The sequence below is a fragment of the Pleurodeles waltl genome, chromosome 1_2 (genome assembly GCF_031143425.1).
Source record: "Pleurodeles waltl isolate 20211129_DDA chromosome 1_2, aPleWal1.hap1.20221129, whole genome shotgun sequence".
NCBI lineage: Eukaryota > Metazoa > Chordata > Amphibia > Caudata > Salamandridae > Pleurodeles > Pleurodeles waltl.
In genome coordinates this window covers 268,569,117-268,857,474 of record NC_090437.1, presented here as the reverse complement: position 1 = coordinate 268,857,474, position 288,358 = coordinate 268,569,117, and the positions used below count along the sequence as shown (strand labels likewise).

The 288,358-nt window shown below is 45.8% G+C and overlaps 1 long non-coding RNA gene across 5 annotated transcripts; it reads left to right on the top strand.

Moving 5' to 3' along the window:
- The first annotated feature begins 121,547 nt into the window (after positions 1-121,547).
- On the top strand, positions 121,548-268,300 carry LOC138299629 (uncharacterized). Of its 5 annotated transcripts, XR_011204798.1 has the most exons (7): positions 121,548-121,772; positions 128,537-128,716; positions 173,305-173,405; positions 177,688-177,757; positions 225,691-225,754; positions 252,533-252,615; positions 264,914-268,300. It is a non-coding gene; the product is annotated as an uncharacterized lncRNA (long non-coding RNA). The 5 variants fall into 5 exon arrangements; XR_011204796.1 differs by lacking the exon at positions 225,691-225,754; XR_011204800.1 differs by lacking the exons at positions 173,305-173,405; positions 177,688-177,757.
- The last annotated feature ends 20,058 nt before the right edge of the window (positions 268,301-288,358 follow it).

Below are 288,358 nucleotides of genomic sequence, written 5' to 3'. Positions count from 1 at the left end.
ACAATCTCCTGTGCCTCCCACAAGAGCGTGCACACACCTTAAAAATTGATGTACATATTGAAAACACATTGTTTACAGTATAGGAAAAACTGATCAGAGTCCTTTTGAAATATAAATATGATGTTTATGTAAAGATAGATACAAAGACTACGAAAAGTCTGATGGAAATATTTATGTATGTGTTAGTTACAACATCAAAGAAGTTGAATAGTCTCAGCATAAACATTGGAGTAGTTAGAGTGTAAGTAATTATATAAATATATATATATTTTTTCAAACTCTAGAAATTCACTGAAAAAAACAAAGGCTAAAACAACGTTATAGTTAGGTATAATTACAGTATGAGTTTTCAATAAAAAAAACCTTAGAAATTCACTGAAAAAACAAAGGTTAAAGTAATGTTATAGTTAAGTGAATTTCTCAGTTACAATGTTAACCTTTTAAACTAAAAAAACACAGAAATCCATCAATCATAGCAGCACTAACTATAACCATGCACTGCTTATGACCTCACATATGACATCACTCTTGACATGTTCTATGTCATCATTTATGACATCATTCAATACATCACTGTTGTTCACAAGTGGCTGAGAATATATATATATATATATATATATATATATATATATATATATATATATATATATATACATACATATATATACATCACATCGTTTTTGAAGTAAAACCTTGTTGCTTTCTACCTGACTGGGTGTATTTTCTTGGTAGCTGTTAGGATATTATTTGTTGGTGTGCTCCTCTGGCTTACGCTCCACCCCCCTTGGGTATCGGGCCTGTTTAGAGTGAAGTATTGTTTGAATATATATGCATTCACCTAAAAACAGCAAGTGAGGGGGATGAATGATGCTTGCTCAGGACAGGAGCGAGGTCAAGCACTGACTTGGGTTTTGGGCGCAATTTAAATAGTGTGTCTGAAGTCCAATAGGTCTAGCTTGTTCCTGAAAAGCATGTGGCGTGCATGATAGAAAGGAAGATTCATAACGGGCCCTTGGGAAGAATACGTGTCAGTATAATGGTTTTGACCTTTAATGAAGACAGGTGCAAAATGATAGTTGAAACCAATAAACCATGGCAGGTGGAAGCAATAAATCTTGGCAGGTGGAATCAATAAACCATGGCAGATGGAACCAACAAACCAGGACACAAGCGTTGTTCCCTCACAAAAGTGTCCTCAAAAAGAAAATCAACCTAAAGCCTATTTAAATAACAGTACAGGGTATTCATTGTTTCATGTGCTCTGGGGAGGCTGCCATAGTGTTAAGTCCAATTGGACTATGGACCTTGGGGGTATGTCTGTCCTGGTGTCATAGAAGGCCATGAAGTGCGAGAGGGTAAATACCAAAAGAGCCCTTTTCACCAGACCCACTGTACAGAGGGCACAAGAGGGATTCATGAGAATTCTTGTGCTCCCAATAGGTAGGCATAAAGTGTGTTACCTGCTTGAGGCAGTGTGGGCAGGGAATTAAATTTGTATTCCATGCCTGCAGTCTCCTGGGCAAGGAACAGCAGTGTCCTGGGGGTTGGGATCCCTAGGACACTGCTTTGACCAACCCTGGGGTATGTGGTTCCAGAAGCCTCTCTGAAAGCTCGGGATGGAAGCAGCATGCCAACGTCCCCTAAATCTAAAAGTGGAACCCAGGGGATGAGGTCCTTGGGGCTTTTTGGAGACTCACGAGGGGAGGGTTGGCTGTACACCCTCCTCCCCTAAATATCAATGTCATCTCCAGGAAATGGTGTCCTCAGGGCCTTGAAAGGCATAGAGAGGAGGGCTGCATGCCCTTTCCCCCAAAATTAATAAATCACAGAACCCCTAGGCCTTGGCCCACCCCAGGGGGGCATATTTTTGGAAAGGATGGCCTTCTTGTTTCATTGGAATGAACATACTCTACATAACCACAATACTGCTAAAGCAACATTGTGATTTTGGCCCCTGGGAGTCCTGCTGGGACACCTCACCAGGCCTAGAAGGTCAAGGTATCATTACCCTGCCCCTATGTGATTTTTTAATTCTATTTGTATGATGTGGGAGTCTCTGAGTACTAAAATGGCTGCTTCCACATTTTTGTTGATGTGGTGGTAAATAATCAGATCCTATCCTTAGATCTATTGGGTCTGCAGATCCTCCATGGCCCACATTTACATACATTTTGGATCTGAATTTCTTAAAAACCTTCTAGATGGATTTATGGCAGATCACAAAAAGCACTCTTTCAGGACCAAAATCTAGCTTTCTGCCAAATTTGGTGTAAATCTGTTTAGCCACAATCTCCTGCTCTTGTTTACAGTTTAAACCCGGATGGGCAATGTTCCGGGGACATGCCAAAAGTATATAAAAAGTAGACAGGGGGCACATGCGGCCCCCTCCTCAGGCTATCAAGCACCCCGGGGACAATCACCTCCCAGGGTCTTTATTTAAAAAATGAAGGGTGGCCTCACAGCCCCCTGTCTCAGGCTCATTAGAACCTCGGGGACCCCCACATCCCTGGGACATAGCTCAGAAAATAGAGGGGGCCACGCGGACTCCCCCTTCTCAGGCTCCTCAGAGACATGGGGACCACCACCTACCCGGCTTAATTGAAAAATTGGAGGGGTCTAATTGAAAAATTGAAAACAGAGCCCCCTCCTGTGGCTTTAACGCTGTGCATTTGAATGGGAGCGGGCCACATCCCCCTCCTGGAGCCAATAAGGGCCCGGGGATGGTCACCCCCCAGGGTAGGCTCCCTATCTCGTGAAGTGCCCACCCTAGGGACATCGAAGCTTGCTTTCATTTAGTGGGAGCTTTGACATCTCCCGCCAAGCAAGAGCAAACTGTAAGTCCGCTCCCAGCGGGTGGGAACAGGGAAACTGCTCCCTGAGCGGACTTTTCATCTGTTTTCCTGTCCACTGTCAAGCAGATGAAAGAATTGCTCCTGCACACAGGGCTCAACATTCTTTGCTGCTTCCTGCATGCAGGAGCAATACCAGTTCCCCCTGGGGCTACAGGAGCATTGAGGCTCCCCTGAGGTGCCCCTTCCTTAGTGGAAATTAAACTTTTTGTAGACTTGTCATTTTCTCCACATGAGGATTCATGTTATCAGTATGACGGCTCTTGAGGAACAATTACAATAGGCAGAAATACCCATGTTTGGTGGAGATTGTGGATGCCCACTCCCAGGACATAGCTGTTTCCTTTTGCTTGGTGGAAGCTCTGATGGCTCCCACCAAGCAAAAGTAAGCAAGGTCCGATTTCTGCAACCCCTGCTGAAAGCAGAGTTTTCATCTGCCTTCCCGGCATGCAGTTATGCGTGTAGGGAAGACAGATGAAAGCATTGCTTCTACATGCAGGGAGCTGCTACTTAAAGCAATTCCAAGCCTGTGGGAGCAATGTATGCTCCTACAGGATGTGGGAAGCTGGCTATGACCGTGGGGGCATTGAGACTCCTCCCACAGTCCTGACACTCTCTCTTTTCCAACCCATAATGGAATGGAAGAGAGAGAGAGATAGTCATTGCAATGGTCTCTACGTGCAATGGTCATAGTGAGCAGTCACTTGTGGCATAATGGTTAAGGTCACAGACCTTCACAGTGAAAGTTGAGCGTTCTAATCCAGGTGTGGCTCTAGTCATTTCCCTCCTTTAATTTCTTTTAAAATTAAAAAGTTCAAGGTTCATATCGAAAGGTGATCTCACTGTTTTTAATTGATAAACGCATTTTTCTTTAGAATTTGTCCAGAAATATCTCACCCTAAGTATATCATCGATCAAAGCCTAAAAAACTCTCTATCTCTCTCCCTCACACTCTCTTTCTCTCTGTCTCAATTTCTCTTTTTCAATCTCTTTACCCACTTACACACTCACTCTGACCCTTACGCACCCACCCACAGACCCACTCACACTCATGTACCCACTCACAGACCCAGTCACAATGATGCACCCACTCACAGATCTACCCGGACCCTTGTGCACCCACCTACAGACCCACTAAAATCCTCACACACCCACTCGCAGACCCACACAGAAACTGACACACCCACTAAGACACTGATGCATCTATTCTGACACCCTGGCAGCCAATCTTACACCGATTCTCACCCCCAGATACATCCTCTCACACCTATTCTCACATCCAGGGAGACAGGCAGCCACCAACTCCTGCTGGGCACCGTGTGGGATTGGGTGGTTAGGGGGTTGGCTACAGCCATGCACAGTGGTGTAATGAAAATTACTTTATGTTAGAAAAACCATAAAAATTAAATGAAAAAAAAACAAAGGTTACAGGGACTTTATAGTTAGGAAATGTAATTAAAACACATACAAATTCACTTAAAAAAACAAAGGTTATAGTGACGTTATAGTTAGGCTCACATTTTAAACATTCCAAACCGTAGAAATTCAGCTGTTATAGTTAGTTATCTAAAGTAACTATCACTCGTGCACAAGGTAACTATAACTCAGGCCCCCTCCATGATTTTTTATTAATAATTTTACAGGAAATGTTACAGTGATATTATAAATGATGTTATAATAGATGTCACAATTGCTATAATATCTGGAGTAATTAGCATTGCATGTCGAGGCCCCGAGTTATTGTTCCTTAGGGCACAAGTTTTAGAGTCAACCAGAATCAATCATCACTCTAGTCTAGTCTCCCTCAGCCAAAGCCCACCTGCAGTTCTTGTAGTCACGGCTTGGTCGACATCTCTGTCATCTTTGCTTCCTGCACAGTGACTCCTCTTCCACAGAAGCTATAACACCTCCTCCTGATTCCTCTAAAAGAAAGAGAGACAAGGCTAAGTACTTGATCACAGGTTAGTATGCACCAATCAAACGTTAAGCAAAAAGACCTACACACAACGCTGAGTTCTTTAGGGAAACAAGTCTTCTGAATATTGGACATTATTTGCTTTCCTGCGCTTTCATTGTTTTGGCGCTCTGGACACACTTGCAGTGTGGGCATTTCTAACTTTAATTATTCAGGAACTGAAACCTTTCACCAGTATATCTCTGACAGTTTGTTGTAGCGAGAGAAAGCATATTAGAGCCTATATATATAGAGGTATATGAGTTTGAACAGAGAACTATACTCAAAGTGCTTCTTTGGCGTGCCATAGACTCCAGCTTAAATCTTGATTTGTATCTGCTCTCATGCAGTATTTGTGATGAAGTGTATATTATTGTTAATAACTACTTAATCATTGTATACTGAGAACTGTTAGTAAACCTTTCTTCTTGTTTCCAGTGCATTGAAACCTCACTAACACAAAAAGCCCAGGGAGAGCCTATCCTGTTATGAAGAGTCGCAAGGCAGCAAAGTGGACGTGGTGCCGTAAGTCTATCTTTTCTTATTGTGTCCCAACCTTCCCCTCTCTTCTGGAAGTGGTGTATGAATTGTGGGTTTGATTACTTTTTTATCCACCACCCAGGGGAATAAGAGATCCGGCTTTGTCTCCCCTTTAGGAACCTGGTGAGTGAATGACAGAAATAATCTATAGGAGCAAGGGAATGGAGCCAGCTCTTGACGGCACCCATAATGAGTACTGACTTGGGAGCTGGTAGGGGCCTCAAGGGCCTTGGGGCTCCCCCCATGGACCCCAATGATTGATCATTTTATGGATGCCCCAGGTGGGCAGCAAGGTGCCCACTTTAAAACAATGGCTGACTCCTGCCGGCACAAAAGATGAATGCTGGCTGAGGAGATAGCAGAGACCATGGGGTCTTTGGGATTACCCCTGCGGCTCCCGAGTGATTGGCTATTTTATGGGTGCCCCAGATGTTGACCAGAGCATCTACTTTAAATTAATGGTGAGCTCCCGGCAGCACCCACTATGGATGTGGAGCTAGCATTGGCCATGCTCCCTGCCGCCCAAAGCTAAAATAGTTGAGCAATTAAGGCTCAAAACTTACATATGTCATGCTGCAGAGGATCTGCGGAGCTGACAGCCCTCATGCTGAGGCCTGTTTGGTTAGCACCAAATCAACAATTACGTGGTGGCAGCCATTTTAGGAGTTGGTACTTAGTCCTGAGTGTTTGTAAATGTTTGAAAAAAAGGCATAATAGGACAAGGTAGGGATACCCTGGCCCCATAGGCCTGGTGATGGGGTCCCGGAGGATTCACAAATATGTGGTAAAATTTAAAAAAGTAAAAGTGTGAGCCCACATGATTAAATGAAACACCTCCCAGGGTGAGCAACGGCCCAGGGGTGTGGTTCATATATTATGAAAGGGGATGGGGCACATGCCCCCCCCCCCAAGTGTCTAAGAGGCCCCATACACCCCACGGATCTATTTCCCTGCCCAGGAGCTCAGGAAGGGAAAGTATAATGTGCTCCCACCAGGCAGGAGCACAAAACTGCTGCTGTCGGGTGGGAGCACAAAACCTTTCCCTGCCAGTGTTCTTTGTCAGGGAAATACAGAAAATTACTCCTGCCCGGCAAGAGTGAAAGAAAATTGCTCCTGAATGGGAGCAATGCTGACTCCCACTGCACCTGGAATTGGTACAAGCAGGGAAGCCAGCAAAAAAGTGGGTGTCCTAGGTGGAGCTGGTACACCCAGGAATTTGTTTAAAAAAAACACCAAGAAGTGAATAATAAATGAGTGGCTACAGCTACGCTTAGTGATAAAATATTACTTTACGTGAAGAAAACCCTAGAAATAAACCGAAAATAACAAAGGTAAAAGTGGCATTATAGTAAGGTCAAGGTGTCTTTAAAACATGCCATTTTAAACGTATAAAAACAATGAAATTAACTAGTTAAAGTTATCGAACTAACTATAGTGTATGCCTTATGGTAACTATAACTTGTGCTCTTGCCTTGCATTGCTAATTACCCTACACATTTCATCATCTTCTATAACTCATTGATAATATCACTGCAACATTTGGTATGAAATTATTGATGATAAAACTGTGATGGGGGTGGCGCTGGTTATAGCAATTTCAGTGGTTTTCTACGTTTAAAATGGTATGTTTCAACTGACATCTTCACCTGACTATAGTCATATTAATCTTTATTTTTTCAGTGAATATATTAACAAGTATATTAAACATTTTCAAGCTGAAAGACCCACGTCCACTGCTGTTTGGCCTCAGGTGCACGGTGGCATTCAAGCAGTGCCACAAATAATACTACCTAAGTCTGCACCTCATGCAGAAGGAAGTGTTAGCACGTCAACAGACTATCACGCAGAAAATCAAGATTTATTGATGCAAATAGTAATGTACTTCTGCAACACTTCTTTTTTCCAACCGGCGAGGCACATCTACAAGAAGTCACTTCTCGTTTTTACAAGAGAAGCAAAACAGCTCCCTACTGACTTTGATAAACTTTTTAAAGAGGCTTCCATGGTGTTTTAAAATCAGTTTAGGAGTGAAAATTATTGATCGGGCAATGATATAATATAAATGTGCTTTTTTTATACTGCAGTTTATGAACGTGTAATGTTGAAAGTAATTTAATCTTCAGAATATATGTGTGTAATACTGAATACAGTTATCTGCAGTAGAACAAGCATAACAGCGCAGCATATTCCAGCAATATGTTACGAACTTTCTATTGTGCTTCTAGCTGTAGGGAGACAATGGGTTTCACAAGACTATAGTTAGTTAGTCAAAAAGTATATCTTATATAACACTAATGATAATAGGCCTGATTCACAAGAGTAGGTTATACTTTTGACTAAAATTACTATTTTCAGTATTGACAAATTCCGAGTGTAAACTTACTACAAAGTGTAAGTTACGTGTATTCACCCCAAGGGTAACGCCATCGGCTTACTCTTATGTGGGTGAGTGGCATACCTCCCTAAACGCTTACCTGACCTTCCCTAAACCCCTTTCACTCCTCCCTAATCCAGTCCCCTTCAGTAGCAAGATTGGCTCTTTTCCTACCTACTCCCCTGTGCCCCTACTATATTTATGACTAAAATATACGTTTCCTTGTACAGTGACTCCACAGTCTGGCAGAAAACTCCACACAAATAGGTGTAGGCAAAAGTTACACTTTGTAGTACTACTAAATGTACTACAAAGTGCAGATCATGAATTAGGCTCATACATGTTAAAGTCAGAATGATAACGTCACTAATGATTCCCTCCTGGCTGCGGATGCCCTCACGGTGAAACTTGAACCCAGCAGAGAATATGCCTTTCTACAGGTCTATGTCTAACTATCAAATTATCAGTGTATTGTCAGAGTGAGTATGGAATAGTGTGGGAGTACACATTGCTCTCGTTCGATCTAGGTTGGAAGAGTAGTGTATTCTGACACATCTAATTTTGAAGCATAGTTAATGCTAATAAATTGGATGGTAAGTAATGCAATATTCACCAGGCTCACATGTATTGTTTCATATACACATTAAATATAAAGTAAAAGGAGGATGCCTAATGTACTACCCATTGTTGGAGAAGGTGAATAGTTAAAACAAATTTGCGAAGTGTGAAGATATGTGACCATATCTGATACACTAGCTACGTTTCTAAATCTCCAAATATGGCATTGGCAGGAAAGAGATCTTTCTCTCATTTATCTACTGCTCTAAAAAGTTCACCCCAACATAGTGAAGATCTGCAGCGTTTCTTCCATATGGATAGAAAATAAAGTATCTGTTACCTATTAATATATGACCTTTGAAATATTGTCTGACATTGTGTCAGTTTTCTGATAAAATTATTTTTCAAATTGTATTTGCTATTGTGAAAAGATAACGGGAAAATAACTGTGTTGCCTTACCTTATTGGTACACAAATGTTTATTTAATACAGTTGTTTTATAGCTCGACCAGGTAATAAGGTGTTTCCAGCTTGTGTAGGAGATACAACTACTATCTACTGAAACCAAAAAGAAAGGGACGTTTTCTGAACTTCAGCAAGGACTATGGTAGCCCTGTGCATTGGAGCCAGATGTTTTGTGTAAAGTTTAAATATCAGTCCCTGCCACATTAAATTCCAGTACTTGCAGTGAGAGGCGGAGAATAGATCAATCCAAGTCCCTTACAAGATTAAATGGAACCGTTTTAAGAAAGCTAAACTAAGCGTTGTGGTGCAATATATCACCAGCATAAATAAATCAACTGGTGCCTGTAGACTTGCTCAAAAAGTCACCCACCTCATATAAACTTGTCTTTTTACACAATAACCTAGCAGCAAATAAAGGCCCTAGGCCAGCGCGAAGCAACAGAAAGCAATGCTGTGTTGCCATGGTATTTACTTTCTAGCACAAAAGGCCTTTTTTCACTTGAATGGTGTCCTTTTCTCAGTGTAAAAGCACTTTGTGCAGCTGCGGCCCATCCTTTTGGGTGGAGGGGCCACACCCCCCACCTTTTGCCCCTCATGAAGAGTGCCTGTCAGGCTGAGCAAAGGTCAGCCTGACAGACACTCTTCATGTTTAGATCAGGCAGCCAGGAGTGAGACATGCACGATTTGTGCAGACTCCTGGCTGCCTGAGCTGAACTTTCCTGGGCTGAAGAGGTCACAGCTCCTATGGGCGTGACCTCCTCAGCTCAGCAAAGGTGCCTTGAGGCCCTTCCTCTCGGTGACAAGGGGAAGCGTCACCCATTGACTTCGACCTGGGCGCTTCTCGTTTAAGCCCTGAAGCGCCCAGGGTGAGTGTCAATCGGTGACACCTTGTCACAGTGTGGGGAGGGTTCAGCAGTCTCACTGACCCCATCCCACTCTGTGACGAAGTTGGGACCGCTGCCTTCCCTCAGGGAAGACAGCAGTTCCAACTCTCTTGGGACCTCCAGGGCTGAAGGTAAGTGTGCGTGTTTTTTAAATAAATGTTTGGCGCGTGTGAGTATGTTTGAATGTGGATGAGTGTTGTGAATGGATGTGCGTGCGTGTGTGAATGCATGAGTGTGAGTGTGCTGCCCGCCCCCCTCCCTACTGGCCGCCACTGACTTTGTGTTGCTTCATGTCTCTTTCCACATTGGGGCATAACCAGGGTGTTATTTGGGAAGATCAGCACAAACGATCATGAGGTTTGAACCAAAGCCCAATCTACTAAGTCAGCTTGATCAGGCTCTGTGGCAAAAAAGATCACCTTAAAGCAGGATCTAACAAGAAGCAATGTTGTTATTACTCAAAAAACCCATGCGTTACTTGAGTGCTGAAATGCACAGCACACAACCAGTGTGTGGGATTTGTAGTGTCCTCCCCAGCCAGGGTACTCGTAAATGAACACACCACACATGGAGTTTGGTCTTACATATGTTTAGACCTCTGCACACGAGTGCGAACTCCACATTCTAAGCATGAAATCTATTGACCACACCTTATCACTTACATCACAGTTCTACAGAGTCCATCAGGAACTATAAGGGTCCCGTCATTGCTAACTGACAAGACACTACATCTCACCCCTTGTTTGAAAAAAATAAATATTTTTTTACAAACATATATACATGTATTACATCTCCTCAATAAGTCACCTTGGAACTCTGACTAAATGACCAGATTGTGTCCTCTGAGGCTGGGAATAGAAAGGAGAAGCGTCCATGACTGATGCTGGATATGTAGGGACAGATGCATCAAAGGGCACTTGGCAGACTCAAACAAACTAATCTAATTTCTGACCTTAGGAATTGGAGAATTATGAGGCACATGTTTGAAGTGTGAAGAATCTTGCATAATGAACTTTCAAGGACAGTGAGCAGTCACCATGTGTCCTTTGCTAGTCACAACTTCAAAGGAGAAAGCATCAGACTTATATTTTCTCTTTTGTCACAGAAATACTCGATCTCCTTTATGGCAAGTAAAATTCTTGGCACAGCGAGGTTTGTCTGCATATACTTTCATCTTTTGTTTACGACCCAAGTGTTGTTGACAAAGTTCACCATCTGTTGTAGATCTCCTGTTGATCCATTGTGGTAACTTGGCTGTAATGGCCCTACCAAACATTGTTGTGGCAGGACTTTCACCTGTTGTTGAATGAGAAGTCGACCGATAAGCTTGAAGAGTAGCATGGAGAGCTGACTTCAGATTAAACTTCTCCAATTTAGCATGCTGAGCAGTCTTTGTAATTGTGCTTGTAAAGCTCTTGACAACACCGTTTGCTTGTGGCCAAAGAGGTGTGATTTTCTGATGCTTCACATTAGGATGAGTAAGAAAGTCTAGAAATTCTTGACTGTTGAAAGACAGACCATTGTGAGACTTTAGAATTGAAGGAACACCTCATATTGCAAAAATGCCATCTAATCGCTTAGTTATTTTTTCTTGAGTAATAGACTTGAGCTCTTCTACTATTGGAAAACGGGAGTATTCATCAATAATTACCATCAGATGATGTCCATTGTGAAGAGGACCAAAGAAATCCACAGCAAGTCTCTCCCATATAACTTTTGGTAAATATGACATGTTCAAGGTATGTTGAGTGAGTTTGGGAGATAAGCAATTGCACAAATGACAGCCCATCAATACTTTTTCAACTCTCTCATCAAGATGAGGAAACCAAACTTGGGCCCTCATTATGAACATGGCGGTAAACACTGTCAACAGCCGTGGTGACGGCGAACAGAAGACCGCCATTGGCGGTGAACAGAAACCCATCATATAATGAAACAAAAATCTGAATCTGACAAAAATCACCCTTCCACCAGTCACCGCCAGGACCTGGACGGCGGAAATGCTGGACCTCCCACACCGCCACCGCAAAGCACACCAACAGCCCGCCCTCCAAATAATGATGCACAAATCACTGCGGCGGTCAATGGAAGGCAAACAACCATTGGCGGTGCAGACCGCCACGGTCGGCAAGTGGACCCAATAGTAAGAAGTGCACACATTAGATAAGTTAGAAGCCCACACACCTGACACACATCCACAACACCATAAAACATTCACAGACACACCCCACAATCCATTGCAACCAAAGTAGGCCAACGAAGACAGAGAACACCAGAAGCAGACACCGAACGCCACAATCCACAATACTTACACCCAACCACACAAGAGCACCGTCACCTAGATCCACACAAGACACCGTTCACAACACTCACCATGGCACCCCCAAACACCCACACTTTACAGAAAGGGAGATAAGGACCATGGTGGATGAGATCCTGAAGGTCGAGCCACAACTATTCGGGGCACAGGTGCAGCACACACCCATCGCCAGGAAGATGGAGCTATGGCAGACTATAGTCAACAGAGTCAATGCAGTGGGACACCATCCATGCACCAGGGACGGCATCCGCAAGAGATGGAACGACCTGTGGGGGAAGGTCAGGGCCATGGCATCTAGGCACCATATTGCAGTCCAGAAGACTGGGGGAGGACCCCCACCAACACCACCCGACTACACTGACTGGGAGGAAAATGTACTGGCCATCCTGCACCCTGATGGACTCACTGGAGGAATGGACTCGGGTAAGTCGTTTACAATTACCCCATATCCATCACATCTGTAATGCATGCACCACCCCACCCCTCCAACATCCACCAGGACCACTACCCCACCCAGCCCACAAGCACTTAATCCACTCACCCTGCATGCCCACAAACCCACTAACAGGGCCACATCCCTCCCCCGTGCACGGCCACCCACCCCTATAAGGAAACACAATGGCCTATAACACCCACAATGCACCTCCACATCCTAAGCTAAAAGCAATGCTAACCTCACCAAAGCATCCTGCATGGTCCCAAAGTTTGTAAGCTGCACAAACCCGCCAAGGCCTCTGCACCCCATCTGACCATGCTAATGTAAAAGACATGTCCATTTCTCCCAACAGGCACTACCACCCATGCCACCCTGACGGACAGGACAAGGAGTGGCAGTGCCCCAAAGGGAGATAGAGGCACCTCACAGGACACTGGGTATGGAACCCTGGACACTGATGATCAGGCTGGCCCCTCACACAGTCCTGGACTGTCACCATCCAGCAGCCCCACCCAGGATATCACTGACACCCCTACCACCCAGCCAATAACATCAGCCCAGGGAAACTGTCCCCACACCTGTGTATCCAGGCCACAGACTGGTGGAACAGAAGTACAGAGGCCACAATCACCACCTACCAACAGGCAGGAAGATGATGGCCCTAGTACAAGTTGTACTGCCATACCTGTGCAGGGGACATAGGCACAGGGGGCTTGGCCCAGTGGGAGGGCATTTCATGTCCCAGGGGGGAGGCCACAGGATGGATGCTGCAGCCCAGGATGTGATTTTGGAGGTCCTGGGAGCCTTCACCATACCCAGGACAGATTGGCCCAGATAGTATCCACCCTGATGCAGAGTCGGAGGATGCAGCAAGCACACCACCAAGAGATCATGGTGCAGTGGAAACTGCACAATGCCACAATGGCCAGCATAGCAGGTGCACTGCTGCAGCTTGTCCAAACACATCCTGAGGCCCACACAGAACAGGAAGCCCCCACTACAGCACAGGATACAGACCGGACAACAAGAGCATCAGCAGCAACTTCACATGTACTACCCTCTGAGGACACACAAGGGACATCCATCTCAACCCCTACAGGCCAACAACAGGCACCCAAACTGACCCTCAGGCCAACAAATGACACAGGAACATCTGCCAAGAACAAAGCCCCCTCTAAGAAGTGACTCTGCAAAATACTGTCCACCAAGTGTCCGACTCAATCAACCACCAAACAGTGCCAGAAATAATACAAACTCATGTAAGCACGGATGGACCTACCAATACTGCCGACAATGCTGCCACCATGGTGCCATTTTGGATAACCACCATTAGCCCACTCCCATCACTGTAATATGCACGCTTGTATCCCTGCACCAAATAAAACACATTTTCACCTGTTACAATATCCCCTTTCATTAAGTTTAAACAAAGTGAAGTATGGATGCGACTGGTTGATAACTCCTTTATTTGTATCTGAGTAGCATGAAAAGCACGACACGCCTTACATGTTGCTGTGCCTAAATATGTGTTGAAATAATAGACTAAATTGTAATCTGTCCTATGCAGACCTGGTCACAGTGGCAATTAGTATTGACCCAACACCCCGCTAGATGACAAGGCACACTGACAGTATGATGCACAGACACCAATCTCATCCAATTGTCCCACATAGTTACTGGAAATAGAGTTGTATCAGTTGGGTCCTGCAATTTACATCTTTCTCATCATCACCATCACTTTCATCCCCTCTCTGAGGAAGCAGGTCTGGATATACAGCACCCTCCTCCTCCAAGAGGGGGATAGAATTTCTCACAGCCACGTTGTGCAGCATGCAGCAGGCCACCACTTTTCTACACACCTTTTCAGGCCCATAGGCCAGGGAACCGCCAGAGATATGTAGACAACGAAATCTAGCCTTCAGGAGACCTTTTGTGCACTCTATCACCCTCCTAGTACGTCCATGGGCCTCATTGTAATGCCACTCTGCATCTGTTCTAGGATTCCTCACTGGTGTCAGGAACCAACGCAAGTTGGGATAGTCAGAATCACCTAGAAAATGGTGCACAACACAACTTTAAATGACAAGTCTCAGAGGCAGACCGCCTAGCTGTCTGCTAGGTGGCAAAAAGTGACATAAACACCTCCCTATGATCCACCCACTGTCCTCTTGTAGTTGTTCCATCTTGTGTGGCACACTACTGTTCCTCGGCACAAATGAATCATGGACTGAACCAGGGAACGTGGCATTCACGTGTGTGATGTACTGGTCTGCAGTACACCAACTGAATGTTTATGGAATGAAAGTTCTTCCTGTTTCTGTACACCTGTTCACTGACTCTTGGAGGGATGACAGCTATGTGGGTGCCATCGATGGCAACTATCACCTGGGGTATGTTGGCAAAGACATAGAAGTCCGACTTGATGGCAGGGAGGTCAGCAATTTGGGAAAACCTCACATAGGACTGAAGGTGTCGTACAAATGCATTCAGGAATCTGCACAGTACATTGCTAAACATTGGCTGTGAAAAACCTGCACCCATGCCCACTGTCACTTGAAATGAGCCTGTGGCCAGGAAATGGAGGGCAGAGAGCACCTGCACTTCAGTAGGGATGGCATGCTGATTACGATTTGCCGGAGTCAGTGCAGGATCCAGTAAAGCACAAATTTCAAGAATAGTTGCACGAGTGAGTCTGTAATTGATAATGATGTGACGCTCCACCATGGTCCTCAAATCCACAAGGGGTCTGTACACCGATGGGGCCCTTCCTCGCCACAAGTGTCTGTACCTAGGAGGAGTAGAAAACATGTGTGAGGAACACACATACATCAGAGCACATTGCTAGTCATTCAGCACTGCTGGCATGATTGTCGTTGTCACTAATGCATAACGTGTGTGACATAACAGCAACTTGACCACAATGATTGATCAGGGCTGGTCAGGTGAGGTAATGTTAAATGTCATCTTCCATTGGGTGTTTGGGGAACAGTAGAGCCTGCATTGAGCAGATGGGAGCTTTACAAATGTGTAGTTTCAGCCAAAATGTCTGCCCCATGAAATCCTGAACTGTCGTTGTTGAAGTGACCTCATACCGCTAGCGGTTGACGTTACAGTGTGAGGCGGTGTTTACTGCTGTGCGCAAATTCATTGGTTAACTTGGATGTCAATGGGGAATCCTAGTGTATCATGACCGCTGCCAGCGGTGACAGTGCACACCGCCGCGTGCGTATGCAAACTCGTCACCCCAACTTCACTTGACTCCCTGATCTCATGCAAGCAGGTACTCCTCTGAGTGTACTGCTGTGTCCTGCCTCTGGTCATGGAAGTGGCGCGTATTGCAGGGGAAAAGGCCCCGTCCTTCACCTAAGAGGAATTGGAGAGGCTCGTGGACAGGGTCCTGCCCCTGTACGCCAAGCTCTACGGATGGCCAGAGGTACAGGTGAGTAGGAGAATTGGGGGCCATGGATGTGTGCAATGGTTGGTGTTGGCTGCATACATGTGTGCACCTCTGACACTGGATGGCCCAGGGTTCCTGAAATGCTGCGTGTGTATGTGCTGGCAGTCGGTTTGTACTGTCCGTCCCATAGTGGACGTATAGCCAGATGTATATGATTGGCCAGTGCCTGACCTCTGTGTTACATTTCTGTGTGTCCCTTTTAGGTAAGCAACCACCAAAAGAGGGGACTTTGGCATGCCACCGCCAAGGAGGTGTGGACCCTGGGGGTCTACAACCGGCGGAGCACCCACTGGAGGAAGAGGTGGGAGGACCTGCGGCACTAGGTGCGAAAGATCTGCGAGGCCCAGCTGGGGAAGTCCTCCCAACGGGGACCAGGTGCCTGTCGGGCACTGACCCCCCTTATGCAATGCATCCTGGCGGTGGCATACCTGGACCTGGATGGGCGCTTGAAGGCTGCACAGCAGTCACAAGGGGGTGAGTAGACATACCATATATTTGACCCTTGATGCATGTGTGCGTGTGTATTTGAATTTATGCTGCCTAGTTGCAGGGACTATGGGTGATGTCCATCTACATTATGGCCCCCGTAGGGAGTAGGGGTGTTTTGGTCAGGTCTACTACACGTCAGGTCCTTAAATTATTTGGGAAATGGCTGTAGAGCAGGGTCTGGGCACTAGTCAGGGGCATAGCCATGGGTATATATTCCAGCACCCCACTCCCTTCACCCGTCCACAGCACACATTCTGACACGCAGGCACACACCTCAACACAGAAGAAGTACACTTCAAAACACAAGCACCACACCTCCGACCACAAGCATTCACACAGCCAACATACACATGCACACATAACAACATCCACTTCCCCCAGTGTGCCCACCTATTCCGCCTCCCTGTCTGTCCCCTCTACATGCACACCCCCAGGCACTGCACCTTCATTCACTGTTGCTGAGCCTATTCCTGCAGTCACCACAATAGAACACATCCATAACTGCCCCCCAGACACCACACCTGCACTCACCGCAACTACTTTAGTTGACACATGCAGCACCCTCACCAGACTTGCAGACACCCAGACAACATACATTCACACTGGCAGCCTGTCTTGTCCCACTGTGTCCACCCCCCCTCCTTCCAAGACACTCAAACGCACCAAAACACCTACCCATCACACATCCACCACACATCAGCATACTGTCCAGTCACCTGCACCCACATCACGCACACCTACACCACTTACAACCAACCCAATTGCACCAAAGAAACTTTTCCTCTCCTCTGCTGACATCTTCCAACCCACTGGCCCAACCTGTCTTGTCCCTAAATGTGCACACCTCCTTGCCCTGTCCACTCCTTCCACGTCACAGCACACCCCTGTCCACCCTTCACATTCCTGTGCCCCTTCCCCAGAGAGGAAGAAGCCCCATGCTGAGCCTGTTCCATCTGCCTCCACCTGGTCTATGCACACTCCCCCACCTTTTAAGGCCAAACCCAAACACTCTCCACCTTCCGAATGCAAATCTAAGCCCCATCCTTCATAAATCCCCACCCTCCACCCCTGTTCCCTGAGGTGCCTGGATGCACCATTGTTGCCCCTATGAGGTGGAGTACCGTAGCACTTGTGGGAGTGGGGTTAGGGCCATTGTGGCCCATCGGACATATTTTATAAAGGACTGGCCTTATATGCACTTCTGTTGCTCAGTGAGCAGAATAAAGGTTAATGTGTGGCCTGTGTTGTTGGAGACACACTCTGAATCCGTGATCTCTTGTTTCATTGTTTGTGGGTGTGGGGCACATGTATGTACTTTGGACAGGTTGGATTTTCCTTGTGTCGGGTAAGTACCTCTTGGTGTGGGGTGTATGGCTTGTGCTGCTGTGAAGGGTTGTGGGAGCGTTGCAGGGTGGGTGGAGTGGGTGGGTATGTAACTGTGCCCTTTCTTGCCTTTTTTAGTAGGTTGCAGTATTCACCTTTGTTGTCTTCGTCGGCGGTCTTGGTCATGGAGGTATATGGCAAGGAGCAGGGCTGGCATGATCTGCAACTCTCTATCCATGTCTGCTTCGGCGTGTTGTGTGAGCCTCCGGTGAGTGTTTCCTTACATTTGGTTCATTTCCGCTTGGCTTTGCGTGGCGGTGGTTCCCGCCCCCGAACTGACGGCGGTCTGGTGGTTCATTATTTGATGGGCGGGTAGGGCCCTTCCGTCGGCCTGTGGGCGGGCTCTGCCGTTGTTTTCGGCACTCCTCTGCTGACGGTGAGTGGTCTTCAGGATCCCTGTGTCTCAAGTGGTTCATTATTTGGTGGTCCGGACCACACGTCTTTTGGCAGTTTTTACTGCCGCCAGCGGTAAAACCGCTGTGTTCATAATGAGGGCCTTGGTCTTGGAGAGCTTGTTTAGTGGCAACATTTCCACAATGTCCTTCACGGGCTACTTCAATTACTTGTTGTCACAGACTCTCTGGTATGACAGTTCTGGAACCTCGTAAGAAAATACCCTCTTGAGTACCGGACAGGCCTTTTAATTTCTTGAACTTCTGATATGCGCTGTCACGTGTGAGAGGTTCTGTGTGTTGTTTCCAGGACTGATGTGCTATAATGTCCTTCAGTATTATCATGTTACTGTCTTCACTTGTTGCAGTAACAATTTGGTCCAAAGAAATAGCATCAGGGGTGTTTGACTTTACGATGAAGTTAATGTATGGTTCAGCCACTTTGGAAAGGGTATCATGCTGGCACACGTGAAAAGTACTCAACAAGGTTTTGATCTTTCCCTGGTCGGTACACAATAGTGTAGTCACATTCCTGTAGTTTCAAACCCCAATGTTTAATTCTGGGAGGCATCTTGGCTTTTGTATTGCCAAAGATGGTAAGCAATGCTTGATGATCAGTTGCAAGAGTGAAAGGTTTTCCACATAAGAATATGTGGAAATGTGTGCAAACCGACCCAACTGCTAAACTTTCTTTTTCAGGTTGTGAATAGGCATGTTCACTTTGTGACAGACTTCTGCTTGCATATGCCACAATATGCCTTTGAGCATTTGGGTGTCCATTGCGTTAGGCAAGGATCACGCCCAACATGACTGGACTTGCATCAACAACAACCTCTGTATGTAGCTTCGGATCAAAGTAGGCCATCTTAGTAGTGTTTTAAATTGAATGCTTTATTCTCTTAAAACGTTGTTCACATTTGTGTGACCAGTAAAATGGAACATTTCTTTTTGTTAAGTCTCTTAAGGGAGCACTTACTGTGGCAAAGTCACATATGTAACTAGAACAGTAACTAGCCGTGCTGTGGAATGAACGTAACAAGGTAACATCTTGTGTGGGACTGGTGGCTGACAAGGCTTGTACTTTAGCTAAATCCGGTGTCAAAACACCCCATCAGAAAAGATAGGGCCAAAGAAATTGATTTTTTTCATGGAACTCACACTTCTCTGTATTCAAGGTAAGACCTGCACCAGCAAGTAATCAACAAACTTGTGAAAGGGCCTTATCATGTTCTTCTTGTGTGGCCCCAAAGATGTATATGTCATCACTGGAGTTGAAAGCATCCGTGGCAGGCTTTATTATACGTCGACTGACGTTTTGAAAAAGTTCTGCAGCTATGACACACCAAAATGTAATGTTTTATATCTGAATAGACCAATGTGAGTAGAAAAGGTAGTATTGTACCTGCAATTTTCATCATATCAAGTTCCAATTGATGATACCCTTTGTTCAGAGCAAGATGAGAGAAGGCTTTGGCACCATTAAACTGTGTGATCATGTCAGCAGTGTGCGGTCAGGGATGTCGTTCTCTTTCAACGGCCTTGTTAGGTTGACACATATATAGATGTATACAGCCCCTTCAGTGTCCTTCTGGGGTACTACCAATATGGGCGAAACCCACAGAATTGGACCAGTAGATCACTCAATGATATCATGCTTTGGTAATGTTTCAAGCACTTTCTCAACTGCTTCTTGTAAATGAAATGTAATTAGTCTGTCTATGAGAACAGGACGAGTGTCCTCATTGATATGCAGTTTCACATTCATGGCCTTAAGCTTTCCCAATCCATGAAACACTGAAGGGAATTGACTTGCTATTTCATGATGTGCATTCATGAGTAGTTCACTGATATCAGTCCCATTTCAGCAGCAGTATTCAAACCGAGTAAACAGGCACTTGACACAGTACCATGAAGGATGTGAATGTGTGCTTGTACCTTTTTACTTTTTGTGTTTCATGGTGGCTACGAATGAACATTGACTCTTTATTGACATTGATGCAACCCATGTATAAACTTTGGTATTCAAAGGTGTGAGATGGGGCAATGGAGATAGCTCATTGTATTTCTCCTCAAGCATAATGTTTAGCGATGCACCACTGTCTGTACTCAAAGGCATGTAGCAGCCATTTATCCTTAGTGTAGATCTCAGAAAATGTTTGAATGACTTTTGTGATTTTTCTCAATTACTTTTCTTTGACTGATATTTTTCTTTGCATGTGGCCAGTCCGACACGCACACGATATTCTGAAGTAAACATCAACATTGCATATCCATCTTCCTTACTGTCAATTGGCACTGAAAATAAAGAACTCTTGGATGAAGATTTAAATGATGATCAACTTTGTTTAGTGTTGATTTGCCAAGGCTGATGTTACCGCTTGGCCTTGTGGGTTTACATAGAATGTTGCTTCTGCAAAGGTCAGATGTCTATTTTGTGTTCTCATGTGACGCACTTGGGTTCATACTTATGGTCTAATGAAAAGACGCTAGCAGGGGGGGATGGCGGTAGGGTAGAAGGCGCTAGTGGGCCAGAAATGACACTAGGTTGGATAGCGGCAATAAATATGCTGCTAACCAGCCTAGCATAATTTTCTGATGCACTAGCACCCAAAAATTACTCCTGTGTTAGTAAAGAAAGGAGTCATGCTCACCACCCCAGTGGCCAGCACAGGGGACCAGTGTCCCCTGGGCAAGGCCATAAGACGCAGTGCCAGGCAGGGGTCCCCATGTAAGGGGTCCCCAGTGGCACTTTAAAAAAAATATATATGTGTGTATATATATATATATATATATACTTACCTATATTTACCAAGGGTCCCCCACCCTATGGTATCCCTCTGGTGAGGGTGTTCCTGGGTCTTGGGGTGGACATCCGTTGGCCCATTCCATAGTGTTTGGCCATGGAAATGGGTCCACAGCTACCTTAACGCCTGCTCTGACCCGAACCTTAAATAATGGCGCTAAGCAGGCTTCTCTGCCTCTCTTCCCTCTGTCACGTTGTTATATCAAAGTCACCCAGACTGTCCTCCAATTTCTAATTGGTCAACTAATCGTATGTTTTTCCTTAACCAATAAAGTCTGTAAATCAAATCTATGAATTCTAATATTTCACGGTTCACATGTTGTTGATTGGTTCACTTCACAATGTCCTCATCATCCGGCTTGTCAGGTACTGAAAATGTTGCATCTTCTTCTCCAGTCAATGTATTCATTGTTCGAGTCCTGGGAAAGTACACCCAGTGCGCTTTACACACCAGTTTGATACAAATTCTAGTTCCATCATCTCCTGTCCATCAGTTCACATACAAGCTTTAGCTAAGCTAATTTTTAAACAATGAGCATTTCACGGTTAGTTCATCTTGTCAGCACTTTTCATTAAACGCTAAGAAATACAGCTTCTGCATGAGGTCTGGCAAGACTAGGTCAAGACACTTGCTAAGTTAAGGCCTACAGTTATTGCAAAACATAGGTTATCTCTTTCAATATGACATATTACTACATTAAGCTAATACATTTTCAATATTTCATATACGTTAGTTACTCATTTAAAATAATTTGTGAATCCTGGTGGCCATTCTCCGAGGTCACAATTTCAAAGGTGCACATTATTTTTCTATGTTAATCATTTTCTACCAATTTCATTATTCGAAATACATAAACATTCATTAACATTTTTCTAATTAAGACATTTACATTAACCCCTTCTGTGCCCAGGACGTAATGGTTACGTCCTGAGGCACAGTGCTGCTGTGCCCAGGACGTAACCATTACGTCCTGTGCACAGAGCCCAGAGGGAGCGCTCTCGCTCCCTCTGTGGGGTTCCCCCCCACCCCCCCAAGTCAGGGATGGAAGGGGAAGCCCTTCCCCTCCCACCCCCGACCCCCCCAACCCCCCCTGTGACGTCAGCGCGCGAGCGCGCGCTGATTAGTCACAGGGTCTCCCCCATCGCGCTGGAACCAGAGCTTCCAGCGCGATTGAAAAATAAATGCTTTTGCATTTCTTTTTCAATCCCATGGGGGAGGCCCCGAGAGGCTTCAAAGGGAAGGAAATGTATTTCCTTCCCTTTGAAGTCTCTCACAGGTTTCAAAAGCCGGATTGCTTGCAATCCGGCTTTTGAAACCCCACTAGACACCAGGGATTTTTTTTTTTTCTTGAAATTGGCAAAAGGGAGTGACCCCTTGGGCAAGGGTCGCTCCCAGGGGGGCATTTTTTTAGGAAGGCCTTTTCTGCCCCCCCTGGGGGCAGATTGGCCTATTATTAGGCCGATCTGCCCCCAGGGGGGGCAGAAACCTCTAGGCACCAGGGACCTTTTTTTTTTTTTTTTTTTTTTGTGATGAATTCTTTTTTTTTAGGTGGGGAGCGATCCCTTAGGCAAGGGTCGCTCCCCTACGGGGCAATATATATTTAGGCCATTTCTGCCCCCCTTGGGGGCAGATTGGCCTATTTTGATAAGGCCAATCTGCCCCCAAGGGGGGCAGAAACCATTAGACACCAGGGAGTTTGTTTTTGCGCGCGAATGTCACGCAACAAAGCGACCCCTTTGGCAAGGGTCGCTCCCAGGGGGGGCAATTTTTTGGGAAGGCCTTTTCTGCCCCCCCTGGGGGCAGATCGGCCTATTATTAGGCCGATCTGCCCCCAGGGGGGGAAGAAACCTCTAGGCGCCAGGGCAAATTTTTTTTTTGTGTTTTTTTTTTTGTTGTTTCTTTTTTTAGAGATGGGGAGCGACCCATCAGGCAAGGGTCGCTCCCCTGGGGGGGGCAAATTGTATTTAGACCATTTATGCCCCCCTGGGGGCAGATTGGCCAATTTTAGGTCAATCTGCCCCCAAGGGGGCAGAAACCACTAGGCACCGGGGATTTGTTTTTTGGCGCCAATGTCACGCAGGGGGAGCGACCCCGTAGGCAAGGGTCGCTCCCGGGGGGGGGGGGGGGGGGGTTGGGGGGGCAAATTTATTTTAGGCCATTTCTGCCCCCCCGGGGGACAGATCGGCCTATTATTAGGCCGAACTGCCCCCGGGGGGGGGGCAGAACACTCTAGGCGCCAGGGCAATTTTTTTTTTGTGTGTTTTTTTTTTGTTGTTTCTTTTTTTAGAGATGGGGAGCGACCCATCAGGCAAGGGTCGCTCCCCTGGGGGGGCAAATTGTATTTAGACCATTTCTGCCCCCCTGGGGGCAGATTGGCCAATTTTAGGTCAATCTGCCCCCAAGGGGGCAGAAACCACTAGGCACCGGGGATTTGTTTTTTGGCGCCAATGTCACGCAGGGGGAGCGACCCTGTAGGGAAGGGTCGCTCCCGGGGGGGGGATGGGGGTTGTGGGGGCAAATTTATTTTAGGCCATTTCTGCCCCCCCGGGGGACAGATCGGCCTATTATTAGGCCGAACTGCCTCCGGGGGGGGGGCAGAACACTCTAGGCACCAGGGCAATTTTTTTTTTGAGTTTTTTTTTTTGTTGTTTCTTTTTTTAGAGATGGGGAGCGACCCATCAGGCAAGGGTCGCTCCCCTGGGGGGGCAAATTGTATTTAGACCATTTCTGCCCGCCTGGGGGCAGATTGGCCAATTTTAGGTCAATCTGCCCCCAAGGGGGCAGAAACCACTAAGCACCGGGGATTTGTTTTTTGGCGCCAATGTCACGCAGGGGGAGCGACCCCGTAGGCAAGGGTCGCTCCAGGGGGGGGGGTGGGGGTTGGGGGGGCAAATTTATTTTAGGCCATTTCTGCCCCCCCGGGGGACAGATCGGCCTATTATTAGGCCGAACTGCCCCCGGGGGGGGGGGGGGCAGAACACTCTAGGCACCAGGGCAATTTTTTTTTGTTGGTTTTTTTTTTTGTTGTTTCTTTTTTTAGAGATGGGGAGCGACCCATCAGGCAAGGGTCGCTCCCCTGGGGGGGCAAATTGTATTTAGACCATTTCTGCCCCCCTGGGGGCAGATTGGCCAATTTTAGGTCAATCTGCCCCCAAGGGGGCAGAAACCACTAGGCACCGGGGATTTGTTTTTTGGCGCCAATGTCACGCAGGGGGAGCGTCCCCGTAGGCAAGGGTCACTCCGGGGGGGGTGGGGGTTGGGGGGGCAAATTTATTTTAGGCCATTTCTGCCCCCCCGGGGGACAGATCGGCCTATTATTAGGCCGAACTGCCCCCGGGGGGGGGGGGGGCAGAACACTCTAGGCACCAGGGCAATTTTTTTTTGTGTGTTTTTTTGTTGTTGTTTCTTTTTTTAGAGATGGGGAGCGACCCATCAGGCAAGGGTCGCTCCCCTGGGGGGGCAAATTGTATTTAGACCATTTCTGCCCCCCTGGGGGAAGATTGGCCAATTTTAGGTCAATCTGCCCCCAAGGGGGCAGAAACCACTAGGCACCGGGGATTTGTTTTTTGGCGCCAATGTCACGCAGGGGGAGCGACCCCGTAGGCAAGGGTCGCTCCCGGGGGGGGGATGGGGGTTGGGGGCGCAAATTTATTTTAGGCCATTTCTGCCCCCCCGGGGGAAAGATCGGCCTATTATTAGGCCGAACTGCCCCCGGGGGGGGGGCAGAACACTCTAGGCGCCAGGGCAATTTTTTTTTTGTGTGTTTTTTTTTTGTTGTTTCTTTTTTTAGAGATGGGGAGCGACCCATCAGGCAAGGGTCGCTCCCCTGGGGGGGCAAATTGTATTTAGACCATTTCTGCCCCCCTGGGGGCAGATTGGCCAATTTTAGGTCAATCTGCCCCCAAGGGGGCAGAAACCACTAGGCACCGGGGATTTGTTTTTTGGCGCCAATGTCACGCAGGGGGAGCGACCCCGTAGGCAAGGGTCGCTCCTGGGGGGGGGATGGGGGTTGGGGGGGCAAATTTATTTTAGGCCATTTCTGCCCCCCCGGGGGACAGATCGGCCTATTATTAGGCCGAACTGCCTCCGGGGGGGGGGCAGAACACTCTAGGCACCAGGGCAATTTTTTTTTTGAGTTTTTTTTTTTTTGTTGTTTCTTTTTTTAGAGATGAGGAGCGACCCATCAGGCAAGGGTCGCTCCCCTGGGGGGGCAAATTGTATTTAGACCATTTCTGCCCGCCTGGGGGCAGATTGGCCAATTTTAGGTCAATCTGCCCCCAAGGGGGCAGAAACCACTAAGCACCGGGGATTTGTTTTTTGGCGCCAATGTCACGCAGGGGGAGCGACCCCGTAGGCAAGGGTCGCTCCCGGGGGGGGGGGGGGGGGGGTTGGGGGGGCAAATTTATTTTAGGCCATTTCTGCCCCCCCGGGGGACAGATCGGCCTATTATTAGGCCGAACTGCCCCCGGGGGGGGGGGGGGGCAGAACACTCTAGGCACCAGGGCAATTTTTTTTTTGTGTTTTTTTTTTTTTTTGTTTCTTTTTTTAGAGATGGGGAGCGACCCATCAGGCAAGGGTCGCTCCCCTGGGGGGGCAAATTGTATTTAGACCATTTCTGCCCCCCTGGGGGCAGATTGGCCAATTGTAGGTCAATCTGCCCCCAAGGGGGCAGAAACCACTAGGCACCGGGGATTTGTTTTTTGGCGCCAATGTCACGCAGGGGGAGCGACCCCGTAGGTAAGGGTCGCTCCGGGGGGGGGTGGGGGTTGGGGGGGCAAATTTATTTTAGGCCATTTCTGCCCCCCCGGGGGACAGATCGGCCTATTATTAGGCCGAACTGCCCCCGGGGGGGGCAGAACACTCTAGGCACCAGGGCAATTTTGTTTTTGTGTTTTTTTTTTTTTTTTTTTTCTTTTTTTAGAGATGGGGAGCGACCCATCAGGCAAAAGTCGCTCCCCTGGGGGACAAATTGTATTTAGGCCATTTCTGCCCCCCTTGGGGGCAGATTGGCTGAGTTTAGGTCAACCTGCCCCCAAGGGGGCAGAAACCACTAGGCACCGGGGATTTGTTTTTTGGCGCCAATGTCACGCAGGGGGAGCGACCCCGTAGGCAAGGGTCGCTCCCGGGGGGGGGGGGGGTGTTGGGGGGGGCAAATTTATTTTAGGCCATTTCTGCCCCCCCCGGGGGACAGATCGGCCTATTATTAGGCCGAACTGCCCCCGGGGGGGGGGGGGGGGCAGAACACTCTAGGCACCAGGGCAATTTTTTTTTTGTGTTTTTTTTTTTTTTTGTTTCTTTTTTTAGAGATGGGGAGCGACCCATCAGGCAAGGGTCGCTCCCCTGGGGGGGCAAATTGTATTTAGACCATTTCTGCCCCCCTGGGGGCAGATTGGCCAATTGTAGGTCAATCTGCCCCCAAGGGGGCAGAAACCACTAGGCACCGGGGATTTGTTTTTTGGCGCCAATGTCACGCAGGGGGAGCGACCCCGTAGGTAAGGGTCGCTCCGGGGGGGGGGGTGGGGGTTGGGGGGGCAAATTTATTTTAGGCCATTTCTGCCCCCCCGGGGGACAGATCGGCCTATTATTAGGCCGAACTGCCCCCGGGGGGGGCAGAACACTCTAGGCACCAGGGCAATTTTGTTTTTGTGTTTTTTTTTTTTTTTTTTTTTCTTTTTTTAGAGATGGGGAGCGACCCATCAGGCAAAAGTCGCTCCCCTGGGGGACAAATTGTATTTAGGCCATTTCTGCCCCCCTTGGGGGCAGATTGGCTGAGTTTAGGTCAACCTGCCCCCAAGGGGGCAGAAACCACTAGGCACCGGGGATTTGTTTTTTGGCGCCAATGTCACGCAGGGGGAGCGACCCCGTAGGCAAGGGTCGCTCCCGGGGGGGGGGGGGGTGTTGGGGGGGGCAAATTTATTTTAGGCCATTTCTGCCCCCCCCGGGGGGCAGATCGGCCTATTATTAGGCCGATCTGCCCCCGGGGGGGGGCAGAAACCTCTAGGCGCCAGGGGAATTTTTCTTTTTTTTCTTTTTTTTTTCTTTGTTTTTTTTTTTTAGAGATGGGGAGCGACCCATCAGGCAAAAGTCGCTCCCCTGGGGGACAAATTGTATTTAGGCCATTTCTGCCCCCCTTGGGGGCAGATTGGCTGAGTTTAGGTCAACCTGCCCCCAAGGGGGCAGAAACCACTAGGCACCGGGGATTTGTTTTTTGGTGCCAATGTCACGCAGGGGGAGCGACCCCGTAGGCAAGGGTCGCTCCCGGCGGGGGGGCAAATTTATTTTAGGGCATTTCTGCCCCCCCCCCCTGGGGCCGGCTGAGCTACAGGCCAAACACCACAGGTAGGCACCTTGCAAAAAACACCTCTGTTTTCTGTGAAAAAATATGTTGTGTCCACGTTGTGTTTTGGGCCATTTCCTTTTGTGGGCGCTAGGCCTACCCACAGAAGTGATGTACCATTTTTATCGAGAGACTTAGGGGAACGCTGGGTGGAAGGAAATTTGTGGCTCCTCTCAGATTCCAGAACTTTCTGTCACCGAAATGAGAGGAAAAAGTGTTTTTTGGGCCAAATTTTGATGTTTGCAAAGGATTCTGGGTAACATAACCTGGTCAGAGCCCCGCAAGTCACCCCATCTTAAATTCCCCTGGGTTTCTAGTTTTCAAAAATGCACTGGTTTGCTAGGTTTCCTCAGGTGTCGGCTGAGCTACAGGCCAAAATCCACAGGTATAAAGAAGTACACTGTTCCAAAAAGACTCTATTCATAGGAAAATACTGGGTGCGATCCAAATATTCCAGGAGTAAGAACCCTCATGCATGTATTAACTAGAAGTGCTCAAAAGCAAACACTCATGTGATAAAATTTGAAAAATGATTCTGCTTACCATCCCCAATTTCAGAATAGGGTTCAATAAGGATCGCTTGTCAGAAATAGGACCTAAAATTCTGTGGATTAATAATCATATAGAAAAAGCCATGACACAATAAGTTCAATAGACACTCTACTCGCAGTGAGTCTAATTATATTAATAATACCAACCATGGTTCTAGATGCCTAGGTACAGTCTTAAATGAAGGGAATGTAAGGAAACAAACTGCTCGTATAAAGTTCTCAAATATCACCTTTCTCTTGTCAAACACAACAATGCTGTTTGTTGAATTATTGATCTCAAACAAAATTATATCGGGAACATACTGGCCGTCATACTGAATTAACAGTATGATATTGAATTAGGAACAAGTGTATTATCCTTCGCTTAATCTATGTAAAACAAACCCAATGGAAAAACCTAAGCCCGCGACGGTATTGTGTATCAGAAAAAAATCGGGGAATGATTAAAGTAAAAAACCCAGATATTAAATTCTCAATTGCGCCAGGACTTACTTTAGGTATCCGTGTGTAGGCAGTATCACCTACCCGTCTGACGCGCGTCCTCCAAACACGGGCGCAGCGTCTGGTCGGGTCTTTTCAACAGAAACAGATCCGCGGGACCCGGAAGCCGACGTCGGCTCCCGTGGTCACTGACAACAAAAACGGACTACGGGTAGTTTGAAATAGTCAAAAGTGACAATGGCCCGTAATAATAGCGAATCATTAATAGATGGATAAAATGACTCAAATTATTAGGAAGGAATGAATATTCAGAGATCAACACTCGATAAAATAGTATAAATAGAAGGTCAATGACACGCGGGAAGAGGGGGATAAGGGAATATTAAGACGACTGTCTGTCAGTGTATTTATTAATACATCACTTATTTGTCTAGAATAAAAGACAAGAAAAAACAGGGGGAAGGGGAGATGTCATCAATAACACCTGCAAGAGTTGTTATGATCCAGATCTTGAAAATGAAACTTAATGGGGACCAAATTAATTCAATAGCTATCCAGATGGGCGATGGAGCTAATCCTCAAGGGCATCTTTTATGATGAGAGAATTGTCCAGGGAATATCATCATTCAGCCCGCTGGATGCTGTTCCCAATTTGAAAATCCACCTTTGTTCGATTCTAAACAGTGAATCAGGACCTTTTGGGAGGGATCGTGGAACTTCTAGGACCACCCATTTTAAGTCGTCTGGTGTGTGTGAAAACTCTATATAGTGGGCACACAGTTTCGTAGTTATTCTCTGGCATCTTATGTTACTTCTGTGTTCATTTATACGTATCTTAACTGGTCGTGTTGTCATCCCTACATAGCGTAAACCGCAGGGACAAGTAATCATGTAGACACAATTTTTAGAATTACAGTTTGTATGTTTATTTAAAAACCATCTCCCAACCGGATTAAGATCGAGTGACGTGGTTTTACTAGTCAAAGGACACACATTGCAGTTGCCACAAGGGAAATGGCCCTTCACAGGTGGAAGATCCCACAGTGTCTTTTGTGACAAGGTATCTGGTCTCCGTGGTCGAGTATGGATCACTAAATCTTTGATATTGGAGGTGCGTTTAAAGGCAAACATAGGTTTAGGCATTTCGTTACCCCCACTTTCAAGAATTGACCAACGTTTATTAATCACCTTTTTGATGGTATTTGTTAGTGGGGTGAATGTGGTAACACAAGTAATGCGTGTCTGGGGAGTTTTTTCATTAGTGGCCAACAGACATTCCCTATGATTATTTTTGGCTCTCTTACGGGCAGTGTTTATGATCTTTGTTGGGTAATGTCGCTCCTGCAGTTTACTTTGTAAGATGTCGGATTGTCTGTCATATTCTCGTGTAGAGCTGCAATTACGACGCAGCCGTAAGAATTGGCCAACTGGTAGATTCTCTCTTAACGCTCTTGGGTGATGACTTTCGTAAAGGAGAAGACTGTTTCGATCAGTTGGTTTGTGGTAGGTGGTTGTGCTCAAAGACCCATTATTAATAGTGATCATTAGATCCAAGAATGGCAGTCCTGTGGATGAAACTGAAGCTGTAAATTTTAAATATGGGTCAAGAGAGTTAATCCACCTGATAAATTCATTTGTCAACGATAATGGTCCCTGCCAGATGATCAAAATATCATCTATATAGCGCTTCCATAGATGAATAGCTTGTTGGAAAGGATTAGTTGATGTTAGGATGTTCTTCTTTTCGAAATCGTACATGTATAAGCATGCTAAGCTAGGGGCAAAAGTACTGCCCATGGATGTACCTCTAGTCTGGTGGAAGAACTGTTTCTCAAACTGAAAGTAGTTTTCTGTCAGAGCCAAAGTAGCGCATTGCATAATAAAGGAGATAGGTGTAGATGTGATAGAAGAGTCATTCTGTAAAGCTAATTCAACTACCTTTAAGGTTGCTTCTTGTGGGATGTTGGTGTAAAGGGCTTCCACATCAAGGGTGATGATCCCTTGTACTTTAGAAGTCTGATTCACTGACTCTATGAGATTAAGGACATCCTTGGTGTCTTGGAGGTAAGTGGAAGAATGTCTTACTAGGGGTTGCAAAAAATGATCGCAAAAAACTGACAATGGTTCAAGGACAGACCCAATCCCTGACACAATTGGACGTCCAGGTGGAGGTTGAATGCCTTTGTGAATTTTCGGTAGGCAGTAAAAGTATGGTATTTTAGGATGTGTGGTGTCTAGGAATTCAGCTTCCTTAGGCGAGATCCAAATATTGCTTTTTGCTTCTTCTAATAGACTTCTAATTTGAATTTGGAGTCTCTCAGTGGGATCTCTATCGATCATAGTGTAATACGTTGTGTCACTTAGAAGACGTAGACATTCCCGTCTATACTCAACAGTGTCCATAATCACAATGGCTCCTCCTTTATCAGCTTGTTTGATAACAATGTTAGGATCATTTGCTAGTTGGTGGAGTGCCTGATTCTCCCGTTTAGGAATATTGATGAACGGATGTTTCGGACAAAGATGCGAGATGTCATTTAAAACTGCTTTTTCAAATGTCAGTACTTCACTTGGCATAGACATAGTGGGTGGTAGGAAGGTAGAGGGCTTTTTTAGGCCTGTGTCTCTTCCTGGTTCAGATGGTTTGTCTTTGAAAAACACATGAAGACGAATCCTTCGAAATAATTGGGCTAGTTCAATATGAAGGCGGAAAAAATCTTCATTAGGTGTAGGGACAAAGCCTAAACCTCTGTTAAGGACATTAGTCTCGTCGACGGTAAGGTTTCTCTGAGATAGGTTAACCACTAGGTTCTTGGTGTCGGGTTCCTTGAGTGACTCCTGGTCACCATTTGTGGTTCCTCCTTGGACCACTGAACGTTTCTGCCTTGTCTTTTATTCTAGACAAATAAGTGATGTATTAATAAATACACTGACAGACAGTCGTCTTAATATTCCCTTATCCCCCTCTTCCCGCGTGTCATTGACCTTCTATTTATACTATTTTATTGAGTGTTGATCTCTGAATATTCATTCCTTCCTAATAATTTGAGTCCTTTTATCCATCTATTAATGATTCGCTATTATTACGGGCCATTGTCACTTTTGACTATTTCAAACTACCCGTAGTCCGTTTTTGTTGTCAGTGACCACGGGAGCCGACGTCGGCTTCCGGGTCCCGCGGATCTGTTTCTGTTGAAAAGACCCGACCAGACGCTGCGCCCGTGTTTGGAGGACGCGCGTCAGACGGGTAAGTGATACTGCCTACACACGGATACCTAAAGTAAGTCCTGGCGCAATTGAGAGATTAATATCTGGGTTTTTTACTTTAATCATTCCCCGATTTTTTTCTGATACACAATACCGTCGCGGGCTTAGGTTTTTCCATTGGGTTTGTTTTACATAGATTAAGCGAAGGATAATACACTTGTTCCTAATTCAATATCATACTGTTAATTCAGTATGACGGCCAGTATGTTCCCGATATAATTTTGTTTGAGATCAATAATTCAACAAACAGCATTGTTGTGTTTGACAAGAGAAAGGTGATATTTGAGAACTTTATACGAGCAGTTTGTTTCCTTACATTCCCTTCATTTAAGACTGTACCTAGGCATCTAGAACCATGGTTGGTATTATTAATATAATTAGACTCACTGCGAGTAGAGTGTCTATTGAACTTATTGTGTCATGGCTTTTTCTATATGATTATTAATCCACAGAATTTTAGGTCCTATTTCTGACAAGCGATCCTTATTGAACCCTATTCTGAAATTGGGGATGGTAAGCAGAATCATTTTTCAAATTTTATCACATGAGTGTTTGCTTTTGAGCACTTCTAGTTAATACATGCACTATAAAAAAAAAATTGTGACTGTATTCTCACTCACGTTGATTTATTATGGTTTTTGTTTACATTTATCTAGGGTAACTTTATCTTACGAGTTGAACTGAGTAAGTGAAAAAACTTTTACTACTTCAAGTTTAGTTTTTTGGGGAAGTTTTTTGTCCTGATGAAGCGTCACTGGATCCGGCTGGACCACTTAGACGCGAAACATGTAGACTTAGTTGAGTGAGTTTCCACAATTGGTTTTCTCCTCCTTCAAATCGTGTGAGTAGGTGACCATTACATTCACCTAGTACTCCTCTCTTGCGTTTTTAATCTTGGTCCCCATCATATCAATTGCTGATTAAATCAATGATTCATGGTCTGTGACGGGAAACCAATTTTAATGATTTTTCCTTTTCTCTCCATCAACACTTGGGTGCCAAATACTGGGTACTCACTTTGATTTTTTCTCTTGTGCTACTATTTGAGCACTTTGGTTTAGAGCACCCCATGGGGGGAGCCCGTCAGGCATTGCAGCACCAGCCTGATGAGGAGCTTTCCCAATGATGATGCCAGTCATCCAGTGTGATGCATGAGGGTTCTTGCTCCTGGAATATTTGGATCGCACCCAGTATTTTCCTATGAATAGAGTCTTTTTGGAACAGTGTACTTCTTTATATTTGAATGGTTACCATGGGAGGCCGTACACTGGACCATTAATCTCCCGGGTCCTTCCTCGTTTTACATGACAAAATCCACAGGTAGGCACTGCTTTTTATAAAAAAATGTGATGTGTCCACGTTGTGTTTTGGGCCCTTTCCTTTCGTGGGCGCTAGTCCTACCCACACAAGTGAGGTATCATTTTTATCGGGAGACTTGGGGGAACGCTGGGTAGAAGGAAATTTGTGGCTCCTCTCAGATTCCAGAACTTTCTGCCACAGAAATGTGAGTAACATGTGTATTTTTAGTCAAATTTTGAGGTTTGCAAAGGATTCTGGGTAACAGAACCTGGTCCGAGCCCCGCAAGTCACCCCTCCTTGGATTCCCCTAAGTCTCTAGTTTTCAGAAATGCACAGGTTTGGTAGGTTTCCCTAGGTGCCGGCTGAGCTAGAGGCCGAAATCTACAGGTAGTCACTTTGCTAAAAACAGCTCTGTTTTCTGTGATATGTCCACGTTGTGTTTTGGGGCATATCCTGTCGCGGGCGCTAGGCCTACCCACACAAGTGAGGTATCATTTTTATCGGGAGACGTGGGGGAACGCTGGGTGGAAGGAAATTTGTGGCTCCTCTCAGATTCCAGAACTTTCTGCCACAGAAATGTGAGGGACATGTGTTTTTTTAGCCAAATTTTGAGGTTTGCAAAGGATTCTGGGTAACAGAACCTGGTCCGAGCCACACAAGTCACCCCTCCTTGGATTCCCCTAGGTCTCTAGTTTTCAGAAATGTACAGGTTTGGTAGGTTTCCCTAGGTGGCGGCTGAGCTAGAGGCCAAAATCTCCAGGTAGTCACTTTGCTAAAAACAGCTCTGTTTTCTGTGATGTGTCCACGTTGTGTTTTGGGGCATATCCTGTCGCGGGCGCTAGGCCTACCCACACAAGTGAGGTATCATTTTTATCGGGAGACGTGGGGGAACGCTGGGTGGAAGGAAATTTGTGGCTCCTCTCAGATTCCAGAACTTTCTGCCACAGAAATGTGAGGAACATGTGTTTTTTTAGCCAAATTTTGAGGTTTGCAAAGGATTCTGGGTAACAGAACCTGGTCCGAGCCACACAAGTCACCCCTCCTTGGATTCCCCTAGGTCTCTAGTTTTCAGAAATGCACAGGTTTGGTAGGTTTCCTTAGGTGACGGCTGAGCTAGAGGCCAAAATCTACAGGTAGTCACTTTGCTAAAAACAGCTCTGTTTTCTGTGATATGTCCACGTTGTGTTTTGGGGCATATCCTGTCGCGGGCGCTAGGCCTACCCACACAAGTGAGGTATCATTTTTATCGGGAGACGTGGGGGAACGCTGGGTGGAAGGAAATTTGTGGCTCCTCTCAGATTCCAGAACTTTCTGCCACAGAAATGTGAGGAACATGTGTTTTTTTAGCCAAATTTTGAGATTTGCAAAGGATTCTGGGTAACAGAACCTGGTCCGAGCCCCGCAAGTCACCCCTCCTTGGATTCCCCTAGGTCTCTAGTTTTCAGAAATGCACAGGTTTGGTAGGTTTCCCTAGGTGGCGGCTGAGCTAGAGGCCAAAATCTACAGGTAGTCACTTTGCTAAAAACAGCTCTGTTTTCTGTGATATGTCCACGTTGTGTTTTGGGGCATATCCTGTCGCGGGCGCTAGGCCTACCCACACAAGTGAGGTATCATTTTTATCGGGAGACGTGGGGGAACGCTGGGTGGAAGGAAATTTGTGGCTCCTCTCAGATTCCAGAACTTTCTGCCACAGAAATGTGAGGAACATGTGTTTTTTTAGCCAAATTTTGAGGTTTGCAAAGGATTCTGGGTATCAGAACCTGGTCCGAGCCCCGCAAGTCACCCCTCCTTGGATTCCCCTAGGTCTCTAGTTTTCAGAAATGCACAGGTTTGGTAGGTTTCCCTAGGTGGCGGCTGAGCTAGAGGCCAAAATCTACAGGTAGTCACTTTGCTAAAAACAGCTCTGTTTTCTGTGATATGTCCACGTTGTGTTTTGGGGCATATCCTGTCGCGGGCGCTAGGCCTACCCACACAAGTGAGGTATCATTTTTATCGGGAGACGTGGGGGAACGCTGGGTGGAAGGAAATTTGTGGCTCCTCTCAGATTCCAGAACTTTCTGCCACAGAAATGTGAGGAACATGTGGTTTTTTAGCCAAATTTTGAGGTTTGCAAAGGATTCTGGGTAACAGAACCTGGTCCGAGCCACACAAGTCACCCCTCCTTGGATTCCCCTAGGTCTCTAGCTTTCAGAAATGCACAGGTTTGGTAGGTTTCCCTAGGTGGCGGCTGAGCTAGAGGCCAAAATCTACAGGTAGTCACTTTGCTAAAAACAGCTCTGTTTTCTGTGATGTGTCCACGTTGTGTTTTGGGGCATATCCTGTCGCGGGTGCTAGGCCTACCCACACAAGTGAGGTATCATTTTTATCGGGAGACGTGGGGGAACGCTGGGTGGAAGGAAATTTGTGGCTCCTCTCAGATTCCAGAACTTTCTGCCACAGAAATGTGAGGAACATGTGTTTTTTTAGCCAAATTTTGAGGTTTGCAAAGGATTCTGGGTAACAGAACCTGGTCCGAGCCACACAAGTCACCCCTCCTTTGATTCCCCTAGGTCTCTAGTTTTCAGAAATGCACAGGTTTGGTAGGTTTCCCTAGGTGGCGGCTGAGCTAGAGGCCAAAATCTACAGGTAGTCACTTTGCTAAAAACAGCTCTGTTTTCTGTGATGTGTCCACGTTGTGTTTTGGGGCATATCCTGTCGCGGGTGCTAGGCCTACCCACACAAGTGAGGTACCATTTTTATCGGGAGACTTGGGGGAACATAGATTAGCAAAACAAGTACTATTGCCCCTTGTCTTTCTCTACATTTTTTCCTTCCAAATATAGGAGTGTGTGTAAAAAAGACATCTATTTGAGAAATTCCCTGTAATTCACGTGCTACTATGGTCACCCCGGAATTCAGAGATGTGCAAATAACCACTGCTCCTCAACACCTTATCTTGTGCCCTTTTTGGAAATGCAAAGGTTTTCTTGATAGCAATTTTTTGCTCCTTATATTTCAGCAAATGAATTGCTGTATACCCGGTATAGAATGAAAACGCACTGCAGGGTGCAGCTCATTTTTTGGCTCTGGGTTCCTCGGGTTCTTGATGAACCTACAAACCCTATATATCCCCGCAACCAGAGGAGTCCAGCGGACGTAACAGTATATTGCTTTCGATAATCTGACATTGCAGGGAAAAGTTACAGAGTAAAACGTAGAGAAAAATTAATGGTTTTTTCACCTCAATTTCAATATTTTTCTTTTTCAGCTGTTATTTTCTGTAGGAAACCCTTGTAGGATCTACACAAATGACCCCTTGCTGAATTCAGAATTTTGTCTACTTTTCAGAAATGTTTAGGTTTCTGGGATCCAGCATTGGTTTCATGACCATTCCTGTCACTGACTGGAAGGAGGCTGAAAGCACAAAAAATTGCACAAATGGGGTATGCCCCAGTAAAATGCCAAAATTGTGTTGAAAAATTGGGTTTTCTGATTCAAGTCTGCCTGTTCCTGAAAGCTGGGAAGCTGCTGAGTTTAGCACCGCAAATCCTTTGTTGATGCCATTTTCAGGGGAAAAACCACACGCCTTCTTCTGCAGCCACTTTTTCCAATTTTTTTGAAAAAAACGAAATTTTCACTGTATTTTGGCCAATTTCTTGGCCTCCTTCAGGGGAACCCACAAAGTCTGGGTACCTCTAGAATCCCTAGGATGTTGGAAAAAAAGGACGCAAATTTGGCTTGGTTAGCTTATGTGGACAAAAAGTTATGAGGGCCTAAGCGCGAACTGCCCCAAATAGGCAAAAAAAGGCCTGGCACAGGAGGGGGAAAAGGCCTGGCAGCGAAGGGGTTAACAATCCTTCCTCTGATAACTAAATATTTCATCACACTACTTTTCCCCTCTATAATTTCATTATTTGATTTCCTCAGCATTTTGTCTTCTTTTCAAATCTTCCCTATAGATTCTTTCCCTGTTTCGTTCTTCCCTTCTCTGATTATTTTTAGACCTTTTCAATTTAATCTTTTGACACAGTGTACATAATCCCCATATTCCTAATACGTAAGCAATTACAATCAATATTCCCTGTGTGATTTTTAGTAGCAACCCATTCCAAATATTACTAAGCCAATTTCCCACTGAAGCAAATCCCTTTCCAACCTTTTCCCAAACACTGGGTCCCTTCAATTCCTTCAAATCACTACTTGAGTTAGTCAAATTAGTAAGTAAGGGCCAGATGTAGGAAAGGGTTTTACCCATTTTGTGTCTATGGGAAAATGTGTTTGTACATATGGCCCTAAGGGAGTCATTCCGACCCCGGCGGGCGACGGGCGCTGCCCGCCAGGCGGAAACCGCCCAAACACCGCCCCGCGGTCAAATGACCGCAGGGACCATTCTAACTTTCCCGCTGGGCCGGCGGGAAAGCTCCAGCAAAGATGAAGCCGGCTCCAATGAAGCCGGCGGATTTGCTGGGGTGCGACGGGTGCAGTTGCACCCGTCGCGATTTTCAGTGTCTGCCAAGCAGACACTGAAAATCTTAATGGGGCCCTGTTAGGGGGCCCTTGCACTGCCCATGCCAGAGGCATGGGCAGTGCATGGGCCCCCAGGGGCCCCACGACACCCGTTCCCGCCAGCCTCTTCCTGGCGGTGTAAACGGCCAGGAACAGGCTGGCGGGAAGGGGGTCGGAATCCCCATGGCGGCGCTGCTTGCAGCGCCGCCATGGAGGATTCACTTGGCCAGGGGAAAACCGGCAGGAAACCGCCGGTTTCCCTTTTCTGACCGCGGCTTTACCGCCGCGGTCAGAATTGGCCAGGAAGCACCGCCAGCCTGTTGGCGGTGCTTCCGTGGTCGTTGGCCCTGGCGGTCAATGACCGCCAGGGTCAGAATGACCCCCTAAGTCTCTTATCTCTTAACTGTTATTCAGTATGTACGAACAGCAATGCCTAGAGTTAATCATTTTACAGACTCTGCCATCCTTCGCTAGAAGGATGTCTAAAGCAAGACGATTTTGAAGAGTCGTAGCTCTATCCACAGCAAATTCAATATCTATCAGGAGTATTGCCCCTGTAAAATTTGTCAGCATGTTATCCACAATAGTAGACAACTTTTGTATCTTGATTGAGTTCAGGATGACTCCCAGTGAAGGAATCACTGAACCAAATATATCTCCCACTACCGCAGAAGAGGATTCCCTCCTCTGTACCTTATTCAGTGAATTTCTGAAACTTTTTCAAGTACTCTATCTGGTAAATCTTTTGGAACACTATTCCCAAATAACATGTACCATGCCATCCTCTTGGAAGAAGGTAATAAGAATTAAGTCCACAAATATAGTAGATACCTGGAATTGCAGGGTCCTAACCATTCAACATAAAAGTCCATTTACTCTGAAATAGAAACACATGCCTACGTTCACTTGTACCCACAAATGAAGTGTCAGTGCGTGATTTTAGCTTATATACAAAGCTTCCCTACATGTAATGCATCTAAAGCTAATTTCCCTTGCGTCTTAATTGCAGTGTAAGCATAATCATTCTTGTAAGGCCTTTTCTCTAAGCCTTTTTCTAATTTCTCTTTCAATGCTTTTCTCCTATCATCAGTATGACCTAAGAAGTTCTTCTCTAAAGGTGCAAGCATGTTAGATTGTTTTAATGAGCATAAGCCGTCCCAAACGTTAGTGTAGGCTCAAAGAATCCTCTAACCAATACTATGTCATGATCCTTAGCTCTACTCTACTCCAATACCTAATAATAGGAACAAACGAAAACTCTACATCATGATTTGAATAAAAATATTGACTATACTCCTGGTCATAGAACCTTGTTAGTAACAGACTACAAGTTATCCCATAAGTTAATGGAAGACGATGATACGTAACTCCTTCCTTGACTGACGAAGGAATTTGTGTACATACAAGACAATCCCTTGCATCCATCGTCTTAACATACTCATTGAACAAGCGATAGAAGACATTAGAAGAAAGTTCTCCTTGAGCATAGTATCATCATGCACATATTTCTCATCTAACTTAAACTTCTCCAAAGCAGTTAGTGTAGTAGTCTCAGAAGCAGAAGTATGATTGGCTCCTTTTACATCAAGAACAGGCATACCCACAATCACTATAAGCAACATTCCACACATAATTGCCAAACCAGTTCTCATATATTTACAGGGCTTAGCATCTCTAACCTGGTTATTGAACTCAGCCATGATCTGTAAAGAATCAGAAAGCAGAAGTAACTTTAGAAAAGTACATCAAAAATCAAAAATAGACAATTCTTCTTTCAGCAATTCATCTTCACATCCAGGAGCCCTTCTCCTTGTCAAAATCGATTAGCAGCTTGCCACATCCGGTTTTCAATGTCAATTCAGGCTATCAATGTCTTTTTCAGTTTATTTTCAACAGTTTCTTTTCTCAGAATATTTTCAAATCTGTTTCAACAATTCAGCTCCTTGATCACCTTCAGGTCACATCAAAATAGTGACTCGGAACTTCCCTACCAAAACAAAAAGACAAAAACTTGTGTTGCCATTCGTTTTTAGTTGCCTATGCCCATTCAGGACCTGCGTATCTTTGACTTGCTATTCTTTTTCTTTTCAACTTTCGATCACCACTCAACTCTCCTTAACTTAATTCTTCTTTTCTGGTAGTATCTACTTCTTCCTCTATTGTTTGATCGACAACCACTTTCTTCCTTTTCTCTACTTGCGATTCAGGCCAATTATTTCCCTTTCTCGATCCTTCTGTCAATATTTTCTTCAGGATTGGACTCGTCTCCTTTTCTTTCTCTATGGTGTTTTCTCTTGATGGACCTGCAACAGGCTCAGGAGGAGACAGATTGCTTTGACTTTGATCCAGCTCTACTCTGTCCCCTTCTTGGTCTGGCACTTGCTCTGTTTGCATCTCAGAATCACCTACTTCTGGGAGAACCCCTGCTGTGCTAGGCTCCCCTGCTGCATCTGTTGAGATAGATTCTCCAGCACCCTCCTGTAATTCTTCACTTTCGTCTCTTACATGGGTGATAGAACCATCTTCTGCAAGCTTTTGTTCGATTTCAGGCTCTCCTTGTTCCTTTTCTGGTTCAGGTGCTGCAACTTGCTTTGCAGTTGTTGGTGCTCTCAACAAGGCTTTTTAATGATCCAGTGGACATGCCACTTTCTTTGTGTGACTCATGTGACTCCAGTTTGGGATTCCTGCATACTTCACAGCTGTCGTAGTTGTCAAGATTACCTTGTAAGGTCCTCTCCAACGTGGCTCCAAACACGTCTTGCAAACACATTTTCGGACAACGACCCAGTCGCCGGCCCTCAGGTTGTGCCCCAGATCGTGGAATGGTGGCTGTGAAGTGGCTTCCACCTGCTGAGAGAAAGAACAAACCACATCAGCCAAACCCTTGCTGTAGACCAACACCATATCATCTGTAATATTGACAAGTGCATTGGCTGGAACTGCTGGCAACCTCATTGCTCTGCCCATAAGGATCTCGTGGGGCGACAGTCTTGTCTTCCTGTCAGGTGTGTTTCTCATTGACATCAACACCAAAGGCAATGCATCTGGCCATTTCAGATTAGTAGCTGCACACATCTTGGCAATTCTTGATTTTAAAGTACCATTCATTTGCTCCACTAGTCCTGATGCTTCAGGGCGGTAACTACAATGCAACTTCTGCTCAATGTTTAGTGCTGCACAAAAAAGTTTAATCACATCGTTATTGAAGTGTGTTACCCTATCTGATTCTAAAGAGTTCGGAAATCCGAAACATGGTATCAACTCTCTAAGCAACAACTTTGCTGCTATGAGGCTATCATTCTTTCTTGTAGGGTTCACTTCAATCCAGTGACTAAAAATGCACACAATCACCAACACATATTTCAAACCTCCACACGCAGGCATTTCAATGAAATCCAATTGCATTCTGTTGAATGGACCTCCTGCTCTTCCAATGTGGCTGAAGTTCACCACGGTCCCTTTCCCCACATTTAATTGCTGACAAATAACACAGCGATGGCATACTGTTTCTGCTGCCTGTCTAAACTTGGGGTTAAACCAATCAATTTTAAACAGACAAACCATGGCATCCCTCCCAATGTGTGCCTCACCATGATAGTACCTTACCATTTGTGACAGTAAACTATTTGGCAAAACCATTTGACCCTCTTCTGATACTCATAGCTCATCCTGTCTCTGAACACAATTAATTTTAAGCCATGACCATTTTTCCTCCTTGTCAACATTGCTTTGCAAGATTTTCAGCTCTTCCATTGTGTCAATTACTTTTAATGCGAAACTTGTACATGTAGTGTCTTCCACAGACATCAATTCCCACTTGTCTTTGAACGATATACAGTTTAATGCGCAAAACCTTGCGACGTGATCCGCATATCTGTTTCCCAATAACACATAGTCCTGTGACTTTAGATGTGCACTGCATTTCACCATGGCAATTTCTTCAGGCAATTGTACAGCATCCAGCAACTCTTTTATTCTTTTGCAATTTTTCACTGGTGAACCAGTAGAGGTCAGGAAATCTCTTTGGGACCACAATTGACCAAAATCATGAACAATTCTAATCCGTATTGCATATCTGTATAGATAGTGATTCTCAGTCTAGCAGACACATGGCACGCATGGCATGGCATGGCATGGCATGCTACTTGTGCAGAATATACTCCTCGAAGCCAAGAAGCTTCTATGGTACCACTAATTGTGCACATGGCATAGCCTGCTCTCAATGTTCCTGTACCATCAATGAGACGTGAACCATCAACAAAGAAAATTTAGTCATTTTCTTCCAATCGAGTATCTCTGATGTCAGGTCTTGGTTTTGTGCACAACTCAGTTACTTCAAGACAATCATGCTCAATGTCTTCCTCTTTTTCAATTTCAACAGTATCACTTGGAAGTAAAGTTGCCTGGTTCAGCACTGTACACCTTTTCAGTGTTACATTTGGAGCACCTAAAATGCTCAGCTCATACATTGTCATTCTGGCACCAGTCAAATATTGTGTTTTTGTCCTTGTCAGTAGAATCTCAAATGAGTGAGGGACCTTACCGTCAGGGGATATCCCATCACTACTCCCTCACGTTGTGAAAGACTTTGACCAACTCCGGCAACTGCATACAAACAAACTGGTAAGGCTGCAGCAACTGGGTCCAAGGTAGCTGAAAAATATGCTGCTGGGCGATAAGCACCTCCATGGACCTGTGTCAAGACAGACAAATAACATAGATCACGTTCATGACAAAACAATGTGAAAGGTTTTGTGTAATCAGGCATACCCAATGCTGGAGCGCTGCACAAACTCTCTCTCAATGCTTTCATCTGTTCCTGGTCTAATGTTATGGGATCGGAAACATCCTTATGTTTCAGCTGCTGCAATGGCTTTGAAATCTCAGCAAAATTTGAGATCCACTGACAACAATAACCCACCATAACCATAAACATCCTGATATCTCTATGTGAAGTCGGGGGACTTCTCTGCAATATCATTGTAATTCTTTCTCTGGAAATTCTCCTTGACCCTTTCTCCATTTGGTGACCCAAATATTTCACTACCTTCTGACAGTACTGCAACTTCAATGGGGATACCTTGTAACCAAACTTTCCCAAGTGATTCAATAGGGCAATCAAGTCGTACTTACACTTGTCCCTTGTTTTGGGTGCAATCAGCAAATCATCAATGTATTGCACCAGGGTCGATTGAAACGGCAATTCCAATGACTCCAAGTTCTTTTTCAAAATCTGGTTAAACAAGGATGGTGACTCTGTGTACCCTTGAGGAAGTCTGCACCAGCTGTAGACTCTGTCTAGGAATTTGAAACTAATGAGAAACTGACTAGCCTCATAAAGAGGCACAGAAAAGAAAGCTTGTGACAAATCAACCACTGTGAACCATTCTGCATCACATGGAATCTGGAACATTATTACTGCTGGATTTGGCACCATGGGACAAGACTTGACCACAATGACATTTACTTTTCTCAAGTCCTGCACAATACACACCTTCCCACATGGCTTCTTCAAACCCATTAACGGTGAATTACATGGGCTGCTCAGCACTTCTTTCAAGACTCCCTGCTTCACAAAATCTCCAATTATCTGTGCCACTTTCAGTAAGACATCTTGTACCATATTGTACTGTGGAAGCTGCGGAAGCACTACATTTGGCTTCAAAGTAACCCTAATCGGGCCCACTCCCTTGATCAAACCCACTTCTTTATCTGCCAGGTCCCACACGCTTTCCTGTACTGTTCCCTGCAAATCAGAATGAAGCTCTTTTTACTGTAAACATCGGAAATAACTCAATCAAAAGGTACTCCTTATTGGTGGTTTCACTCTCAGTTTCTGGAACTAGATCTTCCTCGTCGTCACTATTTGTCTGTATCTCTATTCCAGCAGTTGAACAAGTAATCTAACATTTGGTTTTGCACAAGGAGGGCCAGATGTAGCAAACATTTGCGGGTCGCAAATGACCCAAATCGCTATTTGTGACCTCGCAAGATCCGAAATGGGATGCAAAAATCCCATTTCCGAAGTGCAAATAGCGATGCGAGCCATTACCGACCACAAAATTTGCGACCTGATTTTGCGACCTACAAATAGGAAGTTGCAATTTGCGAGTCGCAAACCACATGCAAAAGCAAGTCGCAAATAGCGACTAGTCGCAAAAAGCCCATTTTGCACATCCAGATTACCAGTGATTCAGAGCAGGTGGTAGCCAGAACCAAAGTATAAAAGGGACCCATATGGCATCTGGGTTACTCAAAATGGCTGAACTATATGTGATAGCATGGAGGAGGATAGTCCACGCCGCCCAGCAGAGAAGGCAGAAACAGGAGAGGATATACCGAACCAGGCAGACACTATTCCAACAAACTGAGGAGGAGATTTATGGCAAATATAGACTGAGCAGTGCAGCAATTTTAGAATCAATTGAACTACTTAATCCACAGCTTGAACGACAGACAATGCGCAGCAGCACCATCGCTACATATGTGCAAGTGCTATGCTCACTGCACCTCTTGGCCTCGGGTAGCTATCAGGGGGTGATTGCTGTGGCAGGTGGGGTATCCCAAAGTTCACTCTCACGATTCTTCAGATCATTCCTAGATGCCATACTCACACACACATGTCCAGATATATATACCTACCCAGGAATGAGGCAGAAATTAACAGCACCAAGTTGGAATTCTACAGAATTGCCAACTTCCCACATGTAATAGGGTGTGTGGATGGGACACATATGCAAATCTGCCCTCCTGCACATCTGGAATATGTGTTTCACAATAGGAAATGTACCCACTCAATAAACATTCAGGTGGTATGTGATGCACATAATGTAATTACTGACATTGTAGCTAAATTTCCAGGGAGTATACATGACTCATACATATTCAGGCACAGTGGGATACACCAATGCCTAGAACGTGGGGAGTTTGGAGAAGGATAACTGTGGAAACCATTCATGCCCTGCTAACATTGCTTATTTTTGTCAAACAGGTGACAGTGCATATGCTCTAAGACCGTGGATACTTACCCCGTACCTAACACCTGGCAATGAGAACGAGAGGCGTTATAACAGTGCCCATCGGTGGACCAGAACTGTCATTGAGAGGACATTTGGCATGTTAAAGGCAAGATTCAGGTGCCTCCACAAAAGTGGAGGTGCACTCCAGTATGCCCCAGAAACAGCGTTCAAGATTGTCGCCGCCTGTGCAATCCTACACAACATTGCCACCAGACGTGGCCTACATCTCACCCCTAAAGATACAGATTCGGAGGATGAGGAGCAAGAGCTACCACACCTGGGGATAGAAGCATTCCAAATCAAGGCAGACAGAAACTGAACCACATTGCAACCCAATACTTTGGCAGGTATGTGGAAATTGTCACAACACTCACTGATGTCAGACACACATAGCCCAGTTGTGTAGTGAAACAAACAAAACCTTTTTATTTCTAAACTATATGGGGAAAGAAAAGTGCTGTCTGTCACAGTCTGTGATAGTTCAAATGTGATGAAGACACATTATAAGTCATGTACCTCATGAACCGTGCTGTATGGTGTCTCACACCCTCCTCCTTGAGTGGCCAGGATGGCTCATCCCTGGTGGGTCCCCTGCCGTGCACTACCACTCCGTAGCACACAGGACTCACTGGCAGACACGCTACTGATTGTAGACCCCTCCTCACTGTCCTGAGGGGTCTCGCCTGGGCCCCTTGCAACCTGCCTACTTTCCATCAGGTCCACAGCATGGCTGATGCGGCCAAGTCCACGCTCCACATCGCCCGATGGATGCAGCCAGGCGGTCAAATCGTGCCGCTGTGTGGCGCTCCCTGCGCCTTGCATGGTGTCATGTCTGCCATGAGTTCTGTCACCAGATGGCAGATGGCCTGTGTGAGGTCCCCCAAATGATCGTTCATCCTGGTGAACTGGCTGTTCACATCCGCCAGCCCATTGGTCATTCTGCTCTGCATCCTGTTGAGGGTTCTTGTTATTGTCCTCAATTGTCTATTTTGCAGGTGCTGACCATGGATGATGGATGCCTCCAAGCCCGCGAAGCCTGCATCCCCTACCTCCTCCTGGGGCACCAACTGGACTCTGTGCCGGCGTCTACGCATTCGTCCTGCTGCTGGCTCTGATTGCCTCTCTGTGGGGCTGGGCCCTGGGGTTGTGTCAGCTACCCCCATGTCCTGTGCATGTTCCTCTGTGGACCCTGGTGTTGTCCTGCTGGGCCCAGCAATTTCAGCAGCATCCTCCTGCAGTGTCTATGGCACATGCTCTCCTCCCTGCCTGGTGTCACTGCTGGGGGTGTCTTGTGGGAGACCTGTGGGACATAGGGGATACACTGTCAGTCTCTCACATCTGTTTTATGCCTTGTATTAAGCATTTGCCTATATTCTGACTACTGTACTCTATTTCCCATAATGCACTATTCTAGAGGTTGCTACACTGGAATGGAGCTAGTCTGGTGGTGCCTGCTGCTGTGTACTGGGAGAGTGTGTATACTGCATTTGTGGGTGTCACAGCATATCTCAAGGAACTCACTTTTGGATGTCCTTGACGCTGAACTGTCCACTTCTCCCATGCCAATGATGGCCTCTGGCTCCAGGGTCTGCTCAACCATTGCTTCCATGGTTGTGGTTGGTGGGACGGTGGATGGGCCTCCTCCGGTGCCCCTCATCTCTCTCAGCCGCTCTGCAACCCTCTCCTTTGTCCTAGAGTGCAGGTCATACCACCATTTCCTGATTTCCTCAGGGGTAGGGTGGCTCACCCCTATGGCATTTATTTTTTCCTGGATCTGCTGCCATATAATTTTCTTTTGAGTGTCTGGGACACTCATGGCTACCTTCCCAAATAGTTGGTCGTGGTGCAGGCAGCATTCCTCTGTCAGCACCTCCAGCTCTTTATCTGAAAATGTGACCTTCCTTCTCCTTCCAGCACTGCCTGTCTCCTCCTTTGTAGCAGCAGCTCCTCTCTCCTGGGTGTGGCACAGCAGTTTGAAAAGGGTGTGGTCCTCCCTCCTCCTAGGTGTATTTGATGACTTCCTGGTTCTGATGTCATCACCAAGAGCCAGGAAGTGGGTTTCCAAACTGTTGTGTAGCACCTGCAAGCAATTTGCGAGTCAGTCGCAATTTGCGACACCCTTCTCGCAATTTGCGACCTCGCTTTTAGCGAGGTCACAAATTGCTACCTTGCTAAAACCGAGGATCGCAAATTGCAGTGCGACACCTATGCGACTCGCAAATTGGTATTGCAATTATTTATTGGATTTCAGTTTGAGAGTCGGAAAGAGCGATTCGCATTGAGTCGCTATTTACGATTCGCAATTTTTTACCTACCTACATCTGGCCCTAAGTCCTTTCCCAGTAGGGATACTGGACTTGAATCAAAGACTACAAACTTATGCAGTCTCTGGAAATTGCCAATCTCAAAAACCGAGGGTCGCAAATTGCAGTGCGACACCTATGCGACTTGCAAATTGGTATCACAATTATTTCTTGGATTTCATTTTGTGAGTCGGAAATAGCAATTCGCATTGAGTCGCTATTTCAGATTTGCAATTTTTAACCTACCTACATCTGGCCCTAAGTCCCTTCCTAGTAGGGATACTGGACTTGAATCAAAGACTACAAACTTATGCAGTCTCTGGAAATTGCCAATCTCAATTTACACTGGATCTGTGATCGGATTTTGTCAAATGCTTATTCGCTACCCCCACAACCGGAACTGTTCTTCCTGGAAGAGCTAAATTCAGATCTTCTGAACTCCTCACTGTAGAGCGCGTAGCTCCTGTGTCCACCAAAAATTAGACATTATGGCCCATCACCTTCCCTCTCACAAAAGGTCCTCTCTGATCTACTTTGAAGGAGGCTGCAAGCATACATGGCTCTTCATCCGAACTATCACTCATCCATTCACCATTTATTTCATTCTCACTGTGTAGCGGGAATTGGTGCACTGTGTCACTAATTCTGTCTTCCCTCTGACCCATAACCTTTTGAGTAAGCATCATCTGTTGCTGCTCTATCTGGGCTTGCGGTATCTGCATTTCCTGTCTAGGTACCATAGGAACTTGGTGCTGCACTAATTGTAACTGTGTCAATTGTGGACGAGGCACTTGCACCTGCTGCATGGGTTGAAAATTTTGCATCTGAGTCATGTTATACTGAAAATGTGGACTCTCATTCTTGGTACTCTTACAATGTTAAATGTATTGACATCACCACTTTGCTGAACAACACTTTCTTGCACCATCGTCAGACACTCACGCTTCTAATGTACCACGGCTCCGCAAATGTGACACAGTAACATCTTCTTCATCCCTTGCACGTTATTCTGAACCCCTACAGTACCCTAATCAGGTCCGCAATTCATATTGGCTCCACGACCCCTAGCTCTCACCTGAGGCTGGAACATAACAGTTCCCTCTTGCTGTGCTATCTGTTGCACAAAAGGTCCCTGCACTCCTGTTTGAGCTGCCTTAATCTGCATCACCATCGCCTTTTCCTTCAGCTTTTTCTGCTTCAACTCATTTAATCACTGCAGCATTTCGCATACTGCAACACCTCATCAATCAGCTTTGCTTGCCAACAGATCAAATGAACCTTACTCATCTGACCTATCTCAGGTCCCAGTCCTTCTATGAACCTGAACACAAAATGCAACATGTCTTTCGGCTCAATCGCTTCCTTGCCAGTGTACTCCTTGAACGCCTTCAACAATCTCTCATAGTACACATGTATTGACTCTTTTACCTCCTGCACTGTCCTGTCAATTCTCTTCCAATCAATATTTTTAGGCAAAATTCTTGTCTTCAGGAATTCAATCACCTTATAATAATGCTTCATTACTTCGGGTAATGGTGCACCTGTAGTCCTATCTCTTTCTGGTTCGCTTGTCGGCCAATCTACTGCTCTCTTACATTCAACCCAGAAATCAGTTGGGACCACTATCTCCAACAGAGTATTCAGGTCTTCCCGCAGACATTTAGAAAGCTTCACAAACCTGTCTGTCTGCTGGTACCATTCGACCGGTTTCTCCCTCAATTTTGGATAATCATTTGTGGATGACAGAATATCACTCCTATGCCAAGGAACATGAACAAACTGCCCTCCTCGAATCTCCCTTATTGATAACATTTTTACTGGATCCTTATCTTTCTGTACACTTTCAGACCCTTCTTGTGAATCTCGTTTCCGTTTATCCTTCGTCTTAGCCCATCTGCCTTCCCATTTTTCTAATGCTCCCCAAATCTGAGCACTCTGCAATAGTTCTTTAAGATGTGCTTTCATTCCGACTGACCTCATGTGTTCAAAATCCTTTGCCTCAAAATCTAACCTGCAGCTTCTTTTCAAATGCTTTGTGCTGTCAATCCCTGTAACGTAATGTTAGTCGCATTTGGTGATGGCACCTGTTGCACCACTGCACCTGGAAGTTGCGGTGTCAAGAGCTTTAAGCTCTGACTTACACTCAGGCCATTTACAGTATTGGGAAGTGCGACAAGTGGACTGATATCCATTAGTGACCATGATCCATCAAAGGTCTGACCCATGGAAGAAACAACCGGCACATGCACACTCACCCCCCTCCTCACCAGGCTCTGTGACATTTCACCCTGTTCTCCTGTGTTTGATTTGTTCTGAACAAACAATGGTACTGCTGGACCAACAGTAATCAGCAGCGATATTGCATCTGGGGCTACTCTTGCTCCTGCATTCTGTTGAAGAGTTACTTCCATACTCTGATTCATTACCGGAGTCAAATCTAACTGTGTCCCTGTCAATGGTGTAAACCGACTGCATATCCTGTGGTTGTGCCGGGGGCATCAATATTGGAGTCGGCTCAGTCTAGACCAACAATGGTCTCGGAACCACTTGCTCCGAAGATACCACTAAGTTCGAAGTTGTCTCAAGAATTGGCACTTCAGGATAAATTCTCTGTATTAGTGGCAGATGTAACTGTGCCTGGACCACCGAAGCAGGAAACACGTTAGGAGTACTCTGCACCACACCTTGTACGTGTCCACTATCAACCTTTACTGGACTCGCTGTCCCCATTGCCTGTGCCAGGGCAGTTGGAGCAGAACTGGTACTCGGACCCCCCTCATGCACCACATTTGGTGGAGGTTGGTCCCTCAGTATCTGAGTAATAAGATCCTCGTCATCTGAGTCTTCTTCTACTACGCAAGCCTTTTTCACCTCTTTGCTCCCAAACAAACTCTTATCACTTTTGCTAGACTCCTTTTTCCCTTCCTTCTCATCTTCCTCTGTGATGGCAGGAAACAACGTAACATCCTGCAATGTCACTGTTCTCCACTTCTTCTGTTCCCAATCCCATCTCGCTTCCCCTAGAGACTTCTCTAACTTTCCTATTCTCCTTTGAAACTTTATTTCCTGCTGCTGTCTCGCTATAAACTCCCAAACTGCTAATGCCTCAAACTGTGCCGGTCTTGGAAGGGGCCTTGTGTCCTACATCGCCATCCTCAATTGATCCAGAATTCTCAAATTAAATGTTCCATGCTCAGGAAATGCTAAAACTCCCTGTTTCTCTGTCAATTTGCACAACTGCTTTAACCAAAGACATGCCGCAATACCTCGCTCCTCCATCACAATGTGAGCCAGAGAATTTTTCGGTTGGGTAGGCTCCCCCACTGTTGCCTTAATGTATGTATCTCTCTTCTGGGCACTCTTGAATGCTTTGAAAAACTTCATCTTTCTACTTTTTGTGCATTCGAATCAAATCAGGAAATGACTTTTACTACCAAGATTCCTTTCACCCACGTTCTCAACCAATTGCCTTTTACTGACGGCTGCCAATCCGTGCGTGACCCTTATCACTAACCAACCTATCCAAGCGCAGCTCCAATGTCGTCACTCTTACACGTACTGCGGCTGACAAGGTCTTGCAGCTCATCCTCCTAAAACTCTGAATCTCACAACTAATGCAAAAATATTGCGAGCACTAACCAAAAACCAAAAAAAAAAAAAACCAAATCAGCTGGTTTACTACAGGAAGGTAACACAATCGCTTCAGAGACTTACAGATTTTTACTGATAGCCCTTTTGCTCATGCAGCTATTCCTCTTTCTCAGTCTCCCAGATTCGCAAGCAAAATTCGAACCCCAAATTTTACTCTCAACTGATCAATGGGTCTGTCCTGGTGCACATAGGACTTGCCAAATCTCAGTCAAAATGTTCTCTTGCCCACTTAACTCACACACCAACTTGTTGACCACGCCCGATCAACCTACTAAACCAGACAGATTACAACATATAACCAAGTGTCTCTTACACTTGTCAATATACTCCGGAGTCTTAGATCACGCAGGGTCCGTACATCAACAACCATGTGGACAATTTATTAGCACAAAGCACCAGACACATATGAAGTTCGATGACTTCCCTACTCTCATACTGAGGAGTATGCACACTCCTACTAAAACTTCATCTGGAGTATGAAGACTCCCTAATTTCCCTTACATACGTCACAATTCACCTGCAATTTGCATAAGCTGTGCAAGCGCAACCTATCGCTCTCACACTATTACTAGAACGCCGAGAACATACCCAACACTACTAGGGGGATCCAGGATCTGGGAAAGTCATTTCTGGGCTTAAAGGGACATCATTCTAGCTACAATTGCCATTTCAAAAAACAAAATCCAAATCTCAATAATAATGGATAACTGACCTGTCTCAAACTACCACCATAACCATTGGTTACCACATAACTGGTTCTCCAAGGAAACTAACCATCAAGCTGCTACCAAAAACTGTTGGCGTGCCTGGTCCTTAATAAGTAAACTTGCAAGGGGACGCGCATAGGTCGATGAACCTTTTGATTAACATGGAGTATCCTAGCTATGGTATGCCCAATGTTCTCAGTATTCAATACACAAAATTCAATAACCATTAAAACAAATCATTAATCAATAATCAATAAAAGACAATAGCAACACACCATGACTCTTCAGTTGTGAATAACCACAACTTATTATTCATTTTAGTAATTTTATTCCCTATTAATTACAAGTCATAAGATTAGTTCATACTTAGTTCAATTTAAGCAAAATCCGGCATTAATTCATTAGAAGGTGCCAAAAACATAACCTAATCAAGATTTGCATCAGAGTACATTCCAAAGCATTAGCATAGGTCAACAAATGAATCAAAAGCAATAAGTCAATTTGTGTCATGAAGTTCAGCAAACTAGTCCGTCAGTCATTTGTCTCTGTAATCTATTGATTGTCATGGAAGGAAAACCCTCACCTAACCCAGATTAGCATCAGCATGTGGGACTTCAAACAAAACAATTTAGAAACAACATTTAGAAAACATCTAGCAAAGAAAAACTATTTAGACAGCGCAGTTGGTACCTAGAAAGAAAAAGCAAAAAATATGATTCAGTCACATTGTCATATCTATCTATCCTCAGTATGGATCAGCAACAGAGTCAGTCTTCGTCCTCAGGTCATCAGTCGATCAGCATCCATCAGGCTCTCACAGAGTATTACCCCAATGACAGAATCTCAAATCACCTTTTCGATCTCCCAGTTTCGCTCACCTAACACCAACATCATCTGCCTCTCTTCCCTCTGTCACATTGTAATATCAAAGTCACCCATACTATCCCACAGTTTCTAATTGGTCAACTAATCCTATGTTTTTTCCCCTAACCAATAAAGTCTGTAAATCAAATCTATGAATTCTAATATTTCACGGTTCACATGTCGTTGATTGGTCCACTTCATGATTTCCTCATCACCCGGCTCTTCAGGCATCGAAAATGGTGCATCTTCTTCTCCAGTCAGTGTCTCCATTGTTCGAGTCCTGGGGAAGTACACCCAGTGCGTTTTACGCACCAGTTCGATACAAATTCTAGTTCCATCATCTCCTGTCCGTCAGTTCACATAGAAGCTTTAGCTAAGCAAATTTTATTAAACAATGAGCAGTTCACGGTTAGTTCATCTTGTCAGCACTTTTCATTAAACGCTAAGAAATACAGCTTCTGTATGAGGTCTGGCAAGACTAGGCCAAGACACTCACTAAGTTAAGGCCTACAATTATTGCAAAACATAGGTTATGTCTTTAAATATGACATATTAATACATTAACCTAATACATTTTCAATATTTCATATATGTTAGTTACTCATTTAATATAATTCATGAATTCTAGTGGCCATTCTCCGAGGTCACAATTTCAAACTTGCACATTATTTTTCTACCAATTTCTTTGTTCGAAATACATAAACATTCATTACATTTTTCTAATTAAGACATTTGTGTTAACACATGCATTGCACTACTTTATAAATCTGATGCAGTGATTTTGGCCTCGTTGGGCCACATTAGCTTAACAAAAAAGTATGCTAAGGCACTCTTAAATCTGGGACTAAATGTTTCCTAAGTCAGGGAAAGGAGCTCTCAGGCCAGCCAAAGGTGTGTATAAATCGGCTTTTGGTCTGCACAAATCCTGTCTTTATCTGTCAGGATCTACTTTTACAAGTGAGAGAATAGTACCAACATTAGAGCCAGTCACCATCAAGATAGGGCAGTGTGAAGCCTTTCCAAACAGTCTCCATATCCTATCAATGATCCTAACCAAAATACGAGAAGGCCTGAAACTAAAGGGAAGCATCAAAGGCCAGGTGGATGCTGCCTTCCTGTATATATCAACGAAGTGCTAAGACTTCCCCAACTCTCTTTTCAAGGCACAAAAACCAGAGACAGAAAACCTCCAACATTTTCACCTGCTTTGATGATGTTTGATAAGCACATAAGGATGGTCTGAATGAAATGTTTTCAATTAGAAATGGATGAAGGTAAATGTTCTTAATTGTGTAAAACGTCTGCCATATACTGTCTACGTTACATCCAGTAACTCTCACAAGGAATATCAACTCCCTAGAAACTTAGGCTTACAAGTTTTTTTGAACACTGGTCTATTGGTAATTCCTTCATCTTAAATTAATTTGAGACAGATTCATCAACTCTTTAAGCTGGTGCAAAGTCACCAACAGTGACACAAAGCGTGAAATGTTATGTTATTGACTTTCCAGCAAAAAATTGTTTTTTACTTGAACGTTGCTTAAGTAATACAAAGAAGTGCTACAAGCTAGTTTGAGTCAAGCGAAATCCTGTGGATAGTACTTGGGCTTTCCCAAGCTGCCCCGTACAATTTTTGAAGTAAAGCCTTATCCATTAATATTTATCAGGGCTTCGTATTAAAAAATATGCCTCCATAAGGCGGACACAAAATAGTTTTTTTTATCTCCACATGTTTCCCACTTTGCATGTTTGCCCATTGCATAGCACACATTCAAAGTGGGAAAAGTTGTCAGAGCATGGAAATTTGTGTTTGAAGGCTATGCAAAACCTATGCTACACATTACACGTACACTTTTGCACTATGGTGCTAAGGTGTGTGCTTGGCACAAGGCAGCCAAATTATGCACTAGTACTTGGAAAAAGATAAGTAAAGCAATTCTATGAAAATAAGCCCAGTGTGGTAATTGAAGGTTAATAAAACTTCAAGAAGACTGTAATCCAGTTGACAGGCGATGTGTTTATTCAAGATAAAATCGACACAAGACCCCAGCCACTGACGCTCACATCAACTTCGCTCTCGCCTCCCAACTCTCAGTCTTTCACATCTCACATTCCTTCATGGAATCTCTCCAAGATTCCAATGGAATACCACACCACCTCCCTACCTTCACAATAACATAACTTGAATTTACATTTTTTTTTTTTTTCCAAAGGTTTTTACACTTCAAATCAAACCTGTAAAACTTGTAAAATAACAAAACTCAGAAAAGGAAGGAAACACAGAAAGGGAGACAGTGTCACATTATACATTAAACCTTACAAAACATAATCCTTCATGTAAGAAGGTCTTTTGCAAACACATTGAGGTCTGCACACCGGAATAGAGTTGTCTTCCGAACGCTTACTGCTTGGCATTCTTCTTTCCAAATTACTCTCATCCATTGAAATAAGTTTTGCCACTCTATTCAGGTTCCACACCTTGTGATTGTCCAATTTCACAGCATTCTTAAAAACCTTGACTACCTTAAATGGTTGACTAAATTTGGACGGACCAAGCTTCTTAGGTGATTTTGTCCTCACCCAGTCTCCCACCCTCACTATTGTCTCTTTGACAGCATTTCTCTTATCAAACAACATCTTCCTGTGTGTCATTCTCTCTTTTTCTCTCTCTTTCCATTCCCCAGTATCATCAACCCGTTTGTCGACTACCAATCTTTTCTCAATAACCCATGAAGGCATAACATGGGTATTGGGTCTCCTACCCCTAAACAATTGAAATGGAGAAACTCCAGTAGACGAATGTGGAGTGAAGCAATATTCTCTCACCTTTCTAGTTATGCTAATTTCCCAATCAGCACCTGAAGACACTGCCAACTGTATACTTTCCTTCAAGACCTTAATGAATCTCTCCACAACACCATTACTCTCAGGATGGTATAAAGCAGCTCTTTTATGTCTAATCCCCCTGTCTTGAAGACATTTTTCTATTTCCCTTGAAACGAATTGCACTCCATTGTCTGATAAAATTGAGGTGGGAAAGCCTTCCTTCTCAAACAGACCTTCCAAAAATGTTATGACTACTCTTGATTCCACTGAATTAACTATTTTTACTTCTGGCCACCTTGAGTACATGTCTACACAAACTAACACATATTTGTAAAGGGAATTAATTTTTATGGGTCCCAAGATGTCAACCGCTACATCAGGCCACAGACCAATAGCTTGCTCTCTTAAGACCATCGGTTGAGTTCTACACTTCAAAGACTTATCACTCTGTGAGCATTCGAAACAGTTCCTGACCAACCTTTCAAATTCTATGTCCATAGCAGGCCACCAATAACCATCTCTCACTCTCTCCTTAGTTTTAGCTATGCCCATATGACTAGCATGAGCATGCTTCATCAAAGTGTCCCTTACACCAACAGGAGGAACCAATTCCGTGCCTCTCATGAGTACTCCGTCTATCACTGATAATTCATCTCTGACTTGCCAAAACCCTTTCATTCCATCTTCGTGCTTGCTCTTCTCACACCACACATTTCCTACATTGTGAATGACTTTCATCAACACCTCATCTTTTTTTACTTCATCTTTCCACTGTTCTTCGGAAACAATTCCATCCAGAATTTCACACACTTTAATCTCATCTTCGGAGTCCTCACCATCCTCTCCCAATTTGCTATCAAACTTCACCATCCTCAAAAGACAATCAGCCAAAATATTATTAACACCTGGAATGTACACCACCTCGAAATTGTATTCCTGTAATGCCACCACCCACTTTCGTATTCTATGTGATACTAAATCAATCCCTTTCTTTCCGAACACTTCTTTCAGTGGTTTGTGATCTGTCTTAACTAAAAATTGTCTTCCCCAGAAAAAGTTTCTCAATTTGCGTACTGACCAATAAACAGCGAGGGCCTCTTTTTCTACAACTGAATAGTTACACTCCGCTGCTCTCAACGCACGCGAGATGAACAAAATTGTCCTTTCCACCCCATTCTTTTTTTGCATTAAAACTGCTCCCAAACCTTTTGAACTTGCATCAGAAATTACCCAGGTCTAATCATTGCTATCAAAACTACCCAAATTTGGAGCCGAATTCAAACTTCTTTTCAGAAAACAAAATTCTTCTTCACATTTTTCTGTCCAGAGAAATTCCTTCCCCTTTCGTAATAGTTCTCTCATGGATGTGGTGCTTAGAGCCATATTGGAAATAAATTTGCTATAAAACTCAATAATTCCCAGGAATTTCAACACTTCCTCCTTACTCTGTGGAGATCTCAGACTAATGATAGTGTTAACCAGATCTTCTTTTGGCCGAATACCTGTGTTGCTTATTACATGACCTAAATACTCTATTTCTTCTACATTAAATTTAAATTTTCCTACATTCAAGGTTAATCCTGCGTCTCTCAGTCTTGATAATACTTCTCTCACCCGCACATCATGTTATTTCACACTCGAACCTACAATCAACACGTCATCTTGATATACTCTTACACCTTCCAGACCACTGAGCACATGTTCCATGATTCTTTGAAACACCGCAGCGGCGGAGACCAGACCAAACGGCATTTTTACGTACTTCAACGTACCAAATGGTGTAACAAATGCAGTTAAATCTTGGCATTCCAGATGCAGTCTTATTTGATGGTATGCAGAGGTCAAATCAAGGGATGAGAAATGTTTAGCATTATCCAGGAAACACAACAATTCAGATATATTAGGGAGGGGATAGTGATCTACCACTACCATTTTGTTCAACTCCCTCAAATCTACACACAATCTCACCTCCTCATTGGCCTTATGGGCCAAAACCACAGGGGACAACCATTCCGTAGCCTCCACCTCCTGTATAATTCCTTCACTCACTAACCTATCCAATTCCCTTTTCATGCTGTCCTGTACTGATAAGGGTACCCCTCTAACTTTAGCTACTCTCGGGTTGGCATTAGGTTTAAGTTTTATTAAGTGTAAATAATTTTTAAGACAGACATTTTTTTTTTTTAGAAATACTTCTGGAAACTCTTTCATCCACTTCACACTCTTTTCTAGTCCCACCATCAATATGTTTTCTTCCTGTACATTAACAGAATCCACACACACAGACTCAGCCACTCTCTTCTTTATGCACACAGGAAAATCAGCATTTGGATCTAAGTATACGCTAAGATCACGTTGATGTATCCAGCTTATCAAGGAATCACCCTTCATAGAGACATATATCTTTCCAGGTATGATCATGTCTCCAAATTTGATAGTTCCCCAGAAATAACCTAAAAGACGTATAGGAACACCACCATAACCTTTAGGTTTGATGTCTGGTTTAAACATTTTAACTCGTCCCGCCAATTCCTGTTGATAAAATGTCTTTGGAATTAACGTTATCTTGGCGCCTGAATTAAACAGCATTTTAACTACACATCCATTGACTTTGACATGTTACATTGGACCATTAGGAGAAAATCCTTTGACTTGAAAAATGTTGTATTCTTCATCCGCTTCATCTTCACTCAACTGTACTTCTTGTACTTTCTTCCTGTTTTTTCCAGATCTGCAACATCTGGTAAAACGTCCTTTCTTCCCGCAAGATTTACACGTAGCCTTCCATCCAGGATATCCTTTATTGTTTGCAAAATGGCCTTCATTGCTACATCTGAAACATTTTCCTTGCTAAGAACCACTAATAACTTTACTAGCCTCTGTGTATTTGTTAGTGGATTTAGACTTTTGTATGGTGTGAACAAAGTCTCCTTTACTATTCTCAAAATTATTAGACATTGAAGGCATTTCCTTTTTTAAAACTTCAGTACATGCTTCAGAGTGTTCGAAATTCTTTGCAGTGGTCAACACCTCTTGAAGAGATGGGTTGTCTTTATACCACATGCCTTCCCAGGCCTTTTCAGCACTACTACCAAGCATTAACTGGTCACTCAACCTTTCTTCTAAAGACGGACCAAAATTACATGTAGAGGCCAATTTACGCAATTCAGTAATGTACTGTTCAACAGTTTCCCCTGAGCGCTGAATATGTTGTCCAAAATGAAATCTCTCCAGAACTGTGCTAACTTTTGGCAAAAAATGTAAATCCAATTTCACGATACAAATTTGGAATTCATTAAGGTCCGTTGCTTCTAGATCTGGAAGGTCTGGAAGATGTTCAAAAATATCCTGACCCTCTGATCCCAAACAATGCATTAGAAGAGAGGTTTTCCTTTCGGCACTTTAAGATGACCTTTTTCCATTTCACCCATGGAATTGGTGGTTCACCTGGAGAGGATAGAAAGAATAATGGGGCAGGTACATTCTGCATTTTATATGTGAATTAAGCAGTTTAGGTATCTGTGCCAAAATAGTAAAACTAGTGAAATCTTGAAGATGTAAAATGAAACTAGCAGCACGATTACTTAGATTTTCATAGCCTCAGTTTAACCTTTATAAAGGTGATATAGTTGATGAATGAATCCTCTCTGAAGATTATTTTAAAAAAATCCTGGCAGCCGCATTGTTCCTGTTAATCAAAGGGTTAGCAGTCTAGACACTGAGAAAATAAGGAATAGTCCTTTGTCGATTTCTATTCCATTAGGCAGGAATCAACAATCCTTTGCAGACGGCACAAAGCACAAGTTCGAAAAGGAAAGGCTCGAGAAAAGAATGTCACAAGGCTCCCTCGTGCTGCTTCTCACTTTGAAATGTGAGCGAGAGGAGAAAAACGGCCGTTACCGAGTTACAAGCGAGATTAATTTTCTTTCCCAGTTGAAAATAATAAAAGGTTTAACAGGATGTCACTCACAGCGTTGTAGATGCAGATGAAGATTTTCTTTTGATGTTAGGGTCCAGATTTAATTTGTGTTGGTCACTAGAGAGGTTCTTAAATCACTCGTCGCCAAAATGTGGTAATTGAAGGTTAATAAAACTTCAAGAAGACTGTAATCCAGTTGACAGGCGATGTGTTTATTCAAGATAAAATCGACACAAGACCCCAGCCACTGGCGCTCACATCAATGTCGCTCTCGCCTCTCAACTCTCAGTCTTTCACACCTCACATTCCTTCTTAGAATCTCTCCAAGATTCCAATAGAATACCACATCCAGCCAACGCTAGTGCTGAATATCATGGATATGTACTTACATTGAAATGTAAAGAACTGTGGAGATTTTATGTCAAGACCTGTAGGCTAATATTATGCAGAAATTCATTTGGTGCCACGATTCAACAGCCATTATGAGATCATCAGAACTCGAACATTATAAACATTCCAAAGCTAATAAAACTCCTTAGCAACTAGTCATTTTCCTTCTTTTATTGCTGCTGCTCAATCAGATAAGTCTTTGCGCTTGCTTGCTGACTTTCCGTGGGCTTGCCTTAATGTTCCTTGTAATTTTGAAGGTTAAGGATTGATTGGCACTATTTTGAGTTTCAGGATATGAGTATACTTTGGTTTAGGCATATGACTGAGGTTTTGTTTGATGTCTCTTTCAGTGTAGCATTTGGAAGTTGGAACATTTCTGTGTGTTACACGTGTTTATCAACTTTCTTTTCTGCAGTATGGAATGTTTCAATATCGATATTGTGGCCAACTGCAGAGGAGTATTTGCTCATGTTACACTGTATTGCTCGCTCTCCATTCCTACATTAAAGAGGAGCTGCTCTGTTTGAGATTGTTGTGACTGGGTAAACAAAAATGATGTTTTACCTGCTTTTGCTTTGTTTTTATTGGGAGAAAATGAGTTTTAAACTCTTCGCCCTTGTGGATTCGGTTGGGACCACAGCACGTCCATTCGGTTGGGGCTGCTGCATGTCCAGCACGTCCTGATTCAATAGCCTTCAGGTTTGGCACATGAAGGCTTTCTTGGACCACGTACATCCTGCTTCCAAGCGCGTGTAGGTGCTTCAATGGGAGCGCACAACTGCTTCTGTGAGATTTTGAAGTGCTCATTCAGTACAGCATAGATATGCGTTGCGCTGACTTATTCTTGCATCGGGTGCCATTTTGGGTTCTCAACACTAGACTGGTTATTTGTGTTCCGGTATCTACTAGGGCCCGTTTTTAGGTAGTTTGCCTCATTGGAGTACCCGTATTCTGTTGAAGTCGTTTTTATGATCAGAGATTAGTTTTTGATGTGAAAGGTTCACACAAAGTTTATATTGAGGACATCAGACTCTTGAGGTGTTTTGAAATCATGAGGTGCTTTACTTAGACTTTCCTTGTTTTAACGCACCTGGTCCTTAGTAAGTAAACTTACTGGACGCGTATAGGCCGATAAACCTTTTGAATCACATGGAGTATCCTAGTCATGCAGTGACCATTGGATCAATAACCAACATCAATAATCAAGAAACATCTTATACGAAAACAGTTCAAAATCATCTACTCATGAATAACCACAACTCAGAAAGGAGTTAACGATTTCATTTCCTTATTGCTTACAATTCTAAATCATCCATTAGTTCAATCTTTATTCGACTTATTAATTCATTAATAGAAAACATCATCACTTGGAGAAAACATATTCAGAAATGCAATTCCATAAGCTAAGAATATCAGCATTAATAGCGAAGTTCAGCAATTAAGTTTGTCAGTCGATTGTCACTGTCAACATCACCCTTAATCGCCTACCTAACCAAGATTTAGCATCAGCATGTGGGACTTCATGCGAAAAACCTTTTAGAGAAAAACATTAATTTGGAAAAAAATCTATTTAAATAAGAATCTCTATGATGAGCGCAGTTGGTACCTAGAAAGAAAGGCATAAAATTGTCAGTCACATTTTCATAGCTACCCATCCCAAGATGGATCAGCAACAAGTCAGTCTTCGTCTTCAGGTCATCAATTAGTCAGCCACAGATCAGGCTCACGGAGTATGAGCCCAGTATCAGCACCTCAGACAGCGTCTCCTGATGTCATCAATTCTCTCCCCGCCACTCTGATTTTAGCCCCTCGTTGCGACTTTATATTAGGGTCTCCCAGTCCATCCCCCTAATTGCTAATTGGTCAGTCAGTCAGCAGATATGACTTTAACCTATAGTTTTTGTTTACTGAATCTACTAATTTTAATATGGGTCTGTTCACAAGATGCGGATTGGTTCTCCATGCGATGTTCTCATCCTCCGGCTTCTTTAGGTATCGAAATTGTTGCATGTTCCTCTTCAGTCAGTGGCTCTATTGGTTGAGTCCTGGGAAAGTAAATTTAGCCTACTCTACACATAATTGTATCAAATTGTCTTCATCATCTCCTGTCCGCCGGTACATTGCAGAACATTCTATCTAAGTAACTTCAACATCAAGCGGGTCAAGGCTAGTCTATAGCAGCTTCGGAGCAAATGCGGTTATTATTTTCTGCTCTCAGTGTGCAAGGCCTAGGGAGACTACGCCTTTAGTTCAGCTAATTTAGCACTGCAAATTAATGGAAAACAAAGGTTATACATCTCATTATGACATATTATTACAATTTTCTTGTGTATTTTCATTGTTTCATACAGTTTCAGTTCTATTAGTACACATGGTGATCACACCCGAGGGCACATATTTCAAACGTGCACATTATTTTCTCTATGATTAATTTCTCCACGCATTTCTCATCAATAAACATATATATATCATTAATAATGTTCTTACTTAGCGTATCTGCTTCAACAGTCCCTCCTAAATATGTCATCACACCTTTCGTTGCCATCAATCTTACAATTCAGTCTCTGATGTACTTTGTCTTCTCCTTGAATTATTTCTAAAGATTCTTCCCCTGGGTTGTTCTTCCCTCCTCTGATCATTTTTAAACCTTCTTAATTTTATCTTTTGCCATAATTTACATGTACCCCATAATCCTAATATACAAGCAATCACTATTAATATTCCCTGTACAATTTTCCACAACACCCCATTCCAAATTTGACTAAACCAATTGCCTACTGAAGCAAATCCATTTCCAACCTTTTCCCAAAACCCTGGTTCATTCAATTCTTTCAAATCCTTACTTGAATTAGTTAAGTTAGTAAGTAAGGGCCAGATGTACGAAAAAAGCAATTTGCGACTTGCAAATTGCGAGTCCCTGCGACTCGCAATTTGCAACTCGCAAATTGCTATGCAGTACGGTGTCTCAGACACCGACTGCAACTCGCAATGGGGTCGCAATGACCCACCTCATGAATATTCATGAGGTGGGTCGCAAATTGCGGCCCCATTGCGAGTATAGGCACTCGCAAACATGGAGGCCTGCTGTCGTCAGCAGACCTCCATGTTTGCGACCTGCTTTTCAATAAAGCAGGTTTTTTTTTTTTAAAGTGTAGCCCGTTTTCCCTAAGGGAAAACGAGCTGCACTTTAAAAAAATCCGAAACCTTTAGTTTCGGTTTTGCAGGGCAGGGAGTGGTCCCTTGGACCACTCCCTGCCCTGAAAAATTAATATCTGGTCCAGTCACAAAGGGGAAGGGGTCCCATGGGGACCCCTTCCCGTTTGCGACTGGGTTACCATCCACTTCAAGTGGATGGTAACTGCGAGTCCATTTGCGGCCGCTTTCGCGGCCGCAAATGGAATTGCATACCAGTGCGAGTCGCTAATAGGAAGGGAACACCCCTTCCTATTAGCGAGTCTGAAATGCATTTTGCGAGTCGGATCCGACTCGCAAAATGCGTTTCTGCATAGCAAACCCACGTTTGCGAGTCGCAAACGGCGATTTTCGCCGTTTGCGAGTCGCAAACGGGTTGCTACATCTGGCCCTAAGTGTCTTATCTTCTTATCACTATCAGATATGTACGAACACAATGCCTAGCACTAATCATTTTACAAACTCCGCTGTCTTTTGCAAAAATTATGGGGGTCATTCCAACCCTGGCGGTCGGTGATAAAGTGGCGGCCAACCCGCCAACAGGCAGGCGGTCAAAAAAATGGGATTCTGACCCTGGCGGGAACCGCCAACACAGGCCGCCACTTTAACACTCCGACCGCCACGTCGGGACAGACAAACAGCGCGGCGGTCACCGCCAACAGGCAGGCGGCAGACAATGTACCCCCCAACCTATCACAACTCACCAATCTGCCACCTCTTCCGGGGCGGGAGCCCCACCGATAAAAACACGGCGGAAACAGACTACGAACGGGAAAACGCTCACCTATACACACTCCACGAGGACGGAGGACAGCATGGAACCCGAATTAAACATCCTACCAGCTATTGTCTACCTGCTCATCTACCAGGAGTACGAACGCCGGCGCAGACGACAACGGTGAGTACTGCACCTACAACACAGGGGAGGGGGGAGGAGGAAAGCTTATGGGCACACACATACGCCATACACCCACCCCCCCACCCCAAATACCTACACACCAATGCAGAGCAACAAGTCAGAGTGACACCCCCCAAACCCACCGGGATAATGCAAAGACACAAATAAAATGATCTTTAAAATATATGTATAATATAGCTCCATTGAAGTTATGGGAAATATGCAATATGAAAGATACAAAATAAGGAATGAACATAGTTAAAAATATATACATAGGCAATAAGTCCTGCCCATTCTGTCAAAGTTCCATAGTCCGTGGGCCAATGTGCACAAACACATGGGCAAAGCCCACACAGGAGACCAGATACCATTGGAGAAAACACTGCTGGGGCATCAGATGATAAAACTACAGGCACCTCAGGGGGAAGGGAAGGGGGGGCACCTCAGCCACATGAGTCCACGACGCCAGATCCACGAAGGGCCTCCATGCCCACTGTGCCATCCTGGGGAGTGCAAAGCCACAGTCTCACAAGTCTCTACAGTGGGTGGCTTGCCCACTGTGCCATCCTGGGGAGTGCAAAGCCACAGTCTCTCAAGTCTCTACAGTGGGTGGCTTGCCCACTGTGCCATCCTGGGGAGTGCAAAGCCCCAGTCTCTCAAGTCTCTACAGTGGGTGGCTTGCCCACTGTGCCATCCTGGGGAGTGCAAAGCCACAGTCTCTCAAGTCTCTACAGTGGGTGGCTTGCCCACTGTGCCATCCTGGGGAGTGCAAAGCCACAGTCTCACAAGTCTCTACAGTGGGTGGCTTGCCCACTGTGCCATCCTGGGGAGTGCAAAGCCACAGTCTCTCAAGTCTCTACAGTGGGTGGGTTGCCCACTGTGCCATCCTGGGGAGTGCAAAGCCACAGTCTCTCAAGTCTCTACAGTGGGTGGGTTGCCCACTGTGCCATACTGGGGAGTGCAAAGCCACAGTCTCTCAAGTCTCTACAGTGGGTGGCTTGCCCACTGTGCCATCCTGGGGAGTGCCAAGCCACAGTCCATCAGATGGATTACCGACTTCACTGTTAATGGAGGAGGCATGGTGCCCAGAGTGCTTCGTGAAGCCCTGCTCGACACAGAACCGGCACTGTCAATGGGCCAGCGGTGCTTGAGACGGCATTGCCCAGCGGAGCGGTGCTTGAGATCAAGGGCCCAGCGGAGCGGTGCTTGAGACGGCATTGCCCAGCGGAGCGGTGGTTGAGACGGCGGTGGCCAGCGGAGGGGTGCTTGAGATGAAGGGCCCAGCGGAGCGGTGCTTGAGACGGCGTTGCCCAGCGGAGCGGTGCTTGAGACGGCGGTGGCCAGCGGAGCGGTGCTTGAGATGAAGGGCCCAGCGGAGCGGTGCTTGACAGGAAGGGCCCAGCGGAGCGGTGCTTGAGACGGCGTTGCCCAGCGGAGCGGTGCTTGACAGGAAGGGCCCAGCAGAGCGGTGCTTGACAGGAAGGGCCCAGCGGAGCGGTGCTTGAGACGGCGGTGGCCAGCGGAGCGGTGCTTGACAGGAAGGGCCCAGCGGAGCGGTACTCGATGAAGGGCCCAGCGGAGCGGTGCTTGACAGGAAGGGCCAAGCGGAGCGGTGCTTGACAGGAAGGGCACAGCGGAGCGGTGCTTGTCACGGCAGGGCCCTGTTCAGCGGTTCTTGTCACGGCGGGGCCCTGTTCAGCGGTTCTTGTCATGGCGGGCCCCTGTTCAGCGGTGCTTGTCACGGCGGGGCCCTGTTCAGCGGTTCGTGTCACGGCGGGCCCCTGTTCAGCGGTTCTTCTCACGGCGGGGCCCTGTTCAGCGGTTCTTGTCACGGCGGGCCCCTGTTCAGCGGTTCTTCTCACGGCGGGGCCCTGTTCAGCGGTTCTTGTCACGGCGGGGCCCTGTTCAGCGGTGCTTCTCACGGCGGGGCCCTGTTCAGCGGTTCTTGTCACGGCGGGGCCCTGTTCAGCGGTGCTTCTCACGGCGGGGCCCTGTTCAGCGGTTCTTGTCACGGCGGGGCCCTGTTCAGCGGTGCTTCTCACGGCGGGGCCCAGTTCAGCGGTGCTTCTCACGGCGGGGCCCTGTTCAGCGGTGCTTGTCCTGTGTTTCTAGGGAGCCAGACCTGGCCAAGACTTCCCGCTCAGTCGCCATCCGACCTTGCGGTCGCGGGGCCCTCCAGTGGTGGAATCCTGGGCCCGTGGGTGTCGTCCGTCACAACCGGAATGGGGCTGGTGGGGCCCTCCTGGGCAGCTCGCCTGCTGCCTGACTTCTCCGCCCTGCTGCCCTTGCCCTCCTTCGCTGAAGGTCTGTGGCCCTTGCCTCCCTTTGATGATGTGGCAGGTGACTGGGCAAGGCTACTGTCCTTGGTGGCAGCCGTCTCAGGCTTGTCTCGCCGGCCCTTATTTTTTTTGGTCCTCTTCCCAGGGGGTGGGCTGGCTGTCCCCTTGCTGCTGGCCGATCTTCCTGCCCTAGGAGCTGGTGGACTCCAATAGCCCTGCACTATGGTCATAGTAGATGCAGGGCTGGTGGTGGCTGAGGTGCTTTTTTTACTCTTACCAGATGGAGGGGGTGGGTCAGTGGTTGGAATGAGGTCAAGGTTGGAAAGGAAAAGCACTTTGGAAGGACAGGGACGGGTAGGTGTAGTGGGTATGGGAGTGGAGGAAGAGGATGTGGTTGTAGGAAAGTCAAGTGTGCTGTCTTTGGGTGCAGGTGCTTGTGACGGAGGCTGTCGTGAGGTGGATGGCTGTTGGGTGGGTGGCTGCCTGCGTTTGTGTGGTTTGGAAGAGGGGTGACAGACACACTAGGAGAGGACACAGGGGACGTGTAAATAACAGTGGGGGTGGTGACTGCACGTGTGCGGACTGTAATGGAGGTTGTGCTGGTGATGGAAGTACTGGCTGATGGTGGTGTGCATGCAGGTGTGAGTGGAGACGTCACAGGGAGGGAGGAGGGAGACGAGGAGGTGGGGGACACAGAGGTGGTAGTGACTGTTGGCATGTCTGCATCTGGATGTTGCTTGGGTGAATGCTTGTGGGATCTGTGGTGCTTATGTCTGGATGAGCTGCCCTCGGGTGTAGAGGTGTGTGCAGGCTGGTCTGATGGTGTGGATGGTATAGGCAGAGGAACAGGAGACTGGGACTGGGTGGAGGGAGTCAGAAGAGGGAGGCTGGAGACAGGGACAATGGCTGCCGTCAGTGCTGAGGCCAGAGCGTTGAACGATCGCTGATGGGCAGCCTGACCCGAATGAATGCCCTCCAGGTATGCATTGCTCCGATGCACCTCCCTTTCTACACCCTGGATGGCATTCAGAAGGGTAGACTGCCCAACAATGATGGTCCTCAGGAGGTCAATGACCTCCTCACTGAGGGCAGCAGGGGTAACTGGGGCAGGGCCTGAGGTGCCTGGGGTGAAGGAGATGCCCACCTTCCTGGGCGAGCGGGCACGGAGCGAAGGCTGAGGGGCTGCTGGGAGGGCGCGCTGGTGCGGTGGGTGGCGGCTGTACCTGTTGTGGCCGTGGGCACGGATGTTGCCGCCACCGCAAGGGAGCTCCCTTCCGAGGACGTGTCGGTATCGCTGACGTCTCCACGGGTCCCCGTTGTGGAGCTCCACTCACCCTCCGTCTCACTGGTGTACTCGGAGTCTGTTGCATGGCCCTCCGGGGCCATGTGAGATGCAGCTCCCTCGTGCGCCGATGCCACTTCTCCTCCGCCTGATGATGCTAATGCACACATGAAAAGGAAGACAAAGAAAATGGGGGGGGGGATGAAATGAAGACAGGTTGAGTGCATGCATTGGCAACACCGTTGTCGGAGAGGACAGACACAGAAGCCCCCTGCACTAGGCCACGCAATCGGGGTACACTACTCAGTTATTGTGACTAGGCCTACAGGTCTATGGACCACAAATGCACACATGGGTGAGGCCGGACCATGGATAGCTGTACTTGGCACCCTACAGAGGTGGGGGGCGGGGGCACAGGGCCATGCCTAACGGAGGGGCCTAGCCTACAGAATGCGCCCTGGCCTAGAGATAGCCACAGCCCTCCTCCCCCACCCAGACACCTTCACTGCGCGCAAAGATAGCAGAATGTGCTGATACTCACCCCCTTGTGTCTGCTGTGATGTCCTCACGTGCCCATCCAAATCGGGGTAGGCCACCGCCAGGATCCGGGACATCAGGGGGGTTAAATGGCGGCTGGCACCCCTCCTACGTTGGGAGGCCATCCCCAGCAGAGACTCGGCGGTCTTTCTGGTCACGCGGCGGATGTCCTCCCACCTCTTTCGGCAGTGGGTGCCCCGTCTGTTGTGGACCCCCAGGGCCCGGACGTCCTTGGCGATGGCACGCCAAATGTCGATCTTCTGATGGGCGCTGACCTATGTGACATGTACAGGGTGGTAAAGGAAATCTCATTACTTTTCTGCCTGGTCAATGTGAGTGCCCCCCCCCTCCCCAACCTTGCCATGTGGCACATACTCTCATCTTTCGTGCGTTGCACTCCTCATTCGCTCCCCTCCCCACCATCTTACATCCACCCCACTCAACAAAGGCATAGCCCATTCAACGTGCACCCTGTGTACTAACCTGTTGGTCTGGAGGACCGTAGAGTAGCGCATACTGGGGGAGGACCCCATCAACAAGTTTCTCCAATTCTTCAGAAGTGAAGGCAGGGGCCCTTTCCCCAGTCGCAGCAGCCATTGTATCTCCCAGACCGAGGTCACAGCAGGTACTTGCAGTATAGGTCCTCTCCTGTGGATGATCAGGTCTCGAGTGATTAATCAGATAGAAAATGGCGGTCACGCCCGCGGCGGTGCGTACCGCCGCGGTGCGTACCGCGACCGCCGGCGCACATCGTTATTGGCTACTGAAACCCATAGGGTTCAATGTTAACCAATGCGGCTTAGCACCGCTGTCTTCGACCGCCTACCGCCACGGTGTGCCACGCCAGCGCATTGACCTCACATCCCACTGTCACACTTCACAGGTCAGGCAGCCGCCATTTCAAGGGCCCACATGGCATAATTTCTACTGCGTCACACAGGCCTAGGCCTTGCATTGCCACTCATACAAGCCTTTCAATGCATAGCGATTCGTGTACTGTGCAAGCTGTGTGAACGAACCTGTGGGTTGCTTGACTCTGTGCTCCATGTTGTCCTTCCTAGGCACCGTCCGCTGGGACTTGCGAGGAGAAGGATGAATCTTCCAATGTACCGACCACTGGTGGACCTGTCGACAATGGAAGAACGACATATCATACTTACATACAGGCTTGACAGAGCAACTATACATGAACTATGTGCCCAGCTGGAGCCAGACCTGATGTCCCCCATCCGCCAACCCACAGGGATTCCCCCTCTGGTGCAGGTTCTGTCAGTACTCCATTTTTTGGCAAGTGGGTCTTTTCAGACAACAGTGGCCATGTCATCTGGGATGTCTCAGCCTATGTTTTCAAAGGTTTTGTCCAGAGTGTTGTCTGCCCTGATGAAATACATGCAGAGCTACATTATTTTCCCTGAGGTGGGCGATTTGGCTACAGTGAAGGGTGATTTCTATGCCCTTGGACATATCCCCAACATCATTGGTGCCATTGATGGGACCCATGTGGCTTTGGTTCCCCCCAAAGAAAGTGAGCAGGTGTACAGAAACAGAAAAAGTTATCATTCGATGAATGTCCAGGTGGTCTGTTTGGCTGACCAGTACATCTCCCATATAAATACCAAGTTCCCTGGGTCAGTGCATGACGTGTATGTCATGCGAAATAGCAGCATCCCTTATGTGATGGAACAGCTACAGAGACACCGTGTGTGGCTAATTGGTGACTCTGGTTACCCCAACCTGTCGTGGCTACTGACCCCAGTGAGGAATCCCCAGACCAGGTCAGAGGAACGGTACAATGAGGCCCATGGGCGAACTAGGAGGATCATAGAAAGGACCTTCGGGGTCCTGAAGGCCAGGTTTAGGTGCCCGCATATGACAGGGGGATCCCTAACGTACTCACCAAAGAAGGTGTGCCATATCATCGTGGCCTGCTGTATGCTTCACAATCTTGCTTTGCGACGCCAGGTGCCTTTCCTACAGGAGGATGGTCCAGATGGTGGTGTTGTAGCAGCTGTGGAGCCTGTGGAGAGTGAAGAGGAGGAAGACGACGGGGACGACACGGACAACAGGGATACAGTCATACAACAATATTTTGAGTAGCACACAGGTAAGAATCACCCACGCCATATTACATTTACTTAAGGCCTCATGCGTCTCTACTGTCTGTGTTTCCCCCAGTTCCTGTTAACTGATTTGTGACTTTCCCTTCCCTTTTCAGAGCTGTATGACCCACTGCGTGACTTCTGCTTTGTTTGCCCATGGACTAAAGCTTATTGAAATTGGTATGTTGTCATCACAAAGTAACTGGAAATTATTGCACCGTTATGTGTAATACATTTGTTAAGAATACAAGCAGACTCCTGTTATTTTAAGTGCAATAAGTGATTTATTTTAAGTGCTACATATAGGTACATGATTGTAAAACGGTGATGGGTGGGGGTGGAGTAATGTCCATGGCAGAGTCCAGTTCTCAGACGCACAGGTGCATTGTCCATATGCCTGTGGAAGGATGGAGCAGGGGCAGTTAAATGTTGGACAGGGTGACAATGTGGGACAGTGGGATGACATCAGGGGGTATCTTATGCTGGCGGGGGTCTTGCAATCCTACTCTGTCTTCTTGTGAGATCTCAGGTTCCGCTTGCGGGGTGGTTCTTCTTCTGCAGGAGGTGGGGTTCTGGTGGCCTGTTGTTGTGTGGGGGCCTCCTGTCCACTAGCGCCGGCGGAGGTGGTAGGCTGTTCCTGGCCTGGGCTAGTGACAGGGGCCGTTTGGGGTGCCACATGGTCCCGCATTGTGGTGACTATCTGGTTAAGGGCCACGACGATGGTCCCCATTGCGGAACCGATGTTCCTCAGTTCCTCTCTGAACCCCATGTACCGTTCCTCCTGCAGTGCCTGGATCTCCTGGAACCTGGCCAGTACCGTCGCCATCGTCTCCTGGGAGTGGTGGTAAGCTCCCATGATGGAGGAGAGGGCCTCTTGGAGAGTCGGTTCCCTGGGCCTGTCCCCTCCCAGTCGCACAGCAGCCCTCCCAGTTCCCCTGTGTTCCTGGGCCTCTGTCCCCTGGACGGTGTGCCCACTACCACTGCCCCCAGGTCCCTGTTGTTGTTGGGGTGGTGGGTCAACCTGGGTGCCCTGTAGTGGTGGACACACCGCTGATTGACGTGTCCTGGAGACAGAGGCATGGGCCCGCTGGGTGGGAGCTGTGCTGGTGTTCCCAGAGGGGGTTGGGTCTGGTGTAGCCTGTGGCTGTCTGTGGGGAACCGACTGTCCAGAGGTCCCCGATGGGCCGGGCTGGTCATCTGGGTCCAGGGAGAAAGAGCTGCTGTCATCGCTGGGGGCCTCTTCTGGGGGTGGGATGGACATCTCTGTACCCTCCGTGGCGGTGTGGTGGCGTTCGGGTCCTGCAGGGGTATAAAGGTATGGTTATTGCTTCTGTGTGTGGCATTTCGTGTGATGGGTGGGTGTCCGTGTACCCAAGTGCAGGCATTCCCTTGTGGGGGCTTTTGTGAGGGTGGCTTGTGGGGGTGATGTGTGTGTGCAGTGGGCATGCTTTGGTGATGGGTGTCCATGCTTTGTGGTCGCATGCAGGGCTTGGTGTTGGGATGGGTGGGTTGTGATGGTGAGCCATTTGCAAGGAGTTGGTGTGATGGGGGTGGGGGTGAGGGTGGGGGTATGATTTGGCATGCAGGTGGGGTGGGGGGAATGAAGTAGTGAAGATTTGACTTACCAGAGTCCATTCCTCCGCCTACTCCTGCGAGGCCCTCAGGTTGCAGGATGTGCAAGACTTCCTCCTCCCATGCTGTGAATTCTGGGGGAGTAGGTGGGGGTCCGCCGCCAGTCTTCTGCACCGCAATGTTGTGCCTTGATACCATGGAACGCACCTTCCCCCGTAGGTCGTTCCAGCGCTTCCTTATGTCATTCCGATTGCGTGGATGCTGTCCCACCGCGTTGACCCTGTCCACTATCCTTTGCCATAGCTCCATCTTCCTGGCAATTGTGGTATGCTGCACCTGTGCCCCGAAGAGCTGGGGCTCTACACGGACTATTTCCTCCACCATGACCCTGAGTTCTGCGTCACTGAACCTGGGGTGTCTTTGGGGTGCCATGGGGTGGTGTGGATGAGGTGTGGGGTGGCGTTTGTGGTGATGAGTGTGGTGCGTGTGGTGGTGTGTGGTGTTTGGTGCGTGGATTCTGTGTGGGTGATGGTGTTGTGTGCCTCTGTGTTGTGTGATTGTCTATTATGTGCTCTCTCTCTAGCCTTCGTCAATAATTTCGGGTCGTAGGGGTTTGTGGGTGATGTGGGTGTGTGTTTTATATTGTGTTGGGTGTGTGGGAGTGGTGTTAGTATGTGTATCAGGTGTGTGTGTTTCAAAATGACCAATGTGGCTGAGTTTTCTATGTGTGTGTGTATTTTGACCGCAGCGGTGTGTACCGCCAATGGAATACCGCGTTTGAAAGACCGCCACGTGGATTTGTGTGTCGTGACAGTGTGGGCGTATTTCTGTTGGCGTGACGGTGGAGGTTTGGTCATCGTCATTTTTTCGCTGACCTTTGGTATGGCGGACTTTTGTGGATGTCGGGTTTTTGGCGGTTTGCAAGTTGCGGGTCAGAATGACCGTGGCGGTTTACCGCGGCGGTGTTATGGCGGTCTTCTGACCGGCGGTAAGCGCCTTTTACCGCTGAGGTCAGAATGACCCCCTATGTCTAAAGCAAGCCTGTTTTGAAGCGTCATAGCTCTATCCGCAGCTAATTCAGTATCTAACAGAAGTATTGCCGCTGTAAAGTTTGTCAGCATGTTATCCACAATAGTAGACAACTTTCGTATCTTGATTGCATTCAAAATAACTCCTACAGAAAGAATTACTGCACCAAAAATATCTCCCATAATTGCAGATGAGGTTTCCCTCCTCTGTCACTCATGATGTAATTCAGCCACTTTCGGAAACTTCTTTAAATCATCTATCTGATAAATTTTAGGGAAAACTATCCCCAAATAGCATGTCCCATACCATCCTCTAGGAAGACAGTAATAAACATTAAGGGGGTCATTCCAACTTTGGCGGGCGGCGAAGGCCGCCCGCCAAAGTAACCCCGTCGAAAGACCGCACCGCGGTCAAAAGACCGCGGGGGTCATTTCGACTTTCCCGCTGGGCCGGCGGGCGACTGCCAAAAGGGCGCCAGCCGGCCCAGCGGGAAAGACCCTGCAACAATGAAGCCGGCTCCGAATGGAGCCTGCGAAGTTGCAGGGGTGCGACGGGTGCAGTAGCACCCGTCGCGATTTTCAAAGCAGAAGCAGACAGTGAAAATCTTAATGGGGCCCTGTTAGGGGGCCCCACGACACCCGTTCCCGCCAGCCTGGTTCTGGCGGTGTAAACCGCTAGAACCAGGCTGGTGGGAAGGGGGTCGGAATCCCCATGGCGGCGCTGCAAGCAGTGCCACCATGGAGGATTCCCTGGGCCAGGGGAAAACCGGCGGGAAACCGCCGGTTCCCCTTTTCTGGCCCTGGAAGCACCGCCAGCCTGTTGGCGGTGCTTCCGTGGTCCCCGGCCCTGGCGGTCATGGACCGCCAGGGTCGGAATGACCCCCTAAGTCCACAAATATAGTAGATCCCAGGAATTGCAGGGTCCTGACCATTCAGCATGAAGTCCATTTATTCTGAAACAAAAACACATGCCTACATTCATTCGTTCCCACAAATAAAGTGTCAGTGCGTGATTTTGGCCTATATATACAAAGCTTCCCTACATGTAGTGCAACTAAGGCTAGTTCCCCTTGCGTTTTAATAGCAGTGTAAGCATAGTCATTCTTATAAGTTCTCTTTTCTAATCCTTTCTCTAGCTTCTCCTTCAATGCCTTTCTCCCGTCATCAGTATGCCCTATAAAGCTCTTTTATAACGCGGTTAGCAAGCAGGTTAGAATATTTTTATGAGCATACGTGGTACCAAATGTTAATGTCGGTTCAAAGAAACCTCTAACTAATACTATATTATGCTCTTTAGCTTCCTTACTCAGATATCTAATAATAGGAGCAAAAGAAAACACTAAATCGTAATTCGAGTAAAAGTACTGAATATGCTCTTGGTTATGGAATTTTGTTAGTAGCAGACTACAGCTTATGCCACAGGTTAGTGACAAACTATGGTACATAACCCCTTCTTCCACAGAGGAAGGAATTTGCGTACACACAAGAGAATTCCTTGCATCCATTGTCTCAACATATTCACTCAACAAACGATAGAACACATTAGAAGAAAGCTCTCCTTGAGTGTTAGTATAATCATGCAAGTATTTCTCATCTAACTTAAACCTTTCTAAAGCTGTTAGTGTAGTAGTCTCAGGAACAGAAGCAATAGTAGCCTCCTTCATTTCATGAACAGACATTCCCACAATCATTATTGTAAACATTATTCCACACATAATTGCCATTCTAACATTCAAATACCTACAATATCTAATATTTCTAATGCAATTATCTAATACAGCCATGATCTGTAAAGGATCAGAAAGTAGAAATATGTTGAGACGGGCCACTCACATGAAAAGCAGGATGTCTGCAGGGGTGATGGTATGCCCCCGACCTCCTGGAACACCTCTCGGCACTTCCTGGTAGACACAGAAACTCCGGCAGGTGTCCCAAAAGGAAAGGGGGAATGGAAGAGAAAGAGACAAAACACTGCCACGTCTTGCTGGTCCAGCCAGGCACCCTGTATCTTCGGGGGAGAAGGTCGTTGTTGACAGAGTGATAGTAGAGTTAGTGCACTCAACTTCCTTGAAACTGAATCTCTCTTTCTGAAATGGGCATGGGAGCGGTAGAAGAACACCAGGATGCTCCAGCACTTTTCTTGGATAATAATAGCTGTTGGCACAATTACTAACACTGCATTACCAAAAACCCAAACTGAGTACCATAACAATAAGTCCTGCGACACTAGGGTTGGCTGCACAGAGATTCACTGTTGCACACTACAATTAGAACTGTGGGTGCACTTATAATGCACAAGAAAGACATGCAGATTTGCTGAAGCACATTTAGGCAAGTAACTACAATAATAATGTAGAATGTTCAGAAATGCATTTGTCTCTTCAAGATAAGCACTCTGTCAAAATACGAGGTCTGAAATACACCAGCTGTTCTAGGAAAGTGCGGCGTTCAAAGAACAAACTCCCTGGAGAATACTAGTCACTTAGCTGCAGTGTTTTCCAGAGTGCTGGAGGAATGTCTGGTGTCAGCTTGTACAGGAATGAAGAATTGCTTCAAAAGACCTGAATACGAGGATGACAGCAGGGCCTGGACTGCCAAATCAGATGCTGAGATCAGGAATCAAAATAAAGCCAAGCAGGGAGGCATGCTTCACTCTGCTATTTATAGTCACCACACCCAATTAGAAGCACATGTTTACACCTGCTCACATTAGCAAACAAGCATTGGTAAAACAAGCATTGATAAAACCAATTGTGTAACACAGCACATTATGGCGGTCATTCTGACCCTGGCGGTCAAAGACCGCCAGGGCGGAGGACCGCGGGAGCACCGCCGACAGGCCGGCGGTGCTCCAATGGGGATTCCGACCGCGGCGGTAAAGCCGCGGTCGGACCGGCACCACTGGCGGGCTCCCGCCAGTGTACCGCCGCCCCATTGAATCCTCCAAGGCGGCGCAGCTTGCTGCGCCGCCGAGGGGATTCCGACCCCCCCTACCGCCATCCATATCCCGGCGGTCCGACCGCCGGGATCCGGATGGCGGTAGCGGGGGTCGCGGGGCCCCTGGGGGCCCCTGCAGTGCCCATGCCACTGGCATGGGCATTGCAGGGGCCCCCGTAAGAGGGCCCCTAAATGTATTTCACTGTCTGCTGCGCACCCGTCGCACAGCTTCCACTCCGCCGGCTCGATTCCGAGCCGGCTTCATCGTGGAAGCCTCTTTCCCGCTGGGCTGGCGGGCGGCCTGAAGGCGACCGCCCGCCAGCCCAGCGGGAAAGTCAGAATTACCGCCGCGGTCTTTCGACCGCGGAACGGTAACCTGACGGCGGGACTTTGGCGGGCGGCCTCCGCCGCCCGCCAAGGTCAGAATGAGGGCCTATGTTTGCTTAGAAACATGAAGGTTTAACCAAGAACAGAGATATGATTTAACCCTAATCCCTGGGGATGCTGTCAGATAACGCAGGAGGCACCTTGGGGATTCCTGACAAAATAACTCTTAGATAAAGTGCAACAGACAAAAATAAAAAAAATGAAAAATCAAAATGAAGGAAACGTATCTTTCTAACATTTCAGTTTCACATGTCGGGACCCTTTCTCCCTTGTAAAAAATCGGTTAACAGCTTGTCACATCCTGGTTTTCAATTGTCACATCAGGTAATCAATGTCTTTTCCGTTTTTTGGTTTTTTTAACAGTCTCTTATTTTTCAGGTTTTCTTCAGATTAGCTAAACAACTCAGTCTATTGATCCCCTTCAGGTTGCATCAAAGTACTGATTCGGAACTTCTCTATCAAAGCAAAAAGACATTAACTCATTTTGCCATTCACTTGTTGCTGCATATGCCCACTCAGGACCTACGTATCTTCGACTTGCTATTCTCTTCCTTTTCAACCTTTGTTCACCACCTAATTCTCATTCACTTAATTCTTCCATCCTCGTAGTATCCACTTCTTCCTCTATTGTTTCATTTATGACCAATTCTTTCTTTTTCCCAATTTGTGATTCAGGCCACTTATCTCCCTTTCTCATTCCTTCTGTCAATATTCTCCTCAGAATTGGACACATTTCCTTTTCTTTCTCTATGGTGTTTTCTCTTGATGGACCTGCAATGGGTTCAGGAGGAGTCGGATCACTTTGGCTTTGATCCGTCTCAACTCTTTCACCCTCTTGATCTGGCACTTGCTCTGTTTGCTTTTCAGCACTGTCTGCTTCTGGGAGAACCCCTGCTGTGCTTGGTTCTCCTGCTGTATCCGTTGAGTTAGGCTCTTGCTCACCCTCCTGTAATTCTTCAGCTCTTTCACCCTCTTGATCTGGCACTTGCTCCGTTTGCTTTTCAGCACCATCTGCTTCTGAGAGAACCCCCGCTGCGCTTGGTTCTCCTGCTGTATCTGTTGAGTTAGGCTCTTGCTCACCCTCCTGTAATTCTTCACTCTCGTCTCTTACAAGGGTGTTTGACCCATCTTCCACAAGCTCAGGTTCAACCTCAGGTTGAGCTTGCCCTTGTCCTGGCTCAGGTATAGCCACCTGTTTTTCTGCTGTTGGTGTTCTCAACAATACTTCTTCATGATCTTGCGGACTCACCACTCTCTTTGTATGGCTTGCATGTATCCAGTTTGGCAGTCCTGCACACTTTTTAGCTGTCGTAGTTGTGAGCACCGCCTGCTATGGACATTTCCAGCGCGTCTCCAAACAAGTTTTGCGAACGTGCTTTTTGATGACAACTCAATCTCCAGCTCTCAGATTGTAACCTGGATCATGGATGGGGGGCAGGGAAACAGCCTGCACCTGCTGAGAGAAAGAGTGATCCACATCAGCCAGACCCTTGCAGTAGTCCAACACCATATCATGTGTAATATTGACAAGTGCATTGGCTGGAATTGCTGGCAATCTCATTGCTCTGCCCATGAGGTTCTCATGGGGTGACAGTTCTGTCTTTCTGCCAGGTATGTTTCACATTGACAACAACACCAAAGGTAATGCGTCTGGCCGTTTCAGATTGGTAGTGGCACACATCTTGGCAATTCTTGATTTCAAAGTACCATTCATTTGGTCCAGTAGTCCTGAAGCTTCTGGTCGATAGCTACAATGCAACTTCTGCTCAATGTTTAGTGCTGCACATAAGAGTTTAATCACTTCATTATTGAAGTGAGTTCCCCTTTCTGATTCTAAAGAGATCGGGAATCCGAACTGTGGTATTAACTCTCTAACAGCTTTGCTACTGTGAGACTGTCATTCCTTCGTTTGGGATATGCTTCAATCCAATGACTAAAAACACACACAATCAGCAACATGTACTTCAAACCACCACACGCAGGAATTTCAAAGAAAGCCAATTGATTCCTGCTGAATGGACCTCCTGCTCTTCCAATGTGGCTCAAATTCACCACTGTCCTTTTTTCCCACATTTAGTTGCTGACAAATTACACATCTATGACACTGCCTCTGCTGCTTGCCTGAATTTTGGATTGAACCAGTCAACTTTGAACAGCCTGACCATGGCGTCCCTTCCAATATGCACCTGGCTATGGTAGTACCTGGCCATCTGAGTCAACAAACTATTTGGTAACACCATCTGGCCCTCCTCAGAAACCCAAATGTCATCAAATCTTTGAATATATTTCAACTTGACCCAAAGTCCTTTCTACGCTTTAGCTGCATTTTCCTGTAATGTTTTAAATTCTTGAGAGTATCAATCACCTTTAGGGCAAGACTTGTGCAATTGTTCATTTCTTCAGGCATCAATCCCTACTTATCTTTAAGCAATATACAGTTCAATGCGCAAAACCTTGCGACTTGATCTGCAGATCCATTTCCCAATGAAATGTGATCCTGTGTCTTTTGATGTGCACTGCATTTTACCACTGCAATTTCTTCAGGTAACTGTATTGCATACAACAACTCTTTGATTATGTTGCCATTTCTTACTGGTGTTCCAGTAGAGGCCATGAATCCTCGTTGTGACCACAGCTGACCAAAATCATGAACAATTCCAAATCCATATTGGTATAGATGGTGACTCTTAGTCTCGCAGAAACATTGTTACGACTCGGTCGTCCCATTTCCAGGGGGCGCTGTAAGGGGACTGTCAGAAGCCTGGGAATCACCTTGAACACCTATCTAGAGTCCCTTGCTGACTCCTGTTTGTTTCTCTTTTCTCCATGGTACACTTGTGTAGGACTACATTTGCTTCTTGGGACTGCAAATCCCATAATGCACAGCTTGGTAGTCAGGAAAACCCGGATTCTGTTTCCCATTGTTTTCAATGGGAGAAGTCCAGTTGCTCCTTTTCACTGGATCCTCTCCTCCAGGACTTGCAAGTGTCCGAAACCACACACACCTGAAACCTCTCCTGTGCAGCCCAGCTTGGAACTGCTTATAAGCAGCCATTTCCTCAAGCTCCCCGTCGTGCATCGGACTTCAATTCCTTTGTGTTACAGACCCCTTGTCGGATGGTGTTCCAGTTTTGTTCCTGTTCTGTTCCAGCCTGATCCTGTTTCCTGTTTCTCTGCCCTGCTCCTGATTGTTCCAGCCAGAGTCTGCTCCCTATTTCTTAGCCTTGTACCTGTTTGTTTCTTCCAAAGCCTGCTCCCTGTTTCTCTGCCCTGCTCCTGCCTTGTTTCAGCCTGAACCTTCTCTCTGTTTCCCAGTCCTGTTTACTGCTCATTTCCTACTCCCTGTATTCCAGTCCTGTCCTTGCCTGTTCCAGCCAGAGCCTGTTCTCAGTTTCCCAGTCCTGTCTCTGTCTGTCCCAGACAGAAGTTTGCGCCCTGTTTTCAAGTCCTAGTCCCGCCTTTGCTTCAGCCTGAGCCTGTTCCTAGTTCTTGCCCCTGCCTCTTTGTTTGTTCCCTTCTGTTTCTGTTTCTTCTTGGTTCTTTGTGTCTGGTAAGTGTTCTATCAATCTTCACCAGTGTATACGTGTCCTCCTGTGTACTGGGGTTGGCTCCTGGTTTCCAGGAGGCAATTCCAGCCCCCATCCTTGTCCAGTGTTATACGTTGTATTTCGTGCCTAACAGTGACAGTGTGCTATTGCTGTTTTCTCAGGAATCGCCACTGTGTTTCCAGCTGGACCCACAAGAGCGTGTCCTGTGTATGTAAGTACTATCCTTGTTTGTGCTCTAGGGTCCAGAGACAGAACCACTTCTGCCGCCTCCTTTCTATGGGGCTGGCAGGGTGACTATCTGTAAGAGCAAACTGCACAGAGGCATTGAGATTCCCTGTCACTGTGGGAGGTTCTGCGCCTTACTCTGTGTACAACCCCAGCGTGTTTGTCCACTGGTAATCCGTTTCCTGTTTGTTCACACAAGGGTTGCTCTGCTTTTACTTTCCCGTTTCCTGTGCCTATCCATAGCTGTCCTTTCCGTGTATGCCTTTAGCTGCTCTTCTGCCCCAGTACACTACCTCTGTAGGATATTCGGTGACCTCAAGGGGTGTCCCAACCAAAGTCCTGATCAGCCCCGCCCGAAACCGTGACAGAATGCACGACCCAAACATTTCAAGCTCCCCTGGCAGTAAAGGCACACACAAACCTAAAATGCTTTCCTATCATGTTAAGACACCCCTTTCTAAACCTAGACTTTCTCAGAAGACCTCTAAAAAAGGCCTTACTTTAAAGGATAGACTTGTTAAAGAAAATCAAAGATTGCAAATGCAGTACTACATTGCGTGGCTTGCTGATTCCTCAATGTTCAGCTATTATAATATATGTGATTATGACCCCCAATCCCTGTCTGTAGAAGAATTACAAAGTAATAATGAGTTTTTGGAGGTTCTATTACCTCAAACAGGGGAGAATGTTCCTAACAGTGAAAGTGCTTTTGCTACTTCTGCACAAGACATTTACTATCAAGAAAACCTGGTTAATTCCTTGCCTCATGCTAGTGCATCCCAGATTCACTTCCAGCACTCTGCCAAAACAAAGAACCCTGACACTGTTCAAGAAGCCACACTAGGGATTCCCTTGTTTTCTGTTGAGTGCTTCAGCCCATCTAGGCCAGTTTCTCAGAATTCAAAGTGCAGTGCTGACTCTTATAAAGACCTTTCAGTCCCTCAGAGCTTTCAAGTCAGCAGGCTAGACCCTGTATCAAATGGATCAGTAAAGACTGTGGGATTCCTTAGTTCCACTCATAAGGCTTGTGCTCTTCCCAAACTAGATGATAATACACCAGTCTCAATCCCTAAAAGCTTTGCTAAACCCTTTTCTATTCTGAGTGGGTTTGATAACAATATGGACATACACACACTAAAAGAGCAGTTTTGGCAGATTAAAAGGCAGATATCAGACTTCTATGATGAATATGTTGTAACATACACAAGAAATCTTGCACATGGGCTCTTTTCATCAATGCATATTTCACTGTTGGCAGAACCAGACATTCTGTTTATCTGTAAGGTAGAAGAAGTAACAGAGCAGCTGATGGAAACTACTGCAAGGCAATTTGAAAACCTGAAAAAAGAAAATAATCACCAGCTTTCGCTTAAAGCACAGTATGCTACCTCATGTGCCTCTCCAAAGACTGCTATAAAGCAGATTTTCCCTGCTATGAATGAATGTCAAGAGACTGCTCCAGTTATAAATATATCAGCCTCTTCTTCAGACTCTCTCTCAGCTTGTAGTTTTCCAGAGAATATCCCTGTGCAGTTGACTGAATCTCTGACATCTCTGAGAGATTTGACACCTCTTGATTCAAAGGATAGATCAGAGTCTTCAGAAGGAAGTGTCTCAGCCCCTCTATCAGAACAAATAAAGCCAAAGGAAGAAGGGAGTTCTGATGCAGACTCCAATAGCTGCACCTTAAGAAACCAAGATATGACTTTACTGGAGATTTATGGCAAGTTGTGCAACAGTGTTGAAGAATCTGAATCTAGTGATGACAGTGGTTCCTGCCTTGCCGTGAACAAACCTGCAGATAGTGCTGTTCAAATGGCGCACACACCAGAATTTTCAGATTGTGGGGATACGCCTGCTCTTTCAAACAATATCATAGAATTTTCAGATAATGAAGAGACAGTTCCTGTTTCAAGTGAATTCATGGATTTTTCTGACCATGAAGAAATACCCGCAATCACTAAGAATGTAATGGACTTCTCAGAAAGTTTAAAAATATCTTCTGTGTCAAAGCAAACCGTGGAGAATTCAGACAAGGAAGAAAGCCAGCAATCTGAAACTGAACAGCCTGTCAAAAGAAATGAAAGCCTTCGCCTAGAACTGGACACAGTTGCAGCCTCAACCACTGATCCTGACCTGCTGATCCCTGCCAATGTGTATCCTGTTTCCAGCTCCACGATTAGTGAAGACAAGATCTCTGAGCTACCGGTATCTGATCTTGATGTAAAACCAGCCACACCAATGTCACCTGCTGTGTCCCTGAAACTAAAGACTCCTGAAAACCAGCAATCTGAAACCGAAGTTCAAGTGCTGAAAGATGTAATATTTCCCACTAAGACTAAAGACTTGAATTTGAATCTTGTATTTGAAGATCTGATGATAAGTACTGTTCTTAGTGTTTTATTGCAAGAAACAATCATCACTTCAAAGGCAAGAGCTGAAATTGTAGAAAACAATGTAGAGGTGATTTCTGAAGAGACTCCAGTTCCATTTCCTTCCAAAGAACAACCTTTCAGTGTTAACAGAGTTGAAGATAAACTACTTGTAGTAGAAACGCTTTGCAAAGAAACCATCTCTGATACCACGAAAATACCACAGAGCACATGCAATGAAGAAATCTCAGTCTTGTCTGAAGATCACCCTAAAGAATTAGTTTGTGGAACTTCTACATTTTCAGATGTTAATCCAGTTTCTAAAGACTTGAAAACTCTTGTTGCTCCTGAATTTGATACTCCGAAGTCATCCAAGACGAAAGAAAATTCTGACTTTTTCATGTTTACTTTGAGAACACCAGTTACCCATGTTTCTCAAGTCTCTATGCTTTGCAAGCCTCAGACCACAATCAATGTAAATACTGCTGCAGAAACAGACAAATCCTGCGTGTCAGAAGGTGTTACAGACCTTACAGTCACTAATACGCCAATTATCTCCTCCAAAGAAGACAGTACTGAACAGGGAACTAATGTCCTAAAGAATACTGCCCATAATGCCATTCCAGATCTCCTTGCTCCTGAATCCACTTCACCAGAAACCAACTCCATGCACTCCTCCCGTATCAATCGAACAATAAAGAGGAAAGACATCAGAGCCCATATGGGTATTAATACATGCTTTGCTCATTGGAATATTCACCTATGGCAGGACTGTAAATTTATCAACCAAGGTTGGTGTTGGATTTTCTTGCTGTGGCTTTTCCTCTTCAACTTTTTTCAGCCAAAGGATCGCCTTCTCTTCTTGAGCAGACTGGTGGGAGGGGGTATACTGTTACGACTCGGTCGTCCCATTTCCAGGGGGTGCTGTAAGGGGACTGTCAGAAGCCTGGGAATCACCTTGAACACCTATCTAGAGTCCCTTGCTGACTCCTGTTTGTTTCTCTTTTCTCCATGGTACACTTGTGTAGGACTACATTTGCTTCTTGGGACTGCAAATCCCATAATGCACAGCTTGGTAGACAGGAAAACCCGGATTCTGTTTCCCATTGTTTTCAATGGGAGAAGTCCAGTTGCTCCTTTTCACTGGATCCTCTCCTCCAGGACTTGCAAGTGTCCGAAACCACACACACCTGAAACCTCTCCTGTGCAGCCCAGCTTGGAACTGCTTATAAGCAGCCATTTCCTCAAGCTCCCCGTCGTGCATCGGACTTCAATTCCTTTGTGTTACAGACCCCTTGTCGGATGGTGTTCCAGTTTTGTTCCTGTTCTGTTCCAGCCTGATCCTGTTTCCTGTTTCTCTGCCCTGCTCCTGATTGTTCCAGCCAGAGTCTGCTCCCTATTTCTTAGCCTTGTACCTGTTTGTTTCTTCCAAAGCCTGCTCCCTGTTTCTCTGCCCTGCTCCTGCCTTGTTTCAGCCTGAACCTTCTCTCTGTTTCCCAGTCCTGTTTACTGCTCATTTCCTACTCCCTGTATTCCAGTCCTGTCCTTGCCTGTTCCAGCCAGAGCCTGTTCTCAGTTTCCCAGTCCTGTCTCTGTCTGTCCCAGACAGAAGTTTGCGCCCTGTTTTCAAGTCCTAGTCCCGCCTTTGCTTCAGCCTGAGCCTGTTCCTAGTTCTTGCCCCTGCCTCTTTGTTTGTTCCCTTCTGTTTCTGTTTCTTCTTGGTTCTTTGTGTCTGGTAAGTGTTCTATCAGTCTTCACCAGTGTATACGTGTCCTCCTGTGTACTGGGGTTGGCTCCTGGTTTCCTGGAGGCAATTCCAGCCCCCATCCTTGTCCAGTGTTATACGTTGTATTTCGTGCCTAACAGTGACAGTGTGCTATTGCTGTTTTCTCAGGAATCGCCACTGTGTTTCCAGCTGGACCCACAAGAGCGTGTCCTGTGTATGTAAGTACTATCCTTGTTTGTGCTCTAGGGTCCAGAGACAGAACCACTTCTGCCGCCTCCTTTCTATGGGGCTGGCAGGGTGACTATCTGTAAGAGCAAACTGCACAGAGGCATTGAGATTCCCTGTCACTGTGGGAGGTTCTGCGCCTTACTCTGTGTACAACCCCAGCGTGTTTGTCCACTGGTAATCCGTTTCCTGTTTGTTCACACAAGGGTTGCTCTGCTTTTACTTTCCCGTTTCCTGTGCCTATCCATAGCTGTCCTTTCCGTGTATGCCTTTAGCTGCTCTTCTGCCCCAGTACACTACCTCTGTAGGATATTCGGTGACCTCAAGGGGTGTCCCAACCAAAGTCCTGATCAGCCCCGCCCGAAACCGTGACAAACATTGCATGCTCCAGTAAGCGCTACTAGTTCTGCTAATTGTGCAGAATTTACACCTGGAAGCCATGAAGCTTCTAACATGCCTGTAATTGTGCATAATGCATATACTGCTCTCAATGCCCCTGTTCCATCTCTGAGACATGAACCATCAACAAAGACAATTTGGTCATTTTCCTCTAAACGCGTGTCTCTAATATCAAGTCTTGGTTTTGTACACAGCTCAGTTACCTCAAGACAATCATGCTCAATGTCTTCTTCTTTTTCAATTTCAACAGTATCACTTGGAAGCAATGTTGCTGGATTTAGCACAGTACATCTCTCCAATGTTACATTTGGAGCACCCAATAAACTCGTCTCATACCTTGTCAGTCTTGCACCTGTCAAGTATTGTGTTTTATTCCTTGTCAGTAAAATTTCAACAGAGTGTCGTACCATTACCGTCAAAGGGTATCCCATGACTACCCCTTCACATTGGGAAAGACTTTGACCAACTGCGGCTACTGCGCGCAGGCTACCTGGTAAAGCTGCTGCAACCGGGTCCAAGGTAGCTGAAAAATAGGCTACTGGGCGATAAGCACATCCATGGACCTGTGTCAAAACAGACAAAGAACAAGCATCATGTTCATGACAAAACAATGTGAAAGGCTTTGTGTAATCAGGCATTCCCAACGCTGGAGCTCTGCACAAACTCTCTCTCAATTCAGTGAACACCTTCATCTGATCTTCATCTAAGATAATAAGGTCTGTAACTTCCTTGTGTGTCAACTGCTGTAATGGTTTGGCAAATTCATCAAAATCCGAAATCCACTGTCTACAGTACCTCACCATTCCCAGAAGCATCCTGACATCTCTCTGTGAAGTCGGAGGACTTGTCTGTAGTTTCATGGTAATTCTTTCTCTGGAAATTCTTTCTAACCCCTTCTCAATATGGTGTCCCAGGTATTTCCCTGATTTTTGGCAATACTGTAATTTTACAGGTGAAATTTGATGTCCAAGTTCTCCCAAATGATTCAACAGGGCAATCGAGTCGTACTTACACTCGTCCCTTGTTCTGGATGCGATGAGCAAATCAGCAATGTACTGCACTAGATTCGATTGGTATGGCAATTCTAATGACTCCAGATTCTTTTTCAAGATCTAATTAAACAGAGATGGTGACTCTGTATACCCTTGGGGAAGCCTGCACCAGCTGTAGACGACTCTGTCTAGGAATTTGAAACTAAAAAGAAACTGACTGTCCTCAAGAAGAGGCACAGAAAACAAAGCTTGTGACAAGTCTACCATTGTGAACCACTCTGCTTTACAAACAATCTGAAACAATTTCACTGCTGGATTTGCCAGCCCTGGCCAAAACTTGACCACCAAATCATTCACTTTTCGCAAGTCCTGCACAACGCACACTTTCCCACATGGATTCTTTAAGCACTGGTGAATTACATGGACTGCTTAACACTTCCTTCAGAACTCCTTGTTTTAGAAAATCTCCAATTATTTGCACCACTTTCATCAAAACATCTTGGGGCATGTTATACTGCGGAAGCTGCGGAAATACTGCATTGGGCTTTAAAGTGATCTTAATCGGCTCCACTCCCTTAATCAGACCTACTTCTTTACCTGTCAGGTCCCAGACTTCTTCTTTCAACGTTCCCTGTAAGTCTGCATGTAATTCTTTCAACGTTCCCAGTAAGTCTGCATGTAATTCTTTCACAGTAAACATTGGGAAAAATTCAATCAGTGGGCATTCTTCACTAGCATTATTCATCACCATTTAAGCCACCTGCTCTTCTTCGTCATCGCTGTTTGTTTGAACTTCTATTCCAGTGTCTGAACAATTAATGGAACATTTAGTCTTACACAGTAAATCTCTTCTGAGTAGGGATACTGGACTTGAATCACACACTACAAACCTGTGTAGTCCCTGGTAATTGCCGATCTCAACCTGCACTGGTTCTGTGATTGGATTTGTCAACTGTCTATTCTCCACTCCCACAACTTGAACTGTTCTGCCTGAAAGAGGTAAATTTGGAACTTCTCACTGTAGAGTGTGTAGCTCCTGTATCCACTAAGAATGAGACCTTGTATCCCATCACCTTTCCCTTCACAAAAGGTCCTTTGTGATCTACTTCTAAGGATGCTGCAAGCACACACAGCACTTCATCCAAACTGTCACTCATCCATTCTTCATTTATTTCATCCTCACTGTAAAATGGAAATTGGTGTACTGTGTTATTACTATTGTCTTGTCTCTGACATGTGACCTGCTGAGTAAGCATCACCTGTTGCTGCTCCATCGGGCCTGAGGTATCTGCATTTGCTGTCTAGGTACCTTAGGAACCTGCTGCTGTATTGGTTGCAACTGTGTTAATTGTGCACACAACACTTGCATTTGCTGCACGGGTTGAAAATTTTGCACTCGATTCTGAACATTAGGAATCAATCCTTTCAGTCTTGGGACTTTCACAGTTTGGAATGAAGTGACATCACCACCTTGCTGAACGACACCAACTTGTGCCATTAATGGACACTCCTCCTTCCAGTGTCCCACGTTTCCGCACAAATGACACAATAACATCTTTTTCATCCCCTGCATGTCATTCTGAACCACTACAGTACTCAACTCCGGACCACGCATCATGTTCTGTGACCTTTACCTCTCATCTGAGGCTGAAACATAACAGCTCTCTGCTGCGGCGGCATAGGTTGTACTATATAGCTCCTTGCACTCCTGTCTGAGCTGCTTTTATTTGCATCAACATTGCTTTCTCCTTCAGCTTTTTCTGTTTCAATTCAGTCTCATCACTACAGTATTTTGCATTCTGCAACACCTCATCAGTCACCTTTGTCTGCCAACAAATCAAATGGCTCTTAATCATCTGTCCTACTTCTGGTCTCAAACCTTCGATGAACCTGAATACAAAATGCAACATGTCTTTCGGCTCAATTGCTTCCTTGCCACTGTACTGTTTGAACGCGTTTAATGATCTTTCATAGTAGGTATGTATTGATTCTTTAGACTCCTGGACCGTTCTGTCAATTCTCTTCCAATCAATATTTTTGGGAGAAATTCTTGTTCTTGTCTTGTGTCACCTTATAGTAATTTTTCATTACCTCAGGTGAAGGTGCAGCCGTTACTTTATCCCTTTCCGGTTCACTTGGTGGCCAATCCACTGCTCTCTTACACTCAACCCATAAGTCAGCTGGAACTCCAATAATGTGTTTAAGTCTTCCCACAAACATTTAGAACGTTTTACAAATCTGTCTGTCTGCTGATACCACTCGACCGGCTTCTCTCTCAATTTTCGGTAATCATTTGTGAATGACAATTTATCACTCCTGTGCCATGGGACATGAATGAATTGCCCACCTGGAATCACTCTCATCGGAAGCATCTTTACTGATTCCCTTTCTTTCTGAACATCTTCATACCCCTCTTGTGAATCTCGCTTTCGCTTATCTTTTTTCTTTGTCCATCTACCTTCAAACTTCTGTAATGCTCCCCAAATCTGAGCACTCTGCAGCAACTCCCTCAAGTGAGCCTTCATTCCTGCTGATCTCATGTGTTCAAAATCCTTTGCCTCAAAATCTAATCTGTAACTGTGTTTCAAATGCTTTGTTTTCTCAATCTCTATGTCATGTTTCTCTGCTAGCTCTGCCAATTTCTGATGAATTTTACTCACTTCTATTGTAATCTTTGGAAACAAGTACCTCAGTTCTTCTTCAGTGTAGGACTCTAACCCATTCACACCCATTGTTCCCTCAACTAACTCGGTTGCTTCGATATTTAATCTTACACAATTTATCTGCTCTTCCCCCTTGGATGTATTTTGTGTGGATTTAGACTGTCTAACCATTCACTCAGTTGCTGTGCAGACAATCCCTGTAATGAGATGCTACTTGCATTTGGCACTGATACCTGTTGCATCACTGCACCTGAAGCTTGCAGCATCAAAAGTTTCAAACCTTGACTCGCATTCGGGCCATTTACTGCATCTGGAAGTGCTACAATTAGACTAAGATCCATTAAAGATCTAGATCCATTGAAAGTTTCACCTGCGGATGACATCATTTGCACAGGATCACTCACTCCTCTTCTCACAAGACTCTGTGACATTTCTCTCTGATCCCCTACACTTGCTTTCTTCTGCACGAATAAGGGTACCGCTGGGCCTACAGTAATTGATAACGATATTGCATCTGGAGCTGCTCTGATACTCGCACCTTGTGGAAATGTTACCCCCATCACCTGGTTCATGACTGGTGTAATATCTGATGGTGTTCCTGTCATTGTTGTAATCTTTGGCAACCCCCGAGGCTGTGCTGCAGGCACTAACATTAGAGTTGGCTCTGTCTGAACTAACATCGGCCTCAGAAGTGCTTGCTCCGTTAGCACCACTATGTTCGAAACCGTCTCAAGAACTGGCACATCTGGATAAATTCTCTGTACCGATGATGGAGGCATCTGCTCTTGGACCACAGTAGTAGTCCCTGCATTCGGTGTACTTTGTACTACCCCTGGTATCTGCCCACTGTCTGTCTGCCCTGCACCCTCTGTTCCCAATGCTTATGCTGGAGCAGTTGTGGTGGTACTAGTACTTGGACCCCCTGAATTGGTTGCAAAGGGTGGAGGTTGATCCCTCAACAACTGTGTAATAAGGTCCTCAACATCACAATCCTCATTGTCTACATAGGACTTTTTCTTTTTCTTTTTTCTGCACTCTCATTCTCTTTAGCACTATCTTCTTTCTCTGTCTCATCTTCCTCTGTAATTGCAGGAAACAATTTGACACCCTGTAGCTTCTCTGCTCTCCATCTTTTCTGTTCCCAATCCCACCTAGCTTCAGCTGAGGATTTCTCTACTCATTTCATTCTCTTCTTAAATTTCATCTCTTGTTGCTGTCTGGCCACCAGCTCCCAAACCGCTAAAGCCTCAAACTGTGCAGGTCTCGGTAACGGCTTCATCTTATATAATGCCATTCGCAATTTGTCTAAAATTCTCAAATTAAATGTTCCATGCTCTGGAAACGCTAAGGACCTTCGCTTCTTTGTTAGCTTACACCACTGTTTTAACCAAAAACACAGTGCTACACCTCGCTCCTCCATCACAATATAAGCTGGAGAATTTTCCCATGGGGTTGGCTCCCTCACTGATGCCTTAATGTAAGAATCACCCTTCATCGCGCTTCTGAACACCTTGAAAAACTTAATTTTGTCTGTTTTATTTATTTTGATTCAATAATGAAATTACTTTTACTCCCAAGATTCCCTCCACCCACTTACTCAACCAATTGCCTCTTATGCACGGCTGCCAATCTGATCGCAGCTCTTCTCACAAACCAACCTATCCCAGCGCGGCACACTGACATCACACCTACACACAGCGGCTGACAAAGTCTTGCAGCTTGTCCTACTAAACCTCAACTCACACAACTATTGCAAATTATTTGCGAGCACTTACCAAAGACCAATAACTAAAACAAACCTGCTGGTTTACTAACGGAAAGGGACACAATCGCTTCAGAGACCTTACGGATTTTCACTAATGGCCCTTTCGCTCATGCAGCTATTCCTCTTTCTCAGTCTCCCACATTCGCAAGCAAAATTCGACCCGTGAACTTTACTCTCAACTGATCAATGGGTCTGTCCTGATGCACATAGAACTCGCCAAATCTCAGGTGAAATTTTCACTTACTCAATGAACTCACACACCGACTTGTTGACGACACCCGATCAACCTACTAAACCAGGCAGATTACAACATATAACCAACTGTCTCTTACACTTGTCAATATACTCTGGACTCTTAGACCACGCAGGGTCCATACATCACCAACAACCATGTGGATAACTTTCATATTGCAGAGTACGCACACTCCTACTAACCTCAACTAGAGTACGCAGACTCCCTACTTTACCTTACATACATCACAAATCACCTGTGGTTTACTGTAAGCCTGTGCAAGCGCAACCTACCACTTTCACACTATCATAAAATACGCTGAGAACATACCCAATTTTACTAGTGGGATCCAGAATCTGGGAAAGTCATTTCTGGGATTACGGGGGCATCATCCTTGCTACAATTGCCATTTCAGAAAAACAAAATTCAAATCTCATAAAATATGAACAACTAACCCTAATTTAAACTACTACCATAACCAATAATCACCATGTAACTAGTTCTCCAAGGAAACTAACCATCAAGCTACTACCAAAAACTGGGGCCATATGTACAAACACATTTTCCCATTGACACAGAATGGGCAAAACCCTTTGCCACATCTGGCCTTTGGTCCTTAGTAAGTAACTTACAAGGGGACGCATATAGGCTGATGAACCTTTTGAATCTCATGGAGTATCCTAGTCATGCAATGACCATTGAATCAAGAAACATCTTATATGAAAACAGTTCAAAATCATCTACTCGTGAATAACCACAACTCAGAAAGGAGTTAACAATTTTATTTCCCTATTGCTTACAATTCTAAATCATCCGTTAGTTTAAACTTTATTCGATTTATTAATTAATTAATAGAAAACATCATCACTTGGAGGAAACATATGCAGAAATGCAATTCCATAAGCTAAGAATATTAGCATTAATAGCGAAGTTCAGCAATTAAGTTCGTCAGTCAATTGTCACTGTCAACTTCACCCTTAACAGCCTACATAACCAAGATTTAGCATCAGCATGTGGGACTTCATGCGAAAAACCTTTTAGAGAAAAACATTAATTTGGAAAAAAATCTATCTAAATAAGAATCTCTATGATCAGCGCAGTTGGTACCTAGAAGGAAAGGCATAAAATTGTCAGTCACATTTTCATAGCCACCTGTGCCAATATGGATCAGCAACAAGTCAGTCTTCATCTTCAGGTCATCAATTAGTCAGCCACGGATCAGGCTCACAGAGTATGAGCCCAATATCAGCACCTCGGACAGCGTCTCCTGACGTCATCAATTCTCTCCCCACCACTCTGATTTAAGCCTCTTGTCACGACTTTTTAATAGGGTCTTCCAGTCCACCCCTCTAATTGTTAATTGGTCAGTCAGTCAGCAGAAATGACTTTAACCTATAGTTTTTATTTACCGCATCTACTAATTTTAATATGGGTCTGTTCACAAGATGCGGATTGGTTCTCCATGCAATGTTCTCATCATCCGGCTTCTTCAGGTATCAAAATTGTTGCATGTTCCACTTCAGTCAGTGGCTTTATTGTTTGAGTCCTGGGAAAGTACATTTAGCCTACTCTACACATAATTGTATCATATCGTCCTCATCATCTCCTGTCTGCCGGTACATTGGTGAAAATTCTATCTAAGTAACTTCAGCATCGAGCGGGTCAAGGCTAGTCCATAGCAGCTTCAGAGCAAATTATTTTCTGCTCTCAGTGTGCAAGGCCTAGGGAGACTAGGCCTTTAATTGAGTTAATTTAGCACTACAAATTAACGGAAAACATAGGTTATACCTCTCATTATGACATATTGTTACAATTTTCTCGTATATTGTCATTATTTCATACAGTTTCAGTTCTATTAGTACACATGATGATCACACCCGAGGGTACATATTTCAAACGCGGACATTATTTTCTCTATGATTAATTTCTCTACACATTTTTCATTAATAAACACATATATATCATTAATACATTTTTGTAATTAGCGTATCTTCTTCTTACACACCTGTTTTAGTGGTTTTGTGTTCTCTTGTCATACATTATAATGGAACCGGCTGAGATTCCTCAGGTCACATCCCTAGAAGAGAAGCTTAGTGAAGCTACTGATTTAACCACTGAGGAGGTATCCAAAAGAGTGGACAAGAAATTGGAAATTCTGCTGTCCAGGTCTAGAGTTTTAGAAGAGGAATGTTTTGGTCAGCAAATGAGACTGAGACAAATATAAAAAAGGTTGACAGGAAAAGGAAGCATTTGTATGTTGCCATGGGAATGGCGGGGAAAAAGAAGACATCTGCAGCGGCAGACCAAAATGTCTGTGATGACAGACACATGGATGGTTCTGAGGGCACACACAATGGGCATTATGAAGGCCCAAGGAAAGTAAATGAAAGGGAGCCCAAGAGCCAAAAGCATAGCTCCGTCTACTGAGAGGAATCTTCTGGATGTGTAGATATAGAAATATGTTGCTCCTCTGACTTTGCTTCCAAGAATATGGAAAAGGAAACATTTAAGGTGAAGGTTTCTGGTGACCATTCAAGATAAACGATGATGGTCATTCTAAAATAAAGGAAGATGATGCTTTGACTGATCTGATCCACTTTTAATTAAGCACCTACTATCTCCCGAATGGGTGCCTTCAGATCATTTGGCTGAGTATGGACAGTTTTGGATAGAGAAGTATGTGCCAGACTGAGGTCTGAATGTCCAAGACCTTCCATTGCAGATAGAGTTTTGATTACCCCAGAGTAAGACCAAAAGATAATTGCTTTTCTAGGTAAAGGTGGATGAGATCCAAAGAAAGGTTTATGCAAAAGTCTAATATCATATCAGGACAGGCTTCTAGACGTGGTGGGTCCTTTAACAAAAAAAATGTGACATGGCAGAGGAGGCCTATGTACACAATGAAAAGATTGATTTACACAAAGTGAGTCAGTGAGAACAAAAGGCTGTGTGCCTTTTGATCAGTGCCAACATAGCCCTTTCAATTGAAAGAAAGAATGGACTCCTCATGAAAATAGACTCAAATCTGGTGGAGTTGGCTAGTAAAGAGGAAGGCCCTTTGACTAAGAGTCTATTATTTGGAGATGCCTTTATTAAGGATCTGTCCTAGTTTGTTGGGGATTTTTCTCCCTTCAAAAATCACAGAGAGATATAAAGAAAGTATTCAAGGACATGATTTTGGATTGTAAAATGAGTGGTTGGATCCCTGGTCGAGGACAAGGTATTTCTAGAGGCTTTCGAAGCTTCCAAGGTCAGGGCTCCTATAAATCGGGGCGTTTTCTCCCACAGAGACAAAGGGGATGGGGAAGAGGTGCCTGTGGTGAGAGAAGAATTCAAGGTTTTTCAGGTAAATGTAGCTTCGTCTTTTATCCCATTAAATCTGGGGGGGGCAGACTTGCCCATTTTCATCACAGATAGCTTCAGATAACAAATGCTCCTTGGGTTTTAGAAACAGTAAGAGGGTTTCATTTTTTGTTTTGGGCACACAGTAAAAATAACCTTATAAAGATACATACAGGTTGGGCTGCAGCTTCAATTTTACACACATAGAGAATGAAAACAAAAGTGAAAATTAAAGATAAAAAAAGCAATATTATACAAATCACATCCTGATTAATTAATCACAAATTGCAAATTCTACTTTAAATATCCTGCAGCCATAGTGACAAAGGGGCCCACATTCTTGATCCCCTTTCCCTTTTAGCCTTGCCTTTAAAAGCATACAAGCTGTTTTCTAGGCAATATATTGAAAGAAGTTGAGCTAGCTATTGACTATAAGTTGGGGAGTCTGATCTCAACCAAATGGATGCAATACACCCCGCAGAACTGACATGGCCAAAAAAGGAAACTGCTGCCTTTGGCCTTTACAGACCTCTTCATCAATCCCGAGCATTACCAGTTGGGGTGTTAGTAATACTTCCTGACACAAGACCTTCCCCAGGAATTTTGTAATCTCCGTGATATATGAAGACAGCTTTGCACAGTTATAAAACATATGACATAAATCGGACTTTACAGTTTGACATCACGGGCAAGTAATACCTTCTGTCTTTCCCCAACTCGCTAACCTGGCTGGTGTTTGATACAAGTTTAAAAGCATTTTATATTGTTGTGCTTGTGGTCTGGCTGATAACAATACACTCTGGACCATGTCTAAAGAGGATAAAAAGTTAGTTTCACTAGCCCCTATTCGCTGTTCCCAGTTCCCGGTTTGTTTGATCAGGTCAACCTGCAAGGAATCTAATAGTCGCGGTAAGAAGTTCTTAATGGTACAGCTATCCCTACTCCCCAATAGCTCCATAACTCTAATCTTCTTGCCACAGGAGTTCTCCCTGGATACAGACAACAAAAAATCTCTAATCTGAAGAAATTTGAAGAAATCCTTACTATGCAAGGAGAATTCCTCTTTCATCTCAAAAAAAGATTTTATTTGACCCCCCACATTAAAAAAATCCCCTGGTTTGCAAACTCCTCTATAAACATTTAGAGCAATACCAATTCTTAAAGGTCCATGGGAGGGACGAGCTGTTCCCAAGTGGTGTGTAATAACTAACCCGTCCTATCCCGGCCATGTGCTTCACCTGCAACCAAACTTGGAATGCAGCTCTAACAGTCTTGAATTTCACCATTTTAAAATAACTAGGTTCAACAATTCTGAAGAAGACCACATCAGCCATGTTGCCCCATATCATCATATATATAGATCAGAGGGGGTACATTGCCAGAATAGTTGGATAAATATAATGTCTGACTATATTGCAAGGGTGCCACCAAGTAATATAATATGAAATTGGGGCATGCCCAACCCCTCCCCTTTCTCAAGGTAACACAAAATATTTAAAGGCTCGGCATGTTTTAGAGAAAGACCAAATTAAACTATTGACCAATGCTTCCATCTGTTTAAACCAGTGTTGGCCGAATTCTAACAAAATCGTCCTAAAAAATATAACACTTTGGGGAAAAAATCATTTTGATCACATTACAACGCCCCACTATTGAAAGATGAAAATTATTGATCTGCTGCAGTTTGTTTTTAGAGTTGGCCAAGAATGGGGTGAGATTGCTCTCTTCTATGGTATCCAAATTGGCTGATAGCCTAACCCCCAGACACTTGACTTGGGCTATCTTACGTTCATCATCCACATTTACCCAATCATTGGTCAATATCTGGCATTTAGATGTATTCAATAAATAACCAGAGATCTTGTCAATGTTGCAGTTTCTGACTCTATTTTGACTATTGCCGAATCTGGGTCAGGTGTTACGACCGCACTGTCATCAGCATAAGCAAGTATCTTGGTACTGCCTCCAACTGTTACCACTGGTTCAATTTCCTTCAAGTGTAGCAGCGCTCCGATGAGTGGATCTATATATTAAGCAAAAAGGAGCAGAGAGCAGAGTCAACCTTGCCTAGTGCCCCGGGAAATTGAAATGGGCTTAGATTCCAACCCTGCTATTAGCAATTTTGCTGTTGGTTTCCGATACAAACTCTTTATAGCTCTGACAAGGCCTGAGCCTATATTAGCCCTACGAAGTGTAGCCCAAGATACATCCAGTCTACCTGTTCAAAGGCCTTCTCCGCATCCAACAAAATCAGTGCCATGGGTTCCTTAGCTACTTGTGTAGCATCTATTAATGCTATTACCCGTCTGATATGATCATCTGTACCCTTGCCCGGAATAAATCCATGCTGCCAAGGGGTAACTACTTTGTGGATCACTGCACTACGTCTAGTAGTCAGAACTTTGGCATAAAGCTTTGCATCGCTGTTAACAAAAGAAATAGGGCGATATGAGCCGGTTAAACATGGGTCTTTATCTTTCTTGAGAAAGACTACTATATTTGCAGTCAGCCATGAAGCTGGTGGTTGAGATCCAGCTTGCAAACTCCTAAATAAGCTGAGAAGCTCCTCACTCATTTCCTGGAATAATACTTTGAAGAATTCTAAGGGAATCTTGTCCGGCCCTTTGCCAGTCAATATCGAGCTGACCACAGTTGGTATTTCCTCTAGAGTTTGAGGAACCTCTAAATTTTGATTCTTTTCTTCCTACAGCACCCGCCTCGAGGCAGTAACCAGATATTGATCTATCCCGTCCTCTAGGGGAATATTGTCCAATGAATATAGGATCTGATAAAACTCTCTATATACTCTAAGGACTGCATCATTATCAGAAATAGATATTGATGGGAGCTATGTTACTTCCACAGCCGGGTCCAATGTCTCGACCTGTAAAAAAAAAACTACACTTGAATGTAATCAGCCCTAGGAAAGTAGATGAGAGGGATGGATCAAAACAGGGCAGAGGAACAGAAGCAATGCTATGGGATTATACAGCTACTCGACAGGTATATCCAGACATGGATAACTCATTAACAAAAATTCTGGATGGTGCTCCAGAAAATGCAGGACATGTGGAGCCCCCCTCATTAGACTTAATTTATCGAACAATGATACAGCACCATAAGCAGTTGCAAAACGGCAACAGGAAACATAAGGCTGCCAATGAGCAACTCCAAGTTTCTCTAAGGAGGGTTGCAAAGATCTGTTCAAAAATAGGGGAACATATAGCCACAATTGAGACTCACACTAACACTCTTGAAGCAGAATTGGCTGTAGTGGCTAAGCGTACAGATATGCAAGAAACACAGGTGTCAGAAATTCATTAGAAGCTAGAGGATTCAGGAAATCGGCAGCATTTCAATAATTTGCAGATCTTGGGGATTGAAGAAGGTTTAAAAGACCAGGGCACAAGGGCTTTTATAACAAATCTGTTTTAAAAAGAATTTCCTGAGTTAGAGGGCTGGAATTGGGACCGAGAAATTCAAAGAGCACACCTGTTTCCACTTTATAGAAAGAAACAAGAGGAAGAAAGAATTGATAGCCAGATATATCCTGGGGCTATTATTATATACTTCGGTAACTACCTACTACGGCAAGCAGTCTTTGAAAAAGCCAGCCCTGACTCAAGGATAAGTGCGTTGGGTGTATCTTTCTTTTCGCATCCTGATTACGCCCATGCCACAGTGGAAAGACGGTGGCGGCTGCGACAATTGACTAAATTATTTCAGCAAAAAGGAGCGCAGGCCTATCTATTGAGTCTAGCCCGGTTGAAGATAGTGCATGAGGATGCAGTGAGGGTGTTTACACCAGAAACAAAAGCCTAAGGAATATCTTGAGAAAATGATCTAGGACCCCACTTTTTAAAGTGCTTATTGTAAGGAGAAGGGGGATTGAGGTGGAAGAAAAAGAAAGAGGTGGGAAAAGAGAGAAATGGGAGGAAGGGAAAAGAGAAATAAGGCTAATATATATATATATATATATATATATATAATCAAAACAAGGAACAAAAAGAGGGGGGATCTTTATATGATGGGGTTATCAGCAAGATCTTCAGTATCAGTGTTAGTGCTTCAGAAGAGTCACGCTTGGCACATAGGTGGGCTGGGTGTGGGGTAGGGGTACGGCTTCCTTCTTAAAGACCGAGCTCTCTGGCTGTCCCTAGGAGTAGGCAGGGGGAGGGGGAGGCAGAGTGGGGGTTTTGGAGTTGGAGGAGGGAGAGGGATCTTAGGATGGCTAGGGGTGCTAGGGTGGGGGGGGCAAACCACTGGGGCGCATAGGAAGTTATGGTTGCAAATTGGTGGACTTAATGTTGGGATTGGAGATGGAGAAGCTGCTTGTAAGGTTGTTTTTAAGGTTCTATGATATACAGGAGTATGGCATATAGGAGCAAGTTACGTATAGGAACAGTCAATATATGTGGGCTCAATGATGGCAAAAAACTGCGGATGGTGGCGGAAGGGCTAAAATCCTTTAGAGCAGATATTATCTGCATGCGGGAGACACATATCTCAGGCTCCCAGAAACATTTACTGGATTTCCTGGCTATTTCTTGCTTGCATATACGACTCAAGGTACAACAACAAAAGGGGTGGCGGTGTCGCGTAGGCTCTCATTATTCTAAAGAGATTACTGGATTTTGAGCGGCAGAATCGCCTGCGGTGTGGGAGGCTATGTCTAAGCCACTGCGGGTGACACCTGTTGCTCCAATCCGGGTTTTGCTCCGGGTAACTAGCAGTGCCTCATCTCCATCCGGGGACAGGGATGACTGGGCAGCCAAGCGCATGACATACTTGGCTTCTTAGGGAAGTCGTGGTCACTCAGGTCTCATCCGGTTCTCTCATCCACAGTTCAGTCTCATATATCAATGACATACAGAGGCAGTATATGTTTCAATAACCAGTTTAATTTAACTACTGAATCTTAGATAGCAAAGCGTGAGTTGCAATAACCAGGACAACACAACATGACAGAATTAGAACTGTGACGAGAAGAGTGAAGCATAAAACCAACACTATCATATTGTTACTATAATCAATGGACTAATTCCTACCTAGGCTTAGGATAGAGCACAGCATATTAAGCTATAAATCTGCCCTTCAGGTTCCCCCTGGGAAGACATCAACCCCCATACCTGAGCAAAGGCCTGCAGTCTGCGTTAACATCTGTAGTGAAGCATTCGGCAATCAGCATACAGTCGTGGTTCCCTGGCTGGAATCTCCCTGTAACCTGCAAGGGACAAGGAAGTGTTTTTATAATAACACAGCTGATGTTCTGAGAAAATGTCCCTATGTAAGGATGTGTATTTTCTACATATGTTGAGGCTAAACTCCTACCACGTTCACCTGCAATGTACCGTGCTGTAGCCTTGGAAGAAGCACAGAGTGGTCAAGAACGTCTTGTTTGAGAACAGAGTGCTGGCCTAGGCAAAAACAGTTAGATAGATAAAATAAAACAAGACCATAAAAATGGTTATTGTACCAATAATAAGACAAGGCTGAATAAAATATATCTAGGTTAAAGTGCACAGCGGCCTAGTGTGTTAAAATAACGTGCATGGAGCTATAACTAAAATGGCTACACAATAGCGGTAGTGGCCCGTAATAGGTCAGTGGAAGTGATTAAGAAGTTTGTAGATAAGTTTGCCCGCTGGGTGATATTAGAATGCACAGCTGGGGGCAAGAAAAGTCACACTGTGCTCACTTTATGGATCTAATGTAGATGACTCAGAACTGCTGGATTTTATTAATGTGGAGCTTGCAACCTGGCCGTTACCAGTAATCCTTTGTGGAGATCTGAACATTCACATAAATAACGATCATCCCATTCAGGATCAGGAGCAGGGGCAGTAATCAAGGGCGAAAACCTAAAGTCTTTCGGACACTGCAGACTTTGGTAAAGAATTATGGACTAGTGCAGGGTTCTGCAGAGTCGGTCCTTGAGAGCCAGGTCCATGCCAGATTTTTAGCATATCCACATTTAGAAAAATGTAGATTTCTGAAACATCTTTTTTCTAAATGTGGATATGCTAAAAACCTGGCATGGACCTGGCTCTCCAGGACCGACTTTGCAGAACCCTGGACTACTGGTTGTCTGGCAACAATGCAAGGCCTTAGATCCAGGATTTACCTTTTTCTAATTTCCTCAATAGAAGCTAGCAAGATTAGATTAATTCTTTATCTCTACAGATTTGCGGAAAGGATTATCATTTGAGAAACATCCAAGAATTATGTCAGACCACAACCCGTTGGTTATGGGACTTTGGCTGGGACAGGTTGCTTGACACCTGAGGACCTGGTCTTTTGATAGAGGTTTATTATTTGATCAGCACTATATTCAACCATGAGGGGGTTTATTTTAGAATTTTTGGACAACAATCGTGGATCTGCCTCCTCTCATATATTATGGGATGCTTTTAAAGCTGGTGTCAGGGGAGAAACCCTCGCTTTAGTGTGAAGAAAGAGAGAGAACGTTCTAAATGGTTGGAGACAGCACAGACAGAGTTGGCCTCACTTGAACGTCAGCTAGCGGAGGCATTCGGAAAAAATCTACCAGACACTGGAATTTTAGACAAAACGGCGATAATAAAGGCTAAAATAGTTAAATCTTTTGTAGCGGTTACATTTCAGGTGCATCAACAGAAATGTTACAAGTATGATGAAAAAACTGGGAAATTATTCACCCTCAAGATAAGGCAAAAGACAACTCATGGGTCTTTTGGTACACTCTAGGATACTGATGAAGACCTGGTAAGCAGTAATTCAGCAGTAAGAGGGTTTCAAATAGAATTTGTGGAGGAATCAGTTCAGTCAAGGTCACCAAGGAGTATGGTTTTCACAGCGGATCTGAGGAGGTTAATAGATGTAGAGATACAGAAATGTATTTCAAAATATACTATGGTTCTGGAAGGCAGTCAGATAACAGGCTTTATAAGCAAACATTTTCTAGTGGAAAACAAGGACAAGGGAATGGGGCCAGTTATAAACTGAAGAGAGTTAAACAAATGGGTGGTCTACCATCATGTCAAAATGGTGGGCATTCATTGGTTGAAGGATATTATACAGAACGGAGATTGGATGACTCGACTGGATCAGAATGGTGCATATCTGACAATTCCAACTTCGAAGGAACATCAGAGATTTTTGAGATTTGTATGGCAGGACAAAGTTTGTAAGTTTGTGTGCATTCCTTTCAGCATGTCATCATCTCCATAGTGCTTTACGAAGGTTCTTCATCCATTTGCACATTTTGTAGTGAGAGGGGGATACGTATGATTATCTATTTAGATGACATTCTAATCCTGGATCAGGGCAAGGAGCTTTTGAAAACACATACAGAGTTGGCTATTAATGTTTTAGAAGATTTGGGTTCTGTAGTAAACAGAAAGAAATCAGATTTAGTTCCCAATCACCAAACTCAGTTTCTGGGTTTCATGATAGATACAGTGGAAGGTATGTTACGGTTACCAAAGGAGAAATTGAAAAGGATAAGGAACGAACTAAGGAAAGTTCTGGAAAAGAATATGGTTTCATTAAGAATGTTAGCTCATATTGTGGACCTTCTACCATTCAGGCTATTTTCCCTGGTCCCTTGCACTATTGAGCCTTACACAGGTTGACAGCTAAAACACTTAGAAGTGGGTTGCGTTACTCACAGACAGTTTCTCTGACATTGGAGGCGAGGGAAGAGCTGACATGGTGGTTAAGGAACAAGGAAGTATGGAACTGCCATGCAATTTTTGGAGAGAGTGCAGATTTAATTGTGGAATCAGATGCAAGCTTGGACGGATGGGGTGCAAGATGTGGATCTTTAAGAACAGGTGGTTGATGGATATAGGAGGCTGGCTTGGTTTGTAGTGGGCACCTAAGGAACTTACACCTTATACCAGGTCCAGTTATCCCTTATTAGTGAAATGTAGGCAGTGTCTAGAAGACAGGATGTCTAGAGGTAGCTGTAGGCAAAGCATCCAAGGCTGAATTAGGAGACGTGCAAAGCTCTTGCCATACCACTGTAGTTACACAGTATTTACACACATGAAAGACAATACTCAGTGTTACCAAAAATAAAGGTACTTTAATTTAATGACACAAATGCCAAATATATCTTCGAGGCTATACTCTCTTAGGAGTATACACAAAATATACACTAGTAAGCAGGTAATCAGTAAGTAAACAGTCATAAAATAGTGCAAACAGTGAAAAACACAATAGATTGCAATGGGCCTGGGGGAACACAAACCATATACTAAAATAGAGGAATGGGAATGTCAGTTTCCTATCTAGACAAGAGTAATGTGTAGATGGGTGCTGAGACTGTAAGAAGACACCAAAGGTAAGTAAAATACCCCCCCCCCCCCAGAGCCCAGGAAAGCAGGAGTAAAATACAGCAAGTATCCTAAAAACACTAGGAGTTGTGATAAAGAATAATGCAAAAACCAAGCAAGACTGCAAGACACTAACAATGAATTCCTTGACAGGGAGTCCTGTGGAGAGAGGAGATCAAGTCCAAGAGTGGCTGAAGAGTCCAGGAGTAACATAAGCCCCTGCTAACCCGGCTGAAGGTGCAAAAGTGAACTCTATGGTTAGAAGAAAAAGTCAGACATGCACCAAAAAAGACAGTTGTGGGGTCCTACTTGGTGCAGAAGATGTCCCACATCGAGTAGATGAATGAAGGCTGGTTTTCGTTGCTGGATTCCACCAGAAAGCACTGGCTCATGCAAGAAACGCATTTGGCAGGAAAAGGCACTGCCTGGGCACATGAGGGACCTGGGGGTCTCAACTCAGGATGAGGAGACAGAGGGAGCTGTCAGCACTTCAGAGAGCCCTCAGAAGAAGAGGCAGCACCCACAGAAGTCCCAGAAAACAGGGACAACGGAGCTGCAAATGGCAGTCATCTCAGCACTACACAAAGGGATCCCACGGCGCCGGAGAACAACTCAGGGAGCTGAGCATCACAGGATCGAGTGCTGGGGACCTGGGCTAGGCTGTGCATGAAGGATTTCTTGGAGAAGTGCACAGAAGCCCTAGGAAGTGCAAACCATGTGCTGCACAGGGGTACTGTTTGGCACGGGGAGACAAGCTCTTACCTCCACCAAATCTGGACAGTTGGACCTTTGGGCAGTCATGGTCAGTTTGGTCCAGGGACCATGCTTGTCATCAGGAGATGGGGCCCAGAGTAACAGTTGTCACGGCAGAAAGGTGACTGCTGAAGCAGGGAAGTGACTCCATCACTCCATGGGAGATTCCTTCAATTCTTCCAGTGCAGGCTGAAGACAGGGAGCCTGCTGAGGATGTACAACCTGGAAACTGTTACAGTTGCTGGCAGGAGCTGGAGTTACAGAGTTGCAGTAGTCACCTTGGATTCTTTGTTGCAAGTTGTAGAGTTCCTGGTGCAGTTTTGCAGTTGATCCGACGGTAGAAGGTGCAGCAGAGGATGCAGAGGAGTCCTGCTGGAGTCTTGCAATCCGAATCTGAGGAAACATCCAGAGGAGAGACCCTAAATAGCCCTCAGAAGGGCATTAGTCACTTTACCAGGTATGGACCAATCAGGAGGGGTCTCTGACGTCACCTGCTGGCACTGGCCACTCAGATGCTCCCAGAGTGCCCCACCACCTTGGAATCCAAGATGGCTAGATTCTGGAGGAGCTCTGGGCACCACCCCTGGGGTGGTGACGGACAGGGGAGTGGTCACTCCCCTTTCCTTTGTCCAGTTTTGCGCCAGAGCAGGGACTGGGGGTCCCTGAACCAGTATAGACTGGATTATGCAGGCAGGGCACCATCTGTGCACTTCAAAGCACTTCCAGAGGCTCTGGGAGGATACCCCTCCCACGCCTGTAATACCTATTTCCAAAGGGAGAGGGGTTAACACCCCTGTCCCAAAGGAAATGCTTTGTTCTCACTTCTTGGGATTGGGCTGCCCAAGCCCCAGGAGGGCAGAAGCCTGCCTGTTAGGTGGCAGCAGCTGGGGCTGCAGTGGAAACCTCAGAGAGCTGGTTTGGCAGTACTGGGAGGTCCATGTTGGAGCTCCCAGGGTGCATGAAATTGCCCCCCTGTTGGACTTTTTTGCTTATGCAGGGTCATCCCCAATCTTTTTGCCTCCTATTTCTTCTGACCTTTTGCTGTTGGCTTTTGAACTCTAAGCACTTTACCACTGCTAACCAGTGCTAAAGTGCATATGCTCTCTGTATAAATTGTATGATTAATTGGTTTATCCATGACTGACATATTTGATTTACTGGTAAGTCCCTAATAAAGTGCACTAGAGGTGCCCAGGGGCTGTAAATCGAATGCTACTAGTGGGCCTGCAGCACTGGTTTTGCCACCCACATAAGTAGCTCTGTAATCATGTCTCAGACCTGCCACTGCAGTGTCTGTGTGTGCAGTTTTAACTGTAAATTCGACTTGGCAAGTCTACCCACTTGCCAGGCCTAAACCTCCCCTTTTATTACATGCCTGACACCCCTAACGTAGGCCCTAGGCAGCTCCAAGGGCAGGGTGCAGTCTATGGTTAAGGTAGGACATTTAGGGGGTGATTCTGACCCCGGCGGTCCTTGACCGCCGGGGCCAGGGTCGGCGGGAGCACCGCCAACAGGCTGGCGGTGCCCCGCAGGGCATTCTGACCGTGGCGGTTTGGCCGCGGTCAGATGCGGAAACCCGGCGGTCTCCCACCGGTTTTCCGCTGCCCTGGGAATCCCCCGTGGCGGCGCAGCTTGCTGCGCCGCCACGGGGGATTCTGACAGCCCATACCGCCATCCTGTTCCTGGCGGTTCTCCCGCCAGGAACAGGATGGCGGTATGGGTTGTCGTGGGGCCCCCGTAAGAGGGCCCCACTTTGTATTTCAGTGTCTGCATTGCAGACACTGAAATACGCGACGGGTGCCACTGCACCCGTCGCACCTTCCCACTCCGCCGGCTCAATTCTGAGCCGGCGTCCTCGTGGGAAGGGGGTTTTACACTGGGCTGGCGGGCGGCCTTTTGGCGGTCGCCCGCCAGCCCAGTGTAAAACTAAGAATAGCCGCAGCGGTCTAACGACCGCGGTGCGGTATTCTGGAGGGAGGAAGTCTGGCGGGCGGCCTCCGCCGCCCGCCAGACTTAGAATGAGGGCCTTAGTCAGGTGTTTTATATGTCCTGATAGTGAAATATTGCTAAATTTGTTTTTCACTGTTGCAAGGCCTGTCCCTGTCATAGGTGAACATGAGGGCTACCTTTAAATCTGATTCAAGTGTAGATTCCCTTTGGGATCGGATGGACATAAGGAGTTTGTGGTCTCTGAGCTCACAATTTAAAAATACATTTTTAGTAAAGTTGATTTTAACATTGTGTGTTTGCAACCCTTGCTGCGTGGTTTTCGGATCATCGTGCGGCTAAATTTCCGACTCAAGTACCGCTGGGCGTGTAAAAACAACGCAAGGCCTGCACGGGCCCGAGAGTGCTGACCGGATCGGCGCATCACTCTCCTGTGGAGAGAAGAAATGACGCGCCCGACTCAGCGAAAGGAGAAACTACGCAAGGTCCCACTCATGAGTGGAATCAACGCATCGAAAGCCCTTTTTGATGCGCACTCACCTGTGCAGGGTTATTTTTGACACACCCAAGGTACTTTTTCACACTAACAGTGTTAGTGTGTGTTTGAAACCACTTAAAGCCTCTTTTTGCATTTATATTGATAACTTGACTTGGTGTATTGTGGATTTTTGTCATTTTGGTCTTGTTATGTTTAGATAAATATTTCATATTTTTCTAAACCTGTGTTGTGTCATTTTGTTTTGTTTTCATTAAGTTACTGTGTGTTGGTACAAATACTTTACACCTAGCACTCTGAAGTTAAGCCTACTGCTCTGCCAAGCTACCAATGGGGTAAGCAGGGGTTAGCTGAGGGTGATTCTCTTTTACCATGACTAGAGTGAGGGTCCTTGCTTGAGCAGGGGGTAACCTGACTGTCAATCAAAGACCCCATTTCTAACATTGGTGATCAGCGGTTGGGATTTGGACTTGTATTTGTACTTGACATACAATAATTAAGTGTACACTACTGTTTGAGTTCAGACCACTAATTGACCACATACTACTTGTCTTGTGATTCTGCTTTTTGTTCCCTGATGTCCTCCTGGAAATATTGCTAATATTTTTGGACTCTGGTTTTTGGTTGTGAAGCCTTTGCAGAATGGAAGTCAATTTCTGGCATCTATTTATCTATAAAAATTGGCAGCTTAAAGCATTCTGCATGGAAAGGGTACTGGCTGTGACCAAGAAATCTAGAAGGGAGGATCTTGAGTCAGCCCTGTTTCAGGATGAGTTGAAACGTTGTCAGGCAACACCACCAAATGAGTCTGAGAAGGAGAACTACTCTGAGGAGGAGGATCACTCTGAGGAGGAGGGCAGTGGCACTGAGGAGGGAACAGAAAGAGATAATTGGCTCATAGCTCGAATCCGGAGTCTGGAAGAGCTAGAAGCAGAGCTTGAGAGGGCTGAGGAGAAGAGAGCCTTAGCCCTGGAAAAAGAAAGGTTGGCAGTTCAAGAGCTGAGCTCTGAAGAGCTGAACCTGGAAACCATGAGGGCTGTGTCCAGTTCAGATGGTGGCAGCAAAAATCTTATATCCAGTGCTGCTGAAAAAGTGCACATGCCCAGAGATGTGGTGCCCTACTTGAAGGAGGGAGTTAACACACACCGGGAGGTTCAGGGGTATGAGGTAGCTCCAGTGATGCGCAAGGCCCCTGAGGTGGACTGGGGAACTGGCATGAGGAGTCATATTCCTACTGGTGGGAGGGACACTCTACTGATGCTCGGTGAGAGTAACAGGAAGAGGGGTTTCCCCCAGCTAGAAATCCTGGTTATGGAGTGTGAAAACATCCCAGTAGAGTGTTGGTTGAGTGTCAGGGACAGTCAGGTGCTGTCTCATTAGTCTCAGGAGGGTGATATGGGGTGCTTTTTCAAAGCATTAGTCACTGGATGGTTGGGTGAAGGGTACTTTGGTTAATTCATGTGAGGGGCTGAGTGATGTAATTGCTGGAGAGCATATGTCCAGTCCTTATTTTCCAGAGCTACCCCAACACCAAGTGGAGTGTGAGTTTTCTGACCCCAGGGAACCTACACTGGATGCAGTACCAGAGAGTCTGAAGAGGCATTTGTGGGTGCTCCTGAAGGGAGTGGTCTAGGCATTTCCCAACCAGGTGAGGTAGGGAAGGATTGAAGTGTCCCAGGTAGGTCCCAGTATAGTGGGATGGGTGCGGGACCCCATGTCCAGTCTCAGAGGAGAGGGAATGTGGATGGGTCGAGGCCCAAGGTGCCCGAGATCCAGTCCCAGGTCCTGGAGGGTTCCATGAGGGAACACCAGGAGGGGAGCTTACCCTGTACGGTAGGGCCATCTGTTGAGGGAGACCCCACAGTGTCAGGAGAACTTGGGGGGTGTGGCTGTAGCTAGCATCCCACCAGTTCTGGTGTCTGGCAGTACCACTTCTAGTGAGGGGGTGCAGAAGTCCAGACAGAGGGTTGAGAGGGGGTTGCAGATCCCAGTGAAGAACCTGGAGGGTCAGCTCTGAGAGCAGAGGCCCCATGAATGACCTTGGTGAGACCATGTCTGGGTTGGGGGGAATCCAGACTCTGTCAGATGGGCAGAGGTCAGAAGACCTGCGCCAGCCAGACTCTTGTGTGGCCCTTGGGGGCGGTGTGTCACTTGAGGGGGTAAGTGTGCCCCCCTGGTAGTCCAGGTGTGCCGGGCAGTGGTTCAACCGCAGGGTGGTGACTCTGGGTTGAATGATCAGGTTCAGGGGGTAAACTCTGACCTGATGAGGGGTAAGTGTGCTCGTAAGGAAGTCCTGGTGCGCCAGGCAGTGGTTCAACTGCAGGGTGGTGACTCTGGTTTGGATGACCAGGATCAGAGGGTAAACTCTGACCTGTTGGGGAGTAGGTATGCCCCCAGGAAGTCCTGGGTTGCCAGGCAGTGGACCAGTCTGTGGGTACAGACCCTAGACTGGAGGATCAGGTGCAGGGGGTAAAACCTGACCTTAAGGGGGGGGGGGTTGGCCCAGTCACCTCCCCTGGTGTGATTTCAAGGTGTACTCTTCCTGAGTGGGGGTGCAGAACCCTGAGAGTAGGGGCAGGGGAGAGAGAGTACAGACCCTGGATTGGAAGGCCAGGTTAAGGGTGTCCCCCCTGACCTGGAAGTAGGGGCTACTGCTAATAGTCCCCCTACCATGTTGTGTTCTGGGGGCACTTCTAGTTGGGAGGTGCAGGATCCCAGAAGGGAGGACAGGGGGAGGGAAGCCTCACCCTTGGCCCTGGTCCAGCCTGAAGGTACAGACCTCAGGTTGGAGGACCAGTTGCAGGTTAACATCCCTGCACTGGTGGGAGAATCGTGTAGGACTGCTTCTACCAGCACCCTGACAATTTTGTACTCTGGGGGTGCTGCTCGTAGAGGGAGGGTACAGAGCCCCAGAGGGGAAGACCAGGGTCAGGTTGTCATCCTTGACCTGGTGGAAGGTAGAGTGATCAAATGGTGCCAGGCACCTGGGGCTACCGCCCCCGCTTTCCTCATTCACAGTGGTTGGAGAGGCCTGAGGTCGGGCTCTCATCCCTGACAGTTGTCAGGGGTCACTGTGGCTTGCTGTCCTGGAGGACAGAGTTGCCCTGGGGGGGTGGGGGGGGGGCGGACGAGTGTCACATCCCGGGGGTGGAATGGGCAACACCACTGTGTTGGCCCTGGTGGTACTAACTGCCCATAGGGATACATCTGTGAGCAAAGTAAAGTAAAGTTAGGTACTGCACAGATGGCATCTGCAGCTGTGGAGAAGGGTTCCCCATGGGTTAGCTTAGTGGGCCCTGAGAGTATGGACAGAGGGATCCAACTGGAGTCAGGAAGGCATAGAACTGGAACATGCCCCTGCTGTTGTGGGCCTGGGTCCCTGCTCTATCACCCCAATCAGGGAAGTACAACAAGGTGTTGATTGTTCTCCCTTGGCTTTAGGCTGGTAGGAGGTTGTGTTGGACTTTTCTGCTTATGCAGGGTCATCCCCAATCTTTTTTACTCCTGCCTCCTATTTTTTCTGACCTGTTGCTCTTAGCTTTTGAACTGTGAACACTTTACCACTGCTAACCAGTGCTAAAGTGCATATGCTCTCTGTGGAAATTGTATGGTTAATTGGTGTTTCCATAATTGCCATATTTGATTTACTGGTAAGTCCCTAGTAAAGTGCACTAGAGGTGCCAGGGGCTGGAAATCGAATGCTACTTGTGGGCCTGCAGCACTGGTTGTGCCACCCACATAAGTAGCTCTGTAATCATGTCTCAGACTTGCCACTGCAGTGTCTGTGTGTGCAGTTTTTACTGTAAATTCGACTTGGCAAGTGTACCCACTTGCCAGGCCTAAACCTTCCCTTTTCTTACATGTCCGACACCCCTAAGGTAGGCCCTAGGCAGCCCCAAGGGCAGGGTGCAGTGTATGGTAAAGGTATGACATATAGTAATATGTTGTATATGTCCTGAAGGTGAAATATTGCTAAATTTGTTTTTCACTGTTGCAAGGCCTGTCCCTCTCATAGGTGAACATGGGGGCTACCTTTAAATCTGATTAAAGTGTAGATTCCCTTTGGGAGCGGACGGACATGTGGAGTTTGGGGTCTCTGAGCTCACAATTTAAAAATACATCTTTTAGTAAAGTTGATTTTAAGATTGTGTGTTTGAAAATGCCACTTTTAGAAAGTGGGCATTTTATTGCTTATACCATTTCTGTGACTCTGCCTGTTTGTGGATTCCCTGTCTGGGTCAGTTTGTTGGGTTGGTTACACCCTTACATTAGACAGTGACACAAAGGGAGCTGGGGTGTAGCCTGCATATCCTGATGAGCCATCTGTGCTAGGAGGGAGGGGAGGAGTGGTCACTCACACCTGAAAGGGCTATGCCTGCTCTCACAATGCAGTCTCCTACCCCCTGGTGAGTGTCTGGGACCTGGTCTGGGCAAGGCAGGATTTCACATTCTAAAGATACTTTACTTTGAAGTAGGCCTACTTCAAAGAAGAAATTGGGTATAAGATGGGCACCCAAAACCACAGACTTTAGAAGCCCTTCTGGAAACAAGAGGAACCTCTGCCTGGAGAACTGAAGAGCTGCACTGCCTGTGACTGTGCTTTGTGGCGATATCCTGTGGTTGCTGCATTTGTCAGAGTAAGAGGGCAAAGACTGGACTTTGTGTGCCTTCCATCTTGAGAAGAAATCTCCAAGGGCTTGATTTAGAGCTTGCCTCCTGTTATTTTAAGTCTCAGGGACAGCAAAGACTTCTCTGTGCCAGCACCTGGAGTCTCTGGAGAGACTCCTACTCTGCCCTGTGGTGCCCATCCAGTTCCTGGGACCCCGAAAGGAGAAGCTGGCAGCCAAAAAAAAAGGAAATCTACGCACAGAGCGCCGTGCGGGGAAAAGACCAACACGACTCTGATCTGCAGCTGAAGAAACGACGCGCCATCAGCTCCGCAGCTGAAAATCGACACTGTCTGGAAACACGCTGGAAACGCGACCGAAGAATCGACGCACAGAGCAGGAGAAATGACTCGCAGCATCGCTAACGGAGGCTGGGAGATCGCAACCCGTGCTGCATGGTTTTTGGATCATCGTGCGGCTGGATTTCCGACTCAAGTACCACTGGGCGTGTAAAAACAACGCAAGGCCTGCCCGAACTCGAAAGTGCTGACCAGATCGGCGCATCACTCTCCTGCGGAGAGAAGAAACGACATACCCCCACCCGGCGAAAAGAGAAACCTTGCAAGGTCCCTATCGTGAGTTGAATCAACGCATCGCAAGCCCTTTTTAATGCGCACTGGCCCATGTGGGGTTATTTTTGACGCACCCAAGGTACTTTTTCATGCTAACAGCATTAGTGTGTGTTTGAAACCACTAACCTGACTTGTGTATTGTGGATTTTTGTCGTTTTGGTCTTCTTTTGTTTAGATAAATATTTCCTATTTTTCTAAACCTGTGTTGTGTCATTTTGTAGTGTTTTCATTAAGTTACTGTATGTGTTGGTACAAATACTTTACATCTAGCACTCTGAAGTTAAGCCTACTGCTCTGCCAAGCTACCAAGGGGGTAAGCAGGGGTTAGCTGAGGGTGATTCTGTTTTACCCTGACTAGAGCGAGGGTCCTTGCTTGAACAGGGGGTAACCTGACTGTCAACCAAAGACCCCATTTCTAACACCCCCCAATACCAGAATCGGTATGGAGTACAATTTCCAGTTCTTAGGCACCTTACATGGCTATATTCAGGATAACCATTGTGAAGCTACATATATGTATTGACCTGTATGCCATGCACACTTATAATGGCGTCCTCGCACTCACGAAGTCTGGGAAAATAGTCCTGGAAAAGGTGGGGGCGCCTCTGCTAGTGCAGGGGTATCCTCACACACAGTAACTTTGCACCTGGCCTTCACGGTCTGAAGGTTAGACATATAGGTCACTTATAAGTTACCTGGTGCAGTGAAAATGGCTGTGAAATAATGTGTGCATCATTTCACACAGGCTGCAATGGCAGTCCTGAAGAAGTGTTTGTACGGGCTCCCAATGGGTGGCAGAAGAAATGCTGCAGCCCATATGGATCCCCTGGAACCCCACTGCCCTGGGTACCTAGGTACCATATACTAGGGACTTATGGGGGGTCCAGTGTGCCAATTTAGAGTGAAATATTGAGTTATCATTATGTAAGGATACATTTAGAAACATAGAGAGCATGAGCACTGGAGTTCTGATTAGCAGTACTCCAGTGACAATTTAGAAAACAGTGAAACAAGCATGCCACAAACCATAAGCACTGGGGTCCTGACAAGCAGGATCCCAGTGACACAGCCAAAACACACTGACAATCAGGCAGAAATTGGGGGTAACATGCCAAGAAAGATGTTACTTTCCTACACTGGACAGAACAAGAAAATAATTTGCGTATAGATTGTTTACAGTTATTAGCAGGTTCTTTTGGGATAAAGTTTTTTTGCAGACAAATCTGTCAAATGTAGAGTGTTACTTCGCATGGACAATACATTGGTGATGAGGTGTGTCAACAAGTTTGAAGGACCTTGGTCGAAAAGGTTTAGCAGATTTAGCAAATATTTTTTGTGAATATTGCCTTCAGAGAAGTTTGAGAGTCCACACAGAGCACATTTCACGTATGAAGACTGCAATAGCAGATTGGTATTCACAAACTTTTCACGATTCAAGTGCTTGGATGCTGGATCAGAGTTTTCAGGAAAATTGAGAAATGAAGGGGTCCATTTCAAGTGGATCTTTTCGCAAACAGATTAAATGCTCACCTGAAGAGGATCTTCAGTGGAAACCGGGTCCAGTGGCAGAGGGAGTAGATGCTTTCCTTCAGGTTTGGAAGGGTCTATTCTTGTACACGCTTCCACCTTTTGCCATGATCAGCAGGGTAACTGTGATGATTTGCAGACTGAAGGAGAGAGTAGTAGTGATTACTCCATTGTGGAGGTCTCAGACTTGGTATCGAAATATGTTGGAAATGAGTGTAGACTTTCCTCTGTTGCTTTCGAGGTTTCAAGAAATAATGCAGGGACCTCAAGGAGAGATTCACATTCTGGTCAATTCAGATCAGTTAACATTAGCGGCTTGGAGACTTTCAGGAGTGTTTGGAGAAAGCAAGGACTTTCATTGGAGGCTTCTAAACTTATTGAGGAATCCTGGGCTCCAAGAACTAGAAAGGCTGATTGATCTGCATGGAGTAAATGGATTTGCTGGTGTAAATCTTGATCCCGTTTTAGTTTATGTAGTTCAAGTGGTCAAATTCTTATCTGAATTATATACTAAAGGTTTAGCTTACAGGACAGTGAACATGTATAAATCGGTAATAGAGGCTGTTTATGTTCTAGTTAGCGGCTTTTCTGCAGGTCAGGATATTATGGTGAGAAGACTTTTAATGAGTATTAGGAAAGCAAAACCTACAGGAGCTAGGTATAATTTCCTTTGGGATGTTGCACTTAGTTTGAGAGACTTATCTATGAAATTGACAATGTTGTATTGTTTGGTCCCTTTTAGGAGAGTGTCTGATGTGAGAGATTTGGAAGTATCATGCAGGGCTTATATGTCTGAGGAAATATGTTTTCATTTGAAACAAAAACGTAAGACTTATTCTACTTCATTTTTTCACCCATATGTTGAGAAGATAGAGAGAGTTTATGTACGGTTAAATGTATGAAAGAGCATGAAAGGAAAACCGAGATTTTAAGACCAAATGGGGAGACTCAGCTTCTTAATTCTCTTAAGCATCCTCATGAGGGTATTTCTTCTCCAACTCTCGCAAGATGGGTGAAAGAGTTCATGCACAGATCTGGTGTGGATGTGAGTATGTTCAGTGCTCATTCAGTGAGAGGAGCTGTTGCTTCTAAAGATTGCTTGCCGAGTGGAAGTTTGCAAGATGTTCTGCATTGTGCTGTTTGGTCATTTGATTCTATATGTAGGCAATTTTATTTCAAGCCGGTAGAAAGTGCAGGAAAGTGTTTGATTGCAAAGCTTTGAACTTACGTAATGTTGGCCTCTGCGTCTTGATATTAAATGTAGATTTTCAACAGCTCTGGTGAACAGAAGCTCAGGATTTTATTAAAGGCACAGAGGCTAATATCCCTCCCTATAATTTTCTCTCACTAATATGTTAATTACTTTCCAACAGGTCAAGTTTAACTGTGTGATGAAATTCATCTGATTCTGATGAAGTAGGAGGAAACCATTTGAAACAAGTTTTATGATTAAGGATGTTCACAGGGGAATTTTGCAACTACAATAAAAAAAGGAAGAGGACTGGTTGTTAAGGAGTTTTATAAGCGTTGGTATGTTTATAATGTTCTAATTCTGATGACTTCATAATGGCTGCGGAGTGGTAGTAGTAAAGGAATTTCTGAGCTGTTGAAAATTTCCATTCACCTACTCATTTTCACTGGCTCTAGTAGTTTTTGACTCTCGCAGGCCTCTGGGGCATCTGCCTAATTTCAATGTTCTTGACCTAGGAGAACAAGAGAATAAGGTTGCCATGGAAACACATGAAGGTCTGTGGAGCGTTAAGGTGGAGTTTGAGTCCTAAGAGTGAAAGTATTCAACGCAGTGACTGGTGCCAAGGAAGAGGTGCGGCACCAATAATTCCAATGGTTATTTTCATCCTGAACAGGATTAGCTGAGTATTTATTAACCATGTATTCCCGTAGATGAGCTTAACACCGGTGTTCAAAAAACAACAGGTTAATTCTGTATCTGAAGAGCTGCAGCGTTGGTGTGCATATTATTATAAATATGTATTAGCTTTATAAATTATTATTATATGCAACTAATTCACAGGTTCTAAGGATGCTTAGGAAAGGTTCAAGAAATTATTTTTATATGCATATTTATATGATCAGTATTTTTGACAAAGCAAGGAATGTTTTAAATTACATAATTTTATTTTAACCAAAACTGATTTATGCTCGACATAATTTTAAATTGTATATACATATTATAATTCTATGCTCACTGCATTACAGGGGTACTAATGTGACAAAATGGTGAGGAAATCTACTTCGTTCTCAGATAGTGCTCAGGCGTATTGAAGGAGTTGCGGCACTGTAGTGAAAGTATAGTTTTTTTTACAATTTTATGAAATTGTTATTCTGGGTAGTTAACATGCCTTCACGCTGCTTATAAATTGATGAAAGTATTGAGATTTACCTACTTTTTGAAATGCTAGAAAGTGGGAACTTTTATTAATTTGTTACTATTCAAAACTCTACACCACTGGTTATGCAGTGTAGTGCATTCATCAAAGAGAACAGAATGCAACTTTTCCAATATGTTTACCTAATTTGAAATCCCTCCTCTTTGAACACATAATTTGTCAGCCACACTTGAAAGAGGTATGATCATTAGTACTTTAAATAGCATTTCTTCTCTTCCACTGCTATCCTGATAGTTGGCTCCTTTCACTTGAACTGAGGCATTGTGCACAGTCAGTCATAGAGTCAACTCATACATTGCAGCAACTGCCCCATTTTACAAGGTCATCTCAGGTCATCATAGTTTTTTCACCTTTTTCTTGACCATATTTTTGCTGATATATTTAGTAATATATATATGGATTTTGTTCACAGTGATGCTGATACTGATATCGTGGCTATCAGCGCTCTGAAGGGGTGGGGCAGTGCGCAGGGGTGCGGGGGACAAAAACATTTAATTTAAAAAAAAAGAGAAACTTGCCTGCTTGGCTGCCGCGCTTCGTCGCTCCTCTTTCCCTCATCACTGCAGAGACGCTCCCATCCTGCCCTGCAGCCAATCCTGGCGCTTCTCAGAGCACCGTTAGGATTGGTTAGGAGCGCCCCGCCCATGTGTGGTTGGGCAGCCCGAGTGTGGGTGTAGTGCACAGTACACTCCACTCATCCCCGTCATTCCACATAGCCCCACCCTTTCACAACAAAACGATAATAAACACAGGCCCATATTTATGGAAGGTTAGTGTCACCTTAGTGCCATTTATTTTGATGCTAAAGCTGCACCAACTTAACTCTATATTTATATTTTGACGCTAGATCCATCTAGCATCAACATTTTGGAGTTAGCACCATTTTTAGGATGCACCAACCCACCTCGCATTAATGAGATGCAAGGTAGGCGCTCCCTTCCTAAAAATGACACAAGCCCACAGCGCCCTATTTAACACCCAACGCTGAAACGAGGCACAAGTGGGAGGCGGACCTCAATAATGGTGCTAAGCCTGCTTAGTGCTGTTATTTAAATTCTGGTCAGACCAGGCTGTAATGTGCAGATAGGCCCCTTTCTGTGGGAAAACACCATGGAATGGGTACAAAGATGCCCACCCCAACCCCCAGCATCACCACCACCCACACCACAGGTACACTACAGGAGAAGGGAGTGCATCCTAGGTAAGTTGTGGGTAAGTGTATGTGTATGTCTGTGGTGTGCCATTGGGGGCCCCCTGCCTGCCACTTGGTATGTAGGACTTACCCAGGGGACACTGGTCCCCTGTGGTGGGCACTGGGGTATTAGCAGTGGCTCCTGTCTATACTTAGATGTGAGTCATTATTTAGCTGCTTGTGCATCAAAAAATGATGCTAGGCTGACTAGTGGCAGATATTTTGCTGCTAATAAGCCTAGCGTCATTGTTGACCCTCTAGCGCCATTTCCACTAAACGTCATCCCTCACCAGCTTGCATATTTGTTTTTAGATGTTAGCCACTCTTTAGCACCATTGTGCGTCTTTTTATAAATATGGAGCACAAATGGCATTAGGGAATGGCGTTAGCCCCCATTAAGAAAAATGAGGCACAACTACGTTAGCGCAGTTGTGCAACATTTTTCATAAATATGGGCCACAGTTTATTATCGTTGTTAAAGGCATGCATTTGCTGCTGCTCGTGGGCATGCAAAGCTCCTCCACCAAAGCAGAGGAGTCGCCCCTGACTGATATCTAGTGCCACAGTGCATGTGTTATGCCACAAAACATATTCTGACAAAATTGGTTTTCCTAGATTGGCTGTTGTAACTTTCATGTAAGACATTGGCATATGGCTCCGGATGTGCACCAATACCATAGGAAGCAAATGTTATATGTTGGCTCCATATAAAAAATATTGCTGAGAGGTGCACCACTGTGATATGGTTGGGCTGCAGTTTAAAAGTACCGCAGTGACATATGAAAAGGGGAGTTATTTTCCCACATAGAAAAATCTTTTTTAATTCTTAATATTTTGCCCAAAATTTGTGCTGCGTAAGACAACAAACACTTAATATATTTAAAAAGTGGCACAATTATTTGCTAGCAATAGTGTGCCCCCACAGGGACCAAGTGCCCAAGTGCTGTTTTCACAGTGCAGGTTAAGCTAGATTTCCAGATTAAGGGGTTCAGGTATAAATAAAACCCTTAATTTAAATATTCACTTGGGAAAATGTTAGCCCAATGATTCAAAGTTATTTTTGACTCAATTGTAAAAAATTAGTTCCACTGTCAATTTCAATGATGCGGTCTGCTTTTGTCCGCCACAGTTGTACAAAAGACAAAAGGCCTCCAGTTATCATACCACAAAGCTTAAGCTGCTCCATTTGGACAATTATATGTTGTTCTCCTGGAAATCGTTTTGCCAGTGAGAACTACATGAGCTGCACAAATGCCAAAAGCACCTCAAATCAACCCTCCACTCTGATTCTTCTGTATAATGGTTTTGGGCCATTTTCATACCCCACTGTCACCCCATGGGTGATTGTGGAAAAAAGGCGCATTTCATCTGTTTTGTAATTGTGAACGTTTATCATCCACCTCTATTCAACATTATGGTCTGACTTGTAAAAAAGCTTAGTATATTAGGATGCAAAACAAGGGCAATCCTTGTACTTCTGAGTAAATATAATCACGTGTGCTCTGTTTTAGGAAAAGACCTTAGTCTGGGGAACATTGTGAAAACTACCATTACGTCTGTCTCATTGACGGACAAAGGGCAAAACGCACTCTTCACTAAAGGTTGTATATCGTACGACCTGTACTTTTCTGTGTATCTTGAAGTATTTAATTTTCATGCAAATCTCTAGGAGTTGAAGATGCTTTTATGTGTTTTATTCCAAGTGTTAAGTATTACAATTGCAGAGCAATTTATCTACACTTGAATTTACATGTTTATACCTACATGAGGATACTGCTATTGAAACGATTTTGCTATAACTTGATTATGTGTTTTCCTGCCTTAGGCTAATTAGGCCTTGTAAGGAAATGCCTCCTTGGCATGGTTACCCCCTGACTTTTTGCCTTTGCTGATGCTATGTTTTGAATTGAAAGTGTGCTGAGGCCTGCTAACCAGGCCCCAGCACCAGTGTTCTTTCCCTAACCTGTAGTTTTGTATCCACAATTGGCACCCCCTGGCATCCAGATAAGTCCCTTGTAAGTGGTACCCCTGGTACCAAGGGCCCTGATGCCAAGGAAGGTCTCTAAGGGCTGCAGCATGTCTTATGCCACCCTGGAGACCCCTCACTCAGCACAGACACACTGCTTGCCAGCTTGTGTGTGCTGGTGAGAACAAAACGAGTAAGTCAACATGGCACTCCCCTCAGGGTGCCATGCCAGCCTCTCACTGCCTATGCAGGTACAGATAAGTCACCCCTCTAGTAGGCCTTACAGCCCTAAGGCAGGGTGCACTATACCATAGGTGAGGGCCCCAGTGCATGAACACTGTGCCCCTACAGTGTCTAAGCAATACCTTAGACATTGTAAGTGCAGGGTAGCCATAAGAGTATATGGTCTGGGAGTCTGTTTACACGAACTCCACAGCACCATAATGGCTACACTGAAAACTGGGAAGTTTGGTATCAAACTTCTCAGCACAATAAATGCACACTGATGCCAGTGTACATTTTATTGTAAACTACACCCCAGAGGGCACCTTAGAGGTGCCCCCTGAAACCTTAACCGACTATCTGTGTAGGCTGACTGGTTCCAGCAGCCTGCCACAACCGAGACATGTTGCTGGCCCCATGGGGAGAGTGCCTTTGTCACTCTGAGGCCAGTAACAAAGCCTGCACTGGGTGGAGATGCTAACACCTCCCCCAGGCAGGAGTTGTCACACCTGGCGGTGAGCCTCAAAGGCTCACCCCTTTGTGCCAGCACCGCAGGACACTCCAGCTAGTGGAGTTGCCCGCCCCCTCCGGCCACGGCCCCCACTTTTGGCGGCAAGGCCGGAGGAAATAATGAGAAAAACAAGGAGGAGTCACTGACCAGTCAGGACAGCCCCTAAGGTGTCCTGAGCTGAAGTGACTCTAACTTTTAGAAATCCTCCATCTTGCAGATGGAGGATTCCCCCAATAGGATTAGGGATGTGACCCCCTCCCCTTGGGAGGAGGCACAAAGAGGGTGTACTCACCCTCAGGGCTAGTAGCCATTGGCTACTAACCCCCCAGACCTAAACACGCCCTTAAATTTAGTATTTAAGGGCTCCCCTGAACCTAAGAATTTAGATTCCTGAAACTACAAGAAGAAGAGGACTGCTGAGCTGAAAAACCCCTGCAGAGGAAGAACAGAAGACACCAACTGCTTTGGCCCCAGACTTACCGGCCTGTCTCCTGCCTTCCAAAGAAACCTGCTCCAGCGACGCTTTCCAAGGGACCAGAGACCTCTGAATCCTCTGAGGACTGCCCTGCTTCAAGAAAGACAAGAAACTCCCGAGGACAGCGGCACTGCTCCAAAAGAACTGCAACTTTGTTTCAAGGAGCAGATTTAAAGACCCCTGCAACTCCCCGCAAGAAGCGTGAGACTTGCAACACTGCACCCGGTGACCCCGACTCGACTGGTGGAGAACCAACAGGGAGGACCCTCCGGCGACTCCGAGACCGTGAGTAACCAAATTTGTCCCCCCTGAGCCCCCACAGCGACACCTGCAGAGGGAATCCCGAGGCTCCCCCTGACCGCGACTGCCTGAACTCCATTTCCCGACGGCTGGAAAAGACCCTGCACCCGCAGCCCCCAGCACCTAAAGGAACGGAACTCCTGTGCAGGAGTGACCCCCAGGGGGCCCTCTCCCTTGCCCAGGTGGTGGCTACCCCGAGGAGCCCCCCCCATAGCCTGCCTGCAATGCTGAAGAGATCCCTTGATCTCTCATTGAAAACCATTGTAAACCCGACACGTGTTTGCACACTGCACCCGGCCGCCCCCGCACTGCTGAGGGTGTACTTTTTGTGCTGACTTGTGTGCCCCCCGGTGCCCTACAAAACCCCCCTGGTCTGCCCTCCGAAGACGCGGGTACTTACCTGCTGGCAGACTGGAACCGGGGCACCCCCTTCTCTCCATTGAAGCCTATGTGTTTTGGGCACCTCTTTGACCTCTGCACCTGACCGGCCCTGAGCTGCTGGTGTGGTGACTTTGAAACCTGTAAGTGACTTACTTACCTGTGAAACCTAACAATACTTTACCTCCCCCAGGAACTGTGAAAATTGCACTGTGTCCACTTTTAAAACAGCTTATTGTGTTTTATGTAAAAGGTATACATGCTAATGTAATGATTCAAAGTTCCTAAAGTACTTACCTGCAATACCTTTCAAATGAGATATTACATGTAGAATTTGAACCTGTGGTTCTTAAAATAAACTAAGAAAATATATTTTTCTATAACAAAACCTATTGGCTGGATTTGTCTCTGAGTGTGTGTTCTTCATTTATTGCCTGTGTGTATGTACAACAAATGCTTAACACTACTCCTTTGATAAGCCTACTGCTCGACCACACTACCACAAAATAGAGCATTAGTCTTATCTCTTTTTGCAACTATCTTACCTCTAAGGGGAACCCTTGGACTCTGTGCATACTATTCCTTACTTTGAAATAGTGCATACAGAGCCAACTTCCTACAGGCCTTAATTAACCCTAGACTCAATCTTGTTTGAATGGATGTCACAGTATCTTCTGCTACAGGCAGTCAAGCAAGATGTAGATTGATTTCTGAATTATACTGTTCTCTAAGAAATCTTTCTACAGTTGGGCCAACTGAAACACTTTTTCAAGGACCTTCTGCGCGCATGCAGTATTGCATTCATTCACAATGGTCCACTGTTGTTTCTGTAACTAGTTTGTTCTGAAACCTGTTGACATTAGGTCAGAAGGGCTGAATCAATATTCATGTAGTGGGTTGATGCTATGGTGGTAGGGTAATGTGATATGTAAAAACCTGTAATTTAATTTGTTTAAAATGTAATTCTTTGTTCACATCACAGTGAATTTGCAGTCCTAATACTCTCCTATAGAGAAATTGGCTATATAAACCTTTGAATTTGAGGGCGAACCAGATTAGTTTTGGTCTCTACTATGAATGCTGCTCGATATGCTACTATTTTGCTGCACATATGAGACAGCCTATCATTGATTTTGCCTGTTATTCTGCATTGTTTTTATTACTGGGAGGTTTCATAGCAGCGATTCTATGCATTTAAATGAGATCTACTGCATCTGCGCTTTACTATTTTTGTACTGTGTCCATCTGAATTATTTTGGAATAAACCTTCCCAATTCTGCTGTAGAACTCACTTTTTGAGTCAGTCTTTTCTTATTTGACTGGGTTGTATGACAGAACCACACATGGCAGAACCACGCATGGCTTAACAATGTACTCAGAACAACTGCGTCTTAACCATGCATGCTTTTACAACAAATTTCATTGTAAAATCACAATAGTAAAGGTATACGTGGTACAGCCATGCGTTGTCGTGTGATACCCCCTTCTCCCCAGCTCTAAACCCTAAAACCTATCCTGTCCTAAAAGCTACCTCACCCTGTCCCAAAAACTACCTGGAACCCCTGCTCCTGTCCTAACCCTACCCTACCCTGTCCTAAAAGCTACCCCAAACCCTGCCCCACCCTAAAACCTAAATGCTACCATGCCCTGTCCTAAAACCTACACCGCCCTGTCCTAAAAACTACCTCAAACCCCACCCCTGCCCTAAACCCTGTCCTAAAAACTATCCTACCCTGTACTCAAAACTATCTCAACCACCACCCCACCCTGAAACCTAAAACATGCCCTGCTCTGTCCGAAAAACGACACCCCAACCCTGCCCTAAACTTACCCTGTCCTAAAAACTACTCCACTCTGTCCTAAAAACTACCTGGCCCCCAACCCACTCTAAACCCAAATCCTACCCTGCCCTAAGGACTACCCTGTCCTAAACCCTAAAAGCTCCATCCATGCCCTGTCCTAACACCTTCCACGCCCTATCCTGAAAACTACCCGACCCCCACCCTAAACCATAAAACCAACCCTGTTCTAAAAACTACCCCACCCTGTCCTAAGAACGACCCTGACCCCCTGCCCTGAACCCTAAATATTGCCACGCACATCCTAAAAACTTCCCTGACCCCCACCCTGCCCTAAACCCTCAAACCTACCCTATCCTAAAAACGTCCCCACCCTGTCCTAAAAACAACCCGACCCCCTGCCTAGGCCCTGAACCCTAAAACCTACCCCTTCCTGTCCTAAAACCTACACAGACCCCAAACCTAAACCCTAAAAACTACCCTGTCCTGTCCTAAAAACTACTTGACCCCTCACCCCACACTGAAGCCTACAAACCTACCCCGACCTGTCCTAAAAACTACCTGACCCCCACCCTAGACCCTAAATCCTACCATGCCCTGTCCTAAAAACTACCCCGTCCCCACCCTAAACCCTAACTTGCCCTGTCCTAAAACATACCCCAAAGCCTACCCCAGCCTAAACCCTAAAACCAATTCTGCCCTAAAAGCTCCCTCACCCTGTCCTAAAAACTACTCCACCCCCCTGCCACCCATCCTAAACCCTAAAACCTACCCTGACCTGTCCTAAAAACTACCCCGACTCCCCCCTGAACCCTAAAGCCTACCCTGTCCTAAAAATTCTCCACCCTTTCCTAAAAATTACCCTGAGTTCCTGCCCCCGCCCTAAACCCTAAACAACACCCTGCCCTGTCCTAACAACTATCCCAACCCCCGCCCTCAACCCAAAAACATACCCTGTCCTAAAAACTCCCCCACCCTGTTCTAAAAACGACCCCAACCCTCTACCCAAACCCTAAAACGTACCCTGCCCTGTACTCAAAATTACCCCAACCCCCTTCCCCACCCTAAACCCTAAAACCTACAATGTCCAAATCCTACCCTGCCCTGTCCTAAAAACTATCCCTTCCCCGCCCTAAACCCTAAAAGCTACCCTGTCCTAAAACCTACCCCACCCTGTCCTAAAAACTACTCCAACCCCTGCCCTAAACCTTATCCTGTTCTAAAAACTACCTGTAACAGGGTTGCCGGAACCCTGCCACAGGATAGTAACACAGGGCCAATACTGTCGTACCCCGGGGGTCCCAGCGAAAGAAAAGAGGACCGGACCTTTTTTGCGATCCCGGATATCCGGGACAGAGAGATGAGTATGAGAGGAGAAGGCGCAAAGGAGATAGGAAGGTCAGGAAGAAAGGACGGGCACTTCGGAAGAAGTTAAGGACGCCGGCCAAGATCAGGAGGAGGAAAGGGGAAAAGGAAATGCCATGCTGAGTAAGGAGCCCGGAAAACGTAACAGAGAGACCGGAGCGGGACAAAGCATAGTGTCCAGCCACGTACCTGGAGGGACGTGGCTCAGGCAGGTACGTGCCTATATACCCAACACCCCGAGTCTTTGATGGAAGTGGGGAGGTGGGAGGAATAGTGTGTGAGATAAGAGGCCACAGATACGGGGGTGTATGGAAGAAGAAAATCCTTGTATTACCGGTTCTGCACAAAAGAGCACTTATATCATTTAATATTGATTCACGCACAAGACGGTAATGGTACGGGGTCCTCCCACATTCAACCTGAACTTTCTCTCTGTCAGTTCTTTATTTTCCTCACTCTGTTCTGGCTACTCCTCCCCACCCTACTATTTCTATGGGACAGTAAAAAAACTGAACCAGGTTGACTAACATTTTTTCCCCGTAATTCTCTTTTCCCGCATGGTCACATCACTCGGGGAGCTGTACGATGACGCGATATACCTGAAACAAACAAAGGAAGAAAAAAGGAAAGGATTAATGAAAGTAATCACCTGCTGAAACCTAAAATATCTAGACGGAGATCTCCCGAAGGAAGAAAGAGAGAGCGAGACAGAGACTATGAAAAGATAACAAAGAGTTATATATATATATATATATACGTATATATATATATATATATGTGTATATATTTTTTATGTTCTCACATCTACGTTTGTTATATCATCATCAATAAAACAACCCAGGACAACAATCAGGTCGTAATCACTTCCGTGTCTTCCATACCCCAAAAAGGACCCATCACACTACCCCGCCCTGCCTCAAAACTACCCAGCCTCTGCCCTGAAACATAAAAACTGCCCCACCCTGTCTTAAAAACTACCCCAACCCTTGCCCTAAACCCTAAAATTTAACCTGTCCTAAAAACGACCCACCCTGTCCTAAAAACTACCCAACCCCCACTACGCCCTAAACCCTACTCTGCTCTGAAAACTAACCTGTCCCCACCCTGTATCCTAAAAGCTACCCTGCCCTGTTCTAAAACCTACACGGCTGTGTCCTCAAAACTACCCGACCCCTGCCCTAAACCATAAAACCTACTCTGTCTTAAAAACTATGCAACCCTGTCCTAAAAATTACCCTCTCCCCAGCCTTGAACCTAAAACCTACCCCCGCCCTGTCCCAAAAACTACTCCAACCCCCACGCCACCCTAAACCCTAAAACCTACCATGTCCTAAAAACTACCCAACCCCCCACTTGGGCTTGAACCCTAAAACCTATCCCACTCTGTCCTAAAAACTACTCGACCTCCCACCCTGCTGTAAGCCCTAAATCCTACCTTGCCCTGTCCTAAAAACGACCCCACCCCTGCCCTAAAACCTACCTTCCCCTGTCCTAAAAATTACTCCACCCTAAATCCTACCCTGTCCTAAAAACTCATCCACCCTGTCCCAAAAACCACCCGACACCCTGACCCCCAACCCTAAACCCTAAATTCTACCCTGTCCTAAAAACTACCCCACCTGTCCTAAAATCTACCCTGACCCACTCCCACTCTAAACCCTACCCAGCCCTATCGTTAAATCTACCCTAACCCCCTCCTCACTCTAAATCCTACAGTGTCCAAATCCAACCCTTCCCTGTCCTAAAAACGACTGTGCTCTCACCCTAAAACCTATCTGCCCTGTCCTAAAAAGTACCCCAACCCTCACCCACGCTCTAAAACCTACTTTGTCCTAAAAACTGCCTCACCCTGTTCTAGAAACTACCCCAACCCCTTTTCCTTACCCTAAACCGTAAAACCTACCCTGCCCTGTCCCAAAAACTACCCAGACCCCGCCCTAAACCCTAAAACCTACCCTGTCCTAAAACTCCCCCAACCTGTCCTAAAAACAACACCAGTCCCCTGTCCCCACCCTTAACACAAAAAATTACCCCGCCCTGTCCTAAAAACTACTGGACCCCCCACCTGCACCCTAAAACCTACCCTGTCCTAAAAACTCACCCACCCTGTCCTAAAAACTACCCCGCCTGCCTGGCCCCGCACTAAACCCTAAAACCTACCCCACCCTGTCCTACAAACTACACTGACCCCCTGCCTTAAATCCTAAATCCTACCCTGTCCTAAAAACACCCCCACCCTGTCCTAAAATCTACCCCGACCCCCACCCTCTGCTCTAAACACTAAAACCTACCTAGCCCTGTCCTTAAAACCACCCCACCCTATACCCTAATACCTATGCTATCCTAAAAATGTCCCCACCCTGTCCTAAAAACTTCCCCATCCTGTACTAAAAACTACTGCGATCTCCTGCCCCCACCCTGAACACTAAAAACTACCCAATCCTGTCCTAAAAACTACCCAACCCCCCACCTCTGGCCTAAACCCTGAATCCTACCCTGCCCTAAAAACTACCACGCCCCTGCCTTAAATCCTAAAAGCTACCCAGTCGTGTCCTGAAAACTACCCCAACCCCACACCCTAAACCAAATAACCTACCCTGTCCTAAAGACTATGCCACCCTGTCCTAAAAACGACCCAGGACCCCAGCCCTGAACCCTAAAACCTATCCCACCCTTTCCTAAAAACTACCCTCACCCGCACTAAACCCTAAAGTCTACCCTGTCCTGAAACTACCCCACCACTCACCTTACCCTGAACCCTAAAATATACCCGCCCTGTCCTAAAAACTACTCAACCCCGCACCCCTTAAACCCTAAATCCTACCCTGCCATGTCCTTAAAAACCACCCCTCTACCCCCTCCCCTCATCCTAAAACCTACGCTGTCCTAAAAACTCCCCCACCCTGTCCTAAAATCTACCCTGACCCCCCACCCTGAACCCTAAAACCTACCCAGCCCTGTCCTTAAAACTACCCTGACCGCTCCCTATCCTGAACTCTCAAACCTACACTGTCCAAATCCAACTTTGCCATGTCCTAAAACTACCCTGCCCCCACCCTAAACCATAAAAGCTACTCTGCCCTGTGCTAAAACCTACCGGCCCTGTCCATAAAACTACCCTGACCCTCACCCTGCCCTAAAACCTACCCTGCCCTAAAAATTCCCCCACCCTGTCCTAGAAACCACCCTAACCCCGTCCCTGCCCTAAAACCTGCTCTGTCCCGTCCTAAAAACTACGCAGACCCCCGCCCTAAACCCTAAAACCTACCCTGTCCCAAAAACTCTCTACCCTGCTCTAATAACTACCTTGATTCCCTGCCCTCACCCTAAACATTAAAACCTACCCTGCCCTGTCCTAAAAATTACCTGACCCCTGCCCTAAAACCTACCCTGTCCTAAAAACTCTCCCATCCTGTCCTAAAAACTACCCTGACGCCCTACTCCCATCCTAAATCCTAAAACTTTCCTCGCCCTGTCCTTACAACTACCCTGACCCCACTCCCACCTAAACCTTAAAAGCTACAGTGTCCTAAAAACTACCCCACTGTGTCCTAGAAACTACATGTGTCCTTGCGCCCTGCCCTAAACCATAAAACCTACCCTGCCCTGTCCCAAAAACTTCCCTGACCCCTTTCCTGCCCTAAACCCTAAAACCTACCCCACCCTGTCCTAAAACTATCCCGCCCTGTCCTGAAAACTACCCCCTCTCACCTGAACTCTAAAACCTACCCCACCCAGTCCATTAAAATCGCCCCACTTACCCGGCAGCTGTGTTCTTCTTCCAGCTGTTCCTCCTGTGTGCCTGAGCCACGTAAATGCATAGTGCCTCAACCATGCATTTGCGTGGTTCAGGGCAAGCATGATAATGCTTGCGTACTTACAGCCTGCCTGACTCTGGCCATGTTGTAAAGGCCGTTTCCCATTTGATTGTATTTTGAAATGTTGTTTTGAATCTTATCTCAGGGGCACTGCCTCATGTTTTGAGGTTAACACCACCCCCAATCTCCCCAACTCGTAGGTGTGCCACTAACTTACTTACTTATGCCTTCTACACCCCCTGGGGCCTAGGCCATCAACGAGGACTCTCCACCTATCACTGCCCTGGGCTTTTCTTTCAATCTGACTCCATGTGTAATCTCCTTGCAGTCAGCTTCAAAGCCTTGGCACCAGGTGTTTTCCAGGTCAGAGCTTTCCTGGTGGTGTTTGATATGGTCTTGTGAAGGGTGTGACCTATCCATCCCCACCGTCTTTTCATGATTTCTTCATGAGCAGGGAGTTGGAAAGCCTGCTGCTATAGGTCGTTGTTGCTGATGGTGTTTGGTCAGCCAATTTTTGAAGGATTTTCTTCAGACCGGTGTTGATGAAGGTCTGGACTTTGTTGGTGGTGGTCACTGTTGTCCTCCAAGTTTCTGCTCTATACAAGAGAACCAATTTTACATTGATCTTAAAAAGCTTGACCTTGGTTTGCAGAGAAGTCCTTGGAGCAGCTGAGCGGTAACATGTAGGGGCACAGCGCACTCACATAATGGTTTTGTTTGTTGAAAAGAACCCCAAAACCAAGGGCCAAAGATAGTTCTTAGGCTGAAATATAACACAAATATAGTAGTCAGAAGGAACCTTGTTACTAGTTCAATCTAAAGAGATTTTCAAAGTGTGGTTTAGCCTACCAGGTCATTCTCCAGGGTCAATCATGCATTCTGTTGTGGTGAAGAACATTATTCTATTAACTATTTCAAGGAGTATAACTTAGAAAAATACAACTTGGGCTTTATTAGTAACAATGTGCTGACCTATTTCAAAGTAAGGAACAATTATCAAACAAGTTGCCATTATTTTAAAAAGGGCATCTGTTTAAAATGCTTTCCTAATCAAATGGAGATGCTTTATGGTAGAATGTGAGAGCTCATTTTTATATATTCTGCTTTGTGCATAATCTTGTTTTGCGAGAAACATCTGCTTGCCTCTAAAAGTCAAGATTTGATGGTGTGCTTGCTGGTGCATACTTCCTATTGCGTTCTGCTCAGGCTCCGGCTCCATGCACATTGTCAGAGCCCTTTGTGCCTGATTAACACATAATCAGCACAAAAAGGTGGATTTTCCTGCAATTACATTACTTTTATATTTGGATCACACATCTGTCTTCTTTTGATCCCTCAACGAATGAGGTTATACAAAATTGTTGATGTGCATATATAGGTATGCTGAATTTCAAACAGAAGGACAATTTAAATATGCATATGTGACATAAATCTGCATTTGCACTTTTAACTTTTGTAATGCCTCCTTTCTCATGGGGATATATAGTAAAATACCTTCACCTACACCTGCATTGCATTTAGTAACATTCCCTACTTATCTCCACTACTTCTTCTCCCACACCACCACTACACTTAGGTGTGCTTCCTCCCTATCCACACCATGCAAATGCACTTACTCATACTCTTCACAGGATCAATGTGGATGAGTCTGAGGGGGAATCTATCTGCTTGAGGTAACTGAACGCTCATAATCTTACAAGTTTGTGGGTGCTCACTGAAGGAAAATGCCCCTTTATGTATGGTCACCCCCACTTTTTGCTCCCACTGCTGATGTGTATGAGTCTGTTACAGCACTGGAGCCCGCTAACCAGGCCCCAGTGCTCGTGCTTTCTCCTAAAACTGATTTATCGACTAGGTAATTCTCTAATTGGCAAATACTTTAACCCCTTATAAGTCCCTAATAAATGGTACCTAGGGTACCCAGGGAATAGGTGGTAAAGGGGTTCCTAGGGATGCAGCACAAGTTTGTGTCACCCTGGGTGACCCAAACCAACTACTGACAGCAGGCCTGCCATTGCAGCCTGCAGGAGCAGTGCAAACTGCTCACGTTCAGCTGTGCCCTCACCATGAGTGGCACAGTCCTATGCACTGCCTCCCATATATGTCAGACACCCCTCAGGAAGGCCTCTGCAGCCCAGCAGGCAGGGTGCATTATATTGAAGGTGCAGGCATGTAAGCACAAGTTTTTATGTCTCTATAGTGTCTTTTCCATTAAAGTACACTATAGGTGTAGCTGGTCCACAGGATAACATGGGACTTGCAATCGGGCAGACTAGGGTTGGTACCTCCATTATAGTACTGCCTAGATATGCCAAGTTTGGTGTCAAACAATGTGCCTTCTCTCCCCTGAAATGAATCTGGTGTTGAAGGACAGCAGGCATGTAACCAGGTGGAACCTTAGAGGTTACCCACCTGTTTGCCCCAACTTATTTTATGCTCTGGCTGGTCAGCCTGCGCTTTCCTGCACTTAATGCCACCAAGACAGGGTTCTGACCTCCTGCCAGGTAGTGTGGACACTCCCAGGAATTAGAGACAAAGGCTGAGGCAGGAAGGAGGTCACACCTCCCACCACCCCCAGTAAGGCTAGTGAATAGGAACTTCAGAGCAGTGAGCCTCAAAGCCATCTGTGCTGTCCCCCATAGGAGGAAACAGTCCCCCGTTCCCAGCCACATTTTATCATGGACAGGGTGAAAAAAATATATGCATGGTAGTGTCCACCCCCAGCAGGCTGAACACACCTCTAGGGTGGGCAGCCCAGTCTATGCAGTAAATGCTCATTTCTGACATCTCATAAATGGCAGAATAGAGTGTTCTGGGTAGCAAAAGGTCACCCACCCCACCAGATGTGGTCACCTAAGGGGTGATTTAGCTACAGGAACTACGCCCATTGCCCACTAGCCTCCACACCCCAACCCCCCTAAATACAGGAATTAAGTAGTCTGAAGTTGTAGTCTCGCCTGCCCGAAGTTACAGGCCACTATGTTACTCCCCAAGACCCTGTGAAGTTCTCAAAGCTTGTTTGTTGCCAGCCCTTTAACTGACCCCACATTTGATACTGCAACAGCATGGCACACAGTGCAGCCTGCATCTGACATCACCAACCTTGCCCCTGCTGAGTTTTTATATCTTTTTTTTTTGTTGCAACATCGTGTAAGCAGAAAAATCAGGACCAGCAGGTGTCCCATTCAGCACCACGGGCAGCCAGGACAACTCTGCACACAGATGCCATGGGCCAGCTAAAACTGAATTGACTGTCATGACCTGGTCCTAGGATCCGCACAACCTTAATCCTCCAAGGGCTCCAAGTAACTCTACTTCCTGGTGGTCTTTTGTGACTAGTAGGTTTTTCTCCATTGACCTCAATGTAACATTTAAATGCCATTTTTACTGTGATTTAATTTTGCTTCTAAACTCTAGACCTCCAGTTGTACTGATTAAGTTCCATTTGTTTTCATGTCTAAATTAAGATAAAAAAGCTCTATTTTTATAAATTGGTGTTGGGTTTCTTTCAAGTTGTGTCAATTACTTATCATCAATGTTGGTGCTCTGAAATGCTTAACACATGTTAGTTTAATAAAGCCTGACTGCTCTTTGCCACACTACCAGGACTGAGCTAAGGATTTATTAGTGTAACTCCAAGGACAATCTTTGGGATATTGTGAGAGTATCACATGGTGAGGACTAACCCCTACACCACATAACACGCCCCTTTCCTACATTGGTCTTACAGCAGTGGGATCCTGAACTTGCGTTTTCCAGTACCACTTGGTCATAAGTGAATTTCGCATGGGAAATCCACTAAATTGACTTTAGCACCAAAAAGTATTTTTGCACAATTTTTGTTTCTTCTTTCTAATTGGTTTGTAAGGGCTATGTGTGGACCACCATTTCACTAGACATTTATAAAAAGTCTTACTGAATTAGGAAAGGTTTTTAGAAGTTTTTCTACATTTTTATTAAGGTCTTACCTACTAGGTTAAAAGGCACAATGGATACTGATCAGAGTATTGACTTGTCCATTCTTCCAGCCCTTAGGATCAGTGACCTAAGAGCTTTGTGCGAAGTAAGAGGCATTGGCTATAGAGCTACAGCCAAAAAAAGAGGACATTGAGAAGGCCCTCTGCCGCTACGAGCAGGAGAGAGAAGAGAATGAGGACACTTCCGCAGAGAATGATTCTGTAGAGGTTGAGGAAGATGCCGTAGTCCCAGAGCAGGAAGGGGAAAGAGGTGAAGACCAAGCCTCCTCCTCCTTCCCCAGAGCCCCCCCACCAGTGAGAAGTGAACTGAGTCACTCTAGCAGAACCCCCACAGGTAGGGTGGTAGGACTCCAAGAGGAAGAGTTGGATTCAATCTCCCTGGAACAGAGACAGAACTCGAACTTGAGGAGAGGAGACTAGCTGAGTTGGGCCTTAGGCCCAAAGATTGTGGCAGCAATCAAAACAACAGGGAGAAGGAAGAATCCTTTGACCCTAAAATTACCAAAGCAATTGTCCCTAAGTATGATGGTGGAGATGATATTGATAAGTGGTTTGAAGCCTTTGAGAGTGTTTGCAAGATATCATCCCAGCTCTGGGGATCCCTACATTGGGATTTATTCCCAGTAAAGGACAGAGCTAGACATCTTACCGTTGATGAGGAGATAACTGAGTCCTATCAGCATATGAAGGAGACCTTGATAGAAGGATTTGGACTCACTACAAATGTGTACAGGGTACAGTACAGAGACACACAGAAAGGTCAAAATCAGACCTGGATGGAGTTTGTGGACTGTTCTGTCAAAGCACTAGAAGGTTGGATCAAAGGCAATAAGGAGGGCACTTATGATGGGCTGTTCAGTTTAATAATGAAAGAGCACATTTTAACATATTGAACCACGGAGAAATTGTGTCAGCATCTGGTGGATTCTGAGTTATCTGCTCACAGAGAACTAGGGAAGATAGCTGACAAATGATTCACCTCCTGGTTGTCCAGGAAGACCCATAGTGGGGGTGACCAGAAAAAGGTTAACAGGATTCCCAGCAGGAAAAAGAGGTGACCAACAAGCAGGATAAAACTATGGAGTTCTCTAATTAACTCCAAAAGACTTCTCAGGAGAGTGGGCCTGAGACTTCTCACAATGAAAAGGAAAAGGGTATACTGGTATGAACTGGGACCCAAAGAAAGCTTCTGGCTTACTATGACTTGTCATCAGACAAGTCATAGTAAAGGAGATGCAGTATGCTCCAAAAAGTCCCCCAATGGTGGATTGGCTAGCACAGGAGAGGGAGTCGAGTTGTACTCTAGAGATGCCAGAGGTTACACAAAGGCTGCTTTAGTTTCTGTTGGTGGGGTGGATATTGAAGCCCTGGCTTACTTATCTCCAAGCATGGAGAAGTATAGATAATGACAAAAGATCAATGGCACTGAAGTAGAGAATCTGAGGGGTACAGATGCCAGTGTCGCTATAGTGACAGCTAGACTGGTTTCCCAAACCAAATATTGCCTGGTGTCATGCATCAGGCTACTAGTGCTGGCAATGAGACTAAACTCCATCTAATGCCCTTGCAAAGCCTAATATAGGGAGAGGTTACTGGCCAGAAGAAGGTGGTTGTGTCTCTTGCCATTCCAATGGGGTGTCTGTTGGGAAATGACTTTGAGGCTGCTGCATGGGTAGAAGTGGAGAGAAAGGCTCATGCAGAAATGTTGGGTCTCTCTGAGTAGATGTGGGTTACCACAAAGTACAGGCCGCACATCAAGGAAGAAAAGGGGACTTGGATCCTGAAACAGTGGACCAAGTGCCCCCCAGCAAGAGAAAGGGCAAGAAGTCTGCTAAGGCAGCTTCTAAGTGATGACAGAACCAGGGGATGAGGTCTCCTGAGGGAGATGCCCTGGTGCCTGAGGAAAGAACTGCAACTGAGGGAGCCTGGCCTGACCTGGCAGAGCATCTAAATACAGGGGGTCCCTCCAGATAAGAACTGTGCCAAGGGCAAAGGGAATGCCATACTCTTGGAGGCCTTAGGCAGCAGGCTGCAATGCAAGACGAAGGAGATGTCAGTGCTACCTACAGGGTCTACTGGGTGGATGGGCGTCTATAGACTGAGGCCAGGGACCCCAAACCATTGGCAGCCAGGAGACTGGAAGTCTCCCAAAGGTGCAGAGAATTTGTCCTCACTTTAGCCCATGACATCCCCCTAGCTGGACATCTGAGACAAACTAAAACCTGGGCAGGTCTCTTGCCCATTTTTATGGGCCCCAGATGTCTGAAGAAGTGAATGAGTTTTGTCTCTCTTGTGTGACCTGCCAGGCCAGTGGCTAGACAGGCACATGCCCAAAGACTCCTTTAATCCCACTACCTATGGTTGGGACTTCCTTTGAGAGTGTAGGGATTGACATTGTTGGTCCACTAGACCCACAAACTGTTTATGGAATAGGTTTATTCTAGTGGTAGTGCACCATGCCACTAGATAGCCAGAGGCAATTTCCCTCACTACTGCAACTGCTCCTGCAGTGCCAAGAACCCTTGCTGGCATCTTCACCAGGGTTGTGTTTCCTAAAGATGTAGTATCAGACAGAGGGGCTAATTTCATGTCTGTATACCTAAAAGATATGTGGAAAGAATGTTGGGTGAGCTACAAGTTCACTGCCTCCTATCACCCCCGAAAAGTGGTTTAATTGAGAGATTCAACAAAGCTATGAAAGGCATGATTATGGGCCTTCCTGACAAACTCAGAAGGAGGTGGGATGTCCTGTTACCTTGCCTACTGTTTGCATCAAGAGAGGTACCTCAAAAGGGGGTTGGGTTCATCCCCTTTGAACTTTTGTTTGGTCACCCTGTAAGGGACCCATTGAGTCTTGTGAGGAAAGGATGGGAGAGGTCTCTCAAAGATCTCAAGCAGGACATAGTGGACTATGTACTAGGCCTGCGTTCCCGCATGGCAGAGTACATGAAAAAATCAAACAAAAACTTGGAGGCCAGCCAGGAGCTCTTTAAGCACTGGTATGACCAGAAGTCAGCACTGCTGGAGTATCAACAAGGACTGCTGGTGTGGGTGATGGAGCCTGTGGCTTCCAGGACAAGTGGACTGGGCCCTATCCAAAGTTGGAAAAGAAGAGGTATGTCACCTGCTTAGGCACCCCAAGGAATCCTCACGGGGTTCTTCATGTAAACCGCTTAAAGCCGCAGCAGGACAGAGCTGACATGACCATGTTTATGGTCACTGATAAAGGCCAGGAGGAGGAAAGTGAAATTCTCCATGACCTTCTATCAAGCAACCCCAAGGAACGGTGAGTAGAAGGTGTAGTTTTATCCAACACCTTTGCTGCCCAACAGCAAGCTGACTATAAGCAAGTCCTAGGGCAGTTTGCTGGGCTCTTTTCCTTAAACCCTGGTCAGACAACATGGTGTACCCATGATGTGGACAGTGGTGACAGCCTCCCCATCAAGAAGAAGATTTACAGATAGTCAGACCACGTTAAGAATGGGGTTAGAGCTGAGGGTTATTGAGCCTTCTGACAGCCCCTGGGCTAGTCCAGTGTTGCTGGTCACCAAACCTCACTCTAAAGGTGGAAAACCTGAGATTAGGTTCTGTGTGGATTACAGGGGCCTCAATGCAGTTACAAGACAGATGCTCATTCTATCCCTATGGCAGGTGAGCTAATTGACAAATTAGGTGCAGCCAAGTTCTTGAGTACCTTTGACCTCAATTAATATTTTATTTTATTAGTTAATTAAAACCATAAAACGTTCCTTCAACATAAAATTGCGCAAGACATTATTAGTACAGTAAAATATGACATAATTAGTACACTGGGCAAGTTCACCCCCACTTGGCTCCGATTACAGATATAGGATTCAATTACGAGATTAATTAAAAATATAACTACATGAAATAACCGCCCTACCTCTTTCCAACCTGTTTGTCCTCCATTAGGAAGTTTTCATATTTCATAGTAATATGTTTCAACTCCCCCGGCATAGTTCCTGTCTGCTAGGGTTTATAGGGGGCTCCTAGTTTTAATTTGAAAAAAATAAATAATAATTTATGAGTCAAGTACTTGAGTTTCACAGCTTAGGGTTAGGGAGCAATTCGAACCAAAGGGGTAATTTGTTGCTTCCTGAAATCCCTAAGGGTTTTTTTGAGGGCTGATTAGGGAAATAAAAATTTCCACAAATTGGACAAGCCTAATGTTCAGTATGGTGTTTCCTGGATTAACTGCCTCAATTAGGGCTAGTCTGCATGATCTGACCACTAATTCATTTAATTCTTTCTTCAGCATTTGTCTTCTTTCAATAGCCAAAGCTGGGCAGATACAGACAACGTGCCATAAGGTTTCTACCGCCAGGTGACCTAGGCGGCATTCCTGTTTGTCTATTTGCGATTCCATCTTCCCTTTTGGCAAGAAGTCTAGTGTTGACATACCGCTTAGCCTTTCTTTAGAAAGCATGAATAGGGGCAGCCAATAATGGTGATTCTTTGAGTGCTTTGTGTGAGTTAAGAACCAAACAGCCATGAGACCTTTTGGCCAGATCCTCCCTATTTTCTAGCCAGCTGTGTAGTTTACTTGATGTATTCACTGCTTTCTTAAAAGCTGAGCTAGGGAGTGACTGGCCCCATACATCAACTAGATTCAAATATATTAGGCTTCTTTCCAAATACTTTTTATAATTACTATTGCCTCTTTCCAGATTGATTTCCTCCCCAATTGAAGCAATTTTTCGCTTTGCCCGTAGATTAGGGCATAGACCGGTTCATCAGATCATTACGCTCTATAAATCTAAATGCGTTTCGGCGGCGATTTATGGGAGTGGCCTCTGAGGATATACCAGTTCAAGCTTATTACAACTGGCAGAGAATAAATTTCTCCATCGGCTACTTATGGTGCCCAAGAACGTAGCAAATATCATATGCCATGAGGAGTTGGGAATACGTTACATTACAGATCTGATAGATATTGCCCCACTGCTGTTATGGATAAATGTATGGTCAAATCCGGCGGCCATTATAACACATGACTGTATAAAAGACTGTATTTTGTTAGCAAATTTTAATAAAATTCCATGGTTAAATTCTGTTCGCAATGGCTTTCGAAACTTGGACTTGGAGTATATGTATCTCAAACCAGAGCTTTTGTCTGCCAGTGCGAAAGAAATTGTTAAACTCCGACATAAAGAGCATGTCATGAACCTTAGATATCAAGTGGCAGAGAAACTGAGTTCTTTTAATTTGTATGTACAAATTTCATCTTTAGATTCGTTGGAACCTTATTTTGTTTGGTTCCCGATTCCCTCCTTATACTCTCTGCTTGTACTTTTTAGATTTAACCTGATTCATTCTAGAGTGGCGTTTCCGACAAAATGTGTGTGGGAAAAAATATTACCACCATGTCCTTGTGATAATTTTTCAAAACAAAGCACTTGCCATTTTATCCTATTTTGTACACTTTACTCAGCTCCTAGGAAAAAAAAATTATTACCTATCTTGCGTAATTTGCATACCCTTTCCTATAAAGAAGGACTGATTGGCATCCAAAGCCTTTCATCCAAACAAATGTGCAGCTCTATTTTAAGTTTTATCAAATCCGCTATCACCATTAGGAACCGATATGAATCAGTAATGTGATTATTAATTAAGGAAATGTAGATATTGCTTTATTGTTGTACATGATTTTATAAGTATTTTTATTTTACTGTATATTGATTAGTAGGTTTAAGTGGTAAACTTAGATTTTATAGACTTGTAGATTTAATATATTTGTCTTTGAATTATACAAATAAGTACTGTATACCATGATGATTTTTATGTAAGTATGTGAACTTTTATGGCAGTATGCCGAATAAAGTTATTTTGACTGACTGACTGACTGATTTCCTGCCACTCTAAGTTAGCTAACGTCCCTTTTGGGGTGTGACGCAATTTGTAACAGCATTTGATAAAAGCCACGGGTCGAGCTTATGACTGCTTGACCAGCATAAATTCCAGTCTAACCTGAGCTGGGAAAGCATATCCAGGTAACCGGAAAACACGCTTATAGGCTTTTACCAAACGTTTGTCAAAGAGAGCTTCCTCACCCCCCTCATTATTTCAGTCCCATATGCATGTAATGCCAGTATACCAGCTCCCTGAGCCCACACAGCACTGCATGTAATGCCAGTATACCAGCTGTCTGAGCTGACACAATACCGCATGTAATGCCCGTATACCGGCTCTCTGAGCTGACACAGTACTGCATGCGGTAATGCCAGTATACCGGCTCTCTGAGCCCATGCAGTACCACATGTAATGTCCATGTACCAACTCTCTGAGCTGATACATTCACTCCTCAGTGCTATTTTGAAAGAAATGCCAACCTGCCGAAGTGACTTCTTCCCCCTCATGGTTGTTGATGATGATCGCCCTGTAGACTATATCACTAAACATATCGCTTCGCCATCGAGAAATTGTCGTGCGAGGCACATTCTAGTTGAAGTTTTTAATTTGTCTAAAGTATTCTCTTAAACATAATTATGTTATAGTTTACATAAAACGAGAGAAAGACATGTAGAGTTTTAACTTAAGCAGCAAAATATGAAGACTAATCTTATTTAAAAGTAATATGTGTTTTTTTGTTATGATTGAGTGCAGATCTGCTCAAGTGGAACTTTTTAGTGGAATCTGTTCAAAGCTTTTACACTGAGTTATACAGAGTAGGTTTTCCCGGGCTTATATTGCCAGACCTGAGATACTCTTGTGGCTGTATTTAATAAAGAAACGACGTCCTGGGTAAGGGGATATAATTTTTTATGACAGAAGAAATGCAAATAACCTGTCTAGCCCGGGCTCGTGCTGATTTTCACATACCTCCTTTCAGTGATCAAATGTTTGATGCACTGTTTTTCTCCCGAAAAATTGATGCGATGCAAGCCTTCCCGCCTGCCACCACACCCTTTCCCAGCTTGTCACGGGGTGAGAGGTCCCACCACGCTTTCTGTCTCTGGCAAGTTGGGAAACGGTGGGGTGACACTGCTCTCCACTCCCTGATTGAAGTGGAGGCTAAGCGCTTCAGGGCTTGAATAAAAACGCCCAGGGCTAACTTGGCCTCTGCGTCATCAGGGGGTGGAGACTAGGCCTTAATGCTGGGTCTTTGCTGAGCAGATGACCTCACAGGCCTCAGGGCTGTGAGATTATCAGCCCGGCAAATACACTCACTTTGGGCCTGCCTACAAGGGTGCAGTTGAAGTGAACATGTGACGTCACTTCACTTGTCCAGCAACAATAATGCTTGTGTTGGGTGAGTGGGGTAGATAGTGCCCCCTGTTTTATAAAGTTTTATAGAGGTATTATTTTTTTAATTTAAAAAAAATGATGGCTTTGTTTTTAAATGGGATGCCCATGTACAGAAACCGCCACTGCATAATTACCTCTTGCATCTATCATAACTGCTAGGTATCTGTTCGAGGTTACTTCCTCTATAGTCTTTCCATTCAGAAACCATTTACGTTGGTTGGAGGGTCCGCAGTTAAGAGCAACCATTTTAGTTTTACTTTGATTTATGTATAATTCATTTATTCTTGCGTATCCTTCTAGGTTATTCAGCAGTTTTTGCATTCCAATTCTGGTGTTGCTAAGCAGTATCAAGTCATCTGCGTATAGCATGTTGGATAATTGTTGACCACCAAGGGAGGGGGAGTGGGCTGACTGATTATTTAACTTGGTAGAAAGGTCTGCTATATACAGGTTAAAAAGTATTGGTGCCAAAACACAACCTTGTTTTAAACCAACTGTGGTTTTAACTGCCCTTGATAAATATGAGCCTCCCCCAAGTTTAACCCTCACCCACGCATCAGAATAATTAAATCTAATAGCATTTAAAATGGTTGCTGGGAGCCCCCATTGCTGTAGTTTTGCCCACAATTTGCAGCGGGGACGCAATCAAAAGCAGCTTTAAAGTCAACAAAACACAGGTATGTGGGGGTCGCAGTTGCTTTTACTCGTTTGATGATCAGTCCCAGCGCCAGAAGGTTTGTTAACGTTCCCTAGGTCTTGATAAATCCACTTTGATTTATGGGAAGTATGCTATTATCTGTGATCCATGTCTCTAAATGCTGCAGCTAGCATACTGAGAAATACTTGAGGCCGACATCTAAGAAGGCGATTAGTCTGTAATTGCTTGGAGAGGCAGCCTTCCCTTCCTTGTATATGGGATGGATTACTGAGCCCTTCCAACTTGCCGGCACAATACCTGTTGTAAGAACATGATTGAACATTGCAGCCAGGAAATCTGCCCATCTTTTTGTTGCTTGTTTAAACAGAGCTTGTGGTAGACCGTTGGGCCCAGACGTGCAATCAGTTTGCGACCTCCAGATGATTTTGATTATCTCTGATGTCGGGTTCCCCAGTGATGGAGTCCTCCTAAGCTTGCACAGCTTCTCAGGTGGGCATCTCCCTTGGAGGTGACTTAAGGTGGTTAGCCCAAGCTTCTTCTGTTACGTTAGCATTGTAAGCTGCTTTTGCACCTTTTCCAATGTAATTAATTAGTTTCCAGAATCGTTTTGAATCTGATGATTCTGACGCATAATGTAACTTGGTCCATAGCGCTTCCTGCTCATGTTTTTTAAAGGACCATATTTCCCTTTCTATGAGCTTCCTTTGCTTTTGCAAGGTGCTTAGTAGTGTTCCATTCTCCGGGAATTTGCGCAGTTGCCTCAGTATCCTACCCACTGCTGCTTTCCTCCTGCAAACAGACTGTGGTATATGTATATGGTTGTGATAGATCAATGGTGCTCCTTTTTTGTATTTTCCAAGGCAACTTGGCTTGTGAGGTCCTTGACCATGGAATCTAGCCTAGACAGATCCTCTTCTGCTTGACATTTGATGGATTTGGATGACCATTTCAGTCGCTTGAGGTTTTCAGTGTCAATCTCCTCTTTCAGGGATACCGCTTTCCCTGGCTTACGCAGTGTGGATCGTATCCTAATTGCTTGTGGTTTATGATCGCTTTCCACATGCTCCAAAATTCTAAAATCGTTCACCAACGTGTACAGTAAAGGATTAACCAGGGTGTAGTCTAAATATGATACCTTTTTTCCAGAGGATTTTGTCCAGGCTGGCGGGGTGTCAGCCGGATTCTGACCATTTAGCGTGAATAGGCCTGCAAACTCACAAATGTGTATCAATTTCTCCCCCATCTTATCTTTCTTTCTGCTCACTGGGAGGGTTTGTCCAGGCACCGCTGCTACTGTTTGAATATGATCCTCCCCAGGGTTATGAAATTAGTTAAGGTTGAAATCACCCGAAATTAGCCAATGTGCCGGGTGTATTATACTTTTTATATACACAAGATGCTTTATCGGGTTATTAGCTTCAGCTGATTTCTTTTTTGGATTAATAAATATATTAATTAAAATCAGTGGTTCATGTATATTCTTTCCCCAGCTGTCTAGCCTGACCAGTTAGAATGGTGGATCTTCCTCATTAAGCTCTGATGTCTTGTAGGGATACTTGTGTTGACATAAGTTACTAGGCCTCCCTTTGCCCTTCCAGATCTACTAGTTTTCACTGCCGGTTTGAAAAATTCTGTGTATCCAATTAGGGGTATGGACTCCTGGGCCCAGGACTCCTGTTTCAGTATAATGTCACAAGAGCTAAAGAATTGGATTTTGCTGGATCCTCCAATATTGCCTGGAGGCCTCCTATATTCCATGAACAGATGATCAGTACCCCTTGTGAAAATTATTCCTTTAATATTCAGCTTTTACCAGATGCTCCTGAGGATAATGCCAGAGGTAACCAACTCCACGTGGACTATGTATCCTGCCTTGTTACTAGTTTCCTTCGCCCTTCTTCCTTCCATATTTGAACTCTTAAAGGGGACTGAGCTACTGCCCTTTTGCTAGTCTTTGCTTCAATTGCTTCACTTAGATTAGAAGTAGCGTGTGCTCCACTCAAAACTGACCATGCAGATTTGGACTTGTTGGACGGATGGTTTTCTAGTAATGGGTACGGATATGTCTCCCCTTGATATGTAACTACCTCAATACCCCAGGCTCTCAAGTGGTCCTTCCTCTGCAGAATGTGTTTAGGGAGATCAGGAGCTGAAAAGATAACCAGTGTTGGATCAGTAAGATTATTGCCTCTTGCTTGGATGAATTTTACAGCAGCAATGTCTTCTGTGGATACATGTTTGAGGTCCAGGAGTGCTTTTATGAGTCTTAAGATGGAAGAACGGTTGAGCACATCTGAGAGGGATCTTGAGGTGGACTCCAGGATCCAAAGCAGCTGATGGGTTGGCTTAGTGGCTGCTCATGAGTTGTTGAGTTGCCCGGTTCACCTCCTGCATAGCAGGATGATCACTTCTCATGCTTCTTGCGTTATTTGGGCTTAGTGGGCTACCCCCTCCTGTTCTGCAGTTTTTTTATATAACGTCCTGCTGACCCTAAGGGAACTTGCTCTTTTATGCATGGGGCCACTGACTAATGTGGGTGGATGATGGTCTGGGGTGTCTTCTAAGTCGAGTGCATTCTTTGCTGCTACGTTTGAGTTGACATTTGAATTGGCATGGTGAGTACTATCCAGATTTTGCCTTCCTCTTATGGCCATGTCTTCCTTACTTGATTCTATAGGGGTGATCTTAATGGCCTTTTTAGTGATTAGATGGAGAGACCAAGCCGACTTCTTGAATACCTTTGATTTAATCTTAGGGTACTGGCAAATTGCACACACCCAGGGAGCAAAAGAGAGATCTGCATTTTCAACTCCTGAGGGCCACTACCATTTCATTGTGATGCCCTTTGAACTGACAAATGCACCTGCTACCTTCCAAAGGTTGGTGAATTGAGTTCTTTCAGGCCTGGAAGATTTTATGGCAGCATATCTAGATGACATTGCTGTCTTTAGCTCCACCTGGGAGGATCACCTGGTAAACCTAAGGGAAATGTTACAAGTGCTGCAGCAGGATTATCTAACTTGCAAGGCCAGTAAGTGCCAGATAGGACAAAGCTCTGTTGTATACAGCGACCAACCTGTAAGTGGTGGCAAAGTACAGCCTGTCCAACCCAAGATTCAGACTTTTCATGACTGGGAGGCTCCCAAAACTCAGACTCAAGCCAGGGAATTCCTTGGCTTGACTGGATACTATAGGAGGTTTGTGACTAATTAGGGGACAATTGTGGCCCCATTCACTGAACTTACCTCCAAGAAGCAGCCTAAAAAGGTCATCTGGACCACAGGATGCCAAAGGACTTTTGACATACTGAAGAGGGGTTATGTGCTCAAAACCTGTACTCAAAGCACCTGGCTATACCAAGAAGTTCACTGTCCAAACAGGTGCTTCTAAACATGGGATTAGGGCAGTTTTAGCACAAACAAATGATGAGGGCCAGGATCAACCAGCTGCCTATATCAGCCGGCAACTCCCCCATATAGAGCAGCATTTGAGTGTCATTTAGAGGAAAGTCTTTGCTGTGGTTCGGTCCCTGAAGAAGCTGAGATCATACTTGTTTGGGACTCTCTTTAAGGTTCAAACCAACCAGAGGCCTCTCTGATGGCTGATTCAGATCAGAGGGGAAAACTCAAAATTGTTGAAGTGTTCCATTCTCACACAGACCAGGGACTGACCATGCTAATGCAGATGGTCTTTCCAGGTTCTTCCACTTAGACAATGAGAACTACCAGGGTGTAGGATAGTTGCTCATCCCCTTCCACCCTTGGGGGGAATCAGGTATGAAAGTGCCCTTTGTGTACGGTCACCCAACTACTTTTTGCCCCCATTGATGTTGGTTTTGAGTGTGTTAGTGCACTGAAGACTGCTAACTAGGCCCAGAGCTTGTGCTCCCTCCCAAAACGTATTTGTCGACTTGGTAATTGTCTAATTGACACAGACTTTACCCCCTTATAAGTCCCTAGTAAATGGTACCCGGAGCATAAGTGGTAAAGGGGTCCCCAGGGCTGCGGCACAAGTTTGTGTCAACCTGGGGACCCAAACAAACTACTGACAGCAGGTCTGCCTTTGAAGACTGCAGGAGAAGTACAAACTGCTTGCATTGAACTGTGCCCTCATCATGAGTGGCACACTCCCATGCACTGCCCTACATATATGTCAGACACCCCTAAGGAAGGCATCTGCAGCCCAGGAGGCAGGGTGCATTATATTTAAGGTGCAGGAATGTAAGCATGAGCTTGTATGTCTCTATAGTGTTGTGTCCTTTAAAGTACAATAAGAGCTAGCCAGTCCATAGGATAACATGGGACTTGCATTCAGGCAGACCCGGGTTGGTAGCTCCATTATGGTACCACCTAGATAGATCAAGTTTGGTGTCAAACAACATGCTGTATCTCCTCTGATACAAATCTGGTGTTGAGGGACAGCTGGCATGTACCTAGGTGGCACCTTAGAGTTTACCCACGTGTTTTTCCCAACTTCTTTTGCACTTCGACTGGTCAGCCTCCACTTTCCCACGCTTGCTGCTACCAAGACAGGGTTCTGACCTCCTGCCAGGTAGTGTGGACACTCCCAGGAATCAGAGACAAAGGCTGAGGCAGGAAGGAGGTCCCACCTCCCACCCCCCTAGTCAGGCTTGTGATTTGGCACTTCAGGGCAGTGAGCTTTAAAGGCTTCACCACCCCTGATAGCCATCTGTGCTGACCTCCAGAGGAGAAAACAGCCCCCAGGCACATTTGCTCATGAGCAGGTGGAAAATTAGATATGCAGGGTAGTGCACACTTCCAGCAGGCTGACCACACTTCTAGAGTGAGCAGCCCAGTCTGTACACAAAATTTTGATTTCTTCCATCTTAGGAGTGGTATAAAAGAGGGTTCTGGGAAGCTAAAGGGCACCCACCCCACCAGTTGTGGTCGCCTCAGGGGTGGATTAGCTGCAGGAGCTAGCTGCCCTTTGGTCACTAGCCTTCACACTCCTAACTCCCCTAAATCTAGGATTATGGTTTCACCCTTGACACCAGAATCTCTGATCTGAACAACTGACTTCAAAGAATGACATAGAGGAGCCTTATGTTACCGACAACCGGACATTGCCCACTGCAACAAAGCAAAAGAGGGATACACTGTCCCTGAGCTAACAGACTGGGAACTGGATATACGACCCTTGTCCTTGACTCAAACACCACACTCCTGACCAGAGGGATCCCATGTGGACACCAGATTCAACTGGATGCCACAGGCCAGGTAAAAATTAACTGACTGTCGTGGGCTGGTCCTAGGACCTGCAAAACTTAAACCCTGCCAGGGTTCCATGTGACTCGACCTCTGTGGTCTTTTGTCACTAGTGGGTTTTCCTCCATTGAATTCAACATAACGCTTAAGTGCCATAAGGCTCTTCCCTTTTTACTACATATGAGTCACCCCCAGGGGTAGGCCCTAAACAGCCCAGTGGGCAGGGTGTATTGCATTTTAAAAAGTTGGGCATGTACTTTGAAGTCTTACATTTTCTGGTAGTGAAAAGTTTCTACATTCATTTTTCACTATTGTGTGGCCTACCTCTCCCGTAGGATAACATTGGATTACTGATTTACATTTATCAATTGAGAACTATGAATTGAGAACAGGTAGAAATGTCATATTTAATCATAAAAAAACTGACATTTAAAATACTTTTTAATGTTAAAGTGGATGATTACTTCAAGACAGAAAACAAAGGGGGAATAGGTGTTGGAGGGATGTGCCATCTCTGACATGATGGGGGGTGGAGTTGTAACCTAACACACTTGCACAGAATAAAGGTTCTTCCTTAGTACTCTCACAGAGGGTTTCACACTAGTCTTTAGTGCCCCCAGACAAGCTGGGGCCAGGAAGGGATGCATGAATGGAATTGCATCTTGAACCCAGGACCATCTGAGTTACTCCAAGGGTTAGTTGTCTTGCCTCCTAATCAAAGCCTCAGGGACAGAAAAGGATCCAACTTTCTCAAATCCTTGACCATGGCTTTGCCTGCTATGAAACTTAACCCCCAAGTGGTGCTGCTCCAGTCCTGGACCCTTGCAAGTGGGGATAGAGGTGCCTTGCAAGCCCAGCTGCGGTCTTCATCAAATCCAGGGTGAATGGACATGAAACTCCAAAAAACCTTGCCACACAGCTCCAAGCTCCATAGGAACCAACAGAAAGTTATGTGGAGCCCTCAAGAAACTCGCCACACAGCTTCCAGCCTCAATAGAATAGACGCAGAGCAACGCAAAGCCTCAACAAACCTTACCGCCCATCTGCCAGCCTCATCAGAATTGAGGCAACTCAACACCATGCCTCGCAAAGCTTCACGCATTAGAAATGATGCATTGCAATGCAACCCAATGCAGGACCTCGCAACCCGGTCCTCGCACCCCCTCAGAACTGACACTGGATGATGGGAAGCCTCTCAAAGCAATGCAGCACAAACTGCGCACCAGGATTTAAGGTACTTTGTTCAGTGGGCCTAACCTGATCTCAAACCGGAACGAGCTTCATCACGATCAGCCTGAACTTGGGACTTTGTCTTGGTCTGGCGCGACCCTATAACTACAGTTGGCACTTTGGGGGTCATTACAACATTGGTGGTAAAAGCCACTTACCGCCGTGCAGAACACCGCCAACACGCTGGGGAGGACAGGCCCAGGAAACCCACTCTCCACGAGGCCCTCACCAACATCATGGGAGCCTACCACCATTCCCAGGAGACAATGGCAACGGTACTGGCCAAGTTTCAGGAGACCCAGCGGCTGCAAGAGGAACAGTATTTGGGCTTCAGGGAGGAACTCAAATCCATCAATTCCACCTTGGGCACCATTGTAGGGGTGCTGAAGAAACTCGTGAACACCAGGAGGGACACTGTGGCATAACTAGGGGCCCCTGACACTAGCCTGGACGATGACCTTCCCACCACCTCCGCTGGCGGCGCCACAGTACCACCACACCAGGACCCCACCCCCTGCAGATGGAGAACCACCCCGCAAGTGGTCCCTGAGATCCAGGACAAAGACAGAGAACAATGCCAAGACCCCTGCCAAGAAATGAGACCATCCTGAATGTCATCCTTCTGTCCCACATTGTCACCCTGTCCATACTTAAACTGCCCTAGCTCCACTTCATATGCCCTTTTGGACAATGCACCTGTGAGACTAATAGACTGGACTCTGCCATGGACATTCCTCCACCATCACCCCTGACCATTTTACAACCCCCTCCACTATTGAGCACTTAAATAAACACTCTTAAATCACAAAACAATCAGGAGTCTGTCTGTGCTTTCGAAAATGTGTATTAGCAATAACAGTGGCAAAATGCTATGTTGAATGTAATGTAAACATACCTATGTCACACAGCTCTAGTCCAAGCAGAAACAAAGCAGATGTCACACAGTGGGACCCACGTCTGTGAAATCGTAAGGGAAAGTTACAACTCAGTGACCATACACTGGGTGAAAATGACGGACAGATGAGAGGTAGTAGAATTAAATCAGATGTAGCAGGCAGTGTTGTCTTCTTACCTGTGTCTCACTGGAAGTATTGCAGGATCACTGTGTTTCTGTTGTCTATGTCCTCTTCTTCTGCTTCCTCGTCTTCACTGTCCACAGGCTCCACAGCTGCCACAACACCTCCATCTGGACCATCCTCCTGCAGAAAAGGCATCTGTCGTCGCAAAGCCAAGTTGTGAAGCATACAGCAGGCCACGATGATCTGGCACACCTTCTTTGGTGAGTAGAATAGGGAACCACCTGTCATATGGAGGCACTGGAACCTGGCCTTCAGGAGGCCGAAGGTCCGCTCAGTAACCCTCCTAGTTCGCCCATGGGCCTCACTGTAGCGTCCTCTGCCCTTGTACTGGGATTCCTCACAGGGGTCAGTAGCCATGACAGGTTGGGGTAACCAGAATCACCTGCAAATGTCGAGGGACAACTGTTAGACACACACTAACTCATAGGGACATCCCCAGACCCAGACACCTAGTCACACTGTATTGGGTCCATGTCCTCACCTAATAGCCACACACGGTGCCTCTGAAGTTGCCCCATCACATAAGGGATGCTGCTATTCCGTACAATATAAGCGTCATGCACTAAGCCAGGAAATTTGGCATTCACATAGGAGATGTACTGGTCTGCCAAACACACCATCTGCACATTCATCGAATGGTAACTCTTTCGGTTTCTGTACACCTGTTCACTCCTGCGGGGGGACCAAGGCCACATGTGTCCCATCAATGGCACCTATGATGTTGGGGATATGTCCCAGGGCATAGAAATCACCTTTCACTGTAGGCAAATCGTCCACCTGAGGGAAAACGATGTAGCTCCGCATGTGTTTCAGCAGGGCAGACAACACTCTGGACAACACGTTGGAAAACGAAGACTGGGACATCCCTGATGCTATGGCCACTGTAGTTTGAAAAGACACACTTGCTAGGAAATGGAATACTGACAGCACCTGCACTTGAGGGGGGATTCCTGTGGGATGGCGGATAGCTGACATCAGGTCTGGCTCCAACTGGGCACACAGTTCCAGGTTTGTGGTGCGATCAAGTCTGTAGGTGATGATCACATGTCGCTCCTCCATTGTCGACAGATCCACCAGCGGTCTATACACCGGAGGATGCCGCCATCTCCTCACATGCCCCAGCGGACGGTGCCTATAGAGGAGAACAGCGAGCGGAGAGTCAACCAACTCTGAGGTACGTAAACACAGCTTAATCAGAAAATATTAGCAAATCGATATATGCCTGTATTAGTGTTTAAGCAAGGCCTAGATATGTGTGACGCAGTCCAAAATAATGCCATGTGTGCCCATGAAATGACGGCTGCCTGACCTGTAAAGTGAGACAAGGGGATATGAGGTAACTGCGCTGGCGATGTACACCGTTGCGGTAGGCGGTCAAAGAGCGCAGCGCTATCCTGTATTGGTTAACATTGGACCCTATTGGTCCCAGGAGCCAATGATGATGTACGCCGGCGGTGACAGTACGCACCGCCGTGGACGTGACAACCATTTTCTCTCTGTTCTATCACTTGATACTTGATCTTCGACAGGAGAGGACCTACACTGCAAGTGCTGCTGTGACCTCAGTCTGGAAGAGACAATGGCTCGTGTGTCTGGGGGAAAGGGCCCCTGCCTTCAGCACGGAGGAGTTGGAGAAACTAGTGGATGGGGTCCTCCCCCAGTACAGGCTACTCTACGGTCCTCCAGACAAACAGGTAAGTACAATGTGAGCATGCTGTATGGGCAATGCCTGTGTGGGTGGTGTGGATGAAAGATTGGGGGGGGGGGTGAGAATGAGGCGTGCATGAAACGACAGTGAGTGTATGTGCGTCATGGCAAAGGTAGGGATGCGGGCCAATGACTGTGACGGTGCGGACGGTAATATCTTCTCCTTTTCCCCTGTACTATTCCTGTAGGTCAGCGCCCACCAGAAGAAGGACATTTGGCGTGCCATCGCCAAGGAAGTCCGGACCCTGGGGTTCTACCACAGACAGAGCACCCACTGCTGGAAAAGATGGGAGGACATTCACCACTGGTGCAAGAAGACGGCGGAGGCCCAGATGGGGATGGCCTCCCAACGTGAGAGGGGTGCCTGTTGCACCATGACCCCCCCTGATGTTCAGGATCCTGGCAATTGTGTACCCAGAGTTGGATGGGCGCATGAGGGCATCACAGCAGCCACAAGGGGGTGAGTACACTCTCATTCTGCTGATTCAGTGCGCATTGTATGTGTCTGGGTGGGGGAAGTGGGCTCTGGGTTCCCTTAGCCAGGGCGAGTTTAGTAGGCAAAGTCCCTTCTTAAGGCAGGTCCTGTGGCACCCCACTCCACCTGTGTACAGTGCCAACTACACCTAGTCAGTCTCCTGTGTGCAGCAATTGGGCATAGCCTTGTAACCCATGTCCCTCGGGTTCCATGGCATCCTGGTTCCTCGTGGGGTGTGTAGAGGTGAGCGTTTCCCCTTCCAAGTCCTGTTTCCGCCGTGTTTTTGTTTGCGGTGAATCCGCCCTGGCAAAGGTGGCGGATTGGACTGTTGTAATTCTGTGGGCAGTACATTGTCCTCCGCCTGTCTGTTGGCGGTTACCGCCGCGGTGTTTGTTTGAACTGCCTTGGCGGTCGGAGTGTTAAAATGGCTGTCTAAGTGGTCATTTCTGATCTGGAAGGAGTGGCATTGTCATGTTTGGTATGGTTGAAATGGTAGTAAGAAATTCTGCTTACTGGTAAATTTGGATTTAACATTACTATTTTAGAAATGCCACTTTTTGAAAGTATGCACTTCTCTGTACATCCAGGTTTCTATACCTTATAGGCTGTCTCTAATCGAAACCTGGCATGTGCTGGCTGACAGCTCCTCTTGTGCATTCTATCCAGACAAATATAAACACAGGACACTCGCATCTGCATTCGTCTTCATACTGATGGGTCTTGCTGGGCAGGAAGGGTGGAGGGACTTACACCTCAAAAGCTAGTGGCCTAACCTCACAAGAGGGACTGATAATCCCCCACAGACCTCCTGGCAGACAGGACTGGATTGAAAGGGGACCTTTTTGGTGAACTTCAAACCTCTCTTTGAAGACTCCCCCACTTCAAAGACACATTTGAGTAAATATACTGGGCCTGTGAGCCCAACAAATCAGACACTTCTGGACTCACAACTAACTCTGTCAGAGGGACTGCTATGCTGCCCAAAGGACTCATCTGGACTGCTTTTCTGGAGGGCTGCTCTCCTGCTTATTGCCCTGCTGCCAGCTGCTCCCTGACTCTGCTGAAAGGCCTCTGCCTTCCCCCACTAGTGATTTCCAAGGACTTGGACTGAGCTTACCTCAGGGCCATCAAAGACTTCACCAGATAGAGAAAATCCACTGTGTAAGAAACAAAAAGCCTGCAATATTCGGCACAGCGCCTGTCTCATGGCTGAAAAATCACTGCATTGCATACTGGATCAACGCAGCACCTGTTTCATCCTCCCAGCGCTTTTTGGATTTTCAACACAACTTCCCTGGGCGTCAAAATATCCCCGTACGGCAGTAAGGAACCAAGGCTGCACACCTGTAAATCGATGCATCACCTTGCCTGTGAGGAAAGAATCGACTCATCACCTCCGCGGCACCGGAAAAACTGATGCATCGCTTTAGGTTTTGATGCATCACCTCCTCTGTGGCCCTCTGCCTCGCTATTTTTGATGCATCCCAGGTACTGTGTGATACAAATATACAACTGCTTATTCTTTTGGATTAAGACCCATATAATCCTTTAAAAAGTGATATCTTGACTTGTGCACATTGGACTTTTTTTCGTTTTGGTCTTGTTTTATTAAGATAAATATTATGTATTTTCCTAAACTGGTGTGGGGTACTTTTGTGGTGTTTTAATTGTCTTAATGTATGAGTTACTGCACACATACTTTACACATTGCCTTCTAAGTTAAGCCTGCCTTCTCTGTGGCAACTACCAGAGGGTGAGCATAGGATAATTTAAGTTGTGTTGTGACTTGCCCTGACTAGGATTGCTGTCCCTTCTTGGACAGGGTGCATACTTCTGCCAACTAGAGACCCAATTTCAAACAGATTTGTCTTGTGTTGTGTTTTCACTTTATTAATGCGTGAAATGGTGCATAAGTGCTTTACACTTTTTCTCTAAGTTAAGCCTGATTGCTTTTGTGTCACGCTACCTGCCACCAGAGGGTTGATTACAGGTTACATTGAGGTTTGTTTGAGTTTCACCCTGACAAGAATTGTGGTTGCAGCTTGTGTAGGGTTTTACCCCCCTCAATCAGTAACCCAATTACCTACACAATCTAATGTAAGAGTGCTGCCTGGCTAGTACCAGAAATCAGCCTTAGCTGTTTATGATGCTCTGTGGCAGTAAAAACAAACCATGGTGGTGTGTGTTGTCCTGTGAGCAGCTAACACTATCAGTAACATTAATGTACAGTAATGGTTTGCAGTGCTTTGAGGACAGCTTCAATAAGCCACAGCAGTGTTTGTTACTCTGAGGCAGCTTCAGCAACAATAACGAGGCAGGCTGCCGTGGAGGCAGTGGTCAATAGCCATTGCAGTGCACTCCTCCCGGGGGACAGATGTTACAGCCATTGTTACAGGAGTTACCTTACAAGCAAACGTCAACAGCCATAGAACATCCTGCTGCTTTGGGGGCAGAAGTCATCAACAGTTGTGGCAGCTGCCATTCATCTGCAGTGCTAGGGGAGTCTTCCTTGAAAGGAGCAGTCACCAGCTAAGGCGATATACTCTGCCTTACAGACAAAAAAGCAAACACTACACTTGGGGCAACAGAAACCAATCAAAGCCTTGAGTGCTGCCCTGGAAGCAGGCTCTAGCACCCCTGAGGTAGCAGTAAACTACCATAGTAGCATGCCTTGACTTTGGAGCAGCACCTTCACAGCTGCCTCACAGCTATTTATCACCATTGAAACTATGATAGGGTGGTTTCTAGCTACTGCCCTCCTCAACCAAAGAGCCTATTTGCCTTCAGCAGCTGAACATAAGGATTGGTTGAGACGGAACTGCTCAGTCAAGCTTCAGGTTAATCACTCCTCAAGCCCCTCTCCCTCACACCGCTCTCGTGATTATAACATATGTAAAAAACCCGATTCATGTGGAGACTCACAATTTTTTAAGGCAAAAATGACTTTATTTTAGATGTTTCCCACATAAAATCACTTCAGCTTCAGCTAATGGGAAAAATGTTGGCATGTAGGAGGTATGTCCCAGTAAACTTTCAAATCCTGACACAGGAAAGAGTAGAACCATGAGTAAATGTTCTGGTACACGTAAATGTTCATTTGGGACTCAGTGGAGTGACTGAAGACATAGAAGCTGACCCGGTTAACCCTTTCCAGAAGGTAAAGCCTCTGAAAATCTAGTGAGTAACCTTGTAGCTGCTAGTTCATTTGTTCATACTGAATAAATAAAGTATTTGCTTGACTTGATGGCTATTGCAGTTGGATGAATGAAGAACTGAAAAAGAATGTACTAAGCAAAGTCTTACCTGCTACTAAAGTAGGAGTTTCCTGGCACCCTCTGCATATAACCCTCTACAGTGCAGCACTGCCTTTCGGCCAGGGTCACACTATGCAAATACCACACACTTTTAAACAAACTGAAGGGGGCATATTATGAGCTGTTGCAAGATCCACATAATTTCTTCATGCCAGTCAACAACTCAACACTGGCACTACTTCACCAAAATCTGCACTGGATGAAATGGCACATCATAAACCTGGATCCCAAGATGGCATAAATAGAAGTACCTCTTCAACATATGTAGATGTGAAGTTAGGAATAGTAACTCCATATTCACTTATTTGCCCTTATCTTTTCAATATTTTGGTCCTCAATATTTTTGACATGATAATTTACACATTATTTACATTTCAGATAGTCTGTCAGTGATCTGTCCTAGCCAACTGCTTTGTTTGCCTTATGGCTGTAATTTTAATCAAACACAGTGATTGTGCTATACATTAGCAGTGCTTGAGCTGTTGCTCACTGCTGTGCCATCCAGTGGCAGTGAAGGAATCTTGTACTGCTAATGTATATACTGCTCACAAATGTGCCAAGTAAATCCATGCCATGTGTGACACCTCCAGTCAAACCTCAAGTTTTAACCATTAACACTTTGCTTGCTTCAGCTTTTGAGCCCATACTTTTAATGGTAGTACACACACTAAAAGTCCTGATGCGCACTAAAAATGATGAGACTAAAAATAAAATCCTGAATTATTAAGTAATTTATATGCCATTGCCATTTGCTGCTACACATATCCAATACGTTCTTTAAAGAGAAGCTTGCGCTGTTGCAATCCATGATTTATCTGTACAGCATCGGTTAATGAAGCTTTGCAACAGTATTATTGGAAAAAAGGCAAAAATGTTTCTCCTGTGCTTTTCCCTCTCAATTTCCTTTTGCCCCCATTGTTACACCTTTATTTCCTTCTCCTGTGCCTGTGTTTCCTTTTTTCATTCTCTTGCTCTTCTCTTAATTTCACTCAATTTACTGCCAATCATGTACACTCCTTCCGCATGCTTTGTATTTCACCCCTGTGACTGACTTCTCAGCAACTAACACAACATTGGCAAGTCTGAGGTTACTTCCAACCTCTGGACAGAGTCTGCAATCACAAGTGAGCTGCAGAGAATAGACGTTGAAACCACTCAGCAACTCAGAGACCTCAACATGGTAGCAGAGAATAGAAAATGTCTCTGCTTAGCAACACAGAGACCTCAACTTGGTGGTACCATCTCCTCCTCTCAGTAGACACAATCTTATGATTTTCATTGCCAAACTTATGCTTTTGTGGTTTTTAATGTCATAATTTATGATGACCCAAAAAGAACTTATCTGCGTTCTAACGAAGGGACACCTACATCTAAATGGAGAAAACCCAACATCAACATCTGATTAAATTTTTTTGTGTTTGTTGCATTTTATGTTCCTTGTAGAAGACATTCCATTGCCTGATGTTGGAAACTGGGATTCACTGGGATCCTGCTAACCAGCATCCTTTGTGCTCCATGGGCCTCCCTTTGCACCTCCTTTATCCCTGTGCTGTGGGACTCCTGTGCACACTGACTGGTATTCTGAGGGTTCTGAGTTGCCGAGAGCCCCTTCTGTTTCCCCCTCTTGGGTAAAGGCCAAAGGTCCCTCCTGGCCCCGGGCAGTGCCATTTTCCCCTAACCGCGAGCTTTGCCTGTGCCAAGACTTGTTGGCAGAATCCAGCAACGCAAACCAGACTGCATTCATCCATCCAGCGTGGGACATCTTCTGTATCAACCAAGAACACGCATTCGTCTTCTTTGGTACAATACTGACTTTGTCTTTGCACCAGTGGCTCTCCTTTTGCACCTTCATCCTGGTTAGCAGGGGCTCCTGTTCTCCCTAGACTCTTCAGTGCTTCCTGGACTTGCTCCCCTTCTTCCACAGGTCTTCAGGTCCAGGAATACATTGTTGGTGTCTTGCAGTCTCTTCTGGTTCTTGCAGTATCTTCTATCACAACTTCTAGTGTGTTTTAGGAAACTTACTGTGTTTTACTCCTGCTTTCCTGGGCTCTAGGGTGGGGTATTTTACTTACCTTTCACGTTCCAGTATTTTAGCATATGGTTTGTGTTTCCCCTGGGCCTATTGTAACCTATTGTGATTTTCACTGTTTGCACTATTTTCTGACTCGTAACTTACCTGTGTATATATTGTGTAATTTATTTACCTCCTAAGGGAGTATAGTCGCCAAAGTATTTTTGGCATTGTGTGACTAAAATAAAGTACCTTTATTTTTGGTAACACTGAGTACTGTCTTTCATATGTGTGAGTACTGCGTGACTACAGTGGTATTGCAAGAGCTTTGCATGTCTCCTAGTTCAGTCTTGGCTGCTCTGCCTACAGCTACCTCTAGACAGCGTGGCTTCTAGACACCGACTATATTTCACCAGTAAGGGATAGCTGGACCTGGTATAAGGTGTAAGTACCTTTGGTACTTACTACAAAACAGGCCAGCCTCTTCCACCTGTAAAGTGTACTATATATGCCCAAAGCCTGTAAATTAAATGCTATTAGTGGGCCTGCAGCACTGATTCTCCCACCTGCCATAGCAGCCCTGGAAACATGTCTCAGGCCTGCCACTGCAGAGCCTTTGTGTGCAGTTTTAAACTGCCATTTCAGACTGGCAAGGGCACCCACTTGCCAGGCCAAAACCTTCCTTTTGATTACATATAAGGCACCCCTAATGCAGGTCCTGGTTAGCGCCAAGGCCAGGGTGCAGTGTTTTTAAAACATTGGGCATGTTATTTTAAGTTTAACTTGTCCTACTAGTGAAAAACTATTAAATTAGTTTTTCACCACTGCAAGCCCTATCTCACCCATAGGTTAACACTGGAGTGACCTTGAAGCAACTTTTAAGTGCACCTTCCAACTGGGACAAGATAGACATTTGGAGTTTGGTGTCTCTGGGCTCAATTTAAAACCACAACTTATGGTTTAAGTCAGGTTGTAAATTGCAATTCCAAAAATTGCACTTTTAGAAAGTTGAAATTCTCTTACTTTAACCACTTTGTGCCTCTGCCTCTCTCTGAATATACATCTGGGGTGAATGACAGCTGGGCTTTGTGCATTCTCTCTAAACAGTCACACACAAAGGGAGCTGGGGTATGACATTTTCATCCGGATGGCCTATAACCAGGCTGATGGGCCATTATATAACTTGATTGGGGAAGAAGCTTAGCATTGCCTCACTTATACCTAAATAGGGCTATGCTTCTTCCCATGCAAAGGACTGCAACACCGCCTGTAGAGTGTATGGAGCCAGGGAAGGAAAGGCAAGAACCTTGTGATCTTCAAAGGCCTCTTTGAAGTCTCCCCCACTTTAAAGGCACATTTGGATATAATTACTGGACCCCATATCCCACCAAATCAGAACTCTACTGGAACTAAGGACACTCTGCCCGGAAGAGGTGCTGCCAGTAGGGACTGCCACTCTGCAACTGCATTGCTGTGTTGGTCTACTGCTTCTTACCTGCAGTAAGAAGGACTGGACTTTTTTCTACATCCTTTCACCCAAGAGTCTCCGAAGACTTTTTTGCCTTGCCCCCTGTTTTCCTGCAGTCTCAGGAACATCAAAGGCTGCCTGCGACTCTCCTCATGCTTCTGGTCTCTGCCATCTGTGAGTCCTACCTTTACAATCAATGCCCCCTCCATTCCTGGGCCTCAGAAGTGGGTTGTGCAGCAGATTCCCATAAGTGATAAGACGCCTCTGGCTGACGTTGTTCTTGGCATTTGTGCACTTTACAAATCTCTCAATATCAATATCAATATTTTTTCAAAAACAGAAACAGACATCAATGCCTTGCTCCAGCAAAGGTACTGTTTCAGTGGGTCCTGCGTGGGTTCTGTAGGAGGCATACCCTCCATCGTGGTTGGCCTGAACTTTGGATTTGCACGAGTCCTTTATGACCTCAAGTAACCTTTTGACCACTAGTGACTTCTAAGCACTATTTTCACATTTAATCTTGAACAAATTAATATCTCTCCTTCTATTCAATTGATTTTTGCTGTTAGGTCGAGCATAAGGGTTCGACCTCGTGTATAAGTTTAGTATACTTCTTATGGCTTGAAGCAATTTCATTTGTTGGTTGCAGTGTCCTTTAAAACTTCTTGCTCGCTAGTGGTCAGTTCTGCCTTTTTCTCCCTCTTTTTTCTGTTTCAGACCTGTAGCCAACTACTGCATTATTCCCCTTTGGTTTCTTTATCTGTTGCTTTGCCAAACTATTTTTGTCATTTCTTTGGTGCTCCCCTTTCACTGCGGGTGCTTTAGGCTAGTAGTTGCCTGCATTTTATTGCAGAATTCCGTTCCATCTCCTCCCATGTCACTGACATTTGTTTTGGCTTTTTTCCAGAGCTGTCCTTGCTTACCATTAGCTCCTAAAATAAGCTTATTTTACAAAAGAAACACCCAATCATTTAACTCACTTCTCCTGAAATCCTCAATATGTCCTTTTTGGTAGAATGTAGCTAAGTCCAATGATGTGAAACTTGCTTAGCCTCACATCTAAAAGTCTCGCTTTCTAGGGCCCCTCCCTGCCAGCACCCACAACATCACACAGGGCATTGATTATCTCCTTAATTGGAGAAATACATCTTCTCAGGCTGCTCTACTTGTTTAAATGCAGGCAAGAATGTTTTCAAGACATTTCATTCCTTTCAAATAAAAATAGAATTCTTTTCAAGCCTTATTTTTCAATTTCTGTTCAGATGTTTACACAACATGAGGTAGTGCAATCATCTTCTCGTCTCTCCTCAAGTGCTTGTGATTTCGGATGGCAGTAGCTGCCAGTGACCACCAAAACATGGCAGGAATAGAGGAAATTATGAGACAGGGTGGACCAATTTATGTGGCAAGAAAAGTCCAGTTCTACATTTACAATACCAATTGGTCTTGTATTACTCAGATAAATATTCTCTATTTTACCAAACTGATGTGGAGACTTTTTGTGGTGTCTTTCAATATGTTACGGTAATAAAGTGTTGCAAAAATACCTTACACCTTGCCTCTTCAGTTAAGCCTGACTGCTCTGTGCCAAGCTTCCAGAGGGTAAGTACAGGTTAACTTTTAGTGTGTGTCTGACTTACATTGACTAGGATCCTGGTTCCTACTTGGACAGGGTGCATACCTCACCCAACCAGAAACCCAATTTCTAGCAGCTTACATCATGAGCAGGCAACATCCCCTGACTTGAAGGCATTTCTTTTTAATGCTATGATTCCATGTAGTGTTTCCTGTTCCTGTTAACTCTGAGTAATTAGAAGTTTCTCCCCCTCACATTTTTAGCTCTTTGTCCAGAATATGATTTTATTATAAACAGATTCTGTAGAGTGTAGATAAAATAGCTTTGCAGTAGGGAATGCCATGAGGCAGTAGGCCACTTAACTTGACCATCACTATTTTAGAAAGTTTTGAAAGCACACACTGTTTAATACAGTCTTGTAATTTCCCCGGTCTCTTCCGAACCCCATTACTCTTTGGTAATCCTTTATCAGCCATGTTCAATGTAAGCCCTTTTCTCCACGTCATGCAGCAGATGTGGACCCACTGGAACTGCTGTGATCCGGAAGACAAAAAGAGCTAGTCTGCTGCATTTTTATGTTACAAGGACTAAACATACAAGTTTAAAGAATTAGAAAGCATCATTACAAACAAAACATCACCACGCAGTCATAAACTATGGTGGTCATTACAACCTCGGCGGTCTTTTAAAAAGACCGCCCAGGGACCGCCGTGCGGAAGACCGCCAGTAGTGGCGGTTCGCCGCTCGGCGTATTATGACCGTTGGCTGCCCTCCGTCGTTTTTCCGACGGAGAGACACCAACAGCCATACTTGCGGGCGGCGGGGAAGTGGAGGTTGCTCCACCTCCACCGCCACACCAACAGAACACCGCCGAGCTAATCACGTCCTGTGATTCTGCGCGGTGGTGTTCTGTTGGCGGTGTGGTGTTGGTGGAGCTGCCCCCATGGCTCCCGTCCCCTCCCGGAGGATCGACGGAACAGGTAAGTCGATCGTCCGTTAGGGGAGGGAGGTAGGGGGGCGTTTTGTGTTGTGTGGGTGCATGGGGGTGTGCATCTGTGTATGTAGGGGGGTGTGTGAGTGCGTGTATGCTTGCGGGGGTGTTGCGTGTCTCGGAAATGTGTGCGTGTCTGTTTGTATGTATGTCTGTATGGATGTGTGCGTGAATGTGTGAATGTGGGTGTGCGTGTCTGACTGTGTGTGTGGATGTTGGCATGTATGTCGGTGTGTGTGCGTGTATGTGTGTTGATGGTGCCTGCGTGCGTGTCGGGTGTGTATGTGTAAGGTAATGTCGGGGTAAGAGTGGGGAGGGGGGCCCTGCCACCTTTGGGGGGTGGCAGGGGTGGTGGGGGGTGTAGGGGAGGGAGTTGGGGTGGGGCTGGGGGGGGTGGGGGAGACCCCTATCAGTGCCAGGGAAGGAATTCCCTGGCACTGATAGTGCTAACCGCCATGGATTTCATGGCGGTTCCTACCGCTGGGAATCCACGGCGGTAAGCCGGGTCACAATACCGGCAGCGGGATTGTCACGGCCGCCGCGCTGGAGACCCAGGTCTCCAGCCCAGCGGTCGTCTCCGCCCTGGCGGGTGGAACGGGGAAGCGGCAGATGACCATGGCGGTAACCGCCATGGTCATAATACTAAAAATAAGACCGCCAGCCTGTAGGCGTTCTTACCGCCGCTTTAACACCGTCCGCCAGGGTTGTAATGACCCCCTATGTGTCTCTCGCACTGACAAGCCAAGCCTTGCAAAACTGCTTCCCTCCCAGGAGCAAATATTTTTATGTGCACAAACAAGAAGAAAGAAAATAATGCACAACTCTCAGGTAGACATATATCTCAGATTTCAGCTTAACACCTAGCAAATGAAACATCACAATATAATGCTTTAAGATTTTGTGGCCCTGAATTCTTTATGAAAGTTAGGCTTAGGCATCTACTGTCAGTGCCAACATGATATCTGGGGAATGCCCAATATTTCGATGTTGGGTCAGCATATATCTCCTGCCCTTTCTTCTCCGCGCCTGCCATGCGATGTCATTCCACTGTGCATGTTCAATATTCATTAAAATGCTCTCAGACTCATGAAATACTTTTATTCTGTATACCTCCAATAGGCTGCGGTGTAATGTATTTTAAGCATCAAGCAGGACATGCCTCATAGAGATAGTGTGCAAAGTATACTGTTGAAACTATTAACGTATTTTTTCTTGTTCATGCGGACATCAGGAGAAAAGCATCAAAATCTCAGCTCACCTTACTTTGGATTTACATAACTACAGAATATGAGACTGTTTGTTCTCACTTTGAGAACATTCATTGGCTAGTCCGAAAATAGAAACAAGCATTTGCAATGCAATGGGTCTAGCGTTTACTCAAGTTAAAGCTATTAGCATTGAAAACTCCTAATCAGACTTTTCTTGCCACATAAACTGAGAAGTAAACCAGTTTCACATAAGCAAGCTGACGGTCGCCATGAGCGCAAAGCAAACACAAAAAAGGAAACAGAAGTTTGCTTGCAGTGAAAAGTATCTTCAAAAGCGCAATTATCCAAGTAACCAGCAAAAGTGCAATTATCCATGTAACCAGGTCGATGACATGCAAAGTGCTCTACTTCAGCCCAGCAAGATCGCGCTGCCTATGAAATAAAGAGAAAAAATAGTGCAGAAACCATATAGAAAACATGGAGCCCCGTAAGTTTTCAGTAGTTAGCTGGTGCGCTTGAGGTGGGCTAAACACTGGAAAAGGAATGACGTATGCATGCCTTTCACTAATTAAATCAAACAAATTTTAAAAGGCAAGCCCACGAACCAACCAAACTGATGGGGATGGTTAAAAGCCCACAGAGAGATTACCCCCGGGACGGAGTGCTTTGCGCTCAACCCTAAAAATGTAAAGGTTATTTAGACATAATCATGAGAGTTGATTTATTTTTCTCAGGAAAGATTAATTGTTTACAGTGCTCAGGTTATTTCATCCCACCATTGTGCACATTGACAGTAGCTGGGTAAGTACAGTGACTAAAAGAATCAATGCTTTGTTCCTTAGAGCCAATGCTACCACGATCCTTTGCCTGTTTCAGAGACGAGGATAACCTGCAATGACAAGTACAACTGGTCTCGCCTGGAATAAAATCAAGCATTTGCAATGTAATGGGTCTCACTTTTGCTCCAGTTAGAGCTATTAATGCTGTAAACTCCTAACCAGACTTTTCTTGCCACATAAACTGAAAATGAAAAGTCATGCAATTTCACAAAAGGGAGCCGATTTAAAGCGCTACACCATGAGCGTGAAGGTTACTAATCAGAAGAAAAAGACCTGTCAGGTTTCACCTTTGCATAGTAATAAAAAAAAACTGAGCACGTTCGGGCTGTGTAAAACCTTGAATTTGCGAAGGAGTGCTAAAATAAACAATAGAATTAAACTATTAGTAATGAAAAGCACTTGATTAATCCCCAACGAGATTGCTCTGCCTACGAAATAAAGAGAAAAAGTAGTCCAGAAACCATATGGAAAACATGGAGCCTCGTATGCTTTCAGTAGTTGGCCGGTGCTCTCGGGTAGGGCTAAACACCAGAAAAGGCATGACGGATGCATGCCTTTCACTAATGAAATCAAGCGAATTTTAAAAGGCAAGCTCACAAACCAGCGAAGGTGATGGGTGTGACATGGGCGTGGTTAAAAGCCCACAGAGAGATTACAATAGGGACAGAGTAAAAACAAGCATTTGCAATGCAATGGGTCTCGAGCGGACAGAGCGCTTGCAGGTTTGACCCTAAAAAGGCTTGTTTTGCTAATGTAGTGAAGTTCATTTTTTTAGTTGTTTATTTCAGAGGGGTGTGCATGCAATTTCGGGGACATACAAGGGACAGACACACAACCATAGAGTGGTGAAGATAGGGCAGGGACACTGAAGACTGAAATGGATCTTCTTTCATCATTGAGAGAGCGAGCAAAGCCTCGACTGTTTTAGTAATCTGAGAAGAAGTTCAGAGATCCACTTCTTCAGTTTGTTCTATGTGTTCCTGTGTCATGCAGTTTAATTTATTACACAAACATACCTAGGTTTCTGGTGCCAGAAAAATACTTTATTCTTATTTTTGCTTTCCTTTAAATTACTGTGCACTACTGAAGGAGGAGTTGCCAAGATGGCGGGCAAGTAGGATGCGTCTGTGATCCTCTCCCAGTCTTGTGCAGGCCTGGACCCAGGTTCCCCCAGGTAACGCAGACAGAGCAGATCCATCGCAAGCAGAGAGGCCCGCAGAGCATCTACAGACCCAAGTGGTTGCACCGAGGGCCACCCTGTGTCTCCCTGTGACTGACTGACGGTGGAGCTAGGGGGTGGCGTGGTGCAACCAAAATGACAACGCTCCAAGCCCCTGCGGAGATGTGCCGCTGACACTGGAGGGGAGCTGGTGCAGCAGGAGGAAAGACCGTAGCCGTGCCTGGGCCTCATTGCAGCCCTTCATCACAAACAAGGTGAGCATTGTGTGGCACTCCCCCCAGTGACCTCTGGACACTAGCCCCCCCATCTCCCAGTGAAGAAATAAAGAAATTTGATACAGCAGTGGTTGCTGCTCTATTGGATCAGGACATCCCCCCCGTGCACCCGATTGGCAGGGAGTTTCTCTGGACTCCTCATCAGCAACAGGCCGGCCCCCGCTGAAGAGGTAGCCTTAGCTCCTGTGAGCCACTGATGCAGCTGAAGACTGCCAACCTCTGGTCTGTGGCTGGGGGGGGGGGTAGATGGTGACCCCCCCCCAGGATAATGTTGAACAAGGGGCAGAAGGGCCTGCCCTGTATCCCTCTGAGGCAGAAGTAAGTGACAGGCAATGGTTCTGAAGCTCCCACTAGAACAGGCCTTTCACTGACCCATGGAGGAGAGTGATGGGAGGAAGACGTGGAATGCATTTCTTTGTGCCCCCCTTTCTGAAATGGTGGCTGACAGGAGTTGGCTGTGCCTGAGCCCCATCAGCTCGGAGGACACACACACAGCATTGGTGAACGACTTCATTTATGACATAGACTTACACTGGTGTTTCCACTCACACAGTTCATTGCACCCCGGAATCCCACGAGATAGGAACATAGAAGAGGTACACAACAAAAAGGATCAGACCCTCAAAGACATGTTGACGAAGCCGATGATGGGTCCTGGTGGTGACTGCCCGCCCCCCGCCCCCCCCACCAGCCGCAAAACCTCGTGGGACTCTGGAGATAGATGCCTCTGTCACCCAGTCCTTCACCTCCCTTTGGGGCGACCTCCAAACACTCAAAAAAGTACCTATCTCAAGAATTGAAATCAGTGCACCAGGGTATTGTCTACCTTGGGGACATAGTATCAAACTCGGAAGATCAGAAGACAAGCAGAGGCAAAGAAATTGAGTAATTACAGCATGAAATCCTCTGCTTTCTAGACCAGCAAATACACCTACAGGTGCACGCAGAACACCTGAAGAACCTGTCCAGGGGAAACAATATTCATATCGGGGGTGTCCCAACTGGAGCGAAGGAAGACAGCGTGAAATCATATGTCTAAGCCCTGTTTGCTCAAATCCTAGAGGCACCGACCGGTTCTACTATTCAACTGGACCGCATGCACAGGTTTGATCTCCCGCACACTGGGGCCGCATGCCCAGCTGATATGATGACCTGTGTGCATGAGCTCCCAGTGAAGGAATAGATCCTCCATAGAGCTCAGGAGCAGCATCCCCTCTGTTTCCGAGGCCACACTGTGATGCTTTATCAGGATCGCGCCACATTGACATTACAAAAACGCAAAGACTTCTGTCACGTTACATCCTATCTGCGAGCACAAAATGTCTCCTACTCATGGGGGCATAGTTTTTGCCTCATTTTCCGATGGGACGGAAGGCTTCATCAACTTTGTTCTCTGTTGGCATTACGGGAGCTCCTCGTCTCCTACTGAGACAGACAGATCTGCAAAATGCCCTAGAGGGGGCCCTCGATGCCATTAACTCTCTGTCCTGAACTGGTGATCATCGCTCATTAAAGAAAAGTAATTCTTGAGGCAATCTCTCAGGAGACCGACACATGAAGCTTTACAAGGGTCCCCTCAAATGACATTGGCTGGGGGGAAGAGAAAGGGACTGCTGCCTCTAATAAAAGAGACAAGATAAAGGCCCAACATCGCCTGACCAATGAGCCTGACCTCAGGGATTCCACTGGAAGCCCAGTGGCTCCATACTGGGTGCCTGGTCTACTAGGGATAATATGTTTGCTGCTATGTTGTTTTGTTAAAGGGGAGGGTTACTCATGCCTTTCTTTGGAACTCACATGAAGAATAACATTTACAGATGTCAGTAGCAGGGCCTTGAGTCTTGAGACTCTATCAATGGGGGGGCCTGTTGAGATGGGTGTTCCGCCTCACCTATCAACACTATGCCACCCCCTTTGATAAAATGTGAATTGTCTCTATCAACTAAAAGGAGCTAAACAACCCATTTAATAGGAAGACCTTGCTGGTTTATCTGGAGCAGATGGAGCAGGGATATGCTTACTCCACGAATCCCACTTAGTATCTACTTATTGGAAACACCTCAGGTTTCAATCATTCCCACAACAATTCTTTTCTTCGGCTTCAAAAGGAAAGCAGGAGTGGGGATTTTAATCTCGTATTGTGGCCAAGATAGCCGAGATCAGGGGGAGGCTCATGGCTTATCAGGTACATGTGAGAGACCAGGAATTCATCATGGGAACCTTATACGCCCTCAAAGAGGGTCAGGAGTCCTTCCTTTTTAGGTCAATAGCAGAGGTAACAAATACAAGAAGCAGAACAATGTTTATGGGGAAGACTTTAACATAGTCTATAACAATGAGATGGACCATCCTGCACAACAACGGGGGGGGCTCTGGGGATCTGTCTAACGAGACAATACAATGGCAGTCAGTCTTGGGCTTTGGGGATCTCTGGAGGATACACCACCCCACCACTCAGGCCTACACATTTTATTCACATGCACGTAAAACGTATATGCCCTATTGGACCACTTCCTGGGGACAAAAGAGGGACAGGACATGATCAATTCAGTGGACATAGACCCCCGCTCTTTGTCAGACCATGCAGCACTCACCCCGGACCTGGTCATACCAGCTATGCATCCTGTCCATCATCCCTGGTGCCTGCGTACACCACTCCTACATAAACCTGACATAGTGTGACAGTTCCAGAAAGCACTCACAATCTACTTGGCAACTAACGACACAGAGGACACACACATTTCCTTGCTGTGGGTCACATTGAATGCAGTAATCTGAGAGGAAATCATAGCCATGTTTTCAGCAGTCAATAAAGCCCGCAGAGAGAAGAGGAGGTTGATGCGGGTTCAGATGAGGGCGTTTGAGCAAATACACCCCTAGGATTTTTGGCGAGAGCTAGAAGCTGCTAGGAAACAACGGGCAGGAAACTACATGGATAGAGCTGAATACACCACTCCACTTAAAGCATTCCTTTTATACTGAGAGTTATACATGTGTCAGTTTTCTAGCTAACCAACTCAAAGCCCAACATCAGACTACAAAGGTGGAGAACCTAGAGGGGGGAACGGGGAAGTGATCAAGAAAGAGGAAGACACTGCTGCACGCTTTCAGAAGTTCTATGCATACTTATACTCAGGTCAATCCCTCCCAAAGCTTGCTCCCACCCAGTATCTCCAGGGGATCACAAAGTCCCAATTAACCACAGATCAGGCAACTGATCTAGACTGCCTGATTTGTATAGAGGAAGTCATCTCAGCCATAACAAGACTCAGGACTCATAAATCCCCATGCCCGGATGGGTATCCAGCAGAATTTTACAAAACTTTCTTCACAATCTTGGCCCTGTACTGACCAGGCTGTTTAATCCATTTACCAACCCTATGTCAATCCTGACAGAGATGTCTGATGCATCTATAATAGTCCTCCCAAAGCCAGGCAAGGATAAATGTCAATGTGGATCATGTAGACTAATTTCCCTCCTCAATATTGACTTTAAGCCTTTCATGAGCATCCCAATGGCATGCCAGGCCTGATAGAAGCAGATCAAGCAGAGTTTATACTTCATAGGCAATCCAGTGACAATACCAAAAGACTCCTCCACCACATAGACAAAGCCCAGTGCTCAGCACGGCACACAATGCTCCTTTCCACAGATGCCTAAAAAAGCATTTGATCGCTTCCATTGGCCCTAGCCCATTTTTGGCTTCAGTGAATGCTTTCGGTCCTGGATGCTAAGTTGCTATAGCTGCCACTGGGCCATGGTAAGAGTTAATAGCCTTACATTCTGCTTCCACCAGGCCACAAGACATGGGTATCCGATGTCATTCTTATTGTTCTTGTTGTACATGGAGACATTCCCTCAAAGGATACATGACAACCCAGACATCAGGGGTGTCTGCTTCGGAAGAGATGAACATCTCATCAACTTTACACGGTCAATGTTCTTTTTGCTCTAAACAATCCCCTTGCCTCTCTCCCAGCCTTTTCCAGAGAAGTGGAAAGCTTTGGTGCTGTGGCTGGCTTCTGCATCAACATCCATAAATCACAGGCCCTCAACCTCACAGTCCCTCTGTGGCCAGAGAGATTTCCCGCTACTTCCCCATACAATGGGCCAAGAAGTTAATCGCCTATCTAGGTGTTCAATAGGTGAAATTGGTAGTTACCACCACAATGATAAACTATGGGCAGCTAGGCGGACAAGTGGTTCGGGTCTTAGTTCAATGGCGTTCCAATCCCCTTTCTTGGGTTGGCAGAGTGGCCGCTGTAAAAATGCAATTCTCCTGTGCATTCTGTTCCTTTTTTAGACTCTTCCAGTGGCTCTACCCTCAGGGACTCTTCAGTTCCTGCAGTGGGCCCTTTATAATTTTGTATGGGCCTGCAAGCATCCCTGAATAAACAGGGACCTGAGCCACTGACAACTGGGTGAGGTGGGCTTGGGCATACCAAACCTCCAAACCTACTATCAGGCAGCTCAACTCCACTACATGATTGAATGGTCCAAGCCAAAATCAAAAAAACATTGGCTGTTTATGGACCAAGCTATTGCAGGTAAGGCTGTGAAGACAAAAGGGCCTCTAATTGAGTGTGGGATGCATTAGCCACATGCAGCGGCCTGACCACATTTCCTTCATCTCTCACACCTATCATAGGCAACACAGACTTCTCCCCAGGCCTGCACCAAGTTGCATGTGTCCCATGGCAAGAGGTTGGTTGCCACGCATTAGGACACTTTTTAAATGAAGATGGCCCCATTCCTTTTGATCGCTGGAGAAGCTCTTACGACTAACCCGAAACAGAAGGCCTACTCTATATGCAGATCCAGATCCAACACTGGTTCACCTAGCCCATCAACCAAGCCACAGCAGGCTGCCCCTTGAAGGCCTGTGAGTGGTGGCTCATGACGAAATCTAACAATATGCACCTAATTACTGAGCTCTCTGACATTCTTCTACACTCCACACTAGCCCCCAAAACCTCTAATCAAATCCAATTGGACAAGAAATTGGAAGGCAGCTCTCTCCCAAGAAATAGAAAGAGATACATTACAGAGTAAGTCACATTGCTACCAATGTGAGGAGCACAGTGACTGCTACTACTATCTTCTCTTATTGGTATCTCACACCTACTCGACTCCATTGGGGCAATCCCGCACACAGCCCTGATTGTTGGTGGCAGTAAAGCCAGGTGGGCACTTCACTGTACATCCTCTGGGATTGTACTAAAATAGCTCCCATCTGGGAAACTGTAATGAACGACATAGATGACTGTCGACACACCACCTTGCCTCGCTTTCTGACATACACAATCTTGAGCCTTCCAAACACCTTTGCGTTTCCACTTAAATCCCACAAAGGCCAACACATTAGCATCACCCTGAGTGCGGCCCACCAGATGATTCTGGCTCATTGGGGAACTGACAGAATTCCAACTCACACAACATGACTTCAACACCTTTGGCATGTTCTGGAGATGGAGAATCTAACTCTAGTGTTCACATCTCAAGGGGACACATACCGGAATTAGTGGAAGCCTGACATAACACTCCTATCTAAAGATTTCCGGGAACTGACTTGTCCTAAATACCAGCAATTGCTTTCTTTTTTGGAGGAATTACTTTGCCCTCCACTGACACAGCCACCTGGACAACACAAATAGTCATAACTCACACTTTATGCATTTGGTTGTAGGCAGCTTGAGTACCATGGGAGGGGGAGGCGGGTAAGAAGCTCGGGGGTTTGATGGGGTGTTCTTTTGTTGCTCTACCTCTTTTTTGCCTTTGCTATACAGTTTTCTAATAGCACCCCACCAGCTGCAAATTGTATGTGGCTGTATGTGTATTTTTCTAAAACCTCTCAATAAAATAGTTAAACTATAAAAAAAACTGTGAGCCTGATTCACTAAGATAAGCTTAGACCTGAAGTCTAGATTCTAACCTGAAGTCTAAGGGCCCAATTCACAAGGGTAAACTTACACATGAAGTCTAACTTTAGATATGAAGTGTAATCCTGGAATCCTGAAGGTGATTTTAGGTCATGAAAGAGTTCTAACAGGTGATAGATAAAATGGTTTAACTTCAGCACCAATGCCATGCTTCCTACCCAATGAATTTAGGGCCGGATTATGAGGTCCTAGGACTGCCGTATGCTCGGTGGTGGTATGACCGTCAGATTATGAATCTGCCGCTTGGACCACCACAAGACCATCACAACTGCCAGGATCCCGTGGCACTCAGGGAAGGTGTGATCCATCGTGATGGTGCCAAAGCCATCACCACTGTGCAGATCACAACCTACCAAGTTAAGCAAAAAGGCAAGGAAGGGGCCTCAAACAGGGGCCCAGGGCTATTTTGCCCATTTGGGAAATGCGGCTGGCGTACATGTCCTTCCCTCACTGTGCCTGCCACTGTCGGTGCACACTGTGTGCCATGCACAACATTGTGCATGGCACACAGGGCACGATGTTCACAAACTGCACGCCGTCCTGCATTGTGGCGGCATGTGCTTCAGGCTCACTTTATGAGCCAAATCAAGCTTCCACATTGACACCGCTACAGACACTACTGCTAGTCCAGCTTCGTGGAAGTCTCCTGACCACTGTACTGGCGGACCAGCAGTCGGACCCCCAAGATTATAATCAGGCCCTTAGTCTTTCACATTTTCTGCAGTTGTGTATTATCGAACAAAAAGTTCAGTTCTAGACAATGTGCTAAATGAAAATAGTTCCACTCATTGCAGAACAATGTGGGTTCTGGATATTGACACATTTTAAACACTGCTGGCAAAGAGACATGAAACCAAACTCTGTTCATCACACTTAGGGCCTCATTACAAGTTTGGTGGTCTGAGGACTGCCTTGTTGCCAGTGGCGGCCTGACCTCCACCAGTCTGGCAGAGAAGACTGACAAATTATGACATTGGCGGTGGTGCACACAGGATCCCACCAAAGCACCACCGGCACTGCCAGGGCGGCCATACCACTGTGGTCGAGTAGAGCCACCATCAGTCCGGCAGAGACCATGTTCCAGCGGGACTCATTACGAGGTTGCACACCGTCAACATAACCGCCATGGTCATACCACCACAGAATACCAGGTCAAAATGAACAGAATAAAAGGAGACACTCACCTCCAAGAAGCTATGCTCGTCTGGAGCCGCCATGAAACCACTACTAGACATCATCCCACTGATTCTGCTCGCTGAAAGACAACAAAATCATCGCCGACGATTAAGACAACAACCATAAGTACACACGCTCACCTGTTACATTTGTAAAATGTACAAATTACAACTGTTACATAACATACCATAGGGACGGGGGTGTGAGGGCTATACTCACATGAAACAGTACAATGACACACACAACAACAGACACACCCACACATACAAAACACACACACTGCAGCCAACACACACACACACACCACATGTCAAGGACATACACTGATGTACGGCAGCACAGCACAGGGCCAGCCCCACCAATTCACATACAACAAACACATTTTTAACACCACAACAAAACAAATATGTACACATGTCAAACACTCACAACCGACACTGGCCAGGGACTTCATATACATACAACATAAAATACAACCATCTGTGAAGAAACACACACAATTACACTATCATACAACCTCACAATTCGACATACACACCACACACGCATAGTATACCATGCACAATACAAGCAGACTCAAACATGACAAACACACAAAGCCACACAGCACTACTACAAACACATATCAACACTAACACAACACACCACCACGACAACAACAAATCAGCTACATACACAAACCCATCACACAAAACACACACAATCGCTGGGGTATAAAAGCACTGCACACATCACAGACTGCTCAGACAATACTGCAAACAAAAAAGCAGCACACACACACACACAAATACCTATGTCAGCCATGAACAACTCAAACCTAGAAAGGAAAGGCTGGACAAAGATGGCATGTTAAAACCGACAACTAGTTGGTTTAACCTTTATGTGAAAACCGTTTTATAAAAACAATGTCTAAGGCTATAGGCCAGTCCATAGCTGGGGCAAATAGCACCAAAGGCACTACATGGTGCCCCACTAGACTCTTAACTGCCATCTAACCTCCACAGGTAGGGGCATCAAGGGGGCAAGAAGACACCTCAGGGATCCTTGGGAGGGGGTGGGGAGAGGGTAGTTTAGGCTTGGAGGAGGGGTTTAGGTTTGGGCTTAGGAGGGGCGGATATGTTTGGGAGGGGTTGACTTCTTCTCTGTGGGGTAGGGGCATGGGTACTGGCAGAGAGGGTAGGGAGGGCCTTGGAGGTGGAAGGGATGGACTTGAGGAGGAAAACAGACCATTTAGAGTGTCACGGGGAGGAGGAGGAGTAGGGAAAAGTTCAAACTCAGCAAGGAAAGTTTACCTAGACACACATGGATGGTCATCTGAAGGGGGGAGGGAGTGGTTGTATGATGTGTTTCGGTGCATGTTTGAGGGAGGTGTGCTTGTGGGTGTCTGTTGGGTGGGCATTTATGTTTCTTGGGCTAAGGAGAAGTGGAGGTGCCGGGGGATGCCAGAGTGGGTGCGTGTCTGTCTGATGGGGTGGTGACTGCAGGTATGGAGGATGTGCTGCATGGAGCCGTGTCAGTGGTTGTGGTATCTGCGTGTGTGATGACTGGGGTGGATGTCTGAGGGTCTGCTGGGGTGATGTCTGCAGGTATGATAGGTGTGGTGGCTGGATCAATGGATGTTGGTGTTGTGTCTGTAGGTGTGTCATGTGTTGTGTCTGTGATGCTGAGGGTGGTGGGGGTGTCAGGGCAGGTTGTAACTGTTGCTGTGTCTACAAGAGTTTGTTTTCTGTGTGCGTGCCAGTGGTGTGTCTTGTGGTGCTTATGTTTGTCTGTGTTACCCTTGGAGGTTGAGGTGGATGCATGCCTGTCTGTTTGTGTACTTTGGCTGTGTCGGGGAAGGGAGATTCAGACTGGGAAGCGGAAGGTGGAGATGGGACGGTAGACAAAGTGTGACTGGCTGCCATCAGTGTGGAGGCCAGAGCCTGAAATTATATCTGTAGACCTGCCAGTGCACCGCGAATGCCCTGGATGGCATTGAGGATGGTCGACTGACCCACAGATATCGACCTCAGGAGGTCAATAGCCTCCTCTTTGAGTGCAACAGGGCTAACAGGGGCTGACGAAGAGGTGCCTGCGGCAAAGGAGAGGCCCACCCTCTTGGATGGGCGGGTACAGCCACTAGGGTGGGGAGCTACGGGGGAGTGAAGGAATCGGGGTGACAGACAGAGATGGTACTGGGGTGGTCACTGACAGGTCTGCCACCACTAGGGAGTGGCCACTAGAAGAGGATTCCAAAGAAGATGTACTGGATCCAGTCTCCCCTGTGGCCAGAAGCTTCCCTACTCACTGTGACCCGTCGAGGTAAAGGCAAGCAAGCCTGGTATAGACAAGCCAAACCTACTTCATTTCACATACTTATAGACAAACACAATGGACCTATTCAACCCTGTAAGACCTAGAATTGCCATACATCACTAATTAAGTTAAAAGAGTCAGAACACATGTCACACACATGCACCAACAATGATGTGTCATGGATTGAAAAAACATAGTGGACTAAGTCATATAGGTCATTGGTCGTCAGACAACTACCATCATCTGTCAAGTAAGGGACAAGTTGATCCTGATCCCACACGCTACAACAAGATGTCAATCAGAACGTATAGAAAATATGGACAACTAAACTGCGCTGCAAGATGAAAATCAGACCTACCTCATCAAGCAATTAATCCACCTTTGGGCAACTGACTGAGTGGGTACATCACTACACACACATCAGACATGCCAAGCCTTACAGCTGTCTATGGAGTATTCTGTGGGCCAAAGCACATGTGTTGCTGGCATACCAGGTACACCTACCTTGATGCAAGCCTCAAGCCCAGATACACTTACATCACTACTCACATGTGTATGTGAACTACCACACCAGCACCACATAGATATCTATGCCAACATTAGTCTCCCAAACAGCCAGTATACATACCAATTCACAATGTTGATTCTTCTCTGAACCTTTCCAATGATACATGATGTTGATGCACATCTATGAAGTATGTACATGTGAATAGGCCACTATTGCCCATGTGTAATGCCTACAAGAGTCTGTGCAAGGACAATGCTGTGTAGCCACTTTCGACTCACAGAACATTAGCAAGGTTGTAACATTCCTAGCTTCTGATAACAGCATATGTATGCCCCCAGAAATGTTGGAAAACATCAGTGGTATCCAACATGCATATTGTCTACTCTGATGAGGCATCACAAATGTCTATGTACAGCTCTCAATTACCAAGGGGGAGTACCGTGTAACAGGTGTGAAGATGTTAACCATGTAGGTCATGTGATATGTCAGATGGACATCACAGTCTCACATGCTGCTGTCACGTATCAAAAAGCATTAGTAAACGAGTGATGAATGGTATATGTCTGCCTTATATTGCAAGTAAAGAAGAAAATTGGGACATTGTAGAGGACAGAGTACAAGGACCTACACACCTTATCACCATTACATTGGGAGGAATTACCTGTTGGTGGGTATATACGATTAGCTAAGTAAAACATGCAGTATAATGGGACACATGACACACACAGTCATGTGTGCACCATTAAATGCAATTGTACTGAGGTAACAACATAGTTGAGTAACATGCATCTAAATATATTTTTATGTGCACACATGTGTGCCATATATGGCTATGGTACATCAATGTGCACATAAGAAATCTGTGACACTTTGCACTTACCACATTGTCAGAGCCAACATCCAGTTCCCTCACAAAAGAGACAAACATGACTGAGGTCTGCACTTAACCCCTTGTAAGTGCTGTGCTGCCGTCAAACACCCATCTAACTCAGGGTAGGCCAAGGTCAAAATGTGGGCCATGGGGGGGTGAGTCAGTGTTCAACGGGCATCCCATCCTCATTGGGAGGACATCTCCAGCTGGGCCTCTGCGGTCTTCCGGGCCCAGCGTCTCAGGTCTTCCCTCTTCTTCTGACAGTGAGCACTCTGCTGTCTGTGGACCTCCAGAGTCCGCACTTGCTTGACGATGGCACACCAAATCCCCTTCTGATGGTTGTTGCCCTGCATGAATGACATAGAGAAGAAAGTATGTCATGTCCACATGTACCATACTACAACAGGCCTAACACAGAATGTCATGAACATCCCCTATGAACATAGATGAGCATATGTAGTCATGCCCGATGTACAGTGGAAAGAGGCAGACAACATGCATCTCGAGCATCCGCTGTCATGTCATCACATATGACCAGACAGCAAACACATTTGCAAATATGCAATATGAGGAGGAGTTTGGTATACCAACTCCACTAACCTTGTGCAACAATTACAAGGTGGGTCAGGGCACATACATCAAACACTCTTCACAATGTGTCAGGACTCTCAATCTGTCACCAAATGTCATTACATGACCAGATACATGTTCCATTCTATCACAAGTTTGGTACCCTACAGACATTAAACACACATTCAGAAATGTTGCCCATCAACCTTAGCTTAAAGTGGCAATAAACATGAAGAACTTCTACTCCAGAAATGGTCAAGTTGTCTCTTTGGCAGACCTCTGCGTTTTCCAAGTATGTGCAAAGTACCTGGGTTCAGTTCATGATGTCTTCATCATGCAGAACCGCAATATCCCGCAGAGGATGACACAACAGTACACATAGAGGGCCTGGCTGGTTGGTAAGTCATATATGTGATAAGTATGAGTATCCAATGTCTGCTGACAAATATAAAGATGTTCAATATTGATGTCTGCACACATATAATGGCTCCTTACACAGGATTCTGGCAACCCAAACTGTCCCTGGTTGTTGACACTAGTGAGGTACACACCCACGCCAAGAGAAGTTCGCTTCAATGAGGCCCATGGAAGGACAAGGCGGGTTGTGCACTTTCGGGCTACTAAAGGCCAGATTTCATTGTATTGACAAGTTAGGTGGAGCCCTCTTCTACTCACCCGCCAAAGTCTGCAAAATCATAGTTGCCTGCTACATGTTCCACAACCTCGCTCTAAGACATCAGGGGGCATATTTATACTCCGTTTGCGCCGAAATTGCGTCGTTTTTTTTTACGCAATTTCGACGCAAAACTAACTCCATATTTATACTTTGGCGTTAGACGCGTCTAGTGCCAAAGTTCATGGAGTTAGCGTAATTTGTTTGCGTGAACACCTTCCTTGCGTTAATGATATGCAAGGTAGGCGTTCCAGTCTTAAAAAATGACTGCGATGCATATGCGTCGTATTTATACTCCCGGGCAAAAATGACACCCGGGAGTGGGCGGGTCTAAAAAACCTGCATTTGCGCCGGATTTTAGCGCCTGGGTCAGGGCAGGCGTTAAGGGACCTGTGGGCTCAGAATGAGCCCAGAGGTGCCCTCCCAAGCCCCCAGGGACACCCCCTGCCACCCTTGCCCACCCCAGGAGGACGCCCAAGGATGGAGGGACCCACCCCAGGGACATTAAGGTAAGTCCAGGTAAGTATTTTTTTTTATTTTTTTTTGTGGCATAGGGGGGCCTGATTTGTGCCCCCCTACATGCCACTATGCCCAATGACCATGCCCAGGGGACAGAGGTCCCCTGGGCATGGCCATTGGGCAAGGGGGCATGACTCCTGTCTTTGCTAAGACAGGAGTCATTTCTATGGGGGATGGGCGTCGTAAAAAAATGGCGCAAATCGGGTTGTGGCGAATTTTTTGCCTCAGCCTGACTTGCACCATTTCTGGACGCCCATACGCCATTTTCCCCCTACGCCGGCGCTGCCTGGTGTACGTCGTTTTTTTTAACGCACACCAGACAGCGCCGGCGGCTAACGCCGCCTAACGTCATTCAATAAATACGGCGCCCGCATGGCGCTTCAGAATGGCGTTAGCCGGCGCTAATTTTTTTGGAGCAAAACTGCGTTGGCGCAGTTTTGCGTCAAAAAGTATAAATATGGGCCCAGATCCCATACACACCAGATGAGGGGGAGCCAGCAGTTCCAGCTGGTGAGAATGCAGATTTGCCAAGTGAGGATGACATTGATGAGGATGAAGTTGGAGACAGTCGTGCAGAACTCATACATTAGTACTTCAGTTGATTGTAGGTATATGTTGTTCTGTATAATACTTCACTCAGTGGATATTTGGGGGGCTAAGAGATGTTTGTGAAGGGTCTGAGCAGAACCATCAGACAGCTCATTAGTTGCTTAGCAGTACATAGCTCAGGTGTGCATTCAAAATTGTAAATAGAGTTGTGCTATCCTGATTACCTTATTTGTTATTGTTTGTGACACTGCACAGTGAGTGTGGCAATTGTATTTGGAACATGTCTTTATGGGTCTTCATTACCATTACCTGCCCATACCTTTTGTATTACGTATTTACTTTGCAGATTTCTTCACAAGGTCATCCTCATGTGCACAAATCTAAATTGTGTCACAGGCTGTTGGGACTTGCAGGTCTGACATGTGAAGTGAACAAGGATAGATCCAGGTACTGTATGGCATCATATGGGTGGTGTATGAGTTCCATGCCCAGAGTGTCAAGACAGAGGGATGGTAGTGTACTGTTCCACACAATCGACCTGTGTGCCATGTTGTCTGGGTCCAATGGCGTCATATGTGTGGCCTTGTGTCTCTGACACTTCATCCAGTGTACTCCATCACCTTAAACTTCTGAGTGGTTTGATAATGATACTATTTAACGTGTATGTAGCTGTCACTGTATTTCCTCATTGCAGGCCACTGTGCATCTGTGTCAAGACTGACATAGCTGAAGTGCATGCCTATTTATACCTGACCATGGTAAGTGGAAGGTTCTATGACTGGAGACAGTCATACTGACCTCTGTCAGTAATATAGGGTATGGTTATTGGGGAGGTATGGCAATGGAATGTGATAAGGCCTTAGCAGGTGAAACATTGAAGCTATCTGTTTGTCTATTTGGACAGCCAAACACTGAAATGTCCCTCATTTCTGTAGTCTGTGGGGTTCTTGTCAATTACACCTGTGCAGAATTATTACATTGTGGGTCTATACTGCCCTGTGTGATATTTGGCATGTTGTCAACCTATGTGCTGGCAAGTGCACTGAATGAGAAAGGGAGTGTGTCCAGCTGTACAATTGTACATGTATCTAACCCAGAATCAACTGTACACGTGAGCTGGGACTTTAGATTATGTGAACCTATGTGACTATCATGAGTATACAACATTTTTCAAAGTTTACTAATCAATATAGAAAATAAATGACTCTGAACCAAGGTATGTGGTTTAGTTGTACTTATTTACATGTGCACAGGTAGGTGAAAAGAATGAGATGAAATCATTGGTGCAAACAGTGAAGGGTAGAGTCATGGTGGATGTAAATATCAGGGTAGCTGCTGCAATATTTGGAGTCTCAAGTTCAGTGTCCCTGTGCCTTTTCAAACTGGAGAGTGGTGGTAAAACAGTCAACAGGGTATATGTGTCCTTCATTGCCATGATAGGATCACCTCTAGAGCAATACCCACCCCAGGCTAAACCAAATTCCTCCCTCAATCTGCAGATGCACTCTGTGCGCCATCTCCTCTCTCCAGACAAGGACAGTCCAACCCACTCCACACACCCGTTAAGCCACATCAAGGATACAAATGTGACGTTATTTACCAGTTTTATGTTATGTGTCATCTCGCAGTACGGCAATATACGAATTGCACTATATAAGTTTATATCTGCGTCTAAGCAGATACCAGAATTAATGGAGAAATGTACTGCCGCTTGTTTATCATGATTAATAAACAGATTGTGTAGAGGATCACTTCCTAGCAGTGGTCGAGGCCTTGGCATCTGCTCCTCCTGGATTTTTAGGTGGACATCTAGGTTTGCAGGGGGTTCTTCAGCTACAGACGCAGGGGTGTCTGAGGCATGTTCTTCCAGGTGCAGAGCCTCCAATACACTGGTTGCCACAGATGTAGTGGATCCTGATGTATCATGGCCAAAGGAAGGGGTTTGCTGTGGTGGACATAACCTACTCAGGGTAGTGTTAATGTCTCTCAGCACCCCTGTTAGGGAGGCCATGTTGGCATTGTGGGCCTCCCACTTATGTATAACTTCCTGGTGGTTGTCCCTCTGCAGCTGTTTGATCTCCCTCCTCGTGGCAGGTACCTGGTCCATCACGCCTAGGGTCTGTTGGTAGGTTCCCAAGACTTGGGAGATGGTGTCCAGGCCAGTTGTGTCCCTTGCAGCTCAATCCACTGGCCCTCTGCATCCCTCCCACTCCCCTTACCCTCACATGTCTTAGCCCTTTACACAGTTTGCTCACTCCCACTTGTACCAGATCCTTCATTGTCTGGGTTCTTTAGTGATGACTCTGGTAGCTTCACTGGCAGGCACATGATGGTCTCAACTGTCCTTAGGGCACAGGTTTAGGGGTGAATGGTTGCCTGGGATGTCGAAGCAACAGTGCTGGGAGGAGTAGTTGTGGGCAGGGTGAGGCTGACAGGTGTAGACTGACCAGGTATCCCAGATGGACCAGAGTGGCCCTCACATCCAGGGGTGTTGTCCTCACTGAGGGCTTCATATAGGGGGGATATAGCTGTCTCAGGTGTCCTCTCTATGCTGACATTGGGTAGGTGACCTCTTGGAGAAGTGGAACAGACAGTTACAGATTGTCATGCTACATGTGGTATCATACTTTGACAGGTGGATATGCTTTGAGCCATGTACAGGAAAGCTTTAACGAATACCCTGATTTGACAGTGACACAGTCTTTCAAATCTGGAGTACAGCTATATGGGATACAGGGACTTCCTATGTCATAAACCTTGCTACCGGCTATCAGAATAGTTTGGAAGTTTGAGTCCTCTCAATAGATGCATGTCTTGTAGATGTGTAGCTTGATGTTGTTAATGGTACCTCACAGTTGGCAGTAGTTAATTATTGAGTCACCAGACAGCTGTAGATTGTGCACTGGACACTGACCTGTCCATCAGCATAGGAGTAACCATTCTACCTGTCCAAATATATAACGTTACACCTGGTACAGCATACTGCAGATATGTGTGTCCACAGGTGAGTATCTATCAATGGGTGGGAGGTAAGAGGGCTATTTTAGCAAAAGACACAGCAGTAGCTGTGTGTTGGTGGTATTCTACTGGCAGATGCCTATAGCATTGCTGTCATTGCCCTAGACTGTAAAAATGTGTGTCATTCAGGTGGGTTGAGTCGATTGTGTCGTTGACATGCAGGGCTACTTTCATTGAGGTACACTGTTCTGGTTTTCGGAATGGTAGAACAGTGCCTGCTGGGAGTTGTAGTGCTGGCAGTCCCTGTACTACCTATGCCATACACAGACACTGCACCTCCAGGTGAGATTAGTTGACAACTGGTATGGCGGAGAGGGATATTTGGACAGTTGGACACAGGGATGGTGTGTGTGTTGGCTTTTAAGATGTCAAAAGGTGATCAGTGAGCATGCAAGACAGAACGTTAAGATGACATTTCCAGTGTTGTGACTTACCTGTCTCAACTCCACCGGGTATTCCTGTCAAGCCCTGTGGATGCAAAATGTCCAAGACCATCTTCTCCCATGATGTGAACATTGAGGACGGAGGTGGGGGCCCACCTCCAGTCTTGCGGACTGTCTGGCGGCCATGAAACCTATCTACCCCCTGAGGTCATTCCACCTCTTCCTGATGTCCTTCCTTGTGCGTGGATAGCTGCCTGCAGCATTCACCCTGGTGGCTGTGTTTTGCCACATCACGATTTTCCTGGCAATTGAGGTTTGTGGACTTGGGTTCCAAAAAGGTGTGGCTCTACACTGATGATTTCTTCCACCATGACGCTCAACTCATCGTCTATGAAGCGGGGATTTTTTTGTTGGGGACATTGAAGTGGTGGATGACAAGTAAAGGTAAAAACAATAGGGTGATGAGGTGTGGGTGCTGTGTTGTAAGTTGGTGACAGTTGGTGTCTGATGTGTGGAGGAAATATTGTATGATATGTATGGTGTGCAGGTAAGAGATGAGAGGTATTTGGAGTGGTGAGGTGTGTCTATACCATGGTTCTATATTAGTAAATGGTGCTCTGTCTTCTGTGTGTGGCATTCTGGTTGCAAAGAATTTTGGTGTGGGAAGGGGTGTGATTTATAGTGCAGCTTTTAGGTGTGTTGGGTGTGTGGATATGTGTCAGATGTGTGGAATTCAAACTATCCCATGTGGTGCAGTGTATCACTGTGTAGACCACCGACCGCCGCGGTTTGCACCACCATTGGTTTTCCACCTTGGGAGAACCGCTATTGTGATTTGTGGGTCGTATTTGGTTGAGATGATTTCTGATGGGCTGGCGGTGCTGGTGGTGGAACTGCCTCTTTCCTACCCTCCAGAGTCCTGGTGGTGGAACTGCCTCTTTCCTACCCTCCAGAGTCCTGGTGGTATAGGCATTTTGGCAGCTTTTCAGCGCTCCTGCCTGTGTAGCTCGTAATACGGCAGTCTGTGTGTCCGCAAACATGGAGGTCTTTTGGCGGCTGCCACCATGGCGATCTTACTGTCAGACTGCCAAACTCGTAATGAGGCCCTTAATATTGATAATGTAAATATTATTATATGTGTTCTTCTTTTGCTGTTACATTACAACTCAGACCTAAAGATTGATGGGCCCATGTGTATGTTCTCTTCATAGCAAAGGCTTTGGCAGTGTCATTTGTTTGGTTAGAAATATCTTGAGTAGCAATGGTGCATGAAGTCATTTAGCTTAACTCCTCTTCTGTGATTGTAATTTGCTGAAAATGTTTTGCAGAAGCTGACAATTTGCTACTTTCTGGACAACACTGAAATCTAAACCTGACTCCCACTGCCTACAAAGAGCTGTAAGTGCTTTGTTAGTTTCAAGGTCCAGGGCACAGACTTTAATAGCAAAGGGTTTTTCAACAGATATGTCTAAAAATGATTAAGGGCCAGATGTAGCAAAGGGTTTTACCCATTTTGTGTCTAGGCGAAAATGTGTTCGTACATATGGCCCTAAATGCTGGGGAATTATTTTTGAAAGGCCTACCCTTAAACTAAAAACATTATAACCCCCTCTTATTTCTGTGTGCAGTTATTCAAAACTCATCTGATTCTTTATTACACTGAGAGCACTGTGTTGGCAAAGTAAATTTGTTAAAGGGGCTAATTGAGAAAAGGCTGTGATTTGCTAGAAAGCAAATTCATGAAATACTAATCCTGAGAAGCAATTTCACCTAAAACTGTGTTCTGGACTTTTAGTTATTTTTCTGCATGCTTTTTAAATCTTGTAAATGCCATGAATTATTAAAAGATGTTTACTTCGCTCTCTTGGTTTAGCTACAAGGTTTTCCTAAATCAATTTCCCTTCATTGCATCCCTGTCCCACGCCCTGCCACTGAGATAGTTTAAACTCTTATTTAAGATATTGCTGTTCCAGGAGTTACTCCACAATTCCCATTCACTCTTTCTACTGCTATTGGTACCCTTCTAGTTCCATGCCCCCTCCATCCGTCTCATGCCTATGATTTTTTTCCACTTACTTTAAAAAAATATATTTTCTCCTTCCCCAATATTCTTTCTTTATTCTACTTTTTTTTTATTCCCCTTTTCTGTACCTCATTCCTCTCATAACCTTTTTCTACCCGGCATTCCTTTGGTTTTCTTACCGTTTCCACTTTATTATTAAAACGCTGTTCCCTGACTGTGTTTACTATGGATTTCACAATTTTACTTTCTTAAAAAATTTTTTTTTTTAGTAATTTAATCATTTTTCTAACTGTTCTTGGGACTTGTTTCTTTTATTTTCAACCAAACTGTATTTGTGCTGTCAGAAATGGGATACTTTAATTTTGTTTTTTATTTACAATGTACTTGGATATTTCGGTCCAGTCTTTCAAATGTGTAAAACCTTAATATAGTGTTGGGCTTTCCCGATGTATGTTCAATGTGCAGGTTTTAGGTGTTCACCAAAAGCATGATAATGAAATTAAGGTATAGCAATGCGTGTGAAAGACATGGCAGTTAGGCCATGGGAGAATACAACCTTCTTGCACGGTCATCTATAGTTAGGCTTTCATTTTTAGATTTGGTTTCATGAATACTGCTAGAAGAATTCCTGTGCAAATTAATTTTGCCAGTAAATGCCCAGATGTGCTGTTTGGACAAAATATCAATGTAAAAATATTGGGAGATAGAAATTCTGGAAATTAAATATCATGACACACAAATATTGTGAAGTAGGGATTTAGTTGACAAGAATATAGTTTTTGGGGGTAAGTAATATTGATGTGAATATTACTGATGTTTTTAATATCAGTGTAACCAATATAGTGGTTAAAATATTGTTTTTATAATTATTTGAATGTGTGTTATTTGACATATTCATTTTATGGTACTATTTAAGTTAATTGTTTTCAAAATAAAGTTTATAATTTTAAGTGATTTAGATTGTTTTTATTAATTTTTAAGAGTTTATAGTGTCGTAGCTGGTTGTTAGCTTTGTCGGAGGTTTGGGGTAGGAAGTTAATTTGGTTATAAGCAATTACAAATTATTTGATAAATTCTATTTAATGGTATGGTTGATAGTGGAAAGTTAATTAAGTAATAATTAACAATGAATTATTAATTGTTAATTCATCATTTTTTTATTTGTTTTATGTAATTCATCGAATACTTATTTATTTTACTTGCATGATAGTGGTTGGCTGCTAGGTTTGTAGGGGGTAGGGTTGGAAGTTAAGTATTAATTAATTAACAATGTATTATTATTTCTTAACTAATTCATTTTTTATTTTGTTAAATATGGAATAATAATTTATTTTAATTATATTTTAATTGCAAAATGCTAGGTGTGCAGGGTTCAGGGTGGGAAGTTATTTATGTAGTCATTAAGTATTAATTATTATTTGTAAATTAATTATTGTATTTAATTGTAAATATTTAAATTCTGGATTAGTTATTTTTTAAGGTATATTTTAGTTGCGGACTACTAGGTTTGTAGGGGGTAGGGGAGGTAGTTAACTAGTTAATAATTGAATAACAATTATTTATTAATTGATAATTATTTTTTTAATAATAATTATTTGAATTGGTAGATTGTTTTTAGATTTTTGAAAATATATATACATAGATATGTATATATATTTTATGTTAATTTTTTTCTTAAGAGTTTAATATTTGTTTTGATTTTTGAATTTATTTTAACGTTAATATTTTTTTCTAAATGTGTTATTTGGATTTTTCAATTTTAAATTTTTTTGAATTGTCTACATTCATTTTTATATTTTTTGTAATTAGATTATTTATATTTCTTATAGTTTTATTGATTATGTTTTACATATATGTGTATGTTTTATATATACATTTATAAAAACACACACATATATATATATATATTGATTTTCTAAACTCGTGAACAAGGAGCAGGAGCTCTGAAACGCGTTGAGTTGTTTCTGCCATTTGTAATTTAGAAGAACACTTGCCAAGTAATTGGAGCTATGGGACGTTGTCTACTTTTCCAGCACTGGTGAACAGCAGGCATCGTGTTTCTTGTGGAAGTATTTGGGGTTCGCCACCCTCCCATGAGCTAGCCACATTTGAGGGCGACGATACAGCAAAAATCTTGGAGTGTCTCTCTCTCTCTCTCTCTCTCTATATATATATATATATATATATATATATATATATGTGTTACAACCTAGTTTCCATACAAAAAGCATTTTTTGTCCTGGATATATCTTTGGCCCCAGTTGACGAATCTTCACAAAATGCTCCAAAAAAAGTGTGTCCAAGAATCTTGTTGCGCATGGAAAGTTCAGGGTGATCTGCCAGGTGCGGCCCGAGAAAAAGGGGATGTTAAAAAAGTGTGTTTCCCATTTTAATTTCCATATAGATTTTAGACACAACTACAGCCTGAACTGCTGGACAGAATTACACCAAATTTGGCAGCAAGGTTGCTCTTGGTCCGGAAAGAGTTCTTCCATTATTTGGTGTAAATCCCTTCAGTAATTTTCAAGAAAAAGAAATTTGTATATCTGGGTGGAACCTAAGCACAGATCTCATGGTGAGATCTGATTGGCCGTGGGCGGGTCAACCAGAAAGTGATGGCAGCCATCTTGAGGCCAATGTACATGATAGCACCTCATTGAAATGTATTGCAGTGAATAGCAGGTTTTGAGGGTCACAACAAGGAGAACGTATAAAGGGTGATAGAAAATTTTAGTTACAGTATGAATCATTTGTGATTGGTACCATACTAATTTTAGGAATTGTATTGTTTATTCAGATGATTTTACCCTGTAGGGATTTCATAAATCACGTTTGAGAGAAAACTGTTCTCTCATGATTTTCCCATAGAGGTTATGGAAGGTGCTCCAGAAGCTAAAATGAGAGCTTATTTTCTGTAAGTTCACTCTATCTTTCTCAGCCATATGAGAATTAAGTCAGACATTCTCAGTAAAACATGTACTTCCAACAGGAGCAGCCTGTCAGTTGATTCTCTTGTGTCCTACTGCAGCCTGCCAGAGTGTTCTAAAGAACAACTAGCAGCAGAGTGTGCTAGCAGGGTTTTCTAAAGAACAACGCTAACAGTCTTACTTATTAAAAAAGTATGGCATACCTGAAGCCATATTGATTGAATTAATCTGGTAAAACTCAAAACATTTAATTTAAAAAAGGTAAAAAATGAGTGGGTTCATTTTGTCACAGCAAGTATGGTTTGTGCTGTAGAAAGAAAAAATAGCTCATGCTTTAAGTGAGCTCTCAAATATCTTTCTCTTCTCTTTCATTAAAACATTCTGATATGTGGACTGAAACATGCACTTTCAACACCAGCACCAGACTGCCAGTGAACTCCCTGCTTACAGTGTTCTAATGAACAACTAGACTGCTAACATGCTGAAATTATACCAAAGTGTGCTTCAGCTGAATTCGATCTTGATGGCATTGAAGTGGAAAACTGAAAGGATTTCTACTGAGGATACTGCAGTAAACAAGGAACTTTGGGAGCCAGTCCCTGCTCCCATTACCCACACCATGCATTGCAATAGGCATAATATTTAACATTAAAAAAAACTAGAAATTCACTGAAAAAACAAGGATTATAGAGACATTATAGTTAGGAAATAGAATTTTAAAAAACTTAGAAATTCACTAAAAGAAAACAAAGGTTACACGGATGTTAAAGTTAGGTTCATTTTTACATGCACAAAACCATAGAAATGAATCTGTTAGTTAGTGATGGTTCAAGTAGCTATAACTTGTACCCTAAGCTAACTATAACATTCTAACTCGCCATGCACTGCTAATTACCTGAGATATTACGGTAGTCATGTCATCTTCTTTGACATAATTTCAGTAAAATTATTGATGAGAAAACTGTACATTGCGAGGGTGCGAGGTATATTTACCTCAGGACATAAGTTATATTTACCTGAAATAACTCTCACTATAACAGATGAAGTTCTATGGTTTTGTGCATTAAATCTGAACCTAACTATAACGTCCCTGTATCCTTTGTTTTTTAAATGAATTTCCAAGTTTAAAAAAATATATATTTCCTAACTATAAAGTCCCAATTACCTTAGTTTTTTTCAGTGAATATATATATATATATAGATACTGTATATTTATATCCAAACACCTGAAAGGGTGGTGCGTAATGCTAGCGGAGCACAATGATGTGAAATCCATAGCAAACAAAGAAAATACACACTCGGGACGCAATCAATGGCGAAAGAAGACGTTTACTACACCAATGATTTGGTGCAGTAAACTTATTTTTTAACCATATATATATATATATATATATATATATATATATATATATATATATATATATATATATATTATTGAAAATAGTTATTTCATATACTTCTTTACATTTATTACTACCAATATATACATATTTGTTTGAATAGTAATACATTAAAAAAAATGCAAAATTTAAAAATTAATGATGTGAAATACATGTTTTATCAATTATGTTATAGATATATATGTTTGTGCTTATAAATATATAGATATATTCACAAACACATATATATACTTCTATAACCAACCATATATATGTGGTTGCTGATATAAGTATATATATTTATTACATATAGTATTAAATATTAGTGGAAATTATTGAATTTGCATTATATTACATCTATATATTAACAATTTTAACACGTATTGCTTTAAAGTCTATTTATATTAAAAATATCAACACATTTTGTCTATTTTGGGGCAACATTTGTCTCAACAATATTTTTTCTGATATTTTTGTGCTTGCCAACATAACCATAGGAGCACAATACTATGGTAAATTATATTTTGTCACCAATATTGTTTACCATATTGTGCCAGTTTTCCCCTAGATGTGAATGCCATGCTCACTATGCCACTGGAACCAAGCTACACCTGACTGATGAGCCCCAGTCTGGGGGGAAACGGTCTTTGGTTGCTTGTGTTAAGAACAAAGAGGACCTGCTCTGGCAGGTTGGGCTGGAGTGTTTCTATTGGACCAGAAGTAAGACTGATTTGCATATGGCTGGGCCCAAATTGAGGTGGCAAAAGAAGAGTGGGTTAAAATGCTACCCTGCGCGAGTGCTAAGAGTTAAACTTATTGCAAGCATTCCTCCTATCATTTTTGTGTTTTTTGCATAGTTTTTATTGGTATTTGTAGCATACAAAGATACAAACTTTTAGACATTGTCATTTCAAATATCGATGCAGAATGTGCACCACAAAACAATCCCCACCACCCCGCTCTACTGCTGTAGAGTTAGCAATTTGAAATCAGTCCTCCAATATTCATTCCACTTCCACCAGGATGCATACTTATAAAGTGACCACGATACCACAGCTCCTATCAGTCCCGCTGTTGTACAATCTCCCACTTTACAAAGTCCATCCTTTTGCCCTGCCGTCTCAGGGGAGTCTGGCATCTTGCGGCTCTAACAGCTCAGTGAGCATCACCACCCATGCCTGCAAATCCTTGCCCACCTTATCATGCCTGTGTGTTCTGCAAATTTGTCTTTCTTTCACCTTGGCTCATTCAGCCATATCCCACAGCCAATCTGATACCAATGGCGGGGCTGGGAGAACTACCTAACTGCAATCCTAACCTTTACCAAGACTAGCCCCAGAAGTATTAACTACCTGCAAAGCTGTTTCTTCTTGTGCCGGGGGACTAATCTAAGCAGGCACAACCTTACACTCATTACAATTGACCAACCAGATGCTCGATCCAGTTCCATCACCACTTCCTGCCAATAATCTCATACCAGTGGACACCCCCACACTACAGGCAGAAAGTCTGCGGCTGCTACAGGGATGTGAGGACAAACAGTCTTGGTAAATAGTACCCAGTAGCTTGGGTGTCAAGTAGGCCTGGTATACAAAGTTGCATTGTATGAGCTAGAAGCGAGCATTAGTTGATGTCTTTGACACCCCCTCTTGAAGCGCCCGCCACTCTGCATCTGTGAGTTGTTCCCCCCTGATGTAATGCCATCTACCCTGAATCCCCAGTGCAGGTGAGAGAGCATTCTCATGCATTACCCTGTAGATTTGCAAGACTACTCACTAGGCCAAGCAGTCCCACTAGGACCCGGGAGACTCTGGCACTTCAGAAAATGAGGGTCATATACCCATCACTGTGGTTGCCAACTTTGTATACTGTAAGAATTTACCATACCCTAAGTCAAAAGTTGCTACTGCATCTTCTAAAGTGATGGATCTATCCTTCAGATATAAAACTTGTAGTGTGTCACAGCCCTCCATACTCCATCTTTCCACTGTCACCTGGCAGGCAACCTGTATAAAGAGATGCAGAATCAGAAAATTGGGCTCTTCCCAGAATGCTCCAGACCACCCGTCCCCAGCCTCTGCATTCCTGCTCGACAACATATGGCACAGAGCTGAGGACCCTATTTCCCAACATTAGAAGTTCAGATAGAGAGGTGGTCCTGTGCATTCCCTCCAACAAATGCTTCTCCCATGTGTCTCCTCATTCAGCCAGTGGACTGCATTCTGCAGTTGCACAGCCAGAAAATAAAGATCCATGCATGACACTTACATCCCCTCTTGGTTCCATGTCTGCTTGAGAGTGTCAGGCCCCACCTGCTTCCTCCACGTAGCCCATAGTAGGTCCACTATGAGTTTGCCCAGCTCTTTGAATGTTTGTTGGAGTATGTTACACTTGCCCTGGAAATGTACAAGCACCATGGCAGCCCAATCATTTTGACAAGGGCTTTCTTGCCCATTCGGGAGAGATAAATTGCATTCCGAAAGTTTACCTCAGTTCGGAGACCCACCAGCACCCTTTCCATGTTAAACTGATGGGATTCCGGGTCTCTTATCACTTGAATGTCGAGGTACTGAACTTTAGTGGTTTCCCATTGGAGATCCATTCCCAGAGTTTCCTCCAGTGCCACATTTGCCTTATGGGAATAATGTGGACATTGTGTGATTCACCCTGAGGCAGTATATGTCTCTGAAATCAGATAGGGCAGTCAGCATTATCAGAAATGAATATATCAGGTGATGCAAATATACCAACACATCATCTGCATATAAAGAAAGCACATGCTCGGTGGCTCCCACTTTCACACCCCAGCCATTCAATACCAACCGCAACCTGCACACCAGAGGCACCATTGCCTAAGCAAAGAGCAGTGCCGAAAGTGAGCAGCCCTACCTAGTTCCCCTGTGCAACGTGAATCTTTCAGACATCATGCCACCAATGTGCAATCTTGCTAGAGGTTTGCAGTAGAGAACTATTCCATTCCATTGATCTATGTTCAGTGCTGTCCCAGTTTTCATTAAAATAATCATCCAGTACCTCTGAGATCATGTGTGCAAAAACTATGTCCGTCGGTGCCTCTAACCTGAGCCTCAGGGATCCTGGGGATTTACCTACCCGCAGTGTAAATCACTAGTAACAGAGAATGGTCAGAGATATACTTCGCTAAGTATCTGACCTCTTTCACATTATGCACAGTAACGTCCGTCACTAAACAATAATCCAGCCTGCTGAGTGTCCAAGACGCAGGGGTGTTTCAGGAGTAGAACTACACTCCGGGATGACATTTCCTCCAAGCATCAGGTAATCCCAATCCATTCATCACCTCTTTTAGCACCACAGTTCTACCCAGTTTGCCCCCACAGAGGGATCCACTCAGTTCCAGAGCACCAACAGAGTGTCTCCTCAGCTGCACACATTTTCTGCTGTGGCCCCCCAGCAGGACAGCTGCTTTCGGGGGTATTACAGAAGAAAGCCCTGCTCTTATATTGTACTCTCTGGCTCGCAGGGAGCAACAGGCTGTAATGGATGTTTAAATCCCACAATTTCTTCTTTATCAGCACATTGGGCCTGATTATGAGTATGGTGGTCAGGGGAGGCCACACTCATGGTGACAGTCAGAGTGCCGCACTCCATGCGATCCTGGCAGGAGAACCCACCAGGAGACCACGGTCCTCGCCAGGAACATTGTTCCTGACGGGCTGCTGGCAGTCTGAGTTGTACTCAGCCATGCAGCGCTGAACTCAGAGCTGCCTGGCTGATTACAACTCAGCTTTCTGCCAGCCTTTTCATGGCGGGGACCCCACCATGAATAGACTGGTGGAAAGCCAGTGCCGGTGGCCACAGGGAGGGCCCTGAACTGCCCAGCACCATCGGAATATGCACTGTCTGCATTGCAGACAGTGTGCATTTTGATGGTGCTGTTGTGCTGCCATATTGGCCTGGGCTCCCTTAAACGAGCCAAGACCAATATCATAGCACTGTTCCCGCTGGTCAGCCCGGTAGGAATGCATAATACAATGCTCCTGCCTTTCAGCCCGGCAGGAACATGTAATACGCTTGGGGGACACCACCAGTATGAGAGTGGTGTCCTCCCAGCGAGTTTGGCAGTCGGCTCGTCCAACAACCAAACTCATAATCAGGCCCTTCGGTTTTTTTTTTAGACCCTGCACTTTACGTGTATTATCCGGTAAAAATACCGTAATTCTGTTGCCTTCCAATTGTGGTGTCCCATGTGTCTGGACATGTTTAAGAATGACATCTTGATTGTTGAAAAGGAGGGTTATGAGGGTCTGCGGGGGCACCCCCAGCTGCAGGACCGGCACCAGAGCACAATGTGCCTTTTCAGTCTTGAAGAATGTGGAGAGTTTCTGCGCTTCAAGGTATTGAAAGTTCAATCCAGAGGAGCCAAAATGGCGGCCGCGAGGGATGCCTAAGACGTGAGCTCCGACCCAGGCTCACGGACAATATCCTGAAGGGTGCTCCCGGATCGGTGATCGGTGCTCGAAACACAGAAATCTGGCCCGAAGAGTCGTCTGCCACCAAAGAGCCGAGCGGCGCCGCATGCTGAGACGTGGCGGTCGGGGCTGAGCGTGGGCCGTGTGGAAGCCGGCGGCCGTGGCATCATGGGACACCTGGCCACGAGGAGTCGACGCGTGGTGAGTGGGGTGGAACGGAGGGGGGCTCCCGGTTGGGGGAGCCAGTACAGACTGCGGCCTCTCCCCCTCTCCCCCCTTGCCTTGAGCGGCGGCGGCTGTTGCGTTTCTCCCATGCCTGCCACCGGGCGGGGCACCCCGGCGACTGAGGTGGGGACGCAGGAGAGCTCGCGCACCGAGCCCTGGTGCCGCTCGCTGCCCCACAGTGTCTGCCTGCAACCAGGGGGAAAAGCAATCGGAGCAAGGAGATAAATAAGCTCCGGTGCACGCGGAGGAGAGTCGCGCCATGCCGGCAAACACTCGCCCAGGCCCGGCGGTGATGGCCAAGAGCCTGAGCGGTACTTCCTTCTACAGTGCCAACAACAAAACTCTTAACCCCCAACGGGGGCAACAGTTACACAGGACCTGAGAGGGGGCTGGGTGGCCTTGTGAGACTGGAGTCCTCCTCCCCCAATCTTTCTTCATCCACCATCAATACCCACCCCCCCGTCCCCGCCAGGTGTCAAATTTACACATAAGAACAATGAACGAGGTCGGCCGGCTGGAGTGACTCAGGCCGCCCAAAACGCTACTTCACGGGTGGCAACTGGGCAATCCGGTGGAGGCAACATGCTCCCGATCCAGGACGCTTAATAACTGGAGGCAGTGTTTGACATTTATACGCTTGCCGCCAACCGGCTCACACAGGGGGAAACGCAAACAGATCCGGCTACGCTGAGGGGAAGAACCACACACTGGGGTGCGGGCGTGCACCAACAGTGAAATCCATCACCCAAGCAGCACACAGCCACGCCGCTCTGCATCACGAAAGTTGACTAACAGAAACGCATCATGGCCGGGAAATCCAAATCCGCGAAAAACCAAGACCGAAATACACTAGGAACCCAAGCCCACTCTACACAATTTGAAAAAGTATTGCAGGCGATCATGGACACTAAATCCTCCTTGGAAAATAGGATAGATACAGTATCACAAGATTTGAACCTACTTAGAGTGGATCACCGTAATCTGGCGGAGAGAGTGAAGTCAGCGGAAGATGTGTTAAATGTGTTGAACCCGATGGTCTCGGATAATCAAAAACAAATTCAACGACTGGACGCAGAGGTGAAGATCTTATGCCAACGGGCTGAAGAAGCAGAAGGTAGATCCCGGCAAAACAACATGCGCTTTTTATGGTTTCCCGAAAAACTAACAGAGCAGAGTACGGAAATATTCTTAGAACAATGGCTGATCAAAGACGTGCTGAACGGGGCCCATCGAAGTTCTTCTCAGTGGAAAGGGCGGCCAGGAAGGCCGCCAGCCCCGGGCCAACCACCCAGACCGCTGATAGCAAGATTCTTAAACTACAGAGACCGCGATGCAATACTACAGCAGTTACGTCGTAAAGGCCCATTCCGACATGAGGATTCAGTTGTTAATGCCTACCCAGACTTTACCCAAGAGGTACAGAGACAACGTAACTCCTATGCAAAAATCAAACAACGCCTCAGCGAGCATAATATTAAATACGCCCTGTTGTTTCCTGCTAAATTGAGAGTGGTATCAGATGATCGCACCCACGTATTCACCTCCCCTGAAGATGCATGGACGTGGTTGCACGCCAAAGGTCTCGCACGATCCCAAGAGGGAACAGATGAAGGAGAGGAATGGTTTATCTCTCCTTCGCGGAAGCGCACCTAGAAACTACCCAAGGGACAACCCACTGATAAACGGGCACCAGAAGAAAGGGCAAAAGTCTTGAAAGAAACTCCCACTGCACACGCAAAATTCCTTCGAGGCACTCCGGGAGATCCCTGCGGACAGTCCGGACTCCGACTTGGCCAGCTCAGATTCCACGATAACAGAAGTGCTAAAGGGCCCGAAGCTCACCCCCAGATCCGCGGATGCATTGTAAACACAAGCTGCCGAACCGCTTTTCCTTCTGAACTGAGCGATAAACTTGAAGGGTGGCATAGAACAACTATGCGAGAACTCATACGGAGGAGGACGTAGTTGCCACCTATGAGTATCTTTTGAACAATTTATCCTTTCTTATTAAGAACATTGATTGACGTCATTGAGCATGCGGTCTGGGGGGGGGGGCAAACACTCTGGGAGCGCCCATATGTATACGCAGAATATGGGGGTCATTTTGACCCTGGCGGTACGAGACCGCCAGGGCTAAAATGACGGATACACCGCCAACAGGCTGGCGGTGCTTCCTGGGCTATTACGACTGGGCCGGCGGTATTCCGCCACATTTGCCCCGGCGGTGATAATCCGCCTGGCAGGGGATTACGAGTCCCCCTCCCACCAGCCTTTTCCTGGCGGTTTGAACCGACGGGAAAAGGCTGGCGGCAAGGGGAGTCGCCCTGTCAGGGCCCCATGGAGCTTTTCACTGTCTGCATAGCAGACAGTGAAAAGCGCAACTGGTGCAACTGCACCCGTCGAACAGCCGCATCACCGCAACCCCATGTGGAGCCGGCTCCTGTGTTGCGGCCGAGATCCCCAGCTTCCAGGTTTCCGCCCGCCGGCCCAGCGGGGATCTCCAAATGGACGCGGCGGGAGTGCGACAGCAGAGTCGGGCGCCCGGCGGTCCGATATTGGTGGGCGGCTGATGCTGCCCACCAAGGTCATAATGACCCCCTATGTCTGTGGAAGGATGTGAGCCCCGTATAAGAGCCACATCCGATTGCCAAAATAACTCCCCTATAGGTATTCATATGGATACAGGTTTTATTAAGTAGTAGCGGGTTGTGTAGTTTATTACGAGTTCATAGTTGGGTGTAGGGATTAGTTGGGGTGGGAGGAGGGGGGGTGACAGTTAATATGTACACTAAAGGTCAATCCGAAACACAGGAAACACTGCGGAGGCTGTTAGCTTTAATTATATATCTGGTAGGGATGGGAGGGATCTGGACGGGTATTGAAACCTGGAGTGTGCCACATGCAGGTACATTACACAACGCCACATGGCTCAAAACGTAAATCTCACCACACATCAATATGAAATAGTCACGTGGAATGTGAGAGGTCTGGGTGCACCAAGCAAAAGATCCCAGGTATATGCACACCTCAGACGTCAGGGAGCACACATCGCCATTCTACAAGAAACACACTTCTTGGAGTCTGACTTACAGGAGATACGTGAGAAATGGGGAGGACAGGTTGTAGGCACAACATACTCTGCTTTTGCAAGAGGAGTATTAGTATGGATAGCAGGTGGCATCCCCTTTGTCCAAACCTCACATAGGATAGATCAAGGGGGAAGATACGTGGTAATAGAGGGGCATTTAGATGTGAGACAATTATCGATAATCGGGATCTATGCCCCCAACAGTGCGATAGTTGAATTCCTGGGCACACTTACTCCAGCATTATTGGTAAACCCCGCAGCACCGGCCATTTGGGGGGGCGACTTCAACAGCACACCGAATGCAGTGTTAGATAGATCAAACACACACCCGAAAGCATCACTAAATAGAACTGCCAGATGCCCCTTGCTAACATGGGGGGGGGCGACATGAGACTCTACGGCTTATGGCGCATGAAACACCCGCAGCAGCGGGAATACTCATTCTATTCAATACCCCACAAGGTACACACCAGAATAGATATAATATGGGGGACCCGGGACATATGCAAACTGATCAATAAGACAGAATACCTGACCAAGACACTATCGGATCACTCACCGCTTAGAACACTGAATTGGGGCAGGAGACGCTCAGCAATCCCTACCTGGTGTTTACAGATAGAAGCTCTCCAGGATCAGGCATTCGCAGAAGGATTGAACACAACAGTGAGACAGTACTGGGAAATCAATAAAGACTCCACAGACTCAAGAGCAGTAGAGTGGGAGGCGCATAAGGTTGTAATCAGAGGTCACTGTATCTCAACCACATGGGGAGTGAGACGCACCCTACACGCGGAGGTCAGCAAATTGAAAAAGGAACTGAGAGTAACGGAAATTGCAGTGGCACGAAATGAGATTCTCTACACAGTGCTAAAAGAGGCGCGTACAAAATATAAAGAAGTAGATTCCCGTCTCCATCAACACGACCACAAATATCACTTAATGCGCCTACACACAGAGGGAAACAGATCGGGCAGGCTGCTGGCGTGGCTCCTTCGCAGAACCACCAGCAGTCCCCCATAGGGACTATAAGGGTAGATGTAGGAAAAACGGCCACCACGCAAGAAGAGATCAATGGGGCCTTTAGGGAATACTTCACGACCTTCTACACCAAACGCAAAACATGCATGTCCCAACAACTTGAGTCCTTTCTTGCAGGTTCACCCCTGGCGCAATTATGGCAGGCAGATAGGGAGATGCTGGCGGCTCCTCTGAGAATGGAGGAACTGGACTTAGCTTTAGCGCAGATGCCTAGACACAAAGCAACAGGAAAGATGGCCTTCCAATAGAATACTACTCCACTTATTAGACACACTTAAAGCCTCACTTGTTGAAAGTGTTTGAGGAGGCATGGACCAGTAAGATATTGCCTCCAACACAGAGAGGCAATGATAGTGGTCCTTCCTAAACATGGGCGCAATCCCACAGACGTCAAATCCTATAGGCCACTTTCGCTCCTGAATCTCGATTGTAAAATACTAGGTAAAATATTGGCTAACAGGTTAGCTCCCATCATACATACTTTGATACACAACGACCAAAACAGATTCATCCCAAAACGTAACACTTTTCTAAACATCCGCAGATTGTTGAGTGTCATGGGAGACACCCCCCCTGATGCACATGACGAGATGGTACTATCATTAGACATTGAGAAGGCATTCGACACACTAGGGTGGGACTTCCTATTTGCCACTATGCAGTGTATGGGAATTGGCCCTAACTACATACAATGGGTACAGACACTGTAAGCCAAACCACAAGCTAGGGTGAAAACGGGAGGGGTTATATCCGATAGCTTCTCGATCACCAGAGGCACCAGGCAGGGATGCCCCCTCGCCCCCTTGTTGTTTGCTATAGCGATGGAACCACAGCGACCCGAATACGTGCAATGAAGGATAGATGGGGAATAATCAGAAATGGGCTACACCACGTCATATCACTGTATGCAGATGACGCCATAATATATGTGCGAAAAGGAAGCGAGATGATACCCTTAGTAATTTTGCTTCTGACTGAATATGGGGAGCTATCAGGCTTCGTGGTAAACTGGGACAAATCGTGTTTGTTCCCACTAATTAGATCACCCCTGTCAAGAAAAGAAAATGCCCCCGCAGGTCGCCTGAAATGGTGCTTTGATACATTCAAATATCTGGGGGTCCACATATATCATAGAACTGAGGATCTTAGAGATGGGAACCTGGGGAGAGCACTGGCTTCTATGTAGGGGTCGCTGCGGTTCTGGAACAAATTGCCATTATCGCCCCTGGGCAGAGTGGCGGTGGCAAACATGCTGTTACTGCCCCGATTGTTATATTACTTTGCGGCATTACCACTCTGGGTCCCCAAGAGCTTCTTCCAGGATCTGAACGCAGTCCTACTGCAGCTTATGTGGGGAGGGGGTAGAACGCGCGTAGCACTCACCACACTGCAGCGCCCAATCAGCGCGGGAGGGCTAGGCGCCCCCAATTTCGATCTCTGCTACGCTGCTGCACAGTTACAGTGGATACTGAACTGGATGCACAGACCCGCACTGGCGGAATCCACATGGCTGCTGGCGCAATTACATGGAGAACCTCTGATCACATGGCTAACAAATAAAACACCGAAAGGCGCGTCTGATAATCCGTTAATGGCAGTGGCACACTCATGTTGGTGGAGGTACATACAAAAAGGTCACAGTGTGTTCCCCTATTCGTCACTGTTTCCCCCTGGGACTGATTCCTGGATGGGCTAACACGGCAAGGTCGCACTCACTCACGACCTGTACAGAGGTGGGCATACTGTTGGTAGGAGACTGCTTCGAAGAGGGAAAACTGATGTCATTTTAATCTATACAAGCCCTCACAGCAGTGAATCCAGGGCAATTCTTAGCTTCGTATGCCATATGTCACTCAATCAAAAAGACATGGGCAGCCAGAGACCTAGAACCAGTGATCTCCCCTGTTGGAAAATGGGTTATTGGTAAGGGCAGGTAGGTATCTACACTTAGCAATAGGCCACTAACCTCCACTAAGGTCCAGTTAGGTCTCAGTAAATTAAACCCAGCTCAACCCTTGGTAGCTTGGCAACGAGCGTCGAGGCTTAACTTAGGAGACAGAGTGTAAAGCATTCAAATATCACAAAACAGTGATTAAATAAAACACAGGAAACAGTTTAAAAATCCAAAACCAATTTATAAAAATAGTTTATATTTTTATCTTTAAAATGACACAAAAACGAATAAAATCGGATAAGGGGAACCGGAGATATGATTTTTTAAAGAATTATTGTTTTTTTAGCGCCTAGAAAGAAAAAGCGCCAATCGAGCCATCTGGTTGCACCTCGACCGGGGAAAAGTCAAAGTTTAAGGCTGACCGCGATGGAGCCCTGCTCGGCTACAGGCTGCGGGAGGCCTCGGTTAAAACTTTACCCTCACACTTAGGGCCAGATGTAGCAAAATCCGATTTTGCGACTTGCAAATTGCGAGTCTGAGCTACTCGCAATTTGCAAGTCGCAAAATCGGATGCAGAATGGTGTCTCAGACACCTTCTGCGACTCGCTATGGGGTCGCAAAGACCCACCTCATCAATATTCATGAGGTGGGTCGCATTTTGCCACCCCATAGCGAGTCCCTGCACTCACTGGGATGGTGGCCTGCTGTAGTCAGCAGACCTCCATGTCTGTGATTGCTTTTTAAATAAAGCAGTTTTTTTTTCTTCATTTTGCAGCCCGTTTTCCTTAAAGGAAAACACGTTGTAAAATGAAAAAAATACCGAAACCATTTGGTTTCGTTTTTTTCAGAGTAGGCAGTGGTCCATAGGACCACTGCCTGCTCTGAAAAAATATTTATGTCGACATTCACAAAGGCGAAGGGGTCCCATGGGGACCACTTCCCTTTTGCGAATGTGTTACCACCAGTGTGACCCTGGTTGTAACTGCGAGTTGGTTTGCGACCGCATTCGCGGTCACAAAGCAACTCTGAATTGCAATGCGAATCACAAATAGGAAGGGAACATCCCTTCCTATTTGAGAGTCGCATTCGACAATTGCGAGTCGGTACCTACTCGCAATTTGGGAATGAGCATCGCGGGAGGCCGTTTGCATGCTGCAAACTGCGTTTTTTACAGTTTGCGCCATGCAAACGGCTTGCTACATCTGGCCCTTAGTCTCTTTTTCGAAGATTTTCTTCAGCGGGATGAACCTGCCAGTCCAATCCGACCTCCTGGAGCCCTTCTCCAGATACATGATGCAGGAATCCTCTGTGGAGATTTTTACCTTCGGACTTAGTCGTTTTTTCGAGGTGAAAATCCTTCGACCAGGGTAAACCTGGATCTTGATCTGACGTCCCTGGAGTCCTCCTCAGATACGCTGGCTGGGAGGTCCTGGTCAACTTTTTCCCTTCGGACTTGGTCTCTTTTTCAGAGATTATCTTTACCGGGACGAACCAGCAAATCAGGCCGGGTTGCGGTTGAGGCAAGCCGGCTAGAGTTGCTGCTGCGGGTCGGTCCCTCTATGGAGCTTTTTTTCAAAAGTTCTCTAAAACTTCTCCAAACTTCTGGGGCTGCTCCCAGATGTCCTTTTAAGGTTCTTTTGAGGTCCACAGCTCACCCCAAGGGTCCAGAAATTCTGAGATGGTCCTTGGGGGGTGCGGACTACAACTCCCAGAATGCACCTGGCGCAAACTCCTTTTTGGGCACTGGGCAGTGGCCAGCTGGTTGATTTCTTCAGGAGTTGGTGCAGGGGACTCTGGTTAGCAATTTTTCACCTGTAGCAAACAGGGAGTCCCTTCTTGAACCAGTTGAAGCCAGGCAAAGTCCTTCTTGTGGTGAAGCCCAAGTGTGCAGCTGGTGCAGTCCTTCTGAGTGCAGGTTCCAGGTGCAGGCCAGGTGTCCAGCAGGGCAGTCCTTCTTCTCCTTTGGGTCTTCCTTGTTAGAATCTGATGGGGATCTGAGGTTTGGGTGCAGGTCTGCCTGTTTTATCCTTGCTCCTGGGTGAAAAGCAGGGGGGTCCTGGTTCTCCAATCAGGTGCAGGGTCGTTCCCCCTGTGATGACCACCTCCTGGGATGTGTGGCAAAAATCAATCCCAGGAGGCAACATTCTCCAAAAATCTGTCATGGCTGAATCTGATTTTTAGAGGTTACATCTGGCTGAGCCCACCCACTGGTGTGGCTAAAAATCATAAACACACCCCTCTCCTGCCCTCTCCTAATCTTATCAAGGCGGCACCTAGTTGTCTGGGGTTGCAGGATGTGGGGGTGTTGCTGGTTGCTCCAAATGTCCTTCTCTGCCTTTGAAGACCAGTTTGGCAGCCCTCCCCCTTCCTGCCTCACCATCTGCTGAGCGGAGATTCCCTCCCACAGGCACAATCCTTTGTGTGAAACCAGGCCACTTCACACCTCATCAAGGCAGCCTGGCCAGGCTGCTAGATGCTGGCCAATCAGAGCACAGCAGCAAAAATAATGCAGAGCTGAAATTGGCAACTTTTCAGGTAAAGTTTAAAACTCTTTACCTGAACAAGTTATATTAAATCCCACAACTGGAAGTTGTGGGATTTATTAGAACAATTAATTTGATACCAAACTCTTGGTATCCATTATTTAAGGAGACTTCAAAAATTAAAATAAAGTCTCCCCATTCTAGCCTATTAAGGCCATTTACTACAATGAGGGAAAAACAAATTTGGGAATTTTTACCTCACCAGGGCTTATAAAACTATTTTTATAAGGTCCCTGCTTATAGTTACATGGCACCCAGCCCTAGGGGCACATAGGGCACAACTTAGGGGTGACTTATATGTAATAATAAGGTAGTTTAAGACTTTGGAACTACTTTTAATTCCAAAGTCGAATTTGCATATAACTTTAATTTAAAAGCAGCCAGCAAAGCAGGCCTGCCTTTAAAATGACACTGGGCACCTCAGCAGTGCACCTATGGGTGCACTACCTATGCTGTGGTCCCTAAACCTACATGCCCTACCATATACTAGGGACTTATAGGTAGGTTAACTTAGACAATTATAATTAGCCTAATTTGCATATCCATTTTACACAGAGCCCTGGCCCTGGGACTGGTAAGCAGTACCCAGGGCACAGCCAAGAGTCAGTAACCACCAGTATCTGTCCAAAAAGTGTGGGGGTGACCAGGGCAAAAAGCAAAAAGGAGGACTTTCCTACATCCCCCACACTACATCACATGCTGCAATATGATAATCAAATAAAAGTAGTGACGAATTTATATAAAATCCTGAACAAACCCCCTGAACCTAATTTGGAGAATGTAAGGGATAGATGGAACACAGTTCTTCCAGACCCGATACCACAAGAGGACTGGCCGAAAGCATTATACCATACTCAGGGGTATCGAGAAATCCCAGGTTTCGCTACACACAATTCAACTACACACACCAAACATACCTATCGCCAGCCAGGCTTAATCGCATGTTCCCTGGATCGGACCCAGCCTGTCCCTGGTGTAATTCCCCACTGGCACACTTCTACCACATGGTTTGGGAGTGTGCTCAGGTACACAAGGAGTGGAGTAGAGTGGTAGAAGAAGTTTCAGAATTGACAGATCTTGCATTTGCAGTTGACCCTAAATCCTGTTTGTAAGGGCTGAGAATGAGAGAAAAAAACATAGGCATCTACATAAGTTTGCAGACCTAGCATACGTGATGTACAAAAGATTGATAGCTATCAATTGGAAAGCGCCCAAAGCACCAGATTTGAAAACCTGGCACACCCTGACACTGTGCTGCCCCGCACAGAACACCAGGTACTAAGTAAATTAGCACCGGGGGGCCTACAACATACAGGATGTGAAGCTTGGGAAATTTTAGTAACCAGATTAGAGGCTAAAAACGACGAAAGACCACCATGAACTGGACAATGTTACAGCTTTAGAGATAAGCCAGACAGTACCTGACCATTTCCAACATAATAAAGCAACTGGGCGAGACACACCATATTGTAGGAGAGCGCACCCACTCTCCCACGCCCACGTCACTGTTACCCACAGCGGCCAATAAGTGATGAGTAAACAATCAGAACATGCACAAGAAGTACAACTACGACACATACCATAAACAGACATCAGACCGGCATCCCCCTCCATCACAAACATGCATGAACCAACAGGGAATAGTGTAACCATGTAGCTAAATGCGTGGCCACTAAATTCCAAACTGCAAGATCCTTCAGCCAGGTACAGCAGACAAACATATATTGAGTGTTATAACAAGACCTAAGTTATGTTTTTCTTGTTTTGTGTGAATGTAAATGTTATATCAGATCTACCAAATCCTACCAATGTAAACACAAATTCATGATATTTAGATCTCTAATGAAAATGTAATAAAAATATTTAAAAATAATAATAATTGAAAATTCAATCCTCTAGGAACAGTTCTGCTGATTGTCCCTCTGTGTATTCCAGGATGCCCATGAGATGCAGGCTATTCCGGGGGAGCCCTTAAGAGTCTTACATTCAGTTCTCCAGCCTGGCCGTTTGTGTTTGTAGGGATACTGCAGTATGTTTCAGTGTAATCACCTCCTGCTGGAGCACTGCAACATTCCTCTCCACTACGGTGAAGGTATCTGCCATTTTCCAAACAAATCAGTTTGGAGGTGGTTAACCCACCGTCTCGATTTTGAGCACCATCGCCTTTTGGGATCCCTTGATCTCTGCCATGAGGTCTTCCAGTGTAGGGGCCCCAGGCTCTGTCTTTCATGTCTGTTGGGACTGGTCTTCTGACATCGTGTCCGGCTGCCTGGGAAGGGTATAATTGTTAGTTATGTTCGTTTGTGCCTCCTTTTGTTTGGGAGGTCTGTCTTTTCCCATTTAAGACTCTACCTGGCCCCAACCACTGCACACCTTTGTCCTCCAAGACCACGGCGGTCCAAAGTTGCTTCTCCTTCCTAGTTCTCTGATGTGGTTATCAAGATAACTATCCAATCGTGCCCCAACATTTGTCTTCTGCTATTGACTGGAGTTGGTGGATCATGGATCAGCCAGTACTTCAATGCCCCTCACTAGCCAGGTCAGCTCCTCATTCTACACTGGTGTATCCAGAGCCCCTCCTCACCAATAGGCCGGTCCCTCACCACTGTCCATTTACATGACCTCGAAGCAGACACTGCCAAGGGGAACACCCCACAATCCTCCCAATGGAGTTGTATCCCTCACGTGTCCTTGAATCCTTCTTAGCCCTTTTCACTCTCCATCAAGGCCAGCAAGAAAGGGACCATTCATTACCCCGATACCTGCCATTTGCAAAGATGACAGGGGCATCATGGCAGTGGTGTCCTGCCTCACACCTCCCCCTTAAACCTTGATGGCCACATGTGGCACTTGCCCTTGGCCCTGCGGACACAGCTGCACTATTTCTGGCCCCCACTGTCCAGCCTCGCACTGTTCGGCATGTAGGTCTCTCTGGGCCTGTCTCCCTCCTCAGTTCAAGGGTAGACATGCCTCTACAGCAGCCCCAGCCTACAGCACTCAAATCTACCCGCATTTAAGAGGGACCCGGTTGTAGGCCCAGATGGATCTCTGTGCACCTACTCTGAGTTCAAAGTATGCCCCCCATGGTTTCCGTCATTCACTGGCCCCGTTCTCTGCAGTTCATTCACCCCCAGGTGCCTCCACACAGAGAGTCTGCCATGTTTCAGGTTGCACTCTGTGCTGCTCTCAGGAGCTCTGCAACCAGATCAAAAACACAGGTGTGGCACCAGAATGTCCCCAGGGGTGCCACACAGTGGTCCAGAAGCTTGATCCGGTCCAATCTGGCACTCAGTCACAGGATTCAGGAGGATTATTAAGAATGCCAGCCATGTTGCTTGGCCAAGTGCTCTCCCCCACCTTTGTTGTGTTTGATGTAACAGCTTAAGTGGCAAAGGTATATGCAAATGTGGGTCTTGTGATCACTGTGCCACTGCAATTAAGCTACACCTGACTGATGAGTTCCAATCAGAACAAAACTGGTCTTGGGTTACTTGTGTTCCAGTTCAGGGAGGCCCTGACCTGGCTGTGTGGGTTGGACTGTTCTTCTTGGAGCAGGGTCAAGACTCATTTGCATGTGGCTGGATCCAAACTTGGATGGTTTGGTGGGTATGGTGTGCAAAAAAACAATGGGTTGGAATGCTACCCTGAGCGATTGCTAAGAGTTAGACTTATTGCAAGCATTCCTCTGTCACATTCTGAGTGTTTGAAGCAGTACCCTTAGTGCCAAAGGTTTGACCAGACATGGGTCCCGTGCCCACTGGCAGCAATCTACACTTGACCGATGAGTCACAATCAGGGTGAACCAGTCTTGGGCTCCATGTTTTTCAGTTCAGGGAGGACCTAGCAGTGTGGACTAACCCATTCCTGTTAAAGTAGAGTCAAGACTGATTTGAATATATCTGGATCCAAATCGACATAGCATGATTGGCAAAACAACAGTAGGTTGGAGTGCTGCCCTAGGTGATTGCCAGGATTTAGAGTTATTGCATGCATTCCCCCATCACCTTCTGTTTGTTTTATGTACCACCTTAAGTCGCAAGGGTATGCCCAGACGTGAGTCCTGTGCTCTCTGTGCTAATGGAACCAAGCTACACCCCACTGATGAGCTAGAATCAGGGTGAAAGCAGTTTTGAATTGCTTGAGTTCGGGTTCAGGGAGGATTTGGACTGTTCCATCTGGAGGAGGAGCATAACGTACTTGCATATGGTTGGGTCCAAGCTGAGGTGGCATGTTGGGTAAAAGAGCAATGGGTTGGATTGCTACCCAAAGCAATTGCCAGCAGCTAGACTTCTTGCAAACATTCTTTCCATCACCTGTATGTTTTGTGGGAATAATACTACAAGTACTATAATGCAAAGAAAACAAACAGCCATGTATAACTGCTCCCTAGTATCAAGAGACAACCTGAGACCTGCCACACCTCACCCTATTTTGACCTACGGTACAACAACATGTGACCCAGATGTGCATCACTGTATGCTGCTTACTGCACTGCGCCCTCTACTGACACAACAGACCCATTCCTATGCCCGGAACTGTCCTTCACAGAGTGCTCTCCCAATGCGCTTCACCAGTTGCTCACTTCATTTGAGTGCCCCATGAGGCATATCGTTCAGTTTTCCCCTACTGCCCTACATCATGTGCTCTGCTGATGCACACCACCCTATTTCCTCAATGAACAACGAGACTCTTGGTCTGTCTGCATTGATGCCTCTGTGTTTGCTTATTTGTGTGCATGGATGCCTGTATGTGTCTTGTCCCTTGAGACAATTGGTTTCTGTTGGTGTTCTTGTCAGTGTGCATGCTGTGTTTGCTTGTGTTCTGTACGTTTTGCACTCCTGCATGCATGCGCCATAAAACAACTTTTGTGTTTGTCAGTGTTTATTCATTCTACCAAAACATTAGCTTTACTTTTATTTTTTGAAAACTTGGCATTAAAGTATAAAATACATATTTGACAAACCAAGACCATGGTTCAAAATACGTTTGAAACCGGACTCCCTTCCATTTTTTGCACTCATTCTCCATTGGAGGGAAAGATTAATATAAAATGTGAGATACTTACTTCTTAGTAGCTTTGATCTGGCACCTTGAGAACTTCGATTTGTTCATCACATGAACCTTGGCATAGTAATGAAAGCTAATAAACTTCTAGGCACATGAAAGGAAGCTCGCGATCACTGAAAATATTAACAATAACATGGTGCCGAAGACATAGTGCGCCCCCACTTGGCCTTTACGAGAACTCAATAACAATACTATACTATAATATTTTTCAGTGGTTTTCTGATATAAATCCCAGATTTATTATATGTTTTGAGTATTCGACACAAAAACATGTTTTACTATTCGGCTTTATAATAGCACATAAAGAGAGTTAAGAAAATGGACTTGACAAACATACATTTAATTTTTAAATCTGAAAAGAAAATCTTATCTATGAATACGTGTAGCAAAGGTTGGCAGAAAGATACAAATTGTATGTCAATTAACATCCGCACCCGATTTTTGTGAACATTTAATGAGTGCTAATTCTTTGTAACCAGGCTTCTGCAATTAAACTGCAATGGGGACAGATTATTGAAAAGGCATGATGAATTGTGCAGCACGAAAAGGCAAATTATGTAGCAAAATGAAGTACGTTATGTGACAGTGTTTTTTTCGCTATTTTGTCATTCAAACACATATAGCATTGTCTGCGCAAATACAGCAATCAGCAACTGCAAAAGTGACCATTGACCTTTCTAAGGGGCCTGCCACTGCAGTGCACTACACATAGTACTTTTTCACATATGTTTCATCATTCTGAGCTAGAAAGATAGTGAATTGTGTGACTAAATTCATAACTATTTGGAAAATGCCCTATCTGCAAAACTGCATAATTCTAGTTGTCTGAAACTAATACATCAATGGTGTGTTATGTAAGGATGGTGTCAGGCTGTGTTGTTTGCATAACATTAAATGTATAGCTGGAAAACGTGTATGCATTTTCCCCACACCATATTTACAAAGTGGCGCAATGCATGCATTGCACCACTTTGTAAACCGTTGTGCTACTTTATGCCTCTGCCAGGCATGATGTATGCAAGGGGGGCGTTTCCCCGTTTGAGGGGGGAGGGGCTGAAAAAGTGGCACAAGGAATTCTAAGAGATTTCCTTGCGCCATTTTTTTGGCAATATTAACGCCTGTTCAGAGCAGGCGTTAAAATGGGTTTTCATTATTTATAAGGGGGCCCTATGTACTCTGCAGGAGTAGCACAAAAATGTTGGCGCCACTCCTGCAGAGTACATCAATGGCGTTAAAAAAAATACTCTATTGCCCCCTATCCTATGCCACGGTGCGCCGTATTTTAAATACGTCGCACACATGGTAGCGATAGGGGGGGACTAAGGGGCGCAAGGAAAGTGCCGCTGCACTATGTTAGCTGAGCCAACCATTCTGCAAAGGGAGAGTAGGATCAACTCTCTGTCACCACAGTAGACCAAGCACCTGTCAAGGCAGCAGAAAATAAAACCCTGCAGTGGAAACAAATAAAGTCAGTGTGATCTAAGACTGGCTACTTTTTGTGCCCCTCTCCGAGAAAGTCTTTCTTGTTTGCCTTGCTCTTAGAGTCTTCAATAAAGCTTGTTTAGAAGGCGAGTGTGTAACAAGAAGGAATACTAGATATGTCAGTCCAGTTCATGCAAAGGGCATAGATCCGCACTGTAAGCGTTTTCCAGTTGTTATCATATGTTTGCTATTCAATTCAATTCCTGTTGCCCAGTGAATAAAAGGAACCGTGAACAATTAGAATGATACTAGAAAGACTCAAAGACAACAGAATTGCGCCTTTCTCTAACTTGGGGTTAGTTTGACTGCTAAAGTGTCTAAGTGCAGCATTGCCACTTCCCAACAACACTCACCTCCTCATGTGCATGGTGGCTAAAGCTGTGGATCTGCAGGAAGATTTTAACCATTAAGATTACATACGGATTGCGCTATGGTTCCTGCTTTAAGAATGCATGGAAGAACTGCAAAAAACAAATCAAGAAATTGAGCTTAATTGAATATCGCCTCAGGGGCTTTGAAAGGATAAGACTCAACCAAGAGGAGCAGCACACAGTCTGCACCTGTCTATCAATGATGAAATAATATGAGGATAAAAGACTCAGAGCACAAAAACAGCAACAATAAATTAGCCTTGTGTCCATGAAAAAGGTAACCTTGCAACCATTAAAAATATAAAACGAACAGCAGAAGAGTGATTGCAGGACGCAATTGTGAGTTAGAAAGAAATAAGCCACATACCGAGCACCAACTAACCACTGGCTAAAAAGAGAGTGCAGTCATGCCAATAGAAACCGAATAACGCCTTGCACTTATGTCACATTATTGGTGACATAAACCAGATACGGATTCTCCGGGATCACACCATTACAGACAGAATGTGAATTTCGGGTCAGTGAAGAAAGACACTAGCCACAACCAGACGTAGATAAAAACCGCTGGCGACGTGACCATCAGGTGCCAAAAAGTAATATATTGAGAGTGCTGCTGTCCAGGAAGATTTAAAGAATAGTTATGGTGTAATAATTATGGGACAGAATAGGGGCACAGTTATAGCATGCCAAACCTTAAGAACAGAGACAAAGATAGCATGGCCTTCTGGAACGGACAATGGGCTAATGATAGTGTGACAATCTTGGAGAAGAACAGGGACAACATAATAGACTGAGGGACAATAATGAGAACGACTAGCCACAAAATGGAACTGATAGAACCCAGGGTAAAGATAGGGATATATTGATTCAATGGCAATCCTGGGAAAGAATAGGAACATAGAGGTACCCTTACAATCCTTGTAAATGATAGACATATTGGCATAGACCAGTGCTTAATTTGTGCTTGTTGTTTCCGGTGCTGAGCACCGGCACTTATTTTTGATGGCCGGCGCTTTCTTCTGCCTCAAGCATTTGCTGCAAGCAAAAGACACATGTGGGAAAGACGGAGGAAGGGAAAAAGGAAGAAGCGTCACAAAGGGAGAAAGTAGAAAGCTGCCGGAGTGAGCTGAAGGGGCAGGGGGTGGCTTTATATGGACTGAAGCGGCCGTGATGGCTTCAGGATTACGCCGCCTCAGTATTCCGTGTTCCCACATTTAATTGCAGCAGCCGCGGGTTTAAGAGGAGGATTTTGAGCACCGGCACGTTTTTATTTACGAATTAAGCACTGGCATAGACATCCAGTAAGAGACACCCAGTAATTGTAGAGTGGCAAAACCATAGGTGGTATTACCAATACTTGAAGTCTCAGGAATTCCGCAATGCAGTATTATCGGCGATTCCAAGAGTTACTCTCGAGACCTCAGTTGAATGAACAATAGCATGTGCAAATGAGTGCCACTCCACATATTTCCTCGTTACCCAGCACTCCACGCCTTTTTCTGGGGAAAGGTCTTGTCTCTGGAAGCCAAAGTGGTATTAAAGCATGTTGCATTAGTGTATTGTAGCATTACATCATGAATCATAATGCTGAGTTAGGTATAAACTCAAGCTGCTACTCAATATGATATTAAAGTTCATTCTTAATGAGTGTCTTAATGTGAGAAGCAAGAGCAGATATAAGGAAAAAGTGAAATTCTTACATTCCAGATGAGAAACGGGGACATAGCAAAAGTGTCAAAACAATGAGTCTGAATATCACTGTGATATTTCACATATCTGCATTGGGTAGGCTATTGTGCTGGACAATAGATTATCATGCATACCATACCATAACTGCCTTACTAAATAAAGCTTGCATTTCCACTGTGTCAAATTGAAGGTGTTCGTGAAGGAACTTGAAAGACAAGATGGTGAAGGAAAATATGCTTTTGTTGCAGCTCCACCCTAAGTCACACTTACGTGTTTATGCCATTACCTAAGAAGCATTTGCACAAGCAGAAAGGGGAAGAGTGCCTATTTGCTCAAGCAATTTGTGAAAACCGTCATGTTCCGTTTGGTGTGGGCCATACATACTATTACTTCGTCACAATGCACTCCTTGCTTGCCACATTATGACCTGCATATTTGTATGTTTTTCTTTGTGAATCGTTCATAGACAGCCACCTGGTGTCCTTGTTAGTAAGGTAGGCATATCTAGAGATACTGGGTGTTTCTGTTTTGACTGATTTCGGTGGTGCAGTGGTGAATTGCAAAAGAACACTTTTTAGTTTTTGAATATTTTACTACAGTTCTAATTGTGCTATTAAAGCATAGTGATCTCAGTGTACCTTTAATTCGGTAAACAGGAATTGGTGGTATAAAGTACCCAATGTGAAAATGGCTCGTCTGGGTCCACCCCACGAATGAACTAGAAAATAGAATCACTGATGACTTAATCTATACATTTTCATTTAGGGCCTGTATTGGCAAATTTCAGCCCTTGTGACTGCATTTAGGGTGGTGGACATGATACTAGGCTTGGTAGCATGCGTGGTTAGTGTGTATCATAATATAAGATAAGGGGATCATGAGAGGAGGGAAAAGAATAGCACAACTGTTAGAAATGGGGTCTTTGGTTCACAGTCAGGTTACCCCCTGTTCAAGCAAGGACCCTCACACTAGTCAGGGTAAAAGAGAAGCACCCTCATCTATCCCCTGCTTTCCCCCTTGGTAGCTTGGCAGAGCAGTAGGCTTAATTTCAGAGTGCTAGGTGTAAAGTATTTGTAACAACACACACTGTAACTTAATGAAAACACTACAAAATGACACAACACCAGTTTAGAAAAATAGGAAATATTTATCTAAACAAAACAAGACCAAAACGACAAAAATCCAGAATACACAAGTCAAGTTATCAATAAAAATGCAAAAAGAGTATTTAAGTAATTTTAAAAACATACTAGCACCGCTAGCGTGAAAATGTACTTGGTGCGCGTCAAAAATAACCCTGCATGGGTGAGTGCGTGTCAAAAAAGGGCTTGCGAGGCATTGATTCCACTTACGAGCGGGACCTTGCATTGTTTCTCCTTTCACCAGGTCGGGGTGCGTCACTTCTTCTCTCCGCAGGAGAGCGGTGAGCCGATCCGGTCAGCACTCTCGGGTCCGGGCAGGCCTTGCATTGTTTTTCCACGCACGGCGGTACTTGAGTCAGAAATCCAGCCTCACGATGATCCGAAAACCCCACAGCACAGGTTGTGATCTCCCAACCTCCGTCAGCGATGCTGAGCGTCGTTTCTCCTGCCCCGTGCATCGATTCTTCGGTCGTGTTTCCTGCGAGCGTCGTTTCTCAGCTGCGGAGCCGGCAGCACGTCGTTTCTTCAGCTGCAGATCGGAGTCGCATCGATCTTTTCCCCGCACGGCGCTCTGTGCGTGGATTTCCTTGTCTTTAGGCTGCCAGCTTCTCCTTTCAGGGTCCCAGGAACTGGATGGGCACCACAGGGCAGAGTAGGAGTCTCTCCAGAGACTCCGGGTGCTGGCAGAGAGAAGTCTTTGCTGTCCCTGAGACTTCTAACAACAGGAGGCAAGCTCTAGATCAAGCCCTTGGAGATTTCTTCTCAAGATGGAAGGCACACAAAGTCCAGTCTTTGCCCTCTTACTCTGGCAGAAGCAGCAACTGCACGATAGCTCCACAAATCACAGTCACAGGCAGGGCAGCCCTTCTTCCTCAGCTCTTCAGCTCTTCTCCAGGCAGAGGTTCCTCTTGTTTCCAGAAGGGTTTCTCAAGTCTGTGGTTTTGGGTGCCCTTCTTATACCCAATTTCCCCTTTTAAGTAGGCCTACTATAGCCTTAGAACCCGCCGTAGCGGGCTCTACCGGCTATTAAAGGCCCGCTCCCCGCGTTAAATGCCCGAGCCGAAGGCATTTAACAAGGGAGAGGGACTTTAATAGCCGGTAGAGCCCGCTACGGCGGGTTCTAAGGCTATTAGAACATTCTGCCCCACAGGGCAGAATGTTCTATTAAAAAAAAAAAAAATTTACAGAGCCCGAGGGGATTACAATCCCCTCGGGCTCCGTGAGGCTTTGTTCACAGCTGTTGCTGTGAACAAAGCGAACATTGGAATGTTGGCGCTGCAGGCTTTTACCGGCCAGTAAAAGCCCGCAGCACTCCATTGTTTTCAATGGAGCCCCCAGCATTCCAATGTTCTAATTCAAATTAAAGTCTCTTTGGAATGTGAAATCCTGCCTTGCCCAGGCCAGGCCCCAGACGCTCACCAGGGGTTGGAGACTGCATTGTGTGAGGGCAGGCACAGCCCTTTCAGGTGTGAGTGACCACTCCTCCCCTCCCTCCTAGCACATGGCTCATCAGGTGGCTCTTCAGGATATGCAGGCTACACCCCAGCTCCCTTTGTGTCACTGTCTAGTGTGAGGTGCAACCAGCCCAACTGTCAAACTGACCCAGACAGGGAATCCACAAACAGGCAGAGTCACAGAAATGGTATAAGCAAGAAAATGCTCACTTTCTAAAAGTGGCATTTTCAAACACACAGTTTTAAAATCAACTTCACTAAAAGATGTATTTTTAAATTGCGAGCTCAAAGACCCCAAACTCCACATGTCCATCCACTCCCAAAGGGAATCTACACTTTAATCAGATTTAAAGGTAGCCCCCATGTTAACCAATGAGAGGGACAGGCCTTGCAACAGTGAAAAACGAATTTAGCAATATTTCACTGTCAGGACATATATAACACATTACTATATGTCCTCCCTTAACCATACAATGCACCCTGCCCTTGGGGCTACCTAGGGCCTACCTTAGGGGTGTCTGACAAGTAAGAAAAGGTCTAGGTCTGGCAAGTGGGTACACTTGCCAAGTCGAATTTACAGTTAAAATTGCACACACAGACACTGCAATAGCAGGTCTGAGGCATGATTACAGAGCTCCTTATGTGGGTGGCACAACCAGTGCTGCGGGTCCACTAGTAGCATTTGATTTACAGGCCCTGGCACCTCTACTGCACTTTACTAGGGACTTACTAGTAAACCAAATATGCCAATTGTGGATAAACCAAATACATACATGTTTTGTAAAGGAGCACTTGCACTTTAGCACTGATAAGCAGCGGTAAAGTGCCCAGAGTAACAAAAACAGCAAAATCAGAGTCCAGCACACATCAACAACCTGGGGAACAGAGGCAAAAAGTTAAGGGAGACCACACCAAGGATGAAAAGTCTAACAACAACAATGCTCTTTTGGGATCCCCACGTCATTTCTCATCACTCTGTTCTCTCAACATTGTTGCCACGTAGGCAAACATGGGCATGATATCCCCAAGAGGGGATAAGGCCTTTGGGATGAGGTTTAGAGATGGGATGTGGCAAGAGAAATGGTTAGTGTTAGGGTAATGGATAGATGTTAGGGGGTATTAGAATAAGAGCAAGTTTATGAGTAATGGTGAGTGAACGGGGGCAAAGGTAACAGTGTGGATTAGCAACTGGCAAGGCTAAGGAAAGAGATAGAGTACATGCTATGTGTCCACCGTAAAGGCATTTATTTTTATTGTTTTTTATTATGGTTAACCCCATGCAAAAGAAAACATTTCTGGCCATGGTTTCTTTAGTTTGGTGTTGTTATTGTAGTATTGTAAGGTACATTGTTGCTTCGTTGCTTTTTTAATTTTCACTTAGAGTCCTATGATTTTCATGAGAGGAAAAGCAGCACACCAATATGTGTGAGATGTCATTGAACGTCTATGAACTTTATATTGTTCATTTATATGCATTTTGTAATTTTTAACTAAACAATCATAGAAGGATTCTCTGTGAAACTTTATATTGCAGCCACCCATTTGAATCACAATTTTGAACCATAGTACCTATGCTTAAAACTCTGCTAGAAAGACAGGCATTTGAGGAGAGTAGCTTTGACTGTCAGTGGTGTTGTAGAGTGTTCCATATAAAGGAGCAGTTCTGCACCTAGAACTTGGGAACTGCCCACTTTTCCATAATTCCTTTTTTGCATAGTTTTTGCAGCACTCAAACCTGATGGGTATTGCTTTGACTTGCACTAGGTGATTCCATGTGTCTGGGCAAAGAGCTATGTGTCTCTAACGAGCTCAAATGGCTTAGGGGCTGCTTTAATTCATTCCAGGTTGGCTTGGATAGTAAGTTACTAATCAACATGGTAATACTGTGCTAGAAGTGGCAAGAAGCGTTTCCCTTTTTTAAGCTCAGTATGGATGGAACATGCTGGATGGCGCTAGCTAATCCTTTGCTTAAAGACTTTGCTCCAATAACAGCAAAAGCCTTTGAAACGTTTGTAGCTCTGCATGGATGGCACTATGCTGATCCTACACTTAAAACCTTAACTACAAAAACAGGCATTTTAGGTGAGCAGTTTTGGAGTGTTGATGGTGTTGTAGAGTGCTGTTCTCCACCTAAAACGTTGAAACTATCCAGCATTTCCTACTTCCTTTTTTGCATAACAAATATATTGTACATGAGGGTCACTACTGGGCAAATGTAGTTATGAATTTCTAAAGCTTTTAGGAGAAAATAGTGCCAAAATAGCAAAGCACCAACCATGTGCATCAGGTCAACCAAGACCTGGTCAAGGTCACATGTTAAGGCCAACCACGGCAGAACTGGGTCACCTGCAGGAACCAGGTTTGCCCCGCTATAAGAGTTAACTAAGACGTAAAATATTTCTTTAAAAAATCTTTAAGAAGGTAGAGTCCTCAGCAGGGTCGGACAGCGAGCTGAAGCAGAAGAGGAGGTTGTGTTGACAATGGGGAGCTTTTGGACAAAGTATTGGTGAACCTGTTGATGAAGGCAGGAAATGTTCAGAGCAGGAAAAGATGAATTTTTAGTTTAAAGACTGAATCTTCATCAGTGAGGTGCTGTTTGGCATTGAGCCTGGTAAAGATTTCCACCATCAGACTTAGAAGGAAGTTTTTTCTGGAGCTGTGGTTTCCTCACCAAGAGGAGGCAGCAGGCTGTAGCCACAAACAAACATAGTTGAGAGGTCCAGCTGAAAAGGATTTGCAGCAGCAAAGAATATAGTGGGAAATGCAGCACAATCAACCTTCATCAGAGCATCTTGGAGGTAGGTCCCAGCCCCACGCCAGTCTCCCCCCTTTCTATGGTGACAAAAACAAGGACCGCCCTGGTTTCAGGTTTGTGTGTGCTATAGGCAATGTCCTTGGAAGTGTAAACAGGGCTGGGTACAGCCCCTCCTCAACAATCCTGTCAGACTAGCCCACCCTGTCCTTTTGCTCCATGTCCTGTGGCCTTGGCAGTTGGCAGGAAGGTCCAGTTAATTTGGGCACAAAAATGTCAACTTTCTAAAACTGGCATTTTTCAAAATTGTAGTTAAAATATGACTTTACAATTAAAGAGGATTTTAAAGTACAAGTCAAAAGAGTTCAATAATTATTTCTCTATCTGCTCCCAGTCTAAACTTAGCATTTATTAAATGTAATAAGGCAACCTAGTGTTAGTCTATGGTAGAGATAGGCCTTTCAACTGTGAAAATGACTTTAGGAGTTTTTCACTGCTGGACATGTAAAATGTAAACCCACATGCCCTACTTGTTAAATACTTTAGAAAAGAGGAGCATTATGCAGTGAGGCTGGGTAAGTCTCACTATGTAATACTCTCACAATACCCCAAACTGGGTCCTTTGAATTCACACTAAGAAATCCCCAGCTTAGTTCTAGTAGTGTGGCAAAGAGCAGTCAGGCTTTACTAGAAGAACAAGTGTTCAGAATGTCAGAGTACCAACATGGACAATAAGCAAATGACACAACTAAAGAGAACTCCAACACCAATTTATAAAAATAGAGCAGATTGTTATAATTAGAGTAGAGAATAAATCAGTTCTTTACAAGCTGCCAAACTGGACCATTATGGTCAATGGGAGAAATCACTAGTGACTCTCAGTCACTTGCAGGGTGAATTCAGGGGAACTCACTTGAAGTTAATGTGATGTGGGTCCCAGGACCAAGCTTCAACAGTCAGACCAATTTTACCTTGTTTGTGAGTTCGGGTGCAGACGTGTCCTGGCTGTCCTTGGTGCTGAAATTGGGAGTCATGGGTTCTGAAAAATCACATTTGTGGCACTCAATCACTTGCAGGTCAAGTTCAGGGGAACCCACTGGGGGTTCAGCTTGTGTAGGACCCTGGACCAGGAATCACCAGGTAGAACTCCTCTTCTTAGCTCAAGCGTCTAGTGTGCAGAGGTGTGCTTGGCTATCCTTTATGCTGAACGGAAGCTGGGGTGCTGGCTTTACCACTGAGATGGTGCTGGTGAGGAAACAGATGCAAAAACACAATGACGGAGCCACTGAGGTGGGTAATTGAAGTTGCGAGGGTGTTCCTTCAAAGTGCAGGTTGACCAAAGAGGTCAGTAGCTGGACTGGCCATCAACAAACCTTGGCAGTGGCAAACACAGCTCTTGGAGACTTTGACATTGACATCCTGGAGTCCAGGGGAAAGCGCTAGTGAACTGAAACTTGCTGGGGGTCAAATCTACATTTCCCAGAAACCATTAGATCATTTACTTTAGGGTGATCCTTCTGTGGACCCTAGAGCCATTAACTTCTTGGTCCCAGCAATGTGGTTTCTGTGTGCAGGCGATTAGTACCTGTAGCTCAAGGGATTTCTGGTGATGCCTTTCAGTTGCAGAGAGGGTCTCCTTGCTTTTTCTCTTGTCCAGGACTAGTCATAGTCATGGTCATGCAGGGTGGCTGTCACAGGTGCACAGTTTTGCTCTCTTTTCTTCGTGAAGTCCTGCAGGTGCAGACATGGGTGTCTTCTTTGTCCTTGGTCGCAGTTCATGAGCAGATCTAATGTTCTGGTGTCAGGGATGCCCCTTAAATCCAAGATTTAGGGGTGTTATGGGTGCGGAGACAAGCGGCCAATGGGCTTTTAGTCCCTGCAGCTAATCTGCCCTCAAGATGACTACATCCAGGGGTTTTCACCTTTCCAAACCAGTACCCTCTATTTTGCCACTCCTGACTACCTTATTCGTCTGTCTGCCCGGGTGCAAACATGCCTGGAGCAAGGGGGTGGTTTTGTCCTCCTCTTTGGTATTATCACCTCCTTTCGGGGGGGGTCAGCATCCTGTCTTGCAACAGTAGCTGCAAACTGTTAGCTGGGGTATAAGAAATGCTGGGGCAACCAGGCGTGCAATCTCAAAAGTAGCCACGTGGGTGCATGTCACATTAAATCTGACTTCGAATTTGAATCAGGCTTAAGGAAACAAGTTGTTTGATATCAAGCGTGACATATTTTAGCTGGACCATAATGAGGGTGGCATTCTTGGGGAGCCTGGGACCGCTGATCACTTATAGTAACCTTTGATTGAAAAGGCTGCTATAGGGACATATATGCTTGCACATATATGTCCATACCTTTAATATGCACCCTTCTGCCTGGGCTCAGGAGGCCTACCTTAGGGGAGACAGGCATATAGTACAGGCAGTACTATGAACTTATCGCAGATGGTGTGGGCAATGTTGAGTTTACATTGCAGTTTGCAATGGCAGGCCTGCTGGCAACTGTTCACTTGGGTTGCTCAGGGTGGCATAATCAGTGCCACAGGCCCTGGTGACCCCTTTCACACCCATGCCCTGGGTACCACTGGTACCATATACTAGGTGTTAGAACTTTTTGCCTGACTCCCTCCACTTTCTGGACACTGTTTTTGCTGGTTTTAGCACTCTGTGCACTTTACCACTGCTAACCAGTGCTAAAGTGCACATGATCTATCCCTTAAAATATGGTGACACTGGATCATACTCAATTGGATTATTTAATTTACTTATAAGTCCCTAGTAAGGTGCACTATGTGTGCACAGGGCCTGTAGATTAAGGCCCATATTTATACTTTTTGACGCAAAACTGCGCTAACGCAGTTTTGCGTAAAAAAAATTAGGGCCGGCTAACGCCATTCTGAAGCGCCATGCGGGCGCCGTATTTATTGAATGACGTTAGCCGGCGTTAGCCGCCGGCGCCGTCTGGTGTGCGTTAAAAAAAACGACGTACACCAGGCAGCGCCGGCGTAGGGGAAAATGGAGCTTGGGCGTCAAGAAATGGGGCAAGTCAGGTTGAGGCAATTTTTTCGCCTCAACCCGATTTGCGCCATTTTTTTTCACTCCCAACCCCCATAGAAATGACTCCTGTCTTAGCAAAGACAGGAGTCATGCCCCCTTGCCCAATGGCCATGCCCAGGGGACTTCTGTCCCCTGGGCATGGTCATTGGGCATAGTGGCATGTAGGGGGGCACAAATCAGGCCCCCCTATGCCACAAAAAATAAAAATAAAAAACACTTACCTGAACTTACCTTAATGTCCCTGGGATGGGTCCCTCCAGCCTTGGGTGTCCTCCTGGGGTGGGCAAGGGTGACAGGGGGTGTCCCTGGGGGCATGGGAGGGCACCTCTGGGCTCCTTCAGAGCCCACAGGTCCCTTAACGCCTGCCTTTTGCAGGCGCTAAAAAACGGCGCAAAAGCGGCCATACGTCATTTTTTTTGACCCGCCCACTCCCGGGCGTGAATTTTGCCCGGGAGTATAAATCCGATGCACATGCCTCAGAGTTGATTTTTTAGACGTGAACGCCTACCTTGCATCTCATTAACGCAAAGTAGGTGTCCACGCTAATAAATGACGCAAACTCCATGGACTTTGGCGCTAGACGCGTCTAACGCCAAAGTATAAATATGGAGTTAGTTTTGCGTCGAAATTGCGTCAAAAAAAACGACACAATTCCGGTGCAAACGGAGTATAAATATGCCCCTAAATGCTACTAGTGGGTCTGCAGCACTGACTGTGCCACCCACTTAAGTAGCCCCTTAACCATGTCTCAGGCCTGCCATTGCAGGACCTGTGTGTGCAGTTTCACTGCCAATTCGACTTGGCATTTAAAATTACTTGCCAATCCTGAAACTCCCCTTTTTCTACACATATGTCACCCCTAAGGTGATCACCCTTGCATACATCTGCATATTGAATGGGTCTTCCTGGGCTGGGAGGGTGGAGGGCGTGACATTTACATGTCAAAGGACAGTAGTCTGCCCTCATATAAAGGACAGCCACATCCCTTACTGGGACCCTCGCAGACAGGATGGAACTGAAAGGGGACCTTGTGTACTTCTAAGCCACTCTTTGAAGTCTCCCCCACTTCAAAGGCACATTTGGGTATTTAAACAGGGCCTCTGCCCCTACCAACTTAGACACTTCTGAGGTAGACACTCTTTTTCATCAAGACACTTCCTGGGGAAGAAACACTGAACCAGAACCTGCAACTTGCCAAGAAGAACTGCCTGGCTGCCCAAAGGACTCACCTGGACTGCTTTTCAGAGAAGGACTGCTGTCTTGCTGTTGCCATGCTGCCTTGCTGCTTTCTGGCTGTGCTGAGACGTGCTCTCCAAGGGCTTGGATAGAGCTTGCCTCCTTTTCCTTGAAGTCTCTGGGCCAAAAAGACATTATCTTTGCAAAGAACTCCTTGTGCGGTGAAAAATCGACGCACAGCCTGCATGGCAGTGAAAACTTCACTGCACACGGAACCGGAACGATGCAGCCTGACTTCACAAGGAGAAGATTGACGCAGCGCCAGCGCCACGTCTGGAAATTTGACACACAGCCCACTGGATCGACACAAAACCGAGCCGGAATGACGCAGCCAGACTTCCTGAGAGGAATTGACGCAGCGCCTGCTGTGTGTTAGAAACTTGCACACAAATGGCCACCGGATCGACGCAGCCCCTGTGACTTTATCCTGCAAGCGCCAGGTTTCAACTCATCGTCCCCGGGGCATCCGAAAACCCTGCAACCCGAAGAGGATCCAAGTTCGAGCGCCTGGTAATCGACGCAAAACCTTCCCTGTGTGAAAAGTAAATGATGCATCACCTGTGTGTGCGGGAAACATCAACGCACACCTCCCCGTTTTCCACGCATCTCCTCCTCCGCGGTCCCTTGTGGAGAATTTGAATGCAAACCAGGTACTTTGTGCTTGCAAGAGACACTGCTTTTTAAGAGACTGAAGACCCTCTGTAAATGCTCAGAAAATCCCTATTTTGCTGTTTGCTGATGACTCCCTACTTATCTCTAAGACCCCTAAGGGTCTTCAAATTCTTGTTGATAGGTTTAAATTATATCGTGCAGATTTTGGCCTGGCGTTTAATGTTAATAAAACTAAATTAATGGGTTTTAGTCCAGGACAAACTAGGAAATGCACTATTATTTTAGATGGGACCCCTTCAAGGAAGGTTAGTTCAATGGATTATCTGGGGGTGAGGATTTCAAACAATCTACAATGGGAGTATCAGATCAGCAATAGTGCGGCACTTCTTCAGCATAGGGCGGGTGCTATCCTGCATCTCTATAAAAATTATTTGACAAAAGAAGTATTTCTGGCCATTAAGATCTATCTGGCCAAGGCACAGGGCGCAGCTGCCTGCGGTGCCGAGGTGTGGGGGTTTCACAATGGCATTAAATTATCTGTGGGCGAAAATAATTTTGCCAGGGCCTTACTTGGGTGCCCTCGCAGTACACCCTTGATCCCGTTTTTTTGGGATCTCGGTTTTAATCGTGTTGCTGATTTGATAGCCCTGAGACCCCTGCTTTTTTGGGTAACGATTTGGACTACTCCTGAGATTATTTTATATAGGGACTCTCTTCTTGATCTTTTGAGAAGACCCAAGGTAGTATCTATTTCATGGTTCACGCATGTGTCGAAATGGTTTCCTATTTTGGGGCTTGGGTCCTACTGGGAAAATCCACAGAATTTAGGGAAAAATCATAAATCCATTCTGAAAGCGGTTTATTGGTATTATGTAAAAAACAAAACTCTCTCCTGTACATCACATGGTCGGTTGACTCATCAATTTCTTACTTTTAAGTGGTATCCCCAATTTGAACCGTATGTAGATCTCATACCTGATACACTGGGGAAGAGTTTGTATGGTCGATTCCGTTTTGGATGTCTACCATTGGTGTCCTTAACAAGGAGATGGGGATTGCCTGTAACATCAGACCAATGCCCTGTGTGTTGTAATTGCACTGAATCTATTGAACATCTTATGTTTTTTTGCACGGCATACTCCATTCCTTGGTGTAAGTAGATTTGCACAATTTGCCGGAATATGGGCATAAGACAATGTCATATTGCTTCAAGGATTTTTAGAAGTGATACTTCAACTATTTTAATCTCTGTGGTTAGCAAGTTCCGTGTGGCTGCTTGGTATATACATATACATTTTATCAAGAATTTTAAATCCTTGTGAATAGGTATGCCGTGTACATGAAGTGGGAGTGTTCATATTTTTCTACTGTAATTGTTGGATGATTTAAAAAAAATCTATGTTTTTAAAATTATTTGTGATCTTAAATTGTGTTTCTTTATGGTGGCTTTGATGGGTTTTTTGACTGAATAAAGCTTGTGTATGGATTGAATAAAGACACTTTATAACATTTTCACAGTGATATTTCAACATATACTTATTGCATCTTAATCGTTTTGACCTGCATCCTATCAGATAAATATTAAATATTTTCCAAACACTGTGTGGTGTATTTTTGTGGTGTTCTACTGTGTTATTGCATGATTTGTTGCACAAATACTTTACACAATGCCTTCTAAGCTAAGCTTGACTGCTCAGTGCCAAGCTACCAAAGGGTGGGCACAGGATAGTTTGGATTGTGTGTGATTTACCCTGACTAGAGTGAGGGTCCTTGCTTGGACAGGGGGTAACCTGATTGCCAACCAAAGACCCCATTTCTAACATTGGTGATCAGTGGTGAGGATAGGACTTGTATTTGTGCAGTGACATACAATAGCTAAGTGTTCGCTACCTACCCACAGTTGAAGGTCAACTTGATTTTAAAAAATCTTTTTCTGCAATTTTGTTTTCTACCTGACATTTTTTAACTAAGTCCTCAGTGGACATGTCTCTGGCTGGGTCTCAAGCAGGAGATAAAGATTTTGACCTAGCCATACTGGAGACATAGGCCCTCATTACAACCCTGGCTGTCGGTGATAAAGCGGCGGTAATAACGCCAACAGGCCGGCGGTAACAAAAATGGAATTATGACCAAGGCGGAAACCGCTCAGACAGACAGACACTTTAACACAAGCACCACAGCGGTAACTACCAACAGCCAGGTGGAAGACAAGGTACTGGCCACACTATTACGACCGGCCTATCTGCCACCTTTTCTGGGGCGGTACCAAGCACATCAAAAGCATGGCAGAGACACTGCACAGAAGTCAAAGGACTCACCTGTGGAGACTCAGGGAACAACCACGACGCCATGGAGTCCGAGCTGCAAATATTTCTGATGCTCGTCTACCTTCTGCTGCATTATGAACATAAGCACCGGCGAAGATGACTACAGTGAGTACTGCGGCCTAGTATACAAGGGAAGGGGGAGGAAACAGAGAGAGATATACATATGCACACCCAACCCCAACACCATACACACAATCAGATGCAGTAACATTACATATTCACCCCATACCCCTCAGGAATAATGCAAGGACACAATGATTTGAAGAAAGTGAGTGTAATACGAGAAAATACTGCCTAGTCCTCAATGTCCGTGGGCCAAAGGGCTACAACACATATGCCAAGGCCCCACCTCACTCCAGCAACAACAGGGAGAGAACACTGCAGGGGCATCAGGAAAATACACAGGCACTCAGGGGGACGGGGAATGGGGGGGCACCTCAGCTGGAAGATTGTGCAATGCCACTGGTCCTGGAGGGGGCTACATGCCCTGTGCGATGTCCTGGAGAGTGCAAGGCCACAGTCTCTAAAGTGGGTGGTTTGCCCACTGCTTGGTCCTGGGGAGTGCAAGGCCACAATCTCTCAAGTGGGTGGTTTGCCCACTGCTTCGTCCTGGGGAGTGCATGGGCACAGTCTCTCAAGTGAGTGGTTTGCCCACTGCTTAGTCCTGGGTAGTGCAAGGCCACAGTCTCTCTAGTGGGTGGTTTGCCCACTGCTTGGTCCTGGGGAGTGCAAGACCACTGTCTCTCTATTGGGTGGTTTGCCCACTGCTTGGTCTTGGGGAGTGCAAGGCCACAGTCTCTCAAGTGGATGATTTGCCCATTGCCTGGTCCTGGGGAGTGCAAGGCCATAGTCACTCTAGTGGATGGCTTCTCCACTGGTTCTGGAGGGGACATAGTGCCCAGTGTACGTCATCCTGGGAAGGATGGGGTGAGTGGATGGCTTCATCCAATGGTTCTGGAGGTGGAATTGTGCCCTGTGATGCAGATCTTGGGGAGTACAAGGTCACAGTCTCTCACCTTGGTGTCAGACCCACAGGATTTGCAGACGACACACTGACCGCCGGTGGTGATGACTGCTCATTGGTGGCATGGCGGCGCTGGCAGTGGTGGGGGGAGGCTCCAGCCCTTTCCCTGCATCCTCAGACGGCCTCCCACTGGGGTTGCTGCTGCTGGCTGTGGTGCTGGTGGCGGTGCTGGAAGTGATGGGGGGAGGCTCCAGCCCTTCCCCTGCAGCCTCCGACAGCTGCCCACTGGGGCTGCTGCTGCTGGCAGTGGTGCTGGTGGCGGTGCTGGTGGCGGTACTGGCAGTGGTAGGGGAGGCTCCAGACCTTTCCTTGCAGCCTTGGACGCCTGAACCACCATGGTTGGTAGTGGGGGCTCCTAATGAGTCCCAGCACAAGGCCTCCTGTCCTTCCTGCCTGCTGGTGCAGGCCCCTTTCCCTTCCTGTCAGCAGCCGGGGATTGCCTGTTGCCCTTCCACGTAGCAGCTGGCGGTGCCTCCTTGCCCTTCCCTGTCACAGCTGGTGGTGCCTCCTTGCCCTTCCCTGTCACAGCTGGTGGTGCCTCCTTGCCCTTCCTTGAAGCACCTGGTGCAGGCACCCTTTCAGTGTGGCTGCCTGGTGCCCGAGATCCTCTCCCACCTGCAGTAGCTGTCAACACTAGTGTGGCCATGGACAGGGTGGCTGAGGCGCTCGCCTGGGTTCTGATCCCACCCTGGCCCGACGTGAAGGACGTGCGGAGTGGTAGGAAAGAGGTCAAGGATGGAGAGGCAAAGCTTCTTAGGGATATTGGGGCGGGAACATGGTGAAGGTTTGGGAGTGGAGGAAGAGGAAGTGGTTGTAGGAGGTGTCTGTCTGCTGTGTTTGGGTGCAGGTGCATGGGCTGGATGCTGTTGTGAGGTGGATGGCTGTTGAGTGTCTGAGTGCTTGCATTTGTGTACTTTGGGAGGAGGGGCACAGACACAGTGGGAGAGGACACAGGGGATGTGTGCATGGATGTGTAGGTAGTGACTGCCAGTGAGGGGTGTGTACTGATAGGTGTGCTGGTGATGGAGGTAGTGGATGAGGATGTAGTGCAAGCAGGTGTCAGTGTAGATGCTACTGTGAGGGAGGTGGATGACGAGGAGGAAGGGGACACAGTGGAGGTAGTGGATGTTGGTATGCCTGCATCTGGATGGTGAGTGCCTGTGGGATGATGTGTGGTGCTTATGTTTGCCTGAACCAATCCTGTGTGTTGTCCTGGCTGAATTCTGGTCTGCCTGTGAGCGTGGGATAGGTTGGGGTTGAGGGGAATGGGATTGGGTAGAGGAAGTTGGAGGAGGAGGCTAGAAACAGGGACAATGGCTGTCATCAGGGAGGAGACCAGAGCCTGGATTGATCTCTGTTGGGCCGCCATGCCAGAGTGAATGACCTCCAGGAATGCATTTGTTTGTTGCAAATGGGCTGCCAGCCCCTGAATGGCATTCACAATGGTTGTCTGCCCAACAGAGATGGATCGCAAGAGGTCAATAGCCTCCTCACTCAGGGCAGCAGGGCTAACTGGGGCAGGGCCTGAGGTGCCTGGGGCGAAGGAGATGCCCACCCTTCGGGGTGAGCGGGCACGGGAAACATGCTGAGGGGCTGCTGGAAGGGTGGTGCTGATACGGGGTGGTGGCGGCTGTACCTGTAGTTGGGGTGGGCACAGAGGTGTCCGCCACTACCAGGGAGCTTCCATCAAAGGAGGTATCACTGTCAGAACTGTCCCTGACAGTCTCTGCTGTGGTGATCCCCTCACCCTCCGTCCCACTGGTGCCCTCACTGTTGGTGTATTCGGCCTCCTGGGCCCTGTGGGATGTAGCTCTCCCTGTCACGTGCCTCTGCTCCTCCGACAGATGATGCTAATGCACATACAGACAGGGTGACCAAACAAAAAGAGGGGGGAGAGAGACAAAGGGTACACTTGGTCAATGGCGGCAACAACACCACCATAGGCATACATGACACACACACATAAGGAACAGCCCTACACACTAGGCAATGCACTAACAGTCACAATGCTAGTAACTAGCTCATGGACAGGGATACCTAACGCCAATTGCAGCATACCTGAGACCCACAGACCCCTCCCAGTAGTGGATACCTACTAGCTTGGTTGGAGGAGGTTTACATCAGACCCTGCCCAACATGGGACCTACCCTGCAATGTCCAGCCTGGCCTGCGGCACCCACAGGCCCACATCCCCCACCCGGATGCCACCCCACCACGAGCAAATAGTAGATTAGGGCACTGTACTCACTCCCTTGTGGCCGCTGTAATGCCCCAAAGTGCCCATCCAGCTCCGGATAGGCCTCTGCCCGTATGTAGCCCAACAGGGGGGTCAGGGTTCGACGGGCACACCTTCCTCGTTGAGAGGCCATCCCCAGCTGGGCCTCTGCTGTCTTCTGTGCCCAGCGTCTCAGGTCCTCCCACCGTTTCTGACAGTGGGTGCTCTACCTGCCGTAGACCACCAGGGTCCGCACCTCCTTGGCGATGGCACGCCATATACCCTTTTTATGATGTGCACTGACCTGCAGAGAAATACACATAGGAAAAGGTATCAGTCAGACCGTCCTGCCTGTTACACTCATGGCCCACCCACCATAGCCCTCACATCCCCTTGTGCACAGGCATTGCCCACCATACATGCAGCCGCTGCCCAGGGCCCTTCCACCAACCCCCCACACGAGGCCCTCACACACAGCACTCCATGAGTTCATGCCCCATGCATCGTGCTCACAGTGTACTCACCTGTTGGTCTGGAGGCCCATACAGCATTCGGTACTGGGGTAGGACCCCATCCACCAGTCTCTCCATCTCTGCAGCAGTGAAGGCAGGGGCCCTTTCCCCAGTGACACGAGTTCCAGACACCGGTCACAGCAGCACTTGCAGTGTAGGTCCTCTCCTGTTGAAGGTCGGGTAGCAAGTGAGTGAACAGATTGAAAATGGCAGTCACATCCACAGTGGTGCGTACCGTCACCACCGGTGTACACCACCATTGGCCACTGTAACCCATAGGGCCCAATGATAACCAATGAGGAGTTGCACAACGGTTCTCGACCGCCTCCCGCAACGGCTCACGTCAGCAGAATTACCTCATTTCCACATGTCTCTCCTAACAGGACAGGCGGACACCATTTCAGGGGGGGGGGGCAGGCCATGCCACCTAACTGCATCACAGTACACATAGGCACAATTTGGGCCTATCCAACAATATACTGTTACAGTCACAACATGCAATGCAATGTAGTGTTTGGAAATATGGAATACTGACTAGCTGCTTACCGTTTTGCCCCCTAGATTACAAACACTGCGGATGAATAGGAGATGGAGACATCCCCCCGTGTACGACCATTGTTGCCTGGTCGACTTGGCAACAATGGAGGACAGGCACATTATCCTCACCTATAGACTGGACATGGCCACAATCACAGAGTTGTGTGCCCAATTGGAGCCTGACCTGATGTCTGCTATCCGTCACCCCACCGGGATCCCCCCTCTTGTGCAAGTCCTATCTGTGCTCCATTTCCTGGCAACTGGCTCCTTCCAAGTGACAGTGGGCTTGGCAGCAGGAATGTCTCAGCCAATGTTCTCAATAGTGCTGACCAGAGTGTTGTCTGCCCTGATTAAACACATGCGCAACTACATCGTTTTCCCCCAGGTGGAGGATTTGGCCACAGTGAAAGCTGATTTCTATGCAATGGGACTTATCCCCACATTATTAGGGCTATTGATGGTACACATATTGCATTTGTCCCCCTCCCGGGAGGAATGAACAGGTGTTCAGAAATCGAAAGAGCTTTCAGTCCATGAATGTGCAGATAGTGTGCCTGGCGGACCAGTACACCTACCATGTCAATGCAAAGTATCCTGGGTCTGTGCATGATGCCTTTATCCTGAGGAATAGCAGCATGCCATAGGTGATGGCTCCACTCCAGAGGCACCGGGTGTTGCTAATAGGTGAGCCCTAGTTCCCACCCAGTAGGTGTTGGTGTAATGAGTATGGTGTGGGCCCTAAGGGATAGTGTGTGTCTAACAGTATTCCCTCGATATTTGCAGGTGACTCTGGTTACCCCAACCTCTCATGGCTACTGACCCCTGTGAGGAATGCCAAGATAAGGGCAGAGGAACGTTACAATGAGGCACATGGGCAAACAAGAAGAATCATAGAGAGGACATTCTGCCTCCTGAAGGCCAGGTTTGTTGCCTCCATCTAACAGGTGGATCCCTGTGCTACTGACCCAAGAAGGTCTGCCAGATCATTGTGGCATGCTGTATGTTGTACAACCTTGCCTTACGTCACCAGGTGCCTTTTCTGCAGGAGGATGAGGCTGTAGATGGGCATGTGGCAGCAGTTGACCCTGATGACAGTGAAGATGAGGAGGCAGAAGATGAGGATGAGGACAACAGAAATGCAATAATACGACAGTACTTCCAATAACACACAGGTAAGACAGTGTAACTTCTCTTTTAATTGACAGTTTTGTGTTTGACATTGTCAGTGGCAGGCTGATTTTCCCACTTCTTTGGCCACTTACTGTACCCTTTGGCATCTCTATTTTCAGATATTTGTGCTCCACTATCACTCCTGGTGTGTTGACTGTAGCCAACTACAAATCATTCCTATGTATACATTACTGTAGAGTTGTATTGCAGTGTTTAATGCTTGTTAAATGTATACATAGTTAAATCATTTGACAGACTTCATACTTGTATTTTTTCAAATGGTGTTTATTTAAGTACCAATAGGTAGAGGGGGGTGTGTAATGGGCTGGGGTGATGGTGGAGGAATGTCAGGGATAGAGTCCAGTCTATGTGGATCACAAGTGCATTGTCCAAGGGGGCATAGGAAGTGGAGCAATGGCAGTTCAAGGTGGACAGGGTGACAGGGTGGGACACAAGTGTGACAATCAGGATAGTCTGATTTCCTGGTGGGGGTTTTGGCAATAGTCTCTAGCTTCTGCCTGGATCGCAGAGACCGTTTGCAGGGTGGTTCTCCTTCTGTAGGGGGAGGGGTGCTGGTGGCCTGTTGGTCCTGTAGTGGGGCCTCCTGTCTACTAGCGTCAGCAGAGGTGGAAGGCTGTTCATCATTTTGGCTAGTGTCAGGGGGCCGGTAGTGTGCCACTCCCTCCCTCATCGAGTTGGACATGTCTGCCAGCACCCCTGCAATGGTGACCAGGCTGGTGTTGATGTCCTTCAAATCCCCCCTGATCCCCAGGTACTATCCCTCCTGCAGCCGCTGGGTGTCCTGCAACTTGTCCAGTATCTGGCCCATTGTCTCCTGGGAATGGTGGCATGCTCCCAGGATCTTGGTGAGTGCCTCCTGGAGGGTCGGTTCCCTGGGCCTGTCCTCCCCCTGTCTTGCAGCAGTCCTCCCAGCTTCCCTTTTGTCCTGTGCCTCTGTCCCCTGAACCGTGTGCACACTGCCACTGACCCCAGGTCCCTGATTGTCCTGTGTTTGTGGGCTGGCCTGGGATCCCTGTAGTAGTGGACACACTGCTGATTGACGTGTCCTGGGGACAGAGGTATGGGCCCGATGGGTGGGTACTGTGCTGGTGTTTCCTGAGGGGGGAGGTTCCGTGGTGGTATGGGACTGTGCCTGGGTAACCGACTATTCGGATATCCCTGATGGGCCCGGTTGGTCATCCAGATCCAGGCTTCCAGAGCTGCTGTCATCACTGTGGGCCTCTTCTGGAGGGGGACTGTATGTTGCTGGCACCTCCTCTCTGGTGATGTTGGGTGGGGGACCTGTGGGGATATAAATGCAGTGTTATTGTTTCTGCATGTGCCATCTTGTGCATGGGTGTGTTGCCCTCTATGGTTGTTATTGCCCTGGCAGCTTTGCCTTGTGTGAGTAGTTATTTGGTGAGGTAGGTGATTCTCTCTAGTGTGCATGCTTTAGTGATGGGTGTCCATGCAGGTCTGTGATGGGGTCCATGCATTGGTGTGAAATGCAGGGCTTGGTATTGGGAGGGGTTTGCTGTGATGGTGGGGTGTGTGTGAGGTGGTGGAGTGACAGGAGTGAGGGTAAGGGAGGAGGTTTGTGATGGCATGCAGGTTAGGGGGGGTGATAGTAATAGATATTTGACTTACCAGAGTCCAGTCCTCCTGCTACACCTGCCAGGCCCTCAGGATGCATGATTGCCAAGACTTGCTCCTCCCATGTTGTTAGTTGTGGGGGGAGGAGGTGGGAGTCCACCGCCAGTCCTCTGTACAGCTATTTGGTGTCTTGCTGCCATGGAACGCACCTTCCCCCGTAGGTCATTCCACCTCTTCCTGATGTCATCCCCTGTTCAGGGGTGCTGTCCCACAGCGTTGACCCTATCCACGATTCACCGCCATAGCTCCAACTTCCTTTCAATGGATGTCTGCTGCACCTGTGATCCGAATAGCTGTGGCTCTACCCAGATGATTTCCTCCACCATGACCCTTAGCTGCTCCTCAGAGAATCTGGGGTGTTGTTGTGGTGCCATGGGTGTAGTGTGACTGGTGTGGGTGAGGGTTTGTGGGGTGATGTGTTGGGGTGTGTGATATAAGGTGCGTGGATGGTGTATAGGTGATGGTGGTGTGTGGCTGTGGTCATGTCTGTGGTCTTGCTATCTCTCTTGTGGCACTTATTTGTATTGGTAAAGGGTTGTGGGTAATGTGGGTGTGTGTTTTACAGTGGTGTGGGTGTGTGGGTGTGGTGTGTGTTATTCAAATTGTCCAATGTAGTGTTGTTTTGTTAGTGTGTGTGTATTTTGAGCACAGCAGTATGTACCAACAATGGTTTAGCGCCATTGAATGTCCGCTGCTGTGATTCGTGCGTCATAATGCTGTGGGTGTTGTTCTGTTGGCGTAACAGTGTGGGTTTTGCTACTGCTAGTTTATCACTGACCTTTGGGCTGGCGGACTTGTGTGCGTGGCTGTGTAGTGATGGATTGCTATGTGTGTGTCATAATGTGGGTAGCGGTAATCCGCTGTGGTGGCGGTATGATTTTCCCCCCAACCTCCCTGCTTTGCTACCCCTCCTTCTCTCCCTGCTCACACACGCGCCCATCACGCCACCAGCGAGAGGGTTATCCTCCGCTTTCCCTCATGGCTGGGAACTACGTTTCCCAGCAACCTAAACGCGTCGCAGCATCACGTGATTCTATCATGCTGACATCGCACCGCCTGTCACACCCCGGGCCCCGAGATCCAGTCGGGGCCGGCAGCGATGGATGCGCGAATCGCACACCACCTTCTATTCAACTTTATGTTCTTTAAATACTGCCGTCACACTGGACCATTTACCTCAAGCGGTCCAGTGAGGGGACAGGTTAGGCGCACAGCTGAGGGGGTCATTTTACCTTACTCCAGCCGGCTGCTCGATTTGTGTACACTTTTAATTTCTGTGTGTGTTGTCTACAGGTTTGGTATAGACCGTTCTCTTCGTTATTATCCCCTGCTTCTTCTTGGGACCATAGATAATGCCACCTGGCACAAATAATTGTTGGCTCACCCTTCAGTGATCGCTGTTTGTACAATGTAATTCCTATACTTATCACCTTCCCATTTTACCATTTCTCTTATCCTTAGTGTGTGACAATAGGGGAGCACTCCCCCTCCTGGAGTCCTGGGGCTAGTAGCCTTCAGGTATAGGGTAAGACGTTCTTCCTTCCCTTTAGACATGTGTTACACACGTATACATTTGCATGACTTTTGCTTGCTGTGTCACCTTTACGTGTGTTTTGCTGTGCAGTGTTGTGCCTCACAAAAAAAACATAATTTTGTTTCCCTCAGGCCTCCACAGGGTAATTCCTAGTTCACAGGTAGGCCACATATCATTTTTTACACCATTCCAACCACACTCCCATTGAACGGAGTAGGTTTTCCTTGCATTGCATGACTTTGAGGGATCCCAGGCCCTGAGGAATGCCCCAGACCTTCCTTAGCTCGTTGTAGAGGGCAGAAACATGTTGGCCATTAACTTTTAGATACGTGAACCTGTGAGTCCTTGGTCTCACAGAGGTGTCCCATCCTTGTTCTTAATCACACCAGCAGACACCACTATTAAAAGTGTACTCTCACCCAGGTGACTGTCTAGGTGTTTTTATATTTACACTAGTTTAGCTGGATCCCACATTTTCCAGACAGTTCAAATTTACGCACTCCCTCCTGCTCTTTTAACGGTGAGGTTGAGTCCGCCCAGGTGGCACTGTCCTACCTGGGTGGGGCTAGGTGGTCATATGATGAAGCATGACACTATATAGTGTGTGAGACCACCCAGGCCCATATTTATACTTTTTTTAGCGCCGCATTTGCGCCGCTTTTTGACACAAAAAGGGCGCAAACTTACAAAATGCAATTGTATTTTGCAAGTTTGCACCGCTTTTGCATAAAAAAATGACACAAAAACGGCGCTAAAAAAGTATAAATATGGGCCCTAGTCCGTAAAGGAAACACTCCCCACCATTACTACACGACCCTCCACAGCACTTAACACAACCAACTCATTAAGTGAGTTTAAGGAGCCCCAGGGGATACTCCCACTGTTAGCAGCTCCTTATTATAAGTGAACCCCATACTCTTTTGTGTTTTGGGGTTTTGCTACCGCCAGTTTATCGCTGACCTTTGGGCTGGCAGCCTTGTGTGTGTGGCTGTGTAGTGATGGATTGCTGTGTGTGTCATAATATGGGTAGCGGTACCGCTGCGGCGGCGGTATGTTGGCAATCAGTATGGCGGAAAGCAGTACTTACCCCCAATGTCATAATTTGGGCCATATACTGTTAAACAGCTAAAGGGGGTCTGCAAGGATATTGGAGTACCTACCCAAGGCGCCTCAAGAAAGAAGGAATTCCAAATGGCACTGAGGGCCTGGGCGGAAGAACACTGAGAGAAGGAGGATGTTGAAGAGGAGAGTCCAGAGGATTGACCCTCAGAGTATTTTTTGTCAATAGTGGAGGATGATACCACAATGATTGTGCCCCCTGCCAAACCAGGGAGCATTGTCTCTAGCCATGGCCTGACCGCAGAGGAAAGGAGAGAGGAGAGAGAATTTCAATTGCAAATGGCAAAGGTAAACACGGAGGCAGAAGAAAAGAAAGCTCAAAGAGCAGCAGAGGAGAGGAGAGCTGAGGTTGCAGCTGAGAGATCCTTGGCTGAAGAGAAACCTTTGCTCGCTCATGAACTGAGTCTCAAGGAGCTAGATCTTAAGGTCAAGCAGTCTGAGTCCAGCAGTGATGGTGGCAGCATACATGCAGAACCTGCTGGGGAAAGAAAGGGTTGTATACCCAAAAGTGTAGTGCCAAGTTATGTGGTGGGAGATGACCTTGATAAGTGGTTGGCTGCTTATGAACTTGCACTAAGGGCTCACGGGGTCTCTGAGGAGCAAGGGGGGTGGCCTTGTGGTTTTATGTACCAGTAGTGGGGAGGGACACACTTCTTACACTAGATCCAAAAGATCAAAATGTAGATGCACCCATGAAATCCGCTTTACTTGCCAAGTTTGGGCTGACTCCTGAAAAATACTGTCAGAGGTTCAGGGACAGCACCAAACTCTCCACACAAACTTGGGAAGACTGTTTAATGTCTCCAACAAGGCACTGAATAGATGGGTGTGGGGCAGCAAAGTAAATAATTACACAGGATTATATGATTTGATTCTGAGAGAGCGTATGCTCAGTATTTGTTTTACAGCACTTAGTAGACAGTATGCTGACAGATTCTGGGAAGCTTACTGGTGAGGCGGACCTCTGGGTTAGCACCAGAGTGTCTTAAAAAGCACCTGGGGGGACACCCACAAAGGTGGTCAGGGTTCCCAACAGAAGAAAGAGGTGGGGGGGACTTAATGTAAGGAGTTCTTCAAATGTCCCCAAAACAATTCCCAGGGGGGTGGTGGTACCGACTTCCAACCTGCATTTGAGAAAAAGCCAGGATACTTTGATAAAAAGCAAGGGAAATTAATCCCTAAATGCTTAGATTGCTTTAAGCAGGGACACTCTAAGGGCGACTCCGAGTGTCACAAGAGGATACAGCCCCCCACTGAAGGAAGACACCCAGGTTGGCTAGTGTAGCGCTTGGGGGAGACAGTCCCAGTTAGCTTTGGGGAGCAGATAGAGGTGTCACTAGTCTCCCTGGGAGATAAGGAAATGGTGCCAAAAGCCCACATGCCTGCCAAAACATCCAAGTATAGGCAGTGGGTCACTATTGATGGGCAGAGGGTGGAGGCTCTGCATGACACAGGAACCAGTATGACTGTCAAGAGTCAGCTGGTGTCAGCAGAGCAAATCATGCCTAATACACCGGGTCATAGTCGCTGACAATCGCCAGAGTCTCCTACCGGTGGCTCTGGTTCCCTTTAAGGGGGGGGGGGGTGTCTGGTACTCTAAAAGTAGCTGTGAGTCCTGCCATACCTGTAGATCGTCTGTTAGGCAATGATCTTGAGCATACTGCCTGGATGGAGGTAGAGCTCAGATCCCACCTGGAGATGTTATGCTTGCCTGAGTGGGTCTGCATGACCACAAGGTCCATGGCTGCCGGGGAAGGGAGAAAAGGGCGTCAGCAGCCTGGAACAATGGCCCAGACAGCTGCATAGAGATAGGGCAAGGGGCGCAGGAAACAGGCCTCAGATATTCCCATGGTGGTGGGTGGGGTCCCAGAGGAGGAAGCCCCTGAGTCAACTGGGGAGGATATTGCTGACTTGGGTAACCTGCCTGAACTTGCAGGACATTTGGGCCAAGACAAGACATTTGCCAGGCTTGTCACCCACTTCCATTGGCCTAGAATGCGGGTAGCCTCAGATAACTTCTGTAGGGCTTGCCCACCTGCCAGGCTAGTGGGAAGACAGGGAAAAGGCTTAATGCCCCCCTGATCCCACTCCCCTTCATTGGCACCCCCTTTGAAAGGGTGGGCATCTACGTCATTGGTCCCTTGGACCCCAAAACCGCCCTAGGCAATAGGTTTATCCTGGTTTTGGTGGACCATGCAACCCGCTACCCGGAGGCAATCCCTCTGAGGACAGTGACTGCACAGGTGGTGACCAGAGCTCTGATGGGAATATTTACCCGTGTGGCGTTCCCAAAGGAGGTTGTGTCAGACAGATGCACAAACTTCATGTCAGCGTACATGAAGTCCATGTGTGATGAGTGTGGGGTAATCTACCGGTTTACCACCCCTTACCATCCTCATTCCAATGGGCTTGTTGAGAGATTCAACAAGACCCTAAAAGGCATGATCACTGGCTTACTGAAGTTGCCATGCCTTCTCTTTGCTTATACGGAGGTGCCCCAGAAAGGGGTGGGGTTCAGCCCCTTTGAACATCTCTATGGTCACCCTGTCAGGGGACCACTGAGCATAGTAAAAGAGGGATGGGAGAAAGCTCCCAAGAAACCTTCCCAGGATGTGGTCAGTTACCCTCCGCAACCAGACACAGCGCTTCTGGAAGCAAGGTAAGAGCAACCTCGAGGCAAGTCAAGAGGTGATGAAGGAGTGGTATGACCGGAAGGCCATTCTGGTTGAATTCTCACCTGGCGACAAAGTTTAGGTGATGGAGCCAGTAGAGCCTAGGGTTCTCCAGGACCGTTGTACTGGCCCATTTGAAATCAAGGAGCGAAAGGGGGAAGCCACTTACCTAGTGGACCTCAAGACCCCTAGAAACCTACTAAGGGTTCTCCGCCACAACTGGCTAAAGCCTCATTTTGAGAAATCTGAGGTCAGTATGCTCCTTGTGACAGATGAGGGCATAGAAGAGGAGAGTGAACCTCTCCCTGACCTCCTGTCTGCCAAAGAAGGTGATGGGTCGCTAGAGGGTGTCAATCTCTCTGACTCCCTCACTCTATATCAGAAGGGAGACTGCTACGTGTTGTTGGAGTAGTTCTCTTCCCTGTCCTCCCTCACTCCTGGACTCACACACTTGTGTGTCCATGACATTGACACCGGAGACAGTCCACCTGTAAAGAATAAAATGTACAGGGTGTCAGACAAAGTGCGGTCCAATATCAAGGATGAAATTTCCAAGGTGCTGGCTCTTGGGGTGATGGAGAAGTCCAGCAGTCCCTGGTCCAGCCCAGTGGTGTTGGTTCCCAAGGTTACTGCTCCCAGTGCCAAGCCAGAAACTTAGGTTCTGTGTGTACTACCTGGGTCTCAACTCTGTCACAAAGACAGATGCTCACCCCATTCCCAGAGCTGATGAGCTCATAGACAGGCTCGGCACTACCAAGATCCTTAGTACCTTTGACCTTACGTCAGGGTACCGGCAGATCGACTTGACTAAAGGGGCTCAAGAGAGATCCGCTTTCTCCACTCCTGAGGGACATTACCAGTTCAAAGTAATGCCCTTTGGAATTAAAAATGCCCCCGCTACCTTCCAACGGTTGGTTAACGGGGTCCTTGCTGGCAAGGATGCCTTCTGTGCAGCCTACGTAGACGACATAGCCGTCTATAGTTCCAGCTGGGAGGAACACCTGCTCCACCTCAAGGACGTGCTACAGGCACTGCAACAGGCAGGCCTGACCATCAAGGCCAGTAAGTGCAAGATTGGTCAGGGTTCTGTGGTGTATTTGGGACACTTAGTAGGTGGTGGCAAGGTGTAGCCCCTCCAGGCCAAGATTGAAACTGTCAAGGCCTTGCAACCACCTAGAAAACACACAGAGGTAAGAGCCTTCTTAGGCCTCACAGGATATTACTGTAGACTTGTCAAGGGCTATGGAACAATTGTGTCACCCTCGACAGAACTTACTTCCAAAAAGCAACCTAGGTTGGTGAACTGGACAGAGGCTTGTCAGAAAGCCTTTGCCTCCTTGAAGGAAGCCATGTGCAGGGCCCCCGTGCTCAAGGCCACTGACTACTCCCAGGAATTTACTGTGCAGACAGACCCTTCAGAGCATGGCATAGGGGTGGTCCTAGCACAGCTAAAAAAGGAGGGCCTGGACCAACCAGTAGGAATATTCGCAGAAGACTATTACCACAGGAACAGAGGTGGAGTGCCATTGAGAGAGAAGCATTTGCTATAGTCTGGGCACTGAAGAAGCTGAGACCATACCTGTTTGGGACTCACTTCTGGGTTCAGACAGACCACAGGCCCCTCATATGTCTCATGCAGATGAGGGGCGAGAATCCTAAACTCTCGAGGTGGTCCATTTCCCTGGAGGGGGTGGACTTTACAGTGGAGCATCGCCCGGGGATGGACCACGCGTATGCTGATGGTCTCTCCAGATACTTCCGCCTTAGCGATGAGAGCTCCCAGGAGGTTGGGTAGCTCTCCCCACTTTCAGCTTGGGGGGACGCATGTTAGACCTGACAGCCTAAGGGTGTTAACCCCTTACTTTCTGCCTGCCTCCCTCCACTTTTTGGACACTGTTTTTGCTGGTTTTAGGATTGCGCACTTTACCACAGCTAACCACTGCTAAAGTGCATATGCCCTCTCCCTTAAAACATGGTGACACTGGATCATACCCAATTGGATTATTTAATGTACTTATAAGTCCCTAGTAAAGTGCACTCACTATATGTGCCCAGGGTATGTAGATTAAATGCTACTAGTGGGCCTGCAGCACTGATTGTGCCACCCACTTAAGTAGCCCCTTAACCATGTCTCCATTGCAGGGCCTGTATGTGCAGGTTCACTGCCAATTTGACTTGGCATTTAAAAGTACTTGCCAGGCCTAAAACTCCGCTTTTTCTACACATAAGTCACTCCTAAAATGGGCCCTAGTTAACCCCTAGGGCAGGATGCTGTGTAGACAAAAGGCAGGACATGTACCAGTGTAGTTTACATGTCCTGGTAGTGTAAAACTCCAAAATGTATTTCACACTGCTGTGAGGCCTGCTCCTTTCATAGACTAACATTATGGCTACCCTCATATATTGTTTAAGTGGTAGCTTCTGATCTGAAAGGAGTAACCAGGTCATATTTAGTATGGCCAGAATGGTATTACAAAATCCTGCTGACTGGTGAAGTTGGATTTAATATTACTATTTTAGAAATGCCACTATTAGAAAGTGGGCATTTCTCTGCACTTAAATCCTTCAGTGCCTTACAATCCACGTCTGGCTAGGCTTATTTGACAGCTCCCTTGTGCATTCACTCAGACAAACCCCAAACACAGGATGCTCAGTCACACTTGCATACATCTGCATATTGAATGGTTCTTCCTGGGCTGGGAGGGTGGAGGACGTGACATTTACATGTCAAACGACAGTAGCCTGCCCTCACATAAAGGACTGCCACACCCCTTACTGGGACCCTGACAGACAGGATGGAAGTAAAAGGGGACCTTGTGCACTTCTAAGCCACTCTTTGAAGTCTCCCCCACTTCAAAGGCACATTTGGGTATTTAAACAGGGCCTCTGCCCCTACCAACTCAGATGCTGCTGAGGTAGACACTCTACTTCATCAAGACACTTCCTTGAGAAGAAACCCTGAACCAGAACCTGCAACTTGCCAAGAAGAACTGCCTGGCTGCCCAAAGGACTCACCTGGACTGCTTTTCTGAGAAGAACTGCAGCCTTGTTGTTGCCGTGCTGCCTTGCTGCTCCTTGGCTGTGCTAAGAAGTGCTCTCCAAGGGCTTGGATAGAGCTTGCCTCCTGTTCCTTGAAGTCTCAGGACCAGAAAGACTTCATCTCTGCAAAGAACTCCTTGTGCGGCGAAAAATCGATGCCCAGCCTGCAAAAATCTATGCACAGCCTGCATCGCAGTGAAAAGTTCACTGCATGCCGAACCAGAACGTCGCAGCCCGACTTCGCAAGTAGACGATCAATGCAGCACCAGCGTTGGAACCAAAAGTTCAATGATTGGATCACCGGATTGATGCAAAGGTGAGCCGGAATGACACAGCCCGACTTCCTGAGAGGAATCGACGCAGCGTCTGCCATGCGGTACAAATTTCCATGCAAACGCCCACCAGATCGACGTAGCCCCAGTGAATTCGTTCTGCAAGCGCCAGATTTCAACGCATCATCCCCGGGGCGTCCAAAAAACCCGCAACCCGAAGAGGATCCAAGACAGCGCACCGGAAATCGATGCAGAGGCTTCCCTGTGTGAAAACTAAATGATGTATCGCCTGTGTGCACCAGAAAAATCGACTCACACCTCCCCGTTTTCCACACATCTCCTCCTCTGCGGTCGCTTGCAGAGAATTTGAACGCAAACCAGGTACTTTGTGCTTGCAAGAGACACTTGTTGCTCTTTAAGAGACTAAAGACACTTTATACCATTTACACAGTGATATTTCGACATATACTTATTGCAATCGTTTTGACCTGCATCTTACCAGATAAATATTATATATTTTTCTAAACACTGTGTGGTGTATTTTTGTGGAGTTCTACTGTGTTATTGCATGATTTTTGCACAAGTACTTTACACATTGCCTTCTAAGCTAAGCCTGACTGCTCAGTGCCAAGCTACCAGAGGTTGGGCACAGGATAATTTGGATTGTGTGTGACTTACCCTGACTAGAGTGAGGGTCCTTGCTTCGACAGGGGGTAACCTGACTGTCAACCAAAGACCCAATTTCTAACACTAGGGACTTATAAGGAGGGTTAAAGTATTTGCTAATTGGGGATACCAATTTAACCATATCAGATTTAGGGAGAGATCACTGGCACTGGGACCTAGATAGCAGGCTCCAGTGCACTTTCAGAGTCATAACCAACAGCACTGGTGCAAAAAGTGTGGAGGTGACTGTGAGAAGGTAGCCTCTTTCTAGCCTTGTTACCCCCACTTTTGGCCTGTTTGTGAGTGTATGTCAGGGTGTTTGTCACTGTTTTCACTGTCTCACTGGGATCCTGATAGCCAGGCCCCAGTGCTCATAGTGAAAACACTATGTTTTCAGTATGGTTGTTATGTGTCACTGGGATCCTGCTGGTCAGGACCCCAGTGCTCATAGGTTTGTGGCCTATATGTATGTGTCACTGGGACCCTGTCACACAGGGCCCCAGTGCTCATAGGTGTGCATGTATATGTTCCCTGTGTGGTGCCTAACTGTCTCACTGAGGCTCTGCTAACCAGAACCTCAGTGGTTATGCTCTCTCATTACTTTCAAATTGTCACTAACAGGCTAGTGACCAATTTTACCAATTTACATTGGCTTACTGGAACACCCTTATAATTCCCTAGTATATGGTACTAAGGTACCCAGGGTATTGGGGTTCCAGGAGATCCCTATGGGCTGCAGCATTTCTTTTGCCACCCATAGGGAGCTCTGACAATTCTTACACAGGCCTGCCACTGCAGCCTGAGTGAAATAACGTCCCCGTTATTTCACAGCCATTTTACACTGCACTTAAGTAACTTATAAGTCACCTATATGTCTAACCTTTACCTGGTAAAGGTTAGGTGCAAAGTTACTTAGTGTGAGGGCACCCTGGCACTAGCCAAGGTGCCCCCACATTGTTCAGAGCCAATTCCCTGAACTTTGTGAGTGCGGGGACACCATTACACGCGTGCACTACATATAGGTCACTACCTATATGTAGCTTCACAATGGTAACTCCGAATATGGCCATGTAACATGTCTATGATCATGGAATTGCCCCCTCTATGCCATCCTGGCATTGTTGGTACAATTCCATGATCCCAGTGGTCTGTAGCACAGACCCTGGTACTGCCAAACTGCCCTTCCTGGGGTTTCACTGCAGCTGCTGCTGCTGCCAACCCCTCAGACAGGCATCTGCCCTCCTGGGGTCCAGCCAGGCCTGGCCCAGGATGGCAGAACAAAGAACTTCCTCTGAGAGAGGGGGTGACACCCTCTCCCTTTGGAAAATGGTGTGAAGGCAGGGGAGGAGTAGCCTCCCCCAGCCTCTGGAAATGCTTTCTTGGGCACAGATGTGCCCAATTCTGCATAAGCCAGTCTACACCGGTTCAGGGACCCCTTAGCCCCTGCTCTGGCGCGAAACTGGACAAAGGAAAGGGGAGTGACCACTCCCCTGACCTGCACCTCCCCTGGGAGGTGTCCAGAGCTCCTCCAGTGTGCTCCAGACCTCTGCCATCTTGGAAACAGAGGTGCTGCTGGCACACTGGACTGCTCTGAGTGGCCAGTGCCACCAGGTGACGTCAGAGACTCCTGCTGATAGGCTCCTTCAGGTGTTAGTAGCCTATCCTCTCTCCTAAGTAGCCAAACCCTCTTTTCTGGCTATTTAGGGTCTCTGTCTCTGGGGAAACTTTAGATAACGAATGCATGAGCTCAGCCGAGTTCCTCTGCATCTCCCTCTTCACCTTCTGATAAGGAATCGACCGCTGACCGCGCTGGAAGCCTGCAAACCTGCAACATAGTAGCAAAGATGACTACTGCAACTCTGTAACGCTGATCCTGCCGCCTTCTCGACTGTTTTCCTGCTTGTGCATGCTGTGGGGGTAGCCTGCCTCCTCTCTGCACCAGAAGCTCCGAAGAAATCTCCCGTGGGTCGACGGAATCTTCCCCCTGCAACCGCAGGCACCAAAAAGCTGCATTACCGGTCCCTTGGGTCTCCTCTCAGCACGACGAGCGAGGTCCCTCGAATCCAGCGACACCGTCCAAGTGACCCCCACAGTCCAGTGACTCTTCAGCCCAAGTTTGGTGGAGGTAAGTCCTTGCCTCACCTCGCTGGGCTGCATTGCTGGGAACCGCGACTTTGCAAGCTACTCCGGCCCCTGTGCACTTCCGGCGGAAATCCTTCGTGCACAGCCAAGCCTGGGTCCACGGCACTCTAACCTGCATTGCACGACTTTCTAAGTTGGTCTCCGGCGACGTGGGACTCCTTTGTGCAACTTCGGCGAGCACCGTTTCACGCATCCTCGTAGTGCCTGTTTCTGGCACTTCTCCGGGTGCTACCTGCTTCAGTGAGGGCTCTTTGTCTTGCTCGACGTCCCCTCTCTCTGCAGGTCCAATTTGCGACCTCCTGGTCCCTCCTGGGCCCCAGCAGCGTCCAAAAACGCCAAACGCACGATTTGCGTGTAGCAAGGCTTGTTGGCGTCCATCCGGCGGGAAAACACTTCTGCACGACTCTCCAAGGCGTGGGGGATCCATCCTCCAAAGGGGAAGTCTCTAGCCCTTGTCGTTCCTGCAGTATGCACAGTTCTTCAGCCTAGTAAGAGCTTCTTTGCACCAACCGCTGGCATTTCTTGGGCATCTGCCCATCTCCGAGCTGCTTGTGACTTTTGGACTTGGTCCCCTTGTTCCACAGGTACCCTCAGACAGGAATCCATCGTTGTTGCATTGCTGATTTGTGTTTTCCTTGCATTCTCCCTCTAACACGACTATTTTGTCCTTAGGGGAACTTTAGTGCACTTTGCACTCACTTTTCAGGGTCTTGGGGAGGGTTATTTTTCTAACTCTCACTATTTTCTAATAGTCCCAGCGACCCTCTACAAGGTCACATAGGTTTGGGGTCCATTCGTGGTTCGCATTCCACTTCTGGAGTATATGGTTTGTGTTGCCCCTATCCCTATGTTTCCCCATTGCATCCTATTGTAACTATACATTGTTTGCACTGTTTTCTAAGACTATACTGCATATTTTTGCTATTGTGTATATATATCTTGTGTATATTTCCTATCCTCTCACTGAGGGTACACTCTAAGATACTTTGGCATATTGTCATAAAAATAAAGTACCTTTATTTTTAGTATAACTGTGTATTGTGTTTTCTTATGATATTGTGCATATGACACTAGGTGGTACTGTAGTAGCTTCACACGTCTCCTAGTTCAGCCTAAGCTGCTCTGCTAAGCTACCATTATCTATCAGCCTAAGCTGCTAGACACCCTATACACTAATAAGGGATAACTGGGCCTGGTGCAAGGTGCAAGTACCCCTTGGTACTCACTACAAGCCAGTCCAGCCTCCTACATTGGTTGTGCAGTGGTGGGATAAGTGCTTGAGACTACTTACCACTCTTGTCATTGTACTTTTCATAAGAGAAAAATATACAAAACAAGGTCAGTGTATATACACATAGCCAAAAAGTTTAGCATTTCCTCTTTTCACTCTTTTCTAAGTGCTGAAAAGTACTTCTAAAACTTTCAAAAAGTTCTTAAAAGTTTAAAAAGTTTTTTTCTGTCTTTCCAAAAAGTTCTGAAAACGTTTTTCTCTTTTTCTATCACTTTAACTCTCTCTAAAAAATGTCTGGCACAGGAAAAAATGTTGAACTGTCCAAACTTGCATATGATCACCTTAGCTGGAAAGGAGCAAGGAGTCTCTGCATAGAGAGAGGTTTGAGTGTAGGGAAGAATCCTTCCTTAGAACTGTTAATTAACATGCTTAGAGTACAGGATAAGGCCATAAGTGCCCAATCTGGTGAAAAAGTAGCTAATGGTTCTCAATCTGATCCAGGGACTCCCCCAGGAAAAGATTCAGGAAAGAAACTTCTCAGCCTGCCCATTACTAGACAGTCTAGCATAGTTGGTACAGAGGTTGAATCACACCATACTGATGGTGTGCTCTCACATTATACTGTTAGCCAAGCTGTTAGGGTGCCCTCTGTAAGGGACAGGTCTCCTTCTGTTCATTCCCATCATACCTCTGTATCTAGAAATGTCCCTCCCACCCACCCTGATGACAGATTGTTAGAAAGGGAGCTCAATAGATTGAGAGTGGAACAAACCAGACTGAAGCTTAAAAAGCAACAGCTGGATTTGGATAGAGTCTTTAGAATTAGAGAAGGAAAGACAGAAGTGGGGTTTAGATACCCATGGTGGCAGCAGCAGTATTCCCCATAGTCATCCTGCAAAAGAGCATGATTCCAGGAATCTGCACAAGATAGTTCCCCCTTATAAGGAGGGGGATGACATTAACAAGTGGTTTGCTGCACTTGAGAGGGCCTGTGCTGTACAGGATGTCCCTCAAAAGCAGTGGGCTGCTATCCTATGGCTATCATTTAGTGGAAAAGGTAGGGATAGGCTCCTTACTGTGAAAGAAAATGATGCCAATAATTTCCAAGTTCTTAAGAATGCACTCCTGGATGGTTATGGCTTAACCACTGAACAGTACAGGATAAAGTTCAGAGAGACCAAAAAGGAGTCTTCACAAGACTGGGTTGATTTCATTGACCAGGCAGTGAAGGCCTTGGAGGGGTGGTTACATGGCAGTAAAGTTACTGATTATGAAAGCCTGTATAACACAATCCTGAGAGAGCATATACTTAATAATTGTGTGTCTGATTTGTTGCACCAGTACCTGGTAGACTCTGATCTGACCTCTCCCCAAGAAATGGGAAAGAAGGCAGACAAATGGGTCAGAACAAGGGTGAACAGAAAAGTTCATACAGGGGGTGACAAAGATGGCAATAAGAAGAAAGATGGTGAAAAATCTCAAGATAAGCATGGGGATAAGGGTAAAACCAAAGATCCCACTTCAAATCTTAAACACTCTTCAGAGGGTGGGGATAAAACAAATTCTTCCTCTTCTCCCCAACCTGCACACATTAAAAAGCCTTGGTGCTTTGTGTGTAAAAATAGAGGCCATAGGCCAGGGGATAAGTCCTGTCCAGGTAAACCTCCTGAGCCTACCACCACTAATACATCAAGCTCTAGTGCCCCTAGCAGTAGTGGTACTAGTGGTGGGACTGCTGGCAACAGTCAAGCAAAGGGTGTAGTTGGGTTCACTTATGGGTCCATAGTGGAAACTGATGTAATCAGTCCCAAGACAGTTTCTGTCACACCTAGTGGCATTGGCCTTGCCACACTGGCTGCTTGTCCCCTTACAATGGATAAGTACAGGCAGACAGTTTCAATAAATGGTGTTGAGGCCTTGGCCTACAGGGACACAGGTGCCAGTTTCACTTTGGTGACTGAAAACCTAGTGCCTCCTGAACAACACATCATTGGACAACAGTATAAGATTATTGATGTCCATAACTCCACTAAGTTTCTTCCCTTAGCTATAATTCAGTTTAGTTGGGGTGGAGTTACTGGCCCTAAACAGGTGGTGGTATCACCTAGCTTACCTGTAGACTGTCTCTTAGGTAATGACCTAGAGGCCTCAGGTTGGGCTGATGTAGAGTTTTATGCCCATGCAGCCATGCTGGGCATCCCTGAGGAATTGTTCCCTCTCATTTCAAGTGAAATGAAAAAGCAAAGGAGAGAAGGCCTGAAAACTCAGGATCCCTCTCCATCAACAGGTAAAAAGGGTGTCACAGTATCCCCTAACCACCCTACCATTCAGGATACTATTCCTGTGGTGGGAGAAACCTCTCCTGGGGTGGCACCTGTTCCAAGGGAATCATCAGCTGGCAAAGCTGGACTCCCTGAGGTGGAAGTACCTCTCTGTGGGATAACTAACATTGGTGAGAAAAACAGCACCATTTTAGTTAACATGGAGCATCCCTCCAACCCTCCCAGAGAAACTTTAGTGCAGAAACCCTGCACTGCCTCACAACACTTAGGACAGCATCCCTGCCCTAGTGTGGAGTTCATAGGACAGCATCCCTGCCCTGCTCCAACTCAAGAGAAACAGCATCCCTGTTCTCTCTTCCAGCCATTTGGACAACGTTTTTGCCCAGCTATGGCTTTTCTGAGACAGCATCCCTGTCTGGCATTCCCATCATCACAAATAGGTTCAGTGGACAATTCCCACTGCTCTAAACTAAAACTTACTGATAGAAACTCTGAAAATACATCTTCACATTGTTGCTTAGCTAAAAAACTTCAAACAGGGTGGTTTACATCCCCACAGGGAAGTAACCATATAGTGGATGATAAAGGGAGTGACCAGTCTATTGCAGAGCTACTCTCTACTTATCACCACTTAGACAATAAAGTCTCAACTGGCCAAGGTTAGCCTTATTGTCCTTCGTTTGGGGGGGGTTGTGTGAGAAGGTAGCCTCTTTCTAGCCTTGTTACCCCCACTTTTGGCCTGTTTGTGAGTGTATGTCAGGGTGTTTGTCACTGTTTTCACTGTCTCACTGGGATCCTGATAGCCAGGCCCCAGTGCTCATAGTGAAAACACTATGTTTTCAGTATGGTTGTTATGTGTCACTGGGATCCTGCTGGTCAGGACCCCAGTGCTCATAGGTTTGTGGCCTATATGTATGTGTCACTGGGACCCTGTCACACAGGGCCCCAGTGCTCATAGGTGTGCATGTATATGTTCCCTGTGTGGTGCCTAACTGTCTCACTGAGGCTCTGCTAACCAGAACCTCAGTGGTTATGCTCTCTCATTACTTTCAAATTGTCACTAACAGGCTAGTGACCAATTTTACCAATTTACATTGGCTTACTGGAACACCCTTATAATTCCCTAGTATATGGTACTAAGGTACCCAGGGTATTGGGGTTCCAGGAGATCCCTATGGGCTGCAGCATTTCTTTTGCCACCCATAGGGAGCTCTGACAATTCTTACACAGGCCTGCCACTGCAGCCTGAGTGAAATAACGTCCCCGTTATTTCACAGCCATTTTACACTGCACTTAAGTAACTTATAAGTCACCTATATGTCTAACCTTTACCTGGTAAAGGTTAGGTGCAAAGTTACTTAGTGTGAGGGCACCCTGGCACTAGCCAAGGTGCCCCCACATTGTTCAGAGCCAATTCCCTGAACTTTGTGAGTGCGGGGACACCATTACACGCGTGCACTACATATAGGTCACTACCTATATGTAGCTTCACAATGGTAACTCCGAATATGGCCATGTAACATGTCTATGATCATGGAATTGCCCCCTCTATGCCATCCTGGCATTGTTGGTACAATTCCATGATCCCAGTGGTCTGTAGCACAGACCCTGGTACTGCCAAACTGCCCTTCCTGGGGTTTCACTGCAGCTGCTGCTGCTGCCAACCCCTCAGACAGGCATCTGCCCTCCTGGGGTCCAGCCAGGCCTGGCCCAGGATGGCAGAACAAATAACTTCCTCTGAGAGAGGGGGTGACACCCTCTCCCTTTGGAAAATGGTGTGAAGGCAGGGGAGGAGTAGCCTCCCCCAGCCTCTGGAAATGCTTTCTTGGGCACAGATGTGCCCAATTCTGCATAAGCCAGTCTACACCGGTTCAGGGACCCCTTAGCCCCTGCTCTGGCGCGAAACTGGACAAAGGAAAGGGGAGTGACCACTCCCCTGACCTGCACCTCCCCAGGGAGGTGTCCAGAGCTCCTCCAGTGTGCTCCAGACCTCTGCCATCTTGGAAACAGAGCTGCTGCTGGCACACTGGACTGCTCTGAGTGGCCAGTGCCACCAGGTGACGTCAGAGACTCCTGCTGATAGGCTCCTTCAGGTGTTAGTAGCCTATCCTCTCTCCTAAGTAGCCAAACCCTCTTTTCTGGCTATTTAGGGTCTCTGTCTCTGGGGAAACTTTAGATAACGAATGCATGAGCTCAGCCGAGTTCCTCTGCATCTCCCTCTTCACCTTCTGATAAGGAATCGACCGCTGACCGCGCTGGAAGCCTGCAAACCTGCAACATAGTAGCAAAGACGACTACTGCAACTCTGTAACGCTGATCCTGCCGCCTTCTCGACTGTTTTCCTGCTTGTGCATGCTGTGGGGGTAGCCTGCCTCCTCTCTGCACCAGAAGCTCCGAAGAAATCTCCCGTGGGTCGACGGAATCTTCCCCCTGCAACCGCAGGCACCAAAAAGCTGCATTACCGGTCCCTTGGGTCTCCTCTCAGCACGACGAGCGAGGTCCCTCGAATCCAGCGACACCGTCCAAGTGACCCCCACAGTCCAGTGACTCTTCAGCCCAAGTTTGGTGGAGGTAAGTCCTTGCCTCACCTCGCTGGGCTGCATTGCTGGGAACCGCAACTTTGCAAGCTACTCCGGCCCCTGTGCACTTCCGGCGGAAATCCTTCGTGCACAGCCAAGCCTGGGTCCACGGCACTCTAACCTGCATTGTACGACTTTCTAAGTTGGTCTCCGGCGACGTGGGACTCCTTTGTGCAACTTCGGCGAGAACCGTTTCACGCATCCTCGTAGTGCCTGTTTCTGGCACTTCTCCGGGTGCTACCTGCTTCAGTGAGGGCTCTTTGTCTTGCTCGACGTCCCCTCTCTCTGCAGGTCCAATTTGCGACCTCCTGGTCCCTCCTGGGCCCCAGCAGCGTCCAAAAACGCCAAACGCACGATTTGCGTGTAGCAAGGCTTGTTGGCGTCCATCCGGCGGGAAAACACTTCTGCACGACTCTCCAAGGCGTGGGGGATCCATCCTCCAAAGGGGAAGTCTCTAGTCCTTGTCGTTCCTGCAGTATTCACAGTTCTTCAGCCTAGTAAGAGCTTCTTTGCACCAACCGCTGGCATTTCTTGGGCATCTGCCCATCTCCGAGCTGCTTGTGACTTTTGGACTTGGTCCCCTTGTTCCACAGGTACCCTCAGACAGGAATCCATCGTTGTTGCATTGCTGATTTGTGTTTTCCTTGCATTCTCCCTCTAACACGACTATTTTGTCCTTAGGGGAACTTTAGTGCACTTTGCACTCACTTTTCAGGGTCTTGGGGAGGGTTATTTTTCTAACTCTCACTATTTTCTAATAGTCCCAGCGACCCTCTACAAGGTCACATAGGTTTGGGGTCCATTCGTGGTTCGCATTCCACTTCTGGAGTATATGGTTTGTGTTGCCCCTATCCCTATGTTTCCCCATTGCATCCTATTGTAACTATACATTGTTTGCACTGTTTTCTAAGACTATACTGCATATTTTTGCTATTGTGTATATATATCTTGTGTATATTTCCTATCCTCTCACTGAGGGTACACTCTAAGATACTTTGGCATATTGTCATAAAAATAAAGTACCTTTATTTTTAGTATAACTGTGTATTGTGTTTTCTTATGATATTGTGCATATGACACTAGGTGGTACTGTAGTAGCTTCACAAGTCTCCTAGTTCAGCCTAAGCTGCTCTGCTAAGCTACCATTATCTATCAGCCTAAGCTGCTAGACACCCTATACACTAATAAGGGATAACTGGGCCTGGTGCAAGGTGCAAGTACCCCTTGGTACTCACTACAAGCCAGTCCAGCCTCCTACAGTGACCATACAAAATGGACACTTTCCTACAAATACCATGGACCCTGCCCTAGGAGCTTTCAGGGAAACATTAGAGGAGACTTATAATGTTAAAAAGAAAGGTTCAGGCCTGACCAAATGTTTATTTTGCCTTGCTGAAATGGCAGTTTAAACCTGCACTGCAGGATGCAGTGGCAGACGCAAGACACATTTTATAGTGCCACTTTAGTGGGTGGTACAATTAGTGGTGCAGCCCTACTAGAAGCATTTAATTTACAGGTCCATGGTACAAGTAGTGCCATGTACTGTGAAGTAAATCAAAGTGAGCTAATCAAGTCTTTGCCAATGTTACTATGTTTTAAGGTGATAGTACAAGGACTTTAGCCATGTCTGGCAGCAGTAAAGTGCACAGAATCCTAAAGCTAACAAAAGTGAGTTCAGTAAAACCGGAGAGGTAAAGGCTAAATGTTTGGGGGACTACCACCGAAGGGTGTCTGGTCTAATAATTTCCAAAAGCCATTTGTTAGATTTATTGTTTCTGGCTATTATCCTTTAAGTTGGTTTTGGTCACCATTGATGCTAATGAGGGTGCCCTTTTAAAAGTGATTAGAGGATCAGGTCCAATTATTCCCTGCAGATCTTGATCCAATTTTAGTACATGCCAATGACCTTATGGTCACAATCAGGATGAGGAGCTTTTGGTGCATTTATAAATAGAAGTCACCACTGTGTAGTTGTAGTTAGGTGATACTTTTGATTGGTTTTGCTAATAACTTTGCTTCATTTGACAAACCTTCACAAAACATTCCCCCAAAAATGTTTTTTCACCCCAGCTCTTTTCCCGGAAGTTGTCAATGATCTGTCAAGCAGGGGCCGTGAAAAAGGGTGGTTTCCAAATACTTTTTCCACAATGCACTTTCCAGAGGGAATTTTAAACAAAATAACTGAACAGATTTACAGTAAAGTTGGCTGCTAGGTCGTTACCCAGAAAGTGTTCTTTTTGTGATTTGGTGTACATCTGTTCAGTAGTTTTTGAGAAATTAAGGCTGAAAGTTCATAAATATATTTACAGCTGGTGTCTGAATGGCCACTTTAAGGGGGACTAGTCAATACTGATTGGATGGTCACAAGCTATACAATATGTTGTAGCAACCATTACATGACTTAGAAATATGGTCCTCATATCCTCAAAATGAATGAATTATAAATTAATAAACTAAAGAAATGATATAATGGGAAGAATGAGTACACTCTGAACCTAAGGGGCATGTGGGGAGGGAGGTCCTAAAGGATCACAACATTGCCAAGATGTTATGGCAGCCACATACATGCCAACACGTCTGAACTAGGACCTGGGAGATTTTGAAAATAAATGAGGGAAATATATTTTCCCCATGATGTACATTAAACAGAGGCTTTTATAGGGGGGGATACACCTAAAATAAAGACTTTTAGGCTTCGAAAATCAAGAGTCTGACATCTGAATCAGGTCTATGGCATGCATGCAACAATTACATGACTGTGGGACACGATCCCTATTGAAATGTATTGTAGTTGAAAACCTGTTTTTGAGGGTCACAAAAAGTAGTCATATGAATGGTAACAACAGGTTTTATTAGCAATATAAATCATTTGTTTATGGCACCACACTGATTTTGAGAATTGTGGTGTTTTCTAAGGTGATTTTACCCTGTGTAAAATGTTGATTTGCTCCTCGGATTGAATGAACCATGTCTAAGAGAAAACTGTTTTCTCGCAAAACTTTCTCACAGAGGTTATTGATGGTACTCCGGAAGCTAAAAAAAGAGAGAATATTTTCTGTAAATTCACACTATATCTGTCAGCCATGTGAGAAGAAACTTTGACAGACTGAATATATTGTATTTCCAACATCAGCAGCAGCAGCCCATCAGTTGATTCCACAGCAGCCTCCCTCAGTATTCTAATGAACAACTAGAATGTTATCATTCTTATGCATGACAAAAGAGTGAATACATCCTGATTGATTCAAAGTTGAAGAGCATAAAACAATTCCTTTAGAAATGAAGAAAATAAGGGTTTTTTTTCATAGAAATTATGGTTAGTTTCTGTAGAAACGAAAATGTAGACATATTTCGTATGAGTTTTCAAATATCTTCCTCGCCCATTTCAGTAAAAACATTATGACCTGCACACTGAAGTATGTATTTCCAACATCAGAAACAGCTTGGCAGGTACCTCCCTGGCGATCAACTACAGCTTCACCAGAGTGTTCTAATGAGCAACTAGTGTGACAAAGTTCTGTATTTATGACAAAAGTGTTCCACACCAGGCTGTCATCTTGATGGATTAAAAGCTGTTAAACTAAAAGCATTCCCTACAGAGGATACTGTAGTAAATGAAGGAATGAGGGAGCTTGACAACAGAAAGTCTCCCAAGATGGCCACTTGAGAAAAAAAAGAGCTGAAACATAGCCCAACCAGCACGCACTCAAATGTAGTCCGGGTACAGCCCAGTGATAGAAATGTACCAAATGCTTAAGTAACTTGCTTACCTCTCATTGGTGCATATCTTTGAGAACCATGTACTTGTGTAGTAATGTATGAAACCCATTGTGTAAAGTCCTATAAATGGATTTACTTTTTTCTGTTCAGAAACATCCCCTCATTCCCCATTCCTGCTAGGTGAATCTACGTTAGATTTTGTTTTATATAACTTCCCTGAGTTTTTTGTAAGTATGATTTGCACACTTTGCTGCTAAACTTAACAATAGCATATTTCATGTATTTTGCATATTGATCCATTATACAAGTCTTTGAAAACTTTGCCCCATGTCTGTCATTCTTATTTTGAATGTTACATTTCTGGTTATTGATTTTGTGTGCATATAATTAAGAGACAGAAGTAGATGGGGAGTACCAAAGTAAGTGTCAGGATTACAGAGCTCCCAGTTCTAGCCGTTGGTGTGTTCTTGGTATGAGTATGAAAGACTAATTGCGAACTGACACATCCGGTAGCAGAGGTGATGGTTCAGACTAGAACAATCAGTAATAGACAAAACCCAATTGGCCATAGAACCGATTACTGCACCTTCATGATCCAGACACTCTTCCCCGAGATTCAAATTGACTCAGTCCAAACACAATCCTGATTCCCGGAGATGAGGTGGCCGAAGAAGGACGACAGGAGTATCAATAGGGATTTGTATGCATGTGAAGAATGAGTGAGTTGCAAGGCACTGTATGCAGGGGGTTGCAGTGGCCACACTGTGGTGGAATGAAGTGGACAGATTTTGAGAGTAATTACTATGTGGTCTTAGTTCTTGGATGTGTGGGAGCAATAGCTATTGTGCTTTGATGATATTCTTTGATTAAAAAAATCGAATCAATGTGCAAGTTGTTATCTACACAGCATAAAGCTGAAGAGAAGTACCTCAAGTTAAATTTATTGAACCGTTGAACTTGTCTGCTAAGGTGAGGTGTACAGTGAGGCGCTGTCAGAAATAACAAGATAGAGATGTATTTTTTTGTTTTTGTACAAGTGTGCTAATCAAACTCAGTCATGAATCATTACTTGGTGCACAGGAATAAGTACGCTGACCTCCACAAGTCAAGGGTCTACTGTCGCATGAAAGTAGGTGGTATACATGGTCTAGTAGGGATTTCTATCATTATTCAGGGTTTTTTTTTTATTAAAGTGCTATGCAGGGATTGGCTGGCAGGTGCTGAAGCCATGCTGGGGTAAGGTTACCTTTAACAGAAATGCTCTGTATTGGCAGGCTGATCGTGAACGCATTAGCAACAAGAGGGGGTGAGATGGAAACTTTGTCAGTATGGGAAATCACTTGTCAAAAAAAAGAGAAAGAAGCAAATAAGGAAGATAAATTTCTCCTGGAAGGTACACCAGCTAGGAAGATGGTGTCAAAGGAAGAGTTACACATGTGCATGAATGTAGCCATGGCATGAATATATGTCCAAAGATGGAGAGATATGGTTCCCACTGTGTGGGACTTTCCATATTGCCAGAATAGAAAATCTCAGACGAAGACTGTGTGATTTGAAACCTCAGCCCAGGCCGCATCATTTGAAGCGTTGAATCTTTGGGAGAAGGTGGAAAGTGAAAAAAGGGAAGAATTTTGCATTACAAATTTGCAGTAGGAGAAGCTCACAGGATGAGGAAAGGATGAGGAGAAGCAGACAAAATGGAGGGAAAAAGTAATTGAGGCAACTGGCGCCTATCCTTTAATAAAAAGTGAAGAGACACCTAAAAATGATATAGAAGCAGAGAGTGAAGAGGATACCTTCAAAGACAAGTTCCTCAGCATAAGACCATCCCCATACAGTGTGGCAGCAGCTGCACCAAGTCCTACAGCTCTGGTAGAAACATAGACTGGGACAATCACTGAACCCCCTAGAGAAGCTCAGGCACCCCCAAGTTATAAGGAAACTGCTGTTTTGCATTCTATTCACACCTCCCCATCTGTAGTGGTAAGCACACTGCCTTTGTTGGGTGCTGCAACCACTTTCCCCACCAAGACAATTGTTAGCAAACCATTTCAAGCGCACCCACGACCCTGCCCTGAGACTTGGAGTAATAGCACAGGACCCCCGCAGAAGAGGGTTTGGCCAGTATTCTGACAGGAAGTCAAATGATTACTGCAGCCCTACCAGTTTACCCACCAAGCACAGGACACACTCCACAGCAACATAATATCATTTAGCTTAAAGCTGAGTTTTAAGAAATTGATCAGGGTTACCTGTGGATGGACTTCCTAGGTCATTACAATGAGAGCAAATCGCTCTACATGAGGAAGGATGCAGCAAGAGTGGCATAATAGGTGCATGCAAGAATGGAAAAGGTAGCAGATGAGTGTGGAGTAGATTTAACACAGAGAAAGAAATTGCGAAATAATGTTAGAATGATGATGGATGAAAAGGAGTTGAAATTGCTGAAGTTAAGAGGATTGATGACTCACGTAAGGGAGTTGGTTGAGAACATTAGAGATTGGAGAAGTTTAGAGAGTTATGGTCTACGAAAGAAAGGCTTAAGGTGAGACAGAAGAAAAGAGTTGCTAAGGACGATGAGGAAGGAGCTGCAAGAGGGACAGATACAGAATACCCTTTGAGAGAAGTACAGGGCGGAGCATATGTAGATGTCCAATGGTCTTGATCAGGTCTTTTTCACTTCACAATTTCCCTCCCGGAGCTCAGAGAAAATCCTGATAAGTGGTATGCATGGACGGACCAGATTGTGACCATTTTGAAGGTCTTGTGTTAGGCTTTGGATGTTTTGTTTGAGGTAATGGTCCCAAAAGACCTGTGGACAGAATGGAAGAGAGTAGTTGAATGGCCAATTCAAGAGCCTCCTAGGGTAATTGAAACAAATGCACCATCACCCCTGGTCAAGGTTAAGCATGAAGAAGTTATAAAACACTTAAGGGCATATTTATACTTTGTTTGCACTGAATTTGCTTAATTTTTTTACGCAAATTCAGCGCAAACTTAACTCCATATTTATACTTTGACGCTAGACCCGTCTTGCGTCAAAATATTGGAGTTAAAGTTATTTTTTGGATGCATGAAACCACCTTGCGTCAATGAGATGCAAGGTAGGTGTTCCTGTCCAAAAAATGACTCAAAGCCCCTAGCACCATATTTATCCCCCGTGCAAAAATGGTGCACGGGGGGAGGTGGGCCTAAATAATGGCGCTGAGCCTGCTTAGCGCCATTATTTAATGCCTGGGCCAGGACAGGCATTTAGGGGACCTGTGGACTAATTTCCATGGTTACACACCATGGAAAGATCCCACAAGTGCCCACCCAAGCCCCAGGAACACCCCAACCCACACCAGAGGATGGGGGGACCCCATCCTAGGTAAGTAGGGTAAGTAGAGTTAAGTACTTAAAAAAAATTTTAAGTGCCGTTGGAGGCCCTGAAATGGGCCCCCTACATGGCACTGGGTGCAATGGCCAAGCCCAGGGCATGACTCCAGTGTTTTATAAGACAGGAGTCATGTGGTATGGATGGTTTTGCATCAGGAAATGACGCTAGGCTGGTGAAAGGCATTTTTTGCCTCTAATCAGTCTAGTGTCACTTTTTGGTGCCTACCCTCTTTCCCCCATACCGCCACCCCGACCAATGTAATTTTCCCAGTCGCTAGCCCACCCTATACGCTGGCTTCAGGGGTTCCATAAATTTGCCATCCGGCTGGCACTCTGGAATGATGCAAGCCGGTGCTATACTTTTTGATGCAAAACTTAGTTTGCGCAGTTTCGCGTCAAAAAGTATAAATATGCCCCTTAAAGACTAAAGTTCCCCAAAGATAGATAAATTGGCCCAATGTTTTTCCAAACCTCTCAAGAACCTAAAGAGTCCATACATCCATACTTTGAGAGGGTACTGTAGGTGTAGTAGGAATATAGTAGACAGGGAAAAGGTTCCTCGCCTTCTTTGTGCAAAGACCTGAATTTGGCAATCAAATCATCCAAAGTGTCCTTTGCTGCCAGAGCAAGCCCCTTGACAAGACCCTGCAATATGCAAAATATTGCAGTGAAATGTTAGAGGCTAAGCGAAAAAGGACTGAAGAAGAAGCACATGAAAGTCTAGACCCAATTGGCACAGAATGGAGGAATGAAGGGGCTTGAAGTTATCTTTCACCCCACTGTCGACCACGCAAGGAGCTTCAATAACTTATGGAGCGAATGCCTGGGGATGGGAAGAGGTTAAGGTAACACCCCTGGAACTTGCACAAGGACTTTAATGGAGATAACCCCTGGCCACATTTGCAATGTCAACCCCAAAGGTCCCAAAATCAGCCCTGTCACACAACCCTTCGGAACCTATGCACGTGCAAAGGGAAATTCCACATTTCCAACTGAACAACAGGATTAGCCACATTCCATTGGTGTTCTGAAGTTCTCCAGTTCCCATGATGTTTGAGACTTCCACAAAGTTTTCATCAGGATCAATGACAGTGTCTGAGGGAGGAGGAGGAATGCATACTTGGTTCAGTCCTAGAAGTGGACCATATTTAGATAGAGAGATTAACGCACATGCTGTATCTTTCGTGATAGACACAGGAGCCATGCGTTCAACTGTTACACCAGTGGATATTCCTAAACCTACTCACCTTGGGAAAAGAAGTTCAAGGCAGCAGATTCAGAGGTCAAGCTACAAACACAAGAACCTATTGTCAGGTTGTATCTGGTCATTACCAAAGAGGACCTACACATTGATTTGAAAGCTTGGGATTTCACTTAGGGAAAGATTGACTTGATTAAGGGGGATAAAACACTGAAGATAACCCTTCTAACCAATGCATTTTTTCCTCAAATGCATTCTTACAAGATGACCTCACAGGACATTGCAGGAATCGCCCATCATTGACAGCATGACAGAACAGGACATTTAAAGGAAGACATTGGGAGTCCATGTAACTGTCCGATGATGCCCTTACAAAAAGCCAACAAAGTGGAGTAGAGTGCAGAAGCTGCGGAAGATAAACCAAATTGTCATTCTATGTTATCCTGTGGTACTGAACCCTGTTGTAATTTTGTTCCATGGTCATTGACCTTTGCCAGGCATTCTTCTCAGTTCCCCTTCATGAAGACAGCAAGATTCTCTTAACACTTTGGTTCCAAGAGAAGAATCTTTTGTGGTGTTGCACTCCTCAAGGGTACACTGTAAGTCCATTCCATTTCAATCAGAGGCTTAACCCTTAGGATGCCTGAGGCGAGCTGGTCTCGTCCTGGCACACAGTTCCCGTGTGCCTTGGATGAGACCAGCTCGTCCTGCATCGGCCCACTTGGGAGCGCTCCCCCCGTGGGCCTCCCTCCCACACCGCCCAGTCGGGGATGGAAGGGGAATCGGTCGCAGCACGCCGACGTCATCAAATGCAGCTGAGAACACGCTGGAAGCCATTTGCTTCCAGAGCGTCGAGAGAGAGGACCATCCAAAGGTGAATCCTTCTCTTTTGGGTTTTTTTGCTGGGGGAAAAGAGACACAGGGGGAAAGAGTTTTTCCTTTACCCCTGTTCCTAGGTTTTTTTTTTTGGGGGGAGCGACCCCTTGGGCAAGGGTCGCTCCCCTGGGGGCAATATACAATCTGTGTTTCAGCCCCCCCCCCCCCCCCCGGGGGCAGATCGGCCTTTTTTCCGGCCGATCTGCCCCTGGGGGGGGGGGGGGTCGAAACCCACTAGGAACTAGGGATTGTATTGTCTATGATGTTTTTGGGCAGCGACCCCTTAGGCAAGGGTCGCTGCCCTGGGTGCAATATTTTTTTATATGTTTCGCACCCCAGGGCTAGATCGGCCATGTTTTTGGCCGATCTCACCCCGGGGGGGTGAAACTCACTGGGCCCCAGGGATTGTGTTTTCTGTGTGTATGTGTTGTGTCTTGGGGGCACCCCTTGGGCAAGGGTCACCCCGCCCAAAGGGGGGAAATTAGTGTTGGCCATTTATGCCCCCCTTGGAGGCAGATGGGCCTATTTTTTTTAGGCACATCTGCCCCCAAGGATGGCAGAAACCACTAATACGCCAGGGAGTTTTGTTTCCCTTTATTGTTTTGTGCTGGGGGGCGCCCCCTTGGGCAAGAGTCGCCCTCCCAAGGTGGCACAGAGCTGTTGGCCGTTTCTGCTGCCTATTTTTTTAGGCCCATCTGCGGGGCAGAATCCACTTAGGCACCAGGGATCTTGTGTGTGTGTGTTTTGTGTGGGGGGTAGCCCCTTTGGCAAGTGTCGCCCCTCAAAGGGGGCACATTACTGATGGCCATTTCTGCCCCCCTCCCCCGGGGGCAGATCGGCCTATTTTTTTGAGGCCTCTCAAGGGGGACAAAAGCCACCAAGAAGTCAGGGAATTTTATTTTCTCCTTTGTTTTTTTGTTCTGGGGGCGCCCCCGTTGACAAGGGTCACCACCCAAAGAGGGCACAGAGCTGTTGGCCATTTCTGCCCCCTTGAGGGCAGATCGGCCTATTTTTTTGGCACCAGGGATCTTGTGTGTGTGTGTTTTGTGTGGGGGAACAGCTCCTTTGGGAAGGGTCGCCCACCAAAGGGAGCACATTACTGATGGCCATTTCTGCCCCCCCTTGGGCCCAAGGGGGGCAGAAGCCACCAAAAAGTCAGGGAAGTGGTTTTTTTGGTTCCCCTTTGTTTTTTTTGTGTGCTGGGGTTGCCCTCCAAAGGGGGCACAGAGCTGTTGGCCATTTCTGCCCCCCTTCGGGGCAGATCAGCCTATCTTTTTAGGCCCATCTGCCCCCAAAGGGGGCAGAATCCATTTGGGCACCAGGGATCTTGTGTGTGTTTGTGTGTGTTTTGTGTGGGGGAGCAACCCCTTTGGCAAGGGTCGCCCCCCAAAGGGGGCACATTACTGATGGCCATTTCTGCCCCCCTTGGGGGAAGATCGGCCTATTATTTTTAGGCCTATCTGCCCCCAAGGGGGGCAGAAGCCACTTAGGCACCAGGGAAAATTTGCAAGTTCTTGGTGAAGGGGTGTTTGTCAACTGGCGAAGTATTTGTATTTGTAATTATAACAGTTTATTTCTTCTTTTTGTTCTAGTTCAAAGCTTTTGCTTCCTTTGCTGCGGATCCTTGCGGTTTTGGCAGTAGTTGTCCTGCAGTTCGCATAGCTGCATGTTTTAGGTGAGTAAAAGCAATTTACTCCAAAGGAGTATTGTGGACATGCATGAATGACATGTTTGTAGGTGGTGTACGAAATGCAGGATTGTGTGTGAAATTGTCCTTAGATTTGTTCACAATGATATTTGTGTTGTCTTATGTCTAATTTGCTTTTCTTTTTTTCTTTTTTGTGGGATATCATTGGTGATTGCTGTGTCTGTGCAGAGTAGTTGCTGGTGAGTCTAGCTTTTTCGGGCAAGTGAGTGGTATAGTGTTTTAGTACATAACTCTTTGTGATAAAGCTACACTTTGTTTATTACTTATTTTAGACAGTGCTGGTTGTTGTTGGCGATCCATTTGTTGTTATAAAGGATCCTGGTTAGCCGTAAGGTGACCGCTCAGCAGGTTGTTGGCATGCTTTTTGAGTTGTCTTCTGACCATGATTATGAGACAGACTCTGCATCTGAGGCAGCGGAGGAAGTGAGAGATTCTGGCAGTGAGTTTTCTGTTCGAGAGGATTTTTCTGATGAGGAAGCCACTCTCAGTGCAGATGAAGGGCAGGTTTTTGAGGAGGACATTAATGTGCCAAGGGTGCAGCAGCCTGGGGCTGAAGGGTTTCCCACTGGAAGACCTGACACCTGGATTGCCCCAAACATGGAGCAGCCACAGTTACCTGCATTTACTGGTCTCCCAGGGTGTAGAGTCAATACGTAAAACTTTTTGCCTGTCAATTTCTTTCACTTGTTTATGGAGGATGTATTTTTGGAAGAGATTGTTGAGCAGACTAATTTGTATGCAGAGCAATATTTGAGGGACAACGCTGCCAGACTTAGGCCTCAGTCTAAAGCTACCCAGTGGGTTCCCACAAATCTGGAAGAGATGAAAAAGTTTTTAGGTTTGACTTTTTTGATGGGGTTGACAAGGAAGCCGTCACTGGCTTCTTATTGGTCTACTAGTCCCTTGATGGCAACCGCTATACTTCCTAAAACCATGACTCTTAGGGGCATATTTATACTCTGTTTGCGCCAAATGTGCGTCAACATTTTTGACGTACATTCAGCGCAAACCTTGCCCCATATTTATACTATGACGCCCGACCCCGCGGACGTGAAAAATCCTCTGTGTGTGTAATTTTTTGGATGCGGGAAACCGTCTTGCGTTAATGGCATGCAAGGTAAGCATTCCCTTCCAAAAAATGACTTTAAGGCCTGTGTGCCTTATTTATACTCCCACGTCATTTTGACGCACAGAAGGGGGCGGGCCTTAAAAAACAGCTCATAGCCTGAAGTGCGCCGTTTTTTAACGCCTGGGTGAGGGGAGGTTAAGGGACCTATGGGCTCAGTTCCATGGTCTCTGACTCTGGAAGCAGTCCAGAGGTGCGCTTCCCTGCCCCCAGGGACACCCCCTGCCACCCTCGCCCACCCCTGGAGGACACCCATGGATGGGGGGACCCATCCCAGGTAGGTACAGGTAAGGTGGGGTAAGTATAATTTTTTTATTTTTTTAAAGTGCCATAGCGGGCCTATTTTGGCCCCCACTGCACGCCACTGTGCCCAATGACCATGCCCAGGGGACAGAAGTCCGCTGGGCATGGCCATTGGGCAAGGGGGCATGACTCCTGTCTTTACTAAGACAGGAGTCATTTCAATGGGGGTTGTGCATCAAAAAATGGTGCAAGTCCGGTTTGAGACATGATTTTTAAGTCAAACCTGACTTGCACCATTTTTTTACGCACAACCCCCATTTTCCCCTACGCCGGCGCTGCCTGGTTTGAGTAATTTTTTTGTACTCCGGCTAACGTCAATCCTTAAATAAGGTGCCCGCCTGGTGCGTGGGAATGGCGTTAGCGGCGGTACATTTTTTGACGCAAACCAGCGCCGACGCTGGTTTGCGTCAAAAAGTATAAATATCTAATCTAATCTAATCTAATCACTATTCGCTTCCTCTTTGGATGCTGCATTTTGTTGACAATGCTTTAGCCTTGCCATGAGATCACCCTGATTCTGACCGTCTTTTTAAGATTAGGTCTGTCCTTGACCATTTTGTAGATCTGTTTTCAAAGGTGTATGTTCCAGGCAAAGAGATAAGTTTGGACGAGTCTTTGGTCCTGTTCAAGTGGCCTTTGGTTTTTAAGCAGTACATTCTTGGCAAGAGGGCACAGTAGGAAATTAAATTGTATATGCTGTCCAAAAGTAGTACAGGATACGTGTATAATTTCTGGGTCTACACTGGTAGGGATTCCAGTATTGACCCCCCCTGGTTGTCTGCCCACTTTTGGAGTTATCGAGAAAATTGTGTGGGAACTTGGTAGATGACTGTTTAACAAAGGTCACCATTTGTATGTAGATAATTTCTACACTGGAGAGCAGTTGTTCAAGGAGTTGTTTAGAGTGGACACTGTTGCTTGTGGCACAATCCGTTCTAACTGGAAAGTCTATCCAAGGGAGCTTGTCTGTAAAAAACTTGAGAGGGGACAGTGCAGTGCCTTGCGCAATAATGAGCTGCTAGCTCTGAAATTTTCAGACAGGAGGGATGTGTACATGCTAACTACCATCCATGATGAGAGTACTTCCCCTGTGACTGTGGGTCAGGTTGCCGAAGTGCGCAAACCTGCGTGCATTTTGGACTACAATAAGCACATGGGTGGTTTTGATAGAGTAGATGGAACCTTACACTGCTCTTCGTAAGTCTTACGTGTGGTATAAAAGGTTGGCCATACATTTATTTCATTTGGCACCTTTAAATGCTTTTATTGTGTTCAAGGATTGTTCACCTGAGTCAAGGATGACAATTGTTAAATTTCAGGAGTCAGGGATAGAGAGCCTTATTGTGGTGGAACAGGCAAGAGTTCCTAGAATAGCATTGATGGAGGATGTGGCTAAATTGAAAGATCACCACTTTCCAGATCACATTTCTCCTACTCCCAAAAAAGACTTAACCACTAAGAAATGTAGAGCATGTGCCCGAAGAGGTATCCATAGGGAGAGACAGATGTACTGCCCTGATTGCCTTTCAAAGCCTGGGCTGTGTGTGGCCAGCTGTTTCAGGAGTTCCCACACCCCAAAAACATTTTGGGAAATACCATGAGCGTAAACTGCCTGTTTTATATTTTCAGATGCTCAGTTTCACATTTCTGTCATGTTTTCAGTTAGAGCTTTTGTGTTTGTAGTTTTGTACTTATTTTATAATTAGGTAATGGTTTCTTTGTTGTTTATAAACAAAAAACAGTGGTGGCGGTGAGTTTGGGGTGGCGCTTGGCTGGTGGTGTGTGTGGGGTGGCACTTTGCTGGCGGTGTGCGTGGGGTGGAGCTTGGCTGGTGGTCTGCATGGGGTGGTGCTTGGCAGGGGGTGTGCTTAGAGTGGAGCTTGGCTGGCAGTGCCAACCAAACATCAGTCCACAAACTCCCATCAGCTAGTGTGATTACTGTATTAGGCATGTGGGCGTATGTAAGTGATGGGCACTTCAGTGGCGCTGTCTGTCGATGCAAGTGTTTTAATGTGCTGGGCCCGTGGATGGCGGCGTGAATGGTCTTGTCCATGTCATGTATGAAAAGTGTGTGAATGGACTGTACCGGCTTTACAGCTCACAAGCTGTGAGTCTTTGGTTCCGTTTTTTGGCCTTTCAATTATTAACAGTGCATTTCATTTTTGTGAAATGTCTTTTGATGTACTGAACCATCACTCACCCTCGTGCCAAATCAAACCAGTATGTGTGGTAAAAATGACAAAACATTCTCCGCTGTAGTCAGGCGTTGCAGCACACCTGTGATACACTAGGGCCCATATTTATACTTTTTCAGCACCGCATTTGGGTCATTTTTGGATGCAAAAGCGGCGCAAACTTACAAAATACAATTGTATTTTGTAAGTTTGCGCCGCTTTTGTATCAAAAAGGTGGCGCAAATGCGGTGCTAAAAAAGTGTAAATATGGGCCTAGGTGTCTCAGGTGGGACCCCGATGATGAAGCATGCCACCAGCTTGGTTGGTGGGTAAGGTTTTTTTTTCAACATAGCCTAAGCGCGTTTCTTTTCACAATTTTAGTGTTTGGAACATCACAGAAGTACGTGGACACACCAAAATGATATATTACAAAACTACCTGTGTTTGGGGGGAGGGGGCACCTATGTTTTTGTTCCCGGGAGTGGCCTTCATCTACGGAACCCTACCAAACCCTGACATTTTTAAAACTGGACACTCCAAGGAGTCCAGGGAGGTATGGCTTGCGTGGATCCCCCAACATTTTCTTACCCAGACTCCTATGCAAACCTCAAAATTTGTTTATAAAAAGCATATTTTCCTCACTTTTCTTTGTAGGATTACTGCTCTGGCACAAATTTCCTACTCCTCAGTGTTCCCCTCAGTCTCCCAAGTAAAATGATACCTCACTTGTGTAGGTCCCCAAAGCAGAGTCAGCCTAAAGATGTATAAAAGGAAAATATGTGCTTATCAACTCGCTGTGCTATACCCTCACTCTCTACAGGTTTTTGGCCTTTTTCTGTTGCAGGCACCTGGGCCCCTACACAAGTGAGATATCTTTTTATTGTGAGACTTGGGGAGCGCTGGATGGAAGGAAATGTGTGGCTCCTCCCAGGTTCCAGAACTTTCTGTCACCAAAATCTGAGGAAAAGGTATTTTTTTAGCCAAACTTTGAGGTTTGCAATGTATTCTGGGAAATAAAACACTGGTGGATCAACGTAAGTCACACATCCCTGGACTTTCTCAAGTGTCTAGTTTTCAGAAATGTTCGGGTTTGATAGGTTTCCCTATATGACTGCTGAGCCCAGGACCAAAAACGCAGGTGCCCTCACCCCCGCCCCGAAAAACAGTCCATTTTGTATTTGATCATTTTGATGTGTTCACATAGGGTTTTGGGGCATTTCCTTTCACAGGCACTAGCCCTACCCACAGAAGTGAGGTACCATTTTTATTGGGAGACTTGGAGGGACACTGGGTGGAAGGAAATTTGTGGTTCCTTTCAGGTTCCAGAACTTTCTGTCACCGAAATGTGAGGAAAAAGTGTTTTTAGCCAAATTTTGAGGTTTGTAAAGGATTCTGGGTAACAGAACCTGGTGAAAGCCCCACAAGTCACCCCATCTTGGATTCCCCTAGGTGTCTAGTTTAAAAAAATGTACAGGTTTGGTGGGGTTTCCTTAGGTGCCGGCTAAGTTTGGTAGGTTTCCCTAGATCCTAGATGGCTAGAGGCCAAAATCCACAGCTAGGCACTTTGCAAAAAACAGCTCTGTTTTCTTTGGTAAAATGTGATGTGTCCACGTTGTGTTTTGTGGCATTTCTTGTAGCGGGCACTAGGCCTACTTCACAAGTGTGGTATCATTTTTATCGGCAAACTTGGGGAAACGCTCGGTGGAAGGAAATTTGTGGCTCTTCTTAGATTCCACAACTTTCTGTCACTCAAATGTGAGGAAAAAGTGTTTTGTTAGCCAAATTTTGAGGTTTGCAAAGGATTCTGGGTAACAGAACCTGGTGAAAGCCCCACAAGTCACCCCATCTTGGATTCCCCTAGGTGTCTAGTTTTAAAAAATTTACAGGTTTGGTGGGGTTTCCTTAGGTGCCGGCTGAGTCAAAGGCCAAAATCCACAGCTAAGCACTTTGCAACAAACAGCTCTGTTTTCTTTGGGAAAATGTGATGTGTCCAGGTTTTGTTTTGGGGCATTTCCTGTCGCGGGCACTAGGCCTACCCACACAAGTGAGGTACCATTTTTATCGGGAGACTTCGGGGAACGCTGGGTGGAAGGAAATTTGTGGCTCCTCTCAGATTCCAGGACTTTCTGTCACCAAAATGTGAGGAAAAAGTGTTTTTTAGCAACGTTTTGAGGTTTGCAAAAGATTCTGGGTAACAGAACCTGGTGAGAGCCCCACAAGTCACCCCATCTTGGATTTCCCTAGGTGTCTAGTTTTAAAAAAAGCACAGGTTTGGTAGGTTTCCCTAGGTGCCGGCTGAGCTAGATGCCAAAATCCACAGCTAGGCACTTTACAAAAAACAGCTCTGTTTTCTTTGGGAAAATGTGATGTGTCCACGTTGTGTTTTGGGGCATTTCCTGTCGCAGGAACTAGGCCCTACCGACACAAGTGAGGTACCATTTTTATCAGGAGACTTGGGGAAACACTCGGTGGAAGGAAATTTGTGGTTCCTCTCAGATTCCAGAACTTTCTGTCACCGAAATGTGAGGAAAAAGTGTTTTTTTAGCCAAATGTTGAAGTTTGCAAAGGATTCTGGGTAATAGAACCTGGTGAGAGCCCCACAAGTCACCCTATCTTGGATTCCTCTAGGTGTCTACTTTTAAAAAATGAACAGGTTTGGTAGGGTTTCCTTGGGCCGGCGGAGCCAGAGGCCAAAATCCACAGCTAGGCACTTTGCAACAAACAGCTCTGTTTTCTTTGGGAAAATGTGATGTGTCCATGTTGTGTTTTGGGGCATTTCCTGCCACGGGCACTAGGCCTACCCACACAAGTGAGGTACCATTTTTATCGGGAGACTTGGGGGAACGCTTGGTGGAAGGAAATTTGTGGCTCCTCTCAGATTCCAGAACTTTCAGTCACTGAAATGTGAGGAAAATGTGTTTTTTTAGCCAAATTTTGAGGTTTGCAAAGGATTCTGGGTAACAGAACCTGGTGAGAACCCCACAAGTCACCCCATCCTGGATTTCCTGAGGTGTCTAGTTTTCAAAAAATGCCCAGGTTTGGTAGGTTTCCCTAGGTGCCGGCTGAGCTAGAGGCCAAAATCCACAGCTAGGCACTTTGCAAAAAACACGTCAGATTTCAATGTAAAAATGTGATGTGTCTATGTTGCGTTTCCTGTCACGAGCATTAGGCCTACCCACGCAAGTGAGGTACCATTTTTATCGGGAGACTTGGGGGAACACAGAATAGCAAAACAAGTGTTATTGCCCCTTGTCTTTCTCTACATTTTTTCCTTCCAAATGAAAGACAGTGTGTAAAAAAGACATCTATTTGAGAAACGCCTTATAATTCATATGCTAGTATGGGCACCCCGGAATTCAGAGATGTACAAATAACCACTGCTTATCAACACCTTATCTTGTGCCCATTTTGGAAATACAAAGGTTTTCTTGATAACTATTTTTCACTCTTTATATTTCAGCAAATGAATTGCTGTATACCCAGTATAGAATGAAAACCCATTGCAAGGTGTAGCTCATTTATTGGCACTGGGTACCTACGGTTCTTGATGAACCTACAAGCCCTATATATCCCTGCAACCAGAAGAGTCCTGCAGACGTAACTGTATATTGCTTTTCAAAAACCTGACATAGTAGGAAAAAGTTACAGAGTAAAACGTGGAGAAAAATTGAAGTTTTTTTACCTCAATTTCAGTATTTTTTCATTTCAGCTGTTATTTTCTGTATGAAACCCTTGTAGGATCTACACAAATTACCCCTTGCGGAATTCAGAATTTTGTCTACTTTCCAGAAATGGTTAGCTTACCGGTTTTCACTCATTTCTGTCACTAACTGGAAGGAGGATGAAAGCACAAAAAATAGTAAAAATGGGGTATGTCCTAGTAAAATGCTCATATTGTGTTGAAAAATTGGGTTTTCTGATTCAAGTCTGCCTGTTCCTGAAAGCTGGGAAGATGGTGATTTTATCACTGCAAACCTTTTGTTGAAGCCATTGTCAGGGAAAAAAGCCTTCTTCCCTTTTAAAAAAAAAAAAACCGAAAGGTTTGCTTTATTTTGGCTATTTTCTTGGTCTCCTTCAGGGGAACCCACAAACTCTGGGTACCTCTAGAATCCCTAGGATGTTGGAAAAAAGGACACAAATTTTGCGTGGGTAGCTTATGTAGACAAAACGTTATGAGGGTCTAAGCACAAACTGTCCCAAATAGCCAAAAAAAGGCCTGGCACCTTAAGAGGAAAAGGCCTGGCAGCGAAGGGGTTAAAAAGAGTCTAGAGTTTCTGCAGTTACCCTGTAGCTTGACCTTAATTCAGTACATCAAAGACTTTCTGATCACAGCAGTGAAAAGGGAAGCCCGTAGACAAGACACAATTGCTCTGCTCAAACACTTGGCTGAGAATGGGTATATAGTTTCCCCTGAAAAAGTAGAGTATTGTCAAAATGAAGTGTACCTGAGATATCAGTTAGAGAAGGGAGTCCCATAAACTTATTGAAATGGTCCTTAAGATGAAGTTCCCAGTCACACAGATAGAAGTATGAATGTTCTTAAGCATGGTTAGCTATTGCTGACAATGGATCCCAAACTTTTATTTTATAAGAAATTCTTTACGGAGGCTGATGTACACTGATGTCAGTGACCATTACCAAAAGATGACAAAAGCATGGAAATCTTTCAGGGGCTTTAAAATGTACCTTGCATTGCACAAGCTTTTGGAATGTCAGACTACACTAAAGAATTTGTTTTCTTTTGCCATGCGGTTGGGCTTATCCATGCAAACACAGACCCATGACGAGACAAAGGTGCCCCATTGGGTATTTTTAGTAACTTTTAATACAGTAGCTGCAGCATTACCTGGTTGTCTCAAAGTGGTTTTAGCTGTGAGCCTTAGCATTCAACAAACAGAAGGGATAGTGATGAGCTACCCACTGATTGTAATAGCACCCCATTCAGTTAAAATCCTTATGACTTGCATATGCACCCATTTGACAAACGGACGCTTTACCCACTATGAGATAATTATTCTGAGTGCTTAGAATCAAATCAAATCATTAACATTTATAAAGCGCGCTACTCACCCGTGCGGGTCTCAAGGCGCTAGAGGGGAAAGGGGGGGTTATCGCTGCTCGAACAGCCAAGTCTTTAGGAGTCTCCGGAAAGCGGAGTGGTCCTGGGTGGTCCTGAGGCTGGTGGGGAGGGAGTTCCAGGTCTTGGCCGCCAGGAAGGAGAAAGATCTCCCACCCGCCGTGGAGCGGCAGGTGCGAGGGACGGCAGCAAGTGCGAGGCCAGCGGAGCGGAGGGGGCGGGTGGGGACGTAGAAGCTGAGGCGTCTGTTGAGGTATTCCGGTCCCTTGTTGTGGAGGGCTTTGTGTGCGTGGGTGAGAAGACGGAAGGTGATCCTTTTGCTGACTGGGAGCCAATGCAGGTGTCTCAGGTGTGCGGAGATGTGGCTGTTGCGGGGTACGTCGAGGATGAGGCGGGCCGAGGCGTTTTGGATGCGTTGCAGGCGGTTTTGGAGTTTGGCGGTGGTCCCGGCGTAGAGGGTGTTGCCGTAGTCCAGGCGACTCGTGACAAGGGCGTGGGTCACGGTTTTTCTGGTGTCGGCGGGGATCCAGCGGAAGATCTTGCGGAGCATGCGGAGAGTGAGGAGGCAGGCGGAGGACACGGCGTTGACTTGCTTGGTCATGGTGAGAAGAGGGTCCAAGATGAAGCCGAGGTTGCGGGCGTGGTCTGCGGGGGTCGGTGCGGTGCCGAGGGCCGTGGGCCACCAGGAGTCGTTCCAGGCGGACGGGGTGTTGCCGAGGATGAGGACTTCCGTTTTTTCAGAGTTCAGCTTTAGGCGGCTGAGCCTCATCCAATCTGCGACGTCCTTCATACCCTCTTGTAGGTTGGTCTTGGCGCTGGCGGGGTCCTTGGTGAGGGAGAGTACAAGTTGGGTGTCGTCGGCGTAGGAGGTGATGATGATGTCGTGCTTGCGTACGATGTCGGCGAGGGGGCTCATGTAGACATTGAAGAGTGTCGGGCTGAGCGATGAGCCTTGAGGTACGCCGCAGATGATCTTGGTGGGTTCTGAGCGAAACGGAGGGAGGTAAACTCTTTGGGAGCGGTTAGCGAGGAAGGAGGCGATCCAGTCCAGGGCCTGGCCTTGGATCCCGGTGGAGCGTAGGCGGGTGATTAGGGTGCGGTGACAGACGGTGTCAAAGGCAGCCGAGAGGTCGAGGAGAATGAGGGCGACTGTTTCACCGTTGTCCATCAGGGTTCTGATGTCGTCTGTGACTGAGATGAGGGCGGTTTCCGTGCTGTGGTTGGTTCGGAATCCGGTTTGTGAAGGGTCGAGCAGGTTGTTGTCTTCCAGGAAGGTGGTCAGCTGTTTGTTGACGGTCTTTTCTATTACCTTGGCTGGGAAAGGTAGAAGAGAGATGGGGCGGAAGTTTTTCAGGTCGCTTGGGTCAGCCGTAGGTTTCTTTAGTAGGGCGTTGACTTCAGCGTGCTTCCAGCATTCGGGGAAGGTAGCAGAAGAAAAAGAAGAGTTGATGACGGTCTGGAGGTGCGGGGCGATGATGTCGTCGGCTTTGTTAAAGATGAAGTGCGGGCAGGGGTCCGAAGGGGCGCCGGAGTGGATAGAGTTCATGATGGATTTGGTTTCTTCCGTGTTGATGTGGGTCCAGTTGTTGAGGGTGATGTCCGGGGAAGCGGGTTCAGTGGTGTGTGGTTGGGTCTGGTGTCCGAAGCTGTCGTGGAGGTCGCTGATCTTGCGATGGAAGAAAGTGGCGAGGGATTCGCACAAATCCTGTGAGGGCGTGACGGCGTTGGCGCTGGGGTTGGAGAACTCTTTGACGATGCTGAAGAGTTCTCTGCTGTTGTGGCTGTTTTTGTCTAGTCTGTCGGTGAAAAAGTTCCTTTTGGCAGTGCGGATCAGGTGGTGGTGTTCGCGTGTAGCGTTCTTGAGGGCGGTCATGTTGTCAGCGGTGTGGTCCTTGCGCCAGGCCTTCTCAAGGGCACGACAAGTTTTCTTTGATTCTTTGAGGGTGTCAGAGAACCAGAGAGGTTTTTTGGTGTTGGTCTGTCGATGCGTGCGTTTGAGGGGAGCAAGGTTGTCAGCGCAGTTGGAGATCCAGTTTGTGAGGTTGAGAGCTGCGTCGTTGGGGTCGGTGGTGAGGGTGGGTTGGTTGGCGGCGAGAGCGGAGAAGAGTTGCTCTTCAGGGATCTTGTTCCACTGTCGATGAGGGATGGGTTGAGTGCGGAGGTGGGAGGTCTCGCGTCGGAATGTGAAGTGGACGCAGCTGTGGTCGGTCCAGTGTAGGGAAGAGGTGTGGCTGAAGAAGACGAATGTAGAAGAATGTCTCTATCAGAATATGTAATATCCTAATCCTTGCTTCTCTATCACCAACTCCAGAGGGAGATGAGGAGCGGGATTTTGACCCCGACTGTGTAAGTGTTAATGAGTTATGCATGAAACCAAGGCCTGATCATTTCCTTTTTGTTCAAGCGTCCTGTCTGAGAGACCAACCCAGCACTCTAAGGGCTGCGATGCTATGTGCACCCTAAGTGGGGTTGTAGAAGCACCCTACCTGTGCCATGTAACATCTGCACGAGTATCTAAATTAATTTCCCTTACATCATAAGTACATCAGAAGGCTCACAAGTTACTCTTTATACTGACAGCCAGTATGGATTCAGTGTTGTGCATGACATCGGGAAGTTGTGGTTTGCAGAGAGGTTTCATGACCTCCACTGAGCACCTTATCAGAAGTGGCACATATGTCTGTAATCTATTGGAAGCCTTGCTATTGTTACAGTGGTGAAGTGTGCTGAACACAAGTGTGGCAATGACCTTGTCACCAGAGGCAAGTGCTATGCAGACACAATCGCACAATATTGTGCTCTTGAGTCCAGCACTTTTTACATGGATGAGTTATGCAATGCAGCAGGAGAAACTGTGTCAAATATGCTGCACGATCCAACACGTTGGGAGGGATGGGATGGTGTTTACTTTTAAACAATATTGGCACAATCCCTATTTTCGATCAATGGCAGAGAATTTATGCTAATGTTTTGCTTCTTCTCAGAAATAAAATGTGACAAAAACAGTTGTGGTGACCATTTTAACCATCTCCAGATCAATTTTGTGGAGATGCCTTGATGTAACCAACTGAAGTATATACTTGTAATTGTGTATTTATTTTTCACATGAGTTGAGGAATATCTCACCAGGAGATGTGACAGTCTAGCAGTTGCCAAACTACTGTTGCAAGAGTTGATACTGCGATACAGGATGCCAGCTCATCTTGAATCAGATCTAGGAAGTCGATTCAAGAATGAGGTAAGGAATGCAGTTGCTATGCACAGCACTAGGGATAGACTAGAGATTTATTTGTGGCTCTAGACCTGAAGCCTCAATCATCTTATAGACTGAATAGGATTATCAAAGCTAAATTGGCCAAGACCTGCACCTCTACTTCTCTAAAATGGCTAGATTCACTTCCTTTGGTATTGATAAGCATTTGAAGTACCTCCTACAGACAAACAGGATTATCACCTCACAAGGTGTTGATGGGAAGGGCCAAGTGATTTCTTTCTTTTCCTGCAGGTGCTCTTGTAAATAGCACAGATGATCTGGTTCTTGAGTACTGAAAGGGATTGACTGACATGATACATTCTATCTCCCAGCAGGTTGATGCTGCTACTGCGGATGTCCCAGAGTCTCCACAGGTAATCTGAACCCCGGCGATTGGGTGCACATAAAGAAACATGTCCACAAGTCCTGTCTGGAGGAGCACTGGAAAGGCCCATATCAGGTGATCCTGGTCACCAACACTGCCATCAATTGTACTGGCTTGCTGAACTGGGTACATGGCTCCATACCAAGAGGGTAAGATAGGAAGAGGAAGAAGAGGAGCCAAGATCCACTAATTTCTTGAGTCTACCTAGGTTCAAAATTTCTGAGTCCTCGGAAGAAGAGGTAGACCAGTCTGAGGGCTCACAGTCTCCGGCAGTAAAATATCAACAGGCACGAGAGCTAGTCTAGAATCTAGTTATCCCAGTGACAACTGCAACCCCAACCACTGGATTAAGAATACGCATTCATAGAGACAGTGAAGACTCGTGGAAAGCTGAATCAGACCTGCCTGAGTAGAGATCGCAGGAATCAGATAGTGTTATGGCCAGAGAAGGTTCCGCCTCTGAGAGTGAATCAGCTTAATCAAAGTCAGAAATCACAAGCACCTCTAAGGATCGAGGCTTGACTGAGGAAGGCTAGCCAGAGACTACAACAAGCCGAAAGAGACTGTTGATGACTTAAAAAAGACCAGAAACAATAAGAGAATTTAGTGAGCTAAAAGAACTACAACTTGGTGAACAAACTGATATTGTCGATGAGAGCATAGATTTGACAACTCCCAAACAAACCAACAGAGAGAAAAAAGTCAATCAAAAGTACACAGGTCCAGGTTGGAAACACCTTGCAAGAATCAAAATTGGATCTGATGTCTGTCTGACTGACATTGATGAACGTCTCTGAGGCCAGGGCAATTGCACAGGGAACTTACTTACTCAAATCACTGAAAAATGTTGAAAGGGATGATTAGAGAGCTAGGATAACTGTCAGAGGTCATTAGAGGCTTAGTCCATCAGCTGACGAAGAATAAAAATCCCTGTAGCTTTTTGCAATAGGTTAGTGACGATTCGGCAGAGATCGAAGGATCAATTGCTTCATTCTCAGATTACAGTCTATTCTCTTGATCTGATTTAATATAACATGGTGCAGCAACACTCCAGGTTTATACTTGTATTTCTGGCAGTTGCCATGTCTGTTTCTATGGTTGGATGGGTGTTGGGCAACTATCTATTAGGTGGAGATGTTCTTCATACTCCGGTAAACAATTAAACTTGTTGTCAGTAAAACAGGGCATGAAAGCAAAATTTCACACGTTCCGCATTATGAGTGTTTATAGCTATAATGTATATTTTCAGATGTTAGCTAAGTATGCGAAAGCTATGCAGGTGGAAAATGTCTTCGTCTCCTCCTACCTCCCAGCCTCTGCAGCTAAAGCGACAGCATATTTCTATTCAACTCTGTCAAATTCCTTTTCCTGCTCTGCCTTTCTAAATCTATATTATCAGCAGAATTTTATTAAGTTCTATTCTGATTATGACAAGCCTTTAGAACATGTACCAATAGTGGCTGATGCTAATTTGTATTTGTTTGCTACTGAACATATTTAGCGTTCAGGGAGCATACTTGAGCAGCATGAGTATATGATGAAATTCTTCACTCCTGTAACTAACATGAGCACTACTAATCAAAGCATGAATGGCGTAACCTGTAAATTAGTGAAGATGAGAGAGTTTTCTTAGATGAATTGAACAAGAGGATAAGATCAGATGCAGGAAAAGGGGACAAGACATTTAGTCCAGGGCACAATATTAGTAAGGGCAGAGAGATTGTAAAGGAATCGCCCCTATGATTGAGCATTGACATTGCCAAGAAGGGAACCTTTTGTATTATAATAAAGCAGCATAGAAACAAAACTGTTGCGGTACTGGAATTCAGTGAATGTGAGCATAGTTATTTGGTCAAAGGCAGGACCTTTGCCAAATTAGAGGTGTGTAAAAAAAGCATATATTATGTGTGTGGTAAGTCAGTTTACTTCCAGTTACCACATAATTGGGAGGTAGTTGTTTCGCAGCTTTAGACTGCCCCAGAATCTATCACACTGGGCTAGTTTACCCCTTGATCACTACAAAAATCAAAGTAAGCAAAGCTTGAAGCAGATCCCTAGCAATATTTTCGGACTGTATTAAAAGATGTTAAGATTAGAAAGCTATGGACTTGAGTAGATTGGCTTGCAACTAATACAGTAAGGTCCCTAACAGTGAATAATGAAGAATTGCTTCCTATGAGAGCTATGATTATGCAGAACCTCTTTGCTTCAGATTGGTTTCTCACAAAGGAAGGTGGAGTCTACAAACAAATTCACGCTCTGGAATGCTGCGCCTGTATCCTGAATATAGACAACCAGCATAATATTTATGCAGCTAACATTGCAAATATTACACATGAACTAAATCAATTGGAAGAGACAGGTGCCTGGGAAGGAACAGGCTGTTCATTTGGGTCTATTTTAAGGGACTTTGCTAAGATAGGAGAATGGCTTGATTTAACTCCTCTTTTGATTATACTCAGTGTTGCATGTGTGAATCTCTTCCTAAAAGTTTGTAAGGAAATTTCATCATGCAGTGGGAAGCACTGTGTGTTTAAGAAGCTGTCAGCAATGAGAGAAAGACAAAATAAGATAATTGATGTGAAGTTCAGAGATGTGCAACATGACATACATGAAATGCTGAAGGACTTGGGAAAGTCCAAAGAAAACCCAAACTTGATTAATGCTGTATTGTAATATGCAGAGGAATGATTTAGAAATCATCAGAGGGAGGGTTGTGAGAGATGCTTTTCTCTTATTCTTAGCTTTAAATGTATTAGAAAGCAAGCTTGCACTTTCTTCCATCTTGAACTAATGGTGCAGTGCACCACATGATATTTAATATTGTTGTTTTCCTGCTCTAAATAAAGAATTGTGAGCTTCACACTGAAAATCGGTGAGTGTTTCACAAGGGTTTTCACCACGCTGTACCTAACCAAGGACATCCTAACTGTCTCTAACTATCGCTTATTGAATATATCAATTATTGTGCTTAAATAAACTGTGAAAACAACTGAATTTAATGCAATAGTATTATGGGAGAATCTTCAAATGTATTTCGTAGTAAAATGTTTCTTCTTGCTCAATTCTCTTTGGTGCATATCCTGAGAACCATGTACTCGTGAAGTACTGTATGAAAAGCTTTGTCCAAATTCCTATAAAATTACATATCTTTCCTTTGTAAATGAAACACCATTTCCCCCTTCTTACAAGGTGAACCTATGCTGGATTTTACAAAGAACTTTACTTAGTTCTTTCTACTTTTTTACTTGTAAATGCTTTGCTGTTAACTTTATCAATGCATATTTCATGTATTTTGCCTATTAATTGGTTATTTAAACCTCTACAATTCTGACCCATGTCTGTCATTTTTACTGAGGATGCTTCTGTTCTGATTATTGTTCTGAGCTTACATGCAATAGGCACAGGTCCAAACAGGGAACAACAAAGTCTGTATGGGGATTATAGTGTTCCCCGTCCGAGCCGTTGGCTCGCACTTGGTAAAATTATGAAAGACGGGTCTGTGCACTGACAACTTACATTGGTGTCCTCCTGCTCCCAGTCTTCTTCATTCTCTTCCAGGTCCCTCTGTGCCTTTAGGAGTTGGTCCTCCTCCTAGTTCTGTTTCAAGTCCTCCTTTTCTCGGCTGTTTTGGACCTCCTGATTCTCATTCCGGCCAAGGTCTAACTAATTCTGGTCACCCTAGTACTAGTTTCCTGTATCTGGTGCTCCTGTTTGTAGTCCTTCCTGACCCTGGTCTTCCTGCCCTGCTCCTCGCTCGTCCTTGTATTAGCCCTTCCTGGGCCCCCTGATCCTGGTACTTCCGAACCTCACTCTGATGCAACTGGTGTGCTGGGTCCCTATCCCCCAAGCCCTGTTGTCCTGGGTCTCTTAAGGCTGGTACACCTAGTCTTCCTGGTCTGGGTCATCCTGATTCTGCTTTCCCTGGTCCTTGCTTTTGTGGGCCACCTGGCACTGAGTGTACTGGTCCTCGTTCTCCTTATCATGTCCTCTTGGGCTGCCTCTGGTCATTTTGGTCCTGGTTAAGTCCCATTGTCCTCGTGGCTCTGGTTGTCCTGGTTACCCTGATACATGCCAGCCTGGTCCAAATTCCCAGTTTCTAGTCCTTCTGCTTCACTTGGAACTTCAGGTCCTGGTCCCTTGGTTCAGAACGTTCTAGTCCTCCTGGGCATGCTTTTAGTCCTGCTTATTGTGATCCTTCTAGTCCACCTAATCCTCTTCCATTTAGTCCATAGTCCTAATGATACTAGTCAACCTTCTCCTGTCTAGTTCTATGGGTCCTCCCCAAAATGCCATGATATTCTTGGCCCTGGTCCTCCTGCTCACTGTCATCCTGGGCTTACTTGCCCACTGTGTCCTCGTCCTCATCCTCCTTGATCAAGTCATCCTGTTCTTATCCACCCAGCATGTTCCTTTCATCCTGACCTTCCTTGTCCTGGTCTTTCTTTTTCTCAACATCCTGGTCCTTCTTCTACTAGTATGCCAGTGCTGATACTCTTGTGGCTCTGTGACTTGAGCTTCCTTTTCCCCTTGGTTGAGGTCCTACTGGTCCCCCTTGCCTTGGTTCTCTTAGCTCCTGTGCTGGAGCTGCTTGCCCAGCCATCTCTTCACGATTCTTCAGGTCATGTTCTTCTAACCTTCCTCACACTCAGTCAGGTCTACCTATCAATGGTTTTCCTATTTGCGGTCCTCAAAGTCCATGTTCACTTCCTGTTATATTGCCCATTAGACTAAATTATTTTGTTTCTGGTCCTCTTTATTTGTGTCACTGTATGCCTAATCCCCTTGGTTCTGGTTCTCCTAGCCATCCTGGTCCTTTCAGACCCCTTTGTACCTATTCCTTTTCTTTCCTGGAGCTCTTGAGCTTTGTCCATTTTATCTGGTCCTTTGGATTCCTTCTCACCCTGCCAATCTGATTCCTAGTACATCAGATTCTGATTCTGCTGGTCCCCACATGTCCTGGCCCTCTTAGAACTTCCCCATTTAGCTTTGGTCCTGGTTCTCATTGTCTGGATCCTTCAGAGTCGCATCATTTTGGTCCTTCTCCTAGTGGAATCCACATCAGCTCCCTTAGTCTTCCTGGCTGTTTTGGTCCTCCTGGTCTTCCTCACTCCGGTCCTGATAACCCAAGGCCCTGGTCTTTCTGCTCCATGTGGTACTCTGGGCCATGGGCCTATAGTTATGGCCCACCTGGCACTCCTAGGCTGGCTCCTTGTTCTCTTAGTGCTCACCCTTCTAATTCACTTTCTCTGGTCCCCCTGGCTATGGTTCTACTGGTATTCTTGGCATTGGCCTCACATCTTCCTTGCTATTCTGGTCCCCTGGTTCAATAGGCTCTTAATTTTCATGCTCTTAATTTTCCTAGTCTCCCGGGATCTGGTCCTGATCCTCCTTCTCTTTGCCCTCATGGTGCTACACCAACTGATCATGGTCTTCCTTGTTCTGGTCATCTTAATACTGGCCATCCTGTTCTTCATTTTCCTGGATTCCTTGTTGCTAGCCCTGTGGCATGGACCTCCGGAGTGTGGTCATCCCGATCCTAATCTTGATGGTCCTGATTCAGATTTTCTTCCTCACCCTTATTCTCCTGATCTTGGTAGCTAAGGTCCTGATCCTCTTTGCCCTGGTCATTATGCCCCCCTAGTCTTTTGTTTCCTGGTTTACTTAGACCTATTCCTTCTGGTTGCCTGCGTCTCTGGTCTCACCACCCTGGCACTCCTGGTCATGGTCAGGCTATTCTTGTTTTTCATAGTGCTTGTCCTTCTTGAGATGATGTACTTGTTGGTCCTGTCCTCCTGATTTAGGTTGTGTTGGTACTGCCTTCCTGGGACTACCTGATATTGCCCTCCAGGTCATGATCTTCATAGTCCTCTTCAAACTGGTCCTGATCTTCCTGACCAAAGTCCTCCATCCCCTCATGGTTCTGCATGCTAGTCTTCGAACATACTGACTCTGTACTTCTTGGTCTGTCTGGTCAGCATTCCCATGTACTCCTGCACCCAGTCCTTTGTACCCTGGGTCTCCTGTTTCACAGGCTCCCTGTCCTGGACCTTTCCACATTATCTCCCTAATTCTCATCTATTAATCCTCCTGATCCTGCTCCCCTGATTTACCTTTTGGCCTAGTTTCCTGTTCCTAGTCCTTATGTTCCTGGATTTTCTGGTCCATGTAGTCCTATTTTTAGGTCTGGTACTTCTTTGCTGGGTCCTCAAGTATCGGGTCTTCTAGTACTAGTCCCTTGTCCTTGGTTTCCCTTGCCCTCCTAGGCCCCAATTCCTCCTGCCCCATCCTAGTTCTAGTAGTTCTCCTGGTTTGCCTGTTTCACAGTGTCTTCATCAACCTGACCGTGGTCCCCTTTATGATGGTCCTGCTAGTAACGGTCCTTCATTGGCTGGTGTTCCTCATTCCAGTAGCACTGGTCCTCCAAATTCCCATGTTGTGGGACACCCAGTTTCATGTGGTCCTTGTAAAGCAAGTTTAGGTTCCCCTTGAGTCTTTTCCCCATGATCCTTCTGATCCTTGTTCCACTGGGCCTATACTTCCCAGTCCTTTATATTCTTTCTGGTTATTATACTCCAGAGTCTTCATGTCCTGATAGCCAAAGTCCTTTCTGGTTATGGTCTTCCCAGGACTTTTCCATTTGCTTCCGGCTCCTTGGTTGGTCCTCCTTGATCTGATCTCTGTGATCTTGACCCGCCTGTCTCTGGTTCTTCTTTCCATTAGCCTATTGGTGCTGGTCCTCTTTGGTTTGTCTACCTGGGTCTGGTATTTCTGGACCTCTTCAACCTTATTGCTCTGGTCCTGGTTGATGCTCTCATTCCCTCCTCGTCATTATGATCCAGGACCTTCTGTTCCTTCTACTCCAGGTGCTTCTGTTCCTTTGGGCCCTTGTCCTCTAGGTTCAGATCTCCCTGTTCCACATCTTCCAGGCCCATTTGATCGTTCCCACACAGGTACCCGTAACACTGTTTTTCCTTGTGCTGTTCCTTATCACCTATCTGTCCGTTTTTCAGTCTGGCCTTGATAACACTTGTACTTGGAGATTAAATCTCTCAGAGGCTGTTTTTCTTGTGTCCTGGTCCTCATGGGTCTAGTCATCCTAGCCCTCATGGTGGTCCACCTCCTGGTCCATATTCACCTCTCTTACTTGTCATCGTCCTCCTCTTCCTGCTGGTCGTACTCGCTCCTTCACCTGACCATCTCCACAATTAATTTCGCCAGTCACAGTCTCCAATCCCATCACTTAGATATTTTTTGTTTTTTGGTTTAAAGATTTCTTTTGCTGAGAAGCACTGTCAAAGACAGAAATGTGAGCTCAATATAGACAGAATCCAACCCTCTTAAATACTACATTGGATGTTAAAAATCAAAACTACCATTCCAGAGATACAATGTGTGGGTGGCTAAAATGTCAGAGTGACTGAAGGGGCTTCTCATGACATGGGATCAATAAGCCTGAAGCCCACTCTGCTGGATGAATACTATGAGCAAGACAGGCAGCAGAGTGAACTCATCTGTTAATTATCCAGATTCACCACTTACCTGTCTCTTGCTTTTACGTCCCCATTCTATAGAAGCCCCATTACTATATCTCGCTCAATTTACGTCCTACAGGTGTCCCAAAACACTGAGCCCAGATACCACTGTTCTGACAGCTTTCCCTGTTTTCTGCTCTTTTCAACTGCTGCTGTGCTGTCAGGTTTGAAATACTGAGCAGGTACAACCCCTTTCGATAAAAAGTCCAAAAAGGACCCAACCCTCAAATGGAAGATAATAAATATTGAAAAAACAATGGGCCTCATTTACAGCAACTGACACATCGGCATTGATGTGTTGGATTTCCTGCACCTGCCACAAATGCTATAACAACGCCAATGATGACCTGTATCTTCAATACATAGCTCCATAGCGCAAGTTTACATAGATGCATCAGAAATTCTGATGCATCTGTTGGCTCTAAAGTAACACATTGCCGGCGTTGCATTGTAGAACTGACGCAACACCAGCAATGCATCAGAACACAGAGGAGAGTCCTATGTTAAAAGCCCTGCATCAATCTTTATGCCTAGTCTGAGCATTCATAAGGATTTTGATGCAGTCAAGTAGCAGAGTGACACAGTGAAATGTTGTAAATTTCCCTGCGTCAATTCTGCATTCCTTTTAAAGTGGGAAAAACCTATCCTGCATATATTATGCTGGCACAGGTATAAAGTGATGCAAGCTTCTACAATCTGACGAATGGGGCCCAATTTGTCAGTTTGTACATATACAGGAGTGTGAAGCACTGATTGCGCCATCGCTGATTAAAACAAAATGACGAAAAATGACTGTACTTGTAAATGAGACACTATGTAGTCTCACATGTGAATAATACATTTAAGTACCATGCTTTAAAACCATAATAGGTATTGTTTTTAGACAGCCAAATACTCCCAGATTGCAGCACAAAATATCTGTATGCCATACCCTGAAGCTCTTGAAATAGAAGTTTGATTCTTACATTTCTTATCTGAATATAAAAATAACATAAATGTTTTTATTCAAAATTGATTTTATTGTTTTTCATCTGTAAATAGCTTAATTCGTGCACTTCCCTTGGTACAAACTATTTTAAACTTGTATATGCACTTATATTCAAATGTGGCACACGTTGTATTACCATTACAGGGTGACCACCACAGTAACATTCCTTGTTGCCCTTTTCTGAATCTCCTGGCTAAATAAAGACCTCCTGCACACTACTTATCTGGCCACTAGCAAAGTGTACATCATCTACACTACTTAGCCTGTGGCTGGCTAAACAGCAGTGAATGTGTAATATTTAGCTGGGCCTCTGTTTAAAAGCAGAGATTATATACTATTTGGCCGGCAGCCAGGTAATCAACCACTTTTGAAAGGGTTCAAGAATTTACTGTGGCTGATTGGTTGAGAAAAGAATTGAAGGTCAATAAGTGTTAAAGGAGTTGTAATGCCAAAAGATGAGTTTTTGTTGTCTTAGTATGAAATTTACTCTAGATTCATTTGAAGTGAATATTATACAGAACCTTGCATTTTTAGTACCCTGTCAAAATGTTTATTTTGTTTGATTGGCCATAGACAGTCAAATTAGTTCTGCACATCAAAGGATGTCAATGATTACTGCAAATTGTGAGATCAGATTATTGGGTTTTAGGGTGTTAACCTGGAGAAAAGAGTGAAAGACATGCTGACTGGTACAATTTGTGAGTGTTACAAAATTGGACAGTATAGCGAGTGCTGGAGCTCATTGGTATTTGTTGTATGTCTCACCAATGATTTTGCTTAGAAGGTTACTCTGCTGCTTAACTTTATTTAAAAGTCTTTTGGGTGCATACCTCATCTGTGCAGGTCAGAATCACAGTGAGGCTCATCTGAGGCCTTAAAGGTTTGGTTCATGAATCGAGAATAATATCGGCATGCATATAGTGAGAATTAACCCAGGCCTGCAACGTTAAGCATGTGAGCTTGAAAAGGATTCAGCATGTATGTTTTAAGGCTCACACCGGTTGTTCTGCTGGAGGTGTATTGTCCTCCTTCTGGTGCCATGACAGAATATTAAGCCTCACCTTTGAGAATTTCTAAAACACTAATTGTATTTGTGTGTGTATAAAGAATATATTCCTTTAAATGACATGTGGTAAAAGCAGACGTCGAGGATGGACTAACCTCCTTTTTTTGCTGTTGCAGTAGTCTACTTTATGTGGCAAAAAATGTAATCTGTACTCTCCATCCAACCCTCAAGTTCTTTGAAGGCGGTTTCTAGTGGACAGACTTTTTAGGTTTAGTTATTATTTGGACTCTTATTGTCCAATGGTTTCTGTTAGACCTGACAGCGTTAGGGTGGTCACCCCTAACTTTTTGCCTGCCTCCTACTTTTTAGATACTGTTTTTGCTGGTTTTAAGACTCTAGACACTTTACCACTGCTAACCAGTGCTAAAGTGCATATGCTGTCTCCCTCCAAACATGGTAACATTGGATCATACCCAATTGGACTATTTAATTAACTTATAAGTCCATAGTAAAGTGCACTATAGGTGGCCAGGGCCTGTAGATTAAATGCCACTAGTGGGCCTGCAGCACTGGTTGTTCCACCCACTTCAGTAGCCCCTGAACATTGTCTCAGTCCTGCCATTGCAATGCCTGTGTGTGCAGTTTCACTGTCAATTCGACTTGGCATTTAAAAGTGCTTGCAAAGCCTAAAACTCCCCTTTTCCTACATATAAGACACCCGTAAGGGGTGCCCTAGGTACCCCAGAGGGCAGAGTGCTGTGTAGGCAAAAGGCAGGACATGTACCTATGTAGTTTAAATGTCCTGGTAGTGTACAACTCCTAATTTCATTTTTACACTGCTGTGAGGCCTGCTCCATTCATAGGCTAACATTGGGGCTGCCCTCGTGCATTGTTTGAGTGGTAGCTGCTGATCTGAAAGTAGTAGGAAGGTCATATTTAGTATGGCCAAAATGGTGATATAAAATCCTGCTGACTGGTAAAGTTGGATTTAATATTACTAGTTTAGAAATGCCACTTTTAGAAAGTGAGCATTTCTCTGCACTTAAATCTTTCTGTGCCTTACAATCAACGTCTGGCTGGGTTTAGTTGACAGCTCCTTGTGCATTCACTCAGACACATCCCAAACACAGGACACTCAGCCTCACTTGCATACATCTACATTTTGAATTAGTCTTCCTGGGCTGGGATGGTGAAAGGCCTGCCCCCACACAAAGGACTGCCACACCCCCTACTAGGACCCTGGCAGACAGGATTTACCTGAAAGGGGGCCTGGTGAACTTTTAAGCCACTTTTTGAAGTCTCCCCCACTTCAAAGGCACATTTTGGTATATAAACAGGGCCTCTGCCCCTACAAACTCAGACACTTCTTGGGGTAGACACTCTACCTCACAGACACTCCCTGGAGAAGAAACTTGAACCAGAACCTGCATCCTGCCAAGAAGTACTGCTTGGCTGCCCAAAGGACTCACCTGTCTGCTTTCTGTGAAGGACTGCTGCCTTGCTGTTGCCCTGCTGCCTTGTTGCTGTCTGGCTGAGGTGAAGAAGTGCTCTCCAATGGCTTGTATAAAGCTTGCCTCCTGTTCCCTGAAGTCTCAGGACCAAAAAGACTTCAACTCTTCAAGAAGTACTCCTTGTGCGACGAAATTTGAAGCACACCCTGCCAGAAACGACGCACAGCCTCCACCGCAGTGAAAATTTCACCTCACGCTGATCCAGAACGACGCAACCTGACTTTGCAACGAGAAGATCGATGCAGCGCCAGCGTAGTGACTGGAAATTCAACGTACGCCCCACCGGAATGATGCACAGCCGAACTGGAATGACGCAGCCTGACTTCCAGAGAGGAATCGACGCAGCGCCTGCCTTGCGGTAGAAAATTCAACGCAACAGCCACCGAATCAATGCAGCTCCTGTGACTTCATCCTGCCAGTGCAGGAAATCCACGCATTGTCCCCGGGGCGTCTGAAAACCCTGCAACCCAAAGAGGATCCACGACCGAGCACCGAAAATCAATGCACAGCTGACCCTGCGTGAAAACTAAACGGCACATCGCCGTGTGCGGCCCGAGAAATTGACACACACCCCTGTGTTTCCACTATTCTCCTCCTCTGCGGTTCTTTGCAGAGATTTTTCACATGAATCAGGTACTATGTGCTTGAAAGAGACTTTTTTTGCTTTTAAAAGACTTAAGACACTTTGGGCCTGATTCAGACCTAGGCGGACGGCGGAGGCCGTCCGCCAAGGTCCCGCCGACAAATGACAGCACCGCGGTCAAAAGACCGCGGCGGCCATTCAAACATTTCCGCTGGGCCGGCGGGCGCTCTCCAAAAGAGCGCCCGCCGGCCCAGCGGAAATGCCCCTGCAACGTGGACGCCGGCTCAGAATTGAGCCGGCGTAGTTGCAGGGGTGCGACGGGTGCAGTTGCACCCGTCGCGTATTTCAGTGTCTGCAAAGCAGACACTGAAATACTTTGTGGGGCCCTCTTACGGGGGCCCCTGCAGCACCCCCTACCGCCATCCTGTTCATGGCGGGTTTCCCGCCATGAACAGGATGGCGGTAGGGGGTGTCTGAATCCCCATGGCGGCGGAGCGCGCTCCGCCGCCATGGAGGATTCAATCGGGCAGCGGTAAACCGGCGGGAGACCGGCGGGAGACCGCCGGTTTACCCTTTCTGACACCGCGGTCAGAATGCCCTTGGGAGCACCGCCAGCCTGTTGGCGGTGCTCCCGTGGTCGGTGACCCTGGCGGTCACCGGCCGCCAGGGTCAGAATGACCCCCTTTATATTACTTTTCAGTGATATCTCAACATTTACTTATTGCATCTTTGATCGTTTTGACCTGCATTTATTCAGATAAATATTATATATTTTTCTATACACTGTGTGGTTTATTTTTGTGGTGCTATATTGTGTTATTGTATGACTTATTGCACAAATACTTTACACATTGCCTGACTGCTCAGTGCCAAGATACCAGAGGGTGGGCACAGGATAATTTGGATTGTGTGTGACTTACCCTGAATAGAGTGAGGGTCCTTGCTTGGACAGGGGTTAACCTGACTGCCAACCACAGACCCCATTTCTAACAGTTTCAGCAAGGTGTTCTTCCGCTGTGGTATTCATTCTGGAACATGGACTATGCTTTTTTAAATTCTCACACCAGTATATGGGCTGTGGTCTGATTAACCTGTGGACTAAACTGCAAACCAGATCATTCAAGGGTTGTGTTTCTGAACTGCGGTAGTCTGAACGTGAGATGGACAGTTGTATCAGTCACCCTCTGGGCTGAGGCTGGGAATGACAATGTGTGTGGGTAAGGTGATTAGGTGCTATGTTGGGCATTTCTGTCATATGTTTAACTGGTCGTTTGTGTTACGTAGGTTGCCTGTGGTGTGTTTGGTGATCTGTTGTGCCAGTGTATTATGTGCTTGACCTATGCTGCTGTGTGCATGAGTAAATGTGCAGTTGATTTTGTCTGTGATATGTGCTAGGGGGGAGAGATGCTAACACCCGGGGGAGGGGAGGTGTGCTTTCAGCCTCTTATTGACTTTTGTGTATATTGCAGTGAAGAGATTATGTGGCTTTCATTGGGGGATCATGGGCGCCCTACGGAAGATATCACAAGCCCAGTGGACCCTGCACTGTACTACAACGCTGTGTGTTGTATTGGTTCAGCGGACCCTCAGCTATAGCGTATAGGGCACTGGGTCAGCGTACCTTCTGTGTCATGTTTTTGTGTTTAGGACTGTTTGGAACCAGAGTTGAATTGTAACATGGCACTGGGTCAGTGAACTCTGAGGTGCAAGATGTGTCTAGCACTGGGGCAGAGGACGTTAGGATGCTTGGCGGTATGACATTAGATCAGTAGACCAAACATTCTCCTGAGCGCATCTGGGCAAGACAAGAGGATGGTGTATGATGCAAACATTGTTGATGAGTTCTACATCGTTCGCTTTGTGAAGGCATCAGGAATTTGACGTGGATTCTCCCACATGTGACTTTGAAAGTTGAATGTGGTTGATTCCATGTCTCTTATTTGTTTTTGTGTGATGTCTGTCGCTTTATTGATGATAGATGTGTAGGTAGAGCTATGACCTTATGCGAGTATGGGCGTTATTGAGGAGGGACCAATGTGGTGTCCTACCTCTCTGATTGTGGGTGTAGGCGTGTGGATGTATGGGAGAGAGTTGTGTGTTGACTTGTAGTTGCATATATGTGTGTATATGTGGGTGTGTTGTGATGTGAGTTTGAATGTAATTGTCCCTTTCGCTGCGTCTTCCTGTCTTGTTTTGTTTTTCTCCTATGATGAAAATGTATTACATCTCAGTGTTCCCCTTAAGATATACAGGAAGCGTTTTTGTAACAATTTCGGCTTGATTAAATACTATACAATTGTGTCCAGACAACATCCCTCGGACTGTGAGGGATCGGTGGCACCAATGTATAGACTTCTGTGGACACGAAATATCGATAATAGACTTCATAAGCATAATTCTTTACTATTCTATACAATGCATATGTAACTTTCTTTGTTCTGGCTACTGATGTGCATGTCATAGACTTTTAACAAATTGCTTTCTATCTACACATCTACTTATAAAAAAACAGAAACAGAAAACACGAGGTAACCTTAATAACAGTGCACCAGAAAGACACGCAGGGCCTTTAGCCAACAGCAAAAGAATATTGCCCAAAAGCAAATCGCTGCTGTTGTTAGGAGCTAATGTTAAGTGCTAATGGGTTGTATGTCTCTTGAGAAGCCATTGGATTCACATGAGAGTCTTAACCACGGTCAAACTGTCCTTTTGAGTGCACCCTGCCTGATATAAAAGGAAACTTTTTCCAATAAGTGCTCCCGTGGGATGAGATGACTGTGATATTTCAAGCACTTTGGTAATAATGGGCTATCTGGCTGTACCAACTTCAGCATTTACACCGCAGATGGTCCCTAAGTGGAAAACGGTGTCATGCTGAAAAGAAACTGTGAATGATTTTACATTAGTTTGAAAGCTTCTTCTTCATTCCCTCTCTTTGGGTCTCATGCCATGCCATTCAAGACCTGCCTGCTAAACTAGAATCGTCCTATTGGCGAGTCACTCTGAAATCAGCAAAGTATGGAGCCAAGGATGGCTCTTGTGCGCCTTTCTTGCTTTTGCCGAAGTCTCAGCAACTTTGTCCCAATTTGAAGGGCACAGCCCCATGTTCATAGTGCTCAACATTAGATCTGAGGTCACGCTTTTGAGCTGAGCTCTAAATATAGCCAACTTACATTTCCATTTGGCAACACTGATATTTTAAGCTTTCCATATTATGGGGCAGATTTATTAAAGGGTCGAGTCGCTTTTGCACCATGCAACAGGGTACAAAAGCGATATAACTCGTAAGTGTGATTTATCAATCCAAGCAAGGTCACCTTTTGATAAATCCAGAGTAAATAGCACAGTGCAAATTGCTGCATTGCCTTACTCTGCCCCAGGGAGGCGTTCAATGGGTAGTGTGTTCTGCAGCATTCTGCCGCACATAGAAAGGTTAAAATCTCTCAGGGGAAGGTGACCTTCCTGCAGAAAAACAATCCTGCCTACAACCAAGCACTGTTGCACCATAGCGCAAGAGAGCCTGCATCGCCACTATGCAGCACAGTGTGCGTCAGTGCTGGGAAAAGGCAGGATTGCGCTGTATAATGTTAGATAGAGAGCATTCCTGCCCTTTCCCTGTCATGCAGCACAGCAAGGTGACTTGCTGCGCTGCGTGACTTTTTCATAAATATGCCCTTATGTTTGTATGTGGACTCAGATTGCAGATCCTGGTTAGTGAAATGATTGGTGGACTATAATCATAAGAAATACCATTAAGGAATTTGCAGAGCTGCTCAAAGCAGCAACCCTACTTAAAACCATAAACAGTGGGGTATTTTTAATAAGATTTTGTGCTGTGTCTGCATCACAAATGTGATGCAAACAGGCCCAAATGTTTTTTATCCACTTTACTTTCCAAAGCAAAACTTTTTTTGTGGTGGAAATTTGCCTGAAAGTAACACAAGGCAGCACCTAATACTCCTTTGCAGTACTTAGCATAAAGGTGGGTGTTCCAAGGGTGGTGTATGGTTTTTGATGCAAAACCCGATCTACTAAAGAAAGTAGACATGGTTTAGCATAAAAAATAAGGACCTTTTGAAATAGGCACTGTTGAAGAGAAAGGTAAGTCTAAGTATCGTATTTTGTACTGGGAGGTTCACTTCCAGTACAAAACCTATGCTAGATTCACATAGACACTTGTGCACTATGCTGCAAAAGTGTTTAGTGCAAAGGTGTGTGCTTGGAGCTATGTAGCATGATTCTGCGCCTTCGCTGGGGAGAGAGCAGGACAGTGTCATACCTCTGTAGACGTGGTTCTGTCCTGCTCTCTCCTTCTCATGCAGTGCACCACAGCATTTTTGGTTGCTTCATTGTGTTGCATGGGACTTTAGGGAATACAACCCCTGTTTGTCCATCTCTCACACCTCTTCATCCACCAAACTGCTGAGTGCATCATCCCCTAAAACGATACCGCACCGCGGTGGTCATCATGCATGACATGGAAACACTTCTACATTGGCGCAAAGACAAGACCTTTACAACTACACACCCTACGCAGCTTAGCATGCTGCTGAGGGCACACCTCAGAGGTGCATGCCTTGCCACCAGTTTGGACTACAAAGAAATTTGATGAACTTGTCCTGGTGTAATTTTTAGACACAGGGACACATTCAGAGGTGCCTGCTCATTGTCGGCTTTTGTTCGAAGTAGCAACATGCAGGCGACCAGGTGGCTTATCAAACTCCAGCTGGGCCCATAACAAAAGGCCAAAGTTAAGGGGCATTAGGTCGCCTTTTGTTGGAGTATCCTGGCTTGGAGCTATCTGGAGCCTCATACCTAAATGCAATGGAGGGGAAACAAAGGCACACAGCTTATCTCTTCACAGGTACTTAAGAAAGTCATGCGTTGTTCAGTTCCTGTATATAAGAGATAGGTACACACTGTAAGAATGTCAGATGTGTTGCTCTGTACCAGTATTTACACAAACAACAATTCAAATACCTCTATTTTGATTCTTTCAAAGGGGTTTTAGCATTTCTCATCACAATGCAGGGTGTCAGAGTGCTTTACATCACACATAGATCTTATATATTGACCATAACACATATGTTAGTCAATCAATGTACAGGATGTGTTACATAAGACAATGAGGCTTACAAGAAGTAGGAGTCACATGTCCTTCATAGCTTACTGTGACTTACAATTTATGAACTGCAAGTAACAAAAGGATCGTTGTGTTAAAAGCCGTAACCACTTACCCAATTACATAAATCAAAAATCTGTTGTCTGTTACATAATGTGCTTTCCAGGGGACATATTAACCCTCTATACTACTCTGATTCAAAACTTGGACTAGACAAAACACAGATCTCTCCAGCAAGGAGGCTAACCTTCAGAGTAATTTTACCATTATTATTATTCCCTGAGAATTAGTTGGTACACAAAGATCTCTGCAGCAGGTACCTTAACCCCATAAGATATTTTAAAATGCAGGCTTTGCATCCCATTATGCAGAACAGATTTACAGTCACGTTTCTTCTGGGTGCCAATTCCATATTGGTAGAGTTTTAAAAAATAATTGCAAAAGTTAAGGCCCAAATTTTGCATCAAGGTCGTGTCACCTTTTTTAGCACAACACCAACACAAAATCAAATTTATTACATATTGTAGTGCTCTCAAATGTGCTCATGATAGACCTACAAAACATGTCACTTCTTGTAATTTCAGTTCCTGAGATGGTTGTGGTGCAACTCTCTGTGATTCCACGTGCGATGCCACGTGCCAAGATATCAGTCGCCATGATGCCACTTGCATACTGCCAAACTTAGTTCTTCCACTCACTTCTTTTTTTTAGGACTTGTGCCCTGATGCTGCCCATGTAGGCAAGTGTTTCAGTGCCCTATGGAGTGGTATGCACTATATAGAAGTTTTGATACAATCAAAAACAATATGGACTTTTTCCAAATTGATATATCTTGTTTTTTAATTGCAACTTCGTACCACCCATCTTCCTTTTCTAAGCAATGAAAAAATATCAAGATTGGCCAATTTATGAGACTGAGGTGATCGAAGTGTGTGTCCGGCTTTTTGGGGCTTGAGCAGTGCTTAATTTGTGCTTGTTGTTTCCGGTGCTGAGCAACAGCACTTATTTTTGAGGGCCGGGACTTATTCTTCAGCCTCAAGCATTTGCTGCAAGCAAAAGACACATATGGGACAGACGGAGGAAGGGAAAAACAAAAAAGTGTCACAAAGGGAGAATGTAGAAAGCTGCTATAGTGAGCTGAAGGGGCAGGGAGTTGCTTTGTATGGACTGAAGAAGCCCAAAATGGCTTCAGGAATACGCAGCCTCAGTATTCCGTGTTCACACATTGAGGGCCTCATTTATACTTTTTGGTGCAAAACTGCACTAACGCAGTTTTGCACCAAACAGTTTTGCACTGGCTTGCACCATTTTTTAGCACCAGCTGGGCACCATATTTATGGAATGGTGCAAGCCAGTGCAAAGGGTAGGCTAGCGTAAAAAAATAACGTTAGGCAGGTTAGAGTCAAAATAAATGACTCTAACCAGATTAGCGTCATTTTTTACGCTAAGGGGCATATTTATACTCTGTTTGCACTGAATTATCGTCATTTTTTAAAACCCTAATTCTGTGCAAAACTAGCTCCATATTTATACTTTTGCACTAGACCCGTATAGCTCCAAATTTATGGAGTTAAAGTCATTTTTTGGAAGTGGAAACCTACCTTGCCTTAATGAGATGCAAGGTAGGCGTTCCCGTGCAAACAATGGCTCTATGGCCTTAACTCCGTATTTATACTCCCATGCAAAAATGGTGCAAGGGAGGGAGGGGGGGTCAGAAAATGGGGCAAAGCTTGCTTTGCCCCATTTTTTAAAGCCTGGGTCAGGGAAGGCGTTAGGGGACCTGTGGGCCCATTTCCATGGTGGAACAGGTCCCAGGGGCACCCCCACCCACACCAGAGGGACTGTAGAGGATGGGGGACCCCATTCCAGGTAACTACAGTTAAGATTGCACTTTATTTTTGAAAGTGCCATAGGGGGCCCTGAAATGGGCCCCCATACATGGCACAGGGTGCAATGGCCATGCCCAGGGGACCCTTGTCCTCTGTGCTGGCCATTGGTGTGGTGGGCGTGACTCCTGCCTTTTCTAAAGCAGGAGTCATGTGGCATGGTAGGTTTAGCACAATAAAATGACGCTAATCTGGTTAGAGTCATTTTTATTTTACTCTAACCTGCCTAAAGTCATTTTTTGGAGCTAAACCCTCTTCTTCTATATTGCCAGTCCCACCCGAGTAAAGTCATTTTTTATTACTCTAGCCTACCCTTTGCACCGGCCTGCACCATTCCATAAATATGGTGCCCGGCTGGTGCACAGAAATGGTGCAAGCCGGTGCAAAACTTTTTGGTGCAAAACTGAGTTAGTGCAGTTTTGCAGCAAAAAGTATAAATAAGGGCCAATATTTTGTGTCAAAAAATTACGTTAATGCAGCGCAAAAAAAGTATAAATCAGGGCCTTGGTGCTAGAAGGGTCTAGCACCAAAGTATAAATATGGAGTTAGTTTTGCACCGAATTAGAGTAAAAAAAATGACACTAATTCGGTGCAAACAGAGTATAAATATGCCGCAGAGTATAAATATGCCCCTAAATATGGCGTTAAGGCCATAGAGTCATTTTTTGCACCTGAACGCCTACCTTGCATCTCATTAAGGCAAGTAGGTCACCACTTCCAGAAAATGACTTTAACTCCATAAATATGGTGCTAGACGGGTCTAGCACCAAAGTATTAATATGGAGTTAGTTTTGCACCAAATTAGAGTTAAAAAAAATTACACTAATCCGGTGCAAACAGAGTATAAATATGCCCCTTAATTGCAACAGCCACGTGTTTAAGAGGAGGGCTTTGGGCACCGGCACCTTTATTGACAAATTAAGCACTGGGTTTGAGCAAGTTGCGAACATTCTACTCAATGAGCTATACGCACTTCTTATGATGCCTTTATATTTGCAAGGTAAGTGACAGCGTCTGGGAGTCTGAGATCTGACTTTTCACTGCAAATTGCTCTAGTCTAGGAGATAAAACATATTCTATACCGAGACTGCTAAAATAAATAGCACCTTGATATCTGACGGTAAATGTACAAACTAGCAAAGAGGCAAATCAACATTTTCTCAAAGTAACTGCAGAAGAATATCACCCTTGTGTGGGAGGCAGCTGTAGCAGATTTATATGCTTAGTTGCTAAGGAAACGAGATAAGACTGTATGCAAAGGGAACACCTTTCTAAAAACTTTGGTACAAAAGTTTGTTTGGATAGCTACATTTCGGGGCAAATTTCCACAAGCTGCGAAAATCTCACAAGAGGTGTTCCCATTCTTCCAGAAGGTAGCAGTCTAGGATGAAGAATGGTGTGGTAGTCATGCTTTCTTTCTAATTTCATGATAGTCTTTCTGATACAATATTACATTATTGTATGTTTCATCTGGAACTTATAGAGTGCACTATTGCCGAAGCCACCCATCATTAAGACATCACATTTTAAATTGTAAATAGGAACGTTTTGAACTGCAAACTGAGGGAAAAGTCATCCTTGATGTGCTGCTTCCTCCACTTGTCTTCTACCTAATCAGGGTACTTGAAGCAGCGGCATACGTTGATCGAAGTTTTTGTGCCAAATCAAAGACACAAAGGCTTTAAGGTTTGTTCGGGGCAAAGTCATGCAAAGTGCCACAAACTAGTATTTACTTGGTAGCGCAAAAAATATTTTGCACTGGAAAGACATCCTTTGTTCAGCGCACTTTGGCCCAAATTTAAGAAAATGTGGTGCTGCATCCAATGCAGCTTCACTTTTCTTGCACCCCTTAGTGCCCCCTACCGCCACCATGTGAGTGCCGTATTTAATATACAGTGCACCATGGCGCAGGGTAAGGGCAATAGCGTCAACATTTTTACACTATTGATGTACTGTGCAGGGTGAGCTCCAAAATTTTGGAGCTAATCCTACAGAGTACATAGGGACCCACTGAAAACAATGGTATGCGCCCTTTTAGCTCCTGCTCTGTGCAGGCGTTACAAATAGCTGCTAAAAAAAACACAGTAGAATCTCTTAGATTCCACTGTGCCATTTTTGTGGCCCTCCTAATGGGGGAACACCCCCTTTGCATACATTATGCCTGGTGCAGGCATAATGTGGCGCAAAAGGTTACAAAGTGGCGCAATGCAAACATTGCTCCTCTTTGTAAATATGGCGTGGCGAATATGGCCTCGTTGGGCCACATTAGTGTCATAAAAAACTTTGCTAATGTGGCGCAAGAAGGAGCTAGGCCCTCCTAAATCTGGGCCTTATTGCTTTCCGCTACTTTGTACTGCTTTGCTCCACCTTGTTTCAAGGGGGTGTTACATGGGTGTGACTCCTGATGTACTAAGATACCCAGAGAAGGCTTTGAGTCAAACAAAAATACCTCCTTAGTAAAAAGGAGAATTTGTCAAATTTCTCCAAACTTCTCCACATTGCACGCAAGCTCCACTGCAAAAACGCATCTAATGTGTGTAACATTTCTGAATTTGTCTAGGGATATGATTTCGTACTGAAAGGGGAGGTTTCCAGTCAAAGTCTCACGCTTGACAGCATATGCCCACCTCTGCACAATGGTGCAAAGGTTGTGCATAGCGCTAGGCAGCATGTTTGTTCACCACCAGAGTGTAAGAGAGCAGCAGCAGGTCATTTTGAAAAAAATGCAGATCTGTTCTACTTTCTTATAAATCTGCTCTATCATTCCGAACATAGCGAACGCAGGAGTTTCACATCCCACTTGTAATCGAGTCCTGAATGTGTTTTAAGTCAGTCTTTCTGGCTTCCAGATCAAGGGCTGCTAGTTGCCCTTAACATATTCAATGCAAAATATGTTTTCTATAATGCCAAAGATGAATTAGGCTTGTTAGTTTCAAATGAAACACACTAAAATATTTCTCGTGGCTCAGTAGCTTTGATGGTATAGATATACTTATTGAACGAACAATTGCATTCATATAATAATCTACCGATAATGCATGTTTTTCTTAAGAAGTCTTATTTTGATGAGAAGCACCAAAGTAACTTGAATTGCACATCATATTTTTTAACTTAAAACGTGATGTAAAGCTGATGTAAATCCGTGCACAACAGTGAAATTCCTTTAAAACAAACCTTGAAAGGAAATTAGCCTTAAATTGAGGCATCTGTTTCTAATTATTCAAGCAGAAATAGGCTACCCTGCATGAGAAATAGATGCTCAACTGCACTGAGCCTTTCTGATTCACATGATAAAATCATATTGGACTATAAAGCTCATGTAAAGCAGAACGTCTTTGTAGTTTATATGTTTTTTGGCTGAGGGTAGTGAGACCCTTTCTCAAGCAGGAACCACAATCCCTGTCAAGGTGAATCACAAAGGTCACTAGATTATCCAATAACCCTCTGTTAGCTTGGCACAAAAACAGTCAAGTTTAATGTAGAGGCAATGTTTTAAGTTTGTGTGCAGCACACAAATAGTAATAAAGTAAGAACACAACAAAAGAAAACTCCCACAACAATTTAGAACAACAGAAAATTGTAATACATAACTTGACACCAGAACAGCAAAAATCCAATCCTTAGAACTGTAGTCATGCAATGTGGATATCTAGTTGTGCAAGACTGGGCAAAATCAAAAGTTATAGCGACCGAGATGGGGCTTAGTTTGAATACACAAGGTGGATTAGCCCTTTGGACTTAGAAGAATTTTCCAAGAAAAATGTATGAGAAGTTAAAGTTCAGCAGGTGAAGGCACCTAATGGTGTCCAAAGAGGAAGTATTGTCATCAGTGAGCCACTGGATGAAGTAGCGTTGATGATTTCTATGTTCTGATGTAGACAATTTTTTGGGAAGTCCAAAAGCTCCAGAGGAATGAAGCTGCATTAGCCTTCTTCATAAATGATTGCCATTTTGCAGTACACACTAGAAATATCATGTGACCATCAAGCAGTGAAGATCAGGGAAGTCTGTCTTCTGAAGTGAACAAATATCAAAACACAAAAATAATTACATGAATGGGGTACAAATACATATTCCATAGCAAATACAAAAGTAGTCATCAATATGTAAAGAAACTTTATTGGTAGACAAAATTCATTTATGTTGCCTATTCAATGAAATCACATATTAATGTATGTGCAAAATCATGCAGTTTGGACTAATCATGTATAAATGCGTGACAACAAAATCGACTTGTACATATAAAAATATAGGACAAAATATGCCAAATCATGCTGATATGGGCTCATTTCATGCAAACTTGTGACAATAAAATACCACACTACGGGCCAGATGTATCAAACAATTTTCCATTTGCAAACGGTGCGAATTCAAAAATTCGACCGTTGCAAAAATGCCTTTCAAGATTTATGAAAGGCATTCACAGTGCAATTTCAGGGAATCATTAAAATAGCGATTCCCTGAAATTGCGAATCCATTTACGGAATAGCAAATTGCGATTCTCTAAATAGGAAATCGCAAATAGGGAATTCCTATTTGCGATTTTCAATGCACATGTATCATGCATTTCCTGAATGCAAATTGGGCATTTAGGAAAGGCAATTACCACCAAATCCAATTTGGTGGTAAGCATGTGCAATTTTTAAAAATGCATTAAAAATACATTTTTTAAAATGACGTGTGCGCGCTTCACATGTCCACAAATATTTTTTGGGGTGCATCAAAGGAGGCCTTAGGCCCCCAGCACCCTGGGCTTTGCAT